Source organism: Lacerta agilis, chromosome 3, assembly GCF_009819535.1.
Source record: "Lacerta agilis isolate rLacAgi1 chromosome 3, rLacAgi1.pri, whole genome shotgun sequence".
Lineage (NCBI taxonomy): Eukaryota > Metazoa > Chordata > Lepidosauria > Squamata > Lacertidae > Lacerta > Lacerta agilis.
In genome coordinates, this window is record NC_046314.1 from 57,185,919 (window position 1) to 57,474,276 (window position 288,358).

The 288,358-nt window shown below is 43.6% G+C and overlaps 4 protein-coding genes and 1 long non-coding RNA gene across 9 annotated transcripts; 2 read left to right on the forward strand and 3 right to left on the reverse strand.

Moving 5' to 3' along the window:
- The first annotated feature begins 88,530 nt into the window (after window positions 1-88,530).
- On the forward strand, window positions 88,531-92,712 carry TCF21 (transcription factor 21). The gene is made up of 2 exons (XM_033143819.1): window positions 88,531-89,046; window positions 92,177-92,712. The coding sequence occupies exons 1-2, from the start codon at window positions 88,540-88,542 to the stop codon at window positions 92,264-92,266; spliced, it is 597 nt and encodes a 198-aa protein (XP_032999710.1). The 5' UTR covers window positions 88,531-88,539; the 3' UTR covers window positions 92,267-92,712.
- A 10,022-nt stretch (window positions 92,713-102,734) lies between these two features.
- LOC117043781 lies at window positions 102,735-106,357 on the reverse strand. Its single transcript, XR_004426233.1, has 5 exons — window positions 105,995-106,357; window positions 105,710-105,860; window positions 104,433-104,533; window positions 104,186-104,299; window positions 102,735-103,160 (listed from the first exon to the last, which is right to left on the reverse strand). It is a non-coding gene; the product is annotated as an uncharacterized LOC117043781 (long non-coding RNA).
- A 229-nt stretch (window positions 106,358-106,586) lies between these two features.
- Window positions 106,587-115,816, forward strand: TBPL1 (TATA-box binding protein like 1). 2 transcript variants are annotated; one of them, XM_033143820.1, is made up of 7 exons: window positions 106,587-106,672; window positions 110,049-110,240; window positions 111,704-111,786; window positions 111,903-111,966; window positions 113,121-113,224; window positions 113,308-113,402; window positions 114,619-115,816. In XM_033143820.1, the coding sequence occupies exons 2-7, from the start codon at window positions 110,106-110,108 to the stop codon at window positions 114,696-114,698; spliced, it is 561 nt and encodes a 186-aa protein (XP_032999711.1). In that variant the 5' UTR covers window positions 106,587-106,672; window positions 110,049-110,105; the 3' UTR covers window positions 114,699-115,816. The 2 variants fall into 2 exon arrangements, with proteins under 2 accessions (XP_032999711.1, XP_032999712.1); XM_033143821.1 differs by lacking the exon at window positions 106,587-106,672 and adding an exon at window positions 106,980-107,036.
- Window positions 115,817-119,573: 3,757 nt separating this feature from the next.
- SLC2A12 (solute carrier family 2 member 12) lies at window positions 119,574-139,405 on the reverse strand. The gene is made up of 6 exons (XM_033143823.1): window positions 139,323-139,405; window positions 131,432-131,948; window positions 126,708-128,036; window positions 122,789-122,911; window positions 121,336-121,468; window positions 119,574-119,798 (listed from the first exon to the last, which is right to left on the reverse strand). The coding sequence occupies exons 2-6, from the start codon at window positions 131,529-131,531 to the stop codon at window positions 119,699-119,701; spliced, it is 1,785 nt and encodes a 594-aa protein (XP_032999714.1). The 5' UTR covers window positions 131,532-131,948; window positions 139,323-139,405; the 3' UTR covers window positions 119,574-119,698.
- Window positions 139,406-145,769: 6,364 nt separating this feature from the next.
- Window positions 145,770-230,463, reverse strand: SGK1 (serum/glucocorticoid regulated kinase 1). Of its 4 annotated transcripts, XM_033143824.1 has the most exons (14): window positions 230,192-230,463; window positions 199,389-199,604; window positions 183,554-183,629; window positions 152,117-152,192; window positions 151,256-151,331; window positions 150,795-150,899; window positions 150,303-150,386; window positions 150,055-150,186; window positions 149,574-149,686; window positions 149,057-149,180; window positions 148,553-148,648; window positions 147,893-148,048; window positions 147,683-147,772; window positions 145,770-147,134 (listed from the first exon to the last, which is right to left on the reverse strand). In XM_033143824.1, the coding sequence occupies exons 1-14, from the start codon at window positions 230,258-230,260 to the stop codon at window positions 146,967-146,969; spliced, it is 1,581 nt and encodes a 526-aa protein (XP_032999715.1). In that variant the 5' UTR covers window positions 230,261-230,463; the 3' UTR covers window positions 145,770-146,966. The 4 variants fall into 4 exon arrangements, with proteins under 4 accessions (XP_032999715.1, XP_032999717.1, XP_032999718.1 ...); XM_033143826.1 differs by lacking the exons at window positions 183,554-183,629; window positions 199,389-199,604; window positions 230,192-230,463 and adding an exon at window positions 158,404-158,673; XM_033143827.1 differs by lacking the exons at window positions 183,554-183,629; window positions 199,389-199,604; window positions 230,192-230,463 and adding an exon at window positions 154,795-154,921.
- Window positions 230,464-288,358: the final 57,895 nt, after the last annotated feature.

Genomic DNA, 288,358 nt, shown 5'->3' on the forward strand with positions numbered 1-288,358 from the left:
AAGCCAAGGACTTGGCCTAAACTGGAATTAGATGGGAGTGTTCGGTTTTGCTGCTCTGCCTCCGGTCCAGATCTGTCCAGAAAAAAACAGCTGCCACCTTTTTACAGCCAAGCTCCTGTGGCCTTGACAGCTGCAGAACAGGCAGGAAGAGGAGAGGTGAAGCTTTTCACATCACATTTCTGTGCTGGGAAACACTTAACCTTTGGGGAGTCTGCTGTGCATCTGTGAAAGGCACAGGCCCAGTTTGCCCAGAGAAAGGGCGATGGGTCCACCCTGCTCCCTCACAAACTGGTCAGGTGGCAGGTCATGAAGGGGGGAATCTGGCAGAAATCTCCAGAAGCCACATCACTGCTGATAACTGGTGGCACAAGGAAAAGGGAAGATAAGCAGGTGGGATGGTAAAAATAATAATAATAATAATAATAATAATAATATTTATTATTTGTACCCCGCCCATCTGGCTGGATTTCCCCAGCCACTCTGGGCGGCTTCCAACAGAAACCAAATACAACAATATCAAACATTAAAAACTTCCCTAAAAAGGGCTGCCTTCAGGTTTTTTCTGAATGTCAGGTAGTTGTTTATTTCCCTGACCTGTGATGGGAGGGCGTTCCACAGGGCGGGCGCCACTACCGAGAAGGCCCTCTGCCTGGTTCCCTGTAGTTTTGCTTCTCGCAGTGAGGGAACAGACAGAAGGCCCTCGGCGCTGGATCTCAGTGTCCGGGCTGAATGATGGGGGTGGAGACGCTCCTTCAGGTATACAGGACCGAGGCCGTTTAGGGCTTTAAAGGTCAGCACCAACACTTTGAATTGTGCTCGGAAACGTACTGGGAGCCAATGCAGATCTCTCAGGACCGGTGTTATGTGGTCTCGGCGGCCACTCCCAGTCACCAGTCTAGCTGCCGCATTTTGGATTAATTGCAGTTTCCGGGTCACCTTCAAAGGCAGCCCCACATAGAGCGCATTGCAGTAGTCCAAGCGGGAGATAACCAGAGCATGCACCACTTTGGTGAGACAGTCCGCGGGCAGGTAGGGTCTCAGCCTGCGTACCAGGTGGAGCTGGTAGACAGCTGCCCTGGATACAGAATTAACCTGCGCTTCCATGGACAGCTGTGAGTCAAAAATGACTCCCAGGCTGCGCACCTGGTCCTTCAGGGGCACAGTTACCCCATTCAGGACCAGGGAATCCTCCACACCTGCCCTCCTCCTGTCCCCCAAGAACAGTACTTCTGTCTTGTCAGGATTCAACCTCAATCTGTTAGCCGCCATCCATCCTCCAACCGCCTCCAGGCACTCACACAGGACCTTCACGGCCTTCACTGGTTCTGATTTGAAAGAGAGGTAGAGCTGGGTATCATCCGCATACTGATGAACACCCAGCCCAAACCCCCTGATGATCTCTCCCAGCGGCTTCATATAGATATTAAAAAGCATGGGGGAGAGGACAGAACCCTGAGGCACCCCACAAGTGAGAGCCCAGGGGTCTGAACACTCATCCCCCACCACCACTTTCTGAACACGGCCCAGGAGGAAGGAGCGGAACCACTGTATAACAGTGCCTCCAGCTCCCAACCCCTCTAGCCGGTCCAGAAGGATGCCATGGTCGATGGTGTCAAAGGCCGCTGAGAGATCCAGCAGAACTAGGAAACAGCTCTCACCTTTGTCCCTAGCCCGCCGGAGATCATCGACCAGCGCGACCAAGGCGGTTTCAGTCCCATGGTGAGGCCTGAATCCCGATTGGAAGGGATCCAAATGGTCCGCTTCTTCCAGGCGTGCCTGGAGTTGTTCAGCAACCACCCTCTCAATCACCTTGCCCAAGAATGGTAGATTTGAGACTGGGCGATAGTTGGCCATATTGGCCGGGTCTAAAGATGTTTTTTTAAGAAGCGGTTTAATGACCGCCTCTTTCAGCGGGGCTGGGAAGGCTCCCTCACAGAGGGAAGCATTCACCACCCCGCGCAGCCCATCGCCCAGCCCCTCCCGGCTAGCTTTTATAAGCCAGGATGGGCAAGGATCAAGGAGACAGGTGGTTGGTTTCACTCGTCCAAGCAGCCTGTCCACATCCTCGGAGGTAACAGACTGAAATTGATCCCACGCAACTGGACTAGACAGGACTCTGGCACTCTCCCGCCCTGGCCCTGCTCCCACGGTGGTGTCTATCTCTTTCCGAATCTGAGCGATTTTATCTGCAAAAAACTTTGCAAACGCATTGCAGGAGATCTTGGGGTCCCTACCAGGCCCCGATGACGAAGGTGGCTCCGATAGATTCCGAACCACCTGAAAGAGTCTCCTGCTGCTATTTTCCGCAGATGCAATAGAGGCGGTGAAGAAAGTCTTCTTCGCCGTCGCTATCGCCACTTGGTAGGCTCGACGTTGAGCTCTAACCTGTGTTCGGTCGGATTCAGAATGGGTTTTCTGCCACCGGCGCTCTAGCCGTCTCAACGATTGTTTCATCGCCCTCAGCTCCGGGGAAAACCACGGGGCTGTCCGGGCTCCATGCAACCGGAGAGGGCGCTTCGGAGCCAAACAGTCAATAGCCCTGGTTAGCTCCACATTCCAGCGGGCCACCAGGGAATCGGCTGAAAGGCCATCAACATGGGATAAAGTATCCCCTACCACTCTCTGGAAACCATTTGGATCCATTAAGTGGCGGGGGCGGACCATCCGAATTGGTCCCACCTCCCTGCAGAGGGGAAGGGTTGCGGAGAAGTCCAGTTGTACCAGGAAGTGATCTGACCATGGCACTTCTTTAGTTTCACTTTTTTTTAATGTCAGATCACCAACATCCATAGAGGTGAATACCAGGTCTAAGGCATGTCCTTGGCTATGAGTTGGACCAGACTTATTCAGGGACAGCCCCATGGAGGCCATGCTTTCCACGAAGTCCCGAGCGGCCCCTTGTAAGGTCGTGTCGGCATGGATGTTAAAATCCCCTAGGACGACCAAACTAGGTGACTCCAGGAGAACATCCGCCACGACCTGAAGCAGCTCGGGCAGGGAATCCTTGGTGCAGCGGGGAGGTCGGTACACCAAAAGGAATCCTGTACTGCCCCTATTGCCCAACTTCCAGAACATGCACTCAGAGAACTGGGTCTTCCCAATAGGACGCCTGGTGCAAACTAATGACTTCCTAAAAATCACTGCAACCCCCCCTCCCCGCCCAGATGGCCTGGGTTGCTGTGCGTAAGAGAAACCTGGTGGACAAGCAGCGGCAAGGACAGGCCCATCCGCTTCATCCAACCAAGTCTCTGTTACACATGCCAGGTCAAGTCCACCATCCACAATCAAGTCGTGGATGGCAGTGGTTTTATTCAACATTGACCTGGCATTGCACAGCAGCATCTTCAGGTCATGTGGGTATCCCTTGCTGAATCCAGTATCCGTCCGGTCAGGACCAGACCCGGAGGCAGGAATAGTCCTCAGACAACGACTAAACCTGCCTCCTCGGCAATGACATGGTCTGGTCTTAGCGTAACTCCTCCTCCTGCCCGTGATCACTGAGATCGGTTGTCCCAGTGCATCCCACCCTGTGGAACCTGCCCCAGCCATTTTGTTGGCCGGGACCCCCTCCCAGGCAGCCCTGACCCCACCCCTTAAGAACAAAATTAAACCTATATAAAAACAGAAAACAAAACACAACAATACAAACCAAAAACTATAAAAATTACAAGTAACCAAAATTATACAAAACTCAAAACCCCACTAAACATCTATCCCACCCCCACAACAAGAAAACTTAAAAAGATGAAAAGAAATAAGAATAATAATAGAAACATTTTAAAACATTTAAGAAAAAAAAAAGAAAAAAGAAAAAAAACATTTAAAAAAGAGCTGGACAGCAGCAGCACTCAGGCACTCAGGCAGGGGGGTCCTCCTGGGCAGCAGCAACCAGCAGCAAAGCAGAGGCAGCGGCAGTCCTTTTGAGGCCTTACCAGGCCCCGCCCTGGGCCAGATGGTGAGTGGCAGGAACGGGGCCCTCAGGCACTCAGGCAGGGGAGTCCTCCTGGGCAGCAGCAACCAGCCTAATGATCCTAATGATCTATATAACACAGTTTGAACATTCAAAGAAATCCAAATACCTTCTTTGAGGGCTATGCTGCATATGAACCGCCCTGAGACCTGCGGGTATAGGGCGGAATATATATAAATAATAATAATAATAATAATAATAATAATATATTATTTATACCCCACCCATCTGGCTGGGTTTCCCTAGCCACTCTGGGCGGCTTCCAACAAAATATTAAAATACAGTAGTCTATTAAACATTAAAAGCTTCCCTAAACGGCTGCATATTACTTTTATTGGTTTGAACATTATTTTGGGTAGGGGAGGGTTGATAACAGAACACAGCCTAGGGGCGCCCCCTCCAGCAGCCACCTTCTCATTGAGCCTGGAAAAGAGGAGACTGAGAGACATCTTCAAATATCTTAAGGGCTGTCACATGGAAGATGAAGGAAGCTTGTTTTCTCCTGCTCCGGAGGATAGGACCCGAACCAATGGCTTCAAATTACAAGAATGGAGATTCTGACTATAAACATCAGGATGAACTTTCTGACAGAGCAGTTCAACAGTGGAACGGACTCCTTCAGAAGGTGGTGGGTTCTCCTTCACCGGAGGTTTTTTAAGCAGAGATCGGGTAGCCATCTGCAATGGATTTTGTTGAGATTTTTGCATTGCAGGGGGTAAGACTAGATGACCCTCGGGATGCCTTCCAATTCTATGAGTGGTGTGTGATTTGTAGGAGCATCAGCTAAAGCAGGTAATGGTTTGTGTCTCTTCCTCTACCCCAACCTCAGGATACTTCAGTATTTTCAGGTCTGTCAGGTTTCAGTCAGGCACACATTTCCATGTATGGCTGAGAAGAGATTTGAGTTCATGTCTGAAGCAGGGATATGAAGCATATTTTTAATATTCCTATCATTTTTCAGTTAAATATATTTACTAAAAAAGTACCTGTAGTACTATTGCTATTGTTATTATGTTTGACCATGCCATAGGGCTACACGGTCAAAACAAGAAAATTAAAAAAAGTTAAGATGTAATGAATTCACCCAAAGTTTCAGTCATCCTATTGCTGCTAAGGGGTTGAAATGAGGAATAGGTGTGAAGGTGTGTTTTCATTTGAGCAATGATAAGGAGTGATAGCGTTTATTGTGGAGGAGATGAGACAGATGAATCATATTATATTACCAAAACATAGTTTAAAGGAACTGCATTTATTTGATAAAGCTGCGCCTGGAGTCTTCTCATGGACTGCCTCAGAGCCTAATGCACAGAGGGTCATGGCCAATGTTAGTCCTACTCAGAGTAAGCCCATTGACTAACTTGGGCCTATCAATTTCAATGGGTCTTCTCCGAGTAGAAGTTTGTTGGCTACAGACCAGAATATCTGAGGTAGCATAAGTTGAAACTCAGCACAGTGTATGTGGTCTTGCAATCGGCTGACAAAACATGGGGAAATTTGTACAACAAATGTGCTAAACTTTGGCAGGGAGACATTGGCTCTGGTAATGATCAGCAACGTGGAGTAATTTGAAGTGTTTCAGAATGTCTCAGCCAGCCCAACGCATTTGCCAGGAGCCATGATTCATCCACGAATTGGACCGGACATAATGCTTCCTTTATAAAGGAGGAGGAAAACATTCTCAAGCAAGATTGTGGCAATCTTATCACATTCCAGTGAATAAATGTTTGTATACTGTGAAGATAGTAGTCAGAGAAACTCCTCTGACTCCAAATAAATATATAAATTAAGGCATAAAATAAGAGCAGCCCTGCTGGAAGGATATAGAGTCCAGCAGCACTCAAGTGCAATAGTGTTTTATGAGCTTGTGATTGCCAGAAACCAGGGTTCAGAGGCAGTGCGAACACCATGACCAGTAGACATCTGTGATTTTTTTCTAATCCTTCTTTAAAGTCATGGTGGGCATCACTTTATCTTGGGGAAGTGATTTCCAGTTTCACTGGGCTGTGTGAAGAAGCCCCTACTTTCCTCTGTCTTGAATCTTCCAACATTCACCTACACTGGATGACCCCATTATGAGAAAAATAAATACCCTATCCATTTCACATTTTATACTCCTCTATCGTATCCCTCCCTTCACCCCCCCCACCCCCAAAACAAAGTCCTCAACATCGGGCCTTTACTCATAGTGGAATTCCTCCACTCCAGCCTCTTGATCATTTTCACTTGCCCTTTTCTATATGTTTTCCAGCTCTAAACCATGTCATTTTTGATGTGGGGCAATGAGAACCGTATTCTGTAGTACAAGAGTGATCACAGGCCTCTGGATATAAGCCACTCATAGACAAAAAGACTTATCAGCAGCTCTCTAGAGCCAAGCTTGCACTTACTTCAACGGCTTTTAAATGTCACATTATTTTGATGGCAAATCAGTCTCAATCCCTGCTACAGCAACACCAGGGGTGCTTCCACTCTCTGTGCTTATTGTCTGGGGTAATGTGAAAAGGGGCTGTGGCTCAAGGGAAGGGCACATGCTTTGCATATAAAAAGGTTGGATGGAGACACACACACAGACACACACACACACACACACACCAAGATCCAAGTTTAGGACAAGTACTCTGGTGAGAGAACCCCACCAGAAATTTAAAGTCACAAAATATGCCTGTTGGAACTTTAAAATGTGCCCTTCCAATTGAGTTCCAAAATGTCTCTCTCTCTTTCCAAAGTTTCCCTCTTCCCCCAGCATAGGAAAAGACCACATGTTTGGTAAGTTAAAAAATGGTTTACAGTGGTACCTCTAGTTACAAACTTAATTACGGTAGTTCCAGAGGTCCGTTCTTAACCTGAAACTGTTCTTAACTAGAGGCGTGCTTTCACTAATTGGGCCTCTTGCTGCTGCTGCGCTGCCGGCACATGATTTCCATTCTCATCCTGGGGCAAAGTTCTCAACTTGAGATAACTCTTCCAGGTTAGCCGAGTTTGTAACCTGAAGCATTTGTAACCTGAGGCATTTGTAACTTGAAGTACCACTGTACTTATCAATTCTCCAAAGGTCAGATTCATGTGCTTCAGAAAAGTTGTACAGATGGTAAAACTTAATTGCAAAGTGTAGAAAGTTCCTAAATTATTAGTAGAGGAACTCAGGAGTGGCTGATGAGAGCCATGTGTTTTGAGCTGGAGCAACCAGCTCAAACCTCTTCCCATGTTGAGCTTCTTAGGTAGAGTGAAGGGAGAACAAAGGCTTGATGACAAGTTCCTCCCAAGGTGAGGAGAAGTGGATTCAGCTAAGCCTGGGAGGACAGCTTAACCCCTTCATGCATTAATTAGACTTAAGCATGTTCGATATATGAAGCTGGTTATCCCACAAAAAGTCCAATCCACAGCATCTCAGGTGAGACTCATCATTTTATATCCCAGCAATCCATTACCAGCATGGCTTTTTTAAAAAAAAATAAAAAAATAAAGCTTTCTAGGCCTTTTGCTTTGCACCTGGATTCTGTGACATTGATTAGGTTCAGATATGATTTGCACAAGACCACCTGGCAGGAGACATTGCTGGTCAGGATTCTGCATTTTACTTCCCAACCCTTTCTACATAGCGTCAGCCATTCTCCCCATCTTTCTACACAGCATCATAGTGGCCCCATCAAGTCTTTGTTTATAAAACAACCCAGATCTGTCAAATAATAAATTCCATGAGCACAGAGTTCCTTCAAAGATTTCCATTTTACATAAAGGTCTGCCACTTCCCGAGTTTCCATCATTACAAATGAGAGAGACTGTAATAGCTGCACAAGAGACAGAAACCAACCAATGAAGCTTCTCCTATTGCTTCATCACAATGTTTGGGGGGAACTTTGAATTCTGCCTTTTCTGTAACCATTAAAGGTGCAGTGATTGTAGAGGCGGTTTTATGGTAGCACGGCCAATACGGCTGCACTGGGCACAGTGCTGCAGGAGACATCATAACAATGTTGTAGAATGGAGCATAGGAGGCAGGCATTGAATTTTAGCATTGCATAGGCTGCCACTGAAATTTGAGAGCCCCAAGTCTGCCACTGAGTGATTGAACATCTCTCTGATAAAAGATGGTCAATACAGCAGACAGAGGATGCCTTGCTTTCATTCCAGTTTGTTGTTCCAAACTGTCTCCATTATTTCATTGTGTGCCATTCTTGAATGTCCCTCTTTTAAAGGGTCCCTGGCCAGTAGCCTGATGATTAAGGTCTAGATATGAAAAGAATCTCTCCACAAGGAAGGGGGTTGAAGAGTAATCTCAATTTCCTGCATTGCCAAATGAGACTTCTGGTGATTTATCTAGCCCAAGCCTGAGGCCATAGGTCAGCCATCCACATAGATGATGTTTTGGTACTTGAAAACACTTAAAACAACAACAACAACAACAACAACCTGACTTGACACCACTGTTTGCTATATTTCAGGCACGTCCAACAGGTAGATCAACAACTTTGACCCGAAGCCCTTAAAAACAGGCCTTCCTCCTTCCTAAAATAAGCTCAACAACTTTGACCTGAACCACTGCCAGTTTTTAACTCTGAGCAGATCGTAGTCTCTTGGGAGTTGCCCCCCCCCCCCGCTATATTTGTTTTAGTCATTTATTTCACAACATTGATATACTGCTGGATTGTGATAAAACCTCAAGGCGGTTTACAAAACGAGTAAGAATAAAAAAATAGGATCAGTTTTTTTGTAATTCAAACATTAATAATAATCAACAATAAGCTAAACCCAGATAACGCATAACAGCTTTTAGATGTTCAGAGAAGCTTCCCTAAACAAAAATGGTTTTAGCTGGTGCTGAAAAGAGTGTGTCACTATTTGACATATTTGCTAGTTGTTCTTTTAGAGCTTGATATACATTTGGCTGCAATTGTGGGGTCAAATTTATTGAAAGCAAAATGATTGCTCTAAATCTTTCCGTACAGATAGTGTGTGTCTTGGTTGGTTTGTTTGTATGTGCTACCAATATCTGAAAACCTTCCTGGCAAGAAATGATCTGTGTAGGGACATGCTGCCCTCTTCTGGTAATATCTGTGCATTCTGTTCACTGCTCTTTCAAAGAAGAAGAAGAAAAAATGTGCTGTAAGCCTTTCTGGAGATCCTTTGAGCTATGTTGTCAAGTTACAGGGGGGAAATAAAAAATAAGCGGATAACTAAAAATAACTAAAACAATAGCAATTTAACTGATATGGCTTGCCCCAAGGAATCCTTGAAATTGTGGTTTGGCAAGAAGCTCCAAGAACTCCACCGCAAATGATAGTTGCCTCCATTCACCGAAGAGGGGGAAATCACTGCTAAACCAATTTATGTATGTACTGTAGACTAAAACAGAAGCAGTCGGTGAGGGTGATGCCTGTGCAGGTGCATCAGTGGAGCCAATCCAGTCCTCTGCCAATGCAGCCACACAGCACCAACATCCCTGCTGCCTCTCTCTTCACCCTCTCCCTACAAGGAAGTGGCAATGACTCTGCTGCCGGGAGACCAGGGGCTTGGTGCCACTTCCTGGAATAAAGCACCCAAGACGTGGGGGACCCTTTGCAACCCAAGGACCACATCCCCTTCTGGGCAACCTCCCAGGGGTCACATCCCAGGGTTGGGTGGGGCCAGAGGCAAAAATGGGCACAGCAACAAATGGAAATGTAACCTTTGTACAGTAGGCTGGTTTCTATATGCCTCTCGATCCTCCATGCAGGCAAGCAAGAGGCGTCATCCGAGTTCTAGGGCACATTCCAGCCAAGTGCAACTGCTTGAGGGTGCAATTCAAGGAATGGCAAGGGAGAAGGGGTGCTGCTGGAGAGAGGGTGTGATGAGGCGAGAGTCCTGTGGGCCAGAGAGAGAAAAACTTGGAGGGCTGCGTCTAGCATTCCCCATCCATGCCCTAAAACATTATTCGCCCAAGACAACTGGTGCACAAAGTACAGGTAGCGCCTGTTTAGTATATTCCTCATGTGAAATTATAGCCACTGCTGTGCTTGTTATTGCCTGCTCAGAAGCTGGTGGCAATTCTTAAAATGTCCTTCAATTGCAATTTTGTTAGCAACATTTGAGCATTTTAAGGTGCTGTTTGTAAACCACACTGAGAACATGTATTAAAAGGTAGGGTGGATATATTTTAATTAGTAAGTAAACAAAAAACCTGTGAAAGGAGCCTATATTAGATGATCAAATATTAGTGTTTCAATAACTAAAATTCAACAAAAGAAACCACAAAGAGCAAACGGTTGCTATATTTTGGATATTAAGCTACCCTAGGGGACTAGGGGACCAGATCTTAAAACTTGAGAGACTTGTTTTGCTTATAATTGATAGTTTCCTTTACTCCTTTTTGTTTGCTTGTTTTATAGTCCCATATAAATGTGGGTTCTTTTTTTTAAAAAAAGGTTAATTGTCAAGTGCCCTATGTCTAACACAAGAGGGCAATGTAATCTTGGAACTGTGTTTCCTATGCTGCCTTCTGGTATACTAAGGAATGAATTTACCACCATCACCAATTTTCTCTTTCTACTGTGCCAACACTTTGAAGTGTATATGGCAAATAATAAGACCTTTATTTATAAGAATGTGAATTGTGAAAAAATGTGGGGTGCTAAATGATGCCATTAAAAAAACCATATTAGCACAACGTTTGCAGTTGTGTTATTCATCAGCTAAGTAAGACAATGAAGTCAATCTAGCCCAGAACAGCTGGTTGTTTTGCAATGTGTAAAGTTAGTGAAAGTGCTGTAAATTATGTTGCTTTATGCCACAGGCAGCTTGCTTAGAGTGGAGGTGTTTGGAGGTATCTGTCATGTTTCTGAGTAGGGGTGGAGAGATCTGTCAATTTTGGTTCTTAAAATCAGTTCTCCATATTTCTGCAGCCATCTCCAATAATAATTTCAAAAATCCTCATTACAATTCATCAGCATATTTATGCAAATGTTTCTTCAAAAAAAACACCTTGTAGTTTTGACTACCATACACATTTTGGCAAGCAAATTCCATGTATATAAATATATAGTGTGTGTGTGTGTGTCGTGTTATTTTGTTTATTTAGAAAGATGTAAATACAGGTTTTTATGCACTCTTTTCCCTTTTATATGCATTTTTTACTCATTGGTTGGAGAACTGCATCACAAAATTGGATACATGTGAATTTTGAAGAATGGTTGTGTTTTGGTTCTCATAGTGTTTCAGAAAGTGCATATTTGAATACCTTTTGATGCCAAATGAACCAAATTTCTCCTTGTCTGTGCTTACTGCTTCTTTTTGGGGGGTGGGGGCGGTGGGTAATTGCAAGCCAGTCCAGCCCAGATTTTCACTTTGGTGAAATAAAAGGATCAGGGATCAGTACTATGAGCTATTTGCCTACCTGTGACACCTCTCCAAACTGGTAGCTTTTTTAACTGGAAATTTCCTAGTATTTAGTCATGCATGAGCAACACATGGCCCATGGTTAAGTCATCTTTGTTGCCCACTCAACATCAAATTTTGCAATTATGATTGGGAGGAAGGTCACACAGCCTCACCCCAGTGTAATCTGTGCTCCCCTAGCCCACAAAACAGCTGATTACAATGGGCAACAAGGTATACCATGAGAGTTATCCCTGTGCACCTCCCCCTGTGTAAATTGGGTTTCCCTCAACCCCATTGCCACTTTCTCTGAGGGTCAAACTAAACGTGACATGATTTATGCAACTAGAAACTGTGTGAATGTTTTTTAAAGTGAAAATTGTAATGTGAAAATTACTGATGTGGGGCCACTGATTCAGACTCCCTGGTGGGAGAGGGAGGGGCTCAACCCCTCAGACCTGCTGTGGTGTCCCTGACCTGGTTTGGGCCCTCCACATCTGCTAAAAGAAACAAAAACAAATTAAAGTTCCCACTGGCATGAATTTTGTGAACAATGCCTTGTTTAGTCTAGCCCCAGTACAGTAGAGAGGGTTAATGATTTCATGGTGTTTAATACCTGATATGGCTTAGGTCCCAAGTATCTGCCAGTCTTTACTGGGTATTAAGATTGGCAGAGGAAGCCCTGTTGGTAGTTCTACCACCTGTTGGTAGTTCCACTACTCTCAGACTTTTTAGGAGTGATGACCTAGGACAGGGTATTCTCTGTGTTAGCCCCAAAATTATGGAATTGCCCCCCTACAGGTGTGCACTTACTGCCATCATTATTCAGCTCTCATTATAGGCCGAAGACGGACCTCTTTACCCTGGTCTTTGACAGTAATTAGCGTGACAGTTGCGTGCGGTTGATTGGTTTTATTTTGTTTTTGGTTGTACTGTTTTTGTTGCTGTAATCTACCCTGGGACTTTATGGTGAAGGTAGGAAATCTAAATAAATCTAAATAAATAAATAACTATTGCTTCAAAGCTTTGCACTAAAAAGTTGAAGCTGGCTTTGTCTTGTGAAGGTGCAGTTGAGGGGTTTCAGTTTCATTCTGAGATTCTGTCTAGAATCTAGATGAATTAACTTCCATAACAAATTACTGGGCAGGAGGGTGGTGATTTTTGCTTCCTGTGTGGTACTTGATGAAGGGAAATTGCCTTTTTTCCACCACCTAAGTTGTTTTTTCCTTTCTTATCCATGGAACAAGAACTGGGTGAGGTTTGCCTTGATGCATTCTACTTCTGAGTGCACTGCATCAGCTGTTCTCTCAGCGTGGAGACCAAACATTTAGAAAAAAACATCTGACATAATCCTCCTTGTATTATAGCTGTTTTTGACTCAGTTTGAAAAACTTGTTTATTTTTTTATTACAATGTAAAAACACCTTGCATGCAGCAAACCAGCAGATCAAGCAGAAGGTCAGGCTGGAACTTTCTCTATCATGTGCTAGTTTTCTATATACATGGAAGTTTTTTCTGTGGGGAATCATGACTTTTCCTGAACCAGGTCCAGTACAGGGCATGGATATTTTGAAATACAGTGATCAGTTCTGAAATATATCGTGTGCTAGGTGAGTGAGTGAATGAACAACTTTGGATGTTGCACTTTTGGACACAATCAGAGAAAGAGTCTGACAATTAAGTCCTTCCCAGTACTTGTAACTGAATTAGTACCAAATGAGTGTACCATATAAACCAATAGCATTGCAGTGATCTGTCATCTTTTGATGAAGATGTCATTTCATCTATTTTCTTTAGCCCTGCCTATAAAAACATAGGTTGCTTAATGGAAAAGTGAATAAACTATTGGCAAATGGCAGAAGACAGAAGGGTACAGAACAAGCGCGTTCTTTTTGGGGGGGGGGAATACTCTAGAAGTGGGGCAACGGCATCAAGGGAACTAATGTAATCTAATTTGCTCCAGCTGCCAGATGAATAGCAGAGACAATGCCAGATGTACTGGAACATGAGCAGAAGAGATTATATGTTGTCCAATGCCAGGAGGGGGGAATGTTCTTGAGCAAAAGATTAAACAATTTAGTTGTGAACAGAAACTGCCTTCTTGGAGGTGTTATGGACTGCTACGATGGTCAGGTTCTAATTAAGGTTGTTGCACAAAACTTAAGTGCTTCCAAATTTGTGTTTGAAGGGTAGACTTGCAAAGTAGCCATCTTGTCTGTGAATGTTTCTTTTGAGATGTCAGCAAAAGAGCTTCTGTTGGAGCAACTCGAGTGATCCATGTTTCAGGATTTTCTCAGGCGTGGGTAAGGACTTTGATGTCTCCTTGGCTGCTCTTTCATCACCAAAATCAATTAAGGCCATCCTGATGCTGAACTGGTATCATGGAGCATCCTTGCGATATGATTTCATGCCCCGTTTACTAGTTATTCACTGAGATTTGCAGATATACAGAGATTTGGATAATCAGAGGAAGCAAGAGAGACCACACAGAGTCAAGACAATATTCCACCATCTGTGGAATAATGAAACAATTGGCTCTTTGTTTACCTCAGTGTTCTCACAACCCTCATTTCTCTTCTTAATGTTAAGGTGGACAAGAGTAGCTGTATGTCCCACCAATAGTCTGTTCCCTACCTCTAGAGCATGTGCTCTGAGCAATAGCAGAATGCCACCCTCACTCCCCAGATGATGGTACAACACAGAGGATTCATGTCAGCTTCTTCAGTACATCCTGAGGTCTTGCATTTGTCATCCTGCCATATAGGAACCTTGGTGCCCATTTTCCCAGAGGAATGGTTGGAAGATGGACTGTATTAACCAATGACAAATTGCATGTGCATAATCTTGTGAAATGTTTTGACTACTAAAGCTGTTCCATAGCAGTTCATTACAAGACAAATAAAATATTTGAAGTTTACATTTTTATGTAAAGATCAGGAATGCTTGGCTGATAGTTTTCCTTCTATCAAGCATCTGTTTCTGATTTTTTAAACATTTTGCAGCAGTGGTTAGCCAGTTGTATATTAATAGCTGATCTTAACTGGATCAAAACAGTGTAGTTTCGTACCAAAGGTTAGCAAGTCACTTTCTACAACAATGCTTCCTATGGCTGCAACCAACAGCCATTCTTTGCACCAACATCTGGTTTCAAAATATTAAAACTGATAAACACTGCCAGATGCAGTCCACCTGGCCTTCCAGGATTGACCATCTGCATAATTTTTTGCTTTCCTTTTAAAACAATAACACAGACTTAGTTTGTACTTAGTATACTTTTGAAAAATTGCCTGCCTTCCAAGTCCAGGGCAAGATGGAAGCTGAATGTCAGTAGATAGCTTGGTTGTTGTGTCTAAAAGAGATTCCTAAATGATGGAGACACTGAAATTCTTGACTTGGTTAGCATTGACGCATGGCTGAAACAGGGGAGAGGTTATGCTGATGTGAATGAAAAGGACAGCGAAGTTTATAATAGGCTGTAGCTATGGCAAATGACAGTGGTACTCCTTTAACTACACAACAAACCTATATGATTTCTATACCACCATCACTGCTATGGGTTCCCATCTTTGGAATTATAGTCCTTCACTGCATCATGCTAATCTGGAAGCAATATATTTCTTTCTTTATTGTATTCATCATAGGTTCATTGCTGATTTGTGAAGATTGTGGTGCATATCTGTGCTCACGGCTGTCACAAAAGGATGCATTACTGAAAGTTTGGGGTGACTGGCAAAGAAGAATATAGCAGCTTTCTGATCAAAGGAAACCACTTGGAAAACAGGCTTCAGTGTTTGCATCTATATCACTAAAGCCACCTCAAAAATAGCTGCATTGCTGGAACATAGAACTTTGTGTCAACCACATATTGTGGAAAGTTTTTTTTGTCTGTTTGCTAAGCATTTGGCCATCCCATAGGATACCGTATCTTAGCTCAAATTTGCATGATGGTTCCTGAGATCAAGGAGAGGTTTCCATGTATGTGTGGATACAATTGGGTGTCATTTTGAATCAAGGTGGTGGGCTGAACCTTTCAAAATTGAACAGATTTTAACCACTAATTTCAAAGCCGCATTGATTTTAGGGGGGTTTCTTAGAATTCCTGAGGCTGCTAGTATACTTGGATGTTGAGCTCACAGTAACAACCAAGAATTAAAATTCCCTAGTTCACATGTCCGTGGACCATCTACACCAACCTCAGCTTGGTCTACACAGAGTGCACAAGTAACTTGGTCTACACAGAGTGCACAAGTAACTAACACTTACTGGTTTCAGTTTTGCAGCACAGGACCTGGGGTGAGGTTTTGGTTCAACCTTCCATTTCAAGGCTGGTGACTCAGAGATACACAGGCAAATGAGCACATGTATCATTTTGTCTTCTTTACTATCCATTAAGAGTTCAACGAAATGCTTGAATGGAAAGTTTAATAACAAAAGACATTTATGATGTTTACTTAAATTTTCTGGACCATTACGTGCAAATGACATGAGTTATGGGACACCAAGAGTAGCCAAAAATTCTTTCTGACCACTCTGCTACAGGATGAGCTGCCAGCACCCCCCTTTTTGCAGTGAGGGGGGGGAGAGAAACCTTTGTGGCCAAAACGTAGTTTCTCAGTGGACTCTGGACTTAAAAATCACCATTTTGGCAAGGACATACCTATTGCAGTTTACATTACCATGGCTATTTATTTATTTCCCCTCGGCAACAATGACAGTGGTTGAGATAAACTGTTTAATTCCAAATAGAAAACACATCTGCTTTCTTTGCATTGTTTGTGGTTACTGGAGGGGTGACAGTTTCAACCAAGTAGCGTGCAGGACATTTTAAGTGAGATGTTATACGACAGTTTGCAGCTGCCGAGCTCTTCATAGTTAACCTTCACAGCAGCTCCTGGTGGCTCTGTAGCATTTGAAGGCAGTGTTGGGGCCCACGGGCCCTTCAGAAGGATGTTTATTGAAGTAGAGTAAGGTTGGAGCTTTGCAACTTCTATGCAGCTGTTCCAAGTCTACATGAACACTTCTAGATGACTGCATGGGCTGCCCCAGCCACTTCCACAGCAAGGAATGCTCTGCGCAGTCAACAGGACAATGTCAGGGTCAAAGGCCAGGGGAAAGAGATGCACCTTTAGGCTAGAGTTGAAGCTGTACAATGATGCTAGATGCAGCTCAGTGGAGAGGGAATGTCACAGTTTAGGAGTTGCCACAGATGAAGCTCCAGTGACCCATGAGGCAAGGTGAGACGAGCACCTCAGGCAGCAAGATCCACAAAGGCAGCAGATCTGGCCTCCAAGGAACATATCGCTTGCTGCTGCCATGGTGGCAGCAATGGCTGCAGTCCATTTTCGTGGCGGCAATGGAGATCATCTTCTCAGGCCCTTCTTCATGTGCCTCCTTCTCGAAAAGTCAGGAGGGTGGCAACACAAGAACAGGCCTCCTCTGCAGTGGCTCCCCATCTGTGGAATGCTCTCCCCAGGGAAGTTCACCTGGCGCCTTCATTATACACATTTAGGCACCAGGCAAAAACGTTCCTTTTTAACCAGGCCTTTGATTAGTTTGTCTGTAAATCAGATCAACCAAAGTATCAAGGTGGTGATAATAATGTAACAATAAACCAAAACAAACCACCACAAACTAGCTAATAAATGTAAAAAGGAATTTACTAGGATAATAGCTGAATAAAGGTTAACTAATTACCATTCACACAATCAAAATACCGGTTCTGCCAAACACATGGAATAAATGTTTTTGGTTGTGTGAATGGTCATTAGTTAGCCTTTATTCAGCTATTATCCTAGTAAATTCCTTTTTACATTTATTAGCCAGTTTGTGGTGGTTTGTTTTGGTTTATTGATCTAATTAACATCCTATGCCCTTTTAAAATGTGCTTTTTGTGAGGAGGGGCTACTGGGTTTTTATTTTTGTTATGTATTTTGTGGTTTTATATCTTGATTTTATTCTGTGAACCACCCTGAGACCCCCAGGTATAGGGCGGTATATAAATTCAATAAAAGGGGGGGGGGTTCTCCTGGGCTATGCAACCACCCAGTATGATTCTGAGCAGACCTCTCCACCCACCACCCACCACAGCCTGTTACTCCCACTTCAAATGTTTATTTGGGTTCCTGCTCATGTTCCCAATGTAGATCTTCACTCCCTCCTTGTTCCTTGGTGGGGGAATGCCATTTTGTAGTTTGCTTCAGATGCCAAAATATCTTGGGTCAGCCCTGTGAAGCCCTCTCCTGGGCTGCAATTCCCTGCTCTTCTCTGCAATGTACAGATCTATCCATCGGTACAGACACAGCACTAAAAATGACATTGGTTTGAGGTCTTTTTAAAAATATATTTTCATTTTAAGATAGATGATAGAGTCATTTTGTATTATTTTGATGCTCTTGATTAGGTTATTCTGAAGTAAACTATCCCATATATATATATATATATATATATATATATATATATATATATATATATATATATATATATATATATATAATTCCAGTTATAAAGAAGTTTAAAAGAAAATGCCCAATTTTAATCCAGTATGTGTGTCTTCACTGAAGAGAATATAAACTAGACTTGCCAGTGATTATCAAGCCAGTTGGAAATAGTTTTGGGTGGGGATAACTTTTGTATACACTTTCTAGTCACTGAAAATGACTTTATGCTGCCGATAAATCCACATCACAATTAAGATGAAGTACATTGAGAAGAAATGTACACCATGCAAAAAAGAGTGGGGTTCTTAACCCTCCATTCAACAGATTGGCTGAGGAATCTATGCCAATTACATCACCTCATCCCAACTAGAGCTGGAGATGGCGAACATGTATCATCACTTGATCACGTAGCACTCGATGACTCAGTGTCTGATGACTCTCAACCAAATGTCTTAACTGGTCTCCAGTGAAAATGGAGGAAAATGTCAATATGCATACAGTGGTTAATGTGAAAATTCTGCTCTGGTGCTTCATTCATGAATGCAAGTCATCACTTTCAATTTTTTTGTATTATCAAGGCAGTACACATTTGGTTCCTAAGTGGCCACCCATCCAGGCATGGACCAGACCCAGGTGCACTTAGCTTCAGCAAAGTGGTAGTGGTTCCATGTGTCTCCAAACCTAACAAGTGTTGAATTTATCCATGCATTAACTAGTCCTCGGGTTTTCTTCCTTGAGCTCCAGAAATGCATACCTGCCTTCTTGACCACATATCCGCTTTTGGGTACCAAAGACACCAAATTGCATAAAAACCATTTTCTCCCTCCACAGTTGGTATACCATTTGAAGTTATTGTTAATCTTGGTTTTTCAATGCTCCATAGATTTATGAACTGGTTGTTTTATAGGAAAGTGTTTCTGATAGAACATATTGATGCAGTCTGCCCTCTCTATGTTATCACATCTCTGCCAGATCATTCTTTATCTGAGGGGACCTGGAGTTCATATTAAATACCATTTATTTCCCTTGAGATGCACCCAATTGTAGCAAATATTTTAGCAAGCATTCCCAGGGAGGACACTTTGAGCTAACCCTAGGCTCTCCCTCCATCCCACACAACCCTCTTCACATTGAAGAGTCTGAACTTTGTGCTACACTATTGAAGTGCTGAGTATATTTTCAGAAACCAAATATAAACATTTCCATCCAAGTAGAGCTGTAAATGCAATTTTTAGCCTACTCGCCTTCATATAGTCATGGGAGAACATTTTTTATTTCACAGGAAGAAGAGAGGGGTGGGACTCTTCTTGATATTTTGAATCAAGCACTTTTACTGTTGCCAACAGACTAGGTTGCATGTGTGCCTGATTGTACGGTGGTGTGGAGCCCACAACAGTATCTCAGGTTTGCAAATGCGCCACCAGGTCATAAACCTTAGTGGCCCATGCTATTTGTGATGCATCCCTTCACAGAGAATGTCCTACTCACAGTTGCCATCAGCAGTGCCTTTGAACAGGGCTTCAGATGGTGATCAGACATACAGAGAGCAGCATATGGAAGAATCCTCAAAGTACCCAAGCCCCAGGCTTCAAAGGTTAACATCAACACTTTGAATTGAGCCTGGAAACACAAGTGACAGTACAGGCCATGCAGAATGAGTGCAGTGAAGTAAAAGCACCAGTAATCCATCAATAAATTGGCAGCATCTTTTTGTACTAGTTGCTGTTTCTGGGCACTTTTCAAGGACAGGTCCAGATATGGTGCATGACAGTAGTCCAATCTGTAAATGGCCACTAGTGTCAAAGTCAATCTTTGTGATTGGTGATCCAGCTGAAACTAAAAAAAGACATCTCCAACATATGATGTCCCTTTTTGATACTGAGATATCAAAGCATTATGATACTGGCCATGTTATTTTACACACCTTTCCCAATAACTAATATCTCTGAATTTGACTTTTCCATCACCTTCACATACTGACTGACTAGATCAGTGTTTTTCAACCTTTTTTGGGCAAAGGCACACTTGTTTCATGAAAAAAATCACGAGGCACACCACCATTAGAAAATGTTAAAAAATTTAACTCTGTGCCTATATTGACTATATATAAAGTAATTTTCTTGAATTTTTCAATTTTTCCCACGGCACACCAGGCAACATCTCGTGGCACACTAGTGTGCCGCGGAACAGTGGTTGAAAAACACTGGACTAGATGGTATAATTTGATCTCTCTTCAACAACTCCAAGATCTCCTTCCTGGTCCATCTCTCCCCTTTCAGGCCCTACCATTGCATATATGTGTTCTGGGAGGGAACCTCCAAAGAGCATCCCTTTAGACTTGCTTGCACTGGACCACATTTACATTCTGTTTCCCATTCTATTCATCCTTTTTGGAGAGGCCCTTTTGGAGCTCTTCCCAGTCTGCTTGTATGTTTACCATTCTCAGTAACTTGGTGTCATCTATGAACTTGGCTGCTTCACTGTTCACCCTTGACTCCAGATCATTTATAAATGTTAAATAGCATCAGTCCTCCCAGTACAGATCGAGGAAGCCCATTGCTTACTTTCTGCCTCTTGCTCATTTCTTCCTCCTGTTCTTTAACCATTTATGAATCCTACCCAAGACCCTCTTTCCTGTGACTTGATACATTTATGCAGAAACCTACAGTGAGGGTCTTCACAAATAGCTTTCTGAATGTCTAAGTATATCACATCTATCTTCTTTTTTTAAGGAGCACGGCGGTCCATGTAGTTCAGTATTATTTGCACCAAGGCTGGAAAATCTGTGGCCCTCCAAAGACAGACCGATGGAATCCAACACTAGCCATCCTCATCCCTGCTCCACATTGGCTGTTAGTGGGGTTTCTTTCCCAATCCTAGCACAAGTCGCCACAGGTTGAACCCGAGACTGTGCATGTGCTTTAACATTGAACTATGCCCCTTCTTTCTTCATTGCATTCTAAAAATAATCTAACATTTTCATGAAAACATTTGTTAGAGTTGGAAAGGCAAGACTTCACTTTGCAGTTTCCTAGTGGATTTGGAGATTACTTAATCTTTGTAGCTTAATGCTTTCCACACCTGGTATTAGACATTAAACTGAATGATCTATTAAGTCCTAGCTCTGCTGCATCAGGGTCAAGCAGGCAGATATTCCACAGAATCAATGCCCAATCCTAGCAGCTATAAGAAAGTCAGGAAGATGTTGCCTTCTTTGTTTTTGTGTTGAATCAGGTTTTTAATTCTGATATCCATATTCATTGAGAGGCTTTAAGAATTCCACCCACATGTGGCTTTGTTGCAGGAGGTTAGAACATTTCCTTCTCCGGGGAAAACATCAAACATTGCACAGGCTCCTCATAAAGTTTCTATAAGGCATCCATGTGTAGCTTGGTAGAGTTTCTTCCCCCTCCTTATTTTTATTGATCTGGTTCCAAAAGATTAGACCCCGATTACAAAAAAATAAATAAGTAAATGTTGAATTACTGGATGCCTACAGAATGAGCTGTTAAGCACATCACACAATTCTGCTGCAAACATTGTTGTGCAATAAAATGAAAATGCCATAAACAGGACATAGGTCCTTGCTATCTTTTTGGAAGAAGCTGCAGCCTACATATTTCAAGTGATTGTTGGTATGTGTGCTACTTTATCTTCATTATAAAAACAACATGGATATGAGCTCTGGAAGAAATTTATAGTTGCTCCATGACACAATTAAATTATAAATGTCCCATTAGAGATTGCCAGTTTACCTCTGATAAAGGCTCTTTAGTCTTTCATTTCAATTTTTGTTTCCAGGTTCTAAAAAAAATCATGTACTCCTTTAAAATGTATGTTATTTTAGAGGCAAACCATAAATATAAATGGAGGGCTTTTTAAAAGTAGATAAAATAAATGTAATTAAGAATTGAGGAGCCAATAATACCTACCAAAATTTAGTTTACAAGGAATAACTTTTCTTAATTCTCATTGCTGATAGATTGATAATTGCTACTCCCCACCCCCACCCCCTTTCAGTCACCTTCTGTGTTTCAGTCTTTGGGATTGTTAGAATCGTAGAATCTTAGAGCTAGAAGGTACTCCAAGGGTCATCTAGTCCAACCCCCAGCAATGCAGGAATCTCAGCTAAAGCATCCATGACAGATGGACATCCAACCTCTGCTTCAAAACCTCCAATGAAGGAGAGTCCACAACCTCCCAAGGGAGACTGTTCTACTGCTGAACAGCTCTTACTGCCAGAAATTTTTTCTGAGTATTTACTTGGAATCTCCTTTTTTGCATCTTGAAGCCATTGGTTCAAATCCTATCCTCCAGAGCAGGAGATAACAAGCATGCTCTCTCCTCCATGTGACAGCTCTTAAGATATTTGAAGATGTCTCTTGTGTTTTCTCTCAGACTCTTTTCCAGGCTAAACATACCCAGCTCCTTCAAGCACTCATCTTGGTTGCCTTCCTCTGCACACGTTTCAGTAGTTTCTGGCCCTTTAGCTTGTTTCTGGAGCACCACGTCAGTTTCCTGTGCATCAATGAATCTATTATCTCCAGTGCCAGGTGCTCTTTTGTCATTCGTATTGTTTTCTCCCTCCCCCTCAATATCTAGTTTAAAGCTCTCCTGAACAGATTCTCAAGACTCTTGGCAAACACATTCTTGCCAACTGCTGCGAGGTGCAGCCCATCTCTTGCCAGAAGTCCGACCTCAAGGAAGTGGAGGCCATCTTCAAAGAAACCTGCACAGCCCTTGGTTTACCTCAAATATTTTCCTCTCTTCTCGGGCCATGACCTTCAACAGGAAGGAGTTATGAAAAGACTACCTGTGCCCCAAGTCTCTTCAGCTCCCTGCCCAGTGTCTCATAGTCCCTTGCTGTGTGTTACAGGCTATGTGTGCCAGTATTTGTACCCACGTGAATCAGAAAAAGGGGTAGTGGTCAGTGAGCTTTATAAGACTTGGGAACTTCATCTTTGCACCCAGAAGACACCCTCCCATGACATCCTGTTTCCTCCACACACTACTGCCTCTGTTCCCCTCAGTAGGGAGTCACCTATCACCACCACTTGTCTCCACCTCTGGGGAGTAGCAGGACTCATTCTGTGGGCTGTGCCTTCCAAAGGCTGCTTGGAGTGTTCTGAGGTCTGCTTCTGTTGTTCTCAAATCTTCCCCCTCTTGTTTATTGAAGCTTATATCGATATTGTTGGGATAAGTTACAAAGGCCAGAAACATATGGTTTGAGTACTTCCTACTCCTTCCTCCCAGCTTTTCATCTCTAGGCTGCAATTCCCTTTCTCTAATGTCGTCTCCACTGATGGTAGCAAGTACCTTCAAGTCTTCTGAAGTTGGCAACTGCTGTCCTAGCTCCTCTGGCCCAGAATCGGTGTCCATGGTAAGAGCATGGAAGTGATTTTGCAACTCTAATGACATAGTAGTAATTCATGTGCAGATGGGCTCATATTTCCTTTTTCATTGAATGGATGCTCTTACTCATCTGTGCATGGGCTAAAATGAAAGTATACATTTGTATGCTGCCATTTCAAAGAGCATAGATTTCTACATGTGTCTACTCAGAAGAAAGAGTGTATAGGATTACAGCATTGGGGAATCTAGAGAGAATGTGTGGGGTGGGTGGTTATTCCATTTTATGTTATCCACCATGACAACCATGAGGTAAGTCAAGAACTTCATGAGGTAACCATGAGGTAAGTTAAGAAGAGAGATTAGGACTTGCTCAAGGTCACACAGCTAGTTGAATGGCTTTGCACCTTGGTATTCAAGTCTATATACCGTACTCCACAGCATGGCATTTGTTTGCTTATTGTGTTTATTTATGTGCCACCCTTCTAATGATCTGAGTGAACAGGTAAGGCTATATAGGAAATTATGTTCTCTTAAGTAACCTGGTTCCAAGTTACTTATGTCTACATTTATAGACTGCCACTCAGCCACACAAAGATGACAGATGATGATGATCCACATAATCCAACTCTTAATGGTTCAAACAAACAAACAAATCCAAGCACCAATAAGGAATAGCTGCAATCAAAATAAAAGCAAAAGCTGGACAATGACAATACAACATCAGGATAAAGAAACTGATAGGGAGGAATTAAACTTCACACTATGGCAGTTGTTCCATCAGGACAAATATTTATGGCTTGCCAAATGGAATTATCCCATCTGCTCCCCCTGTGTGCTGTTCTAGAAGTTCTCCCAACACCCCCAGAGCAAATTTTGGGGTAGTGCAGAGGGAAGAGAGGGGTTAAAAGCCCCAATGTGCAAGTGGAAGATCTTGCTCAGGTCTTAAACTGATGGGATTTGTTAGTTGACTCCTGCCTATGGTTTGAACTCATTTATATGCTAACTGTCGTCCTCCCTCAAATGTGGATGAGAGGGAATCCATAACACCTTTCCTTCATCCTCTCCCCCACCCACTTGCTTTTTGCCCCTGCACCCTCAGATCTACAGAAATTATCCTCTCTATTCTTAGTTTGGTTGGTGTTTGTTTAGCTACCTCCTAAAGTAAGTTATATTTATGGCCATTTGCTGTTATTGCTGGATATTGTGGCATGACCACACTTTTTTTTAATAAGAATTTATTGAATTTTAACAATAGAAACACACAAAATACGACACTACAAAAAACTCCGAAACAATACAAAAATACAAAAAAGAAAACTTACACACACCTATTTATCTATCCTTACCCTCTTTATAAGCATTATTTTGGGACTTCCTCACATCCTCTCTTCTGCATTCATTTCTAATCTTCTTTAGTAACTTTGTAACATTGTAAAGTTTTCTTTCTCACAACTAATCTTAATCTTACAAATCATAATCATCATATACCTAAAATCTTGTTCCTAATAAAATAAACATTACACAACTCCAACTTCTTATATCCTCTCTTAACTTAAATTCTGATTACTGTAGCCTAAATCTCTTGATTCCAATTTCAAATATTTATTAATCACATCCTTTCAAATAATTACACATTTCTTCCAATTCTCTTACACCGTTTTCCCCCTCTGGTTTCGGAATTTCGTGGTCAGCTATTTATATTTCCCCTTTAAAAATCTACCTTCACCCCATACCTTTCCTTAGGCATGACCACACTCTCATCCCTATTTTGACTAGACTTTTTTTTAGCACCTGATCCCAGAGCAAAAAAAGTATGTATTTTCTTCATACTTCAAATATCATCCCCATCCCATAAATGGTTAAGAACTGATAAACTGCCAGAGCAGCATGAAGATATTGATTCTACACATTTTAGTAACTGAGGAGGAATTAATGGTTAAGAGGATATTTGACTGTTTGTAAACATAGCTTTTGTTGTTTTCTGTTTTCGACTCCTTTAGGAGGAATGATGGTATAGAAATGTAATGTAATGTAATAAAATAAAATAAAATACTAATACTCTCTTGAGTTTCTCTAGTCCATGTTAAGGACACCCACAGCAGGTGAAGTGAATATTTTGACATTGCTAGGCATTCATATACTAAAGCATAGAAAAAGAAAATGTTTCCTGGACTTTCTACCTAGATTTAATTGGGATTAGTTAATGGGAAGTATATGAGAATCAGAAATTCCAGACAGTGAAATGCAATAACCTGCAAATTCCTGATGAGCTTTCTAATAAGCCAGATTTTAGAAAAGTCAAGAATTAGGTGCTTATAAGTGGAACCATTTCTCTGGAAAGAGTTAGATCTTCAAGTTTAGAAATCCTTGGCCTGTTCTCTAAACAAAGATGTGGGAAACTATTAATGTTTATATTAAAGATCTCCTTGAGGATTTATTGGTCACTGTGGAATATGAGCAGCAATGTCTTGTAAAACTCTTACCGTCATCTTCAACATTTTTATACGAGGCACCCCAGATATATGGAACACTGGAACAGGAATATGATCTGATGCGATGCAACTGTTAAAACACCTCACCTAGGTTTTACTAGTTTTAATTCAGGATGGGTCAGGCTAGAGGAGTGGGGAGGGGGACTGAAAAGTTGAGGCTGGGGGCTAAGCCTTCGTCTTTTAAGCTTTCAAAGATTGGCAGGTATGCCAGTGGTACCACAGCCAACCATTACTAGGTAAAACACTTATCAAGTTTTGTTTATGGTTATGACTCTTAATCAGAATCAGAGATCCTTTTTAAAATGTTAACCGTCTTTCTCCCTCTCTCTGTCGCTGTTTATCATATTTGGAAAGAAAGGAAGATAAAAAGCAGGCCCCTCATTATCTAAACCTAAATAATCTAAAGTCCTTAGGGCTGTTCACACAGGGAAAATAATGGCTTGCCTCCTCATGTAATCCTATTAGGGAAAAACATTTGTTCTGAAATCCACGTGCAGAAGATACTTCTGTATACAAAACCAATGGACTAGAATCAGCAGCGTACACATTCAGCCTAGGGCAATTTCTATGACTCTGAGCCAAGAGGCACCGGGAAATCATAGGATTGTAGAGTTGGACAGGATCTTAAGGATCATCTAGTCCAACCCCCTGCAATGCAGGTAAATACGCAGTTGTCCTATAGGGGGATCAAACTTGCAACCTTGGCATTATCAGCACCACGCTCTAACCAACTGAGCTACCCGGGCATGAGTGTTCATCTTTGTAGCCATTTTAGTAGCCAGTTGTCATTTGCAGCATCTCAGCCAATACCTTCCATTCATAGCCAGAATAGTAAATGTTCAAAGCCCTGTTCAGGTATACATTCCCTTGTATAAAGGGGAGAGTAGGAAGGTGTCCATTGGTCCTCCCCTCTATCACATCCCAGTTGACTGACCCCACTGCACTTTGTGTTTGCAGTGAAGGTCTGAAGAGGGCAGCTTGTCCTGTATGATTTAGGATCCCTGTATGATTTAGGATCCTGATCACACACCCTTAGCACATGTGTTGCTTATGAGTGTGAAACAGGCTCCCAGCTTTTACTATGCTTGTATGCAATCCTAGGCACACTTACATGGGAGTAAGCTCCACTGAACACAGCACAACTTATTTATGAGTTCGTAGGGACAGACAGGGCTGTGTTGTAAATCCTATCAGGATTAGAAGTTACCACGTCTTGAGGTGATAGGTGATGCTCTTCACCTGCTCAAGCTGTCAGAGATGAGCCAGGGAGCCATAGCCAGACAGACATTGTTCAATTAAGATACCAGTCCCACAAACAAGAAACTTTAGCACAAGACCAATGGGCAGCTGGGAGAGATGTAATCACTGTAACCAGAGAGTATGGCCTCATCTACCCCATATATTTAAAGCTCTATTATACCACTTTAACAGCCATGGTGTCCCTCCTCCACAAGAATCCTGGGAACTGTAGTTCATTATGAGTTGTTCTCTGTGAGGGGTGTCCCAGCACCCTTAAGAAATTAGAGTTCCCAGGATTCTTTACGGGGGGGGGGCATGGCTATTCAAGTGGTTAAAAACTGCTTTGAGTGTATTATGTGGATGTGACATGCTTCACTGGCAAGGTGTTCCAAACTGCAATTCTGATAGCTCACCACATGGGGCAGCTGCATGTAGAATAGAAGGTTGCTGGTTCTAGCCTTGGCAACTCATGACACCTGGTCAACAGAGAAATACCTTCTATGTTCCTGACCACAACTTTAGCATAAAACTCTAATGTCTAATCTAGGTGGAATCTACACACACAATGCTGTGAAAATGCTTTTTAAATAAATAAAAAAACCGTTTTGAAAAATACATTGAATTTTGCATAGCTCACTTTCACCATCTAGTTTCACATTTGTATATTGCACTTTACAACACATTTAAAATGCTTTGTATGCAGCTGTGTAGCTGAGTCCCTAGTCACAGGTAAGGCCACCCATATCCTCAGTTTGTGGTGCTGAAAGACAGCACATCAGTTCAACTGCCAAGCCAGGCAACAGTTGGGCATGTTTCAAGTTAAAAACCATGAACATTTAAAATGTGGGATAACCAGCCTCATATAACTAACATGCTCAAGTCTCATAAATGCATGAAGGGGTTAATGCTACAGAATAAACTGTCCCTCCAGGCTTAGTTAGGTCACACTCCTTCACTTTGGAAGGAAGGTAATGAAGGCTTTTGTCCACCTGAGTCTAGTGTAAAGAGGCCTGAATCTAAACTATACCAATAATTTAGGAACCAAGCCAAGTTTTACTGCCTGTGTTTTCTGACTGTTGTATGGAAAAGGACATTGATCTGACCTTTGGAGAGTTTGTAAGTAAACCATTTTTAACTTGAAAAAATGTGTGGTCTTTTTCTATGCAAGGGGAAGAAGGGAAATTTGAAAGCAACTTAGGACTTTAAAATAAGGCCTAACAGTCTATTTTCATGCTTTATTATGCTGCATATTTTGCAATTTTAAATCTTTTCTGAGGGTTCTTTTACCAAAGAATACTTGCCCCCAAACCTGGATCTTGCCATCCAGAAAATTCTCCTTTTATACTTATTTTTTTTACCTTGCCACCAAGAAAAAAATGCATTGTGCTTTGCAAAACTCTTCATATTAGGCAAAATTGCCCAGAAATATCTATTAGAAGAAATTCACTGATTACTTTTCAAGACAACTTAAAAATAAAAAATCAGAAACTTATGCAGGGAGCCGACCTTAATATTGGGGGGAGATGAGAAACAGAAACCAGATTTAATAGGTTTGCCCATCACTGTGAAGACTCAACTTTTGCTTCGCCCCCACAAGTATCATTCTTCCAATATTTGGAAACATGCATGCTGGAATTTAAATTATGCCTATACAACTGAGACCCATTGCACACCATCCTTTCCACTGACTTCTCTACTGTGTGGTGGAAGCTCATGTGAAAAAGGTTCCATATTAGTTTCACTTTTCACCTTGAGTCTGAATGGTAGAACATTCCTCCTAGGTGGGCCTCCTTGTATCTTATCAAAAATATTTGATTGCATTATGTTTGAAATAACATGTAACCTTAGAGACTCCTAGCTTTTAGGCTGTCATGATGATTAAGGCCTCATTAAATTTCAATACTACCTAGAGGCAAAACTTGTTATCTAATGTTAAAGATTTTGGAGAGTCTTTATCAGCATTATGTTACATAATGAATGTGGAAGAACCCTTTTACACAATAATTCTTTCTGACATAGCTTACAAGAATTGTTTGGTGATTTACACACATTTCAGACTCTACCTACTCAGGCATACCCTAGATGGATAAATCTGTATTTTCCTGTGTCTTGGATTTCTTTGTGCTGTGTTATCTGAAGCTACTTCCAAATTAAATACCCTCTGACTAATATGTATCTTCCCCACACCTACCGCCTCACTCCAGAAGCATTAGGAAAAGGGGGTTGTGAGATTATGCCATACATTAAAGCACATGGGTTTCTTCAAAGAATCATGAACACCGTAGTTTGTTATGGGTGCTGGGAACTGTAGCTCAGCGAGAGATCATCTACAGTTCTGAGAATTCTTTGGAGGAACTCATGCGCTCCAAATATACACTTTTAATTCAAAAGGTCTAACTGGAGAACCCAGCAACCCACTCAAAGGACTTCCCGGTGTCACCTCTTCTGTAAACGCTGACATGGTTTTCCTGTGTCTGTAAAACATCTCAGTTCATTAGGCAGATGTGAGATAGCAAAAGGGCCATGATGCATTGTGTTGGGGAACCCCCAAAGCCTGGTGTGTGTGTGTGTTTGGGGGGGGGTCACATGCCTTCCTGTAGCAAGCATGAAGCCTTTAACCCAACAGCAACTTTCGTCTAATGGGGGAGGAACCTATTTATGACTAGCCATGCAAATTAACAAATGAAAAGTATGCTGTAAAGTATGACAAAACGCTTTAAATAGTGTTGTCTTCATTAAACTTTCAACTGCATTTCTGTGTTTTATGGCCACGGTCTATGCTCTTTCTCGGATGTTTACTTCAGCAAGAAATCCATCATGCGAGGACCTTGAAAAGAATTAATCCCCCTACCCCTGGCACAGAACTCAGCTCCAACAATTCAGATCTAAATATTTAGTGATGGATGATACATGTTTATAGAACAGAGGGCAGCATGACATTTTAAATGGGATCTGGAGCTGCTATGGTGAACCAATGTTGTTGAAAAGAAATTGGAAGCCGAAGCGACGTAGCTATCGGAAGCTGATAATGCCGACCCCTAGTTTCTGTGCATTTTCTCCCTCCTATCGACTCCTCCTGGGTTTTCAAAGCCTTTGCAGAGAAGGTTACAAGCCACTCTCTGAAAAGGAGAGAGGTTCTGCTGACTGTTGAACATTTACTGGTGCATCCCATGGTTAAACTAATAGCCTCCTTGGGTGTCAGCCAAAGGTTACAGGCCTCTCAAAATATTCTTGAAGGGGGAAAAAAAAGTTTATCACTGAAACAAAGTTTCTCATTAGTAACCCTATGTTGTCTAATCTGTGAAATTACATGATTTAACTCTTTGGCAGAGACAGCTCCGGATGGCATTTGCATTCCCACAGGAAGTTATTAAAAGTATCGCCGCGATAATTTCCCTACTTTGTACTCCGTCCGTGGGGTAAAAAGAAATTCATCACTAGGTGAGCCCTCTACAATAAAGCTATAGATAATTCACAATTATTAAATGACCGTCAGGGCTGGTGGTTATTTTTAATGGACTGAAGTTGGTTGGGGGCAGGATGTCTAGAGGAAGATGGAAGAAATTCGTCTTTGCTTTTGTTTTTCTATTGAAATTAAGAGCATGTTTTCTTGTTCATTGGGATGTGATGAAATGAATGTAGGTTTTCTCTGCTGACCTGTGGACCTCCAGATATCTGTTGGACTCCATCTCCCATCAGTCTTAGCAAGCATGATCAGTGGTCAGGGATGATGGGAGCTGCAGTTCCCCATCCCCATGGTCATTATTCCCCTTTCTAATTCACAACGGTCTGGAAAGTGAAATTGCCCCCAGTTCTAATATAAAGGAAGAGGTGTTTTGGCACCAGGGAAAACTTGGCCAGATAATGAAAGATAATGGCATGTAGATTTTCATAGAAAGTATTTTTGGTCAGTAGAGGTTAAACTCAGAATAGTAGAAAATAGAAAGAATTCGTCACAGAGATTCTTCATGGATTCTTGCATCTTTTGTAGGCTTAATGAATTGAATTGAATTGAAATTGTTGTGTCCTAAATATTAAATTTCTCCTGGTATTGTTGTCGTTTTTAAGATGTCACCAGCAGAAATGGCACTGAAACCTAGAACTGAAATAAGGGTCAGGGAGCAGAAACTAGCTCCCCCAGTTTAAGAAGTAACAAGTCATTATGATCCCACTCGATGTTCAGGTCTGCTTTGCAATGGCTTAGCCTGGTGCTAAGCCATTACAAACCAGGCTAAGCCAGGCTACACTCCCAGAAAGCCCTTTTCCATATTTTCCAACGTTAACCTTGAAAGGAAGGGCACAGTGCTGGAGAGGCACTTTTATCAACGGCAGAGACCTTGCCTTTCAAGGCATCCATTGCTACTCAGGACCTTGACAAATGGAGTTCTCAATCACCATATGAATCTGCCTTGTATACCATCAAGTCATTGGACCATCTCCCTTAAGTATCTATCTAGACCAGTATCGTTTACTCTGACTGGAAGCAGCTGTCCACAGGAGGCAGTGATTGCCACCAGCCTAGATGACTTTGAAAGAGGATTAGACAAATTCATGGAGAGGACTGTTGTGGCTATTAGCCATGGTAGCTATGCTCTGCCTTCACAGCTGGAAGCCAAAATGCTTCCAAATACCAGTTGCTGGAAGGCACAGGCGGGGAGAGTGCTCTTATGCTTGAATCATGCTTGTGGGTCTAGTTGGCCACTGAAAAAAAGGATGCTGGACTAGATAAGTCATTGACCCGATCCATCAGGCTTGTATTGTTTTCCTTGCATTGTCCTCTGAGTAGCAGCAGCAGTGGATATCAAATTCAAACTCCTCCTCCTCCTCCTCCTCCATCATCATCATCGCTACTATTCTTTTTTAAAAGTCAAAGTGCCTGAGATTAAATCTGGAGCCTTCTGCATACCAAGCATGCTCTCTTCCACTGAGCTAGGCTCCTTTGCCAGTGAGAGGAGGGTACCCATGTAAGTAAATCACTGTATCCACAACTGGAGAAAGCAAGCAAATCAAGAATTTACCCCGCAAATCATTGCTGGCTTCTACACGCACCAGTAGATGTTGTGAAACAGTAGGAGTATGCAAGAACCCACATGCTATACTCAAAGTAATGCGTGATATGGGCCTTGTGCCTTGAAAGACTCTACAAATCAGCTGTAAGTTCTCAGAGGACACATGTCAGGGTGGGTGAGGGAGCTGCACCTATGCAGGTATTTGTTTAGACGTTACAACTTTTGAATAAAACTTGGACCAAACAATCCTGCACAGTTATTCTCATCATGCCACTTACTTAACCTTTTGGTGCAACCTTGCAGGATTCCTAGGCAAGGAGTCTACTTTTGCAATGCATATTATAGCTCACATTTGATTTAATATATTTAGACCGGTTGCCTGCACAACATCTACTACACCACTACCCTGTGTACATCCCCTAGTATGCCTGGCCATTCCCATACTGTTTCTCCGAAACCTTCCTCTCACTTTTTAAAACCTCTGCTCAGTGAATGTGTGGGTGTATATAGGCTTGGCGAGCCAGGGAGGGGCCTTTAATTTTCCTCCTGGGGAATCTAGCTTGACCCTCTTCCTGCTTCTACCTTACTTCAAAGAGAAGAAAATGTTTCCTTGTGATCCATTTACCTCTTAATTTGTGTCAGCAAATACAAGGTCTGTAGCGTTTTAACTCTTTGCTTGTGTTTCCCCATCTGAGCTCTGAATGGAATTAAGCATCACAAACTCCTGTGTGGATTGTAGCTAAATGTGTTTCTGAATCTGCAGATCATACTGTAGTTTAAGTATTGTTCCCTTTAAAAAAAAAATTAAAAGTTAAAGTTCAAACATGGTTAACACACACTGTTGCTATTTCAGACGCTAGCCCCCTGTAACACATTACCTTACTTTTCTTTCAGACTTTTAATCCATATTTCACGTCAAATGTGGAGGATTCCATTATTCATCATGTTATGTTTTCGTTGGTAGAACACCAGACTCGCAGATGATTAGTGATAACTGATGCAGTGAACCTTCGGAGAGAGTTCAGGGGGTCCTGCGTTATATAAAATCTAATTTCTAAAATCACTGCCTTTGATGTCTTACCAGGATAAACATTTTACTCTATTAAGGCACTCATGTTAAGAAGGGCAACTATGCAAGTAAAGGCAAATCTCATTAGCATAGCTTGAAAAACATGTTAATAGCTCCAACCTATTTCCAGCTTATGTGAAATGGTCAGATTCACTATCAGTTGGGGCAAATCTAACTCCCTTAACAGGGCAGTCCTCTGGGGTCCTGCAGTAGCCACTAAAATGGGTTTGGGTAAAGTAGTTGAGATCCTGTGCATACTCAGCAACAAAGTATACCATACAGCATATTCACAGCGTGAGACTCTTAATGTCCGAATCATGGGTTCAGGTCCCAGGTTGAGCAAGAGATTCCTGCATTGCAGGAGGGGTTGGACTAGATGATCCTCATGGTCCCTTCCAACTCTGAAATGCTATGATTGTTAGTTCCATAAAGAAAGAATGCAGCAACTGCCAATGGCGTATGGTGCCCATTTGGTCTGTTGAAATGGAACATGCAGCAGACCACTGTAAAACAGCCACAGCATTTGCGAGTAACAAATCAGTTTCCACAACCCATTTCACAGAAAGGAAAGTGGTGGTGCACAGAGGTAAGCAACTTGCCCATTAAACTGAGTGCAGGCTGAAATTCTATGCATAATTACACAGGAGAAAGTCCCAATTAGCTCAGCAGAACTTTCCTCTGAGTTGACATACATAGGATTGTTCAGCATATCCTATTAATAGCTCTCTTTCTCAGTTTGCCAATGCCAAAAAGCAAAAAAGGGGGGCAGTGGATCATATCATATTCAAACCCAAGACATGTTTCCTTGTGCAGACGATAAATCATCTGTCTTATCCCACCACCCCACATATAGAAAGTAAATGCTGCAAAGAAAATTTTTACGAATACAAACCCAGAGGCAGAATGCACTGGCAAAGCATTCTACAGAACTGGTGCAATCACACAAAAAATGCTCCTTTCATAGAAGCTGCCAGATGAATTGCATGAGGCACAGTGAAAAGCACCACTCCAGTCACTCTCAATGGGTAGGGAGAGAAATGTATGGAGAAAGGCAACCCCTCAGGTCTGGCTCAAAGTTATTTAGTGCTTACTATACTAACAATAGCACTTTACATAAAACAATTTTATAAAACAATGCCTGCACTCGCACACACCAAAGTTTGTGGGGGAAATTTGGAAGCCTAACAGATTTCTGTTCCAGTTATATACTTCTTATTTGGGGGGTGGGGTGGATAAAATAAAGGAAAGACCTCTTTAGGTTGGTGGTCTCTTTGCTGGTGTATTCTGCAATGTCACTGGCACAATAATAATTCATTGGTGATTGACTTAGATTGGAGCATCCACACGCAATTCCTCCTTCTAAGTTGTTCTGCACTGCTTCCCCAATATTACTAGGCTAGACACAGGAGTCAAGAAAGGTCAGGCAAAAGAAGCAGATTAGAATGGAGCTCAGTTAGCTGCAAGTCCATATGCAACACTGCAGTTTCACAGTATCCATAGCAACGCTGCCATGGTCACCAGTCGTGCTATTGTGCACAGGCGATTTCCCCCATTAGCCACTCAGAACCAATCCATGGATGACAATGGCAAAATGACCCCATGTTGCCAACCTACACATTACGCAGGCACCCAAGCACCCTTAACCGCATACACAACTGGGACACAGCCAGCGTGAGCCCAGCAGTTGACATTCCACAGCTCTCTGCAGATGCAGCTCAAATCGCCTTACAGCAGAGGTCAGCAACTTAAGGCCCATGGGCTGGAAGCGGCCCATGAGGGTTGCTTAACCGGCCCATGAGCCACCTCTGAACTGAGCCACCCACCTGGCAAGTCCCTGCGTGCTGTGCTAAACCGACACAGCATGGTGGAAGGACTCTTCCATGGCTCCGGAAATTGCTTCTGCACATGCCCAGACTCTGGAAATCGCGTCTGCGCATGTCCACGGCACCAGAAATTGCTTTTGCGCATGTCTAGACGCTGAAAATTGCTTCTGCGCTGCACTGGTCTGGCTCATAGAGGATCTCCACGGGAGTGATCCAGCCCATGCCCAATAAGCCTTGCCGACCCCTGCCTTACAGCACGAATGCAAACATCATTTTTGATAAGGGTGTGGGCCAAGTGCACAAGAAACAGTGAGACCCACGAGAGGAAGCCGAGAAAGGCCAGCACCCCTCCGGTTATCTCCACAGGAAATAGCACTTGGATGAGGAAACGCAAAGGGGGGTTCAAGTTCTGTTCATAGCTTGGTGAGCAACGTTTATGACAAAGGTTGCAAAGAGGGTGAAGAAAAAAGGCTAGACTCCATAACACCCATTCTGCAGCACAACTTGCTAACCACAAACCACAGCAAGAAGAAATTCTGGAGATACGAGGCCTGGAAAAATAGGAGAACCACCCACCCAGTTCTCTTTTCTTCAGTTACTTAAAAAATCAAGAAAACTAATCACGTCCTCCAAACTTTTCTCTTTGTTTTTCAGGGCCTTCGTGTCTCTAAGGAAGATGTAACTGGATGCTTGTAATGCCATTAGGACCCAGGCAGGACTGAGGGAGTGTGGAGAGGAGTCCTAGTCCACTGGGGCAGCACAGTTTTAGAACACATAAGGTCCCAGGTTCAAACGCTAGATACAACCTCCTGATAGAAAATGCTGGAAGGAGCTACGCAGGCAAACCCACAATACAGTGGTACCTCGGGTTACATACGCTTCAGGTTACATACACCGCTAACCCAGAAATAACGCTTCAGGTTAAGAACTTTGTTTCAGGATAAGAACAGAAATCGTGCTCTTGCGGCGCAGCAGCAGCAGGAGGTCTCATTAGCTAAAGTGGTGCTTCAGGTTAAGAACGGACCTCCAGAACGAATTAAGTACGTAACCAGAGGTACCACTGTACAGTGATACCTCTGGTTACGAACTTAATTCGTTCCGGAGGTCCGTTCTTAACCTGAGGTACCACTTTAGCTATTGGGGCCTCCCACTGCCACCGCCGCACAATTTCTGTTCTCATCCTGAGGTAAAGTTCTTAACCCGAGTTACTACTTCCAGGTTAGCCAAGTCTGTAACCCAAAGTGTTTGTAACCCAAGGTACCACTGTAATGCAGTGCCGTAGCCTGTCAGAAAGAGCATTGCATGGACCAGCAGCCCCACAGAGGTAGGGCCTACCTGGCTGCTTCTTATATCTCTGCAGCTGCCTGTGATTTTCTAGCTCCTTTATTCCATCCACCCATGTCCCATGGTCAATTGGTTCATGGTTTCCCACTGTCTGTTGGTTTCATTTTGAAGTTGTTCCTGTTGATATTAGGAAAAGGAAACGTCCGCCAACCCAGCAATGACTTGGAGGCAGCAAGGCACTTTCAAGAACAGCAGGGAAGACACTTCCCCCCCCCCCAAGACTTTTTCTTCAGCCCTGGAGAAAGTTGGTCACACAGGGATTGGAAAGGTAGAGAGCGGTGCCTTCTGCCAAATGGCTCTGCTTAGAAGCAGTGGCCCTTTTCCAAGCAGAGAGAGCCTCGGCTCTGCTTTATCGGGATCCCTCGTAAGCCGCTATTAAGAAGTATTTCTCAACAATCTCATTTTTATTAGCTGTTTGTGCCCATTATAATTTTCTAGTTGCGAGTTTGTTATGGCTGTAATATAAATAAGGTTTTTAAAATGTCTTATTTGAAGAGTTGCAGGGCTGGCTGTGCCATTTAAACACAGATAAAAACAGGCAAAAAGGGTTTTCTCTGTAATAGGTCTATTTTATATTAAATAGAACTGTCATATAAACCTGCACTAACATTTAAGATGCAGTTTCTAGGCTATAAAATAAACACCATTTCTAATATTACGGTTGGCTTTTACTTATAGAACTCGGTTTGGTAAACTGTCCATAAGGCACTTAACATTGGAGTGTCGTCTGCTCCATATAGAAGTGGGCAGCAAGTGTCTAGGGCTAGATAGGACCAAGTGGTGCTTTGCATCTTTCTGGCTATTTCCCTGCTTCCCTGCTTCTTTCCTCTGTCCACATTTCACCTGTGATCCCCACTGTTATTAACATTGTGCTTGGATAAAAACATAAGGAACGGCCCTGCTGGATCACACCAAATGCATACAATAATGTGTTTACTAGGAGAAATGTGCAGTAAAATGCTAGTGAATTCTCATGAAGATTTTTTTTAATAAAAAAAATACTAATTTCTGTAGAAATGTGGAGAACTGAAATTGCCATTCATCCCCAAGGGGGTGTACCATACATCTGCCCCGAGGCTGTGCAGGTGCACTAGCGGGAGTTCCCGCCTGGCTCCACTCAACCTTTCTCCTCCCAGCAAAGGAGCCAACTCCTAGGGACCAAGGGCATTTGCCCCTCCCCCACAGTGGCGGAGGAAGTGGGTGCAAGGGGGTGCAGCCCACCCTGGGTGTCATCACTGAGAGGGGGTGAAAAAATGCTTTTTAAAAAAAATTGGTCTCACGAAACTTTTTAGGAATGATGTGGTGGCTTAGGCACCTGCAGGTTCCGCGATACCTGAAATGGCAGTATGGGATTTGTGTCTGCCTACTGGCTCTCCCTCAGCCGCCCTACAACTGAGGGGGAGGTGGTGGAGAGGCTCCAAGCGGCAGAGAGGATCGCCCCGCCCCCATCTGCAGGACATGCCCCTGCACCAGGCACCCGAGCGGCTAGCTATGCCGCTGTGCCCCCCAGTAAAATATTTGAGGGGCCCCAAAGTTGCCATTCAAATGGCATGTGTGTGCTATGTCTTTTGATTATGTGGGACGGGGCTTACCTGCCACCCCCACCCCCAATATTTTATTCAAGTTGGCACCCCTGCCTCCCTGCAGTCGAAGAAGCTATTTTCCCTCCCAGTAAGCAGGACCCTTGCTGCAACTCTGCCTCCTAATGTTGCTCCTAAGGGACATTCAGTCCTGCAATCCTCCACCAGTAACTCAAAAGACTGACTTGAAAGTAAAGGTGCTATATGTACTTCTCCTTGTTTATTTGTTTGTTTTGTAAAAAAAAAAAAAAATCTTGAATAAAAACTGATTTTAAAGAAAGCAGCTCGGGTACTATTTCCCCATTGGATCAGCTGCTTTTCTAGAAAAGTGCCGAAAATAATCTTACACTGTCCTTGTGCTCAGTTAGAAAGCTGGGGAATCAAGGGGGTGGTAAAAAGGCTCTAGGATGTGCAGAAAGGTGCCCTTGTTAATCCATTGCAGCAGAAGCAACACTCTTTATTGCCTTAGAGGGATAGTTGCTCAAGCAGCTGACCAGTTCAAGAAGTTGGTTCTATTCACTCCATGCTAAACTGCTACTCTTAAATAATTGCCTACATTCGTCCAAAGTGAAGTCAAAAGAATGCATGTTTGCTTTGAAGCAAATTTCCAACCAACCTTTACAGAGAATGGTTCGAGTGTCTCCTTGTAATAAAAGCAAGAATGATTTTGACGCCGAAAAGATTGTAAGGTCAAAACTGGTTTTGTCAGTTTTAATAAGTTCTTTGAAAGCGAAGTCTTTCATTTTGGCTGATTTAGACGCACACTCTTGACTTAGCTGCGTAGCTGGTTTTAAATACTTTTGGTAGCAGTCGTCCGCAATATAAATAGCTTCATCTTTCTTGCTCCTTATCAAAGTCTGACATGGGGAAGATAATAAAAAGGATTTTAGGACTATGGATGGAAAACAGTTGCCTCATTTAATCATCTTAAGTCAATAGTCCTTATGAGTTAATATTTCAAAACCAGATGTACTCGGAGGTAGGGGTGAGGAGATGGATAAGAGAGGAGGAGGGGGTCACTTTCCCTCTGTCCAAACGCGATTCATTGCTCTGCAAAGGTAACACGTTCAAATGCTATTTTTGCAGTGACATATTTCTCTTCGCTTTCTAGGAGCATGAAGTTTTGTGAAGAAATACGCCGTGCCTTTTTAAGAGGGCCTTCAGGGTTAAATGCATTCTGCAGGCAGAACGCTGTCAGCACCCTAGCAAGTTAGCAGGAAGATAGGATGGCATCGCAAGGCATATGTCTATGCAGCTACAAGCCATTTTTGAAAAGATAATAGTGTTTTAATTTCTTAAGGAAAGGGTTTCCTCTCCCCTCCCCCTCAAAAGTTGATTTTTTGCTTTGTTAGCCTATTATGGGCTCCTATGCTTATTCCTGACTGCTCATTTAGAAATCTATTTATTTAATCACCAATGTAAAGTTCAATAGCATACAAAAAAATGAATAGGAAACAATACCATTGCATGAAAATTGAAATTAAACATGCACACTAAAACAAATTTTGGTTGTTGCATTCACAAACCCTAGGAAAAACTATTATTATTGATATTACTATGTTGATAAATATCAAGTTGTCCTTAAGATCCTTATGACATTTTCACTTGAAATTGAAGTTTCTAATAATTCCAAATGGTAGCATATTTCACAGGAGGTATTTGAACATGGTTCTCAACATTTATATATAAAATACATTTTCAATTATGTGGCAAAATGTATCTTGTTAGACCTGTCAGGAGTAAGCGTGGACCAATGGTGTTAAATAGTATGGGAAACAGCCTTATTAGAAAACAGCCTTATTAGAAAAAACTAACCAATAAACTGAAACTGACACGGGGACAAATGGAAGACGACATCTTCACCCTGGTATTGCTCCCCTTTATCACATACACAGCCCAACAAGAGTCCGCCAACAGCATACAAATCAATATGGCTAACCTGATTCAAAAACACCCACCCACCCCACTCACACATGAAAACAAAGTTCAGCACAGCCAATCACAAACAACCACACCCTAGGCCAACCCCAACCTCCCCCACCACCAAAGGAACATAAGCGATGCTGACACAAAACCCCACACATACATTAAGTAAAATTGAAACATTGCCACCCGATTCCACCCCACCCACCATGCCCCCTCCACCTCTTCCCTCCTTTTCTTCCTAATGTAACACTAATGTCTCAGCAAATGAAACTGATCTGTAGAAAATGTGACTTGAAAAAGAGACATTGCACATATTTTTATTAAAAATGTCTTGGTTTCCAAAAATACAATTTTTTAAAAAAAATTATTCTCTATGATTTGTATTGTACTTGTGACGTTCCATTTCATTATTGCTATTTATTGTTTGCAAGCCGCTTTGCAATTCACGTGAATGAAAAGCAGTATAGAAATATTATAAATCAATAAATGGATTGTATTCCCTCCCCCCCCCAAAAAAGTATCTTGTTATATTTGTCCTCTAGTTTAACAAAACCACAAAAACTTATTTAACTTCTCAAAAAAGTTCAATTTTCTTACAACAACCATCCTGGCATCTAACAAAAAATATGAAGTAAATTCTTTACTCAAACAGCCTCCATTTGGCCCAACTCATATCCTAAGTAATCCTAAGAAAAGGAATGGTATCAGTCCTTGTTTCGTTATTAAATTCTGTCTAGGAACACCATCTCCCCAAAAGCTGCCAAGTGTATGACACTCCTGCCTTATCAGAAGCTCTCAAAAAATATAGCTGTTACAAATACTTTACTACAAACTTTATTGCTATAAATAGAAAGTTCCTCGTTTTTATTTATTTTTACTTGGTATGCCTATCTATTAAAGGCTTTTTCGTTTAGAAAAAAAAGGTAAGTGATTGTGGTGGTGGGGCACAATTGAGGATTGCCGTGAGAAGAAAGGGGACAGAGATGGTTTTATTTTCTCTGTCATAGTACTAGATCCGCAGGATCATGCTACCACATTCCACATAGCACTTGTCGTAATTCAGGAGCTACCTGGCGGGAATCTTTCCATATATTTTGGAAAGTGGTTTGTTTGTTCACTATGTGTTTGGACACCTCTGGTTCCTGAGATCAAGGAGCAGGTTGCTGTCTTTGTTTGGATACAGTTGGGTGCCATTTTGAATGAAAATGGTAGACTAAACCTTTCAAAACACTACTGATTTTAACCACTGATTTCAAAACCTCCCCCCCCCCCCAGTTTCCTAGAGTCTCTGAGCAGCACCAAGTATGAAGCTGCTGGTTCATTCCTAATGCTGAAGAAATCCAAAGCTAGACTTCTACTGTCATTTCTTTGAACCACAGTAGTAAATAAAGCATCTGTGACAATGGCTCAAGAGATAGCCCTTCATCTCCTCTCCAAGCCAAATAAATGACTACAGTTGAGGGGCCTTTGCTGGAGGAGTTGACTAAGGCAAACAATGATGTTGGAACTGTTGAACCAGCCCAGAATTTAAGAATGGAAGAGGAAACAAGATATACAAAAGAAGTATGTGCATTTATAATTAGGACTGCACCTTCCAGGTAGAGAGGGATAGGGAAAAGTGGAGGTAAGGGCATTGCCAAAGTTGTGACACAAATTAAAAAGGTAAAGGTAAAGGGACTGTCCTGATCCCCTGGCCTACCTGGCAGCAAGTCAGTATGTCAAGTCCAAAGGTCAGGAAACACAGTCCAGGGTCAATTCAAGTAAGCCAAGTCTGGAGTCCAGCAAGCAGGATAGAGACTCAAACCTGAAGCAGTACACCAAGGTCCTGGAGCATACAAGCTGAGGCCCATCAACATGAGCAGTTGAGCTGACCCAGCACCTCAGCTCTGCTGCCCTTTTATACTTTGCATGCTGATTGCAGCATCTGGGCTTGACGAGGCATGTGACCCTCACCTGTTCTGAGCCTACTCCAGCTGAGGAATCACACCCCTCCTCCCAGAGCTAGCAAGCTTCACCTGGTCAGCTAGTGAGCTGGACTGTGGGCCCTTGCCTGCCTCAGCCTCCTAGATGCCTGCTCCCAAGCCTCAGAGCCTGCCATGTTCATGCAGACAGGGGCCCCTCTGGCTCTGGTGTTGGTGTCATGTTGCTCTGGTTCCTCTGCACTGACCCCTATCCCCTCACCATCCTCCATCACCCTGTGAATACATCCTGCCCCATCCCCAGCTTACCTTGGTGTGTCCCATTGCCGGCTATTCCTCTCTCCTGGATCCTTTTCCCCATTGTCCTGCAAGTTCATGACAGAGATGTGGTTGTTGTTTTTTAATAATTTTTTTTACTGGTTTTACATACTTTTACATGTTTTAACTTTAACCATTTCAAACATTGAAATAAGAGGTTTATTCAAACCTTTGGACCTCCTTCCCTCCCTCCATGGGTTCCTTATTTTTGCATCTTTTACCTTTATTGATCTATTGTATATCCATAATTACCATAGTTGATGCCACATGTGTGGGAGCCAGTGTGGGTGTGGGAGCCAGTGTGGTGTAGTGGTTAAGAGTGGTAGACTCGTAATCTGGGGAACCGGGTTCGTGTCTCCGCTCCTCCACATGCAGCTGCTGGGTGACCTTGGGCTAGTCACACTTCTTTGAAGTCTCTCAGCCCCACTCACCTCACAGAGTGTTTGTTGTGGGGGAGGAAGGGAAAGGAGAATGTTAGCCGCTTTGAGACTCCTTCGGGTAGTGAAAAGCGGGATATCAAATCCAAACATTGCAAGTGTCATTATATCCCTGCCAATGATTTTAACTGTTTACCGTGGTCTTTTAAATATATTGAAAATTTACTCCAATGACACAGATGTGGTTAACTCTCTTTGGCATACTCAAACCAAAACCAAAAACGCCTAGTTTGTTCTCTTCCTCCTCCTTCTCATCCTTTTTTCATTTTGCGTCATGTCTTTTTTATTGTAATCCTAGGGGCATGGAGGGTCTTAGTTTTTATTGATCTGTTCCTGCTCTGAGACCCAATTTGGGTGCAGGGCAGGATAAAAATGCTTTTAAAAAATAAAATAAAAAGTTGAGCTGCCCAGACATTACATATGACTTGAGCTGCAACCTGCATATGACTATAAATCCTTAAGGAAAGAAAGGGCTTTGTAATAAAAAGGCTGCTTTGACATTTCTGGTAGCAAGAACGAGCAAGGGAGAAGGCACACCACAGCCTTTTCCTTTCTACCGAGGAGGACACATCACTTGGAATCATATGGTGTAGGATTTTCCCCTTTCCGTGACATTTTTATGAAGGTTACGTATATGACCGTTCATCTTCATTCGGCTGGTGCTAATTGCTGTCTATTGGACTCCTGCTACTGTGTACAGAGAACATATGCTCTCTCCTGACCCTGCCATGCCTGCGGGTGCTCTGGATCGTTCTGCTGTCTACGGACAGGAGCCTGCTGCTGCTGCTGCTGCTCTTCAATAAGGCCTGGTCACAACAGCTGGGAATATTCTGCTTCCAAGACCTTATCTTCCTGATAGCAATTACACATTGGAAGACAAAACGAACAAAGAGAGTGGACCCTCAGCAAGAAACCCATGGCAATAGAAGAGAGGGGGAGAGGGAGAGGAGCTTTCTTGTAATGCTTGGATTTTTCTTTCATCTTGGAATCCACAGAGATGTGTTTAACATAGGTACTTCCTGTTAAGGAGCTGTGGTGAGTGGACAAAACCAGAAACCAGCAAAAAAACAAAATATATAGACAAGTCTGCAACCTCTTAGAGTATGTCCACTGGGCTCCTGGGTTCGAACTTACATGCAAGAGTCTAGCAAATCCAGGCAATTTTGTAGCTGGCATCACCTCACATTGTGAAGAGCTTGGCAAACCGCCCTTTGCAACTATGGAGAAATGTGGAATGAGTATTATGTGGGTCCGGTAGTAGTTTTTGGAGTGCCTTATTTTGCTTTCTTGGCTCGTCATTTTATTATTATTGGATCCTTCTGAACCTTTGAGAAGACATCAAGTAAACCAGGGATCCAGGAGGGGGCCTTACACAATTCTGTGGGTAGTAGAACAAACTAAACTGTGCAAAATAAACTAATACTTTGCACAGTTTTTTCAGCTAGAAAATTTGATTGCCTTTGATGCAACATTTGATTTGGGTGAGCTTTTCATTATTAGTATTATGTATACTTTTCCCAAAACTTTTCCAGCCTTATGATAATGTACACATTCAGGAATGCCATCCTTACATGACTAAGGGAAGCAGGCAAGTGGAGCATCATTGCCAGCTTTAAAATGTGTATCACACTTTTATGTTAAGGGTTTTCCTGTTGTACATGAGGCCTGCCTCCAATGTCTTTTCAACAGCATTATTACAGACAGTCATTTATCAGGTGTACTACACTGCATGGCAGAGTGATGTTTAGAAATTCCATTTGCCATGTGTTATTCATGATCCTTGCACATTTCCTTCATTTGTCATGGGATTTAGATCTCAGCTGTGTTTAGCTTTAAGGGCTTGAGAACAAGTCAGCCCATAGGCAGACACCTAATGATATAATTTTGAGTAGTGCAAAAGGTTTGACTGCCCTCTACCAACCTTTATGCAGGCAGCTCCTTTGAATACAGTAATGGATGACAGTATCAGAACCATAAATCTCAGCCAGACTTCAAGGTTTCTTGGAAAACGCTGCTCTTAAGCTTCATGCACATAGATACTTGGCACAATGTCAGAAACATTTGGGGCTATTCATTTATTCGACACTAGCCAAAAATAATCCGGGTCTCTCATGTGTCTGTTGATTTGTTTTGAAATCCATTCAGAGCAGCAAGGAACTTCAAGAATTAACAACTGGCAATTGAGAAATGAAACTCCTGAAAAACAATCTTTTTCTTTTCATCTTGCACTATGTGGTGCTAAGCAAACTGTGCTATGTTCCTCCTGTAAAGTATTGCCTCAGCATTCATAAACAATATTTGAGCAGCATGGAAGTAATGGCACAGACTCATTTTTTAAAAAAACAAAAATCCATAGAGTTGAAGGTACATACACCCACAGTTCCCCCATTATATATTGCAAATTTTTCAGTTGGCGTTCCTTAAACCAATATGTTTGGCCAGAGACAATGGGACAGAAGCAATCAGTGTGTCAACGCCACAGCTAATGATGCTGCTTTTGCCTTGATCCAGCTTGGGACGATATGTGTGCTGAATTAGGCTTCCATTTCCCAACCTTATCCATCAGCCATGGATATCACTTTATATCATAGAAATGGTGGCATGCTCTTTCATCTCAGGGAGGGGGGAGCTGTTGGTGGGGAGCCCTGATTCAGGGCCACTGAGAACAATCTCCCAATTGCACCAAATTATTTGACATCACTGGTGTTGCAGGGATTGAAGGGTATATTTCTTTGTGGGGTTTTTGTTTGTTTGTTACGTCATATTTTAAATGAAGGGGTTTATTGTGCAGCAGTACTTTGCTAAATGATAGAAGTCATCTTGATTTAAAAACAGAATGGTAAGATTCTAAATAGTAAGTAAACCTGAATGCTTTATTTAGTTCATAGACTCACAGACTCTTAGAGTTGGAAGGGACCTCAAGGGTCAACTACTCCAACCCTCTGCAATGCAGGAATCTTAACTGGAGCATCCAAGACAGATGACCATCCAACTTCTGCTTAAAAACTTCCAAGGAAGGAGAGCCCACCACCTCCCAAGGGAGACTGTTCCACTGTCAAACAGCTCTTACTGTCAGAAAGTTTTTTCATATGTTTAGTCAGAATCTCCTTTCTTGTAACTTGAAGCCATTGGTTCGAGTCCTACCTTCCAGAGCAGGAGAAAACAAGCTTGCTCCATCTTCCATGTGACAGACCTTTATATATTTGAAGATGGCTACCTTATCTCCTCTCAGTCTCCTCTTTTCCATGCTAAACATACCTAGCTCCTTCAACCGTTCCTCATAAGGCTTGGCTTGATTCCAATGGAACTTCCTTCCAGGTGAATGTGTAGAGGATTGCAGCCTTGCTACACTTTATATATCACCTTTCCTCCAAGAAGGTCAAGGTAGAGTATGTAGCTCTCCTTTTCTCCGTTTTATTGCCGCAACAACGCTGTGTGGTAGATTAGGTAGAGAGAGTCACTGACCAAAGATTACCCAGTTTGCCTTATGGGGGATTTGATGGATATGTGTAAAATACAATTGAGACAGGAGATTTCTTTTTTTTAAAATGAATACAAAATATAACTGCCAGGGCACTTCCAGACTTACTATTTTCAACTCCCATTTGATCCACACCCAGTGGGCTCCCACCACTGGTTTGAGAAGTGGTGTACACATGATGTTAACCACAATCTATATCTACCATGTAGATCTATTCTGTTATTTTGTATGAAATATAGCATCTTGCTATGTTTTTGCCCAAAGCAACTTCGATCCAAGTTGAGAAAAATAATGACTTAGCCGGATTTTAAGATGGCATTGTGGACATAGCCCTAGTCTAACCTCCCTGTAAACAAATCAAGATGGATGCTCAGAAAACTGGTCAGCTGGAAGTGCCCAGTGGCAGAGGAAGCCTCTCCGCTGCCCGGAGCGGCGGAGCGGAGGCACCCCCTGGGGGCGGGGCACTGCGCGTGCATCATGACGTCATGACTCGTGACATCACGGCGCACGTTGGATGCGGCATGGAGGCGAGGGGCGGGCCAGCGAGGAGGGGCATCACGCTTGTCGCTGGCGTGACGCCACTCCTCGCTGGCCCGCCCCTCGCCTCCATGCCGCGGCTTTGCAGGCCAGCCAGAGCCGAAAAAAGCCTAGCGAGGTTTTGGAGGCACCGCTCATGGGGGCGGGGCACCACCCCGAGTGTCACCCCCTGCGGTACCCGGGGTGGACCGCCCCCTACGCTCCCCCCTTGCTACACCCCTGGAAGTGCCCTATATGCATCCTTGTTGTATCAAAAAGCTCGTGTGGGAACCTGCAAAGCAAAATGTAGACTCTTGAGTTCATGTATCTGACCATCCCATGGGGTAAAGGAATGTTTTGCAGGAAGAGGTTATAAGAGAAGAAAGCAACTGCAAACCTAGGAGGGGGTTTCCATTATATCTAGGAAATGCCAGGAAATTTGATAAAACAACACTAAACAAAAAGAAAGGAGAAATATTTTGTCTTTTATGAAGTCCCTGAGAGGAAATAAATCTTTAGGAAAGATGCATAAGGGGAGTATGTCAAGGCTCTAACTTAGAAGTTGGCCATTTGTTGTTGAAGGTTTGGAGGTTAGAGGTGCAACCCGCCCAACCACAACATTTTTCTTTTGGTCAGTAATCTTGGAGCAGTCAGGTATTTTTTTTATTATTATTTCAGATAGACCTTCTTGTGTGTTCTACCATAAACATAGCTGTGCATGTGTGTTAAGGAAGGTGCGTCATTCAAGTATGATATGGGCCTGCTTAGATTATTGTGCCTTTGTTTTGTATCTGCCTTTTAATCAGTTTGTTTTTATTTTAAATGAAGAATTTTTGTGAAACCTATAATGGGAAGTTTCCTAACTGTCCAGCAAACCTCCCACAGTTGAAAGAAGAACCATTTCTGAGAACCAGATGTTTAATCTAAGGCTACCATATGTCCAGATTTTCCCGGACATTGTTGGGATTTCAAAGGCGGAATTGACATCTGGGGGGAATTTATGAAAGGTGCTGCTTTATCCTGGCTCAAAGCTCAACAATTTTCAGGGTGTCTAATCTCTGAAAGTTGTCCTTCTCTCCCATCTCCTCTCCCTTTGACTCTTGCTTCTGTCTCTCCGCTGTTGAAACAGACTGTAAGTTTAATAGGGCAAAGACATATTTGCCTATGTTATTCTGAACAGTTTCTTGAACACTAAGAGTACAGTAATAGGGATGATTAAGAGGAACATTCTCAGATTCCAGGCTTGGCCTACCATTGGCAGAGTGAAGCGGTTGCCTCAACCAGCTGATTTTGAGGGCTGTCTCCAGATAGCCTTTTTATTGCATATTCATTATGATTTGTGCTCATGATGGTATTGGAGCATGATGGTATTGTGCTCATGATGGCACTGTTTTCATCACTGTGCCTGCAAAAGTTTTGGAGAGCTCATCCTGCTTAATGTCCAGTTAGACCCATAGCTTCCTGCTGTTAACTTTTTATTAAGAGAGCCATCAAACTGAAGCTCATCTGAAGCTCGATCCAGATTAGAATGAGAACAGATGGATGGGTGATGGGGTGAAACTCCCTCTGAAGAAGCAGGTACGTGGCTTGGGGGTATTTCTGGATCCACTGCTGCCACGTGGCCTCGGTGGCACGGAGTCCCTTCCATCAGTCTTGGTGGTGGCTCAGCTGGACCCCTATATGAACAGGGATAGCCTAATTTCTGTTGTCTATGCTCTGGTAACCTCTAGGTTAGATTACTGCATACACAAGGGGCTGTCTCTGAAGACAGTTCAGAAACTTCAGCTGGTGCAGAATTCAGCAGCCTGGTTGCTCACTGGGGCAAGATGGTTTGAACATATAACTCCAATCCTGGCCCAACTACACTAGTCCGGCCTCATCGCAGGTCAACTGAAAACAGCAGAGAGAGAGAATGGCCTGGCGGTTGCTCAGTGCTGCTGACTATGAACTGGCCGTGTTCCACCCTTAAGTGAAGAATGACCTTTTTTTAATTCTTGGCGCAGGAGTATGTGACTGCAGGAAGAAGAGAAGCTGGAAAGGAGGAGCCGCAACTGAGTTATTTGGAACGTAGAAACGAAGGATCATGAACTGTGAATCATGCACTAACAATACAGCCAAATTTTTGGATCGCCTGAGCTCTTAATAATTAATTAATAGCTGACTTTTATTGCCTGTGCTGCAGATGGGCCCTTAAAGGCAGTACTATTATACTTCCAGGAAGAATTTCTCCTGCGCATAAAGCATAAATATAAAACCACGGTGCCAATTATAATTTAGACTTCCTACTGCAGTCACTAGCAGACTTTTGAGCTGCAGGTTCTACTTTGTTTTCCACTAGGACCCAGAGGTCCACCCACCAGACCCATGTACAAAATAGGGTCTTGGGAAAGCAGGCATAGAAGAAAGGAAGCTGCCTTGTACTGAACTGGCCTATCTAGTTCAGTATTGTCTACACTGACTGGCAGTGACTCTCCAAGGTTTCAGGCATGGGTCTATCCCAGCCTTACCCGGAGAAGGCAGGGATTGAACCAGGGACATGCTGCATGCAAGGCAGATGTTCTGCCCCTGAGCTGCAGCCTGCAGAAAGAGGTGGTTTGAGCACATGCTTAGCCTAGGAATTTGTTTTCAGTACCAGAACTGGACTTCCCACACAACTCCTTTAAAAGGAAAATCCACTCTTGCTTTTTCAAGCATCCTTGATATCAGTGTCTTAATTTGTATGGAAAATGGGGGTTTTTGGTCATTGTTGTTAAGCCATTAGGAGCAAGAACTTCTTGCTAGTCTATAATCAACCAGATTTCATCTGTCTTCTGCTGCCCCTGCCCTACGGTTTTAAAACATTGTAAGATTTCCACCAGAAAGGATCTGATGTGTCATTCTCTTGCTGTGTGGAATTCAGCAATTCCTCTTCCAGTTCCTGCGTATATGGCATTTCCACAAGTTGGATTTAACTCTGTCATTTGTAAATATTTATATATCTTTTGAAAGAATACATGGGCAGAGTTGCATTTTTCCCTGATTACTTAATGTGCTATTTAAATGTATATATTTGTGCTAGGTTTCACATCTTGTATTTTTTACATGAACAACTTGAACAGGCGTAGTTCTATGAACAAAGCTATGTGATTGTGACAACTCAACAGCTAATGCAGGAAAAAGAAGAAAAATTAAGGGCACAAGGTTTAAAGGGGCTTTTCAATTTACTTAAAGAAGACATGTCCAAGATTATAATCTTACAGATCTTTGAACATGCGTTCAAGTGTGCAGTTCTTTTGTCTAATTGCACATAACTCTATATGTTGAACAGTTGTGTTGAATCCTAGTCATGTCTGTGCTCTCAAGCGGGTTTAAATTCCCCTGCAGCAAAGCACCCAGGTGCAGTTGGGCTAAAGGAGACAACACTCAGAAGATCTGTGCTAAGATTTCCGGGTGCTTTCTTTAAAAAAATAAAACAAAAACCAGCTGCAAGGCAATGGGTGCTCGGGGCAGGAAAGTGTGGGTCAGTGCCATTTTGTTGCAAAGGAATCCCTCCCTCACCCCGCAATGCAAATTGTAAGCATGGGCAATTGCAGGCATTGGTAGCTTTATCCAGATGGTGATTACAGATGAGGACAAAAGACCTGACTTTAAGAAACCTGACTGGTCAGAAGGTGCATGGCTGAGGGACTATAGGAGACAGAGTCAGAACTTGGGAACATTTTATATGTGGCGGACTTGTAAAAGGGTGAGAGAGTATTGGGAAATGATCCATAATGAATTGGGAAAAAATGTTTAAAATTAATTTCCTCAAAAAACCAGAGTCCTTTCTGTTGGGGGATAATTCAGACTGAAATTCCCAGGTGTCAAAAAAAGGGTGTTTTTTGTTTTGTTTTGTTTTTGTATGCTACTATTGCAGCCCATGTTTTGTTAGCCTAAAAATGGAAAACGAGCAAGGTCCCAACAAAAGAGGAATGGCAACTTAAGTTGACAGAATATGCACAACTTGCAGACTTAACTTATAGAATAAGAGAACAAGAAGAACATACGTTTAAAGAAGATTGGGAAGTGTTTATTGAATATATGGGGAATAATTGTGTACAGCTGAAAACGCTGGCAGCATTAAGATAAATTCAACAGTGTAAATAAGTTTTGATGGATGCAATAATGGACTACTGAATGGCATAGTTTTTGTAAAATATGCAGGGATTTGTGATATGTAAAATGAACCATGGAAAGAGAAGAAGGGAAGTCATTGATATCTTAAGGATGTAAAATGAATATTTGAAATTGTAAAACAGAGAATTGAATAAAAATTATATATATAAAAACAGAACTTTTTGAGGGAGGACTTGAGGGTTCGGGAGCCAAGCCTTGAGGTCATCAACTGTGGCATTTCTCTGAGTGTTTCCATCCACTGAGATATGAGATTTCTGTTGTGAACTGCCCTGGCATCTTTGGATGAAAGGCAGTAGACAAATTTAATAAATAATAATAATATGGTCAGTTGATTATTGCCACAAATTTTAAAATGCTCTGAAGTTAAAGTGATCTATTTTCATTTTGCAGTTATTTTGGACAACCATATTATGTTTTGAAATGAATTGGAATCAGACGGTGTATTGTAATGATGAATTGACGTGTATTCTTGCTGTTGTATTGCAAGTCTGCTCATCCTTTTTGGTGCTGTGGCATTGCAGGATGGTGGAGGCCCCTCTAAGACCCTGACGTGGGAATCCTGGGTTCAGCTTCCTCTATGGATAGGTGCCGTGGGCATAAGCCCATGCCACCTACCAGGAGCCAGATGGCAAATGGGGTTGCAGCCTTGGACATGGGGTGGAACCAATGGAGCAGGAAGGCTTCCCTTGGGTCCACATGCTGGCCATTTAAATGGCCTGCTCCTGGAGCACATTTATGCAGAAAAGCCGTGTGCGCATTGAAATCATCACCATCTGTCTTGACATAATACCTCATTAATCCTCCACACACCCCAAATGGCTCCTTGTACACGGGAATATATTTATATTCATTGCCTCCTATCTTCACCTCTGTTTCAGATTGTTCATTTTTGAGGAGAGTTTTTAATATCCAGGAAGGATCTGAATACTAACATTAATGATGAAGCAGCAGTAGCAACGTGGTACCAAAGTCTGAAAGCCTATAAGTGCTGTACAAAAGTCTAGGAACTGAGCTCATGCCCAAACACAGGCAATCTAATGGTTTGCTATAAGTATAAATGAATATAAAATAACACATTGTTCTACCAATTATCACTGGCTTCTAAACTGTTGAAACTCTCTAATGCTTGTAGGATGTTTGTGATTGTGAAACTCCTCAGGGATTTGCTTTTGGTAAACGAGTTCAGCCTATCTAATCTACCCAAGCTCTTTGACTATCTGTCCAATCTTTCTAAATTCTTAACCTCATGCTTCCTCCTTCCTCCTACTAGATGTCCATTGGGACAGATATTGGATACTTGGGATGAAACATTTTCATCCCAGTGCCTAGCCTCTTGTCAGCATGTACAACATAGGACCCTGTTTAGTTGTTTGCTTTAGCCGCATTCTCCTGCCTCTTTGCTTGTTCACAAGAAGGCGGATGGGGACTTCCTCCATCAAAGAAATTGGAGCCTCTCCCACGTTTCCTCTACCATCTCAGCACTTTTCCACACCATCATTTTAGCACAATAAATGCCCAATAGTTGCTTATTTGTTATATCCAAAGAAGAATTCAGGTATCTTTCCTCCAGGTTGCATTTCCATTATGAGAACATTGTATTTTCCTGGAATTCAAAGCAGAATGTGCTGCCACTGGGAAAATTAAAATCTAAAAAAAAAATAGAAAAATGTTATTTTCCCATCCCCAACTAGCCTGTCTATTGTGGTTTTGCAAATGTCACCCCTGTCTCATCAGTAAGTGCTCTGCGATCACTTGACAATGAGCAAAACAACTTCCTGCAAACAAAACAAAACAAAACAAAACAAAACAACTTTTCTCCAACAACAGCGCCATTCCATATTTTTTTTAAATAGGACCAGTCCATATAAAATTAAGCACTTTGAAATATTCCTTGGATAAACTGCAGAGTGCGAGGGGGAAGTAATTCAGCAAGGTTTGCATTATCATTGCACAAGTTGAAATGCAGCTGTCCTCCAAATTCCAGACTTCTTCAGCTTGTGTGGTACAGAAATGAAGCCCTGCAGTTTCTTTCTCAGCAAGGATTCTACCGAGTCACAGAGCACTCTCAGGAGACAAATGGCTTTACAAAGCAGTGTCAGTGGGTGGATGCAGCAGCAGAGAAAGTGTTCTGCTCTTTCCTTCTGCTATTCCTAGTGGGTTTGAACTCTCTCCAGCCCATGCTCACTTGGTAGGGATCTGGAGATGCGGGGGGGGGGGGAGCATGGATGCCTGATGGTACATAGGCCTGGATTGTCCAACTGGTTGTCTTCTTCAAAAGAAGACAGTGAAGATATGCACGTTTTATTTTATATTTATTTTCCAATATCTAAATCTGTATATATTATAAAAGTTGGGTTTCCTTAAGAAAGACTGGAGTAGGTTGTCCATGAATCGTTCCCTTTTAATCAACTCTCACTTGAGCACCAATAGGAACAGAAGCTTACTCTTAGGAAGCACTTTTTTTCTACTACGAAAATAATGGATTAGCGAAGTGACCTCTGGGGCAAAGTTGTTGGGACAAGGTGGAGGGTCAGTTGAGAAGCAATTAGACGGTGCCCCCAAGGGAAATGGCTAAATGTGATCTGAATAAGGTTATAGTAATGCAAAAGTTATTTTTTTAATAAAAGAAGAGCAAGAACAGGAATCTTTAAGTTTTTCACAAGACACTGAGAAGGTAACTCAGAGGTTCATCTCTAGTACATTTTCTTTGCAATTCTGCACATACACTTGGCATTAAAAACATTATGATAGGAGTGTGGTTGTAAGAAACAACCACCCAGGCCGACCTTAAAGGAGGAACAAATCTCAGTAGCTGCTTGTGTGTACTGTAGTATACTTTCTGAACTTTGGATCATGGTCATTCCCTTAAGTGGGAATCATGCTAATGGAAAATATTCTTGCTCAAGTTCATGTATGTTTGCTCTTTTTTCCTAAGGAAAGGGACACATCTCTTTTTGATTATTACAGATCGCAAGAATAGAGAAATCAGAGTATATTTTCATTAGAACATGCACACAGCTGTCTTAGTCCATGTCTTCTTCTCTTGTGAATAGACCTTACCTAGTTCATTCTTAAAAATCAGAAAGTACTACTTTATGTATTCAAATGGCCTGAATGAAGAAGAAGAAGAAGAAGAAGAAGAAGAAGAAGAAGAAGAACTACTCTCTGTTGTTCTGCACATCCCATTCCAAAGCCATTGCACCCTCTACTCAAAAAATGTTTTGAACAGGCTATGTTATTTTTTTTACTCACATTCTTTAATATTTCAAAACCAAATAAGACAATGGGGACGCAACAGCAAATACTCCCAACTTGACTCTGTTTGTCAAGCATTTTCAAAGTCTCTGTGTACATGGGACTCCCAGATTGCATATTACTTAAAATATTTAACAAATTATACTCCTTGCTTTAGATATCTATCTGAGCCTTTGAGTCTTTAATGTAATTTAAACACAATTGTCCCCGTGGGAAGGCCTGACACTCTGACCAGTTGCCGTGAAGAATGTTTGAACTCCCGAAGAAAACCTCTGGAGGTTATATGAACCAAAGGGTAAAACTTCCTTGCACAGCCATTTCTGGAGGCGATAATGCTCCAGAATTTATATTTATTAATATGGCTTTATTTGGGTCAGACTCCCACAGGAAATGCTGAGGCGTGAATGTCTCTCTCTGGCATGTTTTATCTGAGATAGTTCCGTCCTTTTGGTATTGTGGGCTGATAGTGAGACAGATGAATACCTCTGAAAATCTCTGGTCTTTATAGGAGCTGAGGATGACAACAAGCAGGGCCTTCAACACTCTGTACAGACAATCCATCTACTTTCCCTTGTTATCATTAAAATGTCTTTTAGACGTAGGTCATCCTGGGAACCTATAAATGATGTCTGTGTATTGGGCACCTCCCACAAAGCTGGATCCTGCTGTGATTACAATTTATCACAGTGTTCTTCTGGTTACAAATTCTCTTGAAATGTGTCATTCCTTGAGAGTATTGCTCGGAATCTTTTTGACGCTGATCCAAACTGCTTTGTATTCTCAGTTTCCCATACAAGTCCCAAGACTTGGTGTTTTGTGCGTTTGTGCGTTTAAAATGCTGTTATTTGACACATTGGCTTTTTATTTGTTTTCGTTTTATACAGGTCAGTTATTTTATCCTCTGGTTAGCATTTTGTGATGGGAAGCTTTTCATTTCCCACTTTGCTCTAGGAACAATAAATGGTGCATAAACTTGTATGGCCTGCTAGCTTTACTGCTAGTTTAGCTTCTGAAAAGTCAGGGAGAAGGTTAAGCACCACACAGAGAGAAATATTAGCAAAGGATATAACATAGGATGGAGGAAGCAAACTTATTCTGTGTGCATCTTATCCCGCGGCATCTCTCCAAGGTCTTTAGGAATCGGTCTTTCACATTTCCTTCTGCCTAACCCTAACCCTTTTTTGTTGGTTTAATTGGATTTAGCAGGGATTAAACCTTGAATTTTCCCCATGCATGTGACCTTTCACTGAGATACAGTCCTTTCCTATCTGTGCACAACTGGGATGTGCTGCTGCATCTACATCAAATTTGGGCTTCGTTAAATGTGCGAGATGGAACTCAAATGAAAATGTAGAGATGAATTTCAACATAGGCAATATACTGCAGGTAACAAGTATCTGGAAATGGCTATGGTCTCCTCTAGAAACCAGTTAAGCTCAACAATGTACAGAACTCTGGCTGGATCTTCTTCTTCTGCTTCTTCAACAGTTTATTAAGTCTTTCCATGTCAGAGAAAAAGAAGCAAAGAAGCAATAAAAACTCGGAGCACATACACCTTTTGGTTACAGCAAACATAAGAGCAAAACAAGTAGACAACAGAAAATCTCCCACAAATATACAATCCATAACACACAAACACTTAAATGAAACAATCAGACAAGCAGCATGGAAGTAATCAACTAGCCAAGCGTAAAGAGAAGAAGAAATTAATGCAATCAGCCTATAATATCACTCCATGAGCCGATGGAAACCAGTCGTGCTCTTTGACCACAAAATACTTAATAAAACAAAACCATTTCACATGCAACATACATTTCTCCTTGTAGTGTTCCTTTCCCACAACTGGCAAGTAAGTTTTTCCATAAGGGCCACCAACCAAATCTGAGAGTGCCACTCCTCCATCAGATTGGTTGCTACTAATTTCCAATTGAGGCTACCGCCATAGGGTAGCCACAACAAAAAAGGAAACCAATAAGTTTATAAAGTATTTTTTTGCCTCCATCATCAAAACTAGACAATAGTGCATAAATGGATCTGGGGTTACTGGCTGCCATGTGATCAGTTGGAGCTCATGAAAAACCTTCTACCAAAAGCCCTCAATCAATGGGCATGTCCACCATACATGGTAAATTCTTGAATGAGACATGGTGCTAAAATCAACAGCCTGACACTCGTCAAGGAAAGTGGTGAGCAGGACATTGGGCCAGGACACAACATATGCCTCAGTTCTAAACCCAATGAAGCTAAGAAACCTGATTCAAACATGTTCGGAATTCTGATGTGCTGAACTGACACTTAGATCCCCATAAATCAGTCTTGTTTCTGATAAAGATACTAGGGGGGAAATATATAGCAATGCAATTCATCCAAGCCTGTGCTCAAGTGCTGAAAACTGGAGAGGAGGGAAGGGATGGGGTGAAGCAGTGCATGAATAAAGTGTTTCACTTGCGTTGTGATGTTTTTAAGTAAACTATATAAGAACGGCCACAGACTTCAAAGTCGTTCCCAGTTTTTGAAATTGTCTGATGTAAAAGGTGCTAGTGCAGGGGGAGGTGAATGGAATAGCTGTTTCTCAAAGGCAGCTCTGTAAGAGGTCAAATGCTGGGCTGGCTTGCAGGGCTGTTTCCTCCAGTTGTGTAGCATATTGTGTAAACTAAATATAATGTAAAGATGCAAATGCTTCCAAAAATGTCATCTTATAGACATTGGCTTGGATTCAATCCACAGCTATGTGAAAACATTTACTTTGGGATCTGAAAAGATTATGTGAGTGTTCTATACATTTTGCTTTAGGAATATATTACTACCCAGACAGAAGCCATGGGAAAGACTTAGGGGGCAACCCTAAGCATCCAGACTTGGAAGTTCCATTGAGATGAATGGCACTTCCTTTGGAGTAAATAAATTTATGATTGTGTGTTCCAGTTGTGTCCCAAAGGGCAAAAACAGAAGAGTATTTAGGTTTTCCAGGCTGAACCTATGCAGGCTAAATTGGCTACACTCGTAGGTTCATTTGAGTCTGAAACTTCACACATTTGGCGTTCCAGTAATTCCTTGGACATCAATACTTTACAAGAAAACAAAGGATTCTGAGGTAGAGTCTGAGCTCCTGTGCAAAGACCTTCTCCACTCCTTTCCCCAAACAGAGCATCTCAGTACTCTTGATCCAACTCTAAGGGGGTGCAACTTTTTGTGTGAAATAGCTAGCAAGCCAGATAAGAATAGACACCCCCCACTGAAAGATGCACTGACACAATAGCCAATTCAGCATCATGATGCAATTGCCCACCTCTGTGCATTGCATCTGCTGCTTGAGCAAGAAACCTGATTCCACACATGGACTTCCTTCTCTGGGTTGGGGCAACAGCATCAATCTCTTCCTGCATGTGAAGTTGCCCTCTAGATTGATAGCCTTGTGGACATATGAGCTCCATTATTCTTTTTCACATATCCAAAAGCCAGCTGCACAATGCTGACAAATAAATTGCATCCCCAACGCCCATCATGGCAATGCTGTAATAGAATACCAATAACAAGTTCTTGCTAGGTGAATCAATAGCGCTTGGCTGGTCCACAAGGAAAGCACTGCGGTTGCATGGGAAGTCTGAAAAATTGCCAAAAGCCAAGTCGAGGAGCTCAGCAGGGAAAATACTGGGCTGCAATGGTGCATCAGTCATATCATCTGAATTTTTATAATGATGTGGATTCCAGAGAAAAATGACTAATGTAGAAGGGGGCTGAGTTTCTTATTTATTCTATTTATTGGAGACAGTTTACCTCTGAATACTAGTTGGGAAGAGTGCTATTGCATGCAGATTTTGCTTGCAGGCTTCTTAGGGGAATCATGTGAACCACTGTGAGAACAAAATGCTGGACTAGACGGGCCTTTGGCCTACTCCAAGAGAGTTCTTCAGCCTCCCTGCCGAAATTAGGTGTGAAGAAGCATTGTGCTGTAGCCAATAGAATAGGTTGCTGTGTGTGTGATGCCCATGACAGTTTTCTGGCTCTCTGGATCAAAAAGGCTGGTGACCTCTGGCATAGTCTCAGAGCACACAGGATCTGAGCAGTGTTTCTCAAACTTTGGTTCCCCAGCTGTTGTTGGACTACAGCTCCCATCATCCCTGACCACTGGTTCTGCTAGCTAGGGATGATGGGAGTTGTAGTCCAACAACAGCTGGGGAACCAAAGTTTGAGAAACACTGCTAGGTTGTCTCTTGTCCATTGTAGTGCTGTGGCCTGGCTCAGTCACGTGCAAACAGACACAACTTCAGTGTGCATTATGCATAATATTGGGTCATGTTCAAATCAGATCTCTTTGACAGGGCAAATCAGATACGTAAGTGGGAGAGCATTACTTAACTTTCAGCATGTTGAACATTACAGTCGGTGTTATCTCTGCGATGTTTTTCTTGGAGCTCAACCGAGAGCAGCTTTCTAAAGTCCGAGGAACTGAAGCACAGGAAGGCTGCGACTGCAGTTTTGGCAGGATCCTTGTTGGCTGCTTTAAAAAAAGCGAGAGCAGTTTGCTCTTCGGTTTGTTATAGTGAGACCTCTAGCTGCCTTTGCAGGTCAGTAACTTCTGGAAATGGAAATAAAATTGTCTTCAGAAGCTAGAAGCTTCAAGGTCTTAAAGAGATGGCATCGGTAGGCAGGAGCTGATATCAAATAAGAATCCATAGTACAGTTTTTGTAACCCAGACAAATGGATGTAATCGAGGAGAAGGGAGTAATACCTTTAAATATGATGTCATATAGTGGCTACAACTGCAATCCAATGCACATGTACATAGGAATATACCCCCACTGAACACGGTAGGAGTTACTGAAGCCCAGCTCTGTCATACTGGTGAACAGTAGATATTACATCACACTGCAGCCACATGAAAAAAGCCCTAATGTAGAGGGGAGGCACCTTTTTCCAGTCGAAAGGCTGCATTCTCTTTTAGACAACCTTGTGCCACTGGTGGGTGAGGCCAAAAAATAGCAATGTAAATTTTGTCTTTTATGGTCTGCTATTTTCTACACCTACACACACCTCTGTCCATGTTGTCATGGGAGCTGATATGCACAAGCGTCTTTTGGTCTCATGCTCTCGCACATGTGTGAAAGCTCGGGAACAAAAATGGAGTGTCCTGGTTTCAGTGGAAAAAAATGTTGGATGGTATGCTGTAGTGTCAAAATGTACTTCCCTAACAATATAGAGTTCCCTGGGAAGAGGGACTGGCTGTTAAGCCACTCTGAGAATAATAGCACTGTGAGGGGAACAGAGATCTTGCAAAGTGACTGTTAGTCTTCTCTTGTAGTATTTGTGTGGACATACGAAGATTGCTAAAGCCAGATAGAAATGAAAAAGGAGACATTTTTAAGTTTTAACCATGTCAGAGCAAACGGGTATTATGTTTGTTTGACACATAAGAGGGTTTTAGAAAGAAAGAAAGAAAGAAAGAAAGAAAGAAAGAAAAGTATCTCAAGTCTCACAGTATATGGTAAAGCTTTGATGACTTCCCCATTGCACTGAATTTGCATTGGTTTTGCATGCATAAACTTCACCTCCCAAAGGACATGTAAAAACATTGTCCTAAATCTTCATTAAAAAGATGAATTAAATGTAGGAAGTTGCATGTAATTGAGGCTTGTTATACTCACATGGTTTTGGCAGTTCTGAAATAAACCAGCAAACCTTGATGAATTGTGCCATATTTGCTAATAAGCAGACAGACAGCTCCTGATTAGAAAGCATTAAAAATGGTTGTAAATGGGGTGGGGTGGGCGGAAGTCAAGCGAGCAAAAGAAGATGTTGAATCTTTTAAAACTATTCTTGCATCTTAACATTTTATGGGAAGGAATGACAAATAAATACGCATGGCAGTTGTTTACAGACTCTCTCTGCTCCTCCTCAAAAAAGCATGATAAACTTGTTTATGCTGTTGGCCACATTTATATTTCTGAACTTCATCAAGTCTGTTATCTTTCTTTCAGTAAGCAAGCCTGGCTCAAGAATAGGTCACATACCCTGAAAAACAGGACAGGGAATGGCCTTTCTCTTGTTCAAAACCCTGAAAATAAAATACAGTATCAGTAATGTGCTATTCCAGAGCTAAAAATAAGTTTACATAAATGGTTCCATTTGAACAAAACTTCATCAAAATAAAGGAAGGCTGTCAATGGATACCAGTTTGTGATGGCTATATATTATATCCAGTATCACAAGCAGTATATGATACTGAATGCTACGTTGCCAGGGAGTACAAGTGGGGAGAGTTGCAGTTGGGTCCTGCTTCTGGGCTGCCCATAGGCATCTGGTTGGCCACTGTGGGAATGAGATATGTCTTTGGCCCCCAGCAGAGCTCTTTTTATACTCTTAAAACCCTGACACAACTGTTTCAAGCTATTATGGGTATGTAATCAATCCCCTTTCCCCAGTTTTGCAGTAATGAATTGGGATAGCACAGTCAGTCAACCAGAGAGTTTCAGGAGCTTGAATAACCAATACTATTTCTGCAGCAGTGTCCTAGCAGAGACCCTGACTCCAGTGTATTGGAGCTGTCCAATCAGCATGGAAGGGGAACTTTTTAGCCACTAGGAAGGCATCTTCTCACCCTTTGTGATGATTGGAGCCAATCAGAGTGAAAGGAGGCCAGGTCAGCCACTGAGGATTGGCTACTAGGGTCACTCTGGAGAAGGTGTGCAGGAAAAAAACCTCTGAGAAATTGTGGTTCTGTATGCTCCAGTATGTAAGTATTTTGAAACATTGAAAACACAAGGTGGTTCTGTTTCAAGAGAATAGTGTGCAAGTTCTGCTGCATATAATGGAACTTCAAGAAAAACACAACTTAAGTCACCCTGAAAGAAGATATTGGACACACACGCACCCCAAATCATTTGCCCAAGTATGTGTACAGAAAGTAGTAGATCTAGCTGTAAGGCAACACATGAAGATCAGCATTGATCATTACAATGCATCTATTATTATTATTATTATCATTGTTATATCTTAGAAGGGACAGTGGCTGCAAGAGGGCATGGAGAGACTGCACTCTGAATTTGCCACTACACTACTGCAATCAGCATATTACCGGGCGCTTCCAGACTGTCAATTTGTGGGATTTAATCACATACTTGTCAATTCAGGTTGCACAACTAGAGTTGATTGGGATGTCTTGTGCAACAAAGCCACCTCCTCAAAAGATCAGACTTTTTGCAATAAGAAAAGTGACCGGAAAATACACTGGAAAGTGTGAGATAACACATATTTGACACATCATCATCTAACCTCCCCACAAATAAATCAGAATAAATGCTTATTAGGAAGCCAATGTTGCCTAATCTCCCTGCAAACCAAATCTGAACAAATGTTTAATAAACAGGTCCTAAGTCTTACTAAGGACCTAAATACCCTAAATCTTACTAGAACTGCTGCTTCGTAACAGAGCAGCCAAGTATCAATTGCAAATGATGGAGCACTACAGTAAGCAGAATTAGGAGGATGAAAACCCTTTAAAAGAATGAGTTACAGAGATATTTTTGACAAATACTATAAAATTCCTAGGAAATCCAAGGAAGACCAGAACTCCTCTGAGCTTTTCTCTGATATGATGGCTGTAACTATTGCCCCTTGGGTCATTTCTGGCTTTCTTCTCCTTTTACCCTATATAACCTTCCAGGAAGAAAAGGCAGGAAGTTACAGGAAATAGTGCAAGATCTCGAAGCTACTAACATGAGTTTGGCCAAACTGCGAGAGGCAGTGAAGGATAGGCGTGCCTGGCGTGCTCTGGTCCATGGGGTCACGAAGAGTCGGACACGACTGAACGACTGAACAACAACAACATCCTGAATGTGCTGCTTGTACATTCCCTTAAAATATTTCAAGAGAATAATTTTTTTCCCCATTTCCCAAATGTTCAGAATTTGAACCCGGGGCAGCAGGGTGGTGGCGTATGCACTGAATTTTACCCATTCTGTGGGACGCACCAGCTGTATTTGTTTGCAGTGTGGAGGATCTTCTGGCTTGGTTGGTGTGCAGCAAAGGTGCAGCTGAACTATACCAATTTGCCACAGTGCAGATTGCTTGCTTTCATCAGCAGTGGTGCACTGAAGACATTTCAGACTCTGGACTAAATGGTCTTACGTGGGCAGGCCCTCTTTAGATGGTGACGTGTATTAATCCACAGACTTCAAAGTGTACCGACACTGTTGCATTTGGGAAGCCTATTTTCTCTGCTGATGTAGGGCTTCTCTTCTGCCCCAACATTCTGTCCTGGTGGCACAATTGTGCATCAGACTTTGCACTCAATATTGAGCTCAGTATTTTCTACTGACAGTAGCTCCCCAGGGTTTCCGTTTGGAGGCATTTTCAGCCCCACCTGCAGATGCCAGGGATTGAATCAGACACCTCCTGCATGCAAAGCCGAAGACCTACCACTGAGCTATGGCCCTTCCCTCAACCAACCAAGAAATCCCACTTGCCTGGCTTAAATACATCCCCTTAGTGCCCACCAGTGGTTATGTCATGACATAATTTGTACACATGTGAAATTTCACCTAGGAAGAATGGTAAGTGCAGGCTCAAAAGGGAAGCACTCTTGCACACAGCAGCTGGAGCCTGTTTTCACTAATATTTGACATTGCTCCTTTGGATCACAGCCAGTTTAAGCAGTGCCCAACACTTCCATGCTTCCTGCCGCTCCAGAATCCTTTGTAGCTGCTCCTCAAGATTTAGATTCAGGGCAATCCAAGCCCCTTTCCTCCTCTTAATGTGCAGGCATCCCACCCTAATTAATTAACCCAACAGAGATTTCATCTTGATGCTCTGCAGCTTCCCACACTTTGCCCCCTCGCTTCAGCTCAAGGACATCAGCACATTCCTGACTTCATCACTTGTCAACTCCCTTCTGTCAAAGGCCAGTGTTCCCTTGCTGTGACCTGCGCCTTCGCTTGATCTTATTCAAAACTATCCTATTATTGCAAAATGACAGGGCTGTGCAGAGCCGCACAGTTGTTCCCACCTCCCGAGAGACTCTTGGAAAAACATTTACCTGTGGGTTTATCAACTTACGGACTTCGAAGAAGTTGTATTGGAATAGCCTTCTGTGAAATGGGCTCAGTGGCAATATTACTTATTTATTATTTCAGATCGATAGCCTACCCTTCCTCACCAAGGGGAGCTCAAGGAGGCTTACCAAGCACATAAAACCGTTCAAAACATTGCTATAATCTATTACAGACCACAGTTAAAATCAGCAGTATAAAAGCTTCATAAAACTACAGTATTAGGCAAAAGCCTGGAATTTTTTTTTAAGTATTCACATGTTTTCTGAATGCAGGGAAGGAGGGGGACTGTTTGATTCCCCTTGGGATCGAGTTCCATAATAGATGCCACCACTGAGAATGCCATGCCTTTGTATTATTCCTGCTGGGGAGACCATGAGAAACCTCTCACTCAGATTGCAGATTTGAGGGTGGCTTTCTAGTAAGGTAAAGGGTAAAGGGACCCCTGACCATTAGGTCCAGTTGCGGATGACTCTGGGGTTGTGGCACTCATCTCGCTTTACTGGCCCAGGGAGCCAGTGTACAGCTTCTGGGTCATGTGGCCAGCATGACTAAGCCGCTTCTGGCAAACCAGAGCAGTGCATGGAAACTCCGTTTACCTTCCTGCCAAAGCAGTACCTATTTATCTACTTGCTCTTTGACGTGCTTTCGAACTGCTAGGTGGGCAGGAGCTGGGACCGAGCAACGGGAGCTCACCCCGTTGCGGGGATTCGAACTGCCGACATTCTGATCAGCAAGCCCTAGGCTCTGTGGTTTAACCCACAGCGCCACCCGCGTCCCCTGGCTTTCTGGTACATGGGTCCTAAGTCAATTAAATCCTTTAGGGCTTTTTACACTAGTATTAACACCTTGACTTGTCTCACAGGTAGCTGGTGCCCAGAGGATGATGGTGATATGATCTACTCTTGCTACACCATACATTAAATAGGCAGGTAGATTCTACACCTGGCAGCGGTGTATCTCTGGCTAAACCAGGAGGGACTTCAGCCTGCAAAGCCCTGACTGAGCTCAGGCCCAACCAGAGAAACAACTATTTGAAACTTTCCCGATCCTGTTAGATATTGGGTTTGGATTGCTTCCAATCCTAAGATAGTCAGACTTATGTACTATCACAATAGTTTTACCATCATTCTGACATTTCAAAACTTGACTTCCTTCCCCCTCTTTCTGCAGTTCCTTAAATTTTTTTTTTAGTATCTTCTGCGTATCCAAATTAACCTAATTTGCTCATTTATTAATCCTCTTTAAATTCATACTCCTATGAAACTGCAGGTTATTAAAAGAATCCTGCCAATGTTTTTATCTGTTTATAATTTATCTGTAAATATTCAATAAACCATTTCCATTCTTTTATAAAAAGTTTGCTATCTTGATTTCTTATTCTTCCAGTAAGTTTTGCCATTTCCTCGTATTCCATAAGTTTTTGTATCCATCCTTCCTTTGCTGGGACTTCTGCTCCTTTCCATTTGGGGGCAAATAATGTTCTTGCCACTGTAGTAGCATATATGAATAAGTTTCTATACAGTTTAGGTAGTTCTGTCCCTATTATTCCAAAGGAATTCTCTTTAAAAAAAAAGAGCTTTGAACAAATTGGGTCCATGAATGTAGCACTCATATCAGGCTTCCTCAACCTCGGCCCTCCAGATGTTTTTGGCCTACAACTCCCATGATCCCTAGCTAGCAGGACCAGTGGTCAGGGATGCTGGGAATTGTAGTCTCAAAACATCTGGAGGGCCAAGGTTGAGGAAGCCTCACTCATATCATACATTACCTCTTGCACACAGTGGGCAGGGCTCATGTGCGTACTCCTCCATCACACATAGTATATCTTGAGCTGGTTGAGTCTATAAGTTGGCCCATTGGGAATAACAATTCAATGTTCTTTTTTTAAAAAAATGTTCCTCCAGTGTTTACTCTGTTGGAAAGCGAGACTGACCCAGTCAACTTGACCCAGGTTGCTGCAGCTTTTCAAAAGTTCAAAGAGCAGGCATAAGTTTGTAGGGTGGCGGGAGAGTCCTAAAGAGATAAAACAATGTCCATTTAACTAGTTAAACATTTGAGTGATTGTGCATTGCTCTGCTTTAAATTAAACTATGAGGCAGGTTTTTATATGAACCCTGAGGATAAAAAGCAAATGCAGTGCTGAGCATTCATTTTCAAAGAGAGCATCCCGCAACCAGTGCACAAATGGCAATATAGCCGTTGACAGGAATCCAGGAGCAGAAGCTCGTACGTCTCTTCCTAAGCCAAAAAGCTACTCAGCACCTTTCTTTTGAATCACAGCAGAATTAGAAATGAAATCACAAATATAATAGCAATGCAGGAACCATCCAATTACTTTTAATTTTGTAGTATAAATAAATAATACATATGGATGTTGCTGTTGATATTATTAATGGTCAGGTGTTGGCAACTAGTCCTCTGCAAGCAAGCCTTTGAGCAACACATTCAACAGACAAGTAAGAAGGACTAGACCAGCAAGGGAATACAGTCACTCTGAAATCTAGTTGTGTTTATGCCCAGTTGAAACCAAGTAATGGGATTAAGGTGTCGGTCAATTTCCTAACAGGTCAATTTCAGTGGGGCTAAGGAATATCTAATTCTCTAGTTTGGGAAAGCTCATACAGGTTATTATTCTGTCACAGTCTCCCACACATTTGAACCTGATTGTAGTAAAATCCTCCTTATTCTTTGGTGAGAATATGCAGGTCACCAAACTATCGTAGAATAGAAAATCTTGTTCTAGAGTACTTTGGTTATCTCTTTAGGTTCTGTGGTTTGCAGAACTAAATGGCCTCGGCCCAGTATACCTGAAGGAGCGTCTCCACCCCCAAGACTAATTGCAGCCGTTTAGAGTCGTCAACAGGTTTTCCACACTTATCAGCCTATCACCCATTCCCACCACCCTTCTGAGTAATACCCCTCCCCACTCCCCCACTATATTTAAGGTTCTGGTGACTTCTGTTTCAGTGTATCTGAAGAAGTGTGCATGCACACGAAAGCTCATACCAGGAACAAACTCAGTTGGTCTCTAAGGTGCTACTAGAAAGAATTTTCGATTTTGTTTTGACTATGGCAGACCAACACGGCTACCCACCTGTAACTCCACCCCCATTGTTCAGCCCGGACACTGAGGTCAAGGAAATAAACAACTATCTGATGTTTAGAAGACACCTGAAAGCAGCCCTGTTTAGGGAGGTTTTTAATGACTGGTGTTTTAATGTATTTTTAATCCTTTGTTGGAAGCCGCCCAGAGTGGCTGGGGAAACCCAGCCAGATGGGCGGGGTATAAATAAGTAGTAGTAGTAGTAGTAGTAGTAGTAGTAGTAGTAGTTGCAAGTTTTGGAACAGAAAGCATTCTTCATGATACTTGTGTTACTTGTATGAGGTTAAAGTTTTGACTGATTTTTTTGTTTAATGACAACACCTTAAACCCATTAGTTTGGGACACACAACAAGTATCTTCTCTCTCTTTGGTTTACTTGAAATATTGAGAATGAAGACCAAGATGGCCTAATTTAACTAAGTAAAACATAGAATGAAGATTCTCAAGCAGCATTTCTGCATCTCTGGCATTGCATCTTCTTTGCATTGTATCTTGTCAGTGACCACAGTGGGTAATGATCTGTTTTGTCTTAACGGAACCTACTTGGCAGCAGCAAAAGAAAACAAACAGATAGCAATCCTGATAACTACAGAGGTCTCATTTAATGAATGAATGCAAATGCATTCTTTCTATCAGAAGGCCAGCTTTAAGACGATCTTACGCGGATATAAATTTATAGTTTTCATTTATACATGGATCAAAAAAATTTTTTCCGGTTTCCATTATCTAATGTTAAGTTGTCCCCTCCCGTGGAAGGCTGAACGCCCATTGTAAAAAGCTGATAAGATTGAGGTCTATGAGGTTTGGATTTCCATTAAATGCCATGGGTGCTATCCAACTAAGAGTAGACCTATTAAAAGCAATGGAATCATTTGAGTCCATTAATTTCAATCTGACTAGCACTGGACACCATCCATCCTTTTTGTGCATTCTCTGGAAACAATTTATCTTAAAAATGTCAAGAGTAGTGGTGCATTTTTTAACCTAAAAATGAAGCCATCAAAATTACTTCCATGAAACTACCCTAGGGAAAATCAGGCCTGGATCCCTGTTTAGGTATTGCATTTGGTTGTTGTACAAATCACCCTATGTTAGGAGCAAAGCCAATGGAATTCAATGAACATTTGTATTATTATTATTATTATTATTATTATTATTATTATTATCATCATCATCATCATCATATTCTCTATTTATGCTGAAATTTCTATACCATTAAATCAAGGGGAGGGGAATCCTCTCAAAGTGGGGCATGCAAAATAAATCTAAAACCAAAGAAAAAAAGAACCACATTTTTTTAAAAATGTATTGCTAGTTTAGCTCTCGTATACTAATAGAAGTTTGACAGCTATTATGGATGTATCACTCCAGAGCAAAACTGTGAAATTTAGAAAGATGTCATGTGAAGGATTGGGGGGAAGCTAAACTATTCCTGTACAATTGCACAGATCTGATTGGGGTGTGTAAATTTTATCCTAATATCTATATTTGCTCAGTGACAGACATTGCTAGTAGTCACAAATTAAGGCAACAATTTATTTATTTTTAAAAATCTGGTTATCTGTGACAATAAGATCAACAGATTATCCAAATGCTTGGGGAGAGAGAAAGGGATTGATGAGTTGCTTCTAACCATTCTAAACTGACTGTTTAGTAATTTCCTTAGGAAGCCGTATCTATTTTTTTGGTGAGTGGCTTATTAGTATAAACCAAGTCCTTTTCTAGGTTGAATTAAGGTTTAAGAACAACAAATATAAATCCACTTGTGATGTTAGCTGGCCAGAGAACAAGTTGAGAGAAGACTTTTGCTTCTTTTATATGTTGGTGGCCTCTGGGCTACACTCACAATATACCTCCTTCTCACTTGTCAGCGTTAATCTGTGTTCAATTATTTACCCTTTAAGGCTCTCCAGAGTGATTTATTCTCAGGATAACCTAATAATGTCAAACCCAACACACGGCTATGCTCTGTCACCCTCCAGAACGATCCACAGACAAGGTGGGGGAAGGATCATAGAGAATCATCCTGCCCTTCCCTTTTCACGTGAACCTCTGATGAATGGCTAAACCACCAGTTTGGAAATCGAAGCTGGTTATTATAAACAACTCCCTTACACTTTCAAAAAAAATAAGACTATGATAGAACAATTTCAACCTCAATGCCCAGCTCTTATTTCCTGAGCTAATTATTGCCCAAGCTTAATTTCAAGCCTGTTCTCTCTCTCTCTCTCTCTCTCTCTCTCTCTCTCTCTCTCTCTCTCTCTCTCTCTCTGTGTGTGTGTGTGTGTGTGTGTTGTCCTTACAGAGAGAAAATAATGTTTTATGTTGCTGAAGCAATTAAGGGAAACTTTTAATATCCTCTGGCTGGAGAGATAAGGTGTTTAATTGTTAGCTTTCTGTTAAGAGCAGTGAAGCTTTTTTCATTTTTGCTTTGTATATGTAACTGTACCTCTTGAGGAGCTCTTTGAAATAAAGTACTGTATACCTTCACACATCATGGGAGTGTAGAGGGGGATCAGTTTGGCTCACATTTAAAAGTGAACTGACCTGATTCACTCTTCTCCAAATTTTGCAGTGCTGCTCTCCAGCCAAGTAACTTCTACAAAAATGCATGTTTCAAGGCTAGGTTTTCATTTTAAAAAATGCAGATATTAGTGAGAAAAACAAATGCATTATAATAGGCAAAAATCCTTTGTGAACTTGAGTATATTAAGGACAATTGCATACAAAAATGTGTATATTAGGAGAAATTCACACTATAATGCTGGGGGAAAAAAATTGATCCTACTTGTATGGATAACTGAATTTAAGATTGGAAAAAATAAGAAACCAAAACTGACCAATTTGCCCTTGAGTGTCTGCCCGACAAGTATATTTAGTGGAATGAGAGACATAGAGTTGATGGCCAAATGGGTGTCAGGCACTGTGGATATTTGCCCTCAGCCCAAAGCACCTTAAATCAAAGTACCGGTACTTTAATTTACTTGCAGTTTTCTCCAAGGGACAATATATCTGCCCATGTTGTAAATAAGGCTGCAGTCTTAACCTCCCTTCGCTGGGAGTAAACCCCACTGAATTTAACAGGACTCGCTTCTGAGTAGACCCGGTTAGGATTATACTGTAAGCATATCCCAGTTTTCAACTAGTCCCTTCAAAGTGGCTTACAACATTTCTAAATTACAACAGATACACCAAGAAACATACACTCAAAATAATCAGCTCCACTGGAGCAGAAGCTGCCTTCTGAGATTCCCTCTCGTAGGGCAGGTGATGTTAGATGACAAAACACAAAGCACAATTCTTTGAGCTCCTTGGCCCCACTGTGTGATTTACTCTAAGCACTGAGCCTTGTAAGCAGACTGGCTAAAGATGTGAAAAAGCGAGGACTGGCTTGGCGTCTGTCAGGTTTATGTCTAGAGAGGGGTGATAACCAATTTTTTTTGCTGCCTTGGCCCACTTCTTTACTTTTCCCCACCAACACTTGACTCACTACACCTCTCTGGGATCAGTTATTGGTAATCATGCTTGTCCTCCCCCCCCCCCGCCCCACCCCCCCGGTCATTTGTACCCAGATATACTCACCTCATAGTTTTTAGATGTCTCAGCTAAAGCCATTTCCCCTACTGAATGACTTGCTCCCCTCAGAAGACTGATGTAGAGTATACATGTATAGAACACTGATGGAAAGTTCTCACAACTGCCTGATGACGACTAAATAAAATGGAGAACACTTGCAGCAGCCTCCATGGGAATTTTCTTCCTTACATTCTGTGAAACGAATGAGAACAGGCGTCCAGTCTCAATTCAGCCTTAAATAATATATCAATATAAGTCTCACCACAATTTCCCATTCCGATTTATGTTTAGAACATAGGATATTGGGGAAAGGGATTACAAATGGAGAAATATGTGAGATACAGCACTCACTAAACTCGACTCTTCGAAACCTCCCCCTATTAGGATTGATAATAACTGGGAATGTTTTGGCTTGACCAAGGAGTAGGTTGGTAAGGCAGGGCAAACAGGGAGATAACCTTGGAAACAAAATATTGGTTTTACACTGTAGGGTATCTGTTACAAGAGAATTTCCTCTGGCGCCATCAGGTATTTGAGTAGGCATCTGGATGGATCCCAGTGGGGGTAAAACTAAGATGGGATTTGGGGGCTGTAGGGATCAGGACATTAAAGTCACAAATACACCAGAGTAAAGTGCTTCCCTAACCCACCACAGCCAAAGCTTTTTGTTAAAATGTCATTCTAAAACAGATTATAGCTTGCACAAAAACGAGTTCAATTGATTGACTCTAAAGAAATAGGAAATTGTGTAGGCAATAAGATTGGAACCCAGCAACCCAGTGCAGTCAAATACAAAATGCCCTGGAATATCAGTTGACAAATATCATATCAAATATTAAATACTGAGATAATATATATATATAATATAATTTGATGTCAAATACCAATAGCAAAAATTCATTGAATATTGGGGAAATGTCAAGAATAATTGAATATCCTTCATCAACATTTATTTACAGAGGACAAGTTTGGAGAGCAAATTCATTCCTGTTCTACTGAAACATACTCTTCGGATGTAGGCAGTAGTACTGGAATATATTACTTAATATAGTAGATGTTTCATTATCAAGCAGTAAACAGGTGGTATCAAATTGGTTTCACTATAAAATGTGTGGTTTTTAAGCCAGCCTTTCATCTCTGTAGACTTGATGTGATAGAACTTCATTGGAGGTCTGAAGGCCAATTCATTAGGCAGCTGTCTGCTGATGCGCTTAGCGAAAGTGTGTCTCAGATTTATTTGGGTTTGCCACTATAAAGGTCTTGGGAGACAGTTATTTATCTGATAGGATACTTGACTAATTGGTCCTGCGGATCTGGACAGAACCCAGGAAGGGTTATCCCATATAGTACAACATGAGAAGAAAACCACTTTGAGGAGTTTTTAACAATCAAGTGGTGTATAAATTTTACGAAATAAATAAATAATAAACAGGTAAAAACATATTCTCTACCTGCTCAAGAGCAAAAGCCTGCACTCAGTGCTATTTTTCTAGAAAAAGGGGTGCCAGAACTCACCATGAACACCTCTCTTGTTTTCTTGTAATAGCTATGGAGCCCACCTGAGAGGTGCCGGAACTGAGTTCAGGTGATTTCTAGCTGAAAAAAAGCCCTTCCTAGAAATTAGTTATCACCATGTGCAAAGCCCATATTTCACTTAGCTGGCTCCCCCCCCCACACTTTCAACTATTTTTTTAAAAAAAAAATAGGTTCCAGTAAGCTAGCATGGGACGCAGGTGGCGCTGTGGTCTAAACCACTGAGCCTAGGGCTTGCTGATCAGAAGGTTGGTGGTTCAAATCCCCACGACGGGGTGAGCTCCCATTGCTCGGTCCCAGCTCCTGCCCACCAGCAGTTCAAAAGCACATCAAAGTGCAAGTACTGTAGATAAATAGGTACTGCTCTGGCGGGAAGGTAAACAGCGTTTCCGTGTGCTGCTCTGGTTTGCCAGAAGCGGCTTAGTCATGCTGGCCACATGACCCGGAAGCTGGCAGTGGACAAACGCCAGCTCCCTTGGCCTATAGAGCAAGATGAGCGTGCAACCCCAGAGTCGTCCGTGACTGGACCTAACAGTCAGGGGTACCTTTACCTTAAGCTAGCACTTAGAGCCAAGTTTTAGCAATTGTGTGACTATATGTTTGTTGGTTGGTTGGTTGGTTGGTTGGTTGGTTGTATAGATGGCAGGTGGCAAGATCCAGATTAGGCTACAATTGGGGAAAATTTAACCCTGTGGCCCTTGCTGCAGTTCCATTGTTGCCAATGGAAGCTTTCCCCCTCATGCAAATAACTGGTGTGGGTGTGCTCATTGCCACAAGCAAATGGCAAAGACTGGGATAATCCCCCCTCATTTGAACTGGGCCCTCTACCTTCCACTATGGGAAACGCCATAGCTCAGTGGTAGACCTTCTGCTCTTTGGCCACCTGCTTTTTACATGGTATCTATCTATGGTGGCTTCCATACAGGAGCTTAATATTGTAACTGGGTTCTCCAGTTTATCACAAAAGAGTCAATCACTACATTTTTTAAAAGTTAAAAATTCATACAATTGCACTTAAGTCATCATCGATCTGTTTTATTAAAGTTTATGGATGCAGATTGTGTGTGTGTTTAAAGGAAATGGTGAGGTTAAGGGCAGGTGAGAGGAAACCACTTCAGGAAATTATTAATTGAAGAGTCTGTGTCAACAATGGCAGGAGAAGCAGGAGCCACGTTAAACTGCATCAAAGGGTAAGGTGCCTGAAGGCTTCCATCTATGTACGCTTTCTAGGGCATAGCCCTCATTGAACAGAATGGAACTTGTTCCAGAATAAACATACGTACTATCTCACTCTAGGATTGCCAAGCCAGCTGACTAATGCTCACCCATGTTTGTCTTTACAGTGGGGACAGAGCAATGGCTCAGGACCGCAATACCTCAAGGATAGCCTCTTCCATATGAACCTACCTGGACACTGAGATCATCTTCTGAGGCCCTTCTTCATGTGCCTCCTCCTCGAGAGGTCAGGAGTGTGGCAACACGAGAATGGGCCTTCTCTGCAGTGGCTCCCTGTCTGTGGAATGCTCTCCTCAGGGAAGTTTGCCTGGCGCCTTCATTATACACCTTTAGGCACCACGAAAAAACGTTCCTTTTTAACCAGGCCTTGGTTAATCTGTTTGACATTCTGTACCCTTTTAAAATGTGGCTCTTTTGGGGGGGGGTGTTAGTGGGTTGTTGTTTTTATTTTGGTTATATATGTTGTAATCTTATCTGTGAACAGCTCTGAGACCTCTGGGTATAGGGTGGTATATAAACTCAATTAATAATGATGATGATAATGATAATGATAATGAACCGGCAATGAGGTTAAATCACCATATAAAGTGTAGTGTAGAACCACAGCAATGGTTCTCCTTCCACCTCATCCTTCAACAGTAATGCTTCAGAACCAATAAAAAAAACTCTAGTGTTGAAGCACTCTTAGTTCGCAATGGCCATATAGAGCCCAAACTCTATAATTAAATTCATTTGAGTTCCATTTCTCAAGATGAGAATGAATTATTAGGATTTCAGCACATTCTATGTTCACCCCCATTACAACTGTCAGGAGCGACTCCTCAATGCTCTCCACATGTGCAGCATCAGGAAGATTTTGGGCATCACGTGGCAGGACAGAGTGTCAAACAAAGATGCATTCTCCCAAGCCCACATTCCCACCATGTTTGCATTCTTGTCTCAGCAAACTGACTTGGTCATGTCCACAGAATGGAAGATGGCAGGATCCCCGAGGATGTGCTCTATGAGGAGCTAGATTCAGGCACGAAGCCCATTGGCAGACCAACTCTGCACTACAAAGATGTCTGCAAGCATAACATGAAGGCTGGCAACATTAGCCCCACCGTGTAGGAATCCCTTGCAGATGACGACAATGAGTAGAGACACAGTCAGGTTGTGTATCCATAGCAGTGACCAAAGGGGGAATGATCCCTAGGAGAAGCGATGAAAGAAGAAATGCCATGGTGTTTCTGTTGCAGCAAAATCGGACGCCTTCATCTTCCCCAGCTGCAACAAAACCTGTCTCTCTCATATCAGTCTCTGCCCATCACCCCTCCCTGTTGGCTGGGGCTAATGGAAGTTGGAGTCCAACAACGTCTGAAGGCGTTCCACATGCCTTGTTCAAACTGAGCAAAGGGCAGAAAACTGTCCATAAATATCCTTTGGAGGCTTTTAATTAATGCAGTGCCTTTCCAAATGAATAAGCAGTTGCTTCAGAGTCAATCAACTGAACTCATTTCTGTGCAAGTTATAATGAGTGGTTTCCACAGTGAGCATTTTATTGTACCAACTAGATATCTTTAAGAATTTTGCCTTGGGAAACTTCATACCTTATCTCTATTCCTAAAATCAAGGGGAAACTGAACTGTACCCTGTAACTGATTTAGGAAAAGAAAGAAAACACTCAAATGATGGCTCATCCATCATTGCACTTCTCTCCCACCCCCCTGACACTTCTATAATGTATCCCAGAGCCATTTTGCTGCTTCTTTTTAAACATTGTGTTTATTCTAGAGGAAAAAAACAATGGAGGTATTCCCTCCCTCCTCTCAAACATAGTAATTTTTTACCTTTTCTTTTTCAGTGGTGGAGAACTGTGCTCTTCTTGAAAGGTAATGTGGACTGCACCGGTTTGTAAAACATTTGGGATTTTCTAAAAACAAAAGTAATGGACCTCTCTGGAAGTAAAAGCTATATTTAAATCTAACCAAAATAGAGTTTGCATATACTTTGCCTGGAAACTCTTGTGCAAATAAATACGTGTGACTGGACCATTTTGGGTGCAGTTAACTATTTCTGATTAATGACCTCTTTGAAAATCTGATCATGATGAACTCAAACTGGCAATGAATTTAGTGAGAGAATTGCACACAGGTTGACCTTAAATTGTACTGGTTAAATGGGTGTGTGTGTGTTTTTTTAAAGAAATTAAGGTACACAGATTTTTAAACATATCTTCCTAAATAATGCAGACTTGAAGTAAGTGATTTAACAATTTAGGCTGTAATCCTTATCTCGTTTACCTGGGAGTAAGTCTCATTTAATGCAATGGGACATACTTTTAAGCAGATGTAATAGATTGGGAACTGTTAAGCTCTACCTTAAAAACAAGTGGGAAAGGGAGAATAATTACAATAAAGCCAGTGCGGGACAATCACAACTGAAAATTTATAACAAGAAAAGCTGACATGAGTTCCCAAGCTTGTTTCACTTGTAAAATTCTGCCCCTAACAAAGGGGAATCATATGGGGAAGGGTAGAGCATTTGCTTTTAACGCAGAAGATCCCAGGTTCAATCCCACCTGGAATACTGTCTCCAGTTCCGGACACCACAATTTAAGAAGGCTATTGTTAAGCTGGAACATCTGCAGAGGAGGGCAACCAAGATGATTAAGGGCCTGGAAACCAAGCCTAATAAGGAATGGTTGAGGGAGTTGAGTATGTTTAGCCTGATAAAGAGGAGACTGGGAGGAGATACAAGAGACATCTTCAAATATCTAAAGAGCTGGTAAAATGGAAGATGGAGCAAACTTGTTTTCTCCTGCTCCATTGGTTAGGACCCAAACCAATGGATTCAAGTTACAAGAAGGGAGATTCTGTTGAAACACCATGCAGAACTTTCTGACAGTAAAAGCTGTTCAACAGTGGAATGGTCTCCCTCCGGAGGTGGTGGACTCGCCTTCCTTGGAGGTTTATCAACCGAGGTTGGATGACCATCTGACATGGATGCTTTAGTTGAGATTCCTGCATTACAGGGGGTTCAATTAGACCAGCCTTTCTCAACCTTGGGTCTCCAGATGTTTTTGGCTTACAACCGCCATCATCCCTGACCACTGGTCCTGCTATCTAGGGATGATGGGAGTTGTAAGCCAAAAACATCTGGGGACCCAAGATTGAGAAAGGCTGGATTAGATGATCCTTGGGTCCCTTCCAACTCTACAATTCTATGGTTCTGTGATTCCATAGGGTTGCTAGAACTCCCCGAAAGTTGTTGAGCTTTTTTTTTAAGAAGATCACTTTTCAGAAATCCTCCCCCCAGATGTCAATTCCACCTTCGAAACAGTAATCCTATGAATGTCAGCTGTCTGAAGTCCTGGAGCATATAAAAAAGAGTGGCTGATAATTATGATTATTAATTTTAGTCAGCCAGCAAAGACCTTTCAAATTCTCCTGGGATTTTAACCTCTTTATATGTTTTTTGTTCCTGCTATGACTGCTTTTAGCACTGCCTTTTACTGATGTGTTTTATTAATTATTGTAAACCACCCTGCAAACTTTGAATTGAAGTATAGAAACATTTTAGATAAATGATCATTATTGTGATTATTTGCTGCAGCTATAAGTGGTACTGCTTCTTATACACCACCACCAATGCACACAGTGCTTTAAATATTAAAATATTAAAAATCCACATTTAAGAAAAACAATTATACTGAGCCTTTGGTGATGGGACAGACTAGAAATCCTGATGAATAAATAAAGCGAGCAGCCAATTTAGGAAACCAAATGGGCATGTCTTCAAATAGCTGAAGTTCTTTCTTCCCTTGTAAAGTCAATGTTGCTTATATCAATTTCACTCTTGCTTATATCTAGCTAAGTGCCTATCTACTCCATTGTATCAGCTCAGAAACTTTCATTAAATCAGCGCAGCCAAAGTAAGCATATCCATGTAACTGATTCCCAGACATTGCTGAACCAGGTTCAAAATCATTACATTAAGTTTGGCACCATCAAAATACCTGTTTTGCTTCTTTATAGGCAAGAGGGGGAAAGTTTCATGCTGGGGGTTGAGGGACGTGAGCAGTGGTCGTGAGATTGTTTTGAAATTAGATGTGTAGAACCTGAGACAAGTGAGAAGGCTAGAGTGCACCATCAAACGTGCTGATGGACATCAGTCTTAAATCATCATTTGTAGAGTAACACTTTGATCATTTTCTTGCACACAGAGGCCCAGTGCATCAGTTGTTCAATTGTTTGTAATGAGTGATTCTCCTTTGATGTTGTGTACAAATTTGGCCTTGGAACTGCTCTTCTCAATAGTTAATTTCTAGAGGCTTTTATTTCTCTCTGAGGAGCCAAATCATAGGCTGTTGCATGTACTATATTTCCTTCCAGCTATTACGTTCAAGTTTTCAAGGTTGTTCTGGGATTGTTTTTTTTTTTTTTGGTAAACTGGGCCTTTTAACAAACGTCATAAATGAACAGTCAGCAGAAGTAGATTTAAGGAGGGAATAAAATTAATCTGCTTGGATCTAGCAGTGGGGATATTTATATACGGTATGTAAGTAAACAGGATCCTGTATCCAGCCACCACCTACCCTGTTGTAGTGTAGACATGACACCACATGCACACAGCTTGCACCCTGTGCCAAGCAGTTACAATCAAAGACTTGAAAGGCACTTCAAGGGTCATCTAGTCTAGCCTTCTGCCAATGCATGAAATCTACTGTGAGAGGATCTGTTCCAAGTGTCCATCCAGCCTCTGCTTAAAAACTTATTGGTTCATAGAGGACAGGTCTATCAATAGCTGGGGGCCATAATAGCCAAATCCAGGATTTGGTGGTGACCCTTGGTCAGGGCATCCTCAGTAGATTTTTTTTTAACATGGAAGAGGCACGGCATGCGAAGAAAGCATTTATTTATTGGTTGCCTTTATTTACTAGATGAATGATAGCGATTGCTCTCTGGACATCCTACCAAGACATGGGGGCGGGGAGAGATCTATTATAACATGCTCAGCCATGAAGAGTCAGCAACAAAATGGAAACTAAAACTCTACTAATCAGCGAGCAAACTTGTAGGTACCAGAAACTAAAAGCACATTTAACAACGACACAAACTGAGTATTGTAACAGGACATGTAAAGGCTGCAGGTTTTAAAAATTGCATTCCTTAAGAATGTATGCAGATGTGACGTTGGAGTAGGCTGAACATCTGTGAGTAGAGAGAGTGGGATTGTACCCATTGGCACCCCCATGTATGATAACAGAGGCTCTTTCAAAAGTTTACAAAAGGTGCTTCCCCCCCCCCCCGGAAAAATAGGTGCTGGTACTCACCATGAAGTTCTTACACAGTAAGTGCCACACTTTTTAACAACAAAAAAGAGGCACCAGTACTGTGTACCCTTGAGTACCCCCTGGGGGAAAAACCAGCACTGGGCAGGGGTGGTGTGCCATCCTACTTACCGGTACCTCCCTCAAGTTTACTCAGAAAATAATATCTGCATCATTCTATCAATAGCTGGTTCTGCAAGAACACCAGGAGGACAGCTTAGAAAGTTTCAGCTTCTGGATAAAACTTCTTTTTTTAAGAATGCTTACTTTTGTAAAATTAGGGTGGGGAACACCTCAGTTATAAAAGATATCCTTTGAGTTGTTTCCTTTAAGCACAATGAGCTAAGAATTCCCATGTCATGAAATAAAAACTTATAAAGGCTCTAATCAGATTCAAACTGTTGGAAGCCCTGTCTGTGCCACTGAAAAAACCAGACAGTCACCAGGTTCAAACTTTTCCTGCCTTCTCGGGAGAATCAGCTTTTCTTTTCTTTTCTTTTCTTTTTTTTTCTTTTCTTTTTCTACATGTGACTTTTTCTGATTTCCCCGATGAAGGGAGTAACGTTTCTGGGAAGTTAGGAAATAGAAGAAACCCCCTTCTAAACTCCATGTAACAGAATCACCTCCAGACTGTCACTATTTTGTGGGAGGGTACAATAACACCCAGGAAATTTAGGTTTGCACAGTGGATTAAAGCTTTAGGGGGAGGGGAGTGGTAATGGTAAATGACTATTTGCAGCTAGGAAAGTGATGGGAGAAATGCACTAAAAGGTGTGGAATAAATGACTGATGAACAGGAAGACATAAAACCACCTTCATGCCATAGCCAAGGGGGGCAGCTAGATCAATAGAAATACTTGACTAACTGACCAACCATGTCGGTTCTTTCCCCCCCCCCAACAAAAGTCCTCCCCCTCTAACAAAGTCCAGCCCCCACAACAAAAATCGTGGCTACGCCTATGACCATCATGCAAGCAAATCAGGATGTTTATTGCTCCTAACAAAATCTCCTCACAAAAGAAATTAGAACTAATGCGCAACAAAAATTGGACATCACATAACTTCCACATAAACTTTGCACAAGCAAATTACGATGAATAAAGTGTTGCACACCACCCCAGTATTCAAGCGATGTGATATTCCAGGGGTTTCAAGCACTTATCCAGGGTTTGGTTTCCTCAGGATGAGGGACAGCAGAGATTGTGGGGGGGGGGGGTTATGATATGTGGTTTATTTACACATATATACAACCTGAGCCTACGATGGAGGAGTTTAGGCCCTACAGCATTGACAGCCCAAGAGGGTATTGCTTCTCTCAAGGCCACAGACTGAGATTCCACAAGAGATCAGGCCTGGCTCTGTTTCCTTGCTGCCCAGCCTGCAGCCTGCAGCCTCCTGCTTCTAGCTCAGCACTGTTTTTTGTCTTTCTAACTAACAGACACTTGAGGGAAGGGGGGGCACTCCTTTTTCTTCTGGCACAAAGCCACTTTCTTTGTTACCTTAACCACCCATAATTTGGGGGCCATTACCAAGAAACTTGACTGACTATCCCAGCACTTGAATCCTTGTTGGATCCAGGAATTAGAAGGGATTCAGGTATACAGCCTGCCTCCTCACAAACTCACAACAATGTGTTTTGGAAAGTGGTTTGTAGATCTGTCTGTCCATCTATTCTCTGTGAGTTCAGACGCCTATTGAGATATTGTTGCAAAACTCAGCGTGAGGGCAGCAGTTTTTGTCAGCATTTGGATGCCAGCCACCATTTTGAATCAAAATGGTGGACTGAAAGATTACTTTGGCATGACTTTGCCCATCTTTCTGGCAAAGGTTCAGCCACCTCTCAAGATATCATCACCAATCTCAGTATCACTCCCTCAGGGGTAAATTAATCTTAGCTTGCAGTTTTTACCAACGTACTATGCTGGAGACTGGTTGACTCTCCTTTACCTTCATTTTAAAGAAGCATGTTGAGCAGCCATTGCGTAGAGGAGACTTAAACATAAACATGTAAGTTACCTCTAAAAATAAAACACGTACACAAACTCTGAATTGTACTGTAGAACTGCATTAGTTGTTAAGATGCAAGAGAAAGTACCATAATTAGTCATTTTGTAGTGGAGGTCCAGCTATAACAAAGGTGTAAGAAAACACTCTAATGGTTAGTCTAAGCTATGACAGATCTCCTCTGAGACTCCAGTGTCATCCACAAGCGGAAGGATTACAGGAAACTTTTAAATAGTGCTTTATTTTCCTTCCTGGGGAGCCAAGGGACTTCTGAGTAATTTACTAAGGTCATTTGCTATTTCTGCTATAATGTTACCAGCCCTGGCTTTTTTTTCTTTTTTCTTTTTGCATCGCCTCAGTTAAAGCCTATTTAGCTTAAATCCTCCTTAGTATTCTCACTAACCTGGTTCTAACTAACAATGTTTTTTGTGTGTGTGTGCTGAGGATATTTATATTGCATTGGCATTTTGAAAGTTTGCCAAAGTGATGCTGACTTATGATTCAGGCATAGAATGAACTACTTTTGCATAGGGGTGCTTCTGAAATTCTCCCGATCCAGTTGTTTGCCCAGTTTTTGGACCTCCAAATTTACCTAGGCAGTAATTTGGGTAGAGGGATGTACCCTGACTCACTTGTTTTCATCTGCATATCAGAAGGGTCTTCTGTCTTGTTCCCAACGTAATCCCAATCCATTAGGAATCTGTTGCCTGAATTATGAATCTGAATAGTGTGCAGAAATCTCTGTGCACACAGCTTGCTACCATTTCCTTTAGCTCATTTCTATTTGCATACCCATCTCATAAACATTGTACATGTATATATTGCTAAATATTCCTAATATAAAGAACCACCCCACACACAATACCATGATGTGATCACACATACCGCTGCACCAAGCTTCTTTGCGTGCAGTGCTTTGCTGATGTATAGTTGTGTGAATTGATACAATCCTACAAAAAAGGCTATAAATAGCTACTAGTTATGATAGCTATATTGTCTCCAGTATGCCTCTGAATTCCAGTCACTGGAGATAGTGAGCGGGAAAAGGCAACTGCACACATATCCTGCTTATGGGAGTCCAACAGGCATCTTATAATGGAGGCCATTGTGAAATCCTAACACTGCACTAGGTAGACTGTACTTGTGTTCTTATTTTACTAAAAAGGTAAAGGTAAAGGACCCCTGACAGTTAAGTCCAGTCGCAGACGACTCTGTGGTTGCAGCGCTCATCTCGCTTTACAGGCTAAGGGATCCGGCATTTGTCCACAGGCAGTTTTTCTGGGTCATGTGGCCAGCATGACTAAGCCGCTTCTGGCGCAACGGAACACCGAAACCAGAGCAGCGCACGGAAATGCCATTTACCTTCCCGCTGGAGCGGTACCTATTTATCTACTTGCACTTTGGGGCGTGCTTTCGAACTGCTGGGTTGGCAGGAGCTGGGACCAAGCAATGGGAGCTCACCCCGTCGTGGGGATTCGAACCGCCGACCTTCTGATCGGCAAGCCCAAGAGGCTCAGTGGATTAGACCACAGCACCACCCGTGTCTCGCTCTTATTTTACTAGATTCAAGTAAAAACAGTGCACATAAGAAATATATTAGAAGCATAGAATTGTAGAGTTGGAAGGGAAGTTGGGTGGGACCCCCTTGCAATGCAGGAATCTCAACTAAAGCCTCCATGACAGATGGCTATGCCTCCTTAAAAGCCTCGAATGACTTGCGAGGAAGTCCGTTCCACTGTCAAACAGCTCTTACTGTCAGAAAGTTCTTCACACAATCACGTTGATATGGGGGGTGGGGGAGGCTGCTGTGTTTTATCAGCGCACACATGAACATTGGTAACATTTGAGGGCAGTGTGTGTGCAAATATGCCAAAGAAAATGAATGCTGCAAGAAACTGCATGTGTTCTAATTCCAGACCGGATTTGCCTAGCAAGAATTCATGATGAGTGGCACCTGAAGCAGTGTGTGCAATCTATGCATTATCAGCTAAATACCTGGCTTGTGGCCTCTTTATGAGGAAGAGTTATGACCCAGGAGGCCAGCTCCCAGAGAGCTGACTCAGAGGTGTGGCATGGCTGGAAGAGTTAGTTGCTATTCTGTGCTGGCCCCTAAGCCTCATCAAAAACAAAATTTAATTTCTCATTAACAGGTCGTAGCAAGTTCATACATAAGCAGCAGAAGACAAGACCGAGTTGAGCCAATGAAAAATATTGCAACAAGTAAAATCCTCTCGCCTCTACGTAATACTAGAATGTAGCAGGTTCGCCCAGGAAATTGTTTGGGAGTAGATTCAGAATGGACCAAATGCAGCATTTCTTCCCACAACAAACATACTTAATGTCTGGGATTCCTAGCTACAAGATATGTTGATGGCTACTAGTTTAGATAGTTTTAAAGGGGGATTAACGTATTCATGGAGGCTAGGTGTATCATCAATGGCTGATAAGGATACTTACAGGGAAGGAACCGCCATGTTATGTGTGCATTTTGTACATTTCTATCTCTTGCATTTTCCCCTATCTTGAGATTCAAGGCAGCATCCATAGGGTTCCCAGGCAATCTCCCATCTGGATACTGACCAGGCCCAGTTCTGCTTAGCTTCAGCAAGGTGGCTGCTTCATGTGTGAACAGCAGTTACTGGGGAGCAACAGCTGGGAAGAGCTATTGTCTTCAGACCCTGCTTGTGAGTTTCCAGAAGCATCTGTCTGGTCAGTGTGGGAAACAGGATGCTAGACTTTAGGCCTTTGCGCTGAACCAGCAAGTCTGTTGTGTTCTTAGGTGCCACCTACGAATGAGCTTGGTAGAAATCCGGCCAGGCCCCAAGTAATAGTCCTCAACTGATTTAAGGGGAGGCATTCCACAGGTGGCACTGTGGGTTAAATCACAGAGCCTAGGGCTTGCTGAAAAGAAGGTTGGCAGTTTGAATCCCCATGACAGGGTGAGCTCCCGTTGCTTGGTCCCAGCTCCTGCCCACCTAGCAGTTCAAAAGCACATCAAAAGTAAAGGTAGATAAATAGGTACCGCTCCGGTGGGAAGGTAAACGGCATTTCTGTACACTGCTCTGGTTCGCCAGAAGTGGCTTTGTCATGCTGGCCACATGACCCAGAAGCTGTACGCCGGCTCCCTCGGCCATTAACGTGAGATGAGTGCTACAACCCCAGAGTCGGACACGACTGGACCTAATGGTCAGGGGTCCCTTTACCTTTTATTCTGCCTTAGCTGGTGACAGAACCAGGGTTTCAAATTTGTAGTTCTACGTCTCTAAGAAGCTGGAATCATCTTTAAGAACTATATCCAAGTCTAATTGCTGGGAAGGAAACCCAACAAATGATTTCTTATCAACGGGTTTCATCATGCTCGTAAACCACAAAAATGTAAAGGGTTCGCCAACATAGAAACAGCATGTAAAGAGAGATTCAGAATCAAAACACTTTTAATCTTGGGGTTATAAGTTGTCGTGAAACACTGGAGTTACTCCCCTGCCCCAAACACACTCTAAGGCTTTTCTGGATATTTGGAAGAAGGAAATGCAACATTTAGTGTGGTAAAACATTTTATAAATATTTCATAGAATTGTGAAGTTGGAAGAGACCACAAGGGCCAATTAACCTCCTGCAATGCAAGCATCTTTTGCCCAACATGAGGGTCAAACCCACGACCCTGAGATTAAAAGTCTCATGCTCTACCGACGGAGCTATACTGATGCATTTCTCGTTACTAAGGCCAGATTCAGCATTACGCTTAAGAAACTTGCAGCCTCTGCTGTGGTCTGATTACATCACTGTGACTCTGTGTGGAAAGCATGTCAAACCTTTTATCTGTACTGGGCATTTTTAAGATTGCCTACAGCTCAGTTTGGCTATTCTTTCTTTCATATGACATAAGGCCATATTCCTCGTTGTGAAGAAACCTAGTTGAGGCCCAACTGTAAAACCAGATGTATTATATGGTATGTAATATTGTAATTGATTTCAGATGTGACATTAGCAAGATTGCAGTAGTGTGCAAAGGTCAGGCTATGGAATCACTAATAAATGCAGTTCTGAACTGGACCTGCCAACTCACTGAATCTATGGGTGCTTGCAAGTATGCCGCAATGGACTGTATTCTAGTGCTGGCAAAATGCTGGCATTCTCACTGAAATTTTAAAACATTAGCTTATATCAGTGGCACTTCTGCCACATTTGGATTCAAGTCATGTGCACATTGAACTGGACATTTTAAAGCCTATGTACACGTGTACCTTAGTTTAAACTCCACACACACACACGACAACTAGCAATCATAGAGTTAAAAAACACTGTATTTTTATTTTATTTTAAAAGGTCATTCAAGATGCATAAACTGAATATTAGCAATATGTCCAGGCAGACTCTTTCAGAATATTGACCAATAATGAATCTGGGTTGTTGTGAAATAATGCTAAATTCATGTTTTGATACAGCTCAAGACATTCCATATTTTCTGCTCTTGAATTTTCAACGCTACATCCTCCTCCATTACATGCTACTGGTACTTAAAAGGATTTAGGGCATAGACCCCCAGTGGTAGAAACCTCTGTTGCTAAGTTGAATCAAGACTCTTGCAAGCCTTTATCTCAGCTTAAACAGAACTCCATTGTCTCTTAACCCTGCACTGTCCACTAGAGTTCTGGGTAAGAAACTTTCATTTTGTGTGCCATCACTTTAGCCTGCTCATGTTCAATGGCATGAGCAACTGTCTACCTGATATTTTGGTCATCCTCAAACTGAGGGAGGCTCCTTGTACAAGTTTCTGGTATCAATCACTTGGATCATAAATCTTGGCTGTGGAAAACGGCCGTTTAGAGGTCCACCTGCACAAACAACAATCAGGCACGTAAAATAAGAAAGACCATAAATCTCAGACCTGATGATTAGTAATTTAAAGGGGGGCGGCTGGAAGAAGGGATGATCTAAAGTAACAATTCCTAATAATTAATTAAGCCCGAAATGCTGACAGTCTGTTTAGTTAAAAGTACAGTGAAAACACAAACAGACTGCATCACATGAAGATAATACTTGTAGATGTGTTGACTCAGAAGAAAGACTCATTAAGTTTAATGAGACTACTCTCAGGTAAGCCTGCCCAGGGTTGGAGCCTAAGGGGAGTGAATCCCCAAAGGGAGCATGGAGGGCGTTAGCCAGTGCATGGAGTGTGTTAGCTTGCACTGAAATGGCTAGGGGTTCAATTTCACTCTTTACTCTTTGGTGTTTTCCATGGCTGAATGAAGCACATGCAGATAAAGAGGTAAGATAGTTTTGTTGCTCATTATTAAGGAGGAGGATCAATATCATGCAACAACCTTTATCCCAGCACAAGCATGCTTTTAAATGCTGAGATCTCCATGGAACTGGTGCTCCTGAAGCAGCCAAAGTATAGCTGGCTCCTCTGTTGGTATGCTCACCAAACCTCAGAAACAACACTGGTTGAATGTGGATCTAGTTTATATGAAGGGTGATGAGGACCATCACCTCTTGGGAGTTCTTTGGGCACTCTCTATTATCACTTAATCATTATCACATCTTTCTCGTGGGGGGGGGGCGGGAATTAATTCTCTGAACCCAGTTCCACATCGTACAGTTGGCAAGATTCAAATACAGCATGTGATAAGATTCAGTCCCTGATTCCAATCCTGTGACCAGAAAAAGCATAAGCGGAGGGCCAAATAACATCCAAGAACTTCAGCATATGCAGATACAGGACACAGATGCAAGACAAAATAGAAAGGGGGATGTGGCTGGTGTAGCAGATTCTTTTAGGTGTACCCTGCCAAAATAAACCCAAAAATGTGGCCTCCTGTTCTGCACAATGGCCTTTTATCACTGGTGCCATGAGAAGGGAATAGACAGGACTGAGATGATGTGCTAAGGTAGGGGTGGCAGGGTGAGGTGGCTGCCTCAGGCAGCAGGATGCACAGGGCAGCAGATCCAGCCTCCTCAACTAGATCATACATGACAGATGGCCAACCAACCTCAGCTTAAAAACTTCCAGCGAAGGAGAGTTCACAGCCTTCCCAGAGAGTCTGATCCACTGTCAAACAGTTCTTACAATCAGAAAGTTCTTCCTGATGTTAAGCTGGAATCTCCCTTTGTAACTTGATGCCATTGGTTCAGATCCTAACCTCCGGAGGAGAAAACAAGCTTGTTCCATCTTACGTAAGGCCTACCACTACACTTGAAGATCTCTCTCATATCTCCTCTCAGTCTCCTCTTTTTCAGGTTAAACATACCAAACCCCCTCAACCATTCCTCATCAAGCTTGGTTTCCAGACCCTTGAATAATCACTCTTGTATGAGCATTAGCTGAAAGGATTTGGAATCGCAGAATCATAGAGTTGTCTTAGGTTTAAGCACAAGCAACGAAATGATTACATAGGTGAAGCTTTGAGATGTAGGTCTTTGCCGCTAATGTTCTAATCCCAGCTCTTCCCATATACTGTCTTAGCAATAATTGTAAAAGACCACTAATATTGGCTAGTATTTAATTTATTTCTCCTGCATTGCTGGGAAAGAGGGTGGTGGTAGAGAAAACCTGTCTCCATCATATGCCAAATGAATTGTAGCTGCTCAATGAATTGTAGCTGCTCAATGAATTGCCAAGGAGTGTGGTGGAGTCTCCTTCTTTGGAGGTCTTTAAGCTGAGGCTTGACAGCCATCTGTCAGGAATGCTTTGATGGTGTTTCCTGCTTGGCAGGGGGTTGGACTGGATGGCCCTTGTGGTCTCTTCCAACTCTATGATTCTATGATTCTATGATCATCTTCTCTGCACACGTTCCAGCTTGTCAACATCCTTCTTAAATTGTGTTGCCCAGAACTGGACACAGGACTCCAGTTGTAGTCTGACCAAGGCAGAATAGATTGGAACTATTACCTCCCTTGATCAGGACACTACACTTCTGTCCCATCAGCCCCAGCCAGTATGGCCAGTGGTCAGGAATCATGAGAGCTGCAATCCAGCAACATCTGCAAGGCCACAGATTCTACATTCCTGTCCTATGGGGATCCTTTTGTGTGTGAGTGCATGCTGCACTCACAGTGAACTGGATTGAGCCCTATTTGTTTATTCAAATGCCATCCCCCAGGAAGTGGATCTTATACACATCTTTTCCAGGCATATAAAAGAGCCAGATAAATATAACCATAAATCCAGTATATAGATATTGGAAGAAGGAAGTCGTTACTTGACATGACATTTTGGTTTAAAGGCAATTCGTTGTGCAATCTTTTAAATGTACAGTAGGTAATCATCTGTTTAGGCTTTTATTTTACTTTTTATTTTAGGATAGGAGAGGGAAGGTTTCTTTGTGTATTTAAAAAATGTAGCATCAAAGAAAATATTTTTAAAACACTTCATTCTACATTTACGTCAGAAGTATACAGGGGAGGAGCTCTAGATTTCCACCAAAACATTGATGAATTACATCTCACACCACAGCTGTGAATAAGTGAAATTCTAGTATCTATCATTCCCATTTCACAGATGGGAAAACTCAAACCCTGAGAGGTTAAACTGACTTGCCAAAGGTCGTGCAGGAAGTCCATAGCGAAGCTGAACAATATCCAGATCCCTTGGCTCCAAACTGTAGGTCTTAATCATGACTTAAGCCAGCTTCTGGGTTTCAAACTCCTCTTCCCTGCAATTTTACTTGTGAACAAAAAAAGTGGCATCCTCCAATAATCAGACACACAAGACTGACCCTATGTGTTTGACCCAAAATCCCAGGTATGGAATCTCAGACTGAAGCCACAATTTTCCTTTAGACAATAGCCATGATTTCCAACACACGGAAAGAGTTCCCATGACGGAACTATTCAGAAGTAAATGAGTTGCACCCTTTTGTAAGGCGTACTAACTTTTGAACTGACTTCACGGACAGAGGTGAGAGTAGGCAGGGTCAGTTGAAAAATAACAATAAACCCTGAAAACACTAGAATACCAGTACAACATTTTAGCATCATTCACTATTGCAACTTCCATCATTCTCTATCCTTGGCCATGCTGGCTGCTGCTGATGGGAACTGTAGCTCACCAACCTCTGGAGGACACCAAGTTAGCTACCCCTGCACTTCTGAATATATTATTATTATTATTATTATTATTATTATTATTATTATTATTATTATTATTATTGCAACCCAATACAGGTTGGAAACTAGGGCAGACATGAATTTAAGTCTACACCATCTTTAGGGCAAACGGCTGGTGCTTTAATGGGTTGTGCTGCGGTACCTATTTTCGGCCTGAACGCCTGGAAGAAGCAGGGCAAATTATGTGTAAGGTCCACATAATCAATTTCAGCTCCACTGAGACAAGTTCCTCTCTCCGCTTCCCCCACAAGCCTCATTGCTCCAAGGGTCCATGGGGTCCTTGTAATGACAGAAAACTGCTTGAATGCTCAAGAGCAAAATATTACAGTTTGTCTCAGTATGCTGGTAGAAAGAGAGAGAGAGAGAGAAAGTTTGGCATTGGATCCATTTGGCAAAAAAGAGAGAGTCGTGATATTTGAAATAGGAGACCTCCATTCAGTTCTGAAAGCAACAAGGCCTGTTCTTAGAAAGGCTCACCTCTAGGGAGACATCCAAGGAGCTAGACTGGGTGACACAGTAGCCCCCAAGGAGAGAGAGATAAAATCCAAGGGAAGTGAAGAAGGTGGCAGCCCTGCTGAGAAGTTCTCCTGTCCCTGATCTACTTCGGGAGTCCCTTTTGCTTCACCCAGGAACGAGGGTGGGTGGGGAGAGACTGGCGTGAGCAGGCAGGGGCCGTGGCCAGCCCCGGGGAAGCCCCTCCCCTGGGCCGGCCGGCTCCCCATCCATCCCCCCTAGGATAAATGACTCCGGCGTCCGCCTCGTCGAACTCCTCGCAGCCTTCCCTCTCACCGTCCGAAGGCGGGCGAGGGAGGGAGGTCCAGGAGGGGATCCGAGGCGCGGCGGGCTCACCCGCCTGCGGCTGCCTACTCCTTTCCCTTTCCCCACTCCGCCCAGGTGGCATCTGCCGGACCCCCACCCTTCACCCCATTCCCGTTGCCACCACCATGTCCACGGGCTCCCTGAGCGATGCAGAAGACCTTCCCGAGGGGGAGATGCTGGAATGCGACGGCAGCCTGAAGATGGACAGCTGCTCCCCGACGCCTCGGCCGCTGCCGGCGCCTTCCGCTCCCCACCGCTGCCACGAGAGCAACGACGAGGGCTCAGTCGGAGGCGGCGATCGGGTCTCCCCAGCCAAGGGCCGAGGCGGCGCCCCCTCGTCGGGCAAGCGGAAGAAGGCGCCGGGCAAGAAGAGCCCGCTGGGCGGCGTCGGCGTGCTGGGCCCCGAGGGCAAGCAGGTCCAGAGGAACGCGGCCAACGCCCGCGAGCGCGCCCGCATGCGGGTGCTGAGCAAAGCCTTCTCCCGCCTCAAGACCACCTTGCCTTGGGTGCCGCCGGACACCAAGCTCTCCAAGCTGGACACGCTGCGCCTGGCCTCCAGCTACATCGCGCACCTCCGGCAGATCCTGGCCAGCGACAAGTACGAGAATGGATACATCCACCCCGTCAACCTGGTAAGCGGTCCGGAAGGGAGAGCGCAACCCCCCCCCCCCCCACGGAAGGGAGGCAGGCGGGCAGGGAGGCAGCGTCCCCGACCACCTCGGAGTCCTGACAGGCCCCTTCGTGCAAAGCAGCCCATACCTCCAGCTCTGCCCTCCTCCCCTTTCCCACCACCTCCGCTTGCGAGGGAGGGGGGTCACGTCGGTTGCTGCAGGCTTACGGGCAGCCCGATACATCAGCTCCGGGTAGCTGAGGTTTCTTTTTAGACGCAGAAACTTTACGATCCCTGGCCCTCCCCGTCTGTCGCCTTTTAAGTAGGCTAACAACGGTACGTTGCAGTCCTTGCTTGGAAACGTGGTCCATCAGCCCTGGTCATTCCGCTGAGCGGAGGCCCTGATCTTCAAGTTCTGCCACCCCGAAGTGTTGCCCCGACGGCACGAAAGCCTCTTTTTTTTCAAAGCACACACCACCACCAGTGTTTGACCTAAAGGCGACCCCGATTCCGTGGGAGGAAACGGGAGAGCAGCCACCGCCCCATTTGACACAAACCGGGCAGGAGCTGTGGGGCGCCCCAAACATCCCTCGACGCTCTTGCTCTCGAGGGGTTCTGAGAGTGAGAATGACACCCCGCATAGCAAACCTCGCTTGGCTGTTCTGCTGCTTTATTTATTGGAAGGAGCTGTCATTCCCTGAGCTCAGTTCTCTGTACCTAAGCTGTTGTTGCTGTTGCTATTTATTAAATTTGTATACCGCCCTTCATCTGAAAATCCCGGAATTTCCTGTTCACAACAGGAAAAATACAAAAAAGAGAACACAAAATACATAATTTAAAAAACAAGGAACCCAAACCACCCTTGGTGTTGCTGCTTTTAAAAAATCGTCGAGTACTGCCTGGAATGGTTGGGCTGGGAATTTCCTCCCTTCCTATTTATTCCCCACCCGAACTGGATCACCCGGGGTAACTGCGGGGAAGGGAGAGGGATGCTACTTCGCATTAAGTCCTCTCCAGTCGCCTTTGGTGACTAGACCCTCCCCGGGTGTCAGCCTGCTTCAGACACAGCGAGGCTCTTTCAGAGCCAGTCCTTTCCCAACTCCCTCTAGCTCAGGATTGAAGTTTGGGGCTTGGGTGGGCGCCACAGAATTAGGTTAGACACTTGGGCCACCGGCTTCGTGTTATTCAAACGGCGAGATGCGTTTCTCTCGCCGAGGACACTAACTGAACTGCGAGAGATGCCCGATTAATTCACTGAAGGGCGTCGAACGTCGGGATGCGCGACCTTTCGTGTCTATGTCCTACCCTACGGCGTAACTTTTATTATTAGAAGTTCAAGATGAAACAACAACAAACGAATTTTAAAGGTCAGCGTGCAGCTGCCCCATTATTTTCATGTTCTGTTGTCAGGAGTCTCTGTCAATTCCAGTTGTCCGGGGGTCGCGGGCGATGACACACCTTCACATTTCTGAGCACTGGGTCCAGTAAGGGGAGGGGGAGTAGGATTAGGGTGGCTTTGAATGTTTGGGAACCGTCTGCATCCCACCTCCAGATAACTAAGAGGACAGGGGGAGGATTCTAAATGGGGCAACCATAAGGCATAAAAATATATTTAAAACCCCGTTTCACGGGGGGGCGGGCAATCAGTTATGTCCCCAGGAATTGAAATATTTAGCATCTCTTACAGCGCAATCCAATACCTCTTACTCAAATGTAAATCCCATATGTACCCCATGGGGCTTAGTCCCAGGTAGGTAGGGACAGGGTAGCAAACTCAATAGCTTGCTGCAGCGACTTGTGTTTTTAAAACACAAAAACAAATCCTTACAGCTCAGTGGAACAAACTCCGTCCCCCCAGGTTTTAAACGTCCAAGACTTTTTCTATTAAATGAATGAGTAGGCTACCATGGGAAAAAAATTGCATTCCTTTCTCTATTTTCCTTAAAAATTGTCGTTCTGGAAAATTAAAAAAGTAGTCATTTTTTATATAAGCAAAAACGATTACAAAAACAGCAGCAGCAATTAAATATGTTTTCGAATTAAAATGTATTCGTTATAAACAAAAATTAGCATAATATTGGTGTTCATACTTATATAATTATTTAAGCAAAAAGATGCCCCATTAATCAGAAAGCAACGAAGCACAAAAAATGTTTCCAAAATATGTTCTGATTGAAGATAAGATTTTCGTTATATAATATGTCAGGACTATGTTAATTTGGTCATTGTTATTGTATTATTGTTTAATATTATTCTAAACCATAAGATGGTAGTGCAGCGATTGCTGTAACAAGCATAAAAAGCTGAGCAGATTTTTAAATTATAAGTATTTAAACATTTTTTAAATTAAAAAAACAACCTCAAGTAATTGTAACGCCTTATGTTTGGAAAGAAATGCAGTGGATATAATGGGATTTTGCAGTTTTAAAATTTACACATCCAGTGCGTTCAACTGAAGGGCTTTTCACCTCAAAGGAACTTTTTGGAAACCAAAAGCCAAGTATATCGTGGAAGAGAAACGAAATGGCCAATTCTGAAACGCTTTTAGAACCAGATAGCGCTGTTATCATTTTCAAAACAAAGCAGCAGCCGTGCCTTGACGTTACCCAGCAGAGAATGGACAGGTTTTAAATCTGTCTACCACAATCTGCCTTTGTGAGCCGTGTCAATTATATGCTTTAGGGAAACATTATCATTTCTAATCGAACGTGGCACATTTTGCTATCGAGGATAAATAAAGCGTGACCCGTCACCCAGAGGATTACAGAGAACTATCTATGGTGAGAGGGGGAAGAGCGCGCACCCGCGCGCGCAAAAAGAGAGAGAGAGATGCTTTTATAGACCAAGCGTTTTGTGTTTGCGCTGTGATTCCAGACAATACGGCGGAGCCATCTTAAAGACCTGGTTACGCTCAGTAGCTGAGACTGTCTAGTCTAACCACTTCTTCTCGTTGTTTAGAAAGAACACCTGGGTAGTCTATGAAATTCTGACAGTTGGCTTTGCTTTATCGCCGTCCAAGTACTACACCATTTAAAGCACACTGATCTCTCTCTCTCTCTCCCTCTCCCTCTCTCTCTCTCCTCATCTCTCCTTTCCCTCTTATTCTGTTTTTTTCTGTTTTTTTCCTCTCTCCCTCCCCCTTATGGCTCCAGACTTGGCCCTTTATGGTTGCTGGCAAACCGGAGAACGAGCTGAAAGAAACAGGGAGCACCACTCGGTTGTGTGGCCCTACAGCATCCTGACCCAAGATGTCCAAGCCTGGGAACAGCAACCTTGTTTGCATGCAGGGCTTTCTGCCTGTGCATGCAAGTATGTGGGCTTACTCGTGTGCAGGACTGGCGGTGGTGAGAAATGAAGAAGCCGACCAGATCGCTTCCCCGTGAGGAATAAAAACACAAACTAAATCTGAAGAGACCAAATGCACCATGCCAAAGGAAGAAGGGGGAAAATCCTACAGTGCACGTATTTAACTTTATTAACTTGTATATATTTGACTATCCTGCAACAACACCTTGCTGGTTCAAGGGCTGTTTTCTGGATTCCTCCTCCTAGACTTTGCCACTGTCTGTTTTTGTGTGCCCACCCCCTTTCTTGTGAAAGACTGCGATTCCTAGAATCAATTATTTCGATAATCACATCTCTCTCAAAGAATTCACATTAAAGATATTCTATGGATATATTTTCTTCAGACAGGCTTTGCTATATTTTGTTTCAATTAAAAAAGAAAAAAAACCACTGGTCCTTAACAGGAAAGGAAAATAGCACATATAGTGGCTTAGGTTTCTTTTAAAAGATACAGTATTTTTAAAGAAGAAATTGCTGAACAGGACCATATTATCAGTTCATCTGCAAACCTTAAAATGGCGTGGTGCATCACAATGCAAAATTGTTTGACCCTAGATTGCGAAATGTTTATTTTTATAATTAAGAAGAGCTAGACTGTGTCCTTGGCAGGGTGGGTGGTTTGGAGGGCTAGAAAAACAGCACAGGGGCTGCCAAACTTGTAGAAACACCCTCCAAAATGTAATGAGAGTTTTGATTGGGAAGTGGATGCATTGTGACATTACTTGTGAAATCAGATGTTTTGTGGAGTTATCTCAATCCAGAAACTGATTTGAGGTGGAGGAACTAGATTCTGAAACATTTTCACTATTAAGGACTTTAACAGACTCCTGTGCACAAAGTAAATTCAATTTAAGATTATAGCCTAAGACTAGGATTTATCATTTGCAAACATGGTTAATATGGAAATGGATTTGGGAAACACAGCTTTAACTTGCCCGTGTACTGAAGACACTATAGGGAGCACTTTTTAATGAAGATGCAAACTATGTCTTTTAGTATAGAGTGCGTCCCTTTTGAATGTTGCCAATGCAAAGACTGAAAGTGGAAGAGTGCTGCTTGGAAGTAGGCACCATTTCTTTCAATGGAGTTGGCTTGAAGCAAGGTGCTTGCAGGATTTTTTTAAAAAAATGTTTCCTATTGGGAAATATGTTCTGTAGTTTCAAAGGGATTTGATGCCCAATGTGTGTCTAGAATTAGGTTGCTGGCTTTGTTTGCTTTCAGTGGGATTGCTCTTAAGCCATTTTGTTTCAAAATGTGCTCCACTTTCAATGGCACATACACATAATCTGTTTAGGATCTGGGTGCAACGAGGAGAAAAGTTATGAGTTTACATTTTAACATCCTTGTTCAGCTGTGGATCTTCCTTTATGCAGAATAGGTTACTTTTTGGAAAACCAAATTATAGGTGGTATCAAATTAAGCTGTCTGTACCCCCTAAAGGACGCGGGTGGCACTGTGGTCTAAACCACAGAGCCTAGGGCTTGCCGATCAGAAGGTCGGCGGTTCAAATCCCCGCAACAGGATGAGCTCCCATTGCTCGGTCCCTGCTTCTGCCAACCTAGCAATTCGAAAGCATGCCAAAGTGCAAGTAGATAAATAGGTACCACTCCAGCAGGAAGGTAAACGACGTTTCCGTGTGCTGCTCTGGTTCGCCAGAAGTGGGTTAGTCATGCAGGCCACATGACCCGGAACCTGTCTGCAGACAAACGCCAGCTCCCTCGGCCAGTAATGCAAGATGAGCGCCACAACCCTAGTCGTCCATGACTGACTGGACTTAATGGTCAGGGGTACCTTTACCTTTACCCCTAAATATTCTGTGAAGGATCCCCCAACCATCCAGAAACAATGGGGGACAGTGAGACTCAGGGGGATGCAGTCAATAGAGCCAGTTTCTGCTTCTCAGCCTTACTTCACAAGGTTGTTGTGAGGACTAAATGAGGGAGAACCATGTACTCCAACTCAAGAGGGAAAGGTGGGATAAAAATGCAAACCCCCCCCCCACAAAACACTTAATCTCCCCACTCCCAAACCTTGAATCCCCCAAGTTCAAGCTTCAGCACCTTGAGGAAGTGTTGTAAGACCTACCTGGGTGGGATGTTCTTTAAAGCTCAGGAAAGAGATGGAATTTTAATAAATCTGATGAAAACTTGCTGGGATGCACGTTTGCTTTCTTCTCTGTTATCCACCTGATGTAGATCGAGTTGAATGGGTCATGCATCTACATGAACACTTATAGTTCCTGGGAAGCACTAACACAGTCCTGACTGGCTGCCACTCTTCTTCCTCCTTATTCCAATCCTAGGCTCACTGAAGTTGGTACAGAGCGTCCCATATGCTTGCTTTCTATCAGAGGTGTGTCTCATTTTGTTGTCTGCCAGACGAATGACCAGAATTAACTAACAGACATTGCATCACAGTTTGGGGGCAAAGGTGTTGTCAGAATTTTCTAAAATCAGGCTGTCCCCCAAATACACATACCAAATCTGTGCCTTCTATGCATTGCAGAAAGTACTTAAACAATGTTGTTCAGTGCATGATGATTGAATCACTGATGCCTTGTTATATGCACAGATATACATTGATGATTCAGTGATAATCTCAGTATGAAATACTAGTGGTGCTTCATTTCTTAAGAGGTTTGCTGGCTTGGATCTCTTTCAACATCATGTAACTTGACATCCTCCATTCCTAATCCGTTGAAGAATAAATGTAATTGCTCTCAAGTGAACACATAGCATTCTGTAGTACAGTGGTTCCCAAAATCCTTTGCCCCTGAACCACTTGGAAATTGCTGGGAGTCCTGATGCTTTTCCTTAGTGATTTTTCTTCTGTTTGTTTTAGCAATTGCAATGAGTGGTGTTGGTTGCCGTATGCTTTTCAATTGTATTTTTACTTTCATTTTTTTATTTCATTCCATTGTATTACAACCCGAATTCTATGGAATTCAAATTGTAATGCATTAAAATACAATAGAAGAAAAGAAGCAGTAAAAATATGATTAAAAACAAATACAAAATATTTAATACGGACACTCCGCCGACCATATTAATCTTGCTCGTGGACCGCTGGAAATGCACGAACCACAGTTTGGGTGCCCCTGCTGTGGTATATTCTCAAATGAATTCTCATTGTTGTTTTACTTCGTATGAGGCTTGACTATCTAAACAGGTTTGGTGCTAATCCCTTTACTATGTGGCTTGAAGGAAATATTGCCCTTTGGGTGGTAAAAGCCTGATACAAAGATACCACAGGGAAGCCCCTTGAGAGACATGATCACATTATGAGGTGGTGGAGCCAGGGGCAGCACCTAAGGAGAATTAAGGAATACTGATGAAGTAGAGTGATTTGCATTTGGGGGAGGGGTATACCTCTGCCTGGCCCAGCTGTATGGTGCCTTCTGGCTTCTTAACTTAAACAACTTTCTTTCTATTGAATTGAATTGATTTGTTACTCAGTGGGAGATTAAGCCGAGAGATAAACAGAAAGTGCTGGTCTCTTTCCCCTGAACAAGCTCAGTCCAGAGGCAGCTGATGCGCCAGATCCCAGAGAGCTGTTTAATGTTTCAAGGTTATGACCGCACTGTTTACAAGATGTCTTCGGTTATTTATACTGTTTTTCCCAGCAGAGGGGCTTTAAATTTCCGCTTCACTTGCTCTTTCAATATATATATTTTTTTCTATATCTGTTCTGTTCAATTCAATAGCCTAGATATTTTATTGCCGTTCTCCTTTAGGGAAGAAAGGGAAATACGTCGTAACATTATCACAGGGGGAAATCATGATTGGAAATGTACAAACGCCCAGTAGAAAGTATGCAAGTAAACAAAAGGAGATTTGGTAGCATGGAGAGATGTCATTAAGAGCTGTTGCCCATTGGCTGCTTTTGACTACAGATGCCATCAGCTCCAGCCAGCGGACATAGGTCAAAATAAGTCATGCAGTAGTTGCTTCCCAACTGACACTGTTTTCTAGATGTGATCCATATCTAGATCCATGAGAGATATGATAATACACAAGCAAATTGAGGTTGCACAGTTGAAGGGGATTTGGTGCTCCCATGCAACAAACGCACTTAAAAAAATGTGGCAAGAAAAGTGCACTGGAAAGTGGCGGATCATGATGCTGTCAGTAGTAGCAATGTATGTAGTGGAGCAGAATTGTGGAGCTGCCCTGCCAACACCACCATCACTGCTGCTTACCTGAATGGGGCTGGAGCAGGTAAGGTTGGGGCTGTGTGGCTGCACTGAAAGGACCACCATCAGCCAATCCGCTGTCTCATCATTCCCCCACACTGCTCTGACCTTGCCGTTATGCATCCAGGTAAGCAGTGTCACTGTGAGGGTGGCGGCTCTGTCCACATAATCTCAGCACAAATGAGAACGAAAGCTTATCAAACAGTGGCAGTGTATGTACAACCTCCGCACAAACTTTGTGCCAACGACTCAGGAGTGTGCAATTACTTGGGTCCAAAGACATTGCCTGTGGCAGAAGATTTTGTGAACCAGAACCCATTTTTCGAGTGCATGAAATGGTCTCATAAGTGGGCTGATTACACATAGAAGACTTAAAAAAAAAAAAAACACAACCTCATGGCAATGGCTATTTAAATGTTGTGTTTCAATTCAAAAAGATGGAATGTTAAGAATAGACATTTGGAGGAACAAGGTACAGGGCCAGCCAAAGACATTTTGATGTCTGAGGCACAGTAGCAACAGTGTCCCCCAGTGGGGAGATTAGAGTGTATGACTAGGATGTGGGAGAGCAGGGTTCAAATTCCCCCCTTGGCCATGAAGTTCAGTGGGTGACCTTAGGCCAGGCACTGCCTCTGTGCCTAACCTACCCCATAGGGATACTGTTGGGATTAAATGAGGTGAGACAGAACCCTGCATGCCACCTGAGTTCCTTAGAGAAAAAGGTCTGATATAAATACAGCAAAAAACCACCATCCAAGTCAAGGTCCACTGCACTAGAAGCCAAGGTATTTTGGTGCTTGAGGCAGAAAACCCCAAAATTCAGCAAGTATTGTATTTTTACTCCAATTTCTTTTTACTGGAGAAAAATCTCCTTAAAGGCTAGGATTGTAGTGGTTAGAATTAACTGGAAACAAGTAATATTTACAGTGGGGTAGAGGATTGCAGCCTTAATTAATTAGCCTGGACATGCAAAAGGCACAGTGACAATATGTAAGGTAGAAATAGTTGACATTGTGAATGAAGTCAGCCCCTGATAGCAGAAGTATGAATAACACATTTCATTGATAGGTGTGATGAAATGCCTAACTGCTGGCAGCCCTTGCATGGGGCTTGAAGCTCAAATTCTTACCCTATACTACTTTAGATCTGCAGTAACCAATGTGCTGCCTTGCACATGTTGCTGGACGACAATGCTCCTCTTCCCTTGACCACATTTGCTGGGGTCCAATGACATCAGTAAAGTACCAAATGGCCTACCCCGACTTTAGATTGTGATACTTGTGGGTGATAGTGACTGGCCAAATGTTGGCATTGGGATTATTTGTATTTATTGAATTTACATCCTGCCTTTCCTCCCAAGGGAGCCCAGGGTTTCAAAGAGGATCCACAAGTTAAAAAAGAGAAGCAAAGCAACAACATTCTAAAAACAATTGCAGTTCTAAAAACGTTCTAAAAGCAGTTGCAGTTAGAAAACATTCTTCCATCCAGCGATCTCGGGTTTGCCAGGAACAGTATTCTGGGTTTGGAGATGTGACCTTTACATTGGAAAAAAATGAGAAACTGAGAGAAGCGAAATTGACTGATCCTTCCACCCCAGGGTAGCCACTAATGCATTGCCAAAGAAAAAGGAAATGCCTCAACACGAAAGAGCATACATATTTACATATAAGTTGCATATGCTAAATTGTATGAATGCAAATTTATAATGACTATTATTGAAACAGAAATACATCTCCAGGTGCTGTTTCTGGGCATTGCTAAGATCCACCCGCCTGCACACGCTCCCTTCTTGGGGTTCTTTTCCTTTAAACCAGACTTGGACTGGAAATCCCTTCAAACAGAGGACTCCTTCAAAGAGAGGGCTGTCCTCCGATAACCTGTCAAGCAGAGAACTGTCCCCTGTAAGAAGATACATGGCCACCCTGACAGCTGATGCTATCCGTTTCATAAATGGGGAAGAGAGGAGGAGATAACTCCCGCTTTCTGTGGCACCCACACTTTAGCTGTAGTTACGGTCATAACCCACAGCCTCAGTGTAAACAGTGCACTAGATCAATGGTGATGGGAAACACAGAAGTTGTAAATGTAAAGGATGCCAGAACCCCCTCTGGTTATTTGATGCATCTCCTGAAAATCACATAAAATGGACAGCTCAAACAGGTTAACCAGTCTTTCTTCTGGATTCTATAATCTTTCCTGGGAATTGTTTGTTGTACAACAGCTGAGTTTGCATCACAGCGTTCCTTTCTGATATAATTAGATCCATATTTTGCAGGAAGGCAAACTGTGGAACCAGCAGGTCCCAGACTAGCTCTGCTCTTTCCCACCCCTGCAGTTCCCGGATTCAGGTCTTTCTCCAAGCTGCAGCTGGCAGAGATCCTGCCAGTGGCACTTCCACCCTCCTGCACATTTGGTGTGTGAAATGGAGACCTTTGTGCCAGCAGACATCTTCATCCAAACCAACCCCACTCCCAAGCTTTGTGCAAAGGCGCTTTGGACTGCAGTCCCCACCTGACAGCAGAGACTACTTTATCATTCACATTTGTAAGCGACTCTAGGAGTCACTTTTTGGCTGAGAAGTGGAATAAAAATGCTTTTAATAAATAAACGAACTCTGAACCCACAAATGTAGGTCTGCATGCAGGAGACACAATCTACTATGAAGCAGCATGATTGTACAACACAAGCAATTTTTTATAAAAAGCTATAATCTCAGGTTACAACTGGGTGCTTATTGAAGTGGAACTACCGGTAATCAGAATAAATTAACAGCCAATTTGTGGCATTTAAAAGGTTCATTTGAGGAAATGCTCAAAGGAAAAAAATTTTTTTAAAAGAAAACTTTGCACCAAGCTGTGGATTGTGTAGCTCAACATGCCCTCATTACTACTTTAAAACAGACAACTATTTCCTCAACTGTTAGCAATGCTAAAGCGATTACCAACAACTACCATTCTGCAGGACCACTTTGCTTGTTTTCCCTACATTTAAGCTCTAACTGAATTGGCACAGACTGTGCTTTCTACATGTTGCTATTTAACTCAGACCCCCTTATAACCATGTGTATGCATACCTGCCAACTGAGGAGTACACTTCATATATTTGATGAACTGAACTCTAACCTAGGAAAGTTCATGCCTTAATAAATATATTAGCCTATAAGGTGCCACAAGATTCTTTGTTATTTTGCTGCAACAGGCGGGAACACGGCAACCTTTCTGGAAATTATTTCCATCATTTTTTTCATTCATGGGTCAGCAACTTCACTTGCATTTAACTTAATATTCTACTTTCAGATGCCACAGGGTGGCAGTCATGCTACATACACAAATAAATTAAGATTCTGGACTTTTCAACTTAACTTTCGCCCTGCTTTTTGCAGGTAGAGGTCTGAGCTTTAATCCCTCCCAGCTTTCCCTGCAAAATCCCACTCTTTTCAAGCTGAATCAGAGCAAACCTCAACTTGGGTTTTTTGCAGATCGATAAAAGGTAGGTTTTCACAGGGAAAGCTTTGAATAAAAAAAAATTAAGTGCTCAGATACAGAGCTTTAATGTGTGGACCACGTGTGAAAAGAGCGGAAGAAAGTTAATTGTAAGCCCTCCATTGTTTTTAAAAAAGGCATTGGCTTGTGCTTATCTTTGGCAGAAAGGAACTCCAAAAACTGTATTCAAGAGCTATAGCTCTCTTCTGCCCTTGCACATCATCTTGTTAAGCCCTTCAGCCCTGCTTCTGCTAAGCTCATACCATGATCATTCTCTGTCAGCCCCCAAATCTTTGTTCGGGGCCTGCAAGTTCCTCATCCTTCCTTCCTCAACCCTTCTCTCAATTTATAGCTGCCACAGCAAAAACTCAGAGAGATGCCCAAACTGACAATTACCACCACTACCACCATCATTTTTTATTTTTGAGGCTGCAGTTTAAATTTAATTTTAGATTGTATTTTAATCTGTATTTTAATGAATTGTTTTATGTTTTTGTTCTGATTTTATTGGTGTTAGCCGCCCTGAGCCCGGTTTGGCGGGGAAGGGCGGGGTATAAATAAATTATTATTATTATTATTAGTAGTAGTAGTAGTAGTAGTACGCCGCCTTTCCACAGTTCAAACAATGCCCAAGGCGGCTTACAAGATGAAAAGAAGCTACATAATTACAAACATAGCAAAGTAGTCATAAAAATAAATAAAACACATTAAAAACTACATAACCAAACTGAACAATTTCCATATAAAAATAAAGATACTGTAATATTAATATCAGCAATATCAGTTAATATCAGCAAAAACTCCCAACAAAACTTCCCTCAAAATACCCCCCATCCTTGCTGGGCAGCAGCCGCCCAGCAGTTGTTCTTGTAAGGCCTGTCAGGCCCCGCCCTGGGCCAGGTGGAGAGTGGCAGGAAAGGGGTCCTCAGGCACTCAAGCAGGCGAGTCCTCCTCCCAGCCTCAACAAACTGAACTGGGTAGAGGTTGAGGCACCAATCCGTTTGTGCCCTAAACCTATTCCCATATTAGCAGGTCTACTAAAATCTCAGCAGCAATATATGCTGATCTGCTGGTTGTCTGAAAGATACCTTCCAATGAAACTAATCTACTGATATTTGGCCTTACTATTTATATCAGGGGTCAGCAAACGTTTTCAGCAGGGGGCCGGTCCACTGTCCCTCAGACCTTGTGGGGGGCCGGACTATATTTTGGAAAAAAAAATATGAATACATTCCTATGCCCCACAGAGATGCATTTTAAATAAAAGCACACATTCTACTCATGTAAAAACACACAGATTCATGGACCGTCCGTGGGCCCCATTTAGAAGGTGATTGGGCCGCATCCAGCCCCCAGGTCTTAGTTTGGGGACCCCTGATTTATATCCATACATACATTCCACAACAAAGCAGAAATAAACTCTGCACAAGTTGCTCCTTCGGCCAGGTGACGCAATAGTCAAAGCTGTCTGACCCGCAGTCGTGCTCCATGCTGCGATCAGAAGGATGGTCTGCCCATTGTCAAGGGCTGCCTGGATGAGGAAGAGTGGTGGGAGCCGCCTGCCCAAGAGCACAGCCCCCCCCCCCCGGAAGACACAAAAGACTCAGATCCCGGATCCTGGTGGTGGTACACTAAACAGCAGTCTGCAGAATGGACAAGCTGGGAGGTGCTAGAAGCAGGGTCTGAGTGATAGGGGAGGGCAGGAAGAGGGCCTTCCAGGACAGGGGCAGAGGCCGAGAGTCAGCACAGACTCAGAGAGGAGTCAGAGGTTGTCCCTGCTACACAGCAGCACGACAGCTCCAGTCCTACTGGCTCTACTCCCCCCCCCCACTCCAATTAAATAGAGTCCTGTACAGGCCAGACAGGCACAGAGGAGCTCACCCCCTCAATGCAGCCTCCGTTTGCATGGGAGGGATCCAGAGTGAAAGGCTGGGGAGGATAAGGGTGGAGCTAGTGGTCAGTTTCAGCAATGTCTCAACTGGATTAAGGCAAACCATAGAACTCTGCTGTATTGTTTTCTGTTAATAAAAAGCTAATTGCATTCCATGCCTCCCGTGTGCTTGCCCTGCAGTTGACCTGGCTCACTTTTCAGCTCAACACCAGTTCCCTCTGCCAGAGTATCTTGGGACTGCCTGCAGAATCAAACTGCTAATGAAGCTCCCTGCCCGCCCCCGCCCCCGCAGGAGAGGGTTTTAGGATTGTCTGTCGTGTTCTAGGTCATCACTGCCTACAGGATTCTTGCTTCCCCAGTTTGAGGAAACAGGCAGAAATGTACCTTTCATAAAATTAATGGAACCAGAGCATCTTGGACTAATGTTGGGGTTGCCACCTTTGCATAGCTGTCAACTAAAAGGGAAATTCCCTTATTCCAAATAGGATTCCTCAGAAGAAAGGGGAAAAGTTGACAGCTATGCCTTTGGTCAGGCAAAATAAGGGATGGGGCAGGGGAATAGGGGTGCTAAAAATTGTCATACATGATGCAGAAATGACTTCAAAGTCATTACAATGGCACACATGGTTTACAGTGCTTTATTCAATGGAAAAAAGCAAAAGCATTCTGATTTGTAATTGGTTTGACACAAACCAACATGAAGTAACTTAACATGGTGTTTAACATTTTTGTTTCTGTGGAAAGGGCCACAGAAGTCCCTCTGTTTTGAGACAATAGTCTCTCTCTCTCTCTCTCTCTCTCTCTCTCTCTCTCCACTTCACCTTCCTACTTTCTGTCACTCCTTGCTGCATTAAGCAGTGCTTTGTCCTTCAAAATAAGAGTGGAATTCAGCACGTCAGTTCAAAGTTCAGAGAAATCAGGAGTTCACTTTTATCTGTTCCACAGAGCACCGGTTCTGAACATTTCTCCATTTGTTCAACATCATGGAGGAAATCCTTTCCACATGCCAAACTGGGTAGATCACATGCTGTAAATACAGCCAACCACTTTGCAGCCACATCTTTGTTCTTTCATTCAGCATCCTTTAAAAGCTGTTCCAGAATGCAGTTGGCTGTTGCGCTTTCATCATACAGCTTATCCGTGTCCACTCTGGTAGTGAAACTGAGATTTTCACAGACCTTTTCAATGTCTCTGTAGATGAACTTGCCATCTTGGAGGGAGAGGGGCTGGAGGTAGAAAAGCCAGTTGCAATTTGAAAAAGCAAACCATTTCTCAATGCAATGGCCGTCTCAATGAATAAAATGAATTCTCCCATTGCCATGCCTGCATCAACTGGAGAAAGACACTGCAGCTTCACTTTGGTCAGGTCTCAAAAAAACTGCTTATCGCGTCTCTGTGCCAGTTTGGCTCTAAGGCAGGGGTAGCTCAGTCCTGCAGTATCCTCTGGTTCAGTTTGTGTGCACAATTAGCACTGTTATAGCTGAAGTTGTGTTTAACAGGGTGATACGTGTGCACCAACTCTGCAGCTGTAACCTGCATAAAAGGAGTCCTAAAGTAAAGGTAAAGGGACCCCTGACCATTAGGTTCAGTCGTGTCCGACTCTGGGGTTGTGGCGCTCATCTCGTGTTACTGGCCGAGGGATCCGGCGTACAGCTTCCGGGTCATGTGGCCAGCATGACAAAGCCGCTTCTGGTGAACCAGAGCAGCACATGGAAACACCGTTTACCTTCCCACCGGAGTGGTACCTATTTATCTACTTGCACTTTGATGTGCTTTTGAACTGCCAGGTGGGCAGAAGCTGGGACCAAGCAACAGGAGCTCACCCCGTCGTGGGGATTCGAACCGTCTACTAGTACTACTAGTACACAAAATATGAACTCGGCTATTAAATAGAAAAAGATTGGTTGCTTTAATTCTTAGGAAATAAAAGCAATTTTGAAATATGCAGCAAATTTTTGGATTGCAAAAGCTGGTAATTATTTAGCCACACTGTATTGTACATTGACATATTCAGATGTATCTTATTATTTAATTATAAAATTAGTATAGGTGAAAACCGTAATAAAATCAGAGTGCCTCAAATAAGCAGGACCAATTTGCAGATAACTGCCTAGATGCTTGCTGATTGTATAATATAGCCAACATTAAGCTATAATATAGCCAATGTTACATAGGGCACACAAATAATTGAACCATATACTGGGTCTGCTTCTAATGAGGTCTAAGGAATGAGAAAAGCAGCAATGGAAACCTGTGTATTTTGCTGTTTAGTCGCTTGGATACACTCTGCCCTATATAGTGCCAGCCTCCTCCGCTTCTGGGGTTCTGCAGACATCCTGACTACACTTACGAATGGCAAAGCATCCTATATGCAGAAAACAATGGAAATACTCGTTATGTTTCTCTTATTCAAAGAATCACAACAATAACAATACCCCCTCCTCTCCCACCCTGGGTCCTACCCCACAGGCCACAGCCTGCCTGCCTCTCATGCCCACCTGTGCTGTGCTGCCCTCCAGCTCCTTGCAAGCTGAGCTCTGGCTAGCCTGCTGCTGCTCCTTTGTTCTCTCAAGAGGATATTTTGAAGGTGACTTATTTCCTGCCAGAGAAAGAAGTGAGGAGGAGGAGATGTGAAACACGGTGTATCAGTCTAAACTGGTGCAATGAAAGGTGTATCAGTCTAAACAACAAAGATATAGGGAAGTCAGCTGAGAGAGGAACAGTCACTCCATTCCAAGAATGCTCTCCAGGAACCACTGGGGAATAAAAAAAAATTACCTCTGCTTTACAGTAGGAGTTTCTGCAAAAGCTGTCTTATACCACTGGCTGAGCACTGCCTACACTGACTGGCAGCAGCTGTCCAAGGTTTTGGGCAGGAAGTCTCTCCCAGCCCAGCCTGAAATGCTGAGGACTGGACCTAGGACCGTTTGCATGCAAGGAAGGTGTTCTGTATGTGAGCTATGGCCCTTCCTTCTGCATTTGGGAGATTTAACAGAACAAGAAAAGCCCTGCTGGATCAGAGGGGTGGGGGATCCGTCTAGTCCTGCATCCTGTGCCCTGCTGTGATCCTGCCAGGTACAACAATAAAAGTCAACCGAGCTTGAACAAATGTTTGGTTGTTGCCAAACCACCACAATGTTCTTCTCACACACTTGACAAAGGAAATGTTTACGCCTGACTCTCAAGTAAGTGTGTACTGGGGAGAGTCCCAGTACATGAGACAGATGCTCCTATACATGCAAAGTAGAACAGAACACATGCATCTGAACAAGCAGACTGTGCAGTGATGCTAATAGCCAAAATGAACAGCAACAATCTAAATTTGATGCATGTAATTATAAGAAATTTAACTCAATGATAGCATGCTTCAATGAAACCATTAAGATTCCTGAAGAATATATTAATGTTCTATAGAGTTTTGGGGGCACATTTAAAATTTAAGGAAGTGGCAGATTTAGTAAAAATATTAACTAAACTTGCATATGATTAACAATTTAATCTATTTGCAACTAATTTAAGAGTATTTTAAGTAAGCAAGCAATTTACTAGTGTCGAGATGTATTTGCTTCCCCACTGAGAGGGCCAGCTGCAATTCTATGCATGAGGAAGCCCCACTCAGTTCAACTAACTACTTTCCTATGAGTAAGCCACATTAGTAGTACTAACTTTATTATTTATCCCCCAGCAGCTCTGGGCAGCTTAGAGCATATATAAAACCTAATAAAATATAAAACATTAAATAAAAATAATTTTAATTGGATTCAGTAGGGCTTACTTGTGAGTAGACATGAATTTGCTTGCACCGCTTACCAACAAGCACTATGCATCATTCCCATCCCCAATCAGTCTCACCTCACAACTACCCAATCTCCCATTTCAGCATCAGGCTGCCACTGTTAAATCTCCCTTGCCTTCATTTCCCCCTGCTGTGACACAAAAAGGTTCAAAGGCCCCATCAGAGAAAGGGAGGGCAAGCAAACAAGCAAGCAAAGCGACAGCATCATTTAAATTTTTTATTAAAAAAATTGAAGTTTTAAATTTAAATAAAACATTGCCTTACTCTTATTGCTGGGAGGAGCTCCGTCCCAGCATAAAGCCCTGTGCCAGCCTCAGACAGGCAGCAAAAAGGCACCAGGGTCACTCGCACCAAAAAGAACCTCGTGCTGCCTTCCCTCCTTTTATCCCTGGAGCAGGGCGGGCGGACAACGCTTACTCCAGCTCCACAGCCAATTAGGCAGTGCCAGTGCGAATGGCAAGCTAAACAACCAATCGCTGCAGTTTCTCCGTGCCGTGCAAATCCCTCGCTATTTTAACGCTCGCGATTTAAGACGTGCAGCGCGCGGGGAGGAAGAGCAGCTGCAGCAGCAGCCCCCCCCCCCCGCTCCGCCTTGAACTCGCGCCGGAAGACAGATTCCGCGCCTCCGGGCTAGCCACGCCCTCCTTCCGACGAAGAAATCCCACAGCCTTGCCTTTCGCCCCGCAAGGCCCGGCGGCCGTTATCCGGAAGTACACCTCCCAGGGAGAACATCCGGCTGCCGCTCTAGGCGGCGGGGATGCGGGCTTTGTCTATGGTGTTCGCGCGCTTTGTGATGTTTTATTGTGTCGCGGGGATTCGGTGGCCTCGAGACCCGGAACAGATAGAGAAGGAGGCGGCGGCGGCGGCGGCGGCGTCGTGTTGGAACGGCGACGGCGACGGGTCGCGCAGCAACTGGGCTGCGCGGGAGCCTATAGGATTTCGGTGAGGAAGAGAAGGGGAGAGGAATCACCGGCGAGCGCGGCCGTTGCGCGGCAGTAACGGTCCTCGCTTCGATAAACCGTCCTCCGCCGGGCCGGGGGTGAAAGGGGGAGGGGCAGATCCCGGTGGCTTCCCTGCTCCCTCCGCCCCTTCTTGCACCTGGGAAGGAACCGATCACCGAAAAGAAGGCGGGATTCGTGTGTCCTTTAAATACAAAACTAAGCAAAATTGTGCAGCACCCGGGGCGGGGGGATTCTCTCTCTCTCCCTCCTCCGCCCGCCCCGCTTCCCCCGTCTTCTTCCCTGCGCATAGCTCAGCCCCGTCCTCCGTAGGAAGGGGAGAAGCGCAGGAGGAGGCAGGAGAGCAGGTAACCGAGCATCCCTCCCCCACCCCCGTCTGCAGACTCTGGTTTGTCTCCTGGCAACCCGGAGTGACTCAGATTAGCCAGGAGCCTTTAGGAATAGGGACCTGCTCTGATCACTGCCAACAGGTTTCAGGAGAAAATTGCCTTTTTTAAAAAAACAACCGAGTTCTCTTCTCTTCCCCCCCCCCCCATATCACCTACCCACCACCTCCGTCTCTCATAATGGCAAACGCTGGACTCCCGTGCCATATCGGTATTGCAGTGAAATTAGCCTATGTGCAGACAAGAAAGAGGTTTCCGTTGTTGACGGGATTGTGCCTCGTGTAAAGGCCTCATGGGGGGTAGGGGGGGCCACAGAGCCAGGATTGTCACTGGAAGAAGCCAAGTTGTGGCGCTCAGCATGCAGCGGCCTTCGGCAGTTACAATCCCTTCTGGATAAAGCTTGGCCAGAGTTGTTCATCACCCTTGGTAATTTCTAGTCTGGATTACTGTAATCACTTGTATATATTGGACTGCTTTGAAGATTCTCAAAAATATATGAGGGTCTGGTGACTTCTGTTTCAGTGTATCTGAAGAAGTGTGCATGCACACGAAAGCTCATGCCAATAACAAACTTAGTTGGTCTCTAAGGTGCTACTGGAAGGGTTTTTTATTTTTTTATTTTGTTTCAAAAATTTGAGTTAGTACAAACCACAGCTACAAAGTTACTAACTTGGGTTGGTTATAGAGACCATGTCATTTTTACAGTTTTTAAACAGCTATACTTGTTTTCTGTATTTGTTTCTGGGCACAGTTCTGAGTCCTGCTTTTCTATAAAGCCCTAAATGTCTTCAGGCCTGCCCACCTGCCCAAACACTACAATGCCTACCAGAGGCTTTCTGCTGAGTGCCACCACCATCTGAGGTTAGGCAACTGATGACCAGAGAGAAGGTTGTCTTGACTGTAGAGCCTTCATATGGGATGCCTTACTAAAGAATCATCCCTCTAGGAATATATATACCTTTATTATGAGGTATCACATAAGACTGCTGAAGTTCAGTTGCCCTGCAGAGCCAATTGTTAAGGTTAAAGGCTAGAAACTTGTATGTAAACAAGTATCAAGGCTTGGGAACTGGATTAATGCCTCTTGAAGAAAGAGCTGAAAAGTGTAATATCTGTGCATGTACTCCAAAGACCTGGATGGGTGAGCTGGGTGGATTGGATATGACTCAGTTTTGCCAGCCCAGGTACAGCACCAACAAATATGCGTATGTTCATCCATAGAGTTTCAATCTGTTTTACTTGAAAACTTGTTTGGGAGCTGGATTGTGAGGCTTTCTACCTGATGTTTGGCTGGAGAGACAGAAAATGATCTTTGGCTTTCACTACAGAGTATACATTATGAGTGAGCCAGTGGAAGGGGCATGTGCATGTTGCCCTATTGTCATATACAGACGACTCCCTGGTGATTTGGTGTGATCGTGGCTGACTACCTCTGAAGGGATAGGGACCTATTAAGATGGCCATTTTCCAAAGATTTATGGTATCTAAGGGATTCCCGAGCACACTGGATTTTTCAGCCCTTGCTCCAAGGGATTTTCCAGGCAGCACAGCTGGTGCTCCAGTCTCACTGTGGAACAGCAGGATGATCAATCATTCCAGAAGCCATGAAGAGCCCATAAGGTTCCTTGTTTTTCTGAGGACCTGGAAAGCAATGAAGCAGGTTGGTAGATGGCCACAGTGACACCAGTGCCATCAGTGAACCACCCAGCAGAGCTTTCTCTAATGGTGAGCAGGCTGGTTAAGTCCAATTTGGGAGTAGAAACTGCTAACCACTCAGTAGCAAAACACTGAGACCAAAGTCAGTTGCATCCATTCCGAACTTGACATGGCAGTGGGCTGCTGTCTGTGGAGGCTATTAGAGCACCGTCTGGTTAAAATGTGTGGGATAAATAGCAGTTGTTACAACCTGAGGATGCTGGCAGGTTGCAGGGGTTAAGCCATTTGGTTCTCTTGACCCTTGCCCATCATGGCTCATCATTGACTATGTAGTCTAGGTAGCAATTTATGCCTTTAACAGGAATGAGTGATGCCTGTATCCCGGAAGAGGCAGTGGTGTGATATCTCCCTGTGCCTCCTCAGAAAGACCCACCTTACAGTTTGAGAACCTAAAACAACCCTCCAAATGCTGATTGCAGTATGTCCATCAGTCAGCAATGATGCAAAGCAGAAAGACAAGCAATTGGTGTTCCCATTTTAAATTAAATCTACTTGGTTAACTTCCACAAATATAAGTGGTCAAGGGAAAGAGTGTTGTATGTCAGACATCCTACCACTGGTTTCAAAAGGGATGGAATGAATAATTTTGCTTTTAGGTTTCCTACATAATCCTGTCATCTTCTCTTTCCCCACCCCGCCTCCTGAAAGATTTGTGTAGATAACTTTTCTCTCTAATCCCCAACTACCAGATTGGAGTTCAACATAGGATCTGTGAGCTTATTCTCTGGAACCTTGTAGAGCTAACTTTTTTTTTGGCCCACATTGACCCATGAACAGCCATCTGGGGGCCACATGTCAAATGGATGTGCCCCCCAAAATTAAATCCTTGGTGGACAGGTGTTGGAGGCGTCACAATCCTTTGCACATCACAAAATCACAACAGTGGACCTGTGAGAGTGCTATTTCCCCAAAAAATATCAAAACAGAGTGGTATCCATTGTTATACCCATTGAAATCAATGGATTTAAGTTACAAAGGCTGTTGATTTCAGTGGGTCACCTCTGAGTATGACTTAGTTGGATATCACCCAATACTATTAGTAATAATAAATATTTTTAAAGTGATACGTCTTTGTGACACTATCTATAGAAAAAAATATAGAATTATCTCCTTAATGTTATCCTGAATTCATCCCTAGGTGTCTTGCAAAGACTTGTAATGCTTTTCAAAGCATGACTTGTAGGATATTGAGGCATTAAGACTTTTTTCTAGATAACTGTTTGACCTGTATACCTTCTCTCCTTCACCACAATAAAGGATGTGATCTTCATGGTGTCATGTTGGAATCTTGAGGTTTTAATCTGAGTCACCCCAATGGATGCGGAGAGTGATGTTGCCTTGGACATTTTAATCACAAATGTAGTCTGTGTCTTCCGAACAAGATGTCATTTAAACTTGCGAAAGATTGCGCTAGAGGGAGCAAATGTAATATACAAGCGTGATGTTGGGGTAAGTCACTTCTTAGTTTGAGTTAACTCGTTGACTTCCAATTGGGCATATTCAACACATATACACCAATGTGTTGAATTTCATTCTCTATGCAGCAGTTTTGTTAGTGTTTCAGGGGCATTTTTCTTTAAAAAAGAAATTGCATAATTTAACACCGCCATACCCGATTTCAAAATACTGCCGTTGAAGACTTCTGAAATCTGGTGATCTGATAAGTTTCATTTCTCTGTATTGTGTCATTTGTGTGAAGGTCATTTCAATATTGCAGATACAGCAGCTTTGAGGAAACATCATTTGTTGACATATACAGCATATTTGTTGGATCAGAGGCGTGTGTGGTGTTTGAAAACCTTTTTTTAAAAGACCTAAACTTGCCAAGTGTAAGATTGTAGCCTATGTATGTGAAGTTCTTGACAGTGTGCTTTGTTTTTATTAGCTTGAAATTTGGTTATTAAAACCTGCAGGAAAGCAAAATGTGCATTACCGTGGTACCTCGTGTTGCGAATCTTACGAATGCTGCGGGTTACACACTCCGCTAACCCGGAAGTAGATGCCCCTTGTTGTGAACTTTGCCCCGGGATGTGAGCGGAAATCGTGCTCCGGTGGTGCGGCAGGCGCCATTAAGGAAAGTGCGCCTCATAATTCGCAATTATTATATAACCAGAGGTACCACTGTACGATAACCAGTAATAACCAGTAGATATTTCAGTGACCGAACATGCAAGAGAATGTTATTTTTGATAGTGTGATTACCATGTGTGCCATTAGGAGCTGGTTTGGTGTAGTTGTTAGAGCATCGGATTAGAACCTGGGAGACCAGGGTTCAAGTACCCACTCAGCCCTGAAACTCACTGGGTGGTGGATGACCTTGGACCAGTTGCCTGACTCTCAGTCTAATCTACCTCACAGGGCTGTTGCGAGGATGAAATGAGGAGAACTCTTTACACCACCTTGTGCTCAATGGAGGAAATGTGGAATATAAATGCAAGAAATAAATGAGTTTACTCCCCTTTCATTAAAATAATGGCTATTGGGGAAGTTAAAAGGCTGAAATAGTTTTTAAAAAACAAAACAAAACTTTGGAGTTCATTAACGCCTTTAAAAAACAGGAGTGCATACATGAAAAACAATAAAAAATATTTATTGTCCTGTTACAACTGCCTGTCTACATGTTTGAAGCAAAGATAGCAAAGGATAGTTGCAAGAAATACTGTATAGTATGTTAATTAAATAAATAGAATAAATTAATATCTAAAAGGTTTACCCTTTGGCTAAGGTTAAAGTTAATCAGAAGGAAGCCACAATGAAATTAACAAATAATGGGAATAGTAACATGAGCATAACAATAAAAGTGTATGAGCTTTAGCAAAAGTGGCAGCATTTGGACCTGTAATTCATTGTTCTCTTTTGCTACATCAGGAAGTTTCTTTGTCTAAAGTATATTTTTTCCTGACCAATTTCAGAAAGTATTAATGAAGCTTCGGAAACCAAGGATTACAGCAACAATTTGGTCCTCAGGAAAAGTAATTTGCACAGGAGCTACAAGGTATATATTGTTTGTGTTTTTTTATTATGCATAAAATCACTTGTGTGTTGCTGTATTTTAACCCTTGCTCCCTTAACTTCTTAACCAGTCGCTTGTGTGGTTTTTTTTCAATCTAGTGAAGAAGAAGCTAAATTTGGTGCCAGACGATTAGCTCGTAGTCTGCAGAAACTAGGTTTTCAGGTAATTCTTCCAATCACTGATGAATTGTGGCCTTTTAAAATGTTTTTAATTCAGAGAATTGCTGTTTAAAGAGATCTGTTTCTAGAAAACCAGGTGATTAGGCTCACTGCTGAGCAGATTTCCAGAAATTTGCTTGGCAGTCATGAGTGCTCTTCCTTTGCGTTGCAAGTCCCTGGGTTTTGTGCTTATATAAAAAACCACACACATAGAAGGAAACAAGGGGTGACACTCTGTTCTTTTTCTGCAAAAGTTTTCTCTGCTGGTGCTGCCTTATAAAAAGGGAAAGGGAAAAGCAGGCCTTTTTATTTGTATTTATTCAATTTATATCCTGCCCTTCTCAGAGGAGCCCAGGGCAAACAAGTATAGAACACTAAAAACATCTTAAGACACCAGTTTCTCATTTGCTCTGGCAGGCACAAACCTTTGCCAAGTCAAGGGAGATCACTTGCTGCCACTAAGAGCAAAAGAAGAACTGAACTGTTGCTTTTAAAAGTTAGAGCCCATCAACATTTTCTATAAAAGGGTTTGTTTGAAATGAAGCAGGAACATGATTACAAGAATAATTATGATTACAATGATTGTATTTCCCAATACTCAGCAGAATTTGTGTTTGTTGACAGCCATTGTAGCAACTAGTATAAACTATGCAAAGCTAACTGAACTGATGTCAATGCACTTCAGTTAACTGGAAGTTGACATCCTTTCTGAAAAAGTGTAAATGGCACACCCTAGCAACAATTGAGCACTTTTAGGTTTAATGTGCTTAATTCTCTCCCATTGAAATCAATAGGACTTGTTATCTTTAGCTTTGGAATTATTGTGCCTAAATGTAGCCTTTCATAGTTGTCTGCGGTCTCCTTCAGGTAGTTGAAAGCTATATTAGTACATTGTTAGTAAGAAAGGGAATTCCAATGTAAATTATACTAACTTAATTAGGGGTAATGAGACCTGAAAAGAAACTTACCTTGCCCTAGAACTGTCAAAAATTTCTAACCATTATAGAGTTTAAATTGCCCTTTATGTTGTATTTTTGTTCAAAGTTGTATTGAACCACTGCTGGCCTTTTAGTTAAAATGAAGCCAAAATGTCTATAAGTCCTTGGCTTTCAGATTAGTTCCTAATATTTTAATTTGTGTTCTTCTTCTTTCTAAAAGGTGATTTTTACAGATTTTAAAGTTGTCAATGTTTTAGCAGTATGCAATATGCCCTTTGAAATCAGATTGCCGGAATTCACAAAAAGCAACAGACCCCATGCTAGGTATAGTAGATTTTATATCTATTCTCTCTCTCTCTCTATTTTGCATTTTCATTTTTTAAAGCAAACTTTGCATTTCTCCTTAGTTATGAACCGGAGCTTCATCCTGCAGTGTGCTACAGAATAAAATCTCTCAGAGCTACTTTACAGATTTTTTCAACAGGAAGTATCACAGTTACAGGTATTCACCTTTTTGTGAATAAGTAACTTTCTCCGTGTTGTAGCTCAGGTAATTAAGTGTTTGATAAGGTCAGCATGTGTATATGACTTCCCACTAATTTCTGTGTACCTGTGCCATCTGATAACTATTGTTGTAGATCAGGCATGTCCAACAGGTTGATCGCGGGTGTGTCCCAGGTCAATTGCAGTATACAGTTCGGTGATCTCCTTAGTGTTCCTTTTAGGACCCCCCCCCCCAAATAAAAGCTCAACAACTTTGGCCAACTCTCCCCCCAAAAAGCTCCTGGCAATGACAATGGGTAGATCACAGCCGGTCTCTTTATACTGTGAGTAGATCACACTCTCTTGGGAGTTGGACGTGCCTGTTGTAGATTAAAACAAGAGTTGGATTATGATTTGTTTTTAAGATTTCGGTGGTTGCTTGAGCTAACTCATTAGCAAATAGGATTGCCACATATTTAAGAAGAGATACAGTGGTACCTCGGGTTAAGAACTTAATTCGTTCCAGAGATCCGTTCCTAACCTCAAACTGTTCTTAACCTGAGGTACCACTTTAGCTAATGGGGCCTCCCGCTGCTGCTGCACCATGATTTCTGTTCTCATCCTGAAGCAAAGTTCTTAACCCGAGGTACTATTTCTGGGTTAGCAGAGTCTGTAACCTGAAGTGTCTGTAACCCGAGGTGCCACTGTACTTTGATTTAAGCTGTCTCATCTCAAAGCCAACAGGGTGCTCAAAATGTAAATCAAAAGTCTAACAACTGGGTTAGGTGTTGGACTGTTGGACTTGCCGATGGCAGTGTCCCAGACAATTTAGAATACTAAGTGCAGGAAGCATTCTTTGAAAAATGAAAGCATCTCTGCTGGGTTTTGTGCTGCTACTTCCTGTGTGGATTTCTGGCCTCTCTGTTTCCTGGTCGTCAGTGTGAGACAATGGAGATCAGACCAGAATGTACACAGATGTGATGTGGGATGTGTGGACATGGGTGAGGTGTGGCAAGTGCTGAACAAGCATTTTCAGGTTAGTCTGAATGTACTTCCTACTTTGCCATGTAGCAGTTTTAAGTAATCTAGCAATGTTGATTTATATTGAGAATATTTGTCAATTCAGGTTTTGTTAGAGTTAAGTTCAAAATATATTCATGATCAAGGAACTGAAGCTATAGGGGTAGCTTTTGTGTGTATCCTTATTCTAATGTTTTATCTTGTCCTACCCTCAGGGCCAAACGTAAAGGCTGTTGCCACTGCAGTGGAACAAATTTATCCATTTGTGTTTGAAAGCAGGAAAGAAATTTTGTAAGTTGCCACTTCACGGTTAGGCAACCTAACCAAGCACCTTTTATAAGACTGCTGCGCATTGGACTAATAGCAAAAAAGAAGGTGGGGGGGAAAAGGACAACTGGACCAACACAGCTGAGGAGGTGCAAACTCTTGGCCGCGGTGATAAACTCCAGTCCCTTTTGGATTTTATTTGGAACAGTGCTGTATTGTAAAAACAAACGTTTACAAGATACGAAATTGCTGCTTTTTAAAAGACATTCTATTTATTTCTGCAGTTATTTCTGTGTGTTCATAAGCAGATTTGTCATGATATGCACTAAATTTGAAAACACTTCTATAGGTTGAGCTTGTGTTTTTATTTGTGAATATTCTTTACATTTTTGTACGCTGACTGTTGGGCACCAAAGAAGCTGTAGACGTTACCCTTTTTCACCTGATAAAACGTGCACAAATAAAAGTCTGCAAAACTTTTCTTCATACCTGTTCGGTTATGTTCCTTCTCCTTTTTCTATTAACAATTGTATATTGGCAAAGTAACTAGAGCAATGTTAGTGTGATCTTCTGCTCCGATTTTATTCCAATTTTTGTGTGCGTGTAAAGTGATCTGTAGCAGACTAGGTTGACATGAATGAGAGATATGTATGTGTTCTAAGGAGAGAATTTGGTTTTATTGTAATATATTTGTAACTAAATACAGAATTTAGGGGATCTCTTTCCAGCCAGTCTAAGCAAGGGTTAAGCATAATAGGCTTGAGTGATGAGAGAAGCTTCTGTTCTGAAGTATTTGGCATTAGTCAAATCAGCTATCCTATTTCCAGATGTAGGGTTGTTTTTAAAAGGAAACCTGCCTTGAACTACTGCTAGTGACTGATTTTAATTTTCAGGAAAAAATGTATTTTTTCATGGATGCAGTTCTATGCTACTTCTAAAGAACTCTGCACATATTTGCCAAATGTTGCTATAGCACTGTTAGAATTATTTTTTAAAAAATGCTAACAAAACAAGAAAGCTTGGCTTTGGCATGTAATCTTGGACTTGAAAAGCCAATATTGAAGCTGCATATGGAACAGATGAGTGGTAAATCATAAGGCAAATGCAAATGGTACCCTTGCCAACTACAATAAATATGTCAAAATGTATCTATGTCTCTTTCCCGTATCTTAAGTCTCGAGGTGAACAGAATGTGGGCATGACTGCTGCAAGTGCTAAGCATTCATTGTCCAGATTTGTACTTCACATTGAAACAAACTCAGTGGAATACTGTAAATAAAATCCTATTGAAAGCCTGCCCTTTTTATTTTTGCAAAATACTGCGAAATATAATGAAAATCTTGGCGGGTGAAATGGATACAGAAGAATCAACTTGTTTGTGAAAGGCAGAGGAGATGTTTGTAAAGGGGGGGGGGGAGACAGAATGCCAACCAATCCTAAAAAGTTCTCTAAAAATGTATTCTCCAAGCAAGTGCCATGCACTGAAATAAATAGCGACACGTGAACCAGGTGATCAGGAGAAATATAGCCATAATTGTAATGGAAGGTGAGAAAGGGCTGCCACAATCAGAAATTGCCACTATGGACTGGATTCAACTAAGTACAGTGGTACCTTGGTTCTCAAACGCCTCGGTACTCAAATAACTTGGAACCCAAACACTGCAAACCCGGAAGTAAGTGTTGTGGTTTGCGAGCTTTTTTCGGAAGTCGAATGTGCTCTGTTTTGAGTGTTATGCTTCCATTTTGAGTGTTCCACTTCCGATTTGAGTGTTATGCTGAGGTCTGTCTGTTTTTGCTATGTCCAGAACAGCATGCAAGGGAAGGTTGTTTCATTGGGCAAAAAATCATTGTGCTGATGGAACATTTGTTTTGGTGTAGCATTGAATTCCTTTATCTTTGGCTGCCGGTTTTACATAGAACGTTACACATCATAAGTGCATGCCTGTGAACTGTTGGGACCATTTGCATCTTTAAAAGTGTGTGAAATAGGAGGGGAGACAATTTGGCAAATCTGATAAGGGGAAATACATTAATTACTGACTTGACACAAAGTCTGGAATCCCAGAAACTCCTCCCACCCCAAGAAGCAGAGGGCCGCTTACCAGGGTCTGGGAGAGTCACAGGAGGACCCTGAGAGCCCTTATACCTCCTTCCTAGAGGCTGGTAAGGAAGCTGCCACCATACTTAACAGGCTTTGGGGAGGCAGTGTGAGGGCTCTGGGATGCTGTCCCAGAGTCCTCTTGCTCCCTTCCCAAAGCCTGGTAAGCAAGGAAAGCCTATGGGGTGAACAGATAAATGGAAGAGCAGAGGTGGTTGGGTTTTCATGGCTTTCCATTTATTTATTCCCCCCACCCCCATGTAAAGTTGCGACCTCATAAGCAAAACAAGTGCAACTTGCAGCCTTAGGGTTTGTGTTTTGCTAATCAGACAAATAGAAGTACCAAAAATTATAAAGGGGCGCGGGGGCGCTGTGGGTTAAACCACAGAGCCTAGGGCTTGCTAATCAGAAGGTTGGCGGTTCAAATCCCCGCAATGGGGTGAGCTCCCGTTGCTCGGTCCCAGCTCCTGCCCACCTAGCAGTTTGAAAGCACGTCAAAAGTGCAAGTAGATAAATAGGTACTGCTCCAGCAGGAAGGTAAATGGCGTTTCCGTGCGCTGCTCTGGTTTGCCAGAAGCGGCTTTGTCATGCTAGCCACATGACCCAGAAGCTGTACGCCGGCTCCCTCGGCGAGTAACGCAAGATGAGCGCCGCAACCCCAGAGTCGGACACGACTGGACCTAATGGTCAGGGGTCCCTTTACCTTTACCAAAAATTATAAAAAGAAAGTTTCTGCCTATGAGCAGCCTGCTTGCAAGGTGAGTTGAGCTGTAGAATAGGGTGGTTGCCACCCTCTCATCTGCTCCAACCTTGGGAGGAAGGCTGTAGGTATTCTGTCACTGCGTTTTCAAGACAACTGAATAATCAAGGCATTACAGGCCAGCCACATTAGTTCCTGTCACCCTTTTCTTCACACAGCTGTTAAGAAAACAAAACACTGGGAAACCAAACTTGTGAAAATAGAGGGTCTTTCTTGTGTTTTTTTTTTTTAAAAGAACCCACATACATGTGGCAGGTGAAGATGCTTCTGAATCAAATTATGCTTACCGTATTAACTTTCATGGACTAGCAGATTGGTGGGGGCACAAGGATGGTGAGCGATAGCAATCAATTACAGGCTGATTCATACATTTTACCGAGCCATGTTGTATATCTGCTAAACATGTAGTGTTTCAAGTACCGGTACTCTTGAACAGCTGGGATAGCTCAGTCAGTAAAGCATGAGACTCTTAATCTCAGGCTCATGGGCAAAATATTCCTGCACTGCAGAGGATAGGACTCTACAATTTTGTGATTCTGTTTTGGCTACTTCCTACTTAAGATAGAATGGGATCAGGTCTTTCAAGGCTGCTAGGCCATAGATGTTGTTTCCCTACTGAAGTTTTTAAAATAGTTTGAAAATACAGCTTTATGGTTGACGCAACAGTCATTGAACACAACAGTAGTTGTTAAACTATAATTTTTTATGAGTAATCACAAATAATTATTTTAAGAGTGATCTGCCTATGCCATCATGGAAGTATACTTTATCATTCTTGATATTTGCTAGAGAAGTTGTAGCCCGGGGTAAGTAATCTGTGACCTTCCAGATCATTTTGGATTCATCACTTTCATAAGCCCCAGGCAGAATTGCCCAATGGTCAGGGATGGTGGGAGCTGCAAGGCCACAGGCTAACCATTCCTGCTGTAACCCCTTATGCCTGAGATTTGCTAAAATTCAAGTGTGCATAGTCTTTCAAGAAACAGTAGAGAGGCCTGTTGAGGACCACCTACTTTAGTGCTCATTTATTTCCTCCCCTCCTGCGCTGTGGAAACATCTGCTTTCTCCTTTAAACTAATCGGAGTTTACTGTTGCAAACTAACAGGGCCACACTGGTTAGTTTGTGGTGCGTTCAAACTAGAAAGCAGATGCTTCCCACTTATGTGCTGGAGGAGAGGGAAGTGGTCGAGCAGGCTCATTCATTTAACACAACCATGGTTTGGCTGCTGTGCTTTAGTCTGGTCATTATGCTAAACCAGGCTTCCTCGGCCCTCCAGATATTTTTGGCCTACAACTCCCATGATCCCTAGCTAGCAGGACAAGTGGTCAGGGATGGTGGGAACTGTAGTCTGAAAACATCTGGAGGTGCCGAGGTTGAGGAAGCCTGTTCTAAACTTTTAGCATTATGGCAATCTGAGGCACAGTATATTACAGGCATAGGCAAACTCGGCCCTCCATATATTTTGGGACTACAACTCCTATAATCCCTAGCTAATAGGACCACTGGGGTCAGGGATGATGGGAGTTGTAGTCCCAAAACATCTGGAGGGCCGAGTTTGCCCATGCCTGGTATATTACTATCATGATCGTTACTATTCTTGCCCATCCTTCATCATAAGGTTCCTGGGTGAGTTGTAGCATAAAATAAAACATAAAAACAACCCATCCCATAATAATACAGTCATACCTTCGGGTTGTGCGTTTTCGGGTTCCGCACCGAACCCGGAAGTAACGGAATGGGTTACTTCCGGGTTTCGGCGCTCACGCACGCGCAGAAGCGCCAAATCGCAACCCGCTTGTGCGCAGATGCGGCACTGTGGGTTGCGAACGCTGTGGGTTGTGAATGTGCCTCCCGCACGGATCACGTTCCCCACCCAAGCATCCACTAACAACAAATGCCCACATTTGGGTCAGATTCACAAGCTCTAAACCACTGGTGGAAGATTCTCTCTGGTATATCCCATTCACCTACCATAATGTGATATTTGAGAGATTTGTGCGTTACATCGTGAAAAACCTTTTATAGAGTCCATTGAACAAAAAAATACAGAAAAGCTTATTTATAGTAGAAGAATATGCATATGAAAGTACTGCCAACGTTTCTGAGTATTCTACCATTTTGTCATCCTTTAAAAAATATATTGATGTGGGTTTTGTGCACCATCCTGCCTTAGTAGAATTGTTCATGGGCCTCTTTGTTGGGAAGTTCTATTGGCATCAGTTGATCCTGGCGTCGGCCCCTCCAGCATTGAGTACTTGTTGCATACTTCCTGGAAGAAAAGGGGGTGGGATCAAAGCAATATATTTTTACTATAAGAATTTCTATCCCTTACAGGCAACATTGGCAGTTGTGCTTTTGGAGCTAATTGGGTTGTGGTTGTCATGGGTCTTTGTCATCTTAGAGCAGTGTGGTTTAGATTTATTTTTTAAGTTTCAACATTAAATGCAATTTAGTCAACTTCACACTTGTCACCAGATATGGTCTGACAACCATCACGTGACTGACAACTGCTTGTTAAAAGATGAAATGCAAAGCTTCTTTTGAACTGTATAAATCATGCAAATAGTACAAACCTGCATTTTCTTTGCATACATAACATCAATTTATATGCATTGTTCCAAATTATAATTTTTATAGACTTTGGATTTCTTCTAGTTTTTGCAAAGAACACACTGATGAAGAGACAGATGCCATTTACAAAGTGCAGGTGAAAATATTTTTAAAGGCAATTTCTCAAACTCCTGTTCCAAACAGGGAATTTATACAAATAATAGTATTTTTAAAAGAAAATTGTAAAAGAAACAAGGCTGCAAGAGTGTTTTTCATTGCTAATCCCCCCCAGCTATAAAGTTACTATGGATATATTACCTGGCTGACCTTACAAGTGAGTTAGGAATAAAAAAATAGTATATATCAGCTGAAGTGTGAATTCTATTAAAACAATGCACTGATTCAAAAAGATCTTCAAAGGCCATGGCCGTAATCAGGATTTTTGGCAGGAGGGGCAGAACCTCAGTTTACTATACATTTTTATTGATTTTTATTGATTTGTGGGGGGGGGCAGCTGTCCCTCCCTGCCCACTCCCTTGGCTATGTAACAATATCTTAACCTGGCTTTGTTAAAGCTCACAAAATTGGTATCAGTGCAGCCTCCCTGTGCAGGATTTCTTAATAATGAAGCCACAGTATAGACAGTTCTGATGGATGGAGAGCTTGCATATACAGGTGAAACTAAAAAAAATTAGAATATCGTGGAAAAGTCCATTTATGTAAGCAATTGTTTTCATTAGCTACTGGAGTTTAATATATGAGATAGACTCATGACATGCAAAGCGAGATATGTCAAGCCTTTGTTTGTTATAATTGTGATGATTATGGCATACAGCTGATGAAAACCCCAAAGTTGAAATTGTTAATTTGGGGTTCTCATCAGCTGTACGCCATAATCATCACAATTATAACAAATCAAGGCGTGATATATCTCGCTTTGCATGTCATGAGTCTATTTCACATATTAGTTTCACCTTTTAAGTTGAATTACTGAAAGAAATGAACCTTTCCACGATATTCTAATTTTCCGAGTTTCACCTGTAGGTTCTGAGCCCACGCAGAAAACAAACAACTGGGAATGGTGCCAGTGAGCTCTGGGTCCCCTTCAGCTGCTGCCAAGTGTGACGCATTACATGCCCGCTAGATGGCAGCTTTTACTTCCAAGAGCATTTGTAACCTCACGCGGAGGGATGTGCCATTTTTCACACTGCAGTTTACTAGAATTCTGTTAGAAACACGGTGACATCCATACTTACTGTTTTGCCAGTTTCATAGATATCTGCTCTAGGGAACATCCTTTTGTCTCAGGGATGAAGAAAACGACAAACGCCAACGCTGCCAGGCTCATCATGGCATAAATGAAATAGACCCACGGTAAACCAATGAGATCTAATATTTTTATAATAAAAAATAAAATAAAAATATTTTAGGAACCTTGTTCTCAGTTCAGGTCAGCGGGGGGGGGGGGATCTGTGGCTTTCCAGATGTTGCTGAACATCAGCTCCAGCAAGCAAAGGCCAGAAAGGACAGAGTCCATCGGTCACTGCTCAGTCCCCTGGCTCCTCCCAAAATGTCATGCGACATGGCATGTCACACATGTGACGTCACACACACTTCAGTCGTTGGTGCAAGTTGGTGATTCTGCTTACCCCCTGTATTACAAAGGTTGCTATTTAAATAAAGTAAAGGTGCAGGAATAAATAGCAGCAGCAACAAAATCATTAAATGAGTTTCGTTTCGCAGACATGCTGTGTGCAAGAACGCGTTGTCTCTCATGCAAGGGTTGGGTCACAACAACCTTAGAGAAATGGGCCAAAGGGTGGGATTTTGAAATGCTCCTAACAGTTTTTCCTCAGAAAAATTGTCAGCTAAGAAATGTTGGTTCACTGAGCGCAGAAGCAGCCATGTTATAGTGGTGGATGAAGGAAGCAAGGGCTTAGAGGTCAGGAAGGAGCCAAACCTATTGCTTCCTTCAACATTAAGAGAACTGGGTTCACAGTTACACCCGAATGGTGAAAATGGGGTGCCATTTTGTAAAATAGTCTTCAGAGGAGAGTTGAAATATTTATCAACAGTTTGTGAGGAGATTTAAAAAGAACATTTCAGATATGACTTTTAGAAGACATCTGAAGGCAATCCTGTTTAGGGCAGCTTTTAATGTTTGATGTTTTATTGTGCTTTTAATATTATGTTGGGAGCTACCCAGAGTGGCTGGGGAAACCCAGCCAGATGTGTGGGGTATAAATAAAAAAATTATTATTATTATTATTATTATTATTATTATTATTATTATTATTAGTTAAGTATAGTCAGCTAAATCCTAACTAGAGATGGGGGGGAAACTAGATTCAGTTTGTATCAAAGGTGAATCTACCTAATTTGTGCTTTCTGAAATAATAAGCAAACCAGGAGAAACAGCCATTCTACAAAATTTGCGCTTTCTAAATGTTGCAGTGCAGTTCTCCAGACAGGTAATGTATGCATAAAATGTGCCTTTAAATGCATATGTGTGAAGATAAGATATAAAAACACATTATATTAGGGGAAATGTACTTTGCGTGTATATTGGGCAAACTTGCACAACCCCTGGTCTTACACACACGCAAAATTTGAAGCCAGCCTTATTCTTGTGATTTAAACACTCTTCTTAATGCTGCATTTTAAGTTGTGGTGACCTATTATGCTCACCCTTACCCATACCAGCCTTACCTGTTGTAGTCAAAAAGGTTGAGGAGATTAGAAGATTAACACCCCAGTTCATGCTGGAGGTTAGAGCCATCGCTCTTCCTCTGATCCCACCAGGAAATATTTCACTCAGTACCAGCCAGGACACTAAAATTAAAAATACAAACGTAACAGTGTGTGGCGTTATGTAAGGGTGCCAGAAGCAGCAAAGCCAGTGGGAGTTTTGGGTATTCCTTGATATAAGCTCCAGGACACATGATACATAATCAGGCCTACACTCCTGCTTGTCTCTCTCCAGTACTGAGCTGCTAGCTTGCTGCACCTAGTTCAGCATACTAAAGCAAAACCACCTCAAAGGTATTGGGACAGGGGGCTGCATGTGACCATGGATGGGGAAGCCTGAATAGCTCAGCTAGTTAGAGAGTGGTGCTGATAATGCCAAGGTTGCAGGTTCGATCCCCGTATGGGACAGCTGCGTATTCCTGCACTGCAAAGGGTTGGACTAGATGATCCTCATGGTCCCTTCCAACTCTACAATTCTGTGATTTTAAGTCATGGAAAGAACACATTATTTACATTCCGAGGCTCACAGGTGCTTCCAGACTGTCAGTATGTTGTGGGTGGGATACAAGTGGCAAATTATAGTTGTACAGTTACAGTGGTACCTCTGGTTATGTACTTAATTCATTCCGGAGGTCCATTCTTAACCTGAAACTGTTCTTAACCTGAGGTACTTTAGCTAATGGGGCCTCCTGCTGCTGCTGTCCTGCCACTGCTGTGCGATTTCTGTTCTCATCCTGAAGCAAAGTTCTTATCCCACGGTATTACTTCTGGGTTAGTGGAGTCTGTAACCTGAAGTGTCTGTAACCCGAGGTACCACTGTATAGCTGATTTGGTGCTCTTCCAAACTGGACTTTTTGCAGTAAGGAAAGTGACGGCAAAATGTACTGGGAAGTGTGGGATAACAGTCATTTTACCTGCTGTTGTATAACCTCATCACAAATCACTGCTCAATAAACAGCCAGAGAAATATAATCTCCATGCAGACTTTGTGTAAACAGATCAGGAGGGATGCTCAATAAACAAGTCTGATAGCAACCACAGCTTCCATTTCTAATGTCTCTAATTAAAAGGCCTCAGGTAGCTAGGAAATTTACTTAAGACATTTGTATGCTGTCTTTGACGGCAAAGCTCTCCCAAGGAAGTGGCAAAGCAGAATGAAAGCATTTTTTTTTTTTTTTTACTAATCTACCACAATCCAACTTCACAACAGAAAAACAGGAACAATTTAAAAGCCCAACACTACTGTTTTCTGAAAATGCAGTTTGAAATACAAATGTTTAAAATGTCTGGCCAAAGTGGGGATATGTACTTAGCACTGTAGAACTGTAGAGTTGAAAGGGACCCCGAGGGCCATCTAGTCCAACCCCTTGCAACACAAGAATCATTTGCCCCACATGGGGCTCAAACCCACAACCCTGAGATTAAGAGTCTCATGCTCTACCAACTGAGCTATCCCCCACCTCCCCCCTTCTCTGGGAGACCATTCCAAAGATATGCCACTGAGCAGGCCTGCTTCCTAGAACAACACATCAGATGAACCAATGGTGAACCTGTGTACAGGGCCTCTGAAGCTGATCTATAAGTGACAGCCCGGTTTGTAAGGGAGGCAGCAGTCCTTCAGATAACATAGTCCCAAAGTTTCAGTTCTTCTGTTTCAGCAACTTCTTGCATTGTTGTAAAACTGTTTTCCTTCTGCCAGGAAGCAGCAAGAACCCAAAGGGATATTTCCACTAGGGCGACACCAATACCCAGATGCCAACTTTTTAAACTGGCAGCTGAAAATCTCAAAATCTCCATCTCTCTTTTCTCAACTAAAGAATCTGAAGCACTGTATCTGGCACAGTGCTTAGCTTCCGATGCCCATTCATTGAAGAAGCTACATTTCACAATAGGATTAGACTGACCCCTGCCCTCCCACTGCCTTTTATGGACAACATTCCAATATTTGGTTGAAGTTCCTCACTGATAATGATTGATAAGTTTTAGTTTAAGGGTTAAACTGCACAGTTATCATAATAGTACTCTGACAGATTAAATATGGATGGAATGCAGGAAATAACCTCTTTGGGACGTGAGTTATGGAAGGCTTTCGCTGTGGCTGATGATATGAAAATAAAGTAGCTTAGAGTCTTTGGTCTGATGAACAAAACTTGCTCTGTTTCAGCTCTTATGTGAAACCCTCTGGCTTTCTTATTGTGGGCATCCAAGCTATATTCCAAACAGGCCTATGCAGAGAGTGCTACTGACCTTGGAGGAGAGGACTACCTCTGAAACAGGCACTGAGCCAGAGCTAAAGACTCCAGACTTCCCAGCGCCATTAACTTCACTGAGTTAAGCATGTTTGCACATAAGAGACAATACATACTGTTTTCTCCTGAGCACATATACCTGAGAAATTCATTTAAGAACTTTCCTTTTTGACCTTAACCCTTGCCACTGTAACAGGTACAGCTATGTGGCTGTGATCTAAACAGTATAGCAAAGAATTAACTTGGTTTTCTGACTTTTCTTCTCTGTCTAGCAGGTTCAATACTATTAAAGGAAAGTGGTGTGTGTGTGTGTGTGTGTGTGTGTGTTTCTTTAAAAAGTAGAGTTCAAAGTACTTGAAATGGTTTATTGGGTTACAAAGGTATGCATTGTGGAAGGGGGGGGAGAGATTAGACATACTTACAGTTTAGAAATGAATGAGGCATGGGATATGAAAGCCTCTGAAAGAAATGCATGATTAAGAAGTGCTGCAAGCTGAGGGACGATAAGTAAAAGGGATTATTCCCCAAGCAATAGGGATGGGGGAAAGAGTGCCAAATACAGGCATAGGCAAACTTGGCCCTCCAGATGTTTTGGGACTACAACTCCCATCATCCCTAGCTAACAGGACCAGTGGTCAGGGATGATGGGAGTTGTAGTCCCAAAACATCTGGAGGGCCAAGTTTGAGGATGCCTGGCCAAATACATACAGCACACTTCCAGAGGCAAAAGCAACAGATGAACTAATGAATGCAAAAAAAACCCCAAAAACCCTGCTCTGTGAAGAAGGGACTCAGAAGGTACAGCTGATGACTTAGATGATGTTAGGAAGAAGCCCAGTGTGGCTTATGCACAGTCCTGTGGAACTTCTATTTATACATGCATATGATTGGGCTGTCTGAATGATTTGATGAGTTTTCTCAGCAGAGATACAAGCCCTGAGAGAAATCTGATCCTTGGGAGAGCTGATACTCACAGGGACATATTTTCTCTGCCTTCTCACCTGAAGCAACCAACCAACAAATAAATAAATAAATATAGGATTGTCCAAACAAACCCAGCTTGTGCCTACAAGGTAATGAAAAGTAAAGCTCGGAATAGGCATATTTATTTCTTAAACTTCAGGCGTTACGCAGATGCTTGAGACGACAATCCTATACACAGAAGGGGCTTGACCGATTTGCTCCTCTGCTGTGCTTGTACCATGCTGGCCCTTTCCCCTCTCTCTCCCAGTAAGCAAGAGCAACTCACCTGCCAGGAAGCTAGCAGAGTGGGCTTGCCCACACTTCCACTTGCCCTGTGCCTAGGAAGTCTTGGTCTGAGAGGTTTTCTGCTTGTTCCATGCTTTCTTGCCACAGGTCTGAGCTGTTTCCCATTTCCCCTGCCATCCACCACCCCCCCGAAAATCCTGCTCTCTACCACTGAACTGGACCTCAGTCTGCTCTAAACCCAATTGATATTTGCTCCAATTCAGCAGTAAAGAGTGGGTTTTCCCAGGGGAATGTGGCATGGCAAGAAGACATGTGGATGAGCCCATCTCCCATCTGGAAGCCACTCCTGCCCATAAACACTGTGGTCTCTTCTTAATTATTAGTCAAAACAACTTACAATAAATAAATTGAAAAACACTTACTTGGTCCAAGTCCTATGGAGAAAGCAGCAATGTAAACAAGCAAGCAGGCCAGAGAGAACCATTTCAGAGCTGATTGAACTTCCATTGCTTCTGTTGCTACCTGAGACTCTGTGCGGCTTGTGTTGGGGGCTCTGTCTCCCATTGACACGGTCTTGTTCCACCTTTCCATATTAGAAATGTCAGCCTTCCGTTGTGAAACTGTGCTAGATGAAGCCAGGCTAGCAAATTGCTCCTCAAGAGTTTCATTTGTGGAGGTCAATTGTCCCACTCCTTGGAATGTGGCATCTTCCCAGGACTGGTTTCTACAGACGGCAGTGGCATTCACATGTATATTAAGCGTGATCAATCCCATGGTGAACAATGACACGGACATGAGGGATGAGCCAATAATGAGAAACGTCTTGCTTCCTATTTGGTCGACGAAAAGGGTGGCTGGGATTGTACTGACCACTTTGACCACTCCAACGCCGGTAGAGGCCAAACTAGCTGCCTGATTGCTCTGAAACCCAACTGCCTTCAAAACAGTGGAGGCATAAAACAAGATGTTAGGCTGTCCTGTTGTTTGTACAAAAAACACTAGAGTGATTCCTATCAGCATCCGAGTCCTCATATTGTCTTTTGAATGGAACAGATCCCAAAAACGGTACTGGTGCTCATCTTTCAAGGAGGATTTGATCATAGCAAGTTCTTTGGTGGTGTCTGTGGTTGCCCTGAGTTTTCCAAGCACTTGGCTGGCAGCTTCGTCAAAGCCTTTCATAACGAGAAAACGAGGACTTGGCAGAAGGAAATACAAGGCAATGGCCTGTAGAATCCCCAATGGAATGACCAGGCCAAACATGTACTTCCAGCCATGGGAAACACTGGCAAAGGCGTAATTTGAAACATAGGCAAAAAGTATGCCCACTACAATCATGAGTTCATTCAAAGACACAAGCAAGCCTCTTCTGTGCTGCGGGGCAATCTCTGCGATATACACACAAGTTGCGGTTGAGGAGAGTGAAATGGAAACGCCTATCACAATCCGCCCTATTATGAGGAGTCCGTATGAGGCAAAGAGTATCAGCACCAGACTTCCCAGTACAAGCAACCCAGATGCCAGCATAATGGCAACTCGCCTCCCATATTTGTCGATCAGGATCCCACCAGTCAACGAAGCGAGAAAGGCACCAATGAGAAGAGCACTTACAACTATCTCCTGTTGTCGGCATGAAAGGGCTAGGATGCTAGTTAGCTGAAGAAGAGCTCCAGAGATAACTCCAAATTCATAACCCATCAGAAAGCCACTGATAGCAGCAATGCCAGATGATAGAAGAGTGAGCATTCCGAATCCTGGAAATGAAGGTTATAGAAATCTTCAGTTTTAGTTTAGCATTTTCAGAAAGTACGTATATCTTTGCCCAAGATTCTTAAGCCAACAAAGATGAAATCTCCATCCAAGATGATAAAAAAACAACAACAACAACCCAGGTCTTTGTTTCTGATACTTCCAGTTATTAGAATTGTATAGTTAGTTTACTAGTAATAACTACTTAAGATTCATATTTTAAAAAGAGAGTGTGCCCATAAATACTCCCATGCTTGCTTTTGTAGTTACTCCCCATGTTCTGAGCCCAACTGATCAGGTAATCCTTGACTTGTTTAAATATGCACTCATACTGTAATTTCAAGATCAAATCGGCCAGCTCGTTTTCTCAATGGTTTTTTAATTACTTCTTTTATGGTTTTGTTTTTGTACTTTGCACACATGTGTTTTAATTTTTATTGTGAGCCAGGCTTGAGGCCAAACTGAAGAAGGCAAGATATAAATGCTTAAATAATAAATAAATAAAATTAAAATTGCATTGTGGGCCATAGCATGGCCCATTTAGATCTACATTCAGTTTCCAGTCAGGTGGCTCTGAAAAATCATGGATCTCATGCTGTTTCTTCCTAAAAGCCAGGTTTAGTTCAGTTATCATGATTAATAGTTCTGAATCATGTGCCTAAATCCTGTTGGTTGCCATGGTCATGACTTGGGCTAGATAATTCCACAGGTTAATTAAACAGCACTCCCTCTGTTTGCAACATTCAGGCTGTGAGTGCCATAACTAACACAGCCAAAAAGGCACCAGACACATACAATAAGAAGACTATTGAGAGACTTAGGGGGGAACCCAAGGTTTGCAGAAGTGTATATCTTTATATATAAAGCTTCAGAAAAAATCCTCTGGGGAGCAGGGTGTTGCTGTGAGAATTGAGCATGCTCTGGTCATGGAATGTAGGCTGACTAATGGGGGGTGGGGGTGGAGATGCTGGGGCAATTGCCTCAGGTGCATTTTCCGGGGAGAGATGCTCATATCACCCTCTTTGAGCCAGCCCTGCACCACTTTGCGAGGTTGGGATCAGATCAAATCTTAGCCTCGCAAAGCGGCTCGAGGAGGGTGGCATGAGAAGGATGCTGTGCGCCCTTTGATCGCAGCTTCACCCCCCCCCAAAGGGGCTTGGGCCATAGCGCACATGGTTGTTGCGTCCTTCTCATGTCTCCCTGCCCAGATCCCAGCCTCACAAAGTGGGACCTCCCTGCGGACACATTGTGGCCTATCAGGTGTACAACAGTGCATTGTGGCCTGACAACCTCCTTACACCTTGTTTTGGCAATCTCAGACAGGCAACAAGAAGAGATTTACTGAATATCTGGTGGGCTGTTTCCCGTGGCAGGTGGGCTGCATTTGGATCGGTGGGTCAGAAGTTGTGAAAGGGAAAGGGGGGGCAGCGCCAAGCACAAGAAAGCAGAAAAAATAAAAGAAAGAGGCAGAGCCTCAAAGTGGTAGTGAAAAGGAGAGGGGAAGAGAAAGCAAATAAACAGTAACCTTTTAATTTATTAGATTTATAGACCACCCTTCGTTATAAGGGCAGTTCACAAAATAAAATGCAGGACTGGATAAAAATAAGTAAAACTAAAAAGCAAAACCAAACACCAAATAACTTATTCTTATAATATACACATAATCACTAATTGTAACGAAACAACCAATTTTTAAAAACAAGTAAAGGACTTACCTTAATGCAACAAACCCTAAACCTCTACTAACCATCACACAAAACATCACACCTGAGCTTTTCAATGGAACATTAAAACTCTCAAGATTCCTCCTTACAAAACCACAGTGTTATAATTAAAATGCATCTCGATGCATAAAGCCCTACAAGAATTATAACTGATAAGCAGGAGCCGCAACAGACTGGGAGCATTGCTGTTCCATGTTCAAGGGAGTCAGCAAGCCGTGTTTTTGTTCTACTTTATTCCACCCACAATGGATTTGTTCAGAGTAATATAGGTTTCCTTCAGGTAAAGGGCTGTAGCTCAGCCAGAGAGCACATGTTTTTCATGCAGTAGATCCCAAATCAGATACCTTGCATTTCCAGGTAGGAAACAGGAACAGACCCATGTCTGAAATCCTGGTGTCACTGCCAGTCAACATAGACAATACTGAACTTGATGCACCAACTGTCTGACTCGGTGAAAGGCAGCACCCAATGTTCTTACTGCATAAAATATTTTACAGGTTGACTGCCCTCCAGCCATTTTCCTATTAGCAATTGTGTGCATTGTAAAGAGACTTTTAAGTGAGTGCACTTTATAAATCCACAGCTAATTTTGTTTTAAAACTACTTTCTGTATGTATTAGAAACACACACAAGGGTGAGCAGGCACCGAAAAAGTTTAACACTTAAAATCCACTTTCAGTTGTCAAATGAAAAGGCCCCAAGATCAGTGGATTAAAGTATAATCTTTTCCTTATTCACAGCACCAGTGCATTCTGTGTGAGTGTATTTACCCCGTGTAGCTGTTTTGTGTTACTTTTGGAACTCGACAGCTTGGAAGTCAGAAAAAGACCAAGAATGAACAACATGCGGGATAAACAAACTGAAGCAACACTGACACTGAGGTTCTTTAAAAAAAATAAAAATAAAAATAAAATCTAGAAATAGATATACTGCTCTTGGTGTGCTTAGAAACCAAAGCCAAAATCACTGATGAAACATGGAAGGGAAGCATATTCTATAAAGTCTAGAGCAGGGTTTCCCAAACTTGGGTCTGTAGCTGTTGGACTACAGTTCCCATCTTCCCTGACCACTGGTCATGCTAGCTAGGGATGATGGGAGCTGTAGTCCAAAAACAGCTGGAGACCTAAGTTTGGGAAATGTTGGCCTCTAGACTTGTTTTCACAGCACAGCACAACCAGCCAACAGCCATCATAGGCAACAGTGGTGCTCCAATGATTAATGTGACTGAGCTGCGAAATCAGGGTATACAAATTTATAAAGAAACAAATAAAAATAGCAAGCAGCAGCCCCATAAGAAAAGCAGGAAGCCAAAAGGCATTTCAAAGTCCCAACTAGCCACCATCTCTTAAGTCCACCTCAGTGATGCTGAGAAACTAAATGAGATCACTGGGATTCTGTGTGTTTAGTTCCCTGAAAGCAGAGATATAAATGTGATGAATGCCTAACATATTATAAAACTGTTAGTTCAAAAACAGCTCTTCCTTGTACATCAATAATTAGAAAGCCGACTAAAGGATTAATTTAGAAAGAAAGAAAGAAAGAAAGAAAGAAAGAAAGAAAGAAAGAAAAGATTGTCCCTTTGGCTCTTGTATTTGTTGTTGCTGGGACTTTAGTCACATTCTATCACCATCTATTGCCCTACAGGCACAATTGTCACTGAGACTATGTGGCTGTACCTGTTTGAGCAGGAAGCTTGTGCAAGCTGCATGTGCCGCATTCCTCTCCTATATTCTGACATTGCTGGCTGAGGTCCTCTGTGTCCTGCGCAGGTACCATGGCTGTAGGAAAACAGCTCCCCAACTTGGTTACTTCTCAGCGATGATGAGGGGCTCTACGGCAAGAGGGTTTTACCCTTGCTGTCAAATCTGGTGCCTCTGGCTCTTCTGTCCATGGCAACTTGGGACAGGAGCAAAGTGAAATCTAAAAGTTACCGAAGGATCTGGGAGCAACTTTTTCTTTCTCTTCCAGCAGGTTTTGCCCTTTTTGGTGACACAGGCTGTTGCTATTTTGGGTGAGCCTATCATGAGCAAGTGGGAGGGCTTTCGCTCAGAGGTATTGTTTTTGCCTTTGAACAAATAGCTGGAGACCTTAGGGGGTTGCGCAGAGAGCTCAACAGGAGTTTCAGAGGTTTTGCTTACAGCTTTCCACTCCTCCAAGCTGCGTATTCCCCCTTCTCCTTTTCTTTTTTCAAATCTGTGAAAAAGGAAAAAAAGAAAGAGTTAAAAGTGACTGCAGTGTCAGCAAGAAGTGGTGCACTGAGCAAGCATACAACAGATGGTATTCATTACTGTGCCATTATGAGCAATTAAGAAATAAAGCAAGAAAAATGAACACTTTCAGCGTATGAATTGGGTTTTAATAACAATAACAATAACAATCATCATCACCTGTGCCACAATAAAGAGAAAACAGAACCGCCGCCTGAGAGAGGAAAATAGGTATACTTACAGACTGGAGAAGCACAAAAGCTTCAAAAAATAAATAAATGTCTGTGCCTGCCACAAAAAGATGGCCAAGTCGTAGCCAGGCAAGCTGTTATGTATTGGGTTTAACACGTGTTATGATTCTAACCAATCGTAGAAGCGTAGGTGGACGAAAGTTCTAATGGCAAGCACTGTCAACTGTCAACTGCCAACTGGCACTTCTTGCTGGGGCTTTCAGAGTGTGTTCTTGTTAAATATGGGAGTGAGCTGTTGAATAAACGAAGTTGCATTGGGCTTCTGACTTTTCCTGAATATTTAATATTGCCGACGATGATGGGATCCATGAGCTCCCGCTAGCCACCAGAGGCCTGAGACTGCAACACAGCACAGCCGCCTGCCGCCTCACAGTAATCGCAACAACACCGCCACGCTGGACTCAGCAAGAAGCCCCGGAAACAAGACCGCGCCTGCCACATCTTCGCAACCACCCATAATCACACAAGCAGCTACTTCAGGTCTGAGGATGGCCACCAGTCATAGTCAGCCGCCACCAGACTTCGATATGAGCAATCCTTCAGAATGGCCGCAGTGGCTCCGCCGAATAAGGAGCTACGTCCAACTACGAGGCTTCACTAGGGAGGCAGACAAGGTGGATGTGCTATTGACGGTGCTGGGAAGTTCTGCCATCACTCTACTGGAAGGTCTGATGGCACCCAGGGACATAGAGGCCTGCACTTTTGATGAGCTGACACAGGCTATGACAAGACATCTCACGCCTCAGCCAACTAAGAACCACCGCCGCTACGACTTGGCGCACAGAGTGCAACAAGCGCAAGAGTCAGCAAGTGAATACATCACCGCGCTCCGGGCGATTGCGATGTATTGGCAATTCACTGGCATCAAGGAACGACTTCTCAAAAGGTTCATCACTGGCGTGCGAGACAGCCGTCTCCGGCTCAAGCTGCAGGCAAAAGATGACATCACAATGATGGAAGCAATAAATATGGCCACAGCCTTTGAGAAGGATAACGCCCACGAGGCAGCCTACAGCCCACATGCCGAAAGGAGAACTCACCGCATACAGCAACACCAGTCATCTTCCGTAGATTCCCACAATGAGGATGTCCACCGAGAATCCATTGTAAATGGTGCGAGTGAGAAACAAATGTTTGGCGTTAGAGAAAGAACACTGCTACCGGGAAAGCAACAAGAAGAGGCAATATTAAACTTAACCAAGACGCTTGGTATTTCAACACTTCAAAACAAAACTGGAAAAAGACGCACATCAAAAACCGAGTTGCTTCATTTCCTTGGAACTAAAAGGAATAACATGCAGCCAGCTCCCCCCCGCCGCCGCCACCCCCGCCGCCACCACCGCAGAACAACTCAAGATCAGCGCATATCTGTTCACCGGTATTACAGGACTAAAGTCTCTCTGACCATGTGTTGACTGACAGAGTGTGAAAGAAGGAGGCTTGAGCAACTGATCCCCAGATAGTGAAGCAATAAAGATATAAGAGCCTGGGCCAAAGATGGCACATTTTCGCAAGATTGGCAAGAACTCTGCATCCACTTGGAACATCCCAAAGTATCTGATGCAACAACTCTGTTCCTTCCTCATCCTTAGTTTGCTGAACTAGAATGTGGCATTCTTATGCCCCCCCCAAAAAAAGTGTCTCCCTATTTCCTTGAGGTTGGGCTTTATGCAAAACATTATGCGTAACACCACACACAGAAATTCATTTCCTACCCCTCCTATACTGGGGGTGCTGCAATATACATGTCCTCTCTCCGCACTCATCCGCCAATCATAATGATGAGCATTCTGCTATCCAGTATAAAATAGCACCATCTCTTTTGCATTGAAAGAAACGGGGATATATGCTTTTCTACCAGCCCGATTGCAAATACACCAAAAACAACATCAAACAACAGTAATGGGTTACTAGAGGTCTATTCTCACAACCATTCAAGAAAATTTCACTTGTGCGGAAAGTTGAGCAGGTCCTGTGCATGCCTGTCATCTGCTGAATATTAATTATGGTATGCTATTACCACTACCTTCAATCTGAGTTAGCAATGACCAAGTTCAGAATGTGGCACTGCATGTACACAATGCTAGCTAGGGACAGGTCAAAGCAGCTAGGAATCAACAAGGGTTAGGAGTTCCCCAAAGTTGCACTTGAACACAGTAGATTCTGATTCCAGCAGCTATCCAGCATCAGCTGCTGAAGTGAATGTGGGATTTGATAGCAGCACTCTCCTGGTAAAATTAAGCAGTGGATGAGGAAAATAATGGAATTACCAGTCAAGTCAATAGGCCCCAAAATAAATCAGGAGCGGCTGTTGAAGAATAATTTAATTCTGCTTCTTTATGGTCTCATTTTTTAGGGCTTCTCAAAGTCTGACTCAAATGAATTTTCACAGCTATGAGCATGTGTTCTTTGTATAAATTGGGGACAAGTCACATTGAATGGATTTTTATCTACTATGCTGCAACTGGAACTGCTCATTTGTCTTAAAATTGATGAATTCATGCTCACCAAAAGAAAAGAATTGTGTTTGTGACCTTATTACTAGTATTGCACAGAACTCTGTAACTCTGTAGCTCAGAGGAAGCCATTCATGCCATGTTGGGTGAAAAGCTGAGACATCAATATTATTCATGCGCAGTTGTCGATCTACTGTAGGAAGGAACTGGAAAGGGCTCTGGCTGTAGTGAATGCATACAAACAAAGAGAGGAAGCACAGGCAAGTCCACGCTGTTCAGTAAAGAAAATCCTTTGGAGAGAATGTATCATAAACCCAGAATGCACACTGTACGTGTACTCAGTCAACAAAAGGCAGGTCGCATCGCTTCAGATTTTTTCTCTGTGGGAGGGAATTGTAAGTACAATTAGCTGTGTTCAGAATTTAACAAACATATGACCTTATGAGCAATGCACTCCCCACAGAGCAAAATGTCTTGTTAACAAACATTAGTACGGTCCAATATCCCAGAAATGACGTCTGTAGAGCAGCAGGCTACTTACATCATCTCTACAAGTTAAAGTTACTGCAGAAAATCCACTGCTTTTATTCTGGTATTTTGAGAGGAAACCTGTCTCTTTAAACACGGACATAAATATGTCTAGAAGCCTGAACCCAATTAGGAAGTTTAAAGAAGTGCAGGCATGCATTAGCCGCACTTCAGGTTTTGCTGAAGAAACTGCTGGTACACAACACTAGTGTCTCTACAATCATAAGGTGCGGAGTTGACTTTAGCAAATTAAGCGTACACCTTTGAGCTTTGAATGTAACAGTCCAGAAGGGTAGCTGTGCACTGAAAACAGCAAAGATGCAGACCATTCAAATACATTAAACCTATCAGCACCAGCCTGCAAAGAAGATGCATGCCTGAGACAATTTTTATTGATGCCTAGTGATTGAGTTAGATAATTAATATAAGGTACCCAAGCTTTGGGGAGATTTCCTTTTTCTCTTCTTGTGTAGCCGTGGGCTCTCTGCTTCCTCAAATCTGTGTTCATAAACATCTAACACGTTCTCTGTCCACAGATGAAGGACTCTCTTGCCCATGATAGCTCACACAACAATGGATTTATTGGTCTTCAAAATGCCACGGGACTATTTGCTATTTCACATATGCCTGCTTAAGGCATTTGTGAATATGTCTCATAAACCCTGAGGTTGTTACGGCAATAAAACAGGCTTTGTAATGCAAATCTCTCCCCTTCTTCATAACTATATATGGTACCAAATTGACAAGCAGCAGAACAGCACCAACTGGCTCCCGCAGCCACCTACAAGGAAGAGGCGGGGCCCTGCAGTCATCCTGCCATTGGCCACCAACACAACCTTCATGGGTACTTCGCTTTTGGATTTAGCCACACGGTTGCAGCTTCCGTCTGAAATTGAAGTGTAAAAATAAACAAAACAGCAACTTATTTATCACCTCATGCTAATCAGCCATGCAAATTATGCCTCTGTACTCCAACAGGATTGTAACAGATCCCAGGTGCTAAAGGACTGGCTAAGCTGGACACCTGCAGCATCTAGGTTTGTTTTCTTTCCCTCCCTCCCCAATTTCTTTTCCTTTTGTGCCATGTGTTTTACCTTGTAAGCCTAAGGCAGGGACTGTTATCAATTATATAGAATCATGGAGTTGAAAGGACCCCAAGGGCCATCTAGTTCAACCCCCTGCAATGCAGAAGTCTCAACTAGAGCATCCATAACAGATGGCCATCCAGCTTCTGCTTAAAAACCTCCCAGGAAGGAGAGTCCACCACCTTCCAAGGGAGTCGGTTCCGCTGTTGAACAGCTCTTACTGTCAGAAAGTTCTTCCTGATGTTTAAGTCAGAATCTCCTTTCTTGTAACTTGAACGCATTGGTTTGAGTCCTCCTACCCTCCAGAGCAGGAGAAAACAAGCTTGTTCCCTCTTCCATGTGACAGCCCTTAAGATGCTTTGTGAGATGCTCTGCGAGCCTTTTGTCAGCTGAAGAGTGGGATAAATATGCTTTCCATAAATAAATATAAATATATTTGGCAGAACTCTGAAATACAAATTGACCTGGTAGTTCTGTATTTCGATGCCAGACATGTGAAGATTGGCTTCTGTGGTTACAAAGTGAATTACTCTGTGCATGCATGCTGGGTGCTCAATTCCACTCAGCCTGATAAAATACCATCAATACCATTTCTGGTCCTGACAATGACTTCTAAAACAAATTTCCTACTAAAATTAGGGAGCTAGTAATAATTAATAATAATAATTTATTATTTATACCCTGCCCATCTGGCTGGGTTTCCCCAGCCACTCTGGGCGGCTTTCAACTGAATATGAAAAACAATACAGCATCAAGCATTAAAAACTTCCCTAAACAGGGCCACCTTCAGTTGTCTTTTAAAAGTAAAATAGCTGCTTATTGCCTTGACATCTAATGGGAGGGTGTTCCACAGGGCAGGCGCCACTACCGAGAAGGCCCTCTGCCTGGTTCCCTGTAACCTAACTTCTTGCAGCGAGGGAACTGCCAGAAGGCCCTCGGTGCTGGACCTCAGTGTCCAGGCTGGATGATGAGGGTGGAGACGCTCCTTCAGGTATACAGGACCGAGGCCGTTTAGGGCTTTAAAGGTCAGCACCAACACTTTGAATTGTGCTCAGAAATGTACTGGGAGCCAATGAAGATCTTTCAGGACCGGTGTTATATGGTCTCGGCGGCCACTCCCAGTCATCAGTCTAGCTGCCACATTCTGGATTAATTGCAGTCTTCTTCAAAGGTAGCCCCACATAGAGCGCATTACAGTAGTCCAAGCGGGAGATAATTAGAGCATGCACCACTCTGGCAAGACAGTCTGCGGGCAGGTAGGGTCTCAGCCTGCATACCAGATGGAGCTGGTAGACAGCTGCCCAAAATGACTCCCAGGCTGCACACCTGTTCCTTCAGGGGCACAGTTACCCCATTCAGGATCAGGGAGTCCTCCATACCAGCCTGCCCCCTGTCCCCCAAGAACAGTACTTCTGTCTTGTCACAATTCAACCTCAATCTGTTAGCCGCTATCCATCCATCCTCTGGCGTGCTCTGGTCCATCCTCTGGCATGCTCTGGTCCATGGGGTCACGAAGAGTCGGACACGACTGAACGACTGAACAACAACAACAATCCTCCAACCGGAAGACCTGGATGAGCCAGGGGACCTGTGGCCTTCCAAGAGTTTGCTGGATGAGAGTTCCAACACTCCAACCCAAACATCCTCTTGAGGGACACAGGCTCACCAACCCTGTTATATCACATGTCAGGTGTCCAAAGGACTTTGTGTACATAACAGCATTTGTTCCATTCCCTTAGTCTTCCCATAGGTGGCAAATAATACCAGCATCAGCTTCAGCAGACAGGTGGTTACCACTGGCAAACAGCGTGGAGGAAAAGGGTTAGCCCTCCCCCTTATCTCAGCATTGCAGTCCTGATCGCATTCGGGGGCTCATGCAACTGTGGCTGAACTTACAAAAAAAAAAAAAAAAAGCAGGGCAACCAGTCAAAGGTTTTCTGGTGTCACATCTAGGCTGTAAACGCACTCCCATTTGCTCTGCATCCAGTGCACTCCCGCTGCTTGTTTGGGAAGCAGCATACACACAAAGTTCACCACAGCCAATAGGTATTGTGGCATTTTAAAAAATGAAGTACTGTCCCGTCCCCGTCCCCCAAAAAATAGCTTCAGTCCAAGCTGAGTTTTAAGCCAGCAATGTGTGCACAACCCTAGTTTGGTCTTGTGAGACGTTGTCAACCCCCCAAAAAAAATTTTTGGCAAGGGGTGCTAACACAGGAACATAAAGGAAAGCACAGCTTTGGTCTGCCAAAGATCCATCTAGTCTAGGATCCTGTTCTCACAGTTGCCAACTTTATACCTTTGAGAAGTCCAAAAGCAGGAACTGAGGGCAGCAGTGCTCTTCACACTTGTGATTCACAGCAACTGGTGTTCAGAGGCATACAGCCTCTGACAGTGGAGGGGAAACACAGCCATCATAGAGGAGCGGGGTGCGGGGAGGAAAAATAGCTCATTTGGTTAGAGCGTGGTGCTGATAATGCCAAGGTTGCAGGTTCAATCCCCGTATGGGACAGCTGCATATTCCTGCATTGCAGGGGGTTGGACTCTAGATGATAACCAGGGTCCCTTCCAACTCTACAGTTCTATGAAGAGTGGTACAAGGATGTGGCCACAGCTAAGTGCAGCCCTGGAGCAGGAGCTTCCACACTCCACTCCAGTCTTAGCCACTAAGTTTTACCACCTTCTTAGTGGTACAAAACGACCTGGAAACTGAAAAACATCCTTTCCCCTTTCTTTTTAACAAAAGATACAACTGCATATGCTTTTACAGCTTCCTTTAAATTTTCCAGCGGGACTGAGCTGTGGCATTAAAAACAAGCTCAGAGTTGAAGTGGCCCCACTTCTGAAAAAGCCCTGGTGAAAGATGTTTTCTCATATTTGGGCTCTGCATAATCATGGTTTCTTTTTTAAAAAAAGAATGTCAACCACAAGGGTTTTTGGAAGCCAACATTGAATGACAATCTGTCCTCTCAGTTGCCCGACACCCTCCAGCCCAGCCTTCCCTTTCCCCCTGCCCTTTGCTCGCCCAGGTGTATGAGCCTACCTGCTGTTGCCAGGCAGCAGGGCTGCAATCTCTTCTGCAGGGTTTCCTTTCTCTCCCTGACCTGAGGCTGTGAGACGGGAGGAAGGCGGAGAAGCAGGGAGACGCTGGCCGACCTTCCTTTAGCTGCCTCTTTTCAGCTGCTAGAGTGGCCCCTGCTGACAGGAGGGGAAACTGCGAGACTCTCTCCCAAGTTAAAATGAGGCCTGCGGGAGAAATGCGGTATAAGGGAATGGCTCAGGTGTTTGGCCTCCATTAGAACGTACCAAAAATGCAATTTGCAAATAAGACAAACACAAGCTTGTGTCAAGGGAGAAACGTGCTAAGAGGAAGGCATGCTTGGCAAATCCACACTGTGATCAACTCCCGCCCGGAAACCAATGTCCCCACTGTGGAAGGATGTGTGGATCCAGAATTGGCCTCCACAGTCACTTACAGACTCATTGTTAAAACCGTGTTTATGGAAGACAATCTTACTCGGCTAGGAGTGATCGCCAAAGAAGAAGACATTAAAAGCACATCACTTCCCTCAAAGAAGCCCGGGAACTGTAGTTTACCCCCATTACACAGCTGCAGTTCCCAGGATCCTTTGGAGGAAGTCACATGCTTTAAATGTACAGTATGGTATGTATGCAGTAATAATAATAATAATAATAATAATAATAATAATAATAATAATATGCCAGGACTAGCTATCTCCTAGGTCCTGATCTGACATCATCCATAGGCTTTTGGGTCAGGAATCTGAGACCTTCGTTCCAACATAGGATTTTTCCTCTGTCTCTGTGTTTCTGATTTTAGGGTCCTTTAGACATGATATAGGAATTTGCCACCTGAGTTTCCTGGACTGGAACCCTGCTTCTCCCTCCAAGCGAGTTTGCAACCATGAGAACAATATAACAAGGTCTATCCTGCAAGACGGCAGAAAATCCCAAATAACCGTAGTGCCTCATCCGATAAAGAAAGAAGCAACTGCGTGTGCTATGTAACAAATGAAAACTTTATTCTGGGTGTCAAAACATTGTATGTAGTTACGAAACGTTTTCTGAAGGTCTCGGAATGTTTCAAGTTGTATGTGTTACTTTATGCTTGTTACTTTGTGTTCAACGAATATCTAAATGGAAATTGCAACCTTTCTCTGTAATTGTCACTTCCTTATGTAAACTATGTTTCTTGGGAGGATGAAGGCCTACTCTGTATCCGATCACTCATGGACTATCTGCTGCAACTGTGAAATCTTGAAACTCTATGGTTAAATATCAGTCACCAGTCATCCTTTCTTCCATGCACTTGGGAAAAGAAAGGGTCAGCACTCAATGTGTTCACTCGGTCACCAGATTATACTTACCTTTTGACATGCCCAGAGGGAACAATCTCCCTGCACTCCAGCTAACGCCACCACCCATCCGCAAAGGCCCAGGTAACCCATGACATACCTTTCTTACATGTACATGATGTAGGCTTGGCACAAAGGTGGTAGGCATGGGAAATGTAAGACCGCCACCAAAGGATATAAAAGCATGGCCTATCTTTTGTTCTGGGTTCTCTCACCTGCCTATCACAGACACAGGAGGGGAGGGGGAACGCTGTTGCAACAGTACAGTGGTACCTCAGGTTAAGAACTTAATTCGTTCCCGAGGTCTGTTCTTAACCTGAAACTGTTCTTAACCTGAGGTACCACTTTAGCTAATGGGGCCTCCCGCTGCCGCTGTGCCACTGCTGTGCGATTTCTGTTCTCATCCTGAAGCAAAGTTCTTAACCTGAGGTACTATTTCTGGGTTAGTGGAGTCTGTAACCTGAAGCGTCTGTAACCTGAAGTGTCTGTAACCTGAGGTACCACTGTACTTCAATAAAGATCGGGTCTACTGACCGCCTTGCTTCAAATACTTCGGCCTCCGGCTCCTTCCATCCCGACTGACAAAGGGCTCTTTGAGCTTCTTTGAGGGTTCTGTTGGGTTCAATCTGTCTCCCATTCATTGCATTCATCAGACACAAGGTACAATCTGCAGAGGAGAAGGCAGGCAGGTAGATGGTTATATTGCTCAGTGGCATCTGTTAATGATTGCTAAACATAAGAGGCTTTGACAATAAATTGAAACAGACTTTTCGGAGAGCTTGAAGTTATCTGGAGATTGTGTGTTGACTGGCATTCAGAAGGTGATGAATACTCTTTTTAATACCAGAACTGTCATCTTTTCTGCTATAAAGCACTTCACAAATGGTCTCATGCCATTGAAAAAGTGACTAGATGTACTGAGAAGATAAGCAGAGCAGTTAAACCTGCAATGCAGTCTGTATTTAGGAAGGATGGCTGAAAGCATTGTACCAAGAGGGCATAACAGGCACCGGTTAGTGTCAGGTGTTCTCCTTCTATAGGAGGCTGTGCCAATAGATGCAAAGGCTGCATTTTACTCTCACCTTCCAGTGGAATGTCTAGGGCTGTAGACCTATGTGGAAGTAAGTTCCATTTAACCCAATGAGGTTTCTGGCATAGCTGTCAACCTCCCTGCTGTTCCCCACTGTTATATACATAGCTGTCAACCCTCCCTGCTGTTTCCCAATGCTATAATAAGGGAATTTCCCGCAAAAAAAGGGAACAGGTTGACAGCTATGGTCTCTGGGTATACAGAAATTATTGAGGACACACGTTAATTGTGATATAGTGACTTCCTTTTTCACCAGGTTTTCAAGATTTTGAGTTCAGTAAAAGAAATTGCTGTCAATGTCAGTTTTTTTTTTCTAATAGCCAAATAAGCCATCACATGAGTATTCTGAGATTATCTCACAGCCTTTTCCTTTCTTATAAATGAACAACATCTCACTTTCTGTATCTGCATAGATTTTGTACCTTTATGGACTTATTTCAAAGCTTTGTATTACTAATTTAGCTTTCACAATATTTAGCCATATGAACTGACCCAGACCCTGCAACCATTGTCTGAAGCCCTTCTTTGTGTGTCAACACAAGAACAGGGCTTTTCCTGTGGAATGCTCTTCCCAGGGAGATTTGCCTGGCACCTTCATTACATATCTTTAGGTGCCAAGTGAAACCATTTTTCTTCAATCTAGCATTCAGCCAATTAACATTCTATGGTTTTTTTAATGTGTTGGGGGGGGTTATTAATTTGTTTTTGCTTTATTGTGTATTTATTTTGTGGTCTCATTTTATATTTTTTCTGTTGGGAACCACTCTGGGATCTTTGGGTGAAGGCCAGCATACAAATCAAGTAAGTAAGTAAGTAAGTAAGTAAGTAAGTAAGTAAGTAAGTAAGTAAGTAAGTAAATATTAGTAATAATAACAACAACAACTATTTGAATTATTGCTGTAATTAAAATATGCAAACTGATTTATTCTATCACTGAGTAAGAACCTGGACTGCATGTCTTTTCCAGCCCACATGGTGGCATCATTCATCTAAATTTCACTTTAACGACAAAATAGTTCAGTAGAAAATTCTGCTAGTAGTCCAAAGTTTTCTATAGAGAGCATGACTCTAATAAAACTCTGGCAAGTGTTAACTGGGTGTTCTGAGTCTTCTTTGGTCTCTCGGCACTAATGCTAACAGGTAACATTGTCCTGTCACTTGCTACTGTTTGCTACAGAGGCCAAAAGAGGCCTACAGAGGTCATTGTATTGATGGAAAAATTCCAGAAAGATAACTGTGTTAGTTCTCTTGCAGCAAATAAAGGAGCCTTGTAACATCTTAAAGGCTGATAAATTTAATGTGGGATAAGCTTTAGTGCATTAAGACCCACTTCATCAAATGCATGAAGTGTAAGCTGCAGTTGGCAGGCATATATACACATGAGTGTAAGGGTGGGGGGGGGGAGTAAACACTGGAGTTAAATGGCAATGGAATGCAAAAAGTACAGTCTGTGATCATTTAACTGGCGCTTGAATGTACGCAAAAGAAGCAGAGTAATAAATATATGTGCACTGCAATCTTCAGACCATAAAAATTATGGAATGCAGTTTGTGATTCCTAGAACATTTCTACTTGGTGAATACAGGGCTTGCCAGTATGGCACTGTGGGCACCATGGCACTCTCAAGCCTTCCTCTGATGCCCATGAAGCCTCTAAGTCTCCTTGGTCATGAAGTGGGGAGGGTGATTAACTTTTTCTCCCTTTAAAAGTAAATAGAGCTGAGGGAGGAAATTGGAAGAGTCACTCCTCTTTCTCACTTCCTCTTTCAGCTCTATGTGCTTTTCCAGGCTCTGAAATTCTGCTTTATCAATTCCCCTCGGAAGGCCAACCCAGGGGATTGGGGAACCATGTTTTTGACAAGCACAGACAAGCCCTCTTCCAGTAAACGAGACAGAGCCTTGATGGTTTATTTATCCATGCTGGCAATTAGCACAGCCGCTTGTGCATGTACTTTTCACCCTAGTGTAAAACTGTATTGCACCTATACTGTAGTGATAAAACAAGGCCTTTATTGCTGATATGGTCAACAGAATCATTGCATATAACAAGTCCACTACATTCCTCTTACATCAGGCATGCAAGTGCAAAACAAGGCCATTTGCTGCTATGGAAATAATTTGGCTTCAAAGCAAGACCGTAAATTGGCTATCAGCCACCTCTCACAGCTGAGCTGTGAGGCATGGCTGGTGGCCACATTAGCTCTTCCCTCTGTGGCAAATTAATTTCATTTCATATAAGCATTTGCAAGCCATGAATATATACAAGAGAAGCAGAGCCGTGTGTATTCTGAATTCCTGCAGTCACAGCATCATATTTGGTGCCAGGTGAGTAATCTGGTGTGGCTCAGTTTGTCGGGGGGGGGGGGAGGGGGGAGCAAGTTTCTAGATCTTCTGGCTGAAAAATAAGGTTGAAAAGAAGCTCAGTGAGATGTTCAAAGGATGAGGAGGTTGGTGATCTGAGAGAAAACAGAAGCTGCCTTCCTATAAGGACACAGGAGGCAGTTACTGTATACTAACACCATAGCTCAGGCTTGCTTTCAGAGAGCGGTAGCATCTTTCCTAGATTCCAGTTGTTCTTCCCCCAGCCCTGCGCTATCTTTTTAACTGAGGATGCTGGGAACTGAATTTGGGAACTTGTGCAAAGCACATGCTCTGTCACTGAGCTATGATCCTTTCCCAAAGGGGAGTGGGGACTTGGCTTGCTCCCATCTCCCGTGTCGTATGTGGTGATACTTTGAAGCCTCCCAAGAGCCAGGAGTGGGGATTGAATATTCTCCACATCTGCTGTTCATTTCATGCCCAGGTAATAAGAGGATGCACATTTGACCAACCACTCTGCAATGGAGTGAAATGTGCCTTTTGTGAACAAGCAAAGAAAAAGGAATTAAAGATTTGGCATTTTCCACATCTGCTCTGCAAATCATCCCAGCCCCCTAGCCCCCATAGAGAGGTGTTTTTTTTTTTAAAGCAGAGATTGCCCTTAAATATTAGGTGGTACTCAGCTATGAGTCAAACTTAGTAGGCACATTGAAATTAATAGGCTGAGCTTAGTCACATCCATTAATTTCAGGGGGGCTACTTGGAGTTGGATACCACCCATTGTAGAAGCACAGGCACACATTCAAAGCAAGGTTCCTTGCTATAGGATGTCCATTTTCTCTCAGATCAGTGGGTGGAAGGTGAGCAGGAAGTTGTGCACACCTTCCCCTCTAGCAGAGATGTGAGATGACTCAGTTGTTTGAATCACAGGGTCCTTTTGCTAATCTAAATACATGATGCAACAGGCGCATTTAGCACTGTGTGGGGCGACAGGTGAGGAGCAAACTGCTTTAGACACAGGAGGCGCTGTGTCTCATGATTCCAGCTCCAACTTCCAGATTCGTACTCGTAGTAAGAATACTGTTACTGCAGTAACATGAACAAGTGGGTTCAACCACCAGGGAACACACTAGTGGGGTTTTGATTTTGCACAGCATCTACGCAAGCTTCTAGATACTTCTCTGGAAATCACTCCTTTAGTCTGCTGTTCCCAGCATGCATGTGCTACTGGCAGCCTGAGAATGCCTACCCACTAAATTGATTTGACAGCTGGCAATCAAAAAAAAGTGCCAGGCCAAAGGAGGTCGGATGGTTGTGATAGCGTCAGCAAATTCTGCGCAGAGCAGGTTTCTGTGATAGGAGTTTTCACTAGCCTATTACCAAGACTTAGCTGGGTTGGTGGGCATGCTGGACTTCTTGAGAGGTTTCTCACCAGCATCTGGTTGGCCACTGTGAAAACTGAACTGCATGATGCCTTTGGCCTGATCCAGCAGCACTTTTCTTATGTCATTGATTTTCTCACTGGCAAGCATTTTATCAAATAACCTGACTGTACAATACTGAAAAGACTCCTCTTTCTATAGTAGCTTTTGACCCTTGGGTGTTTAAAAACATACACATTTCTTGTCTTGTGAAGGAAAATGCTAATGAAAAGGTGGTTCAGAGCAAATGATGTCTTGATCTTATAAAAGGAAGAACTGACAGCATTTATAGAAATATTGTCCAAGATTTTACTGCAAACCAATGGGTTTGGTCACAAAAATTATACATATTGTATAATAACCCTGTAAATTACATTATAATAGTGGTACACATTATAAGCCTTTAAAGGTTTTTTTCCTTTTTAAATATACATCTACTATTGCAACCAACTGTACAAGTCTTTTTACAAATACGTACAACCAGGAATGAAAAAAATACAAACCATAAATAATGCCCAGTTTTACAGATGAACCAAAAAAAATGATAATGAAATAAACCAACAGCTTTGATAGACTGCAGCTGGGGCATTTTGGTCCCTAGAAACCCATTCTAAAAATAGAAATATTTATATATTTATATATTTTTCCATAGCAGCAATGCTTTCTTTCAAGCATTATGGGTACTAGTCATTGAAGCCCAACATTATTAATTTTTACATTTTTTTCCTTTAAAAAAATAATCTATCTACACATATTAATTTATTGTCTTCCAAATATGGAAGGAACGAACAATGCCCCCCATTGTAGTGTCCTGCAAGTGTCGCACTGATGCTTCTGAACAAAGTCCATCTGAAAAATGTGCATACCACACTGACACCATTGTCCTCATAGCAAACTCGCACATACACACAAAAGAAACACACGTGTAAATCAGGAAACACTCTTGTGACAGGAAAAGCTTTGGAGCTCACAAGATCTCAGGGGGGGAAAGGCACGTTTTCGTAAAATCATCCCCATCATATCCAGAAAGATCTTCAAGCTAGGCTTTTCAGAACAGTCTCTCAAAAAAGGGGGGAGGGGGAAAGGGGGGTGCACACAGCATGTTGTTCTTAAGCTTACAATCTATGGCAGTCTATGGCAGCAGTAGATTCTTCCTTCTTTCCTTCTAAAGGCGATAGCACCACTTTGGTGGGTGGGAAGAACTGGAAGTTGAAATGTTTTGCAAGTTCATTTAAAAGTAGTTAGAATGTGCTCTTCCAAATGAACGGCAGGAACGACAACAAAAGCTTCCAGAAAAATAAAATAAAAAACGCAGTTGAAATTAAGGCTGCAAAGCTGCCACACAGTGAGAAGATGTGCAAAAGAAAAAAATCCCTCTCCTTTTTGAAGGTGACCGGACAAACTGGCAGCTTACACAGAAGGCCAACAGAAGGGTCATTATTAAATGAAGAAAAAGTACAAACAGATCACTATAATAGAAATTCACAAGAAAGAATCCATGGGAGGGGCATAGGAGAAGCCCAGAAATGCTTCAGCAGCTTCCTTGACGCTGGCAGTGATGAGGATGCTGTCTGAAGACTGGCCAATGGAGTTCGGGACAGGCTCATCTGTAAACTCAGGGTCAAAGTGCCGCAGGTCATTGGGGCCACTCTGTGAGAAAACAAGGAGGGTTCTGTTGTTAATGTCAGACTGGGAAGAAATGTTCAAATCTTTGCTTAATTGGGGCCTACTTTTTATTGCTGTTTTTTTAAAGCAAAACCAATCTAGGCACTTCATGGGAAGGCAATTACAAAAAACAAACCTGGATCACACACACCCCGAACTAGTTTCAAACCAAAACTAGAAATCTAATAGGGTGTGTGTGTGTGTGTGTGTGTGTGTGTGTGTGTGTGTGTGTTGGACTGGAGACTGATCTAGATTGGCTACAGTGGTCTCACAGGTCAACATGCACCTCCAAGCTCATAGAGTTCACCTGACCCGATTGCCTCACCTCATACCTGAACTGCATGAGGCAATTCCGTCCACTTATGTATAAACTCAAGGTGGCATTTAGAAATTAAGACACCTGCCCAATTGCTTCACACTGATAACACACTGGAACCTGCTAAAAACTAGCCTGTCATTATTTTTAACTTCAACCCCTGGGTACCCCAGTATAAATAGAAAAGTCTCTCCCATAATTAGAAGACGACACTTACCACATTTGGGTTGAAAGGGGGTGTAATCTTCTTATTAATGAGATCATCCCAGTTAATTAGGGAGAAGAAGATGTGGTTTTTAATCTCCATCTGTTGAGGAAATGGAAATCAGATCAGTTCAGGCAAGAGTAATTGGAAAAGACTGGTATCGTCTAGCCAACTTCCGAAACTCCCCCACCCACCCCTCACAACTCGCAGGATTATACTTACAAAGTCCTCCTTTGCACCCAGCCTCTTGGTCCTGTCCTTTTGTAGAAGACCTTCCAAAAGGTGTCTTGCAGAGTTGGTAATATTTGGCTTCAGCTGCAGAGGTTTGTTCAAGATGTTGTCATACATTTCTGCTGTGTTTCTGCTATAGAAAGGGGGCTGGAGAGAGGGGGAGAAACAGATTTTTAGTCCCAAGAGTCTAACTTACTGTACTGTCTGTATCACAATACACTTAATTTGATACCCATCTTGAGGCACTGGAATGGCTATGACACCTGTAACTCGATCTTTCTCCTTCTCATGTCCCACCCACCCAAGGAGCATAAGGCAACTGCTTATATTGGGTCAGACCAATGGTCCATCTAAGTCAGTATTGGCTACATGGCTCTCCAGGGTTTCTCAAGTAGGGAATAATTCCCAGCCAGGGACTGAACCCAAGACCTTCTGCATGCAAAGCAGATGATCCATCTCTGAGCTATGGCCACAAATATGTGCACCATGTAAGAGATCCACATGCAAAATACTGGCTCCAACTGAAGTTCGCAACATTTATCAATCCAGTGGAACCAAGATTCAGCTCTTTCTTATGCTGGTAACTACTACAGATGGAAACATGACTGGTATGTGTTTGCAATTAGCCAGTTGCTCGCTGTTTTTGCTTACCAGTCCATAAAGCATCTCGTACAAAACGGCCCCAAGGCACCACCAGTCAACAGTCCGGTCATAGGGTTGCTTGTGAAGGACTTCGGGGGCAAGGTACTATAGAAAACAAAAAGACAGGAAACATTAGAATAAAGTAGCCAGCCTGCATTCTTTTAAATGCTCCACTTAAAAATAACCTTAGTGACCTGACTGAGTGGGGCCTGCACTTGTGGATACATGACCACACCAATCTTTGCATCTATAGAACTTTGTTCTGCAGGAGTCCCTAGGTAACTTTTTCTTTCTGCCTTTAAAGCCTAGCATTTGTAGGCTCTGGCCTTTCACCCCCGCCCCCACCCGCTGCAGCTTTGTCAGCAGGGCTCATCAACCAAAGCCTGTTTGACTACTTCACCTAAACAACACAACATGTCCTTTTGTCCCATCTGGGAAATTCCTCTTCCCTCTGCACACTTTGGGCACATGCATCACTGCCATGTGGATAAAGAAAGCAGAACCCAGACCTACCTCAGGAGTGCCGCAAAATGTGGAAGTTGTGCCATTGTGTTCTATGTTCTCTTTGCAGAGTCCAAAGTCAGTCAAGACGATGTGGCCTTGAGAATCCAGCAAAATGTTCTCTGGCTTCAAGTCCCTAGGGCAAAGGAAGGAAAATACACAGGTGAGCCAATGGCTCTCAACTCTTATGTTTATTATAAGCAATGGGATTTTATCAGGTTTATTTTTTTTAAGGGGGGGTTGTCCCTTTGAAAACAAATGGGTTTGATGGATAGCCCCCAAGCCCTTTTTAAAGGTCATTTACCAACAGGATTTGGTCTATGTGCATTAGCAGCATCTATTTACTGGTTTTAACCCATAACCTAGAAGCGAATCTAAAAATTTTGTGCTGCACTGATTCCAGTACCCAGGGCCAGTGTCTTGGGAGCCCATTCCACAAGGTTCCTGACTTCCCCTTATTACATATTACAGCCTACTTCTCAGTTTTCACAGAAAGCATGCACATTTGCAAACCATCTGCCCTGCTTACCGGTAAACTATATTCAGTGAATGCAGATAACCCAGTGCACTGGCGATTTCAGCAGCATAAAAACGAGCTCTTGGCTCCAGGAAGCAACGTTCCCTCTGGAGATGGTAGAACAACTGCAGGAGACAAGGAAGGAGGGGGAGAAACCTGTTAGCGATCCCAAAACCATTAAAAACAATGCATTTAATTAAGCTCACTATATATATATAGCTAGAGAGAACAATGGTAGGAAATGGCCTAGTAATCTGCCGGCTGCTTCCTGCTATGAGAGGCTGGCAAGCAGGAGACCCTGAATCTAGTAACTCCTCCCCAAAACTCCTCTTCATACTTAATAGGAAGAAAACACTGCCTTATTTGTACACAGGGCAGGACTGACTTTGTTTTCAGCAAGGAAGAGTTTAAGGAGTTTGAATGATCTTTCGATCAAGCCCTGTGTATCTTTGGACACACATCCCTTATGGTCCTGCACACACTTTTTGCTTACCTCTCCACCATTGATGTAGTCTAGGACAAAATACAGCTTGTCTGCAGTCTGGAAGGAGAAGTGGAGTCCCACCAGGAAAGGGTGCTTCACGTTCTTCAGTAGGACGTTGCGTTCTGACATTATGTGTTTCTCCTAAGAGGAAGGGGAGCGGGAAATCATTAATTAACTGAGCAGCAGAACAGTAGGACTATTATAATTAGTTTGCCGATTGGCATTTCTCGTGCAGTGGGTGTAATTCAGTTACGTACCTCCTTCTTTTTCAGGATTGCTTTCTTCTGGAGGACTTTTACTGCATAGAAGTGCTCTTCTGCCTTGTGCCTTGCAAGAAGAACCTGAAATAAACCGAGACACCCCTTTGTTTAGGTATGATCATGATGCAAGGGAACTATCAAGTCACAACTCAGCTACATCCTTTCTGCTATCATGAGGCCCAGCTATAGAGTAACCCTGCACAACTCAATGGGCTGGCAGTAAAATACCACATATTAACATAATGGGTAGGTGCCACTGACTTAAGCCAGGGGATGGGACAATATAGTCTTCATTTCCCCTTGTGCTGTATGAGCCACATAGCCAATTTTCTTACATAAATTTTAATGGAACCTTGATTTTCAAGAATACTCCACCTCACACCCCTTCATAGTCACCAATTTGCTTCTTATTAAATCCCCCTGGCACTTCAAGTAGTTTGATACCCTAAATATTACAGGCCTATTGACCAAATGAATATGTATGCTTACCTTCCCAAAGCTGCCTTTTCCAATGACCTTCAGGAAATGGAAATCTGATGGTTTAGCATGTGGGTTAGAAGAAGGGCCAAGGTTGATCTGCTGGGATGGACTGGGCTGCAGTGAACAAAAAAAAATAGACAAGAGAAAAAAAATCAAACATTTGTACTGAAATATTTGGGTGCAGATTATTACTTTTTAAAAAACACAGTAAATTGCATTGCATTCTTCTATGGGGGAAATAATATGCTTTAAAGATTATGCCAATTTAAAAATAGGAGTTTTCTCTGCTCTAGAGGGAAATGCTAAATCTTTATTGCAAAACACTTCTTTCCAAGTTGCATCACTACAATGTGTCCTGAATGGAAAAACCCATGCCAGATTATCAACGGATAGAACATCTATGTTTAAAACCTGTTGCTATTACTGTCCTGTCTTCTCAGGATAGGCCGTGCATAATAGAAGCTACTTACTGGAGGAGAAGGATTGGCATTCATAAGTTCAGGCTCTTGAGGCTGGGAGATCTTCAAAATAGATTGAACTTCAGGGCTGCAAGAGATTAAAACCAGGATAATTAGTACAGCTGAACAAGGTACGGAACATAAAAAACATTTCACCACCAGGGGGCATGGTAACATTCTAGCTGGAAAGTTTCAGGTTGGCAGGCTGCTAAAAACAACTGGCTTACTAGGTTTCAGGGCTAAGATGAAACCGGAGACAGGAACAAACCATTCTGAGCAAAGAGACTTAAGTTTCCTCTGTAATTAAAGGTCAGAGGAGGGAATGAGGGATCAGGAAATCTAAACTAGGTGCCTTTCTCCAGTTTTCTATTCTTCAGCGAAACAGTAAAACTTAGCTGAATGCAGTTAATTCAGAACTAGTGATATTTTTAAATCTAGAAAATTATATTCTGTTTCCTACTAATTTTTTACAGCATCTACTCTACTGCTGGTCTTTTTTTTGGCACAAGGTGTATCTACTCAAAAGTGAGTCCAATAAGATTTATTCCCAAGTGCATATAGGGTTGCAGCTTTAATGACACCAGCTTCTACCACACAGGTGTCCCTAAAGTTACTTTCTAGTAAGTATACTTTGGAGTGTAAGTCCCACTGAAATTACTGAAATTTACATCTGAGTAAGCATGCATGATATTGTAAACATTTTTTAATTTAACAAAAAAACTGCAAAAAATATAATTTCAACAATCTCTCGCTGAAAGGAGTTATATAACTTCTCATTCTCTGTTAAATTTTAGAACAAAGTTCCATGCATTTCCCAGGCAATTTCTGCAGAAGAGAGTAAGAAAAAAGCACAACCCACAAAAAAATACTTACTGTTTGCATGCGTAGGAGTTGGTGGCTATCTTTTGAATGAAGTCATTCAGCCCCATTCGTCTCTGTTTCATGAAAGCTGCAAACAATCACAAGAGAGAAGGGGGTTGTTTCAGATTAATTCCCCAACTTCTTTCCTTTCCTTTATTTAATCCATCCCTTGAATGCAACAAAGGAGCCTCACTTCTACAACACGCTTACAGTCAGGAGGGCGCACGCTGTTTATGCTCCTTTCCCCCTCCTCTATTGCTAGCCCCCTCCTCGTCGTTCCCACTCACCGATCAGTATTGCCACCATCCCTCTCATCTTGGAGTAAGTTAGCGTGGATCCCGAAGCTTCGGCTTTGACCGTCATTGCGGACTTTCTAGGTTTCTCAATGTTGGGAGGAATAATAATCCAAGCAGTTGCGCGAGGGATAGAGTCGATGCGCGAGAGCCTTTCCAAGCAGCTAGCTGCTAGCTTTGCTTCCGAGTTAGGGAATTAGCAGCGGGGGTAAAGCGCGCAGTGCCAAAAGCCTTCACCCTGTTGAGTCACCTCGCGTCTGCCGCTCCGCCGCTCGCCCCGGGGCTTTATATAGGCGCGGCCTCGGCGACAGTGCAGTCAGAGAGGAAGGAGGGGCGGAGCCAGAGGGGAACAATGAGGAAGAGTCTCGCTCTCCCCCCGCCCCAGGCGCCCGGAGCTGCCGGGAGACATGCAGGCCTGGCGCCCGGCCCGCCCTTCCCCACGACATGTTCCCCACCCTTGACGTTAGAAAGGAGTCTCGCAAGCCGGGTGGAGAGGAAGAAGCCCGCCAGCTACCACGCACCAGCCCCCCCCTTTATCCTTTTTCACCCTCAGCAAATTGCAGTGAGATTAATTGGCAGCAGTTTTTTGGGGGGGGGGCGGAGACAATACAACAAAGCTCTGGGGTTGCAAACAAACCTTGGAGAGAGATAATTTTTTTAAAAAAAAAATCCTTCCAGTAGCACCTTAGAAACCAACTGAGTTTGTTATTGGTATGAGCTTTCGTGTGCATGCACACTTCTTCAGATAGATAGAGGTATCTGAAGAACCGTGCATGCACACGAATTGAAAGCTCATACCAATAACAAACTTAGTTGGTCTCTAAGGTGCTACTGGAGGGATTTTTGTTTTGTTTTGTTTCGACTACGGCAGACCAACACGGCTACCTACCTGTAATTTGAAGACAGATGCCAGCCTTATTTTTATGTACTTATTTATTGCACTGCAGAATTAGAACTCCGCTCTTTGCCTTGCCAAGGCGCTCAGGGCACTTGCTGCGTCCTTGTGGGCCCCCCCCCTGCACTCGTCCACCTGTGTGAGTTAACAGGAGGTCGATGACCCTCGAAGGTGCTAAGTTAGGCTTGGCCAGCAGCCTATTTTTTGTCCTTTAAATGTACCTGCCCTTGTTCCTCAAGGCCACCATAACGCGCAAAGGAAGTCCCGTTTTTGCCACTCTTTACACTTCCACAGAGAGACCCGCCGCGGGATAGGATAGCCTTGGCTTTTCAGACACCCCCAGGTCCGAGATGGACCTCATCCAAGGATCGATTAGTTCCAGAGATAAGAACAAAGGCATTTCCGTTGCGACACTCATCCCTGTCTCTCACAAGAGGCGCCGAGGGCGGGGGGATTGGGAGAGCCCTCTCCAGATCGTTCCCCCCTCCCATCCTGATAATCGGAAGGTACATACAGCCCCTGGACGTGGAATTTCCCTTTTTAATCTATTATGGCTAAATCCACACCGAGAGGGATGTCCTTCGCGACCTTACTTAGCCCTCGGGAACTTACTTTTTTATATAAAAAGTATCCGTACAGTTATTATATAAAGCAGTAACCAAGGGTGTCCTTGAACATATTTAGAATGTTCTGTGAATCAGTGGACAACCACAGCTAATCCACACACACACACACACACACACACACACACACACACACACCGGGGTTTCCCGAGAGCTGTGACTCCCAGGCAGGCCGGGGCATCCTTAGACGTTTAGTCCTGCCCTCCTTCTTAACATTAATCCGGCGGCATTCCCTCCAACATTAGCTATTTATGGCACACCTTACATAGGAAGAAATCTCCTTAATCTAAGGCAATGAGAGCAAAGCAGGAATCCCATTTGGTCGGAAGGTCCTGTGCCTCTGGATTCCTCCATCAAGGCAGGCAGAAACTTCTCCTACTCTTGAGAAAAAAAACGCCTTGGGGATCTGAGCCTCAGAAAGCAGACAGGGCTGCTTTTGAGGAGTCTCTGAACTTCTTCTGTCTGTTTCCACCCTCCCTTTCCTCCCTTGCCCTTTTCTTTATAAAACCACCTCAAAGCAACTCCACTGTCGTTCAGACTGCGAAACAGAAACCGCTGGAGTCACACGGACGGTTCCTGCTTTTACCAGATGGTATTTATTAATCGCCAGAGAGTGTCGCGGCGGGTCGGGGCTGTCCAGGGGCAGCCTTGCCTGGCAAGCGCCCTGGAGGCTCCAACCACGCGGCTCCAAAGGAATCCTGGGCCGAAGGGAGGCGTCCGGGGGCGGCTGTCAGTCAAGCACGAGCTCATCGGAGCCTCATAACAGGGAGGAGAGAGATTCTCTCTCCCTTCACCCTGCAAGTAGCCCGAACACAAGGAAGGGAGAGAGGCGCAAGCAGGAGGTGTAAAGGTCCCCTGCGCTGCGCAGGACTTTCTTACCCAGATCCTGGCCAGAAGCCCCGGTCTTTTCCGTTCCCTGCAACACCGGCGGTTCTTTCTCAGTCTCACATCTGCAGATGTTAAGTTTATGGCAGCCTCCCCACCCCCAACTCCAAGTATGTGAAGCAAAGGGAACCGGAGAGAGAGCCCCCCAGAGAGGACCGCTCCGCTCGATCTAAAGGAGAACTTCTGACGTCTGGGGTGAAGGCCGATAAGCAATGGCCTTTTTGCAGGGAGTGACTTCGCGGGGACGACGACTCTTGTTTCCTACCCCTGCTTCCTCAATCCCACAAACAAGCGCCCCTTCCAGGCGACCGATGAGACTCCAGAAACCGATTGGCCGGGATACTGCTGAAAGCGCCTTAAAAATATTGGGCGCGTGTAATAATAATGTTTAAAAACGAAAAAAAAAAAAGCCATCTCATGGAATGAGATGATGGAAATCTCCACATTTGCAAAAGCAACGGGGAGAAGTGTAAGAGGAGGGGGGGGGGCAGGAAAGCTGACTCAGGCTGCAATATTTTTTTTTCTTAATTTGCACAATTGTTTGAGAACACTCTGTGCCCGGATGGTGCGTTTATTTATTTATGCCTTTCTCCGCAGCAGCGTTGCGGAACACGTGGGGCGTGTTTATGTTTATGAATGGAGTTGGCCGGGACCCCGCCCACCGGTGACCTGAAGCACCGGCGGTGTCACGCAACGGACGGCAGTCATAACACATTGCAGGGAGGGGAACGGGGCGCGGAGAGCGAGCGGCGAGGTTGGGGATGAGACCACCTCCCACGCGGCGGCGAGAAAGGAGCACCGCCTTCCGACCCGAATGTTGTTACATTCTGATAAAATGCAACACGAATCGATTCAGGACCCCCCCCGGAAAATAATAATAATAATAATAATAATAATAATAATAATAATAATAATAATAATAATAATAATAATAATATCATCCTTCACCTTTGGGCACTGGGACAGAGGCAAGCTTCTGATCAAGAGCTCGCCTGCTTATTTAGCAGTAGCATTTTTTAAGTAGTAGCCTTCCCATCGTTCCCCTGCAATATATTAATTCTCCTTTCTCTTTTCCTATCACTTAAATGCAATATCTGCGATGCAAGAGCCTCAGCGAACGGGACAGGCCTGCAAGTGCAATCCAGGCAGGATGACTCGGGAGGAAGCCCACCCACCAGTTCAGCAATTGGGGCAGCAATAAAACTGCAAGCACATTTGCTAAAGCTAAGCAGGGTCAGATATCGTTTCAAACTGGAAGAGGAACCACGTGTTGAGATTGTTGTACTGCAGGGGGTTGGACTGGATTACTCTCGGCGGTCGAACATACTAAATTGATTGATACTGACTGGATCCTTGGAATCCACTGAACGCTGCTCAAAAAGAGCTTTCAGCGGATTTGATTTTACTGGACTTTCTGCATAAGCCCCGCCTCCGTCCTTCCCACTTCCAAGCTCCTCCGGCTCGCGCACGTTTTTCTGCGCGCCCGCGCCTACGACAACACTGTCTCTCCTGACTGTCCTCTTTCAAACGCTGCAAGCTGGGGCGGATGGCTCGCAGAACCCAAAAATCCCAAGCAGAAAGCGCGAGTTGGTAGCGCGGTGGGTGGGTAGGGCTCTTCCACGCCGGATCTAGAAATAACACCCCAACAAAAGGGCTGGGCGGAAGCGCCTCGGGCCTGTGCGACTCCCACGGGCTGCCAGTTGACTTTGCTGACGCAAGATTGCAAAAGTTGCATTTTGGCTAATCCGTTTATTTTTTTATTTTTTTAAATAAAACATACAAAACCTTTCGACTCGAATCCTTCCAGAATTCGGGGCTGTAGGAAAAAGCCGGGGGGGGGGACCGGACCAGTCCTGATTTATCCTCCTTTATAACACCGCAGCTTCGATTATTAACAATAACAACAACAATAACAAGATGCCCCGGGGAAATCAACCCTGATCTAAAGCTTCCTCCGCTCCTTTCCATTACACGTATCTCCCCGCGGCCTTTTACTCCGCCAGCAGCGGCAGGGCAGCTCCCGGGAGCCCCCGGCGACACACAGCCTTTCTCGCAAACTTTGCAAGCCGTCGCCAGCAGTTCCAAGGGGCGGCGGCGCCTCGGGACTTCCCGCAAACGCGCATGCGCTCAAGTCCCTGCTTTGGCTCCTCCTCGCCTGAACCCGGCGAAACTGCTCCTCCGCAGCCGCTGCAAGACTCAGCTTGGAAGCCCCATTCATTCGCGGCTTCGTTCACTTATACCCTGGGCAATGCTGCTCTAGCCATCAGGTGGCACATGATGCCGAAGAGTCTCCTCTGTGTGCCCCCCCCCCCGCCTTGGCCACTTTCCGCGTGCTTGACCACACAAGAAGCTGCTTTATATATATATATAGGGTCAGACTCATGGTCTCCGCTTGGGACCACCCCAGTCAATCTGCCCATGTGATCTGCTTAACCGGAAATGCCTGCCAACTGGGATGGTGTTTTGGCCAGAGGGTTAGGCCAGTTCACTAGCGGTTGTTAGCCACAATGGCTGGGCTCTTCTGCCTCCCCTGGTAGAGGCAGCTCGCCTCCGGATACCAGTTGCTGGGAATCGCTGTCCTCCTCCTCAGGCCCTGCTTGCCCCCGGCGGCTTTGCATGGGCATCTGGTCCCCCCACTCTGGGAACAGAATGGCGGGCCAGATCTAGGCCAGTGGCCGGACGCGGAAGGGCGCTTCTTACATTCCTTGGAAATGCCAGGAATCGAACCCGGAGCCTTCTGCATTCCCAGCATGAGCCAAGATGCTTCTCATCTAATGTCACTGAGCCAGCCAAGGTCGTTCTCGTCCTCATAGCACCACATCGCCTTCTTCGGCATCATTTGTGCTCCCACAACATTAGTCCAGTGGCAGATGGCTGGGTGAAGCAAGCCAGCTGCCCTGGTGAGCCTTCTCCACCAAGAGCGGAAGATTAGCATTCAGAAGGTCCCAGATTCAGTCCCCGCAGCATCTCTAGGCAGGGTTGGGTTTGGGGGAGGAATTGTCAGAATCCTTGGAGAGCTTCTGCCGGCCAATACCGAGCTTTGATGCACTAATGGCCTTGGGAGAACACATCCTATGGTATTCACCACATCCTTGGAAGGATGCACTTGAAAAGAAGCACTGCTGTAATACCTGCCCCACTCCGCAAAAACCACCTCCCTCAAACATTTAAGTTGCACTGAGACATCCAAGCCATTGTTCCACTCCTTCCTACTCTTTGACAAGCCACCTTTCAGGGAAGCCCACATAAGCAAAGCGAGTTCAAGGCAACATTCCTATGGATTTGCCAGGAATGACCTACAGGCAGTTTTCCCGTAAGACTTAAGCCTCTAGCATAAAAAACAATGGTTTTTACACAGTTCTGTCCATCCACTGCCCCTCCTGCTGCTCTTTCAGACGAGATTGCCTCGGAGCTAATCTTATCAGCGCCCCCAGAAAACAATTGAGCCTCCAGCCCTTATCTCCAGCCGCACCTGATAGGACTATTTTAAATCGAAGAGTGTCCATCTCAACTCGATATTCAAGCGCTCTCTTCCTTCCCTAGGTCAGAAGTTGTTGTGAAAGTTTCCCACCGCGGAATATATATAATGTTAATTCGACCAACCTTTCAGCGAAGACTTCTCTTCTTTCCCTCTCATGGTGTTTGCCTCTTCCTCTCTGCCTCCTCCTCAAGATCCCACCACAAGTGCCAGGAGCCGCCGTTTCGGCAACCCTGTTCTAAATCCTCGGGCTTTGTTGTAATTCCCAACCAAAAAGCGTCTCCTTCTTTGGGCCGTCCGGCTCTCCGTCAGCTTGCAGGGAGGCGGGCGATGAAATAAAGGAAACGAGCTGATCTGGCTGCCCAGTTTATGAACCTCGTATTAAAGGTGATTTACATACCAGAGAACTAAAGTTCAGCAAGAGCCACGTTGTTGCAACATAAACCCTGAGATTGACTGAAGTCAACACTTGCTTATTTTATATATATATACTGTATGTACACACACACACACACACACACACACACACAACATGCCCACACACAAACACACACCCAGCGCGGCAACTAGAAATGCCGGTCTCTTTTAATTGATGCAGCAGGAGACTTGAATCAAAACACAATTTGGGAAGGGAGGAGGAGGGAAGAAAACACAGAGGGAGGAGGAGCCTGCGTCTGCGATCCTGAAGTGCCCGCGTGACTTCTTTAATGTCCCTGTGCCCTCCAGGTATGGTTGGACATCAGTTCTCGCCAGCCCTAGCCAGTGGCCATATGATTATGGGAAGAAGAAAGAAGAATAGGACGAGGAGTAGAGGCAGCCGGGCTCCTGAACATTTGCCATTCTTGTTATCATTAAGATCTTTTGCCAGCCCTTCACAGCAGCAAACTATTTACATGCGATGTTAAAAACCATCAAGACAGCTTTGCAACCCAGCAACATCCCAGTTTGCAGGGTTTCCCACTGGTATCTGGTTGGCCACTGTGAGGACAGAAACACTGGACCAGATGGGCCATTGGCCATTCTCTTGCTTGCTTAATTGCATTTATATACCCCACCTCTGCTCCAAAGGTGCTACATGGTTCTGTCCTGTCCCGCTCTACAACAACCCTGCGAGGCAGGTTAGGCTGAGATGCAGTGACTGGCCCGAAGGTCACTTAGTGAGCTCCACGGCCCAGTGGGGATTTGAACCCTGGTCTCCCAATTTCATAGTCCGACACTCGAACCACTTCCCCACGCTGTCTTTCTTGTGGTCCCCACCACTAATGTGGTCTGGGAACGCTGGCTAAGGGTTCAAGGATGAGGATGGAGGATGTGGAGGCAATGTGGTGTTTTGGTGTGGTTTTTTAAAAAATGTATTTTTATTAAAGATTTCTTGATTTACAAAAGTATGTGCAATGTCTCTCTCTTGTATTTTTTCCATGTGGTGTTTTGTTTTGCTTTTTTACCGTTGTAGGAAGAATCAAGCAGGCGATCCCCCAGATGCACGGGCCACTTGAGCTGAAATGGGTTGAGGAGTTGGGTAGGTGGGGGATGGGTATCGTCTTACTGGAAGCTTGAAGGCTTAAGGAGGGGGCAGGCGAAAGGCAATGCGGGGAGACATCGCCCTCCTGCCCGCCTGCCTCTTCTGCTTTGCCCCCGCGTCAGAGCTGCGCTGGACGGCGACGGCAGCATCAGGCGGCGTCCGGCCGAGTTCCTCTCCGCTTCCCTTCCCGCCCGCCCAGCCGTCCGCTCCACTTCCCCCCTTTTCCTCTATATAGCAGCGGCGGGAGACAGCCGGGCTCCTGCTGCACACATGTCGCTTGCGCAGGAAAGGAGGCAAGCTGCGCGGAGACTGGCAGCCTTTTCCTCCCAGCCCCGCCAACGGAGGGGCGTGTGGAGGTTGGAGCCGGCGCCCCCATCCCCCACCCGCCTCGTCCTGGCACCTAAGCGCTTCCGAAAAGGAAAGCGACAGCTATTGCAGGGAGGGCTTTCCCCGCCGCCTGCGCCTCGCCTGCATCCCACTGACGTCTCTGCTCCACAAACTCAAAGGAGAGAGAGGGGGGCAAAGGGTTAATAGCCTCTGACGGGGCGGTCGTCCCTAAGCTCCTGTAGTTTAAGCGTGGAATCGGCGACTAGGGGGCGCTCGCGCTCACTTTCATTTCTCGTGGTGGAGGAGGGGGAAGGGCGCTTTAATGAGCTCCCACCGTGGACTCCCTGCAGCGAGGAAACCACGCCGTGTCCCCATTGGGAAGGGACGGACGCGCCCCTCATTTTAAAGCCCCTGCCCCCTTACGATTCGAGAACGCGGCAGCCGTGCTGTTATCTGAACGAAGAGGCTAAGGTCGGCAGATCAAAGGCACTTTGAAAACTCCTGTCATCTGCAATTGGCAGGCTGTGTCCCTGAGATGAGGGGTGGTCAGGTCCTCGTTTTGCACGACAACGACCTGAAGCACAGTTAGGACATGTCTGCGTCCGGAAGCTTCCCAGGCTGCTGCTGAGACTAACTGACCCAGAAGCACAGGAAGTGCCCCTCCCTCCGTCCCCAAATAAAGCTACAAAGGAAGGAGGCGCAGGGCAATTTATTCCCGAGACTTCAGCATCCTCACTGGCCTTGCAATCTGGCGCGTGGATCAGCGTGGCGATGGTTTGCATTAGCTGCGTGCCTTCCTCGGGTAATCGCATGAACCCGAGTCATGCTGAGTTAGACCACTGGCCTATCAGGGACCACTGGCCAGCAGTGGCTCGCTAATGTTTCTCCCAGCCCCACTATTACAGTATTTTGTAGAAATGTCTGGGGTCGAAACGGGTGGCGCCTGCCTAACACGGTGCTGGACCAAATAAGCCAGCAGGATCAGTGCTGTACAGTGATAGTAGAAGTAGCCCCCTCCGCAAGGTTACCATAGAAGTATTAGACTAACAGCTTTTGCATGCAAGACCACATTTCCAGGTTATTTTTGATGGCTTGATTTTCTGTAATGTTCCAATTCATTTCTAACCACACTTATTGGGGGATACGCTCTGTAAAACACAGCAAGACTTACTTCTGAGTAAAATATGCTTAGGATTGCATGCATAGATCGATGGGTGGTAACAATGACAGGTACATAATGTAGTAATCAAGGATGTCTTAACTGGTAATGGTGATTTTCCAGTATTGTGGTTTGACTCAGTAACCCCCCAAGTAGATGCAAAGACAGGTACCTAAATGTACCACTGGCAGAGGTGCAAGCTCTTGCTAGCCCCAGCAAATCACTCTGAGGTGTGGTTGTGGTGGTTGGTTTTGTTGTTACAAAGCATCTAGAATAGATGTATCTACACATAGCTTCATCCAACTGGTTTGTCTCTTGTCATGCCACAAATCTGGCTTCTTTTGCAACAGCTCTTTTCAAAGGCCTGAGGACTGATGCAAGCCAAATATCAATTTAAGCCAAAGCACTGAGTTTACAGCAGTATAGCCCCAATCTGAAAATGTTTACATGGAAGTAAGACCCATTAATTCCAGAAGAATGTATTGCTTCCAGATAAGTATGCCAGGACACCAGCCGTCCAAACCAGCAACTTAAGAGAGTCATGACTAATGTCCCAAATGTTTGCTCTCAAGGGATCTTAGTTATGATTTTGTTCTTGTTTCTGTTGGATCAGACCCCATTACATATAAACAAGTCCCACTGATAGGAAAGCACTTTTGTTTTTTTGTTTTTTATTGTGCGTACGGAAATATTTCCCCCCTGGAATCAGTGGACCTACTTGCAAGTAATGGCCTCAAACTAAGGCTTGGATGCAGAATAAATTAGCTGCACTTTGGCCCCATTGAAATAAATGTGACAAATCAGCCACACAACTAAGTGAAGTTCCATTGATTTCAATGGGAAGAATTAATCTCAACTAACTCAGCCTGGGTGTTTTGTGGTTCCTAGTCCTGTTTAGCATACTGAGACTGTTGGCCTAGTTTTTACTGCTTTGCCTAAGCTGTACAATGGATCTGGCAGTGTACATGTAAGCTGTTGACAATAAATAGGACACATTTAATAGATTTAATAATAATCAATTTAATGATCGCAATAGCAGGGGGCTGCCGAAAGACTGCTGGACACTTCTCCAGCAAGGAGTTTGATATTGGCTGGGAAAGCTTCTATGGATCTGATTTGAGTGCCATATTTTGCCAAAGATACCAGTACATTTGCTACCTATTTTACAGTATTTCAGTTTGCTGCTGGTCATATCGTGGGTTTATGGCACTGTCAATAAAGAGCTTTAATGCCAGGGGATTGGAAGTGCAGGATCATAAAGTGATGAGCCTCTGAGCTAGGAGAAAGTAATCCCCAACACGGAAAATTACAGCATCTCTTAGCTGGCGTGACCTGTAGTTAAAAAGTATCTGATACTTTCAGTATTGCTCCAATATTCCCTTATTGTTGGTTGTTAAACTAGCTGCAGCTATCAGAGAATTGTGACCTGGTGGTGACCTGGTGCACTCCCAGAGGTGATGGTCTGTTTGCTGCCTGCATGACCCAGCCCTTAGGGGGCTTCCAAGTGGAGAATTTTGTAAATCATAGAATTGTAGAGTTGGAAGGGACCATAAGGGATCTTCTAGCCCAACCACCTGCAATGCAGGAATCTTTTGCCGAACAATGGAAGACTCAGAAGGGAAATGGGGATCAGTGCCAGTCTCAACTGGACCTGCATTTGAAAACCCACACTTGCAAGCTTCTCTCCCTGTCAAAAGTTATTTATGGACACGAGAAAACAATGGTCTGGAATGCCCATGTGGTTTGCAATTGGCTCTAGAAAATAGGTTTTCTCTGTGTTACATTGGACTTTCTGATTCATTGCCGATTGCTGATTTATAGCTCAGGGCATTGTGAGCAGTCTCATGAACGATATATAAGAAGTGTCTATAGACTCTGAAACATGTGGTGCTTGTCACTGGGAACAGAGCATAATGGTAATCTAGGTATATGTAGTGGAAACTCGCGGAAGATCTTTGTAATCACGAGGAGTCAGGTTACATGTCCTATTCCCTTTTCCTCCTCTAATTAGCAAAGTAAGGTTGCTTGTGAGGAGGATGCAATTAGTCGAGAACACCTTCAGCTGCCAATGACCTTGGCCAAGCCACACTCAGGTGCCTGATTCCCTGACCATTCGGGAATGGTGCCTGATGGCCAGGTGAAAACAATCAAACTTAAGTCAGCTATATAAGCAAGGGAATGGAGGGGACAGATTGGGGCTTCGCCACAGACTAGGTCTTGGGTGCTGTGGGGTTTCTGGTGTGAGGGATCTCTCCCGCTGCTCTCTTGAAGCCCCGGGCGGCAGAAGAGGAGGAGATTTGTGTTTGGGCGTTGGTCAGGTACGCTACGTTTGTCTGATTGTATCTAGAAAATTAAAGCATACTTTTTTTGTGTTCTTCTTCCATCTGTGTGTTTTATTGGATCCAGATTCAAAAAAAGGAGAACCCTGCCCCTTGGCAGAACATTTGGCGCTGTGAGCAGGATCTGGAGACAATGCCCTGGTGGAAGAAGAAAAGCCCTAGGCAGGAGGATGGCCAGAGCCATATCCCTGGTTGGCCCAGCACTAGTGCTTGGGCACCAGTGGCTCAAATTTTGAACCAGTTGACCCCACCAGTGTCATGGGATGCTGAGATGGCTGGGTTTGGAGGTGCTACCCCTATGGCTGTGTCTAAGTGTTTGCAGCTAATGGGGATAGAGAAAGGTGCGGGGCAGAAGACAGTGGGGGGGCTTGGATGGGTCCTACTCACTGCGCTCCGGAGTGTTTGGGAGCAATTAGAAGCCTCTCAGAGGAAGGTACAGCAGCAATTAGAGGACATCGCTGCTTTAAAGGACCAGCAGGCAATTCTTAAGGAGGTGCTAGAAAGCGCTCGGGGGAGGGAAGAACTGGCTAAGGAGCGGGCTGCCACTATGGCTATTCGCTTTGCTAAAATGAAACACCCAAAGCGGGTAAGAAAGAAGCGTATCCCTAACCCTCGGAAGGTTAGAGCCCTCATTGCTTCCCGGGAATGGGACCCCAAGACATGGAGTGGGGACATTTGGGATTCTAGTGATGAGGAGTCAGAATGGACAGAGGGAGAAGATGAGGGGAATGAAGAGGAATGGGTTGCTGAGGCACGTCCTCTAGTGACCAACAAGAGTAAGGGACCGCCAGGTAACCCACAAGCGGCCCAGGCCACCCGGATAGTACGGGATTACACTCAGCAGGAGTTGGCGGAAATGGCAAAGACAAACAGGCAAAAACCCGGGGAGGGGTTGAGCCAATGGCTGGTTAGGTTGTGGGACCAGGGAACTACCAGTCTTTACTTGACGGGGGAGGAGTTGGTAAAATTGGGAACCCTATCTCGTGATACATTGGTTAATCAGTTTTTGCGCATGCCTAATTTGGGTGCAACAGGTTCCCTATTTCAGTGGTGTGTAGAGGCTGTATACGCCAGATACCCCGCCCCAATGGATTGGGAAGAACAGCCAGGCCCCTGGCAAACCATTGAGGAAGCCATAGAACAGCTGCGTGGCATGGCTTTGCAGGCTGGGATCTATCAGCAAGGGTTCCAGGGACCAGAGAGTCAGCGTCTCACTGCCGGTATGAGGGCGCGGCTGTTAAAGGGCGCACCCTCACATATGCGTGGCCCATTGTTAGCGCTGCTGGGCCCCGCCCAAGGGAGACCTGTTGGTGAAGTTGTTCTCTTGATAGGACAATTAGGGGAGGCAGAGAGAGAAAATGTCGCTAAACCCCGCGCCCGAATAGCACAGGAGAAGGGAAAATCAGGGACTGATAAGAAGTCCTTCACCAGGACAGATAAAACATCCTCCACCCCTAAGGTGACGAGGAAGCAGATGTTTTTGGAATTATTGGAAGCAGGGGTTCGCAAGGAAGATATAGATGGCATTCCCACTGCAGAAATGTACAACTTGTGGAAGTGGTATATTGCAGAAAGAGCTAGACCTGGTTCTCATGGGGTGAGCGCACTGCAGGAGCAAGTGTTGGCTGTGACTCCTACAGGGGAAGAAATCCAAGAAATTCCTAGCTTAGAACTTAAAGATCCCCCAGCACAGGAAGCTCCCCCGTATGAGCAGGTTACTCATGACGAAGTCTGGTTCACCGATGGCTCCGCCCGTTACCAGGGAAATGAGCGAGTCTGGCGTGCCGCCGCTTTAAATCCTCGAAAACAAATTACTCTGACCAGAGGAGGAAAAGGGAAGTCCAGCCAATATGCTGAGTTAATGGCTGTATTAATGGTCATGGAACATGCAATTGAGCAAGGAGGGGATGTTGTATATATCTATACTGATTCTTGGGCTGTGTTTAAAGGGCTGACTGTATGGTTTCCAAAGTGGAAACAGGATGGCTTTTGCATCCACAACCGACCATTGTGGGGGCAGGACCTCTGGATAAAACTGGATCAAATGCTCTCAAAAGTACAAATGCACATTGGACATGTAGATGGACATACAACAGGGACACCTGTTGCCCTGTACAATCAGGCTGCTGATCGGTTAGCAAGAGTACGGACAGCTACTCCAGAAGACGAAGACGAAGAGTTATTGGTATTAGCACGCTGGGCGCATGTCAAGGCAGGGCATCTGGGGGCCAAAGCCACCAAAGAATGGGCCATCAAGAGAGGCATTCCATGTTCAGTGAGTGCCGCTGCCACAGTGGTTGCTAATTGTCAAGTGTGCTCCCAGGTGAGACAGATGCCTCTGTCTAAGACACCCATGGGAAAATTACATCGGGGAAGTGGTCCTGGGCAAATATGGCAGATTGATTATATAGGACCCTTACCCAAATGTGGACGTTGGCAGTATGCATTAACCATGGTAGACACCTTTTCAGGGTATCTTTTGACTTACCCCTGCGCACGAGCGAACCAGCAGAACACCATAAAGGGGTTGGAGATGTTAATACGGAGGTATGGAGCGCCCCTTCAGGTACAGAGTGACAATGGGAGTCATTTTGCAGGGGGGGAGGTAAAAGATTGGGCAAATGAATGGAATATCCAGTGGATATATCATATTCCTCACCACCCACAGGCTTCTGGGTTGGTAGAACGGCTAAATGGGTTACTAAAGCAAAAGCTTAAACAGTTGACCCCCACCCATACCCTGAAGGGGTGGGGTAAAGTTCTAGATCAGGCGGAATTTGAACTAAATAGCCGTCCAATATGCGCTGGCCAAACACCATTGCAACGAATGATAAGTTTGCCAGCGCCAGCACCAGTGGAGTACCTAAAGGTTTGGAAACTCCAACCTTATGGCCAGCCACCCCTCCGAGCGACGCCCGATAGTGCTGGGGCTGACCTCATAACCCCTAAGGATGTGGTGGTACCAGCCGGAGGGCAGGTACTAGTACCCTTGGGGATTGGGGTCACCGTTCCCCATGGAACCTATGGGCGCATCGCACCTCGATCCAGCCTAGCCTTAAAAGGCTTGCAGGTTTTAGGAGGGGTGGTGGACGCCGACTACCAAGGAGAAGTAAAGGTGCTCCTCCATAATGTCAGCACTCAAGATGCATCTCTGCTAACAGGACAACGAATAGCGCAACTCATTTGCGAGCGTATCAGTGTACCCGATATTCAGGAAGCACCAGGTCCACCTCCATCTACTGTCAGAAGGAGAGGAGAGTTTGGATCTACAGATACCACTCTCACCTCTGGACAGAAGGTATGGGTGGTATACCCCGATCAGCCAAACAGACCTGGAGAGATTGTTAGTAAGGGACCTGGGGCCACCTACTGGGTGCTTTTGGCAAATGCTACTGCACCCATATGTTTAGATGCAGCCAAGCTGAAGCGGCGAGAATAATGACTCTCCTATTTCTTTGTAATACGCCATAATAATTTTCTTATTATATGCTTCTAGGACACCATGAATTGGTGGTGGTGGGTAATAGTCTGCCTCTGTGCGCACATCTATGATCAATCGAATCCTCCTGAGTTGAACACGACTACGCTGCTGCTGTGTGAACAACCAGCTCTGTCTCAAAGGCGATGGCTCCCCGGCATCCATGGCAGATGTATGAATGTGACTGGACAGGGGACATGGATGATGTCTGGCAAACGACTGTACTTCTCCATCCCATGGACGTATGATAATTTTACGCTGTCATGGTCCATCACATGGAATGTCACTTTCCAATATTTTAATGGCCAACGATGGATAACGCAGGGGAGTTGGCAGGATATCACTAGGTGGAAAGATTCCAGAGAGGGCAGATTGAGGGGGGATCATATAGATAGTCATGAGTATGGTTTTTTCTTTGTAAATTTGATTAAAGGAATGATGTTAAAAATTAAACATGAGGGAGCAGAGTTAGTGCGGGTGATGCGAGATGTTGGGGATCTCACTGTGCATCATTGGTGGGACATATTCTCCGGATGGAGTCCCACCATGACCAATATTTTGAACCTGGCCTTGCATCCGGTTATCATTGTTTTGGTGATTATATGTATTTCCATGATCTTCACTTGTTTTTTGTTTGTTAAAATTAAGCAGCTGTATGCAAAGGTGCAACCTATGTGGGCTATACTCAATCAAATGACACCGAGGATGAAAAGGAAATAGGATATGTTAAGGGGTGGAGTGTAGTGGAAACTCGCGGAAGATCTTTGTAATCACGAGGAGTCAGGTTACATGTCCTATTCCCTTTTCCTCCTCTAATTAGCAAAGTAAGGTTGCTTGTGAGGAGGATGCAATTAGTCGAGAACACCTTCAGCTGCCAATGACCTTGGCCAAGCCACACTCAGGTGCCTGATTCCCTGACCATTCGGGAATGGTGCCTGATGGCCAGGTGAAAACAATCAAACTTAAGTCAGCTATATAAGCAAGGGAATGGAGGGGACAGATTGGGGCTTCGCCACAGACTAGGTCTTGGGTGCTGTGGGGTTTCTGGTGTGAGGGATCTCTCCCGCTGCTCTCTTGAAGCCCCGGGCGGCAGAAGAGGAGGAGATTTGTGTTTGGGCGTTGGTCAGGTACGCTACGTTTGTCTGATTGTATCTAGAAAATTAAAGCATACTTTTTTTGTGTTCTTCTTCCATCTGTGTGTTTTATTGGATCCAGATTCAAAAAAAGGAGAACCCTGCCCCTTGGCAGAACAGTATATGGGCCTGTTCCTCCCCTCCCCCAGAAAATAAAGGCTGGAGATAGGGACTCCCTGTCTGCCTTGTAGTTTATTAGATCAAGACAGGGAGTCCCCATTGCTAGGCTTCATTGGAATAGCATGGAGAAGGAATATTGCCCCACGTTAATTTATGTTGTACTGTATAGGAAACTCCACATTCAAACACTGAAGTAGCCCTTATGTCATACCTGGTGCAACATACAGGGTGTACTGTAGCATTTTGTGCTGTGCTGTATTGCAGTTTTAATACTTTCTGGATTCTAGTTTTTTACTCTCCCTTTTCGTTTCCTGATTTTTGAGGATCTATGGCTCGAAAGGTAGGATATGAACACTTAATAAATGATATAAATACAATACTCATGATGACATACGCTAGAACAATCAACCTATTCCATTACTCAAGCAGGACACTCTAATGATGCGCAACTGGAAGCTAATCTCATCTATCCATCTGCTTGACAGAGAGTTGTTCCATTACCACCTCTGTCTCTGAGCCTTTTAAGTGGGACCAAAAGCCCAGCCAAAACAAAGGCCTGGGAGCTATGCAGGCACACAGACCCTCATGATTCTGCTGAGCATCAGGAGTCAAGGGAATCAGTGGGGACCCAAATGGGAAAACAGATTAGATGACAGAAGACATGTGCCCTTAGTTACATGTCCCCTGAGTGAATGCACAACCTATAGTAGGACCCTTTCAGCCAGAGGTGGAGAACTTCATCAGCCTCAACCACTATGGCCAATGCTCAGGGTTGATAGGACATGTAGTTTAGCAACAGTTTAGCAGTTTGTGTGCTTAAAGATGGTTGTAGCCCATCTCTAAGTTCACCACTGAATTCATCCTGAAAGTTGTTATTACTGGTGTAAGTCTCTGTGAAAAGTCGATAGCTGCTTCTGAGATGGGGCCCCAGGTTTAAAATGCAAGAAATACATCATAGCTTCAAAGGAGTTAATTTGTTTATGTAGCCAGGATTGAAGCCATGCTTCTGCTGCTTGCAAGAGGGTTGTAAAGCAAACACAGAAAAATGTGTTGAGCCTTATCTGAAAGCGAGATTGCTTAAGTCCCTTTCTAAAGCACTCAGATCACATCTGAAATTACCTCCGTAAGCATTCACATAAGCCTTTGTAACTACTGTGGTGATCCCCACTTTGTTGTTAACAAACGCTTATTATGTATGTGTATGTCAAACCATGCTCCCACTTGAAAAGTATGCGTAGGCCTACTGTGCTTCAGCCGGTCTGAGGTCATCCTGACGAAAGCTCTGCAGTCAAGCAATGCCTGAAGTGTTGACCCAGATATTTGAGGAATGTTTGCCTTTGGATGTTGCAACCACATGGTCACGGTTCTCTGGGCCAATTACCTTGGCTGCACCTGGAGCAATTCCCCCCCCCCCCATCAATTGCTTCCATTCATACCTTAGTCAGTGTTTATTAAGAAGGATCAACACACATGTATAATAGCTGTGCACACATCAATCAGCACAGATCCATTGAAGACAAGCTGGTTGGTGGGGAAATGTAACCACAGCAGTACTACAGCCATAGGACAAGGACAGGATAAGTGCTGTTATTAAATCATTGGCAATGTTATCTTTAATTCTTGTAACTGAAAAAGGCAATGCATATTCCATGTGCTGTGTAGCCTGCACTGAAAGAAGCTCTACTGAAAATAGAGAGAACCAAATTAAGGAACGTCTCAAATGTTCCATCAGTACCCAAGTGGGGAACCTGTGACCCTCCAAATGTTGCTGGATCACTACCACTATAATCCCTGACCACTGGCGGCATGCTGGAAGGTGCTGAGAGCAACTGGAACTGGACATTACTGGAGTGTCTGTGACCAAGCTGTGGTGCTCTAGGCCAAACATATATTTCTGCTAAGAGTGTTTTGCTTTTGGCATGCTTTGCTGTGATTTGGTGGAATGAAGAATCTGTTAAAGATAGATACCTGGTTTCAAACAGGAGTGGCTATTCTGTGACTCTCCAGATGTTGTTGGATTCCAGCTCGGCTTAGTCAATGGACAGGGATGGTGGGAACGGAAAGCCAGCAACATCTGGAAATCTACTAGTTAGCCATTTTGCTTTAAGCAATGCCGGTGAGCTTTTGCTCATTAAATTGTAAAGTTACCTATCCTTTCCTTCCTTATCTCAAAAGGTCCCACATTTGGAAATCTACATGTTTAATTATATTTAATGATTACTTGAGTACACGCCACCTCGTTAATCAACACAGGGCCAAACTGCCTAAGATGCTAAATGCGTCAGTAGAAGTTGCTTATCTCTTTCTTTAACTGAAGCAGGGACCATGATAAGTGATAAGGCAGGAAGCAAAGCTTTCCTCCTATGCCACAGTCCCAACAAAAATCATTTTTCCTCACCCACCACATATGGAGTCTTTACTCTCCAACAGAAAGCAGCTTTGGGACAGGGTCTCCCCTTTGTTGGGCATCAGCACCTCCTCCATGTGTGTCATGGTCCCAATCCCGATTACACAGATGTCACAGTGAAGGGGCAGAGTTAAAAGAGAGAGAGAGAAAGAGAAGGAGGGGAAACTTCCAGTGACATGTTTAAAGGGCAGCCATTGCCATTTTAAACAAGGCAACACAAATCTTGTCTTTCTGGACAATGGGTTGTATGCCAAAAACACATCCTGTATTTGTCGTTACCGTTTATAGCGTAGTAGCCATGCTTTTGGTATGCTGTTGTTACGTCTTAAAATGATTATTATTCACTGCAACATTCATGCTGCTGTTTAATTCTCAGCAAGTAATTACATGCTCCTATGTTCTATGCACATGAGGGCCTGGCTTCCTACGGCAATTATCTCCCTGCAATCATATTGCTCAGGATGTGATAGTCAAAATGAAAAAGATGGCAAATTGATTTCCACTATCAGTTAGCTAAATTGATTTCCACTATTTGAGGATCTCATTATTACCATGCCATTTGATTTTCATTTGCCTAAGTACTACACTGATCATCCTGCAACCTGGCGCAAAAACAAACATTTATTGCTGAGTGGTATTTGGAATCTCAGGATTGTATGGTGGAAGAGTAACCCAACACACCCACACCCACACACCCCAGATGGATAACCTAATGTCATCAAGATTACACCGCATGGCCGAAGCAAAAAAAGAGAGGCACCATTGAAGGATTCCTTTAAAATGCAAAAAGCAGCTTTGGAGAAGCAATCTTGACAAGACTGTGAAAGAAAGATAAAGAGTTGAACTTCTCCCCTGCACTTTCCATGGACCTGAGGCTGCTTAAGTTTCCTTTCTGCTACTCTTTACATAACAACAAAAATCCTGATTCCTGATCATTAACTGCATTCACACATTTTTGCATTTGTACTATTAATGCCATGCCTAGTTTGGCCTTCAATCAGTAATGGTGGTTGTTAAATCCACCAGATGTCAAGGAAACTATCTCTCACATGGCACAACTATATTTTTTTCCTTGTTCCTCCCCGGGCTTTGGACAAGTTCCTATTCAAAGGAGTTCCTCTGAGCCTCGTGGTCATATTATTCTATGCATCTATAGTAATTTATCTCCTCCTGAAATATAATGGCTCTCAATGAAGCCAAGAGTTTTGTGTACTGGAAATAATCCTGCCTATGAAGCATCTTTCCAGTTGATTTGCCAACTAAAATGCAGAGTCCTGCAGAGGCAGCAGGACAAGCCTTCGGTGAAAATAGCTCTGGAGTTTAGATATTGTCTGGGGTTGGGGCTGGATATTGGGATTGCCAAAGACAATTCTGATCATCACGTAGGAACAGAGGAAATTGCCTTGCAGCAAGCCAGATCACTGGCCCATCTAGTGCAGTGTCATCCTGTCTGCACTGCCTGGCAGCAACTTTCCCACTCCTAACTGGAGACATGAGGGACTGAATCTGGGATCATCTGCATTCCAAGAATATGACCCACCACCAAACTATGGCCCTTTCTGGTGCAACTTTTTGGATGTGGCAGGGAAAGCATCAATGCCATAAAATAAAAGCTTTCAACAGCAGTCAGTCACGGGGAACTTACAGACAATGTCAGGGACTCTGCCAGTTCATGTGACAGATGCATGCAGAATACAGAACATGCCTGTGGAAAATTACAAGTACTAGACTGACAGCAAATCCTCCCAGGATCATTCTCCAGCTATTTGCTGCTTTACACAGAAATCCAAACACTCTCCACCTGAAAGCCACATTCCAGCCATTCCAGTGGAAAAGACACCCTGAGGAGTGAAACTGTCTGCCAACGGTTCAGGGACAAGCGTGTCCCCTGGATGATTCAGCGGACAGGTTAACTTCAAAGTCAAGCTGGAAGCGCTAAAATGGAAACATTATCAAGGAGCCTAAGGGAGCAAACACTCAACTGGAGCCATGGGGCAGCCAGAAAAAACAGAAGCTGAAGCTGATAATCCAAGGCTATCTGGCAAGCTGTGCAATCACAGATGCAGTATGACCTGACTTAATGAGGTTGAATAGGATATTAAGCACACACACACACACACACACACACACACACGTGGAACCTGTGGTTCAGTCTGAATCCTGGACCCTCCAGATCCTGGTGTTTGACCTCAGGCAAACAGCTACATCCCAGGAGTAAAGGTGAAATCACATATATCCAAATCTGTGCATATTTTGTTACATCATAGACATGGTGCCATGAAGATGCTTGTAATCGATTATCCAGGCCTTTTGCCCAGGCCACTCCATCTGGTCCTCAGGACCAGGCCTCACACCTCCTCTCTTCACAGCCCCTCACCGGTCCTGCCATGCATCCTCCTTTAGCATTTTTTCCTGGATGCAACATGCCACTGCCTGGATATAGGTTGGAGAGGGGTGCGTGAAAGTATGTAGAAACATGCCTATTGTACCAATTAAAATGAACATTAGTTACTTTGCTGACTTGTTTATGGCCTTGCCAACCACCACTGGCATGTGGCCCCAGAAGGCTGCACAGAAAGAAACATAGTCTTCAAGTTGGGGGGGGGGAGAAATCCCCCCTCCCCTGTTCTAGGGGAAAGCCATCATAAAGCCAGGGAAGAAAACTTTAGCCTCAACCCATTTTCACATGAATATGTTGCTCTGCTGTGATCCAATCCATTTCCGCCCAAGGAATTACTCCATCACCACCACCAATCAGGTGCCCTATGTAAAGCAGTCTACCTGGGGGACAGACTAAAGGACTGAAGTTATCTCATGTGAACAAAGCCTTAAGGACTTAAAGCGAACTTGACCATTTCAATTAGATACAGTTCATTAGAACTGACCCACTTTGGTGCCTATCAGCTGAACAGTAACAAATGCTGGAGCCCTCAAGTCGATTACTGCACTTTTGTAAAAATGCCATAATAGGGTTAGAACATGATAAACTAAATGGGCAATTAAACAGCGACTCTTCTCAGATTGCTTAAGTTAGCAGTAGCCTTATTGTGCCTTATCAGTCCGAAAGATTCCCTTCAAGCAGTGTTCCCAGTCACTTTCCTATGCAGATTTCAGTTTCAGATTTCCATAAATATCATTGGCTTGGTTTAAGCACCCTGCCATTAGTTGCATAACCACCAGACCATTCATTGAGCTAACTGTTCTGCTAAATATCTAAGCGAGCTGCATTACCAAGGTGAATAGGGGCTATGAACAGGGGCGGAGGAAGTGCGGACTGCCCCAGGTGTCACCACTGAGGGGGGTGACAAAATGCTGGGCAGCGCTTACCGCTGCAGTGTGCCCGAGCAACCATGTCTCTCCTGGGAAAGATGCAGTGGCTTGGGCATGCTCAGGCTCCGCGCTGCCCAATTGGTCCGCCCTTTGCCCAGTTGTAGGGCGCCTGAGTGGGAGGAGACAGGCAGACTCCGGAGGCCCTGAGGTGCACCCCGCTCCTATGGGCAGCTCACCCTGCTCTCGCCCCGCCCCATGGGCGATTCGCCCCGCCCCTGGGTGTGCTGCCCCAGGTGCCTGAGTGGCTTTCTCCGGCGCTGGCTGTGAATGATTAGTTTTAAAACACATCCTGGGACCAAAACCTAATGGGTTCATGGGGCTAGACAGAATATAAGCGATACAAATGGTCATAGTTTAGCAGTGCATGTTAAGGTGAAGGGGACAGTTCAAATAGCTAAATATCCCATATTGATTATAAATGCCTTAATTGCTTTTCTAACCTGTTTAAAATATAATTTTTCTGTATTGCTGAATATTAAGAGAGACAGTCTCTTAGAGGCAGAGACCTTGGAAAAGGAATGTGCCTAATGTTGCTTCTTCAACTATTTCTGGGAAATCAGCCAAAACTAGCCAGCAGCTTCAAGGTTTAGATAACGGTGCACGATCTGGAATTAAACAATGGCCTGTTAATACAGAAATAGCACCTTGGCTGTTACCATAGAAACACCATCACGAGAGAGGGGGACGGAAAGCCCCTTTTAAGGAATGTGCCGTTAATATTAATTGTGGCTAGCCTTTAATGGGCTTAAGAGCTGGTCTTGTTGATTGATCATACTGGAGGCATCAGGCTTGTTGGAGTTGCGTATCCTTACATGTATTGGTATGTATTGATTGCATATTTGTGTATTGTTCCTATGGGTCTTTGGGAGAGGGGCAGCTCTGAGTTGTGTGAGCAAGGGGGGGGGCTCTCAGCCTTGGACGGGATGTATGCGCTTTCTGAGCAGACAGGAGGAATGCAGCTGGAGTTGGCTCCTGTTTGCTGTATTAATATTATATTCAGTCCATTAAGATGTAAGGTATTTCCTAGTTAGTAGACTCATCCCCCTGCATGGGTATTATTGATTTATGCATTTGTATTTCCTATCTAATGCAATAAGTATTATTGCCGGTTAACTGAAGTTATGCTTTCTTGCTGATTAGGCACACACACATGCCCTATGAATAGATTCAATCTTCAGCATACAATAGGGGACTGTTTGTTGCTTATGTTGCTATATTTCTGGGAAGCCTGCCAAGTACATTCAAAGCTTGCCAGGTACACATTCCCAGACTGGGGAGGCTTTGGGAGGTTACCCTCCTAGGGAACATGTGAACCTTGAGCCAATTTTCGGTTTCTATTTTCGGTTTCTGTATTGTCTTTATAAGGAATACGCGCCAGTCTCTCAGTGCTCAGTCCAACTTTTGGATTGTGCCTTTTGCTTTGCATATGCAACTCAAAATAAATCCTGTTGAACCTGCATGGTTTTTGCCTCTTCGTGTTCCTGAATCCACCGCTCAAGAGCTCAAGAGCCCATTATGGTCTTACATTTTGGCGTCCCTGGGTGGGCCAGGGCTCTTTGAGTGTTGGATGCTGACATGAAGGCAGGTCTGTGCCTTTTCTGGTGTGGCTTGTGGTCGTTGGAACACTTGAAAGTTTCTGTGCACACCGGCTAGCTTTGGCTGGGAAACTGAAAGCCGTTGCTGCGGCCACCGCCTTGCCGCAAAGGAACAGACACAAGGAACAGGAGAAGGAGCAGCGCTGAAGGGCAACCCGCGGGAAGGGTAAGTAAGGAATCCTCCTGGGAGAGGGGATAAGGAAAGAAGAATTGATCATTCTTCTGGGAGGTGGTATAGGTTTGTACCGAGTGGACCCGATCAGTCCATAAGACAACTGAAAGCCACTCCCTAGGGTAAGGGTGGACGTCTTGGACACCCAGAAGGGAACTAGGACGTCTGAGACGTCCAGAAGGGAACCAGAGATAGGTTGGGAAGGTGGTGTGTGAGGCGCCTGTGTGGTTGTAAAGAGTGTATGAGTGGGGGACCGTAGAGGAAACCCAAAACTGAGTGTGGATCTCTGCCTTGGCAGAGACGGGACTGGCAAGTAGTGAGATTCCTGTGTGCAGGAGACTGCCCAGGCCACGAACCCCGGGTGCGAGTGTGTGTGTGCAAGCACGTTTGAAGGCGCGGGAAATGGGGGGAGGTTCTTCAACCCCACTGACCCCGCTCCAGTGCATTTTGAACAACTGGAAGTTAGCTAACAAAGGCAATAACTATGATATCAAGCTAGACAAGGAAAAGATGAGAAGTCTTTGTGAAGTGGATTGGCCAACACTAGACACCGGATGGCCATCTGAAGGATCCTTTGATCCTGTGAAAGTGAACCCACTGTGGGCAGCAGTAATTCAAACACGTTTGGATCAGATTCCATATGTAAATATATGGAAAGGGTGTATAGACCAGAACCCGAAGGAACAATGCAAAAAGAAGATAATGCCATGCTCTGGAGAGAAAGCACAGTTGCAAGTAGCAAGTGATCTCGACAGAACAGACTTAGACATTGTTCAGCAGACAACCCCTTATGTTCCCAGTGCTCCATTCCAACCCCCACCGAGTCAATCGCCGCGAGGCCAGGCTCCAAGGGCAGTAGAGGAACAAGGAGGAGAGACAGAGGCAACAGACCCCAAGGCAGTTCTTCAAATGCCTAAGAGAAGTGTGTATCCCACCCATGAGTTAAACCAACAACCAGAGGATTTGCCATGTACCCCTGACATCCATGCCAGAACCCCAGAGGACACTGCAGTAAATTACCAAAGGGCTAGGCTGATCATGAAGAGGTGGCAGGCTGCTGCAGGTGTGTCTGATGGGCTTTTGAAGCTGGCTCAGATCAAAAGTAAAGACTCTGAGGAGTATTTAAGAGCCTTCCTGAGTACATATGAGCGGGCGCTAAAACAAGAGGAGCATCAGATGCTAAAAGAAGAAATGGAAAGAGTGAAAGGAATAACTTCTAAGGACCCTGAGAAGGTGATCACGTTGATCACTTCTTTGATGAAAACACTTACCCCTACTTGGGAAGATTGCCAGCAGACATTGCAAACAAGCGAAGAAGTGCAGAGAGTACGTACTGAGGCTCATCGCCTTCTGGCAGACGACAAAGTAGACGAGGGAGAAAGATTGCTTCAATATCCCCTCACAGATCCCAACTGGGATTACAATGAGGCAGATGCCAGGCAGAAGCTCAAATCTTATAGGAGCACTTTGATCCAAGGGCTCATTAGGGATGCGCGAAAGCCCACCAATATGGCAAAAGTTTCTGAAATTATCCAGAAGCCTGATGAAAGTCCTGCCATGTTCCTGGAAAGACTGAAGGAGGCATTTCGAATCTGGACACCCCTAAACCCAGAGGAGGGGAATAATGAGATATTATTAAAGACTACCTTCATAGCCCAATCGACCCCAGATATCCGCAAGAAGATACTGAAGAAGGGTGGTTTAGAAGGCCATTCATTGGAGTGGACGATAGCAACTGCTCAGCGTTTATATGATAATAGAGATGAGGAAAAGGAAAGGGAACAAGAAAAGTACAGAAAGAAGAAATTGAATATGTTGGCACTGGCTATAGGGGAGAAGCAACAAGGAGAAGAGGAAATGAGGAAGGGAAGAGGACGTGCAACTGAGGGAAGAGGACGTGCAACTGAAGGAAGAGGCAGAGAGCGCGGAAACTGGTTTAGGGAGAAACCAGTGTGCGTTGTGCAGCCGAGAAGGCCATTGGATTGGAAAAGGGATGGCCCGAACAGGAGAACGGGCGAAGGCTGGAACCAAGGGGAACCAAGCCAAGGAAGAAGAGGAACCGGTGAAAATCGCTACTCTTATCATACAGACCAATGGAATAGCGGACAAGGAGGTCCAGTACTCATGGGGCTGGCAAAGTTTTGAGAACCAGCAATAGGGAGGACCAGGTTCACTTTAGGGTTCCCTTGAATTCAGGGCCCAGATGTAAATAGGGAACCAAGTGGTCAATTTTATGGAGAATTCAGCAGTTCCAGTGGCAACTACAGCAATCAGCCAGCAGTCAATCAAAGTTACAGGGGCAACAGGGACCAGTCAAGTAAAACCTTTTCTACAGCCCATGGAATGCGTGATTGGGGGCGAACGCTGACCCATCAATTCCTATATATGTCAGAGTGTCCCATCCCTTTGTTGGGTCGAGATCTCCTACAAAGCTGCAAGCCTAAATTTCATTCTCCGATAAAAGCAGCTTTGTTCAGAATGGGAGGAGATTAGCGAAATATGAAACAGTTGAAGCAGGTCCTTTGGATCCGGGAACGTCAGCTCAGACAGCTGAATTAGTGGCCTCACCCAAGTACTATGGTTGGCCAATGTACGAACTGTAAACATCTATACAGACTTTGAGTATGCTTTCCTCACACTAACGAGGATGAAGATATATGGAAAGAATGTTGGTGGCTGAAATCAGAAGGGCGCAATGTGAAACGTCGAAACCAGCTAGCAGAACTGTTGGGAGCCGTTTGGACCCCTGAGATGATAGCCGTGAGGCACTACAAAGGGCACCAGAGAGGAAAAGGAACCTGTGACCCAAGGGAATAGGGCGGCCGATGGGGCAGCAAAAGGAAGCTGAGCCTCCCTGTGCCGAAGTTTTTGTGTTTGAGGCACCTATCCAGAGCAAGATAACTGCAGTTCCAGTGCAGAATGCAGCAACTGAAGTCAGTGACCTAGGTATGGCCGAACATGCCGCACTTGGCTTACTACCAGAAAGCACAGAGAATGTTGTAGTTGAAATCAGAAAACAGTATTTCGAAAGGCAAAGGCAAGGCAAAGGCAAAGGCAAGGCAAAGGCAAAGGCAAAGGCAAAGGCAAAGGCAAAGGCAATGGTAAATGAAAAACTTGAACCTCTCCGTGCTGAGACGGTAGAAGAAGACTTGCCCACAAGAAAGGTGGAAGTGCAGGTCTACAAGCAGAATGCAGAGACTGAGATCCATGTGTGGAGAATAGAAACGGATGGCCGTGTCAAAGAGGTGGAAATAAAGTTCCTCCCAGAGTAGGTAGAAGCAGAGGCAGCAGACTTAAAGGAGAACTTGGAGCCTTTCACAAAGGCGGAAGAATCAAATGTGTCTGTTTGTGTGGAGGCCATCACGGGGAAGCCAGATGTAAAGGTGAAAGCAGAGGTTCCTGCAGAGAAGGCAGAAACAGTGGCCTCATCAGATCGGCCAGATGAAAGGCTAGATATGGAAACACCTGCAGAGAAGGTGGATATAGAGTTTGCTGTAGAGATTGCCAAGGGAAATGGTGGAGCGAGGTTCTTGCAAAGACGTTGAGGCAGAGGACTCCACAAAGCAAAGAAGATGGCATCCTCTATAGAAACAGCAGAAGGTGATATTATTCTTAAGGAGAAGGCAAACAGAAGCCCCCATAGAAAAGACAGCCCTCAAGGCTGGTGTTGTGAAGTTCTTGCAGAGAAGGAGGGCGCAATGTGGAAGTGAAATTTCCTCCTGAGAAGGTGCATAAGGAGATCTTTTCAGAACAGTCAGAAGAATTATGGAAGCGGAAGCCGCAGCCACCGTACAGCCAGGACTAAAGGAGATCCTGCAGAATGTGGAGAATGAGGTCGGTTTCAACTCTGAGGTAGAAGATACTTCAGATTCCCTTGCGACATGTGTTGAGGTAAATTCTGATAAAGCCTCTGTAATTGGTGACAGGACTGAAGCTCCTGAGCAGAGGGAAATGCAAGATGTTTATGCAGTTGTTATTGAGGGGCCTTCAACGAATAAAGTAGAAGATGATCCTGCCCTAAAAACATCAACAGAGCAAGCTGTAACTGCGAGATCTATGGAGAGGGGAGTAGCTGAAGTCTCAGCACCTGATCAAAGGTAGTGGATGTCATCCAAATGGATGTAGCAGATGCCAGCCATACCTTGAGATGGGCAGGCACGGAAGAAAGTTGAAGTTGATGTTCCAGAAAGTAATGAACCGAAGGATGTCACGCTTGTAACTGCAACTGAAGGATCTTGCAGAATGACAAGAAAGATGCGCTTACTTTGGGATCAAAACGCACTAAGGCCGAGTTAACAGAGGATGACACTGTGAAAAGTGAGGCAACTGTGGATCCCCCGAGAAGAAGAAGAAGAAAAAAAAAGAGGTTGGAAGCATAGAGCTAGCAACTGAAGCGAAATTCACAGGAATGGTAGCAACTGCAGCAGTAAAGACCAAAGGTGGAGGCACCCTCATCTCGGACTCTGGTGCTTTATCAGAGAAAGGAAAGAGTTCTGTCACAGAAGACAGTGAAGCAGGTGCTAGTAGCAGAAACAGAAAAAAAATCAACAGGAAAATGTACTTTGTGCAGCTCCAGCGCAGCAAGAAGTAACCACAGAAGCAATTACAGCTAGAGAAGAAACTTCAGGAGTTGAAGAAGCAGCTGAAGTATCCTGTGCTGAAGAGACAACGGAAATGGTTTCAGCTGTTTCAAGAAATGTTATAGATATTGAGCATGATGTGCAATCACTGTCTCAGATTTTTGTCTTTGAACAGGTGGACCCAGGCTAGAACGCCTTGTGTGCTGGTGGAACCGTTGCCGCTATCGAACCAGGAGCCGAGTGTGGGTCAACATACCGCCCCATTCTGCGAGGCCTGGCGAGGGCAGCGTACTGTTCTCCTGTCTATTCCAACGACAGTGAAAGTTACCGGTACCATCCCGTGGGTCCACCGTCCGCGTGTGAAGGAAGTTGAAGCAGATTGGACAGTGATTCCTGATTATTTCTCGATGTCCGCGAGACGACAGCCCTGCTGGTGCCACACCCGGGAAGCTGGCACCTCTACGCACGGCAGAAGAAACTGGGAAACATCAGCAGCTGAACGGTATCAGGACAGTTGGACAGCAGGACAGTGCTGCCATTGGTTTGTCCAACCAGTCAAGGCAGGGCCTATAGGGCCACTGGGGAACAGGAGTGGGTCCATAGACCGTTCCTCCTAATCCGGAAGGTGGGCATCACACACGAGGTGTATTGCTTTACAGGAATCGCTATAGCCACAGGGGCCAAGCGATATACCAGGACCATCTGAGTCAGGAATTAGAAAGGAGGTGTGTACGGTGCAAGTCAGTTTCCCCCCGTCAATAAATGGAAGGGTCACTCCCTCAGGTGGAGGTTCCAGGAACCCAGGGTCAGGAAGAAACAGTAGTTAAGCTGCTTGGAATACTTCCAACAGCAGGAAATCTTCCTGTGGTACGTGTGGCCTATACGTTGATCCCCAAAGGTGGAGGGCCGAGAAATGATGCCCCACGAGAACACCACGCAAAGAGAGAATACACTGAGTTTTCTAGGTGTTAGCATCATGTTAACTATACTTTACATGGTGGTGGTATTTCTTTTCCTATTGAGGCACCTACAGGAGCGTAGGTTGTGGGGAGGAACCAGAAGGGAAATTGCTCGGTACACATGTCAGGCCCCATAGATGCAAAAGGTGGAAAATGCCTTTGATACCCATCCCATTGAACCTGACTGCCTTTAAATACGAACATGCATACCATTGCGGAAAGTTAATGATGTTACTACCCCTATAAATGGAGAGAAGGTGCTACATGATAGTGGCTCACAGTTGGTCTCCTGGCAATGTCCATTATACCTATGGCCGAGGACCATATCTGTTTGTTATTTTGTTATCAATTTACATGGCCCCTTGTTTAGCCCAATGTGTCCAAAAGTGTATTTCTGATTCTGTGCAAAGGATAACTGATCCCTATAAAATGACCCTGTATCGCAGTTTGGCTCAGGAGGATCCGTCAGACGAACTCGTACTGTGAAGTCCGAGTTGTCTGAAGAGAAAAGGAGGGAATGAAGGGGACAGTTCAAATAGCTAAATATCCCATATTGATTATAAATGCCTTAATTGCTTTTCTAACCTGTTTAAAATATAATTTTTCTGTATTGCTGAATATTAAGAGAGACAGTCTCTTAGAGGCAGAGACCTTGGAAAAGGAATGTGCCTAATGTTGCTTCTTCAACTATTTCTGGGAAATCAGCCAAAACTAGCCAGCAGCTTCAAGGTTTAGATAACGGTGCACGATCTGGAATTAAACAATGGCCTGTTAATACAGAAATAGCACCTTGGCTGTTACCATAGAAACACCATCACGAGAGAGGGGGACGGAAAGCCCCTTTTAAGGAATGTGCCGTTAATATTAATTGTGGCTAGCCTTTAATGGGCTTAAGAGCTGGTCTTGTTGATTGATCATACTGGAGGCATCAGGCTTGTTGGAGTTGCGTATCCTTACATGTATTGGTATGTATTGATTGCATATTTGTGTATTGTTCCTATGGGTCTTTGGGAGAGGGGCAGCTCTGAGTTGTGTGAGCAAGGGGGGGGCTCTCAGCCTTGGACGGGATGTATGCGCTTTCTGAGCAGACAGGAGGAATGCAGCTGGAGTTGGCTCCTGTTTGCTGTATTAATATTATATTCAGTCCATTAAGATGTAAGGTATTTCCTAGTTAGTAGACTCATCCCCCTGCATGGGTATTATTGATTTATGCATTTGTATTTCCTATCTAATGCAATAAGTATTATTGCCGGTTAACTGAAGTTATGCTTTCTTGCTGATTAGGCACACACACATGCCCTATGAATAGATTCAATCTTCAGCATACAATAGGGGACTGTTTGTTGCTTATGTTGCTATATTTCTGGGAAGCCTGCCAAGTACATTCAAAGCTTGCCAGGTACACATTCCCAGACTGGGGAGGCTTTGGGAGGTTACCCTCCTAGGGAACATGTGAACCTTGAGCCAATTTTCGGTTTCTATTTTCGGTTTCTGTATTGTCTTTATAAGGAATACGCGCCAGTCTCTCAGTGCTCAGTCCAACTTTTGGATTGTGCCTTTTGCTTTGCATATGCAACTCAAAATAAATCCTGTTGAACCTGCATGGTTTTTGCCTCTTCGTGTTCCTGAATCCACCGCTCAAGAGCTCAAGAGCCCATTATGGTCTTACAAAGGCATGGAATTTTCTTCCACAAAATGCATGGCCACCAACTTAAAAGGAGGCTGGACACATTTACAGAGAATAAAGCTATCAATGGCTCGTAGTCATGGTGGCTGGGCACTGCTTCCAATATTAAAGCATCTGAATATCAATTACTGTGGAGCGCGTGGAAAGAGGCCTCAGATCTGGCAGAGTTTGCTGTAGGCATTTGGTTGGCCACTGTGGGAAACTGGATCCTGCACTAGAGACACCCTTTGTCTGATCCAGTAGGGATTTTTTTCCATCCTTATTCTGAACCCTCAATGCAAACCCTCTTTTGCAGGCTCAATCCTTCCACCACACTTAAAAAAGAAGAAAATGTGTTAGTTTGGGATGCAATGTATGAATATTACTGCACAGGTTTTTTTAAAATAAAAAAAAAACACCCAAACAGTGCAATAATAATACTGACTGCAGCATCCTGAAGGATATGCCTTTACTTGCTAAATTCTTACCTGAGTCATCATTAGTCCAGAAAGTTCTCTGATCAGGTTGAGCCAACAGATCTTCTTTACTGTAAAGTTCGTTCACCTATAAAGCAGAAGGAACAAAACGTATCTTGAAACATCTGAAACTTTTTTTTCTACTCCAAAGAAGCCTTTTAAATGCACAGGTGTATTGTATACAGTGTATTGTATACAAGTGTGCATTGAAGTGTGGTCTCTATATTTTTGTGATATAGTTTCTATGTAAAGTTTATGAGATTGCTTTACACAGTGTTGAGGTAGAATCTTATCTCAGCCCTGTCAGTCAGACTGCCTGCCCATATCCAGCTAGTCTCCTTCTGGCAAAGAAAAATTCCCATTAGTTGTTCATGGAGGGAAAGTGTAAACGAAAGACTTAGTTGTGGTCACTATACACATCACCAAAAATAGGATCATAACAGGGACACAGATTTGCATTAAGTGTGCATATGCTACTTCTACTTTGGCCACCTCATGAGAAGAGAAGACTCCCTAGGAAAGACCCTGATGTTGGGAAAGATGGAGGGCACAAGGAGAAGGGGACGACAGAGGATGAGATGGTTGGACAGTGTTCTCGAAGCGACTAGCATGAGTTTGGCCAAACTGCGAGAGGCAGTGAAGGATAGGCGTGCCTGGCGTGCTCTGGTCCATGGGGTCACGAAGAGTCGGACACGACTGAACGACTGAACAACAACAAATGCTACTTTATGTATAGATGCAAATGTAGAAATGATTTATACAATTTAAATCTGGTAAATCTTGCCATAGCAGGGAAGGCTAGGAAAATGTGTGCCTGCTTCATCTGCAACCCTGGTGGGCAACCTCAAGGCCACTGCTCTCACTTCTTGTGGCTCCTTATCATTAAGTCAGACTTGGACCAAACAACTATTCAAACAAAAGGTCTAGCATTGGATGGTCTTCAAATAGAGGACAATAAAGTAGGTCGCACCCCCCACCCCACCACAGTGATGACTGATGGCAGAGAAGCCCCTTCTTTCCCCAAGAGTATTGCTGCTGTGTGGTGGTGAAGTAGAGTTTATCCGACATCCTCAGAAGGTGTACCTGCACTCTGCTCTGAAGAGTTGGGACAGTGTAGTCTGGTTCCTAGAGACAAGTGTGTACACACAAAAAAACTTAAGGGTTTTGGGTGGGACCTAAATACGAGAGACCCTGCATCTGGGAATTCCCTGTGTCAGATTTGTGGGAGATAGATCTAGATCTAGATATACCGGCATCTTCTAAATACTAAAGCTAGGAAAGCACATTGACGAAAAGTACTGTTAAATTACACTGGTGTAAAATTTGACATAAATATTGTTTATATAATCAACCATCAGGTGGGAAGCATATTTATGTGCTTTCAAGACATGAAACCAAACAGTCTCCATATCACTGAGACTAACTCTTTCTGTGGACAGTACATGAATTTCATAAATAGTGAGGAAATATTTTGTCCAATGGTCTACTTATGACTAGGTTGAAAAAAAAGGCAATGCAGCATTGATTCATGAATGCTAATTCTTCCCACACTACATTCTGCCCCCGAACAAGAAAATTGCAAGAAGCTATCTGTACAATATAAAATTGGGACTGTAGCGCCATTGTCCTTAACTGACAAATTTGATGTACAGTTGTTGTGAAATTCTGGCTGAGATTAAAGTAGATTTTATTATCCCACCCCACTAGGTGACCAGGGTATGCTTTTCTTCCATCCCAATAATTGAAGACCATATGAACTGGCTGGAAGTCTTGTCCTATTGAACTTGCCCACTTGTTGCATTTATTGCTCTTTCAATTTTTGTTCCTTGAAAAGGTTTGCTCCAGAAAACATGAGCTTTCTGCATGGCTTCTTCGTGCACTCAAATGGCATTTCCCAGTGTACCTGCTTAGATTTCTCTTGATATTGCTTAGACTAAGTCAATTTGGACAATCAGACAAATTGCTTAATAGGAATGGCTGGGTCTTTTTGTCTCTTTGATTGTTTGGCACACTTAAGCTTTGGCAGATAACAACTGAAAGTAGTCAAATATTTTAAAGCACCAGTTAAGACAATGGGCGATCAGGAGACAAAAGCCCTGTGCAGTCTATTGTATCATTTACACACTGAACTCGGAGTCTCTAGTTTCCCGGGTATGTTGCACTTTGACCCACAGAAATAGAACACAGGAGCTTAAGCATTCACTTGATTGGCTTTAATGATTCTCACCTAAGGAATAAGAAATGTTTGGCAGAATACAGTGACTCATGGAAAATTCTTACCAGTTCCATACCAGTACTTATATTTAATATTGGATTTAAAATTATAGGGCACTTTGCTGCCAGAAGCTTCCCCAAAGAAGCTTACAGCCAGTTTCTTTGAGACAGGAGTGTGACTCTGTCCTGCCATGTGATGCCCAAAACCTTTCTGACACAGGGCATGTGGAAGGCAGTGAGGCGTTGCTCCTGGGGGTTGTAAGTTGCCCACATCACGCTACCATAAAGCAGCATGCTCAACACACCAGCCTGGCAGACCTTCATCTTGGTATTGGTCATTAGCATCACATTCTCCCATAGCCTTTCAGAGAGGCGAGCCATTGCCATAGCTGCCTTGCCAATACTACTCAGTACTCAGCATCAATATTCAGCATCAATGGAGAGGTTATGAGTTATGGTGGAGCTCAGGGAGACAAAACCATGTACATCTCAAGCATGTGGTCATCAGTGCAGATGTGTGGGGTGCTGGCAGTGTCATGACCCAGGATGTTGGTCTTTGACAGGCTGACTTTAAGAACAGAAGGAAAATGTGCTCTCGCCCAACCCATCAACTGGAAGCAGGACTGGTCATGTGAACAGGGCACCTTGGGCAACAGATGCTGAGGGATGGGGAGCAGTTGTTAAGTGTTGGAGGACAGAGCTACTCTGTGGCCTCAAAGTTAGCCTGCTGCCTTCAGATGTCCCATCCTTAGGGCCGGATTGAACTAACTGGTCCTGCTCACATAAGGACTTCCACTAGTGCAATGGGCTGAATCTGAAGTAAGATTCAGTTGCCAGTTTGGTTGGTTTCTGTACGTAGAATGGTGAGTACTGTCCTGTCATTTGCCTCAGGTAAAAAAGAAGAAGAAAAGGAATTGGGTAATCCCTGGCTGTAAGACGAAGGGCTGCTGAGTTTCCGTGTCTCTGTGCGTATGTATTTCTGGGTTTTGGGATAATGGTACTATTATCTGTTGCTTGTAAATCACCTTGATTATAATTTGAAAGGCAGAATATAAATCTTCTAAATAAATAAATAAAAATGAATACCACAGCTGCTGACAGAAGAATAAATCTTTGACAGATAATGAAAAGCCAGTAGAAAACCTTAACATCTTTAGCTTCTTTCAGACAGCTGTAGCTGACAGTGGCTTCATGGATGATGTTGCTGCAGAGATAACAGGAAGTGCAGCTGTCTCACACTTCCTGTTTCTCCTATCTCACACAAGTTTCCACATCTCCTGGGTAGAAAAGCAGAAGCACTTGCAGTTCTCTGAGCCTCAACACTACATCCAGGACCAATCTTTGAAGAAGACTTGGAAATTATGCACCATCACTTCTGATCTCATGCTTCAACCCACATACTTAACCAGGAGGGCCAGTGCCAACCATGTAATGGCTGAACACTGACCAAAGGAGTGAGGGACATGGGTATGTGAGAACGCGTGCCACAACACCACCCAATGTCTGAAATCTTTTCCACAGCATGTCTACCAAAACCTGATTTTACTCTACCAGCATTGTTTGTCACCATACTGGTAGTGGCACTTTCTCAGGGAAAAAACCCCCACCCTGATATTATTAGAAGCCAGCACCACATTTCCACATGGCTGCAGCCTATTCAGGGATGTCAACATGTTTAGCCATCAGCATCAGATGCTGCCAGGGAACATTTTCAGTCCTGCTTCCAAATATGCGTCCTTAATCCCGGGATGGAAGAGATTGTTGTTGTGAAATGGGGATTCTGTGGCTCTTTGGATGTTGTTGGGCTCCAGCTCCCATGCTGGCTGGGACTGATGGGAGTTGGGAGTTTAGCAACAATGGGAAGGCCACAGGTTCCCCACCCCTACACTACAGACTGAGGAATAAGCACCTGAAGTACAATTTTTGGTCAACCATGTAGATACAAGCCCTGGGCCCTGACTGGAGGGGGAAATGTTTTTGTAGGGATTTCTGCTTGGTTAAGTAGCATGTTTCGGAATGTCAATTGCTGGGAATCATAGGTGGGGAAAATGTTATTGTATTCAGATCCTGCCTGCAGCCTTCCCATAGGCTAGAATCATAGAATTGTAGAGTTGGATTGGACCTTGAGGATTTGGAAAGCTCTGTTCTAATTCAACCCCTTGCAATGCAGGAGTATGCAGCTGTCCCATATGGGGATTGAACCTGCAACCTTAGCGTTATCAGCACCAAGCTGTAACCAACTGAGCTACATCTGGTTTGCCACTGTGAGCACAGGATGCTAGTTTAGATGGGTGTTTGGCCTGGCCCAGCAGGGCTCTCTTGATGTTCTTAGTGACCAAGTAATACTGGTTATTGAGTCTCTGAATGAGTTGAAATGACCTATCATATTGAGTCAGTGCTCAGAGTTCCGTCTGTAGAAAATATGTTTTATGGATTCACTGAGGGCATTTGCAGTGATTGTTGCCCAGTTTTGGAATGACCTCCCAAAGGTAAAAGACTGGTGCTGACACGGGACTCTTTTTGGCAACACGTTAAGATGTTACTATTTGCACAGACATTTTATGTTGAGTACAGTGGGGCAATCACTGATGGGTAAACTATGTTATCTTTTCAAAAATCCTGCCAAAGATGAGACTATTGCAAAGTGGGAGTCTCCTTAGCGAGTTCACATGCACTGGGATTTTCCACTGAGATAACTTCCTTGATTTAAGTGACTGGCGTTTGAAAAGCACAATGTCCATGCAAGTGTATAGGCAGCTGGCCTCAGGCAGGTGTACAGATAAAACAGCACACGAGCTTTTGCACAGATGTTGCATGTGCTAATCAAACCTGTGGAAAAGTTTCTAAAAGTTACTGGCTAGGGCTGAAAAAGTTAAGGTCACATTCAGAGTTCATTCTGAGCTACAGGTCACACTAAGCCCAGTTTAGCCCATACAGAAGAAGCTGTGAGCTGACTGCACCACTCCAGGGCTGGCATAAGTTAGGAACTACTTTGGACGGGTGTCGAGAAAATAAGGGGACTTTTGATCCTGCAAAGCCTTGGCTGCCCCAATGTACTCCATTTTGGAACTGCACCAGAAGGCGCTCTGCTGCAGAGCGTTCTGCAGGTGTACAGGGGGTGGGGTCCAGCAATGAAAGTGCTGCCCTGCTGGTAGGCCTCCCTCTCTGCCAGTTGAGTAGCACACAGCTTGTTTCCAGCAGGCTCTCTCTCTCTGATGGCCTTGGGCTAGCTTTAGCATCACTCCACAATTCACATAGTATTGACGAGTGACAGAAGAGCTTGTTAAGTCTTCAGCGGCATGATAGTACTCAGTTTCCCACCATGTTACATACAAGTACTCCATTGTCAGATGCCTTCCCAAAACTTAACACTTAGTCTTAGAAAAATCCAGGAGTGCGAAATGTGAAAAAGTTTGAATGGAGTTAAGAGAATCTATATATGGTTTCTATTTCTATTTCTATTTCTATTTCTATTTCTATTTCTATTTCTATTTCTATTTCTATTTCTTTGATTCTTGAGAAGATGTAGCGTCTGTAAATCATGGATAAGAACAACTGTTACATATCTCCCGTTAAATTGTGTACATGTAAAGTGCAAGGTTATGTGTTTCCTCACCTTAGAGAAAGTTTTCCTGTGTTTTCTGTGTGTTTCCTACTCGTGGGTGAGTTTGTTGTCTTATATATCTGATAGGGGAGGAGATAACCCCCTATTCTTCTTAAAGGTATAATACACAGAGGCAGCCAGTCTTGGTCTCTGGTCTCTCTTTGCAGCTTCCTCCAGCCAGCACTGCATGGAGTTCTCTCTTTTGTTCCCCTCCTTCCTCCCAGAACACCTTGCCAAAATGCAACACTCCCCCTTCTGCTTGCCCCCCTTCTCCAGACCTCTCTCTCTCTCTTTTTAGAAGGACCGCATTTTTTATGTGTGACATTACATTCCCATTACCATAGACCCAAGCATCTTCCTTTGATGGCTATCAACACCTTTGTCATGCTTAATGACAACCCAGGCTATACCCTGAAAAACAAGCTTAGCCTGCATTTTTACACTTTTAAGCTGTCTCTCACCCCGGGGAAGACCCCAAGCATTTAGTAATTTATAGCATTCAGTAATTTCTAACGTTCACTAACTTTATAGACTTATGGGCACTTTTGTACCCCCAAACTCTGGTATCCCAAATCTGTAATAGTAATAGTATGGATATAGCTCCTTACAGCCTCCAGAATTCCACAGATGAATACAGGGACACTTCTAGGATGCTTATTCTTACACCAAGATCCAAGGATCATTGCCTGAGGGCTCTGGCACTTTATTACACACTACCAAAAGTTCTTGTCTGCATTCTGTATTTATTTACTCTGCAATGACTGGTCCTATAATATGCTGATCAGCTCAAATTGATCCTCAGCAGCAGCAGCAGCATGTGAAATGTCATGGAGTGGAATTCAGTGTTGCACCTTTCCGGTCCTTGCACAACTTAACTAGAATGCCATACCAGTGACTCTTCATTTTTGAAAACCTCTCGACAGAAAACAGATCACAATCTCATGTCACTTTGGCATGTTGACATTTTGACATTAAATGTCAAAAAGAATTGCCTTGGGCAACTCAGAAACACATTTCTGATACAATAAGAGGCACATGAAAAGCACTGCCTCGCCCCTTCAAACTAATGCTTCCTAACATGTTTCTTTTGTTCATGCATAATAATTAAGTTATTAAGAACCTGGCCAAGGGCACAATTTTGTGAACAGAGAATGGTCATTTAAATGGCTGTGTGTTGGGCATAACATAGACCTTGCTTTTCAAATCATGAATGTGTCACCAGTGGTGGAGCCTATGCCCATGCTGCCCAGAGCAGGCGCGCTCTCAAGGGGTGTGTGGCGCGGAGGGTGCCCTCCCAGGCATGGGATAGCCACTCAGGTGCCCGGAGCAGTGCGCGCACCCTGCAGCTGGGGACAGAGCGAGCCTCCCATGGAGGACATTCGGTGCGCCGCCCGCCTGTGACTCTCAAGCCTCCCCCAAGCTGTCAAAACAAAGGGGGGAGGGGGGAATGCCGCCGGCAAAGCGGTGCAGCTCTCCCCTTACCCCGACGGCTCAGGGTAGGCTTCAGAGTCATGGGTGGGTGGCGCACCGAATGTCACTCCCCTCAGGGAGGGCACCCGGGGTGGACATACCCCCACCACCCCCTTTCCTGCGCCCCTGTGTGTCACAAACAATGGGTTTCTTGGATAGAACCGTTGCTGTTGGAAGAAAAGCAGCAGCTGAAGAATGCCACCCCCCTTCTCCTGATACCCTGGTCAGGAATTGACGTTTGAGTCAAACGTAGGCAATAGAAACAATAGTGCTATACTATCTCTTACTTTCTGTCCTGATGGCCAACAACTTTCATTATAATATTTAGCTAGATGTAAATCCAAATCAGCAAAGGTCCCTTGTAACTTTAATTAGAAGCTTTCTCCTTCATTAGTTTCAAACACTGCTTGTGTGTGTGTGTGTGTGTGTGTGTTCTGATGTGATTAATCCACAATAAAAGGCATGGGTGATGCCCAGATAAATCTCACAAGGAGAAGACCCACTGATATTAATGCACTTGCCCGACTCCATTGATTTCAATGGGTCTGCTTTTACTATGACTAACTCTGGGTACCACCCTGGGATATTAAACAATCACTCATCGAGGGCCCCATACAAATTCAGATTCAGGGTTTAGGAATGGACGTCCCTTAATTCCCACATGCTTAAATTTGCCTCTCCAGATTAGTGCTGCCCTCTTTACTTTTCCACTTGGGAAGAGGCAGCAATCCAACCCATACCAGTGGTATTTGCTTGTGCCTATGATGCCTCAGAGCCCTTGAACAGAGTCAAGTGGGGTTTAATAATGCTTGAGTGCAGTCACTGCTGATTTGCATAGCAGGCGCATGACCTATCATGTCTCAGATCTGAGTCATACCAAAGATTTGCCAGCTTTCCTTGGAATGACATTTGTTCTGTCATCAAGAATTGGGGAAGGGGAGAAGAGGGGGAGCACCAGCTGTGTGCCGCACAGTTTGATGATGTTCATTGGAATTACATATAATTTTAGCCTTCCCATTTGCTGGCTCTCCTTCCCCATGCCTCATTTTAAAACTCTTTGTGTTCAGTTCTTCTGACTAACTTTCGTAATAACCCTATATCAATCCATTACGAAACCATGGAAGCAGATATGGTATTTCGATTTAATAATCAGAACAAACATCCTGCTCTCACAGAAGATCCTCTCTCCAAACTACTCAGATTTTGCAATAAAAACTCCTTATCTTCTTCTTAAGAATGATAAGGCACTAGAATGGCAGAAAGACTGGGCATAGTAATATACCTGCTATCTCTGTACTGTATTTGCTGCTCTGTCCAAGTAGGTACTTAGCTTGGGCAGCCTAATGGATCCACTGATGCTTTTGGAGAAGCAATGGCCAAAAACTCGTTTTAAAAATCAATTATATCTGATATCTCAGATATGTCACTTTCTGGATAGCGAAGACCTCTCAACAGCTATCAGTGCTTTGTTACACCAAGGACTGACTACTGTCATGCATTCTGCATGGGGCAGCCCTTGAAGATGAATCACATGTTGCAAATAATGCAGGCTGCCACATTAGCAGCCAAGAGCATATTCAGTTCTTCTAGTGCCAGCTGGGGATTGGGCCTCTGGGTTAAATTTAAAATGCTGGTTCTTAGTTTTTCAGAACCTCATGGGCCAGGACTAAGATATCAGAGAATGCCTCTTTTCATTTCAGCCTCTGAATCACCGCTTGAAAGGTATGAATATTTGATCCGTATTTGATCAAATCAAATAATGTGCCAGGACATTTCTTTATTTTTGTAAACAGGCTCTTATTATGGAAGAGTCACTCAAATCCGAAAAGCTACTACAGAGTAGTGATATTAGATTGCAGTCCATATCAGCAGAGAAATACGACCCTCACTTCACTACAGACACCCCTAGGTATATACACACACAATATCAAGTCTAGATTCCACTGAAATCACAGCACTACAATATTTATATAGCCAGTCAACCTAGTCATTGAGAAGTGACTGTTTAGGAAATGGGCCAAAGCTATGGCTTCCATTTCAGAATTTTGGCTCACAATTTAAGGGATGATTCTGGTTTTTGCTAACCCACATAAACCAAACACTTTGCAAACCAGCTGCTATTGGATTTTAAAATTAGGGATGCTGAAATACCCATGCTCTAATTGCTCCCAACTGCAGATTTAGTTATTTTTAAAATCTGCTTTTGGGTTTTAAGACTGGACGACATGTGTATAAATAGTCAAAATTATTTTATCAGTGAGTGCCTCCATACTCTCTACCAGGTCACTCGTCATGCCAACCGTACAAAGATAAAGTGGACAAAGATCAGAAGATGGCTTCAGAAGGTGCTGCTTTCAGGCTTCTGAGCTACATTTGTCCATCCACTGTTAGATTTCATGCAAATGCTTACATAATACAGTCTCCGCCCCCCCAACCTTTCTTAGAGCCACTTAGAGAGGGGACAACTGAGAGCAGGAAAAACAGTGGGTGGCCTCACAACTCCTCCCTCGCTCTCAGTGGCCTCTGCCTGAAGCAGCTTTTCAACCTCACAAAAGGGCAATCAGGCCACAGTTACAGGCATTTGTATGCAGGGCCAGTTCAAGATCTTTTGGTGCCTGAAGCAAAGGGCAAGATGCCATCTCCTCCATTCCTGATACAGAAGCTGATCAGATGGGCACTTGGAGCTTACTTCAATGCTGGCTGAAGGGCCAATATCATTCACTGCTCCTGCACAGCAGCAGATACTGGTGTGGGGCACTGCTGCCTGCTCACCTGGCCTCTGCTCAGAGGGGGAGAGGTGAGGCTGGCATGCTGCAAATGCATACCAGCAGAGCCAATCCAGTATTGCTTCTGGCCTACCTATGAGGTGGACTGAGGCAGCCACCTCAGGCATGGGGAAGTGTCCCCACAGGTGCCCCACCCGCCCCTGCCACTGCTGGAGAAGTGAGGAAAAGTGGCAGCTTCTGGCTAGATCTCTCAGAACTATTATGAGGTCTCACTGGAAGCTGCCACCGCTGCTCGACTCCAGAAAGCAAGGCTTTGGTAGAATGGCAGTGGCGGGGATGGTGCCTCATGTCACCTCAGGCAGCAAAAGGGGATGCGCTGCTCCAGTCTGCCAATGCATTAGCACCACACCACCTGCACCACTGCCTTCCCCTCTGCCTCTGGGTTGGCAGCAGTGATGCAACCAAATGAAGGCCAGGTGAGAAGTGTCTCCATGCCATGTCATCCACTACTGCTCCTGAGGGCCCCAAGTCTAGCTTGGAAGGTGCAGGGCAGGCTGTACGTCCGTTCCCCACCCCTCAGTACCTGAAATGTTGTTTGTATGTAAGGTAAGGTTACCAGATGTCCCCATTTCCTGAGGACAGTCCCTGGATTTACAAATCAGTGAAAGATAGGCGTGCCTGGCGTGCTCTGGTCCATGGGGTCACGAAGAGTCGGACACGACTGAACGACTGAACAACAACAAAACAAAATCACTTGAAGTTGAAAAGTTTCCCCGGATTCATTGAAAAAAATCTGATAACCTTAATGTAAGGTCATCAGCTATGTCAGTCTCCAAGCACACACAAAACAAAACCAAGCACACAAGAGGTCCCGTGATATCGCAGCAGACCTTTGTTTCTCTTGAAAGTGATTGAGTTTTCCAATAGACATAGGCTCAACTTTTCGGAAGCCCCAGCCTGAGACACCACAGAGAACTTTGGACCACATAGCTGACAGATCTGGGGCAACAAGGAAGCATTGGGTCCAACATTCATCTACAGTGGTAGGTCCGTTCGTAACCGGAAACCACTCGTAACACGAGGTGCCATTAGCGAAAGTGTGCCTCCTGCTGCGTGTGTGCCTCTGGCGTGTGATTTCCGCTCGCATCCCGGGGCGAAGTTTGCAATGAGGAGTGGCCACTTCTGGGTTACTGGAGCTTGTAATCCACAGTGTGCGCAACCAGAGGCATTCGCAAACAGAGGTACCACTGTATAGGCAACTTTGGGCTAAGTCCAAAAATATGATCGGGTACTTATGAATGCTGCTTTTAAATGACACCTCACCAAACAGTGGCACATGAGCAGAGCGTTGAAGCAGCAGCAATATCCTCCCCACAACAGTCATGCTACATTCACTGGGGCAGGGAAGGGATGAGGGCATTAGAAAGATCACCCAACATGGCATAATTGTGCCTTACCCCTCACATCTCTGTCCCAATATTGGCAGCACTGCCACTGAGAGGGCACTGCTACTGCTCTGATTCCTCACCTGCTGCTGCAGCACCTTACAGGTGTTAATAAGTTGCACCAATTAAAGTTGCAATCTTAATCATCCTTACCAAGGAACAAATGAACATAGCGGGACTTACTTTCTAGAAAACATGAACAGGGTTGTACTATTAGAGTCTTTTTGACAGACAATAACAGATTTATCTTGTTTATTGGGTAAGAGAAATGTTTGATGTATCAGAAAAATATTTGGAATTCATTATTTTTGAAGTCTTTAGGTCTATTAATCTAAAAACAGAATTAAAACAACACACTTGATTTTCTTTTTTTCTCCTGCCAACATCATTTAAAACTGCTCTATTTATACTAATATTTCTGTGGTGAGCGACAAAGCAAATCAATAAATCAATACAGCACAACTAACCGGTATGTCAGAGAAAATCTTATTGAAGGGCTTATGTGTTTTCCATGTTAATCCAAGAGTTGCACAGCCAGTTTTGAGAGAGAGAGAGAGAGAGAGAAGAGGGAATATTCATCTAAAAGCAAAACTGGTATTCAAACTTGTTGTGCCAGCTCTTTTAAAGCTAGGTTATTTTCAGTTGCCCTTGTTATGTAATGTGTGCTTGGCTTTGTTTTGAAAGTTAAGGTTACAAGCGTCGAGTGAGGCAGCACATGCTTTAATTGGCAATGTTCACATGGAATAAAATAGAAAAAAATCACAATCCTTTTAACCTAGTCAGAGGTGTGTCTGTTTGAGCACCTCCCACATTCCCAGTTCAGCACTTGAGGGTTAAACTGCACATGAGAGCAAAAGCAAGGGTGATGTATTAGAGAAGGCAAAATGATTTTAATTCAGGGAGGTGAATCATCTGTGCCAGAAATGCTGGTCTGGTGACGCCTCCTATCCAACAATGCACTCCAGATGGGCATGGGCTGGACACAATTGTGGGCTTGGAACACGATTGTTCTGTAGCCGATGGCAGAGATCAGAGTCACTGAAGCTGCAAGTTCGATCCCTGCAATGCTGCCTATTCAAACACAGCCCCAACACTTCATTTATTTCGGATTTATATACTCTGTCTTACAAGTAAGGTTGCCATATTTTGAAGAGCAAAAAAGAGGACGCTATGACAGCCATTCAAAACAAATAAACACAATTTGTCTCAAATTTTACCCCTGAGAAAGAGGATGTGTCCTGGAAAAATAGGACACATAGCAACCCTACTTACAAGACAACCAGGAACCTCAGGACAATTTAACATGCACTTAGTGTACACGTACATGGATACTAATGTATGCCAATATTCAAAGTAAGTGATGAAAATGACAGAGGACCAATCCTACAGGGCCCTCGCTGAATGCTCTGTGAATGATCTCATACGGCCACCCTTCATGTCTCCCACTTCTCAAGAATGGATTTGCCAGCACAGCAGATCTCAGGGAGGCCCTCCTCACAAACACACCCAGAAGTATGGGAGCCGCTTTCCCCATGAGGCAACCCTACACCAAAGGGTAGTGTGTGTGAATTTCCAAACACATGGGCAAGGCTGATAGTTTAACCTTCCCACCCCGTTGTCGCTTTCCCTTGCTCCTTTGCACACACTGTGGTTTTGGTGATCAGCACCCTCTCTCCCTCCCTGCAAGGTGCCCATTTGGTGCAGAAGAGCCACGACATTAGTTGCACCGACACACTTCCTTTCTTGAGTCTGCACATGCTACGCTGGTGCAGGATTGTGCTTCGATGGCAGCAGCTGCCATGCCTCTGGATGAGCGTGCAAACCCTTAACTTCGAAATACTAGTCCTTGGATGTCCAAGGCTCGCTGCCTGCTAATCTTTCATGAGCAAATCCTTTGGGCTGTCCTATGTGCATATCCTGCTATGTGCGCATAGTGTGCTTTTAAGTGACCTTTTCAAACTGTGTCAAGATTGTGGAATGGCTTCTCCTCTTTGTGCTTTCCCCCCTGCTGACGAAACATCTCTACATCTCTATGCTGCCTTTAGCAAAAGGAAAGAGGGGTGAAGAAAATCTCCATTCAGCTAAATCTTTTCCATATGAATGTGCAAATGTAATGGAAATCAGCTATTGGGGCTTTTTTGTGCAGCAGGCTTTGACATGCCTGAGTCTTAGAACTGGCATAATAATTTACACAAGTGTCTTTTATTTCTTTAATCATTTGGTCCAAACTTCATATTTTAGGGGAAAGTCATCACTGGAGCTCAGCTTCTGAAGAAGAATTAGATTTTTAAAAATATTATTGCCAACATTTTTATTCACCTATTGCTGTTTCTTTTTCTAATGTGGAGCTATTACTGTTCTCAAGTATCTTTTTAAAAACTCCTCTCATAACAACACCAGGAGATTTGTAACCCTTTCGTGCCTTGAATGGTCCACAATGTGAATTTTGCTGTCTGAGAAACCTGGATTTGTTTGGCTGCCAAAATCCACAGTGCAGAAGCAGATGCAATTTTAATAATCTGGCTTGGTTTGCTATATTGGAATCTTCTTTTTGCTGGGGCTGCTTCTGCTGCAGCATATTGCCTTCTGGCTTCTTATTAAACGGATTTATTAAGGTTATTATACTGAATGCTACATTTCCTTTTTAAAAAAACAAAAAACAAAACAAAACTCAGAGCGGTTTATGTGGTGTTGTGGTTAGACTGTTGGACTAAGACTGCTCAGAGCCAGGTTCAAATTCCCACTCAGCTATGAAACTGACTGGGCAACGTTGGGCCAGTCCACTCCCTCTCATCATAACCTTCCTTCCTTCCTTCCTGGGTGGGTGTGAGGATAAATGGTGTATGTGTGTCACTATGTACATTGCCTTTAGCTCCTTGGAGGTAAGGCAGTATATAAATGTAATAAATAAGCACATGGGAAAGTGGGTCTTCCAGTGGCCTCTAGCAGGACCTTACTATCAATCAAGCACCCCCAGTCACTTCCCCAAGTCAGTTTTAACGGATTAATGGTGCTGTGAGGGCTGCCTGCACCATATGCTTTTTCTGAATCTGTAGACCAGTTTTATGATGGAAACAATTTGGCTGGCTCTGCCAAACACAACTATCTGTGATGGACAACTGCCATAAGGCCCCATGACATATTACAAAATTGCCAGGAAAATGAACCCGTGGAAGCAACAAAATAAGAGTGGGTGATGGACGTCTCGACTTCTCTCCATTAGAAGTATCTGAAGCTGCCTTAAACCAGGTCATAATATTTGTCGGTCCAGTTCAGTATTGTCTACTCTGCCTGGCAGCAGCTCTCCTGGACCTCAGACACCACATCGCATCAGCCAATGACAATGCCACTGCTGTGTCAGAGGAGCCCTGACCTTACCACTGTCCTGCCCAGTCCAGTATGGACATTGGCTTCAAGATGCTACTGATGCCAGGGATTGAACACAGGGTCTTCTCTATGACAGGTAAGTACTCTACCACTGAAGTATGATCCCTCCCAAACTAACTCAATAAATGGAGAGTGTTCCACACTAATTACTTAGATAATGGATGGTGATACAGGGGGCATTGCAAGGAGCTTGGCAGCATGGGTTGTATAGCCAATGTTCTTATTAGGCAAATCCATGGAAGAGATCCAGCTATCAAGAGCTACTAGTCATGGTGTTCTCCCTCCACTCTCAAGTCATATGCCTCTGTATACTAGTTGCTGAAAGTCATAAGTGAGGAAAGCTCTGTACCACTCAGGTCCTGCTTGTGGGCTTCCACTTGACCTGACTCTGTAGGGCCCTTAGGTTCTTACATTGTGCAGATGGAAGGCAACTTGCTCAACCAATCTTCCTGTTTCTCATTCTCCTGAAGACCCAAGCCTCCCCCACAAAAAACCCTCCCCAGAGGACCAGAGGAAGGCTCCAAACAGTGAGGGCTCTGTCATATGGGTTTTCAGTGGAAAGAGGAAACTGTCAAACGTTGAGCAGAGGGATCTTGCACAAGTGGAGCTGCTGCTGGAGCAATATCCTTCCTCCTTGGCATGGCAGCTCCATAGGGCACAGCCTCCACTGTTCAGGTGGGCTCCCAACTCCCTTGAATCAAATCAGGGGTGATACAAAGGAGAGAGGAGGGAAGGGGATTATGGGTTGCACTAGCTGTTTTCCACCCACCTAACCATTGGATACAGCCCCCTGCCTCTGTACAAAGTCAACACATGCACTAGATGGGGCTTTCAGCTCACATCTCCTCTAGCTTATACCACTTTAGAGGGACCCCCATTTCACCCTTGAATGTATGAATTGCAGCCCTTTCCCCCACAGAAAGCTAGGTGTAATACCGGTATGTTATTATCACAGGGGAGAACTGCACGTGGCGTGAGAAGTGAAGAAGAATCTTGCTTACTTTGCAGCTTCTGTGGTCTTCCCAGGAACACGACTCCGTGTCCTGTGGGACAATCCCTCTTGGAAAAGCGTGATCACCGAAGCACATCTGACATAACGGAGCCTCAATGTCAGGCTCCCCTTGAGGTATATGCATCACAGTGGACCCCGGGTATTTGAGGCTGCTGGCCTGATGTTTTTCCATGCTAACCATAGGGCTCTTAATCCATCTTCGTACCTGTAAACATAAAACAAATCCTCCATTTAACATCTGCCCTGCGTATTTTCTGACACAGGCTGTTTAATGCAAAGCACATGTGGATAATCAGATGGCAATGACTAACATTTGGAATGGGCTCAGAAGAATATATATATATATATATATATATATATATATATATATATATATATATATATATGACAAGTCTGAAAGTCTGTTTGAGGGAGAATGCACAAATCCACCCTACCCAGAACATTACAGAGGCTTTATACGTTAAGAATAGACATACTGCAAGTGTTAAACGAGTTCAACACATTTTAGTCTCACTCAGCTCACAGAGTAACAACTTTTATGTTCAATTGCTATCTTAAATGGTCTCCTCATTACTTCCCATTCTGTTGATAGCGCACCCTTGGCAGCAGTGATGGTCAGATAAGGAAGTGCCTGCTCTGCATCCTTGGTCTTCTCTCTGCCATTTTGCTGTAGCTTTTTGCTCTGAGATCCCATGCATAGGGTGTTACAGTTTAAAAACTATATTGCATTTTCAAGACATCTCATCTCATTCACATTCTAATTTTGCAATCTGCAGGCCCTTGAACCAATGTTACCTTCACTCCAAATCTGCTTTATCCCTACCAAATGAATCAAAGGTTGCAGTGCTTTATTTTCTCCAGAGGAACAAATGGCAGTCACAAACTTACAAGGGAAGTTCAGGCTGAATGAGCACAGCAACTCTTCTCAGTAGACCTTGCTCCAATGAGGCAGTTGTGAAGACTGAAGGTTCCCACCTACCCACAGTTCCCTAAGTCTCTTCCTCCCCAGATCCTTCCCAAGCAGGAACCAGAGAACCAGGCAGAGGGCCTTCTCAGTAGCGGCACCCACCCTGTGAAACGCCCTTCCATCAGATGTCAAGGAAATATACAACTACCTCACTTTTAGAAGACATTTGAAGGCAGTCATGTTTAGGGAAGTTTAGGGAAGTTTTAAACATTTGATGTTTTATTGTGTTTTTAATATTCTGTTGGGAGCCTCCCAGAGTGGTATAAATATTACTACTACTACTACTACTACCACCACCACCACCACCACCACCACCAACTTGTCTCTCTTTGCTCTGCCCTCTTCACTAATCTTTGTGGTTTAGGAGACCGGGGGGGGGGGAGCTGGTCACAACAGGATGGGGAGACTCCCTGGCTTCTTCAGCAGTTTGCCTCTTGGCCACACTCCTGTCCAGCCTTTGCTTCTCCTCTGATTCTGGACTGCTCCCTGCCACAGACTCTTTCTGCTCACTAAACCCTGTTACCTCTTCAGCTTCCAACACCTCCTCCTCCCAGTCTTTTCCCTCTGTCCACACATTGTTGTCCCACCACCAATCCCCTGGCTCTGAGCCTTCTTCCCGTGGGGGTTCCCTGGATGGTGCCTCCATTCCTCTGTACCCAGACAGTCCATTATATCCTTGGAGGAAAGGGTGGGATATTAATGCAATAAGACACTTTGTTTCTCACAGAACAACTGGTCTTTTGGGGAAGTGGGTTTGTTGTGCAAGACCTGTATCTACACAAGCTGAATTTGCCCATCTGTGACTGAACCTGCCTCCAATATAGCAACAGTCAGGTTTCTGTTATCTTTCTGATTCAGAAGACCCTCCCCATTCAACTATTTAAAAAGTCCCTGAACTGAAAACAAAACGGAACATAGTGCACAGTCGACTGTATCTGTCAAGTGGGAGTAACTTTAACCTCTCTGACAGGGTTGTTCGGCTGATGAATGAGAAACGCATCGAATGATTACAGTTACATTAACACAGGATGGCTCAAAGATCTGCTGCTGCTTCCTGTATTGTGTGTGGTGTAATCCAGCATAGAATTTAGGGTGGTTTGTTTGCATGTATTGCATTAGGTCCAGGCTCATGCTCTGAATGGGGAAATTAACCATTTCATAGCAGTGAGAGTACAGCCTGGCATCTGGTAACCAAGGACACAGGTAAACAAACACAATGACTCTGATGAGTTGCTAAGTCTGAATTTTGTGCTGGTTTGTGGGGAAATCACACAAACATACCTCTCTATGGACACAAAAACAAATAAATGGACTCATCTTCTGGGGAAGGGGGAATATGCCTGTCATTTTCCTATGTTTCCTCTGCTTGTGTCTTTCACCCTCTCTCTCCAGGACTACTAGTTTCTGTTGATTAGTTTAAATTGTAACTCCTTTGATGTTTCTTTGAGGTCTCCATCCTTTTTGTGTCCTTCAACAGTCCAGAACCCCTGCAGGTGGGTCCATGATTCATATAATGTCTGTGCTTTTCCAACAAAGCACAAGATTTAAAACACACACACTCACACGCAGGGCGAAATGCCGAATGAAATCATTTTTCCATGATGCAAAAACCAAATGTGTTTTTGATCTGTCTTCTTCTGTTTTTATAATTCCCACATTCCTTAATAGGGCACATGGTCTGTTCTTTTTAGTCTTGTTTTTTTGCCAGACTGTTTTTTAAAACACACACACACACACACACACAAGCTTTTTGTTTCAAGATTTTAAAATTTAATTCACTTATTTTAGTTTGGCAGGTCTTCATGGCATTCATTTTGCCCAAGATCATATAGCCTGAGATTGTTTAGCACATCATAGATGTGAAATCATCAGTGTGTGTTTTGACCTAGTTACCAGGGCTTGGTATCACAACAAGAAACATTATATTTTCTTGGACAAACAGACAGTTTCTTTTACAACTCAGTCATGCTATCAAAGGCACTGCATTAGGTGTATCTACGTCTATTTGGTTTTGCGTGGATGGAGTAGATCTAAACTTTATTACATCTGCATCAAAAGCTGATGGAAACTTTCTCCTGGTAACATTTACTAGCCATACTCTTAATATGTTTTCACTATGGGTTTTGGCATCGGTAGAAAGATGTGAATTATTTAGAATAAGAACTTCTCAAATTTGTCCATCAGAAGTCAAGCCAAGTCGAGAAAAAGTATGTGAATTATTTAGAATTAGAGCTTATCAAATTTGACCATCAGAAGTTAAGCCAAGTCAGGACAATGTACATGTGAGCTCCTCACTTCAGTATAACTGCTTCCCTAAGCCCAGCAGCTATACACCCTTTGTTCTTGGCTTACTACAAAACCATGAAGAAACTATGATGAGATGAGTCAGAGAATAACTCCTGGCTTCCTTAGCTAAGTGGGGTAAGCTGAGATGCAATGAGTGATCCAGTGGGCAATGGAAGCAGTCATGGAGGCCCTTCAGAGAGCTGAAAAGAGGGATATAAATAACTCTTATAAATAAATACAATGCTTTTGTCAGGCCCAGTATCCTTGGACAGCATACAGGGCTGTGTCCAGGCAAGGGCCACCAGAAAAGGCATTTACTGTAGGGCCACCAGGGCTAGTTAAAAAAATCCACCTGCTTCATCTTGCCTCACTAGCCCACAATGCCACCAGTTGATTTAGTTCCTCCATTCCAGCAGTGCAGCAGCCAGTCACTCACCTCTAACTGACACCAGGAATTGTATTTTTTGGAAATATAAGGTGGCACCTCTCTGACTCCAATGGGGTGTGTGTCCAGATAGGCACATCCAGGAGAGTGAGTTGTGGTTGTAGCACCACTAGGATGTCAAATGGCTGTGGACAGTGGCAGATTCAATGGCAATGGCTGAAGTTTAGTGGTTAACTAGTGTGTGGGTGGAAGCATTATTGCAATCTCTAGGGACCAGCTTGGATTTGTGTCTCTGTGTTTACTGTTACAATTGAGCCACTGGATCCAAGAGAGATTTCAACCACCTGGTCTGCCAAACAATAGCCTAGCAACTTACAAGAGGTGCTCGCTGCTGCCTTGCAGCCACATCGCTTCCTGTTTAGTGCTGCTGCTGAATTTTATTTTATTTTTAAAGTGCAGATTTGATACCAAAAGCTGAAGAAGATTTAAGTACTGCAGGGGAGCAGAGTGAAAATAATGGATCCAGTTTTACTTCTGACAAGATGTGGACAGAGACATCTGCCACGGAGGAGGCTTAAACCTTTCAACACCTGCCAAGTACCCCCTACAAATATTTCCTGTGCCCAACTGGCTCCCCTATAGTTTTACAGCTAAACTTAGGGGCAGAAATGATTTGCCTTATACCAAGTGATACTATTGGTCCATCTAGCTCAGTATTGTCTACAGTGACTGGCTGGGGCTCTGCAGGGTTTCTGATGGGAGCATTTCCTAGCCCTACCTGAAGATGCTAGCAGCTGAACCTACAACCTCCTGCATTCAGGGCCATGGCCGATAAGATGCAAATGTTGAAAGATGGGCGGGCACATTATGTTGTAAACACTCTTGTGAGTTCAAAAGTGGAATTCTTAACTAGCTTTAGCAGGTGTGTTGAGTCCTTCAAGCAACGAAGGGCCATAGCTCAGTGGCAGAGCATCTGCTTTCCATGCAGAAGGTCCCAGGTTTGATCCCCTGCATCTCCTGGTAGGTCTGAGAACGTCACCTTGTCTGAAAACTGAGAGTCCCACTGTCAGTGTAAACAATACTGAGCTGGATGGACCATTGGCCTGACTCACTGTAAGGCAACTTCCTGTGTTCCTAATAAAATGACCAAGAACATCTTTATTGCAGCTGGGCGGATTAAAGGAGGCCAAGATGAATGGAAAGCTTGGTGACTTTAGAAAATAAGCACAAGCACTTACTGTTGCTCTTAAGACTCTGCAGAAATGTCCGTCACATCCAGCCCATGTTAATTCATCTACTCTACTGCTGGAACCGGCTAAACTCCATTTGATTATGTTTGGTTAGGCAAAGTTCAGGTTCACATGTGTCCAGCCAAGCCCAATGTGGTTTGTTAGCTTAATAGAAGCAGTTTAGGTTTCAGTCCTGTGCACTGCTCCAAATGAACCCCATAACCCACTGAAAAAAAGCTCCTGAGGTCAATTAACCAAAGGCTGGATTTGGCAGAAAGTTCCTGGAAGCTGAGCAGGCTTTTAAAGCTCTTGCGTTTTAGACAGCAGAGATAATGAGTGCTTGGTATCCTTGTTAGCAGCCCTGTCAGCTTTCAGAAATGAACCCTACCTTGTGCTATAGTTATTTTAAACAATTCAGCAAAATAAGCACCTATTATTACTGGAACACACAGTGGAAAAAGTGGATAATTTAATACTGAGATTGGTCCCAAAGCATTTCAAATGTTGAAGAAGAAGAAAAAAGCTCAAAAGACAAAGAACTGACTGGCTTTTTTCTCTGTTGCGTCAATGCCAAGAGCTGATTTTGCTTGTGGGTCACATGGGAGAATACTCTTACTTTACTCCTGAAACAGCCACTGGAAGTCCTCTGATGTAGGGTTGCCATGTTTTGAACAGCAAAAAAGAAGGCACATTCGCCGACTTCTACTTTTAACTATGGATCGCTCTACCCATGAAAACGAGGACATGTCCTGGAAAAAGAGGACATATGGCAACTGGAAAATAATGGGTTGGTTCTCATGAGAGTCATAATGGTGGTGGCAATAAGCTACCCATTTCCCTCTAAGGAAGTCCTAGCAACATCTGACTTCATTGACATAGAACCAGTACGCCATATTGAAAATGTAAGTTGAGTGGATCTGTGAAAAGTTCCGCCAGTGGTGGCTGGTGCTAGTTGGAGCTCGTGGAATGGGGAGCAGGACAGCTAACTGTAGGTGGAACCAGAGGTAACAATAGACAGAACCAACTGCTTCTGGTTTCCTCCGCATCCTCCTCCTTTGTAGTTTGTATTCAGGGTGGCCAGATTCTCTTAAAGGCCAGAGCTCCTGTACCTTTTGCAGTAGGATTGAAAATTTCCTCCTCTACACAACTATGTAGGAGCCCTGCCCTCTTTTGCATCCAGTCAATACATACAGCAGAAAGGTTGCTCACCTTCTTTCAGGTGTAGGGAACCTTTGGCCCTTCCGATGTAGCTGAACTACAACTCCCATCTGCAAGCACAACCAATGACTAGGGACAATGGCAGCTGCAGTTCAGCAACATCTGGAGGGCCAAAAAGTTCCCCATACCTGGTGTAACCATCCTCACTTGGTTTGCCATTCTTAATCCATTTGGGAGAGTTTTCTCTTTCCTTCTCCCTCCTTCCCTGTCTTCCCATTTTTAATGAGTCGGGAAAGAAGTGCTCCCATCTCTCTTTTTAGAAAGAGAAAATAACATACACCTCTAATTGATTGATGGCTATATACGGGTGTCGGGAGTGGAGAAAGAGTGGACTCTGGTTCTGGGTTTTCTTTCAGGAAGCTGCAGCCCCAGTTTGCCGAGCTGAAAAACTACCCCTGGAATTACTTTGTACTTCTTGTGTTTGATGAAAATGCCATCCTGCCATGCCAAAATTTGTTTTTGAAGCATTACAGTTCGGGCAGAGATCCAGAAACAATATATATATTTCTTTAAAAGAGCAAGGCCAGAGCTATGCCAAGTGATCCAAGTACAGATAGTTCAGATATGGTTCAGGTGAGGAGTGCTTATAAAGTAAATATCTGATCTACAACCTGGCTGGGTTGAAGACACCAGTTATTAATCCTAATCCACATTGGAATTGTGACAAGCACAGACACTCGTTTGCCTCCAAGGCAGCTGTGCCATTGACCCCTTTTGCAAATAGGCATTTCATTTTGCTAAAAGGTATTAATTTTCTCAGGCTTCTTGGAGCTTTCTACTAAACAAAAACTTTCTGAAAACATGATATCTAGTCACGTTAATTCCTTAGAAAATTGCCAAATCTGCAATTGGGCAAGATTTGGTGAGTCATTACAGGATTATTATTTTCCACCGTTCACAGCTTTTCCTGTTATATAACAGTATACAGATATAGCTTTTCTTGCATTTGCAGTGGCACCTGTCAGTTCAGCACACTTGGGAACTCAGTCAGCCTTAATTCATAAATCCACCTCATTCATAGTAACCACAAGCAATGTTTCCCATGAGAGAACAATATTGCAATGTTTCAACTGCTGTCAGTGAAAACAATTGATCGGCCAGTCAAAGCGATTGCTATGCATAAGTTCTGAAGGCTGCACACTGACTTTGCATTTATGCATGCTTACTTTAGAGTAAGCTCTACTGGACTCTGTAGGACTTATTTCCAAGCAAACATGCATAGGATTGCTGAACAAGTCCCTTTCAGAAGAGTAACTGGACTTTTGGATTCTATATATTTATTAGCAGTATCCGAAGGCTTAAGCATTATGATGGAGTCCCTGAGATATTTTTTAATGGTATTTTGACTTTCTAGGACTCTGTCTCATCCTTTTTTAAACTCAGTTACACTACTGGGCAATCCTATTATGGGTGGCGGTGAGTTCCAAAGGTCAACCACATGCGGTTCCCCCCTCTCAAAGCACTCGAGGAATCTCCATATACAACTACTGAGTGCTACCGGTATGCAAAGGTGTAGAAAATAATGTTGTGCACAACACATCTTGGAGAATGGAGCATATGATTGTATTTGGGGGCAGGGGCAGTCAACAGCACTGTTCAGACATTTGTCAGAACATGCGTGTACTCAGAAGTGGGATACATATGTGCAGAGGAAGCGCCTCGATAAAATTTAAACAAGCCTAAGACCCGGCAGACTGCAGGTGCTCACAAACTGTAGGCCACAGCTTTCCAAACTGTGTTGAGACACGTTAGTGTGTCGGCTGCATGTGTCGCGCAAATGTTCCCCACACTCCTCCAGGGGCTGGAAAGGGGTTAGTTCAATCTCCAGTTTGCTAGGAAAACTAGATTACTGTGTCATGAAATGATGCATGTCTAAGAAGAGGAGGAGGAGGAGGAGGAGGAGGAGGAGGAGGAGGAGGAGGAGGAGTTTGGATTTGTTATCCTGCTTTATCACTACCCTAAGGAGTCTCAAAGCGGCTAACATTCTCCTTTCCCTCCCCCCCAACAACAAACACTCTGTGAGGTGAGTGAGGCTGAAAGACTTCAGAGAAGTTTGATTAGCCCAAGGTCACCCAGCAGCTGCATGTGGAGGAGCGGAGACGCGAACCTGGTTCACCAGATTATGAGTCTACTACTCTTAACCACTACACCACACTGGTGTGTCACCAACATGAGAAGTTTGGAAAGTTCTGCTGTAGGCTCTTGCTTGAATAGGTGTATAATGTAGGGGAGGGGTAGCTAATGTGGGACCCTCCCGATTGGGACATCAGCCCCAGCCAGCATGGCTAATGGTCAGGAGCGTTAGGAGTATAATACAAGGACAGCTGGAGCACAGTGTTTTGGCTACTTCTGGGGTAAGGCCTGGGCTAATAATCATGAGCAGGCATGGCCTGGTCCCTCCCCTTTCCACAAAGCATCCTGAGAACATCTGGACAGGGCTTTGAAGAAGGCAGAATTTTCCCATGGCATGCTCACATCTTTCTCTTTCTCTTTTCCAAGGTTGCCTCCAGTTAAAGATGTCCTGACTCAAGGCTTAGGGCTTATCCACACTTTCTCTTGTCCTGCTGCCTCCCCCCTGGAGAAAACGGCTATTTAGCTTTCAGTCAGAGAAAAACGGCAGTTCAAGTTTCCCCCCCGAATTGTCACTTGTTCTGGCCTATCACAAAATAATAGGTTTTAGTTCGGAAAGAAGCGCTGTGCAAGGGATAAACCACTTGGGCCTGTGCTTTCTAGGCATGGCATAAGTGGAAGTGTGGATGAGATCTTAGTCATAAAATGTGCAACAAAGCCTGAATGTTATATCAAGGATCCAGCAGGCGGCTGGGACTTTGAGGATCAGAGCTCTTCTGTTCCAGGGCACAGAGCCTTGGTGCCTGGGCTGAGCAAAATCCCAAAGTCCCATCCCCTGAACACGAAAGAACTCCCTCCAGCTCAGATATTTGTGTTCTTTTTGCACCATTGAAACAAAATGTACTTTGGCCAGCCTTGGTTCTCAAAACAGATTATTTTTGAAATGAAAGCGAAAGCTCAGCTTTCACTTTAGAAAGTCAGATTAGGGCGAATCTTGGCACATTCCCAGACATGCAAATCCTGCTAGATGCTTTGACACCCAGTTCATAGCTGCTTAACAATTTGTTTTCTTGACCAATCAAGGATGGAGATCCTGCTTTCTTGATGTCCCCAGAATGCTGGTGTCAAATTGAATTGCAGGCTCGACAAAGTCTCACCACTGATTCATGTTTCTCTTTGTCTCAAACCAATTGGTTTTCTGAAGCTCTCAATCATCCACTTCTTACTCTGCAGCCACTGTTCCCCGAATGAATATTCATTTCCCCCTCCAGACAGTAACTTATACTGTGTTTGAGATCTAGGCCTGCTGATGTGTTTGCATGTATTCTGTGTCTCAGCAGTATCAAATGATTCTTCATCCCCTCCTGGTCTAGCTGCAGTCCATCTGATCTGCTCTCTCCTTCCTGCAGCATTATCTCATCATACCTCAGACCACTTTTGAAAATGTAAGGTGCACATTGTATGCAGAGCCCATGGAAATAATCTCCCAGGAACCTTAGGGGCAACTTTCAGGAAATCTACTTTATATGGCCCTGGAACAGATTGTCCGAATGAAAGATACATTGTCCGAGCTGTGTACAGTTGGTTAATTAAGCAGGCTGATTAATGCCAGAATGGCAGTTTATATTGCTGCTCCCTGGTTTGACTTGGGTATTTAGTTCTGTTTTGCCTCACTGGAAAAGTAATACGGTGAGAAAACAAGTTTGCCAGATAACAACCAGCTACTGTTTCATTCCAAACTGCACAGTGTGTCATTTTGCTTAATGCACCTATTATTTCAGGTGGGAAATGAGTCACCTAAATATTTTGTTCACTCTTGGAAAAGATCTAGGAGTGTGCAAATGGCATGAAACTAAATGACAGAGGTCAGTTTTGGTCTTGAGACAGAATTATTTCAACATTTCTCAAAACTATTTTGACCCTCTTTCCTGTTCCACAGTCCAGCACAACCTATTTCTTTCACTGGTGAAAGTGCTGACAGCTTTTGTTGAATGGGAGGTTCAGTGGACAGAGCCAGTAATGCAACACTGGTTTTAGCAGAGGAAAAGAAAGTGTGGTGTAGTGGTTAAGTCAGGGATAGCCAAAGTGGTACCCTCCAGATGCTGTTGGACTGCAACGTCCATCATCCCTGACCATTGACCATGATGACTAGGGATGATTGGAGCTGTAACCCAACAACATCTGGAGGTACCGCAATGGGTACCACATTTGCTGTCAGGCTACAAGTGGGGAACCCAGCTTCACATCCCCAAAACACATTGGGTGACCTTGAGCCAGTCTCTCTCTCTCTCTCTCTCTCTCTTTCTCTCTCTCAGCCCAATCTACATCACTGGATTGTTCTGATAAAAGGGAAAGGACAGGGATGAACCATGTGTGCTGCCATGAACACACTGGAGAAAGGTGAGATATAAATGTAAGAAGTGCATGTCTGAACCTTTCTAAAGTTACACCCAGGGGGATACCAAAGGGACAAAGCAGCAGTGATCTCTCCTTAAATCAAGATAGGATGCCTTGTTAGATCAGAGGGAAAATAGCCACTTCCACCAACCCAGCGTTGAAGAACATTGGTCTTCTGCCAAAGGGTATTCAACCACCCTTGGCTGGTGGGAGGTGCAAGACTCCACTGCTGCAGGGTTCCCCCCCTCTCTCTCCCTAAAATACAGACTGTTCTTCCTGTGCCATGTCTCACACTCTTTTTTGAGCCACTGCACTCATGGACACTGGGGCCATAGGCCTCATATGCGGAGACATCAGCTTATACAACCAGCACCATGCCAGAAACACCATATGCGTGAAAACATTGGGAGAGGGGGGAATGGAGTGTCAGAATTATATCCAAGGTATCATTCACCTCTAAGCATATGGAGGAGATTAAGCATATTATACATAGTTAATTTAAAGAGGGAAGTATCTAGGTTGAAGTGCATTTGGGGTACACTCATGTGTTTTGTTGTGCTGGGAAGTCCCTCTTCAGTAAAAGAAAGAGTTGCCTAGTGTTTCACTAGCCTTGGGGAAGCTTGGATTCTGGTCTCTACTCTGCCAGGAAGCGCAGAGTCAGTAATTCTCTTCCAGCCTGATCTACCTTACAGGGTTGTTGTGAAGATAAGGCCGAGGAGGGAAGAATCATGTATATCACTGTGCAAGTGGAATAAAAGTGGAATTAGTAACAATATATAGAGCGTATAGAGCTGCATCCTTTAAGTACCCGGGGAATTATAAAGCTCCCTACTGATCTGCTTATTTGCCACATGTGCCTTCACATCGTTCCTCAAATGGTTCTTGTCTAAACAAATGAATAAATAAACTAAGAAATCAAGCACAAGTGGTGGTTGCGGTGGGGTTGTTGACTCAATCTTAGGCAACGGAATGCTTGCTTTTCAATAGAATCACTGTCTGTTTTGATGCGCTGCACATGCTCTCAGTGTGCATTATGGGTATCGGATGCCAAACACTGTATTGTACATGACACAAGCAAAATATCCTCCTGATAGAAGCTTTTTTTTTTTAAATGCTTTTGTGCTAGACACAATGCAGGCACAATGAATGGATCCTGCGTCATCCAAATCATTCTGCTTATAGCTTATTTCATAGAATGGCAGTGCAGACAGGCCAGAAGCCAGGCTTGCACAACTCATGACCCACCAAGCTGAGTGCAACCATGTAGGGCTCACGAAACCATATGTTTTTGCGGCTTGCAAGGGACCAACAAAGCACTGAGATTGCCTGGGAGGCCACGGTGCAGGACTGACTTCAACTTGGAGGATGAGAAATTGTGCAGGCATGCCATGAGCTAGGCTCAGGGGTCTTTCAGACTGTAATCCTACCTTGGAGTAAGTTCCAATGCAGGGGGTTACTTCTGAGAAGAAATGTACAGTATGGGATTGCACTGAAAGTCTTATTTTTAAATTTTTTTTTAATTACCAAAATAATCACCATGGTCCATCACTGTGTTTCAGATTGACAGCTCAAGAACACAGGCTTGGGATCCCTTAACAGTAAAGGGATTACTAATCAAAACAGATCCTATACATGCACAATTGCTTAAGTCAGTGGTTTTCAACCCTGGGGTGCCTTGAATGTTGGTCAGGGGTGCCACAAGCAACACTGGCCTCTGTCCCTCTTTCCTTTCCTACCTCCTCTGATGCACTCTCACGTCTATGCCTCCCAAAGGCTTGCACAGCTGTTAGTTGTAGCGGCCCTGGCTACAAGCTCCCCAGGCGAATGGTGCCTCTGGGCCTGGCCAGGGGGTGCTGGTTGCCAGAAGCTGAGGCAGCCTTAGAGTAAGTAAATAAGCAAGCAAGCAGGCGAGGGAGCCCAACCTGTTGGGAATGGATAGAAAAATTGGGAGGCTGGGCAGGCAGGCAGGCAGGCAGGCACTGCGGTGGCCTTTCTTGTACTTGCTGTGTACAAGGCCTGCCTGGGAGCTGAATGCCCAGTGCTGAAGGGAAACCTTCCCACCAAGCAGGCCTGGCAGCACCCACTGCTGCCACAGCTGCCTCTGAAGTTGGCCTCACATTCACCTTTGGCAAGTCTCTATTGGGCCACAAAGGCTGGGGGCATTCTCTTCTTGTGGGGCAGTGTGATGAGGCATTTCTCTTTGGGGCAGGGGGAAGCTCAGAGACCAGGGGCAGCGGAAGAGGCTGATTGGAGGGATCCCCAAGGAGAGGGGAGGGAAGAGGAGGTTGAGGGACACTCCACAAGGGAGGGTATTCGAAAAAGGGTGAGAGGCTGCCAGCTCTGCAGGCAAGGGGGGACATAACTGGGTTCCTGAGCCCCACAGGGGTGCCACAGAAGGAATGTAGCTGGTCAAGGGAGCCGTGGACTCAAAAAGGTTGAAAACCTCTGGCTAAAGGTCATAAGAACATGGCAAACTCAGATTGATAGCTAGCCCAACATTCTCTGCAAATCAGTGCATGTTCAGTGGCACACTGAAATCTAGCCAATTGTTCACTAGTAGAGTATAGTCAATCCAGCACTGACCAAGACAATGCAAGTCCAGGTCTGAATTGCTATGCTGTTATATAGCTGTATGAGGAGACATAACATTTGGTAGAGCACATGCTTTGCATTCCAAGGTTTGTTCCCTGACTTCTGCAGGCAGAGCTGGGAAAACTGACGCCGTGGAGAACTGTTGCTAGTCAGTGCAGAGAATACTAATATAGCTGGACCAATGGTTTGGCTCAGTGTAAGGAAGGTTCTTCTGCTCCCCAGAGTCAGAGAGAGACAGATGGAGAGAACAAGGCTTGACTGGGTAAGGCTGAATTCTACACAAGCTCTCCATCGTTTGCTAGCACAAGAGCACATGATTCCACAGTAGCATAATGGACAAGAGTATCATGTCCTCATCCATAAACATGAAACAGGCAGTAACTACATCAAAAATATTTCAGACATTTATACTGCATTGTATCTTTTCTCAGCCTGCTATTCTTCCAAGCACATGGTTACAAACTGCAAGAAACATATTGCCTGCCTTAGCTTTTTTTTTTTTTTAATAATTCTAATAGATTTGCAAAAATCCTTTGCTAGGACCACGGCAACACAAATCCTTGTTTTGGAAACAGATGATGAAGTGAAGCCAGCAACAGTGATTCACCAGTTGGAGTCTCAGGGCTGGAGGCTTCCTCATAGTTGCTGGAGCACTAGGAAGTTTATTTCTGAGGTGGTTTGCTTTCATTTCCTTATTCCACATGCCCAGTTGTTTGTATATGAATATATGTGAGAGGATTCCAAAGATCTTTCCTGGTAAACAACTTCCCCTGGTATGCAGACAGGGTACAGCTTTAATAAGACTAAAAATATGCATTACATAAGGGAGGGTTATCATCTTTAGTGAAGAGCCCTCCAGGTAGGAGAGCATCTGGGATTTCATTTTGGTGTCCATACAGCTTCATTGGAAAGCAATGAAGTTTGGGTCAATGTGACCCAGACTGAACAGAAGTGGCTCAGATTTCCTTAAAAACTAAGTGATTCACAGACAGGAGAGAGACAAGAAGGCAGGCAATGCATAAAGGCTAATAACAGATGCTAGATAACATATAATTTTGCAAGTGGATACATGAAAAACACACATACCAGGATGGACTTGTCTTTATCAACACACCATCAAGCCCTGTCTGAGGTCTGTTTTTCCTGTTATGATTGCTCATCCCGATGAGAGTGCACTTCCCCTTAGAAGTACATTTATACGATGGTATCAGTTTATTTTACCTATGGCAATTGTACAAAGCGCAACCAGGGATTTGTAAACAACCTGCATTGCTGTTGTTGTTTAGTTACTTATCTATCTGATGGATTTATAGCCCGGTCTTCCTCCTCTATGGAGCACAGGGTGGTTCACAACAATGATGATAACAAAATGCCATGATCATAACAAAACAATTTCTGAAACCAATAAATAATATGAAATAACAGTGAACAGCAGTGCTAAAACTGTCTGCAGAATTGCATCACAGGGGCTTAGAAAACATAAAGAGATCCCTTCTGGATCAGACCAAAGGCCCTTCTAGAACAGGATGCTAGAGTCACCCCAGGAGGACACTGGAGGGTGGCACTATCTCTGTCATTCTTTGAAAGACGATCATCAAACAGTGTGACCAAGTTTGTTTAAGTGCTGTAAAGAGATCTGAAGCTAGACTGAAATCAGTCAAGACAGCCTGTTTCCTTCAGGGTATACCCTCCAATATTTCTCTGATGAAAATAGGGACATCCTAAGGAAAAGCAGGACATTCTTGGATCAAATCAGAAACCGGGATGGCTTCTGTAAATCTGGGACGTCCCTGGAAAATAGGGAGACTTGGAGGATCTGTCAGGGTTGATTGCAGCTGGTTTGCCAACATCCTCTCAATCAACTTGGCCAACCACTCTGTCAGTCACTTTGGTGGCGGCAGTGAAATATACAAATGAAGGCTGTGACCATGTACCCCTGTACCTCAGAGTAAACCCTATTGAACTCAATGGGACTTGCTTCTTAGTAGACATGAGTAGGATTGCGCTGCTAATGACTTCCCTTAGGGATGGGGAATATGTGACCCTCCAGATTTTGTTGGACTCCCACTCCCATCAACCTGAACCAGCATGGACAGTTTACATGTACGATGAGTGTTGTAATCTGACAACATCTGCAGGGCCAGCTATCTCCCAACCAAAAACACAGTTAGAATGGTGTTACTTTGTTTCCTCGAACATTGTAAATTAACTTAAACTTCCAAAATGGCTGTCATTTAACGTTGTTAAATCACCACACATCATTGCCTCTGACCACCTCAGGCAGGCAGTCCAAAACTGGAAGCCAGGCCGAGAGATGATAGCAGCCAATAATCCACAGGCAGCTCAGAAGTTAATTTCAATCAATGGTATCCTTGAGGCCATTTTTGCTGCTTCAGTAATCTGGTTGCAAGCCAAAGTAAAAGGTGGACGAGATGAGCAAATCCACCTGCCAGAGTGAAAGCCAAAATAGAGAAATATTTCTCCCCTGAGAGGATTAGAGGAAGGATGGAGTGTATAAACTAGAGACTCAAGGAGGAACCAGCACTAAAAGCATTAAAGGAATTATTCAACAACACAATAAATCAAAGCTGCAAACCTAGTTATTAAAAGTGCAGCCATCCAACTTGGACCCCGGGGGGAACATAACCAGTGACATTACTCACAGATGAGCTACTGTCAAGGCGAAACGTACAAACTATGAGATAAACAGCAGGTTCAAAATAATAATAATGAGCTGAGATACCTATGTTCCTCCTGAGGACTCTGCCGTTTCTTTTCTGCAAGGTTTTAGACAGGCACTGTCTAAATTATAGCGCCCCTACTCTTGAGGGATACATTTAGGGTGACAGAATATTGCTCTTCAAACACTCCAGTGGCTGTGGGGAGACTTTTCATGCATGCTTACAGCTCCACTTTCTACACTGGATCCTAAAGCTTGGAAGAGTGGAAACGGAAATCATAGAAGATGCATGATCTTTCTAGAGTGCAATCCTGCACACAGATAGGCTACTTAAATCCCACGGATGTCAAAGGGCTCATTTAATCACCTTACTCTGTTTGCAGCCACTCAGCTCCATCCGATTCATACCCTCCAACTTTTCTCTGATGAAAATAGGGACAGGGCGTCGCATAATAATAATAATAATAATAATAATAATAATAATAATAATAATAATAATGATGTTACTATTTATACCCCACCCATCTGACTGGGTAATAATAATAATAATAATAATAATTTGTACCCCGTCCATCTGGCTGGATTTCCCCAGCCACTCTGGGCGGCTTCCAACAAAAATCAAATACATTAAAATATCACACATTAAAAGCTTCCCTAAACAGGGCTGCCTTCAGATGTCCTCTAAATGTCTGGTAGTTGTCTATCTCTTTGACATCTGAAGGGAGGGAGTTCCACAGGGCGGGCGCCACTACCAAGAAGGCCCTCTGCCTGGTTCCCTGTAGCTTTGCTTCTCGCAGTGAGGGAACCGCCAGAAGGCCCTCGGTTGCCACTCTGGGTGGCGTCTAACATATATAAAAACATAATAAAACATTAAATATTTAAAAAACCTTCCCTACAGGCCTTCTCAGATGGCACAGGGGTCGGAAAACTCCATACCCCCCAACATTTCTCCATAGGGATGTCCTAAGGAAAAGCGGGACATTCTGGGATCTAATCAGAAACTGGGACAGCTTCTGTAAATCTGGGACATCCCGGGAAAATATGGACACTTGGATGTACTGACTATGTATGCCTTAATGGACAATTTATATGAGGCCAATTTCAAGGAAGGGTGCATGTGGCTTATTGCAGCACTGAATCAGAATTGTAGAGGTGTAGAGGAAGCTTCTGTTGGATTTTAGTCACTTCTAATAGCTCTCAGTGTTTTGCAAGAGGACTTATAGGGGATCCACTCTGGGGAATCTCCCCATCTTGTACCTCTCTGCTATCTGATATGGTTTGTATTGAGTTGGGGTTTCATTCTGGACTGGAGAAGCCACCTCTCTATCGTGTGTATTTCTATTAGAATTATAGCAATTCTATACAAATAAATATACAAATATCTATACAAATAAATGGGCACGGGGGGCCAACTTGAAGAAAATATTGTGTGTGGGATGTGTGTGTGTAAGCTCCACCCTGCATAATTGATCACATGACACAGGGCATGCACACCATTTGAATGGCAATGTCCATCCACTTTTGGGGGGCCCAGCCCTCTCAAATATTTTACTGGGGAGCCCAAAGGGACTTCAGCCCCTAGGAGTTGGCTCCTTTGAATGGCCATATGCCAACTTTATGCAAATCTGTGTCCTCCTCTTTTGGGCCTCTCTTTTTTGGCATTTTCAATCTGAAGGCCCTCTGCCTGAGTCCTTGGAAAGCCACTGCTGGCCAGAGGCACGGCTCTGTGCCAGGCAACTTCGTATGTGTACAAACAGCAGCATTGCCATAGCAAATACTGCACCACTGTGTAAATACAATAATAAGGGAAGTGGAGTAAGATTTTGTTGAGAAAAAGTCAGAATAATAAACCAGACTAGAGTGCAGACTGGGGAAGTATATAAACAGCAGACAGACTGAACCCCTTACATTGAGGGAAAGAATGTAAACACCAGGATCCCAAGTTTCTTTAAAATTACCATGAAACTAAATATCCTTGTAGCAATAAATCTAAGCTCATGCCTGGGGATGAGCACCAAAGGGAACAATGTTACCCTTGCACCGGCCCTGAGGGAGAACTATGCATTCGCTTCACATTCCTGTGGGGGACAAGATTGCTGAACAAACACGCGAACCTACTGATTAGTGGCCATCTCTGGTTAAAGAATAGATCTTTAGAAAAACACACCTGCAGAGATGCTTGGCACCAAAGAAAGCGAACATGGAGCAGTCCTAAAAGTGAAATCCAATGCTATACATATTTAGTAGGCTTCCCAGCCAGAGAAAAACGGAGGGGGTGTAGTTACATAAGCTGCTTTCCGTTTCCCTTTGAATTGGGCTTGGGTGCGATTGAAAATGACTTGACCCAGATGAAAGCCAGCACCTGAGCCAATTTATTCAGGCAAGTGTCATTAGGGTGGTTTATGTTTATAGGAAGAAATAGGGAGGACTTTCAAACATATTGATAGCTTTAGAAATAATGTCACTGCCAGAGATCAAGTGAGGGAGAGGGAGGAAACAGAGACTCCTTGTGGGATCTCATGTTTATTTGCACATTTACAGCAAGGTGGAGGAGCAGCAATCAGATATTTCTGCATTCAGACTCAAAGATGCTCATCACTTCCTGAAAAGATTCATTAGGGAATCCTTGCCTTGGAGCTCGTCTGGCTCTACTTCTCTCCAACACACTCACCCTCCAGATACTCGTTGGCATTCATGAGATGCTCTTTATGGATTCCCTTTGATCTGAGGCATCATCAAAGGCGAGCCGATAATCTCTGAGTATTTATTCATGAATGTCTCCAGTAAAAGTAAATGTGATCTGTCTCACTCTGAAACTCTGTCCTAACACCAACAAACCGATCCGGCCCAAATCAAAGCACTTTGAGGTCTGGCAGATTTCAATGGCTGTGCTGAGCACGGCCTTCAGTCTCTCCTGTTGAAATCAATGGACCTTAGACATGCTTCATGTCAGTCAGAAGGTGTCTGAGCTGATTGAATTAGCTATGAAGAGAGGGAAGAATGCTGCACTCCTAATCCAAACATATGCTTATGCAACAGCCATGGCTACATATGTGTTGCCCTGGTAAGGTGGTCCAAACAGAACCAACCAAGGGGAGGACAGGAGAAACTAAATATAGCATCCCATTCCCCTTTCAACCTGTTTGCTGACTGAAGGGTGAAGCAAGGTTAACAGGAAGACTATCAAGCCCGAGGGTAGTTCTGCTAGTCTCTTGCAGCAGGAACAATAAGTTTAAAGTTTTAGAGCACTTTAAAAACAAGCGACAATGCATTATGCCGGAGTATCCTTGTTCATCAAATGCATGAAGGTTACCTTCAGTTGGTAGGGGAGGGATATATAGTGTTGCAGTCACGTACTTAGGGCTTAATTGCATCTGGGAGTGAGGACAATTCAAATTCTTGAATGTCTTCCTTTGGGCACAATTGCCAGATGGAGGGGATATGTGAGCTGCCCTGTGGATAGAGCTTTGGAAATGTTGGTCATTCTGCATTCCACAAGGGGAAGGCAAATGTCTAACCTCCCAGTTGTATAGGGGAAAGGTATATCAGTGGAAGGGGATAATGGTACACTGCAGAATCCGAAAGCCAGTGTCCAGGCAGTATCTTTGAAGAAGTGAAAGGGTATCAATGGCTACTAGTCATCATTGCTGTGCACATGCAATATCAGAGGCAATAGATACGGGTAGCTGGGGATCATGAATGGGAGACAGCTATGCGCTCATGTGCGGCTTGCACATGAATCTAGTTAGTTACTGTGAGAACAGAATGCTGGACTAGATGGGCCTTTGGTCTGATCCAGAAGGGCTCTCTTTAAGCCCCCGAGGAAACTGTGCAGTTTCAGTATCATGGTTTTAATAGGCACTGACACTCACTCCTTGCAGATGACATTCATCGATTTCACAGTGTGACAAAACTATGACATTCATTTCATTTTCCCAGGAGCTCTTATGCAGCTTGTTTTTCTGCCAAAGCAATGCAATGGCCTATTTGGCAGCACCCTGCATCAGCTACCGAGGAGATCAAGACTTCTGTATTGTTCTCTTCTCGCCAGACGTGCTCATAGTTTCTGACTTTGCACTGGTCTAGCGCCAGCTGGGATCGTCTAAGGAGGGCAGCCTACAGTAAGTGATGTTACGGCTGTTGAGATGAGTTATGATAGCAGAACTGTCATCATACTCAGCAGATGAGCAGCTTCCAAGAACTGCATTCCAAATTCCCTGTCCTTCCCTGAGCACAGATATAGACATGTTCAGAGAGGCACATCCAACACGCACAGGAGAGGGATGGGAATATCATATCGTTCCTCTTGTCTGCAGTCATTCAAATGGCATGACTGGTATGAACAGCAAGGTAAAGTTAAAATGCCCAAAGGTATCTAATCCCAATCAGATCTTCTTTTCTGGATGAAACATCCTTTCACACTTTTGCTGTATGTTCCAAAAAACATAGTGAGAGGCACCTGCAGGTGTTGTGTTTAGAGGCAAGAGACAGCAATAAGGCTATGCTTATTAGATGAAGTACTTTCCTTGCTCACATTTAACATGCAGACTTGTGCTTTCCCTTCCAGAATATCCTTAGCCCAGAGCACTTTGGAATCCTGGTCTGGATCAAGTAACAGATTTGTCATATACATTACAGGAGAGGGACTGAAAAATGTGGAGAGTTGGCATGTCCAATACTTCAAGCCTCCTCTATGTATGATGTTAGGAAGGAGATCCCATAGATTTTATTCTCTGCCTTTCTCCTCTCAGTACTACACCAGTACTACACAGTTGGAAGGGACCAAGGGTCATCTAGTCTTACCCTCTGAAATGCAAGAATCTTAACTAAAGCATTCATGACAGATGGCCATCCAACATCTGCTTTAAAACGTCCAAGGAAGGAGAGTCCGCCACCTATCGTGGGAGTCTGTTCCATTGTCAAACAGTTACTGTCAGAAAGTTCATCCTGCTGTTTAGTCAGAGAAGTGATATGGAGGAGCTATGGAGATCTCTTCATCCTCATAATTTCCCTTTTCCCTTTGCCGGATTGCCTTTTTCCTTTTCATGCTTATATTGCTACCTCACAAATGTTTCAAGACCATCTCCCCCGTGGTTTTAGTTTGTGGGAGCACCAAGAGATATCTTTGTGGCCACAAATAATTTATGTACTTCGTGATCAAGGATGTTTTCTTGGATTGCTGTTGCAGTAGCAGTTTAAAAAATGGCGCTGGTTGGGCTTGCTCATCCTTCTCAAATTTACACATGGATTATGAGAGTTCATAAACTTGTATATACCCTACATAGCCCCTACCAAACTGAGCTTTCACCCGAGAGCCTGAAAAGCACTGGACATTCTCTTTCCTTCTTTTGATTTTTTATCTCGTGCATTCGGCAGTGGAATTTGCTACCAAGGAGTGTGGTGGAGTCTCCTTCTTTGGAGGTCTTTAAGCAGAGGCTTGACAGCCATCTGTCAGGAATGCTTTGATGGTGTTTCCTGCTTGGCAGGGGGTTGGACTGGATAGCCCTTGTGGTCTCTTCCAACTCTATGATTCTATGATTCTATGATTATGTTTTGCTCAAGCAAACCATTGCATGGCCTTAGGAGCAGCCTATTTTTATTTTTTTATTTTTTTATAAAAAAAGCTTTCATGAAAATGTCCAGTTTTGTGCATTGTCAGCTTCTCAGAAGTATTTCTTTCATTTCACCTTGTCCTCTTCCCCATCTGCTTAGCACATGGGATGCTCAGAGGGGGTCTGCTCTGCTGAATGGACGAGATAAAAAACATTCTAAGTCTGTTCCAAAGAGAAGCTGAGCACCTGTATTTCTTTTACTAGACGCAAATAAACTTCAGTGATTCAGTTGCCCAGTATCAGGGGAAGAAAAGTATGATGGGAAAGACATTTGCTTCTTATTTGGGTTGCAGCCCACCAGAGTCTTCTTTTGTTGAAATCTGTTTTAAATGCTACTTACTAACAGTTGAAAAAAAGGGGAAAAAAGAATGTCTCCACCTTTTTTTTTTTTTTTTTAAAGCATTAGACAGTTTTAAAAAATAGGCAACTGTCCCAGAACTAGCTGGCATTTTCAAGATTTCCCCTTCCGTCTCCCGAGGGAAAAGCCATTATCATCCTAAAGAGTCTAGTTTGCAGTGGTTTCTTGGATCTATTCCTGGCTCTGCAAAAGTAATGTTGCAAGAAGCAGAGATAAAGCATATTTCCCATGAATTATACCACAAATGCTACTTAACCACATACAGTCAGCTCTAAATGTTTCTTTTTAAGGGACTTAAATACTGTTATAGGGCTCTTAATATGCAATTAGAAAACAGGCAAATAATTATGTACTCTCCTCCTCAGCAGCTTACACCCCTTGAGCAAGCGAAGCATTTTACCCCCTCTCACTTGCATGCTAATGACATAAATTGTTTTCGGTGCAGGAGATCAGACCTAAAAGGCAAATCAGTACCCTAATAGATATTGCCTAATAGATATTGCTGCCCTCTCCCCTTCCCCATTGTCCCTGGCCATTAGCCTTGCTGGCCAAGGTTAAAGGGAGCTGGCGCTCGACAACATCGAGTGGGCCAGAAGTTAGCCAACCATGGGTTAGACAAATGAAGGCTGCGTCTATCAGCAAATAGTAGCCAGGAAAGCTAAACGGATCCTCCATGTAGCAATAGACCTCTGAATTCCAGATGCTGGAGCCAATGAGAGAGAACGGCCATCACCTGCATGTCCTACTTATCAGCCCTCGGCTGTCCAGTCTGGCTGGCCCCTGCCAGGCTAGGTGTGATCCAGCTAGTCAATGCATTTGTATTTTTTGATGATGCAATTGTAATAAGAAAGTGCCTTTGAGCACATGCAGAGTCTACCACCTCACCACAATGAACCTTACCCTGTGCTGGATTAAGATAAAGAACATATACAGGCGTGCATGGCCCAAGTAGGCTTGAAGCCCAGGACATATTCAGTTCAGAAACTGATCACTCTTGATTCTGATGTGAGTGCATTTGCCAAAACACAGAATATCACTTTTTACATGTTTTGAGAAATGGATGAAAGCATGAAGCAGCAAACGTCTCTTTTGTCCTTACAAGTCCAGCCCTACCATTAGCCAGAGTGAGTGAGGTGGCAGCCTCAGTAAGCAGTTAGGAACATAGGAAGGTGCCTTAAACCGAAACAAACCATTGTTCCACCTGGCTCAGTAGTGTCTGCAGTGACTGGCAGCAGCTCTCCACAGTTTCAGGACGGTCCCTCCACCCAGCCCTTCCCAGAGATGCTGGGCATTGAATTTGGGGCTGTCTACATGCAAGACGGGTGGCGCTGTGGGTTAAACCACAGAGCCTAGGGCTTGCTGATCAGAAGGTCGGCGGTTCAAATCTCCGCGACGGGGTTAGCTCCCGTTGTTTGGTCCCAGCTCCTGCCCACCTAGTAGAATGAAAGCACATCAAAGTGCAAGTAGATAAATAGGTTCCGCTCCGGCGGGAAGGTAAACGGTGTTTCCGTGAGCTGCTCTGGTTCACCAGAAGCAGCTTTGTCATGCTGGCCACATGACCCGGAAGCTGTACGCCAGCTCCCTCGGCCAGTAAAGCGAGATGAGCGCCGCAACCCCAGAGTCGGACATGACTGGACCTAATGGTCAGGGGTCCCTTTTTACATGCAAGATACTGTAGATGCTCTTCTGTGGAGCTACAGCCCTTCCCAAAGATGGGGAGGGGGCAGCCATTTTTCCTGAGCTTACTAGCCATTCTCCTCTGTTGGAAGACAGAGCTGTGTGTGCCACATAGCCTCTCTGTGCCTCCTAAACTAATCCTGTTTTTCTCCAGTGTGATGGAAGCGGCTGCCCTATTGCCAGCATTGATTCAGTTCCCAGTCCAGTCAGCTTCTGAACATGGAGTGAGCAGGCGACAGGCGCCATCTTGTCTTCGGCTGACTTGTCTTCATAGCTTGGCCCAATTTGCTAATTACTGAACATTTTCTAGGATAAGCCAGTTGACAAGACTTTAATCTTTTTCTCAGGCTTTTGATTAATGAATTCTAAATCCACCCGAGTATAAATAAACAAAGAAGAGTTGTTCCTTGGATTCTCTTGCTGCCTTTTGGAGAGTGTTACATTCTTGTTCCCATTCATCATTTATTTATCTTTTTAGCCTTTCTCAATGGACAAATAGCTTCCCCTTAATAAAATTGGGGAAAGCCAAGGTTACTGCTTTATCTTCCACTGTACTTAGTAAGACGGACATTTTGGTTCTTGCAAAATGTTTCTTTCTCCCTTCCCTCTTTCCTTCATCCCATTTGATCAGATGTCACACCATGTTATTTCATGAAAGCTGAAGATGATCTCTCTTAAGAAGCTGAGCAATAAACTTTTTTTTTTTAAGGGAATGAGCATCAAAGACAGAGTGGGGAGAATAACATGGTGCACTTTGAAACAGCCCTTATTAAAGCCATCTGGCAGCAATTTAGGCATATATAAATATGCAGGCATAGGAAGAAGTGCAACCTCTACATCCCAGGAGACATAGAAAACGCATTTCAATATTCCCCGCCCCATGGTTTACTGATCAGATCCTCTTAGGATATCGCCAGCAGGGTTGCCATACATCTGGGTTGTGCCAGACATATACGGAATACTGCTGTCGGCAACAGTGTCTAGGCGGAAATCAGGAAAATGTCTGGGAAAATCTGGATGCATGGCAGCCCACATCAGCAGTGCCGTTCTTGCATTTATTTTTGCGATTTTGCCCTAAGAGCTCAACAAGTTTCGGTAAAGCTTTAAAAATATGGCAACCTTAATTGTCAGTCCAGTCTACAATGTACTATATTTTGCTTTGTTTTTTTAAAATTATATTACTAATATGAAGAAAAATGGAATGTGCATTGCCTCCCCCCCCCCCAAGACCTTCTACTGGGTGGAGCAAACATGGATGTCAACATTAGGGCAGCCCTTGGAACAGCATCTGGACTTACAACCTTGTCCTTCGGTTGTGTTATGAGGGTTTGTTTTTTTCAGGGTAGGCTGTATGCCCGAACCCCTTCTAACTCTGGGATCCAGCAAGTGCTAAAATCCAAGCAAAGATTCAAATTGTTGAAATAGCCAGGCAAGTTTCTCTAAGTATGGGCCATTAAGGTAACAAAAGAATTGGCTGTGTGCGGTCATGTTGTTCGGATGTAACTACTCTATTCCAAACTTAAAAATGGAAAGCGTAATGCTGGTGATCAACAAAAGAGGTTTAAAGACTCTCTCAAGGCAAATCTAAAAAAAAAAAATGTTGTATAAGACAATTGGGAAACACTGGTCTGCGAGCGCTCCAATTACAGAACAGCCTTTACCAAAGGTGTCATGGACTTTGAAGACTCTTGAACTCAGGACGAAAGGGAGACATGTGCTAAGAGGAAAGCACTCTTGGCAAACCCTCACCATGATCAACTCTGGCCTGGAAACCCACGTCCCCACTGTGGAAGGGCATGTGGATCCAGAATTGGCCTCCACAGTCACTTATGGACTCACTGTTAAGATCATGTTCATGGAAGGCAATCTTACTTGGCTCTGAGTGATTGCCGAAGAGGAAGGAGGAGGAGGAGGGCACTCCCCTTCTCAGCTCACTTGTAATTAGAAAGACAAAGGCCACAGTTGGGGGTTGTGTGTATGAGTTAGAAGTTGGCAAGCTGCAAGTTTGGCAGCTGGGGAGGCAGAATCATGCTTGATTTCTGCTGAAACCCAAGGCTAGGCTATGGGAGAAGCAAGACTCTCTTGGGTGTTATTGCTATGAACCCCTCCATCATAGGCTCAGGTGGTATATATGTGTAAATAAACCATATATCATAAAGACACTGCAGTCTCCACGATCTCTAGGTAAGTGCCGGGAACCCGCTTGGTGATTGGGGTGGTGTGCAATGTAAGATCAAGCTTTCCTTCCAGGCACAATTGCTGCTGTGATGCCAAAGAAGGCATGTAGATTTAAATGGGGATGACATCTGATTTCTCGTTGAGCAGTACCAATGTTTCTAATAGCTATCACTTAAAAGTTTCTAAGCATGAATCATCATGCCTCTGACCTCCATCTAGCAAAATCAAATATTTCTATTCTGATGACCCCAAAATGTCGGAAATGTCAAGAGACAGCATGTGACAGCGTGAAGCCAACCAAGGGGGAATTATACCTCAGCAAGGAGAAACACACACAGCCTGGAGCAGTTTAATAAGTTATTTCCTTGGTCTTTGTAGATTAGGCTACTGATGCACCAGAATGATGCCACTCTGTATCAAATAGTAATTATTTTCTCCTCTACTGAAAACAGCTAGGAAATGAAGGAATACAAACACTACCAGCCTAAGCTATAAACACATGTGTGATTTTTCTCAAAAACTTAACAAATTATATCTGCAAGAAATTATAGGAAAACCCCTACCTTACTATAATAAAATTAAAACCAAAATAGCTTGTCTAAAACACCCACTTCCTGGCATTGCATAATTGTCCAGACCTTCAGAAGGGGGGGCATTTGCATGCCGAAACAGGTAAATCCTGTAGGAAACACCCCACCGCACCCCGAATGCCTCTGTTTGCAACATGTTTTAAGACACACACTTGAAAGAAAGGGCAACCCCACAATGCTTGAAAGATATGGAATGCTTTCAGGTTATTGCTTCAAGGTGCATATAAATTATGAATTGTGTGTTATTGCTTTTGTTCTCTTATGAATATGGTTTCAAGAGACAAGGACAAGCACATGTTTATCTCCTTAAGAAACAAGAATTCCGGTCTGCTTTCTGAAGACACTTCAGCTGTCTTAGTCCGTTTCTTAGTCTGTTATGACTGAAAAAATTAAATGCTTGATTTCAGTCAGGGATTGGCAGGCTGTGTTCCCTCAGGAGTTGTGAGGTTCCAATTCCTGTCAGCTTCAGCCAGCATGTTCAATGGTGAGCAACCAGGGGAGAAGCAGTCCAACACCTGAAGAGCCACAGATCCCACACCCCTGATTTAAATGAATGCAAAGTATTGATAATAAGCAATAGACTGTAGCCAACCAGGTCCTACTCTAAAGAGACCCACTGGGAATTAATGGTGTTAAATCATGACCATTGATTTCAATGGGTTCATTCTGAGTAGGGCTAGCATTGGATATAACCCTTACTAGTGCGAAGTTCCATACAATCACTATAACATTTAAATCAGGTTACTGTCTCCTATATGCGCAGCATTAGAATGACTACACCGGTGGGCTACTGCAGCAGAAGAACTTCAAGTCAGAGCAAAGTACTCCCAGTTTGGGATTTTGTGGCTGAAAATAAGAGTTTTTTGGGGGGTTTTAATGGTTTCAGGATCCAGTTCATCAAAATAACATTTTCTTAGTTATAGCCTATGCTTTTTTTCTGGGTGTACACATAGCCCTAAACATTTTGTGAATCAAAGTTTGGCTTCATTGAGGGGCAGTATTTCAATATGAGTAGGAAAATGAGAGTACCCCTGAACATTTTGTTTAGGAAAAAAAGCACTGGTTATAAAGCTCATTCTCAGGCACTTCTACAGAGTATTGTTGTGGGGCAGATCACCAAGGAAATAGGCAACAAATTTTAGAAACGTTCTCATGTTGCCTGGAATCATAGAATTGTAGAGTTGGAAGGGACCCCAAGGGTCATCTAGTCCAACCCCCTGCAATGCAGGAATCCCTGCTAAAGCATCCATGGCAGATGGCTATCCAACCTGCTCAATTCATACAAGTTCATTCAGCATGATACCCAAATCTCCAGCAACTTTAAAGATCAAACTTCTTTCTATGTTTCCCAAATATGTTGGCTTATGTATTATGCCAATGGCTAAGGGCCAAACTAAACATGCCCATTTTTTCTTTCTTTTTTTTAAAATGTAAATAGCTACAACATCCTCCTGACCAGTATTGAGACTTTGGTGGGTGAGCTGTGGGACTTCGCCCTTTTGCTCACTGCCATGTTTCTAATGAAAACCACTCCCCAACCCCCTGAGATGCTATACTCAAGGGTGAGGTAAAGTCTTTTTCAGCAGATCCTTGAAATCTGGACATCCAAAAGGGGCTCTGGGTTTCATGAGTCTGTTGGTGAGTCTTACCTGTGGTTACCAATTCACACACACTTTTAAGTAGAACCCACATAAATGAGTTCAACAAGGGGAAAGCATAGCAGGCAAATAATCATAATGTGATTTTCCTGTCTGATTTTTGGCAGAGACTGAAGCTAGAAGAATTCCTTGGTGATGGTTAAATTCTATTTGGAAAAAGTTCCACAATGAATTTTGACTGAATGTAACACCAAGGTATTGTTGTACAAATAAAACACAAGAGCTGACTAACCTTTCCATATTGACATTGATCAGATATTGATTAGAAACAGTCACACAAGGTCTAAAACATCAGGGATTCTGTGGCAAATAGTTCACAGTATCTTTGGATTACAGGAAGAACTCAGGATAGTGAGGGATCAAAATGTCTCAAAGCAATTTGTCTAAAATATAAACCACTTGCATTAGGTTTTCTGCCTGCAGTCTCTATCCTGAAGCCCAATCCTATGCACAGTTACTCAAAGGTAACGCCCAGTTTCAGTGGGACTTACTCTCAACCAGGGCTTCGATTCTGTCATCTTTTACCTGGGAGTAAACGCCACTGAACTCAATGGGACTTACAACACCATCCTGTATATGAATCGAGAAGTAAGTGAATTTAAGGTTGCGTCCTTAGGGGCAGATCGCAGACCTAGTCATGTGCTCATGACAAATGAACATGTGAGGAGCTCAGAGCATGTGCAAGTGCACTAGATCCACCCCCATGCTCATCGTCCCCCACAAATTCAAGTCTGCAGAAGGCTACTATGGATTTTAGAACCTTGGAAAACCCAGGTTACAAAACGTACAGGAGGCATCCCCAATGCAGACAGCCATCCTTGAATGTGCAGGGAGCAATGCAGATGGGGCACAGTTGGCATGCTCATGGATGCTCTCCCCTCCTTGTGTGTTAAGCCATATTATGAATGACTGCACAGGGCTCATGGCCGCGGTGAGGACAAGTATTGTCATACCGGCTTTATAGGAAGCTGTCTTCTAAGTCGGACTTTTGGTCCATCTAACTCATTGGCAGCGACTCTCTGAGATTCAGGCAGGGGTTTGTTTCAGCCGTACATGGATATGCTGGAAACTGAACCTGGTACCTTCTGTATGCAGATGCTCTAGCACTGAGTTATGGTCCTTCCTTGCTGGGGAGCTGTCTCCAGTTTTCTGTCTGATGCATGGAGGCTGTTGCTCTTGACTTATCACTCAGAGGTCCTAATTTATGCCACGGAAATGAAGAGGAGCTGGGCACGGGTGTCTGAGCAGAGGTTCTCCGAGTTTGACTGGTGGGTTAAAATGAAGTGACAGCTTCCTCCATATAAGGCAGGCGGGAGGTGAATGGGAATGGGTGAATGAATGAATGAACGGAACTGTCTGCCTTGTTTTACTACTCATCAAAGAGAATCCCCAGCCCTAATCATTCAGAAAAACAAAAGAAATCCTTACAAGAAGGAACTAGGTAGAAGCTTATCCACCTGTGTTGGCTTGAAAAACACCTCCAGTCTTGCTTTTGTCTTGTTTGTTCAGAATTCCTGTGATGCCACCATAAGGGGAAAATGTTCCTGCTATATTAGCAAAATTTGGTGGAATATTGGATCCCTGAATGATGGTGGGTGCCGTTAACGTACTACTGAGGAACTATATGGGAACATAACTGCATGAATACACACACAGATTTCCACAAGCATTGCAACATGCAGCCTTTCATCTCATGAAACGCTAATTGCAATTATTCGGACACACTGAAACAAGCAAGCAGGCTAAGAAGAACCCAAGCATTTCAGTGGAGCTAGGGATGCTGTCATTGTCTTACACAGCAAGTGTCTGCCTGGTGCTTCTTTTCTGCCTCTGCTCGTATGTATCGGCTGTGGGTTACCGGGGAGATTATAGGCGGTGCCATAGTTTTGCTGAACCTGCAAACATCTTCGCACAAAGCAATGAATGGAGGTGATATAATGCAGCACTTTGCCAGGTGTGAATGAATGGGCTGGAGTCAGCAGGTGAAGTGGACAAGAGAGAGAGAGAGACACAGAGTGGGAGAACTGGAGAACTGGGATCCTACTGGCACTCAGTTCTCATTGTTATATCCACATATTATTGTATTATATTAATGTGTGTAATGGTTTCCTATATTTTCACCTGTCAGATCTCACCTTTATAATTCTACATTTCAGGGCATACGCCCTCATTTTACAGAAAGAGGAATTAAAGTAGGTCACAGAGCATTCCCACCACCCCACCACCCCAAGATGGGAAATTGAGAGGGAGGAGGAAAAACAAACAAACAGATTTGCCAAAGAGAGTTAACGGTTAATTAGACAACTTCAGAATATCAAAAAAGCCCCTCTAGGTTAGCTCAGTGGTTTATCTAGCCTAGTGCTTTGTTTACCCATCAGTGGACAGCTAGATACCCCTGGGAAGAGCACAACAGTTCTCTCCTGTTGTTAGTCCCCAGCATTCGGTATTCAGAGATATACTGCTCCTGTACATGGAAGTTCCTTTTAGCTATTGTGGCCAATAACCTTTGAAACAAGATTCAAAACCCCATTGGCTCTTTCTCTCTCTCCCTATACCTCACCACCTGGTCCTTCTCTGCTAATGCACACACCTCTTTCTTTAGGTAGTGCTAGACAGAGGTCTGTAAGTAGTATCAACACATTCCTCACCAAACAGCATTTACGTAATGCCACAATCATCGCCCCAAATGCACTTTCTGTTTGAAATTGGTACAATTACGCCACTGTTAAAAAATGACCTTAGTATTGCATGCTATCCATACTGGCAGTTCACTCATAAACACACACAAACACACTCCGGATGCTCCCGCGTCTCTCTCTGTTTTGGCATCACAGTAAATGATCACATCAATTAAAAAAAAAACCACAAACCAGCATGCTCAGAGAGCATCCTTACCCTCTTTTTAAAGAACTGAAAAGCGGAACACTTCTTGACTGGGAATCCATTCATGTCTTTGTTGACCATTTTCCTCGAGGGAGGCGGACACACAGCGATAGATCCAGGGCAGGACTCCCTTTCGCTAGCAGCGCATCTGTTTCGCTCAGTGTCGCTCCTGGAGCCGGTGAATGAAGACAGAGCAGGGCAGGAGAAGCACAGGCTGGGCTCAGGCGACTTATCCCCTCTCACACATTCATTCTGCTGCACTGGCTGCTGCAGCCTCGGCAGCACTGTTGCTGACTGGCTCCCCCCCCCTCCCCAGTTGTGCTTAAAAAGAACGTGCCATATACATGCACATCAAAGGAGCCGCTATAGAATCCAGAGACAGTTAGCCAATCAGCTGGGGGGGGGAGATGCAGGGGAGGGGGGTAGGACTTGGCTTCGCTTTACGCGGTGTCGGTTCCTGAAAGCCTCCTAAGCAAAAGCAGGCGGGCAGGCAGGCAGGCAGGCAGGCGATTGCTCTTCTTCAGGTGATGGTGTGATTCACTGCTGTTTGGGAGGAGAGAGATGGTTTGTGCAAGTTCCAGAGGGAGATGCAGTTCAACAGCAGCAGCGGGGTGGAAGGAGGTGGGGGGGAAGAGATGCACAGGAAGCGGCAGCGGAGCAGAAATAAGTGCAAAGGATGGGGGGGGGGAAGCTCAGGGCACAGAAGGAGCACAAGGCAATCTGTTTCCCCCAGGGGAAAATGATACTGGCAGCTCTCGCATTACATCAGAGCCGTCTCAATACAGACAGGCGAGGGAGACTATCTTCGACGAGAAGATGCCAGCCACAAATGCTCCTTATAAGCACAATAGATGACATTAATTTGAAACAACAACAAAACCTTATCTAAATTTTCAAAGGATGGTAGGGTGGTGGTGTTTTGCTCTTGCTTGCTTGTTTTTGTTTTTTTGTTTTTGTTTTTGGTGGCAAGATAAAATTCAGGGGAGCAAACTACTAGGGGTACACATAGGATGCTCTAAGAAAAATATGATCATACACCCCCCCAACATTTTCTGCAGGGATAGGAAAAAGGATAGGACATGCTTAATGCATCTGATGTGTTTCTGCTGGGCTTAATTTCTCACAAGCCCCCAAGTTCCTTTTCAACATTAAGGTACTCCTGGAATATGTTATTTATTTCAGAAAAAATATATACCGCTTGATTGTAAACATCTACCCACCCCCTTCTGTTCTGGGGGTGTTGCATTTTCCCTACTTGGAGAATGTGATTCATGGGTATCTTTTTGAATAAAGTCTATTACAGTGGTAACTCGGGTTAAGAACTTAATTCGTTCTGGAGGTCCGTTCTTAACCTGAAACTGTTCTTAACCTGAAGCACCACTTTAGCTAATAGGGCCTGCCGCTGCCACCGCACGATTTCTGTTCTCATCCTGAAGCAAAGTTCTTAACCCGAGGTACTAATTCTGGGTTAGCGGAGTCTGTAACTGAAGCATCTGTAACCCAAGGTATAACAGCCTGCAGCACACACCTGGTGCCCTCCAGATGTTTTGGACAACCATTTCCATCAGCCTCAGTCAACACTCTCAGTGATGCATGTGCACACCAAACCTTTAAAGCACATTTAAAGCACGTTTTCTCCCCTTTCACAAAGAATTTTGGGAACTGTGGTTAACAGTTCTAGGAGCTGTATGTATGTGATGGGTAAACTACAGTTCCCAGAATTATTTTGGGTGTGTTTACACTTTAAATGTGCTTTAAAGGTTTGGTGTGCACACAGCTTATATCTCCTATCTCAAATCTGCAATATCATGCACACTTAGTAGCACATCTGTTTGAACCCGGTGGGACGTATTTCTGAGTATATGTGCTTATGACCAAACTGCACAATAAACTACTCCCTTGCCCCCATAAAACTTCAGTTATTTTTGAGATCTCGAATGTGTTCTGAGTCAGACAAAGCTTTGATCTGCCTCTTGCAGTTATTTCCCCACTGTAGCTTAACATAATTCTGTACCTCTCTAGAAGAATTTCTTTACTCCTTCTGCTTGTTTCCAGAACAGATTCAGTGCCCCTATTAGCATATTAATTGTATACCACATATCTTTAGTGATACTTCATGGATGTGGTGGTATCATTTCTTATTATTTTATGAATATCTGCTCTACATGCCACAACAATTCCCCTCTTCAACAAAAGCCTGCTAAACGCATTCCTACTTTTTATTTCTTCCTTATATTTTGCTACACGCTACCACATTTTATTAGCCGGCCAGGCCAGCTATGTCACCACTGGAATACACCTATTCAGAAGTGACTTGCAGGGAAAGCCTCACCAGAAAGGTTAGGAAAATTCCACACATCACATTAAATAGGGTACATCCAGGCCAGCACAGTGATTCAAGTGATTTTCACATTGAAATAAAGTGAATGGTAAGTGTAGCTTTGTTCTTTGTTGCATGACCTACCCTAATGTTGGCCTTGCAAATAAGTCCACCAAAGTCCGCAAATAATTTTTTGGCAGCTTGCCTGAACACACAGGTCAATTATATGTAGGACATGAACCATTTGGAAATGAAGAAAAACCCAGTCCTCTTCCTCTTTGCACAATCTTCCTTGTTTGGTCTTCTGCAGGCAATTGTTGCTTTTGACAGTTGACTAGACAAATTGCTATTGACCCATGCCTGGAGTATAAATTTTTGCTTCACACTCTGTTCCTGAGAAAATTAATACCTCATTTAACATCCTATTGATCATGCCCCTTGTTCATGCTTCTCACCATGGGCTGTTGCCCTGCTTCCTCTTGCTTTGATATCACAGTCTTTTTTCTTCTTTCTTTTCATTTCTGAAACCCAACCAAACCTGGTTTTATCACTTCATCAACAGAAGCTTCACTAAATTTTGTTTAAAAAACAAACGAGAGATACATGTGTAATCAAACAGTTGTCCTATTCAGATATCCCTCCTAACGTTCCAGAGTTCTAAATCATGTGGGGAACTGAGGCAGACACAAGTAAGGAAGACCATAGTTCAGTGAGGAAGGCCTGTAGCTCAGTGGCAGAGCACTCACTTTGTGTTCAGAAGGTCCATGGTTCAATCCCCAACGTCTCCAGGTAGTTGAGGAATGTCGCCTGCCTGAAATCTTGGAAAACCACTGTCTGACTTGGCATAAGACAACTTTATATACTCCTGTGTTGCATTGGAGAAGTTGAGCCCCAACGTAGAGAGTGATAAAGCCCTTGATGATTACATCACAGAGGGGTGGGGCTAGCCCCTGCTCCTTTCCCTTGGAACTACATGGGGGGTGGGGAGAGAGCACCACATGTACAGAAATGCTTGAATAGGGCTTCTGCCATGGAGACATCTTGGTCACCATTTCTCAGTCTAATCTGCCTCACAGGATTGTTATGAAGATAAAATCGGCAGCAGGAGAAGAAACTAAGTCAACTTGATCTCCTTGGAAGAAACGTAGGATACGAATGCCCATATTGGGTTTTTTTTTAATAATTTATATATAAATATCTGAAGATAAACTCTCCTTCTTCCTACTGTAGTTTGCACACTATAGGGAAGTTTTTGTTCCAATGTGTATAGGGGGAGCAATTTATATCCTGCTGGGCCTATTTTGAATATAATAAATTTAGAAATTGTATCCAGTAGTGGCTTAGCAGAAAGTGCTTCCAACCTGTGCAAGCGGGGAACCCGATTTTCAAAAGAAAAAACGAAACAAGTACAAAAGAGAAAATTTTAATGACTGTGAATGGTCAATTGTTAGGACTCCTAAATATTAAAGAGTTGAGAAATTGTGGGGAAACACAGTTTTTCACATTCTGTAGTATGTGGTAGGTTAGAAAAAGGCATGGGAGTCATTTTTGATAGTTATGTATGCAAAGAAGTTGAAAGCAAAAGATTTTAGAGATGCAGTTTAGCTGGCAAGCTGGTTTTGGTTTCCAGGATTGCTGATGCTGCATTGGAACTAGGACTGCTGACACATGTGCTTTCCTCATACCTGCTCAACCTGTACATATCTAAGCAGATCATCAGAAAATGTCTCCACCAAAGCCTCCCCCATTCACTCTCTCATTCTGCCCACCTGGAAATTCTACAATGGAGGAGCAGTAAGAATATTCTTACAACAGCATCTGAGCATTCTTGGCACAGGACATCATCGGTGGTGCCTGTTGCCCATTGGGTCTTGCAGGGTAGAAGGCACAGAGACCAACAGCAAGTGCATCTGGAGCCAGAGCCAATGACAGACAAAAGTTGCATCCCAATCCTCCTGCCTGCTAAGTTCTATAAGAGCAATACTGACACTAGCGAGGAGGAAGTTGATGGGTGGTGCCATCACTTGGGCTGCTTGTAAATAAAAAGGTAGGCAGGATGGGGTGACATTCACCCTGGTAGACCAGCCTCCACTGGCTAAGTTTGGTCAAGGCACCTGTAGGGTGAAGGCATGCTCATCCCCCACTCCAACCTCTTTTTTTTTTTGCCAGCCAGCTCAAGAGGTTGTGGGGTGGGGAAGACTTTATTGAACGGCAGCTAGAGTCAATGGAGGCTGAAAACTCATTGTCCTCAGCTGGCCTTTATGGCTGGATGGCTATGATAGGTACTTGGATGGCACTGTGTCAGCACTGGGGTAGCAAGCCATTCCCCATGCTTGCACATGCCCCCCTTTGTGATTGCCTTATAAAACAGCCCTATTCCGATAACATTGTTTTTGGGTCTTCATTGCTGTGTGTGTGTGTGTGTGTGTGTGTGTGTGTATGTGCTTGCATGAAAGAGCTTAGAAGCATGACCATTAAACTGTGCCATTCCCTGCTGGTGTTCCCTGCCGTTCCCGTGATTTTGCAAGCATGTCCTCTTAACACCCATCCCTTTCAATGTTGACAAATTTCTGGAAAGCGTCACTTAACATATCAAGTTGGCAGGCAGAAGTAAACAGAGGCGTGGTGCCATTTTGAAATGACAACTCCTCCAGCACTCTCAGCAAAGAGGAAGGGGAACAGGAGGGAATTTCCAGAGTTGTAAGGCTTGGAAGCCACTTTGTGTCTGGAGGGCTTAGCAGAGGAAAGGGCTGCCATGTGCGAAATCTGGGTTGTTGTGGAGCAGTCTCAGGACTCTGGTTTTTCCTGTTTCTGTAGTGATGACGAAACATGAACTTTGCCCAGAGGGGATCTAGGGCTTCTCTCCAGAGCTTCATCTTGATCTAAAATTGTGCAGCGTGTGTGTAATGTAGAGATTTGCACTGAATCACTCACTCGTATTGAGAAACCATGGGTCTACTCTGAACATTGAGCAGATGTGTAAATTGCAGCAAATGTTGAGACTTGCTGCATGTTGCCATTTATACAGGAAGGCCAACAATCTCAGATAATGTTTGTGCATGTTCTCCACCCCCAAACTCAGGAAGATGCCAATGAATGCTGTGATTGCCAGCATCTGCTTCTTCATGTCTGAAAAGTGGGGGAGGGCAGCAAATGGAAGCGCCATTGGGCTGCTTTGACTGCAGCCTTCCTGCCGTGTGAAGTGGGGTCAGAGATCACCTTGCTATGTTGTGCAAGAGCTTCAGCAGAGCTTTGTTCCTTACTTACGAAAGGGGGAAAGGACAAGGCCCTTGTACAACATGGCAAGATGATGTAGGGAGCAGCGAGGATTGCCATTGATCCTATCTCTCCACACTTGAAGATGTCTGATTCTTCAACTGTCCCAGTTTTAGTAGACACCAGGTCTGCATCATGCAATACGTGGGAGAATAGACTTTTATGCTGTAAGCATTTTGTTGGATTCTCAAAAGCTACAAGGAGCTAGGAAGTCTGGCCATGGCTGGCAACAGAGGCTGGCATTTCTGGCACCTTCCTTTGCTCTCACCCCAGCAGGAGGCCTGCTGTCAACTGCTGGTGCTCCTCAGCCTTGCAGTTCCTCCTCATGGCTGCCGCTGTGCACCTGACCTCCTCTAAGCAAGTCAACCATGAGAGGAGCAAGGAGGAGGAGGAAAAACCTCCACTTGCCTTCTCCTGGCTATGTGGATGATGATGATGATGAAGATGATGATGATGAAGAAGAAGAAGAAGAGGAGGAGTTTGGATTTGATATCCCGCTTTATCACTACCCGAAGGAGTCTCAAAGCTGCTAACATTCTCCTTTCCCTTCCTCCCCCACAACAAACACTCTGTGAGGTGTGTGGGGCTGAGAGACTTCAAAGAAGTGTGACTAGCCCAAGGTCACCCAGCAGATGCATGTGGAGGAGCGGGGATGCAAACCCGGTTAACCAGATTACGAGTCTACCACTCTTAACCACTACGCCACACTGCAAAGGGAGAGGACAACCAAAGGGGCAGAGGTGGCATCAGCAGGGAAGAGTGGCCCAGAGGCCATAGTGCCTAAAGTTTCCTCTGAACCTAGAGTCAGCACTGAGTCCAGCTCCTGTGTGCCTATCCTTTTTGCACTTTTGGAACCTATAACCCCCTTTATTTTAGTTTGCATTATATCAATTAAAAACATAAGAAAAGTCCTGCAAGGCCCATGTAGTCCAGCATCCTGTTCTCACAGTAGCCAGCCAACCAGCCAACCAGCCACCTACAGGAAGCCCACAAGCAGATTCAGAGAGCAACAACATTCTCCCTGCATGACATCCCCGGCAATTTGGCTCTGACAGTGGAGGTTGCCACCATTCTGGTTGCCATACTATTTCCTACCTCAAATGCTCAAATGTTGCCCTAGGGACAAATGATTTAAATTGAGCCGCCCCCACAATCTGTAGCTACTGTACCAATTGCATGAGTTTGGCTTCTGTATGGGCACCAAATGTGGATTTTATGTTGAAGCGCAGAATGCTTCTCTGGAACTCTGGGGGTTGTGCTGTTCTAATTATGTCTGAATACATCCTCTATGGCCTTGCTTAGAGAGGCAAGGTAATGAAAGGTCATTATTATCTCAGGCTGCTAATTACATTTCTTTACTCTATCTAGACTGATCAGCTGGGGATAAACGTAAAAGCAGGAGAGGAGATTTATTCAGAAAGTTTATTAATCTCCCCCACCCACCCTCCCACTCTTTTGAAGTCTTTTTCTTTTTGTTTCTGAGGTCCATTCACACAAGGGACTTCATTCAACAGCACTTCTATTAGATTACTAGATCCTACCTTATACAGGTTGCAGGCTATCAATTCTGATGTTAAATGAGTTCCCTCTCAGTTCAGCCTTCCACAGTTCGACTGCATTTGTTTACTACTGTGAGTACACCATCAGTCTGTGTTGTGCAGTTGAGCATCAATGAGATTTTCATTGTGGATAACAAATCACAGGTGGGTATAACCCCCCCCCCCAAGAACAGGTGGCTGTAACTGAGGAGATAGGAAGCCAGGCATTATAAGGCAGCATTTTATTGTTATTGCAGGATAATAGTTACTGATCTAGATGCTAATCGTCTTCCACACGAGAGCTAGGAAATCAAACCAAATCCATTTATAGTTTGGCTACAGGTAGCAGGGTGGGGGATGGTGTAACATTGTTGAACATCTCGTGCTGAGAGGGACAAATATATCTCCAGGCTTAATTTATGGCTGTGCTCTCCAGGGCTTAACCTCAGCATCTGTTTTCAGAGCCGGAGCTTAACCCTCAAACAGATGAAGAACAGATGACAGTGCCTCTATAGAATTATGGAGTTGTGAGGGTATACGCTGTACCCTTAAAGGACATTTGAAGCACATTTCCCCCGTTTGTTAAGGGTTGGTGGGAACCATAACCCTGTGAGGACTGAACCACAGTGCCCATAATTCTGTGAGGGAAAGTATGTGCTTTGAATGTACCTAAGCCCTTGCTGAATGCTGGGTCTACAGTGCAGGATTCAGCTAGAGCATCCCTAACAGATGCATGTCTCTACCCTTTGCTGAAATATGTCCAAGAGAGGAAAACCTACCACTTTCCAATGCATTCTGTTCCACTGTCAAAAAGGCCCTACTGTTAGGAAGTTTCTCATGTTTAGCTAAAATTTGCTTTCCTTCCATTGACACCCATTGGGTCTAACCCTGCCCTCTGGAGCAACAGAGAACAATTCCATCATCTACATTAAAGCCATTCAGACTGCAATCATGCCTCTCCTTAATCTTCTCTTCTCCAGGGTAAACATACTTAGCTCTTTCAGCCATTCCTTATACTGTATGAGACTTGGTTTCCATGATTTTCATCATCCTGGTCAATGCCCTCCTTTGGACATCTTCTTCATCATGTGTTAACTTCTATGCCATTTCCCCACAAAATTGTGTCCAAAGTGACTCAGAACTTGTCAACTGAACAACAATTCAAAAATATATTAGAAACAATTTGATTTAAGTATGGTGTCAGTATTTCTATACTTATATCTTTGTGCTGCATTAAAGGCGGGGCAAAAGAGCATTGGAGAAATGTCCCAGGGCACTGCTAGAGGAGTGGGAACAAATATGGATAGAGAAAATAATACACGTCAGAAAAGGCTTACAGACTGAGGAATGCGAGGCAGTGAAGATGGAAAGGGGACAGTCTATGAGGAGGGCAAGAGAGAGATGAAAGTTCTGGGTTTGTAAACCCAGTGGTGAGACTTTATCTATGGGAATTGTGACACTCATAAATGAATTTTCACAAAAAATTCACATCAGTAACTGGAACTTCAGTAAATATCCATGTGGGAGATAGTTTGGGTTTTCCCCAAATTAGAGGCATACTCTCACAGATTAAAAATTTATTGTTTCTTAAATGGTTTTTCAGAGTCATCAACATAGCAAGCATTCTCCAATTATCATTTAAATAAGAATATGCAGGGATTTTTTTTGGGCGGGGGACGGGACGGGACACTACTCATAAATTATTCCAAAGTGGGCAAAAATGTTTAAAGAAACATTTGTCTCAGGGAAAGAGAAGCAAAATTGCAAAAATAACACAGACTGGTAAAAAAGATTCACAATTGAAGAGGTGTGAATACAATTGAGTAAGTGATGGTGATCAGCTAGCTGGCATCTTCTGGAACATAATACAAATGGAATAGTGATTCCAGATGGAGGCGAATACAATGAATAAATCCCAGATTTATTCACACGCAATGTTTCCCACCCACGATGCACAGGCGCAGTAAAATATGGCTAGATCACAAAGTTTATGGGAATACTGTACAGTATGCTCATCATAAAGTATCTTTTGTGCATATTGAGAGGATTGGCCTAACCAGAGGAAACTGTTTGACCCTTTATTATCACCGACCACACATAACTTAGGAAATATCTGTGATATGAAGGGCTGGAAAACAACTTTGTCTTAAAAATGGGTCAGATGCTACCTCCGTGCCAGTGATGGGGAGACAGATGAGCTGCAGGATACTTGAGGAGAAAGAGAAGTGAACTTTTCATAATAGCCGACTTTTGGTCTGGAGGGTTCCTGTCACTTAGGACTTGAATTCACTTATAATTTTCTTGCAATACTAAAAGAGCAAGAATTGAGGACCTTATTTTGTTCAGGTATGTCCTGCTAAGAGCCATCCTAGCAGAGTAGAATATTTACACCTCTGGGGAAATCAGAGGCCTTTGTTTTACTGGGGGGGGGGGTCTTCTCAAATTCCAGCATAAAGGTGTTTCACTCACATGCAAAGGATGACCTGGGTTGGGAGATCATGCAAACTTCCCTCCTATCAGGCAATAGCACTTAAAGAGTCTGTTGAAGAGAACAAATGCCTGTAGGGCCTGCTTTGAAAGACAAGGTGTGATGAGATGATGCTGGCAATGCTCATTCATTGGTGATGGCTTATGTGCAGGTGTGAAAAGAGTCCTGAGGTCAAACCCTGGGCATCCTTTGCTGAAAATTTGGCTTGGCAAGCATAACTTGTTGAGTTCCAAAAGGAGGAATGGACTATGTTTTACAGACAGAGCGGCTGTCTTCCCAAGCGCTCTGTACATGTGAGGTTCCCATTACAGCGGTACCTCGGGTGAAGAACTTACCGGTAATTCGTTCCGGAGGTCCTGAAACTGTTCTTAACCTGAGGTGCGCTTTTGCTAATGGGGCCTCCCACCACCGCCGCACGATTTCCATTCTCATCCTGAGGTAAAGTTCTTAACCTGAGGTACTACTTCCAGGTTAGCGGAGTTTGTAACCTGAAGTGTTTGTAACCCGAGCTCCCACTGTATTGGCTAAGGAAGAAACAGGCCTGCACACAGTCCAGAGTCTGTCCCCCCCCCTCCACACATTATATACAACAATGGAAGATACTCACCTATAAGAACTGAGCTGTATTCCTGGCTGACAACCAGCTTCTCTAATCTGAATGGCTCAAGTCACATTTCTTAGGGTGGGGAGAAACGGCTATGTGAGACTCGGCAATGTTATTTTGTTCTCAATGAGCTGCTCCGTTTTCCTGCCTTAGCGTTTATGCTAAAGTCCATTTTTCCTGCAGTAAAGTGAAAGTCACTAATTGTTTCAAATTTGCAATTAGGGAATTGCAGTTTCATTTGTAGCAAAGCTTTGATTGTGGCATAATTGTTCCAGCAGAAAAAAATGACTTTCCTATCGGAGGCTTCTGCTGTGTATTCATACTGTGCACATCTTTGGTGCTGTATATCTTTCCATTTTAATTACCAAATGTTTCCCCACAGAGCCTCTGCAAACCTTTGCAGAACTGGTGTTTGTACTGTGTGACTCCCACAGTATAAAAACGGAGAGTGGAAATGCTCTCATGTACAACAGATGAAGGCAGAAGAGCAAAAGACAAATAGACATTTGATGTTTTAAATGCTTTCTCCACATTTGCCAAATCCTCGTGAAATGCCATGGGATACATCAAATTTCAATAGTTTTTAAATTTGCATTTCTGGGCCATGCACTTTCCCATTGTTTTCCCTTTCAAGCCAATGTTCTTTTATTGAAGTCTCTCTACCACCGTTGAATGTCTATCACTTTCACAGAAATGAGTCCATGTAGACTGGTTCTGAATCCTGAAATGTATAAGTCTGAAGAATAACAATAGCTTTTCAAAAAAAACCTGGAAAGTTAAAAAAGACTCACTGTTGGTGCTGTGCACAGTTTCACTTCTGGCAAACAGGTTGTGGGACTAAAGGAATTTGGGAGGGGGGAGAGATGTCTCACTCAAACTACTTTCATCTTTCTTTAAAATTATTGTTTGTCTTTAGTCACAGTGAGTCATTTTAAAATGCTACCTTTCCTGGCAAAGTTAAGCAAGGTGAAAGTGGCTTCTGTGAAATGGGATGGTCCCCACAACAGCAAGGAATATAATTTAAGGCTTTAGAGCGTGAGATCTGAGTTGAAAAAGAGGTCTAAGATTGCTTTCTCCCAGTGCAGTGTTTTTGGAATGAGATCAGATAAACACAGGATAAATAGGGCTTCTTCAAATGGGCATACTGGAGCTAGGGGGTGTAATAATGTATGTCTGAGTGTGCAAAAGCTACTCCAAGTTTGGATAGACTGGAGGCTGGACAAGGAAAGTGAGGCCTAAGGTAGTGATGTCAGCAAAAGTTGGACAGGTTCCACACTAGGAGCAAAACTGGGGAAATGAAGAGGTATGCAGGAGAATCAGAAGTAAACCACAGGGAACTGCACAGGGACACCATTGATCTGTCTGCCATCAATTTTGCCTACACAGCACTTTCTTCAGATAGCCAATCACCATAATATGGAACATTAGAGCACAGAATAAACATAAATTTTCTTGATGTTTTCTCCCTCTTCTGAAAATACAACTATCATAACATTTCAGACACGAAATGTTCCTTGCATGCATTCCCTGTTTGCCAGAAAACATTTATTTATTTATTCATTTCACAACATCTATGTACTGTTTGATTGTAATGAAAATGTTATAAGACCTCTAACTTGGCAATAGTATGAACTGTTGATATTTCGCCAGACAACACTTGAGGTGTTGTCTGTTGAAAGTTGAAAGAAGTTGACTTGGGAGAGGAATACAAATAATAAGTGAGAGATAAAATACCTTAGACTATCCAAATATCTTGTTGCAAGGTTTGTGGGCCTTTAAAAATTTGTATGATTGTCTCTTGGAAAACTATCAATTGGTTTCCACAAAAGGAATGTTCCTCTTGATTTTTTTTTAACATCTGGGTCACAGATAATGAGTTGATGGTCCACTACATCTGCAGAGTATTAGTGTAAAAGTAGGAATAGGTTGCTCATCTCGAAGTTTCAAATCTGGCCAACTAGAAGTTACAATTGGGAAATCCTGTTTGATCTTTTTGTACAACCTTTTATTGCAATGCAATATAAGCCATATCCGAAAACCATATTATAGTCAGTGGACACACTTATACTGGTGCTTATTAAAATGTCATTTGCTGTGCCCCCAGACAACTCACTTTCATGCATGAGATAATGCATGGGCATTTCAAGTAGTTTTAAGTAGTTACCATGGCGATAACCTTCTTCCTACAATATTTCCACCTGTGCTTATTCATAGATAGCTCTCATTAATGCAAAGCTCTCTACTAGGTAGATAGCCTTTTCCCCAATAACAGGAAGGATCCTAGTGACAGAAGACCTTAGCTCCTGCTCCAGCTGGACTATCCCCTCCCTCTCACACAGGGCCATCTAATAAAATTGTCTTGTGGGAAGGGCCCAAGAAGAGCAACGGAGGCAGGGACACTGAGGTCCACCTCTAAGGGTCTTCTGGCAGTTCCCTCACTGCGAAAAGTGAAGTTATAGGGAACAAGGCAGAGGGCCTTCTCATCAGTGCCACCCACCCTGTGGAATGCCCTCCCATCAGATGTCAAGGAGATAAAGAACTACACAACTTTTAGAAGACATCTTTAGAAGGCAGCCCTGTATTGGGAAGTTTTTAATGTTTGACATTTTATTACTGGTATGTTTTTATATGTTATAAGCCGCCTAGAGTGGCTGGGGTGGCCCAGCTAGATGGGTGGGGTATTATTATTATTATTATTATTATTATTATTATTATTATTTCAAGCACTGCACTAGCTGGACTATCTGCTCTCTCTCCCTGCCCTCTGCCCACAACAGGCTCTTACGCCACCAATGTTCTGTGGCACCACCAAAGAAAAGGACACAAATTGGCATCAAAATGTAGAAATACATCTCACCATTGTGGGGAGGACTCTAGCTCGGTGGCCTGTGTGCCTTCTCAGTCTGCTGCCTAGGAATTAACTGCTGATGAGCGACTTCAAGGCTGCTGCTCACCTTTCTTATGATTCTTTCTCTTTGGACCAGATAGCCCATGGAAGAAGAAGAAGAAGAAGAAGAAGAAGAAGAAGAAGAAGAAGAAGAAGTAGAAGAAGAGGTGGTGGTGGAGGAGGAGTTTGGATTTGATATCCTGCTTTATCACTACCTGAGGGAGTCTCAAAGCAGCTAATATTCCCCTTTCCCTTCCTCCCCAACAACATACACTCTGTGAGGTGAGTGGGGCTGAGAGACTTCAAAGAAGTGTGACTAGCCCAAGGTCACCCAACAGCTGCATGTGGACGAGTGGAGACGCGAAGCAAGTTCACCAGATTATGTGTCTACTGCTCTTAATCACTACACCACGCTGGCTCTCATGGCCACTCTACCCACCATCAAGTCTTTTTATATGTTGATATTTATTATGGTTTTTTAACAAACAAACAAGCAAACAAACAGCAGCAGCAGCAACTAGAATTTTAATGTTACTTTTAAGCTCCCATGGAAGGATTTGTATTCTCCAAAGTGGAATATAAAAAACTGTAATATCGATAAATATCAATTGAGCAATAAAGCTATATCTATGACTACATGGCTATAAAAGACGCACCGGATGTCTTCGGACACATTCATTCCCTGTTTCCAGTAGAAATAGGCAGGGTTAGTATACAAAATGGATTACAGCACACGCATGATGCAACTGGCAGCACTGGGCCGAAAAGGGGCACTGCCACATGCTTTTGTCATTTACAGAAAAGGCTTCCAGGGTTGCACAATTTATTCACCTCTCAGGTTATACAAAATGAGATCTCTAATAGCTGTAATAATGCCTTCCCTTTCAAATATAGTGGTGTGTCTGGTAGGTGGAAATTATGAACAGCACAGTTGTATGCTTGTGCTTTTAGGTCCTCTGAAGTTTTTTTATTTTATTTTAAGTGAACAATTCCTTTCTCTTCTGAGAAAACTCTGGCACGTTTTTTTTTTTTTTTGTCTCAACTGGGGTTCAATTGTGCTGACTGTTGGTGCTGCTATTCTTCTTCCGATCCTCTGCTCTCCAAGTAGATTTTGATTGTTGCTATACTTTAAGTGATGTTTGGGAATTGACTTACACATGCTGAAGAGGAAGGTACCATATTTTAATTAGTGAGTTACCTTAATAGAACAGGAAGGGAAATGTCATGTATAGGCATGGATTTCTACTTCATTATAGACCTGGGGTGGGACAGCTTCTTCCTGCCATTCTGCTTCCAAAGGCTCAGGAACGTTCTTTAGATTAGGATCTGACACTGAACAGAACTCAGGGTTACAGTGTAAATTGAAACTGTGTCAGTCTTTATATTTCCCTAAAAGGGGATAGCTCATTTTCCTGACCTGCATATTCAGACTGGAATAGTGACAAATCTAAATCCTTTTAGGGGAAACAAGAAGCCTTGCAGGCAGCCATTTACCAATCTTTCGTGACATCTCCTTTGTGAAAGGTCATCTGTAACCCTTGGTGACCTGTGACAGCAAAGTCAAAGGAAAGGCATTTAGGGGCTCATTATATTGATAACTTATGACAGACAATCATTATAAAGATGCATGAGGGAATCAATAGGCTTGTCTGTTGCTTAAGGCATTTCTGCTCCATTAGTCTCCAAGGCCTGACTGAGCTTCCTCGTTGAGCCAATTACAGGGTCATATTTAAGATATGCCACTGTAAGGAGTGACTGTATAATGCAAGTTGAAATAATCAAGGCATAAAGACCATCATTTTTTATACTTAGTAGGTACTTATTGCTGCCAATACTGTCAATTTTTATACTTCCTTACACAATGCTTCTTCTGACAGATCTTTAGAATTCTTCCAGCATTTTGCTACTAATAAATGCGTCGCTACAAACAAACAAAATCAAGCATTTCCAGATGTTTCTGGCCTACAACTCCCATCTTCCCTGACCATTTGCCATATTGGCTGGTGCTGATGGTAGCTGGTGTCCAACAACATCTGGTGACCAGCATGGCCACCCCTGAACCAGTCCAATGTTCTGTATCAAATAGTGGCCAACCAGTTGCCGCTAGGAAGCAAATCAGCACCACATGAAAGCTGTTCCATTCTTCTTCTCGCCATCTGGCATTCAGAGATTACTACCTCTGTATTTGGAGAGCCGTGCCTTAGGGCACTGGGAAGAATACAATGATTTCTTCCAGTCCACCGATTCCTCCACGGTTTATATTGATTACTCCATTAGGGATGTTTTAGTAAAGGTGCTTCTCTCATAGGAATTGTTCTCTAGCAATTATATGGATGGTCAACTGGTCTATAAGAATGCCTCAGCAACGAGACACAGACAGCATGAGCATTTCATGTAAAATTGTTACCTTGTGCTCACACTGGTAAAGCAAAGAACCATTACCAACCTGCCTCTTAAGGGCATTTTGGGGGAAGTACATTTGTTTTTCTGACTCTCTCCTGGAAGATGAGTTCACATTGCTCAAGCTCGCAGTTCTCTTACCCATGAAGCCTTTATTGCAAAGTAGTGCAACTATTGGGGACCCAGGTGGCGCTGTGGGTTAAACCACAGAGTCTAGGGCTTGCTGATCAGAAGGTCGGCGGTTCGAATCCCTGCCACGGGGTGAGCTCCCGTTGCTCGGTCCCAGCTCCTGCCCACCTAGCAGTTTGAAAGCACATCAAAGTGCAAGTAGATAAATAGGGACCGCTCCAGCGGGAAGGTAAACGGCGTTTCCGTGCGCTGCTCTGGTTCGCCAGAAGCGGCTTTGTCATGCTGGCCACATGACCCGGAAGCTGTCTGCGGACAAACGCCGGCTCCCTTGGCCTATAGAGCGAGATGAGCGCCGCAACCCCAGAGTCGGACACGACTGGACCTGATGGTCAGGGGTCCCTTTACCTTTTAGTGCAACTATAGTGTAGACCAAGCCAAACCTTAAAGGGGAAAATTCACTTCTAGTCTTTGGACCACCACTTTGGAAATGGAGTAATTCCTTAGAATGCAAACTTTGGTCATCTGAGGCACGGCTGAGCTCTATACATTTGCAATCCTACAATTCTTTGTGGCTCTGGTATAAATCCAGGCATGGTGAGCCACCATGAATAAAATGAATGTGGAACAGTTAAAATCCCTGCTTCTGAATTAACATCTCTTAGCCCTCAGCTATGCCATCTGCTGCTCTACGATTTATGAGTAGTAAACTCTCAGTCCTCTGTCCCTTACATTTCAAATGCAGAGCTCCAGGACCCCTGTGAACGTGACTAGCTTTGATTTATGAACATGACTAGTGCTTCTTCTGTGGTCCATTATGAAGATGCTCTTTCACATAATAGAAAACAAGCCTTGCCACATTTCCATTGACAAGCACTGAACGCTACAAAAGTATCTGAAGTTGCCCAATTGGAAGAAATGAAGTAGCAAATCAGACTAGTAATCCTCCAGCCTAAATATGTTTTGCGTTTTGCCAACAGCAGAAAGTAAAGCATCTATTATAACAGAATGCATTGTCATACTGTGATCATTCCCTAATGCTATCCAGTTCACCTGTGTGCATTTGATTGATCCTGATGCACATTTTTCAACCTCTGCGGACCTTGCACATGATAGCTTGGGCATTCAGTGCTTTTTTCAAGCCCTCAGTCTTTAGGTTTTTGAACCTTCCACTATAAACACAATCTAAGAATAAAGCAGGGGTATGGATATGTGTGTGCATGCAGATATGTCTTCATCATACAAGTACCCTGGGGGAACCTTTCAAGAGGATGATTCCTTCGTTCTGATTAGAGAGGCATGTGAAGTGCATTTATTATTACTTTGCAAAAGGCATCCGGAACACCTTTGAGGTTCTTTGGGATCATGATAGAAAGCACTAAGTTTAATGTGATGTCCAAGTGAACAGGAACCTTGTTTTTATCTCTCTGAAATGCAAGGATAAACATTTCCTGAAATTCAAGAGAAAACAGATCACCGCTCATGAAAATGTCGAGAGCATTTTGATGTTACCACTGCCCATGATTTAGGTGTCAAAGGGACACTTATGTTCATAGAGTATTGTATTTTGTTGGTTTTCACCCAGTGGGTATGTTTTCATTTGGTATATTTTTGCTATGGATCAAAAGATCTTTTGAGGGCCACATGCCAGTGGTGGGTGGAGCTGGAAGCAGAAGTAGGCGGGGCAATGCTCTTTTAAAAATAATGGTTGCTTTGAAATTGTTGTCATTTTTACATGTAATTTTTTTTAAGGCAAATTGGCTTCTGGAAGGCAGAATGTGTGTGTGTGTGTGTAAAATTAAACACAAAGAAGTGGAACGATGCAGGGTATAAAACCAGCGGAAGCAGCACAAGGCTACCTCTGGGACCTTTAACTAAATTTAGACCTCATTTACATCTGTGCATCCCTGATGGAACTGCTGCCTTGGTCCTGAGAGAAGAACTCATTGCCCTGCATTCAAATTTGCATTGGATAATTATAAGATAGGGTGATTCACTGAGCAAGTCACAGCAATGCCAGGTTACAATTTGCATTTCAAACACACTGCAGATGATTCACTGCCATTGTGCTATATGAAAACTGACAGCAGGCTCAGGAGGAATTGAACCACATCGTATGGAAAACAAACTCCAGCCACTGCAGAGAATGGAGGCCTTTAGGCACGGTAAGAGAATTTGCCTGGTAGAACTCTGCACAGAAAGGGGATTTCCAGACTGTCCCTATCTTCAGGTGGGATTCAGTCACACGCCAGCATATTCAGGTGGTGAAATTATAGTTGATCAGGAGCTCTTGCACAACAAACCCCACTTCCCCAAAATATCAGACATTTTGTGATGCAGAAAGTGATGGGAGAATGGAAAGTGTGGGGTAATACTTGGGTTTGATGCAAGGTCATCTACCCACCACTCTCTGCCACAAACAAATCAGAATGAATGCTCAATAAACAGCACCCACAGCCTATCCTCTGCTTAACTGTAGCCATGCCCTTCTTGATTTTCACAACTGGCTGGCTTAAAAAGTAGACTTTCCTGATGGACAGTTACAACATTGCTCTGTTGCCAAGGAAGAGTAGGAGGACAGGAGAAGAAACTACAAGGGAAGCATGCATTTGATTCATGTGGACAAAAGAAGCATTCGGGGATAGGGGTACAATTTGGAATGGGAATCAGTGAAAAGGGACTAGGGTTTAGCATTCCAATATTGTTTTTCCAATCATGATTACTTCTCTAAAAGTGGCTTTGACTCCTTGGAAAACATTTGGGGTAACTTTGGCCTTTATTCCAAGATCACCTCATCCCTGGATTTTCTTTCCAATGTGCCTACATGATGCAGAAGTAAGCTGAAAGCAAGGGAAAGGAGCTCAAGAACTATTTGGGACTTTACTCCTCTCTGGTTTTTATCGTGTCAGTGTAAACAATAGCACAGTCATTATCCTGGGTGGGTGGAGTTCAAAATAATCAATGGAAAACAAGAAGGGTATTGTGAATAGGCAATTTGTCACCTGAGATGCCATGAATGCAGATATGGTACTGGGGAAAACTCTGGTGCTTGGTATGAATCTTTGTGCATTAAAATATTTCTACCTCATGATTGTGGAGGTGTCATTGCTCTATCCAAGTAAGGCTGTGTTCACACCATACATCTAAAGCACAGTCCTTTCCCTCCCTAAGAATCATAGGAGATATAATTAAGGTCACCAGGAATTGTAGCTCTGTGAGGGGTAAACTATAGTTCCCAGGATTCTTTGATGTGCTCAAGTGTGCTTTAAATTTACAGTGTGTGTACACAGCTTAAGAGTTTCAGGGTGTACCAAGGAAAAGTCCATTCACAAGAGCTTCTACAACCAACTCATTGCAAGTGCTGCTGTTTAATTTTATTTTTAAAAAGAGAAACGCATTTTCACAAAAGCTCTGGATTGAGAAAAAAAGTCCATAAAAGGTTTCATAGCTTGAGGGAGGTAGCCTGCAGCTCATTCCTTCCTGCTTACCTCCAGTTACACATCATCTTACTAAAGAGTATTGGTCCCTCAGTTTATTCAGTCTCTTTAACTCCCGCAACCATAATGTTCCCTGCCAAAAAGAAACACATTTTGAGTTTTTGAATTTCAAAAAATGTGGGTTTCGCAAGGAGAAGGAATTCAACAGTCCTCTAGTTCAGATTTTGTCCAGCTTGATTTGACAAGCACTTGGAAAGTTTGCTAATGCCTCCGTTGACATATGACAATTTCATATGCATAAAATTAGTCTAATCTTTGAAGTGTTTTCTTTATTTTGTTTCAGCATTAGTTCAGTTTGAGTGGCATGATGCATAAATAATATAAGATAAATGCAACCATGTAGCACGGTTCTTTTTTTGTTTGTTGGTTTCTAATATATTTTTAATCTCCAAGGCTTAAAAAGGATCTGCATATAATGGCGTGGTCTCACAGACTGATCAGTTTGTTTATTAATACCATACAGATGTAAGTTCTAAAGAGGAGTACTGTGTAACACTCCTTTTATGTTGGATAATCACTGAACTATATTAAGTAAAGACTTCTTACGATGATGGGGGACAAAAAAGCTACATAGCTGGAAGCAATAATTGGAGACAAGTTCCTTATTTCAGTCTCACAGCGGTCTACTGATGTGGTAGTCTGGATACTTGAGAGACCTCATGGAACCTTAATTTTATGAACATAGAACCAATACATTATTTTTCGTCTTCAAAAGCTTTTGATGTCAATCAACAGCTGGATGATTGATACCATCTGATTCGATGGATATATATATATATATATATATATATATATATATATATATATGCCATTAAATTTAGCTATCAAAACTATTCATCAAAATTTTCATTTTTCTTTTAAAAAAACACACCATCAGCTGTGTTTTGCTTGGTCTAAAAACAGTGTCAATCTGTGGAATATTCTCAGCATTTTCTGTGATTTGCAAATAGTCGTGTCTACCAAGAAAATGAGAGGGCAGAATTACGTGTACCCTTGTTGTCTCACATTTCTTTCAACACCAAAGTCAAGCAGATATCTGGAATATCTGACATAGCTGCAAGCCAAGTGAGACTAGCACAGCATGGTGGGGGAAATGACCTCCCTAGGACCCAGCTACCAACACCTGCATGAGGAATCTCTACAGTCATCAGAAAAAGGAGAGTGGCTGTGCCAGACTGGAGTTAGCCTGCTGATATATGCATACGGTATGTTCTCTGAAGCTGGAATGACATGCCTTCTCCCCTGGCAAGCCATTTGTCACATGATGGTCTAGAGGCGGCACCAAAGAAAATAAGCCAATGTGTTGCGAAACAGAGAAATATGAAGGATGAGTTCCCTGACTTTACCTGGATCCCCTAATTTTTCAACAGGTGCACCGAAAAGTAAAATGCAAGATTGTCACCCAATCCTAAAGCACAGTAAAGTTCTATAATCAACATTAAATTTTCGGCAGATTTTGTTATCTCTTTTAAAGTTATTGTTAAACCACAGTGCCTAGGGCTTGCAGATCAGAAGGTTGGCGGTTCGAATCCCTGCGACGGGGTGAGCTCCCGTTGTTCGGTCCCTGCTCCTGCCAACCTAGCAGTTCAAAAGCACTTCAAAGTGCAAGTAGATAAATAGGTACCATTCCGGTTGGAAGGTAAACGGCATTTCCGCGCACTGCTCTGGTTCACCAGAAGCGGGTTAGTCATGCTTGTCACATGACCCAGAAGCTGTACACTGGCTGCCTTGGCCAGTAAAGCGAGATGAGTGCCGCAACCCCAGAATCGTCTGCGACTGGACCTAATCAAACACCATGCTAGCCTTTACCATTTTGGAAAGTGTTATATAGACATAAAAATTCAAAAATCATCCTCTCTAGTACCACACAGGTGTTCTTATGTGACACATTTTTTAAAAGACCATGGAGAGCCCAAGTGAGACTACACCTTCCCTTACTACAATGCCTGGTGTCTCACAAACCTCTGCTTTTCTCTCAGTTTTTAGTTCTTTGAACAATGTGTGCTCTCCTGCTTCAACTGGCAGTCCAATTTTATGCATGTTTTCTCACTGTGCTCAATGACATTTACAGCGCAGTCCTAACCATGTCTACACAGAAGTAAGTCCTACTGAATTCAGCGTGGCTTATTCCTAGTTAGATGGAGTTAGGACTGCAGCTTTACTCATTGTGTAGACCTATATGTTTAGGATTACAGCCTCACTATGAGATAAGTGTGGGTGTTAGTCCATGCACACAATGTACATTTAAAACACATTTTAAGCAAATTACTTCCCCTGCAAAATCCTGGGGCCATAGTTTACCCCTCAGAGAAGTGAAATTTCCGGCATCCTTATCAAACTACAATTCCCAGGATTCTTGTGGGGAAACAATCTGCTTTAAATCTATGGTATGCATACAGCCTTAGCGTAAAAGCTACCGATGCTACCAAGGTATTCCTAGCTGGCTCCATAAGGAAAGGAAAAACTTTGCTATTTTCTATTAAATTCCTAGGAAAAGTTGTTTTTGAGATGGCTGTATCTCTCTTACATGGCAGGTTGCAGGTTTGCCAAATGCAACCTTTTGCATTCACCTCTCTCCATGCTTTCCTGCAAAGCAGTTCAAGAGGGGACGGTTGATGGACAGACAGTCAGAGAATCGACACTCACCGCTGTACAAGTTGTGGCAAAAGAAATAAAAATCAATAAATTTATTTCCTGTACGTTATAAGAACAGAATGTAAATGCGTTCCATTTCATGTTCCGACTCCTGCAGCAGCTCCAATAATGGATTCATGACTATTCCAGCAGGAAGCAGTGAACTGCTTATGAAAAACACCATAGATGTTGGGACACGTTGATGCAAGAGCAAGATGGAGCACGCACGCTGTGAATTTTGCTTTGCCAGCTGTGACTTACAGCATGTCCAGATGGATGTAGCCAGCCTGATTATTAACACATATACTCGGGGCTTAGTGTAAAAAGCTGTTGTTCCCATGGAAGATTGCTTGGAACACATGAACAGAAGTGTTGAGACTGTGAGAATCATTTGATCAGCACAGAGACAAGGCAGGGGAGGGTGAGCTAGGGTAAAGTGGTATCATATGTCAGCAGAACGTCTATGCATTACGTAAGAATGGGATTGCCTATAGACCGTTTGGGCTAAGCACCCCCAAGCACTTAAAGCAAGTTTGCACTAATGACATATTCAGACACTGGCTCACCAGACCGCCCAGCTTTATATATTCAATGTCTGTAGAATATTGGACAAGCATATTAACCAGATGGTTTTTTTTCTTTCTTTCTTGAAACGTGTTCTATTTAGAGAACACATTGTGGGGATTATAGAGGCAATGCGCTGCATGATAAAATAAATAAATTCCTTCTTTTATTTTCTGGTGGTTTAGCCAGAGCAGTTTTAACAGATGACCTCCACTCTAGCTCTTGTTTCCCCATTATGTTTCTTCTGAACAGTTTAATTGCTGTGTTTCTGCCATCCTCCTCTCCTTCTCCAAAAATGCTGAAAACATTTACTACAGTTGCATTGCAGCCCTTTACAGTGTGAACTGACTGGTGAAACTGCCTAGTTGGGTCAGTAGCCGTAACATTGCTTTCCTGCATTACTTGCCCCACTGCCATTAACTTCAACATCCCCCGTCCTCTTGCTCTCTCATAAAACTGACAATAAACTGAAACTGGCAGGTCTTGGTGGTTCGCTGTGCACCTACACTTGTGGAAAAATGCATGTATGCTCACAGCAGACCTCAGGTTTCCAGAATTTATAGTGGACTGGGGTGTCCAACTGAGGGGTAGGGACCACACATGGCACAAATACATCCCAGCAAGCACCATCCACTAGTGCGGATGGCAAACAATGAAGTAGGGTTTGGAAAGTGCAGACACATAATCAGTAACCCACACAGCCTGTCAAACCATTAGTCCATCTATATTACTACCATTGATGCTGAGGGGCAGCAGATTTTCAGTGTTTCAAGCACCAGTCCTTATTTCAGATATTCATATTGTGCAGCTTGAAGCAACTGGATGCATAAAAACTGACTCCTTTTGGAATGAAACACTGTCCAGACCCATTAGATTGTTGAAAACTTTACTTGCAGAACTTTCTTCAAAACGGAACAAAAACATCACAGATACATCCAAATAATTCCATACAATACTGTGTACAAATCCAGCACAGGTTCACCTTCTTAGAAAGAAAAGATTATTCCAAACAGATCTGCAAGCAAAAGTTTCTCACCTTACCACCTCCATTTTGCCTGGAGCACATCTTTAATCCCAAAGAGCCCGAAAACAAAAGACTCAGCCACCACCTTTCCAAGATGGCAAATTTGCAATTTAATAGCTCTCATGTGATGCAAGGTTAATCACTCACGTGTTAGCTACTAGAGAACAACAGTTGATTATCAACCCATCAAGGAGCTCACAGAGTTCCAAGTATACTCCAGCGGAATTTCCCTGTGAAGCCTTTTCAGCAATATACACAGGCACTCTCCATTTCAGTGCCATTTAAACAATTATACTTAACAGTCTTTCCAAGCCTTATCTGTAGATGCCAATAATTGAACCTTTCATCTTTTGCATACAGAGCACGTGCTATTGAACTGCATCTCTTCTTTTACCCTACTCTTTGGGCTGCCTCGTCTGCCCTGAGCTCACCTTTTTGGCTACTGCCTTCCTCCCTGCTCAGGCAGTCTAGATTGTGTGTGCATGTAAAAGGCAGTGGAACGGCTCACACATTATGGATGGGTGGATGAGACATTAAGTCAAACCTTGGTTTAGCTGCTATGCTATGCTGACCTAAAAAACCTATGGAGGAGCAAAATGGCTCCAATCTCCTCCTTGAAAGTCAGCACATTTGCGCATTCACACTAAACCATGGGCTTGGCTTGGTATGCTGTGAAAATGCAGCCAAATTCACTTTTCCGTTTATTCCACTTTCCTTGCCAAAGTTGGTGAGGACAAAAGCTGGGCTTCTCTCTTTTTAATTCTTGAAGTTTATCGCCTGTTCTTCCCTGGAGACTTCAGCAAGCAGTAATGCTTCCAAATCCAGAGACAATAACAGAAATAGAATTTTTAGAATTTGTACATTAGAACGAGATAGTACACAATTGCTACAAAGCTCCTTTGGAAGCATCTGTAATCTCATCTTGAATTGCTCCTGCTAGCTTATCCTTGCCTCTGGACTTAGGGATTCTAGCCAAATCAAAATAGTTCAGCTATAGGAACAAAAAATTCACTTTCAGCTAGTGGCTGGTGCTCAATTGTGACTGCTGATCAAAACTGCAGTTTCCCCAACCTATAGTTGTAACTACTGTGGGGCAATAAACAACACCAATGAAAAGTCACTACTGCAAATTATAGTCCAACCCTGTGCATGTGTACGCAGAAGTAAGTCCCCTTGAGTTTGACAGTGCAACTTTGTAGCGTGCTCTTTATTCTATTTGTTTGCACCATTTCTACAAAAAATCAATGAAATAAACAAATACACTACAATTACAGTACCCAGCACTTTCTGTACATACAGCATAAAAGCACACAGAATCAGCACAAAACTTTACCAAAACAGCATGAAAACATAATAGCATAACTATTGGCTATAGCCTTGACTATCAGAATGGTTTGGGATGAATAACAACTCTTGAACTGCTACAAGATGATGCTTGCATTGTACATGATCACAGGTACTAGACAGGGAGAAAGCCAAACACAGTTGCTCTGTGACATTGAGTCATATCAACAATAACTAGTAGTTTGGCTATGTCTGCACCACCAGTTACTGCTATGGCACATAGCAGGAAGCAGGAAGAGAGTTTGATGTGTGTACTGCAGGATGCGAGATGTGGGTGGGTAGAACCTATGCTGACATTGTTCAAGAGCTTGTGCAGAATACAGTGACACAACAACCTTACTCTGGAATTTGAATGCCCTAGTTATTGCACTGGTGTAGACTGATACCCAACTGAGCCATAATCTGGTGCAGATTGCACTGAATGGCTGATCACCACCAGGCAGTCAACGGCCAGCTGATCCACAGATTCTTACAGAGTACTGTATACCATGATCCTGAAAACATTGTGTTTATTTCTATGTAAAAGGGTTCAGGATTTGGATTTTTACCTATTTATTTTGCTAAGAGCTATATGCAAAGGTTACCACCAGTAGCTTCAGAATTACCACTGGTGGAGCCAAAAATTATCTAAATTGTGAAAGAAAGCTAAGCTCTTTCAGAGGAATTCAGTGTTGCACTAAGGCTTTTGTTCTGTCACAGCAAGCATTTGGGCTTGCCAGACAGAAGGATCCCACTCTCTGTTCAGGGAGTTCTGTTAACTCACACTGGAGGAAATTTGGAGAGGGGGTATAAAGGGGGAGGAGGGAAGGAAAAGCCCCATTTCACAAGGCTTCTGCTAATAGGACTCATTAGCTGAATTCCGCCCCTTATGTTTGCAAGACTAATTTTCTTTTCCTGGCCTCTAAAATTTACCCAGAAACCTTCTACATTATATGCATGATGAAACAACATCTTGTATTGTATTCACTTGCTCCAAATATTTATTTTGATTTATTACTTTTAATCTATGAAAAAAGATTGAACAATAGTACTTTGATTAAAAATGTTTAGAAAACAGAAATATCTATATTGACAGACAGACAAACAAACAAACAAACAAAACCAACCTTGCATGTATTAATCAAGACAGATTGCCAAATCCCCACTTCCATGGCAGTTCAAAAGAGACAGTTTGTCTAACGCTGGGGAATAATGTAATATCTTTCCACAGAAACCCTTTCAATTATCACCTTTAGACTCTTCCCCTGTGACTCCCATGGTAAATACCTAAGAGCCAGTTACATAAAGGTTCTCTGATTAAAATTACTCTTGCTAAGTGCTGAAGATGTTAGCTCTTATTTTGCCACAACTGATAAATTTAATTAGTTTTTTCATCCATGAGATCCAACACGAGGCCATTAAGCTTACGCTACTCAGAAGGCTTTATATCTGAAGTTTGTATAGTGCAAGGATTGGGAACCTCTGGCTCAGAGGCTTGATTTGGCCCAGCAGGGGTTGCAGTTTCACCCACATGGCCATTACTCACAAGCCATGCTCACCAGCAGCTGAGGAGTGGTGAGATCAAGCCCCCTTGGTTGGCTGCTTGATGGAGTTCCCCATGTTTTTCAGTATTAAAGGGTCAGCCAGTGCCTATGCACTGTGGTGGTTTATCTGCCTGCCCCCTGCATAAAATTGAGGTAAAATCCATAGATTAAGCAGTTAATGTGTCTGTTGTTGACAGCCATCGTAGTAACTAAAGTTAAGCAAATAACAGCATTTGTATTTTCACTAACCAGAAGAGTGCCTCTTATTATAGTATCTACTGTGTCATCTTATAGGTCCAGGTACACACTTGTAACAGCCATACCTATGAAACCTATTACAGAATGTCTCTCGCCTTTTCTGCTTCTTCTAACTACACACCACAAGCGATGCATCAGTGATCTGAAATGGCTAGCAGCGCTACAGCAAAGTCCTTCCAACAGCACATTAGGGGAGAGCTGTCCAGCTCGCAAAGTTCTCATTACTTTGAAATGAAATGAGAGACACAGACCATTAACTAGAATTGGGGTCTCACTCTTTTCCTATACTGACTCAGCAGGGTAGCCATCACACACACACACACACACACACACACACACACACACACACACACTGCCTTTGGCAACAGCATCTATAGGACCGTTTTGCTTTCAATACTTGATGAACAGCATCTGTGCATTTCATATGCTGCATTCAAAGATACTGTTTGTGGGATGCCATGTCATGTGAAAGGTATTTTCCCTGCTACCTTGGCCTCTTAGTAATTCAAGTCTACCTCCAGGAGCAATGTTGAAGTGATACTCCTCAAGGCCTTCCTAAGCGCCTCCTCACTTGATCTGCTTGTCCCCGAGGCCTGTTGAACTTTACACAAATTCCTCCTTTCCTTTTCTCAACCTTCCCACCTCCCTCAGTCTCTACATGGTGCCCATAGCACTCCATACATTTTAAAGCTACAGTGTATATTATGTGGACTAATATATACCGTGTATATTAGTTAGGTGGGCATGCCATCTATTCATCTTGTGTTCATGAAGTGCCGGACCCAGAAGTGGCTTGCTAGGTGGGATGGAGCTACTGTACTACCTTCCCAGTGGGTGGGCTCACTGTTGCTTAAGAGGAGGTAGAAAAGAAGGGGGTAAGGCCATATGCAAACACCTACAGCTACAAATGTGTGGTTAAAATGTGCAGTTTTGCCTCACACATTGTGGCATATACCAGGCATAGGCAAACTCTGGCCCTCCAGATGTTTGGGACTACAATTCCCACCATCCCTAGATAACAGGATCAGTGGTCAGGGATGATGGGAATTGTAGTCCCAAACATCTGGAGGGCTGGGAGTTTGCCTATGCCTGGCATATACTGTGTGTAAATGCGCTGCATCTCTTGTATCAGGAACAAGTGAATTGGCCTTCAGGGAGTGCCTCCCCTCCTCATTTCCACCTATTTTGCTACCTGAAGCAAAGAACAAGATGGCACTCGCCCCTCATCCCATGTACAGAGGTCATGTGGACAGGCAGATGACCCACATATTTTAAATGCTGTTTCTGTGGGCATGAGGACTAGAAACTTTAAAAAATAACAGCAGGAGAGAATCTGAGGGTGCAAAATTCTATTCATGATTCTTTATGGGTTCACAACACACTTTTTAATGTGTGGAAGATGTGTGTTTATTGTTATTTGTAATGCACACTGTTTTATAACAAGGATCCCTTAATTAACAACATCAAGACTGCTTTCCTGTCACACAGTTGGAAAGGGAACTGTACAGACATATGCAGCAATTATTTGTCATGCCAATATTACAAAGCAAGAACTCTAAACTTATCTTGTAAATGCCAAGTCCCAAATTAATAGCAGGGCATTCCTAACTTGTCAGTTGGTGTGTAGGCTATGCCAGAGTGTTCCTTTTCTTTATTTTTTCCTTCTCCAAATTCCCTGTCAGTTTTAAAATAACTGCTCTTTGGTGATTATGTATGAAATATTCTTCATGGACATTCTTTTCTTTTATCAGATTTATGAAAAGGATCATGCCTATTTTTCAAATCAATGCATTTCTTAATTATTTGGATATAAATAATCCTTAAAAGCAAACAAGTCTCTGTTAAAACCTGTACGCAGCTTGTTTCAATTTTGTAATGTAATGAGATTTTGGAACACAGGTCAATAATACAAATGAAATTAGATATTGTGCAGTTTTCAAAGCTTCTTTTCAATATATAAGATGGCCAATCGACAGCAGCAACCTTTAGGCCACAAACGCATTTTCCAAGGCAAAACTTCAGTGGTCAGACATGCATTTTTATAATGTTATTTATAATGTTGGTGTTTGCTTATACTCAAAACTGGCAGGCTCTCTTAAACCATCCAGTTGTGTCTTTCAACTTTACATGCTATTCTAATATACTTTGTTGCCTTTCACTCAGTTTCCTCTCACGGTACTTTTGTATGAGGCATCTGTTACTCTTTTTAATGAACATCACAACCCTGTACCTATCTGCTAAGAAGTATGTCCATTTGTGCTCATTGAGGCTTAGCCCTAGGTAAGAATTTCAACCTGTATGCATGGCTTTTAAACCTAGGCTTCCTACTAAGAATCTGATGTGTGCACAAACCTTTAACATTAATTTATAAAATATGTGTTCCACTTTCCTCTTAAGAGGGGATCAGTCACTGACAATAAACTGCAAAATAAAACTCTCTTTCACACTAGTTAAAAAGGCAGAGTGTGAGCAACTTTCAGGAATAGTGTGATACGTAACTGAGTTTATCTCTGTTTCATTTGGATTAATCTGAGTGAAAGTGGAACATGTTTGATAGATGCACATTTATGTTTTATCTGGCTGATTGGCAATCTTAGACCTATCGCTTCTCGGCCTTTTGGCTAAGATCAAGTGTGGCAATCTTAGACCTGCACGTGTTAAGGTGTGAAAAGTATGCAGCTCTTAGGTGTGGATAGGCTAAGAAAAAAACTCACAAGATATTCCAGAAATCAGAGAGAGCAGCAGAAGCATGAGTCTTTCAATTGTAAGGAGTGTCTCTCAATATCAGCTGATTTCCTACCACATGGCGACCATCCATCCATTATTTTTCTGCATCCAACTCTAACTCCTCTATCAGATAATTACCCTCAAGCAACATCACTATCAGAGATGCTATGATCAGTTGCTATGGTAATGAGACCCAATAAATGATTACTGTAAGTGTATGGCTAGAAATGTGGGTTCCTGTTGTTGTTGCTGTTTTCGTTATGGTACTATACAGAGAAAGGAGATTGTCTTCTGGAGGCCCTGAAGGAGGGAGTGAAGGAAAGTGTGAAGCTGGCCATGGTGGTTGAAGATGATGGGATTTGTAGTCTTAAGACTCTGGAGGGTGCAAGGTTGGGGAAGGCTGGTCTGCCATCCCTTGACTGTGCAACATTTTTAATAATAGGAAGAAAGAAGGGATGCCACAATGACCAGCATTAGGCCCAGTGAGCCCTAGCTTGTCAGTGGTCTCCCAGGTGCTCCATCATCTGCTTCTTTCTGGGTGGTCAACTTGTGTCACCTAGGTTTGGGGTGTGTGCAGACTTTGTATGCAATATGATGAAGGCTTTGCATGCATTTTGGACCTCTGGTGTACAGGGGACCTCCACAGATACAAAACTCCCCCTGCTTCACACAGTCACCTTCCATGAGTTTGGAAAAGGATGGAACCAGGGGGTGGAGCTAGTGTATGTATCAACACTGCCCCTCCTCTCACATGACCCATTCCCAACATGTAATCTCCCAAAAGGGTTGGCATCTATTAGAATTCTATGCTTTCCCAGGCAGAAGAGATCCATTGCTATCTTACTTCCAGCTTGGAGGAATTTCTACATGTGAGGCAGTGATTTGAATGTGTTACCTCACTGCATGCAAATTAGCAAGCCCGACTGAGCCATTGCAAAATTGTTTCATCATCTGGCCTAACTGAATAACGGAGTCTCAAGCTGCTGAGCTGACATGGACAGTGGCTTATTCTCATGAGCAGTGACACTCAGGCTGGTACAAACCTTCAACAGAAGTGATTATCATTATGTAATCATTTTTAGAAAGTAGATGGGGGGGGAAGTCCACTGGGAACTGAATATGTTTCTGTAATGTTTTTATTGAAGCTCCTATAAAATATACATGGGATAGAGCTGCAAGAATAACTTTTTTGGGGGGGAGGCAACAAATGTTTTTCTTGGCTGGTTTCTCATATATCTGTGGGTTGGTTTCAGAGTGCTCCTTCAATGAATGGAAGGGCTCTTTCTGTACTCAGAGGAGAGAGACTGAGTTCCAGCGGGGGAGGGGACTCACAGGAGGAAAGTTAAGAGGTGGTTTTGACTTATTCTTCTGTCTTTCTGCAGCCCTTTCCATGGGCTTAGGATTTATGGGGGGCAGAACCAAGTTATCTGGGACACAATTGGTCATTTAGTTAAGTATTATTTATTTACTTGATTTAGAGAGGCAGCGGGCCCCTCTCGCCCCCTGTCTATGCCCATGGCCTCTTCCACCTTCCACACTATTCCAGAGGATTCCCCAATCTTTCAGAGCAGCTTTCCAGGGTGCACAGGGGAAATCAGTGACAACTGTGGTCCTCTCCCTCCTTTTGTCAGCTGGAGCAGCAGGTGAACTGCCCTGAGACCTCCGTGTATAGGGTGGTATATAAATCCAGTAAATAAATAAATAAATAAATAAATAAATAAATAAATAAATAAATAAATAACTCTGCTCTAGGGACCTCTGGATCCAACCCCAGGACTTTTACTGCCCTTATGAGCCATGCAAGCATTCTCTTGTCAGCCTTTTCTCACCTGTCACCCTCCCGACACTTTGGACTGCAACTCCCATCAGCCCCAGCCAGCGTGGGCGATGGTCAGTGATGACAGGCGTTTTGGATGCACCAGAGCTTTAGCAAAAGGTCACTCATACAGCTAAGCAGATAATTTCTCCTCTTCCACAGGGAGATTGTTGGGAGTGTTATCACAGTTCATGTTATTAAGCAGTAAGATAATCACCCTGATTTTAATGAATGCATTAAGGTGGTTAATAAACTGTGCTCAAAGCAATGTCAGGACTCTTCCCAGATAAACAATGAACCTGGGCTTGAATTTCACAGTAAAGTGCACCAGTGGTTGAAATATACATGGAGTCGAGTGTGAATTTCATGTTCTTTATTCAGCTCGTAGAGAAGAAGAAGAAGAAGAAGAAGAAGAAGAAGAAGAAGAAGAAGAAGAAGAATGTCTGTTTCCCCAAAACATCTGCTATATATACATTATTTACACAACGGGCCTTGCGTGATTGGCTACTTCTGGGCTGCTCCTGTAGGCCAATCAGGTTGCAGATTCATTTCCTCCAGAAGCCTGATTGGCTGCTCCTGCAGGCCAATCAGGTTGCTGACTCACTTCATCCAGGAGCCTGATTGGCTGCTCCTGCAGGCCTATCAGGTTGTGGATTCACTTCCACCTGGAGCTGGATTGGGTGGCTCCTGCAGACCAATCAGACTGCTGCATTCTGGATCCTATTGTTCTAAGATTCAGCTCAGTACATAACAGTGGTCAAAACAATTACACCTCTCTCTCTTTCTCTCTCTCTCTCTCTCTCTCTCTCTCTATATATATATATATATATTAGCTTCTATCTTGCAGGATCATTTGCTCTATTAATTTGGTAAGTAAATACTTTTTGTCATTGCTGATGATATGTCTTAGCTTTTCTTATTTCTTATTCTTATTTGTTTGTTTTGTTTTAAAAGTATGTTGTAAGCTGTCCAGGAAGTTTTATTGAAGGGTAGCATAAAAATATATTAATGAACAAAATAATTTAATTTGGGACTGGAAGCTAGAATTGATGCATGATTGCTAGCCTCAGCCCAGTATACCTGAAGGAGCATCTCCACCTCCATCATTCAGCCCGGACACTGAGGTCCACCTCTGAGGACCTTCTGGCTGTTCCTTCACTGGGAAAAGTGAGGTTACAGGGAACCAGACAGAGGGCCTTCTCGGTATGGCACCCACCCTGTGGAACGCCCTCCCATCAGATGTCAAGGAAATAAACAACTATCTGACTTTTAGAAGACATCTGAAAACAGCCCTGTTTAGGGAAATTTTTAATGTTTGATCTTTTATTGTGTTTTTAATATTCTGTTGGGAGCTGCTCAGAGTGGGTGGGGGAGCCCAGCCTGATTGGCGGGGAATAAATAATAAATTATTGCCTTCTGCCAAAACTGCCCAGCAGCCCATTTATCTCAGCACTGTCTATATTGACTGGTGGTGGTACTCTAGGATTTTCCAAGCCCTACCTAGAAATACCAGGGATAGAACCTGGGACCTTCCGGATGCAAAGCAGGTGCTCCACCACCGAGCCACAAGCCTTCCCTACAGCCACGACCATTCTCTACGACTTCTTTCTATTTCTGTCTGTGTGGGCGCAGCTGGAGGAGAGTGTTGCATATGCCAGCAGCATTGTGGGGACCCTGAAAAGGGCTCAGGTTAGATGCCTCCTGTCCTTTAATGCAGCTCTGCCTGTACTTGAAGCATCTCTCCAGGGCTAAGATTTGTTCTTAGGCAATTGTGAAATCAGCTCTGTGCAGTCCCTCTTGTCTCCCCTTCAAGGGGTTCTCCCTTATAACTTTCAGTTCCTGCCATTCCAGCCCCTGCTTGCCAGAGCTCCACTGACTTGTCTGGCAAAGTTATGGCTGGGAGGAGGAAAAGTCATTTGCAAATATTCATTCCCGTGCCCTACATAGAAGTTCCCAATCTCTGCTAAAAGCGTGTGGCGAAGCTTCTTATGTAAAGCTCTTGCCAGACTCTGCAAAAGGCTTTTCATGAAGATTCAGTCTGTGTGCTCTTCAATAAGATCACTTCTCTCTGCCTTGACTGCTTGGAAATGTCAGGGGGGGAAAGCTATGAAGGATGTGTTAGAACTTGGGCCTTCAGAGACCACCCCCAAAAAAGCAGATTTTCCATTTGCAGTAAAGCAGCGATGGCTGTGATCAGTTTCATTCTGTGCCCACATAGCAAAGCAGGGAAGCTGTGGTGGGAAAACCTTGCTGGATTTATAGAACTGCCAGTTTAACCAGTGATCTATGCTGTACCTTGCATTCACATAAAGGGTGGCAGTATGGCCAAGGTTTTGTGACATGAATGAAATTTTGCACGGCATGGTGGTATACAATGGTACCTCAGGTTACATACGCTTCAGGTTACATACGCTTCAGGTTACATACTCCACTAACCCATAAATAATGCTTTAGGTTAAGAACTTTGCTTTAGGATAAGAACGGAAATTGTGCTCTGGCTGCGCAGCGGCAGCGGGAGGCCCCATTACCTAAAGTGGTGCTTCAGTTTAAGAACAGTTTCAGGTTAAGAACGGACCTCCGGAACGAATTAAGTTCTTAACCCGAGGTACCACTGTATTTATCAAAAAGCCGCAGTTCATAATGCAGCAGGAGATATGGTGTTAAAGGAATATTAGATTCTGGGACAGAAACACTAGCATTATAACCAGGAAAACTAATAATCCCTGTATCTGAATGCACCAATAATATTTTGCTGTTGTAATATGTTCATAGTTCACTGTTATGCTTTTAATGCTGTACTTCAGGCAAGCTGGTCCTGCTCTATGTGTTTACAGCAGCTGGTCCAAAGTTGCGTCTCTTTCCTTTTTTGTACTGAATCCGTCCCACTCAGCTGTTGGCAGTTGTGTAAGAGTGTCTGTTAAACGACGATAACCTCAAGTTGATATGAGGTTAATGTGGCTTGAGGCTTTGCAGATGATATATTATGACACTGGTATGTGTTGGGAGTCCTATGACATCTTCTAGAAATCCTGCTAGAGCTAATATAAATATATCCATGTACAAACTACTGACTGGTTCTGGAGATCAGAAGGGGAGAACTAAATCAAGTGCCTACTACTCTCTTTTTAATTTCTTTTTCAAATCCCGGAATTCCTTTGTCCTTCATTGGCTCTTCAAGGAGATTTGCCATTTCTTTCGGTTATTTCTCAATATTTCTCTTTACTTTTGTGGCCAAAGTTATAGAAGGCAAGATGCCTTTCTAAAGCTCCTATAGAATGTTGCACTTTGACTAATGTAAGGAAGAGGGCATCCTGAGATGATAGCAACTGTAAATCATTATTTAAACTGCTTATTTTTAAAAGCGCTCTCAGGGACTTTGGAACTTCTGCTGGGTTAAAGAGCAATGCTAGCTCTTTAATGCTATTTTTAACTCCCACGCCATATGAACATTAAGTAAACATTTGCTTTCTTTCCCACCTGAATTAAGGAGCTGTGCAGTTGGCCTTACAAACAATCTTTATGCCCTCTATTATGTGCTGCTTAGGTTTACTGCATTTGGATGTTCCCATCTCCAATTTCGTAATAGAAGCATGCCTTCTTGCAATCATAGTTTGAATCATGGTTTAAAACAGGACACATGGTCATTCTATGACCATCACAGGTGTCCTGTTTAACAGAGAACAGGACACTCCTCTCTTTGAGGAGGTGACAGAGGATAGTTCTCTGTTTGAAGAGTCCATGCCCAATTTAACAGAAGAAAGACCCATAAGAAGGAAGCCGCCAATGGCAGCAGCAGAAGAATATGCTGAGCAGCCACACAGCTCCCCTGGTCTCATCCTTGTCCCTATGTACTATATTTATATTTGGTTGCCTTGGGCATAATAAGAGAGCTGCTGGATCGGGCCAGGGGCTCATCTAGTCCAGAGCTCTGTTCTCACATGGGAATCTCACAATCTCATTGGCTGAGGTTGTGTGTGGCCGCCGGCACCACTTTGATCCTGAAGCACCATATCAATAGCAAAGATCAAACCTGCTCTTTCTCCACATAGACTCCTTTTCTTGGCTGTCTTTCTCCTTTAATTCTCTCTGAGCTGGCATTATTACCCAGCATGTTCCTAACAACCATGGACTTCTATTTCCTATCTGGAGACAGATAGCAATGTTTGTACAGGTGCCCTGGTCTGGAGAAGGGAATGAATATTAATTTTCTATACCACATCGTCAAGCAATGGAAACAAAGTCATATTTTTAACCAAAATGAATAAATGTATCACAGGAGGGGGGGGGGGAATCTCCTGGGCTCTCATACTGAGTCTCCAGGGTTTCTTGGGTTGGATGGCCATCTGTCATGGATGCTTTAGCTAAGACTCCTGCATTGCAGGGGGTTGGACTAGATGGCCCTTTTAAATAATAACAATTCTATGATGCTGTCTAGCCAATAGTTGTACAAAAACATTGTTTATTGGCATTATTTTTTCCTTATAATTACCCCTCTCAAAAGCATGGCATGACCTAAAATTATTTTTATGGATTGCAGTAAGGATAACAGACCTTTCTATGAATTATGTAGAGGATGAACTGAATAGCCTTCCTATTTATGCAGAACTATAAAAGCCATCTGCTGGTCTAGAGAGCCTAAAGCCACCATCTTTTAGGAACCTCCCATCTCCTTTGAAGTTATTGTGGGGTAGTTGCTGGCCACGACCAGGTGATTTTAGGCAAGCCATTGTTCCCTTGCCTTCTGTTGCTCTCCATTTTGTAAAATGGGAATACCAATAACAAGTAAAAGAGCCACAGCCAGAACCCCGCTCCTCAAGGTAGTTATAAGGACGTGGGAAACAGATCATGCTGCACCATGCATGCTCCTTGCTGATTCACCCAGCACTGCTAATAAATGGCCAACAGCATAGGTACAAGCCAGTGATGTCCTCATCCCAAACCCACTGAAGGCTGCATGGAGCCTGCCTGGCTCTGCACTATGTCATCTGCATTCAACATACCCAGGGCTCTCCTCCCTCTCAGCTGAGGCTCAGCAGCAACTGTTTCTAATAATAATCATTTATTATTTGTACCCTACCCATCTGACTGGGTTGCCCCAGCCACTTCAGGTGGCCTCCAACAGAATATAAAAATACAACGAAACATCAGATATTAAAAACTTCCTGATGCAGGGCTGCCTTCAGGTGTCTTTCGAAAGTCATGTAGTTGTTTGTCTCCTTGACATCTAAGGGGAGGGCACACAGGGCAGGTGACACTACCGAGAATGGTTATGTTTTCTCTGGAATCCCAGATTTCAGAGAGTATTGAGATAGTCCAGAAAACATTGAATCATGACTGTAAACAACTCTGCATGCTTTGAAAGGGCAGACAACTCTGAGCCTCTGTCTGGTACATGCAGTATTGGCACAGGAGGAACTCTCAAAGTTGGCCTTGGCCCTCTGCAGACTCCTCGTGTTGGAGTTGCCCTGCTATTTTAGGATCAAAGAAGGCATAATTATGTTGCACTCACAGCTGATGCCAACATCTGAATGAGCAGTTTTATTTCCCACTGCTGTGTGCTCCATAAGAAGAAAGTCGTAGAGAGAAGCAGGAGAGGAGCTTACAGGAGAGGAAATTTGCAGGCAAAGTTCTGCCTTCCCACCCCTTACGTGGCATTGGAGAATAATTACAGAATGAAGACACAATAATCTTCTACCACAAAAAAGTGGGAAGGGGGTAGGGAGTATGTTCAGAAAAGCATGAGACAACATCAAAAAGTAACACAAGGCCACATAGAACATAAAAATAGGTAGTTTTCTTCTTTGTAGTCAGGTAGTGAGTAAGTGGTGCTCACTCCTGCTTCCTTCTTGCTGACAGGCTGTTGTTGTTGTTGTTGTTGTTGTTGTTGTTGTTGTTGTTGTTGTTGTTGTTGTTATCTGGATTTCTTACCTGCCCTTCAGCATAAGGTCCCAGGACAGGTTCAGCATATCAAAAATACAATATTAAAATTGGGGCAAATCTGTGTCATACTTTTAAAGCACGTTCAACAGACACGGAAAGTACTTGACTTCCCACAAAGGATCCTGGGAACTGTAGTTTCATTCTCACAGAGCTACAATTCCCAGGCAAAGTAGTTCCCAGGAACCTTTGGGGGAAGCCATGTGATTTAAGTGTGCATTGAATGTGCTTTAAATGTATGGTGTGCATCTGCCCTCAGTTATTCATTATTGTTATTTTTTTTTCTTGGTGGTTCTACAGCTTACTCCAGTAACCTTTCTGTAAGGAGTATTAATCATTGTTTAAGAATGTCCTGGTTATACAGTCTAGAGAATGACAGCTTTCCCCCCATTGTAATTAATATGCATTCCAAGTTTTGTGTCAAGGGGTATTGGGTTGTTTGTTTGTCTTTGTTGAGTTTAAACAACTCCTGTAGCTCATATTATGAGGAATACTGTGTGAATTATCCTGAGCATCCATCCATGCCTTATTTCAAATAATAAGCTTTATATTGCTTAGGTTTTATTCTGAGCCCCATCCTCCAATACCATGTATAAATGTCATTGCCACAACCTTTACAGCAGTTGCTTTGGAGTTTCTCGATCACCAAAGTTGCGACTTGTCTATTGCAATTTGTGGATTTATGTGTGATAATTGCTTTATCCCAATGCAAGGTGTGCACTCATTAATTGTTCTCAGGAGCTGGGTCTGGAGAACTGATTAGTTCAGTTATTCTTAGTTAATTGGTGGCAATCTGATTCTTATTGTGTTCTCTCTTTGCTTTTAACGCCCACGTTCATCTGTGTTTTGTTAAATGTGAAGCCTGGGATTCTCCGGTGCTTACTGAGATCTGGATTCCAAGAGCAGCAAGCCTCTGCCTCGGTGGTGCTGGCAGATCAGCCAGGATGTATACTTTTCTAGGTACAGCCGAAGGGATCTCCTTACCGCACTATTTAGAGAGAAAACAAGATACGTCAGAAGGTATTCCCTGGCCTCTCATGGGGGGAACTTCAGTTTCGCCTTTGGTTAAAAGATAAAGGCCTTTTTATTTTTAAGCACTGGGTGACATCAGATCTAAGTTATTTCTGGACACCAATAAGGACAGATTAGCAGTTCCTTTGGCAGTAATCTAACTGGGCTACTAAGCAAGGAGCTTTGCAGCTTTGTTTCCTTCCAAAGAGAAGACCTGTAAATCTTCTCCAGCTAAAGATGGAACTGCTGTGTCTGTGTCACCCTGGAGAATAAGAATAAAACATCCAAGCTTAGTTCACGTGGCTAATTATGGCAAGGAAACAGTTGCATAAATAAGATGGTACTCCGCTTTCTTGCTTTAGCCTCCACCCTCCCCAAGGTCTTATCTGCAGCAAGCTTGGGAAGGCTTTTTTTGCAGTGATAGCTGTGCTTTGTAAAAGGTCCCAACTAGCTAAGTACAGCAGCATTATATAGCTCAAGCCATTAATACATTTCCCATTTACTTTTCAGATGAAAACATGTGAAACGGGACGCCGGTGCAATTAATCAAGCCAAGAGCCAGTCCCAAGGCACTGCAGTTCAGTGACCTGGCGGGCAGAACAAATGAATTGGATCGATGTATTGATTCAAGTGCGGACCCTGAGATATCGTATTACCAGATGGCTATTTTAAACCTTTCTGTGGACTCAATTAAGCAGAGCTGGCTGCACTGTGCTTGGTTTGCCGAAGCATACAAAAATAGCCATGTGGAAGGGCTTTTGCAGGGCTACTGAAAGATTGCAAAGAGCGGAAGATAATCTCCAAATATACGCAAATGTGGATGTCAACTCAAAGTAATATTTCACCCCTGTGCCATTGATCTTCATGCTTGTTAGGCAATTTCAACAATAAGGTCTTGGTTTTACTTATTGTGCCCCTCTGGGAGCCACATCAAGCCTCTGGAAGGGGCTTTGAAGGCTCTTGCAATAGTTTTGGGATAGTGTAGACTTAATGCTTAACTATGGTTACTAATTACAGAGGTTTGCTGCCTTAACTCTTACTAATATCTCAAGTGTAGGCTGAAACTGTAGCTGATGAACTGAGCCTCCTCCTCCTTCTGAGCTTGTGAAGGAAGATATCAGCTTACTGTCTTGCATTTGAGATGTGAGGAAACTGCTTTAGCTGTGGTTTCTTTGATATAGATTGGCTTAAAACTTTGCTTCCTTCAAGAAACACAAACTATGGACTACAAACTCATTTCAAATCATGGTTTTATATTTTACCTACTCCTTCATTATGGCTTAGGCATTCTTCAGATGTAATGCTGAACTATGATGAAGTGTTATTTCCCCAGTAGTTGTCCGCTGATGAGATGTGCTCCACTGTTTCTCACACAATTCTCAAGGGTTTCTTAGTGGCTTTTATCTCTCTTCCCCCCACTTTTCTGAAGCCTATGATGGGACATCAGTGTCCTAGAGGAATCACATGCATGCATGGATGTACATACATGTAGATGCCCATGCAAACTGGATTCATATTATAGGCAATTCTCCTTGGACAAAGTGCAGTTGCAAATTCAGAGCCTTGAAAGATTTATCAAAGATAACAAGCTTTGCATGGATTTTTTAATTTAGAAAAAACAACACCAAACTGAAAGAGAACTGCAAAAGCATCTTGAACTTGGTAGATCATTTGGCCAAAGGGCAGCAAAATATTGTTCTATGTTATTAAAGGCCTGTAACTTTCCATCTCAGAGGCGCGTGCCTATCACCGGCAGAGAAATTACCGGTACTCTAATAGAGCATATCCTGATAGCTGCTTTGGATTTTTTTCAGTATGGGATTAAATTTTATTTGATACTCCCAAATGCCTTTACCAATATACATTCCTGTCAGACTGAGTGAATATTAGGAAACATTTCCCCCCTACTTCTGAAAGAAAATAATGATAGGATCTTCTGCTACAATTTAAGTTGGCATTTCAGCTTAGAGCTGAATTCAGGACACTGAACCTATGCTGAAATTACTAGTGCAAAAGGGGTACAGAACTCTGGAGATAGGATTTGTTGAATAAATTTGGGAGGCAACATGAAAAATTATCTATTGATAAGATTGGCTTCCAAGACATTACACCAGCACTGAGGGTACCCACGGGGTTATATTTGCCTTCCCAACAAACCTGTTGAGGTAGGTTGGGGTTTGAAATAGTGACTTGCTCAATGCCACTTACCTATTGAGCTTCATGGCTAAGCAAAGGTTTGAATCAAGGATTTAAGGAAATACATTTAACACTGTCCACTACCCCCCATGATTTTTATTTTGTATACCATTCAGACAATTCTCCAGACCAGGAGACAGTTTACAGCAATTCATACTCCAAAACAGGACACTTAAAATAGGGCAGCTGGTCTTTAGGACAGCAATACTGTTAAACTGGAACAAGCCAATATGATCTTCTCCATATGCCAGGGCTTTGCCATCTACATTGGCTTCCAGCCTGTTTCCAGTCCCAATTCAAAGTGCTTCATTTACATGAAGTCAGAGTGCAGCCCCCGATGGAGGAGTTGGTTGTAGTGCCTCATCACAATCCAGGATTTGCATGAAGTCAGGGTGGAGAATGGGAGCAAAAGCCGGTTGCACAACAGGAACGGCTGTGGCACGGAGGCACTACAAATCCAGTGGTGGCTGCATGATGGTGGACTAGAACAAATACAGCATGGAGAGAAAGATAAACAAACAAACAAACAAATAAATAAATAAATAAATAATAGAGGGATAATTTAACATGTTGCTTTGCTCTGGAAAGTTTGTGACAAAGTACATGATCAGTTTTGTCTTGGTTTCAATGGGGGCTTTTCTCCTAAATTTCACAGCTGTACCAGGTGGGGAACATTTGAGCGTTTTGTGTGTGTGTGTGTGTGTCATGGCTGGAGATAAACCTCACCTCCCTTTATATACACCCCACAGCCATAACCAGTTACCAAAACAATAGATACCCCCCATGCCCATTAGGCAGTGGAGGCTGGTCCATTAGGGTGAACGGGGAACTGCCCTACCAGCACCAGCCTGTGTTCCTCACCTGCCTGCCTTCTTACAACCATTCCAGGTGGTAGTACTGGCTGTCAGCTTCCTCCTCCTTAGTCTCAGTGTTGCCCTTGTATTACTCAGCGGGAAGAAGGATGGGGACAAAACTTGAATGAGTTGGCTCTGCTTCTTTTTGGCTCTGGCACCGCCTGCACTTTCGGCTTCCCGCCTGCTGCCTTACCCATCTCAAAGGGCACCAGCCACCTCTGGCATTAGGTATAACAATTTGACCCTGAGTCCTAGGCATGCTGGCACCCTTTGCCTTCAGCCCTGATTATTGATGTTGGCAGCTAGACTAAGGAAACACATGTCAGTTGTGTGCAGCACTCCCCGTGCTCCAGCATACATCTTTAACATTTGCTCATTCGGTGTGTAAAATTAGATTCAGGATTTCCCTTAATTACCGCCAGGAGCTTGAAGGCCACTTATGTCTTTTCCACCTGATCAATAACAGTCCTTTGATTAGTTGTGTTGAGTCATGGTGCCAAAAGTATATTTTTAATCAGCTTCCCTTATTCTGTGCTGGTGTCCTGCTAAGCAGGGCAGGCTAAACTGAGCCCTTGCTTCACTACTTCTCCAAAGGGTTATGTTTCCTTTTTTAAAAGCACAGGCTATGTGCATATTAGCAGCTTGAAACATAGCAAGGTCATTTCCCTTTACTAGTGCATTTCAAGCTGCATTCTTACGTTACTGTACAGATCAGAGGAGGGGCGGGGATGTCTTTGCCCAATGCAAGTTTCCCGATTTGTTTCCCTGTGCTGAACTCCCAACTCACTGAAGCTGTCATCTGCACATGTGTTGTCCTTTGTGCATACGCAAGAGTTGCCTGAAATGCACACACTTCAGCTTGATTGTGGCTGCCGTTTTCAAATTGGATGGAAACTGATTCGAGGGAATGCACATCAAACGCAAGTATTTCTCAAGAAGCTACAGGATACCTATGGATTGTGGCTAATCTCATGTGTACTTGGCATCAAACTCCAACAGTGGGAGTGAGCTGGAGCTGGTGAAAATGGTAATGTGTGCACAGCAACAAACAACACACTCCCCCCCCCGACATTCACACACACAAGCAACACAAGGAAAAACAGAGCAAATGATTCAGGCAGCTTCCCTGGGATTGAAAAGGATCATGTCACTGCCTGTTAGATGCGAGACTCATTATGAACGGAAGCATTAATGGATTAGTGAGTCATTTGTACCAGTTCATAGCTCTGGAACATCTCTCTGTGGTTTCCATTCCATTCCAGTTTAGGGATATTGTTCGCCTGTATATGTAAAGAGGATGATAGGATATTCAATTCTTATTTCTGGAGAAAAGATTAGCTAATCTTCCAAACCCCTTTCATGTTTCACTGCAAAAAAATGAGAGGACATTGCAACCATTTCTCGTAACACCATTCCCTGTTGTCTTTTCTGTGCCTACTAAAAGCATTCCTCTTTCAGGAAGCCTTCTAAATTTTTCACCCCAGTTGGTATATGTCTTGGATTTGAATTGATGTTCAATTGATGCTGTAGTTTTATTTTTGTTTTTAATTTCTTATTGTTTTTTTTTAAAAAAATGTTCCCATAGATGTAATTGCTTTAACTGTTTTTATATATGTAACTGTTTTATATACATTGTTATATTGTAAATATCTTTGGGATGCCTCATGGGAAGCGATTCGGAAATAAATAATAATGCACTAGTACTATGACATGAAATACAAAGCAGTCATGTTGTATTACATTGCATCACCAGAAACAAAGATTGCATTCTAAAACAGGAGTCGGGAACCTCAGCCCTGCCTCCAGGTATCTATGCTTGGCCTTAATTACTCTCCCCAAGCCACACACCCTTCCTAGCCACACCCTCTCCCAACAGACCACACCCTCTCCCCAGACCACACCCCTTACTGACCTCACTTCATAGAATCCTTGGGTGTGCTTGCCTGGCTGCAGTGTGTCCTTGAACTGTAACATACTGTATCTCTCCAACAACAGCACACCTGGTAAAATTAAAAACAGAACAAAATGGAGATAGAAAATATTTGGGCATTCTCACACTCCCCCCCCCCATGACAAACCACTGACTTACACCAAATTTACATCAAATTTTAACATTACAGCATTAGTCCTGATAGCAAGGATTGCTTGGATAGCTCAGTTGGTTAGAACATGATGCTGATATTTCCAAGGTTGCAGGTTTGATCCCCGTATCGGACAATTGCATATTCCTGCATTGCAGAGGGTTGGACTGGATGATCTTTGGGGTCACTTCCAACTCTACAATTCTATGATTTGATGCACTCTTGAAAACATAAGCATTTGGGTGGGCAAGTTCCCTCCATCACACAGCTTAGGTCAAAACAAAACATTTGCTGCTGCTGCTGCTACCCAAGCAATTCTGATTGGCAAGTGATGCAGCCCCACAATATTTCAGTCCCAGTTTTGGGCTCCACACTCAAGGCTGTGCAAAGATTTCATAATGCTATTTATAAATTGGTGCGGCTTGAGCAGAGGCTCCCGCCGGTGTGGCAGTTGGATAATTGTGCTGAACTGTGACACTCCATTAGTGTTCTCATTTGTGCGGGGGCATGCAGTACGCCTCTCTCAATTTGCTGCTTCAGGTGTGCACCAGAACAGCAAAGGCCCCTTGTGATTTTGCATTTCTTTATCATCCAGCTTTCCAAATCACGGTAAATAAGTTATGAGGAGGGAATGAACAGCTTGTGAGCATGAGGGGAAACTGAGGTCCTGCCTGATAAGTTTCTTACTATGTTCCCCCTGAGAATCGACAAGGACTCCTTAATGGCTTTGCTCATTAGAATGCAAAGCAACTCGCTGGAGGGTGGTGGTCTTGCCCAAAGAACCTGCTATGGCTTGCTCCTGCCTTTTGCTACCCAGAGCCAAGCGCAGCACTGCACAGCACAGCACACACTCCCTCTGAAGTGATCTGTGTCAGCAGATTCCTCGCAGCTGGCTTGCCTGCTGTGCTGCTGCAGCACTCTGAGCTGGCTGGCGGCATGCCAGGGGGGGGGGGAGAATGGGAGGCCATCACTTCACACTGGGGACCGTTGCCAGTAGCAAGCAGCTAAATACCTGAGAGAAGCTGGGGAGGAGGAGAAACTGGGGAGGATGAGCCATCAAAACCAGGCACTGGTTTTATGCAAGGCAGCTGTCAAAAGCTAATTTCTGGCTCAGCGCATGCAAAGGGCTGGAAACCAATGCAAAACTAGTTCACTCGTATTGTACTTACTGGGAGAAGGCCAGAATGGTGCAGCTGTCAAAGAAAGAAAATCCCATCTCTTTCCCTCTTTGTGCACCTTCAGTACAAATGCATATGATTAGGCTGTTATGCTGGCTGTGATCCCACCTGGACAGAGATAACTTGGCCTCTGTTATCAAAGTAACCTTTCAGATCTTGTTGGACTCCAACTCCCATCATCCTTGATTGTTGGCTATGCTGGTTGGGGCTGATGGGAGTTGAACAGCATCTGAAGGACACTGTATTAAAACAACTAAGGATGCATTTCCACATATCAAAGACATGGCCCCATTGAATTTAGTGACTTACTTCTGAGAAGACATGGTTAGGTTTGCAGCCTCCTCTTTCTTTCTTTCTTTCTTTCTTTCTTTCTTTCTTTCTTTCTTTCTTTCTTTCTTTCTTTTGCTGTTGCTCTAATAATGTCCCAACTCATCCATCTCTCATTATAAGGAGATGACAAATCCATCTTTTAGACTTTTTAGTGGAGAGCTTAGCTGATTCAATCTTCCTTCCTGTCCTTACATAGCATCTCCTGTAACACTCAAAGACAAAATACTGACTGTGGGCCTGGTCCAAAATGATTTATTTTCCTAACATGGAGCAAATACGGAGTTAAACGTGTCACTGCATGTACTTAGGAACAAGATTCAAGAGCTTTGCTCAGAATACTTGTAATGTGGAAGTTGGAGTAGGAGGAGAGAAGGGGGATTGCAACAGGAAGCCTCAGTCTTGATCTCTATAGGTGAATTATGTCTTGTGCAGAAGACCCCCATGTACACAAGTTGTACATGTATAGGCTCTGTACTGGATGCAGGTTTTGGGTTAAATGTACCAAACCTACAAACATACAGTTTGTACACACAAAGCTTCACTGCACAAGGAATTACAAGATTTGTAACACACACACACACACACCCACACACACCCACACACACACCTATTCTTGTTAGCCCTCTTTAGCTTTATAAAGGCAAGATCTATGTGCCTCAAATAAACATACTCTATTTCTGAAGGCTATGTGTAGACTTGCCACTGCAATCCTGCTTCACACCCCACAGGTTGAGTGTGTGGGAGACTGCAGTCAAATTTATTAGTCTGCCTGCTCAGGGCTCTTGTTTTCCATTATACAGCTGCCCATATTTACCTGAGCATGGCAGGTAATATATATCTTAATTTTATTTATTCCCTACATATTGCTGATCTTGCAAGTGTGGCACTCAGTATATAATATATAACTCAGTATATAAGGTAGTGAATGCACCCCTGCTCTCCAGCAACTCAGCAACCCTGCAGAAAAGTGGAAGGGGTTAATTAGCTAACCTATATATTTACCTGAATGTATTGTTAGTCCAGTGAATGTATTAAGTATAAAAGTGCCCCTGTTAAGCTTTTCTGTATGAAACTGCTCTGTAAAGCTGTGAACTTTGATCTGCATTGTACTTCTCTCTGGCAAGCTTTGCCTTACTAAGTGTCTGGAGATAAGAACAGTAGACCTTACGCAGAGAGTACTGTAGCTGTCCTTCATTGAGAGGAACTGTTGTCTAGGTCAAGAGATAGGATGGCCTTGCTGGAGTGCGCATGAACCAACTCTGGCTAAATGTCATTTGCCTTATATGTACAACAGGAAATGTTCCTTATATGGACAAGAGGAAGTTTTCCGAAGGTGGGGGGAATGAGTTGGAAAACTGTATAAGAACTGCTGGTAAACTGACTAACTTTTGTACTTGCTTGGCTATCTAAACACCCAGGTACCTCTGCATGCAGAAATTAAATCTTTCTCTCTCTCTGAAGCCAGAAGCCTCAGGTTTTTTTTTACTTCCATGTTCTCTCACCGGGCGCAACAATGGGAACCCGTAGGGGCAAATAAGGCTCCATAACGTGGTGCATTGGCCGGGAACCCTTCGCTGTTCCCCGGGATTGAGAAAACAGGGAGTCCGAGGCGTCGCTGCACAGCAGAAAAGGCTCTCCTGGTCTGGCGTTTGCTGGCCCCAAGCGCGCTTCCTGCCTGTTTGTGGGAGGGGACTGGCTCACCCCAGGGGGAGAGCCAAACTGCACCGTGGCGACGGGAGAAAGAGAAAGCGGCCGCAGGGGGGAAGGGAAGTAAGATCTGCAGAGGACAGGTAAGCTCCACAGGGGGAGCAGCTTCCCAGGGAAGGGGAAGCGCAGGATGCGATCGATCCTGCAGCGGCCGTGTGCCGTAGAGGGCCGCCGCTAAAATCCGGTAGTGTGCAAATAGAGTTGCCACCGGAGCCTGGCAGTGTGCAAATAGAGTTGCCGCCAGAAGCCTGGCCGTGAGCCGTGGAGGGCCGCCAGGAAGGGGGAAAAGAAGGGGGGTGCCCTCTCTGAAGAGAGAGAAGGGGGTTAAGAATTTTTCAGAGAGAGAAGGGGGTTAAGAATTTTTCTGTGATTTTACTCTGTGTATGGGAATGGTGTATGGGGACGCTCCAGTGGATGTATTGAGTGAATGAGACGCAGGAACTCAGTGTCCCTAGCGAAGCGGAGAGTGTGTGCATGAGAAAAAGTCTGGTTAGGTGGAAGGACTGTCCCAGGTTGAACCTGAGCTTGCTGAGATGGGGAATTGGAATTTTTGTTGCTGTGTAAAAATTTATGACTTGTAATAATTTTATGATTTTTCCTTCAGTATGTGTGTGTGTTGTATGAGTTCTGTGTTTGCAGTGATTGTGCAGTGTGATTTTTGTGAGTTTGTCTGTGTCTGCAGTGCCTGTGTGTGTGTTGGTCCCTGTTTGAGGCTTGCATTCATTTTGGAAAGGTGGGGCAGAAAGCAGCCCTAATCTGTGGGTTCCCAAACTCTGTGTTCCTAAAATTGTTTCATTTCTTGCTGCATTGCCAATGAAGTCTGGGAAGTCTGTTTTTTTCCGTGTATATGTGGCTGCACAATTTGTATTTGTTGTTTTGTTTTGTTGTCCCTTCAAGGAATCTGTTTGAACCCCAGGGTTTGGTGAGTGTGTTTTGGAAATTGTTTGTGTGCCAAGGTATGTCCCTTCAATAGAATGGGCTGTAAAAGTATTTCTCTGCAATGTTAAGGTGAATGTAAAAGTGTGTCTGAAGCATTGAAAGGAGGGCTGCTCTTGCAATCAGGAATGTTTGTTAGTTTGTTTTTAAAGCTGGTACAGTCTTATTTTGTTTCTTAATTGACCTTTGGTAAAGCAATGAGAGTGGGGAGATGGACAGAAACAGAGAGAAGCCTTAGTTTAAACAGCAAGGATTTTTCTCTTTGCAGCAGTGAATCTTGCAAAGGAAGGAAATTTGCCTCCCACAAGGGGGGGAAAGAAGATTATGTCTTCTGAGCAGTTTGATTGTTTCCAACAGAAGTTGATTAGAGGGAAAAGTTTTATTTTATATCCCAGGTTTTAAGTTTTTCAGGGAAGGTTTTGAAACAGAAGAAATGGCTTCTTAGCAGAATGTATTTTGGAATGTAGATGTAGGTTTGTGGGATGTAGAATGAAGGAGAAGAGAATGTTGAAGTAGAATGGGAAGGGGCTCATGGTTAGCAACTGACAGTGTAGCCCTGACAGTGTAAGTTAGGATTTGGAGGAAGTTTGAACCTCAGGAGGAAAAGGGGACAGAAATTTTTGGAATGATTGGAAGAAAAATTGATGATAAAGTGAAGGTATACATATCACAGAATCATAGAATCATAGAGTTGGAAGGGACCCCAAGGGTCATCTAGTCCAACCCCCTGCCCAGCAGGAAACAATATTGAAGGCAATACACCACCCTCCATGCCAAGGTTGCAGAGCACATCTAGGGGGGTGAATCCATTGTCCAAACCATGGAGAGGACCGCCAGGTTGTTGCCATGGAAGCGTGAGACAATGAGAGAGGCCTGAAGATGGCTCTGCTTCAGAGGTGGTATATATAGTAAGCCCTTCAAAGATTGTTTTAAAAAGACAGGAGTTTTTCCTATTGCCCTGTCCATAATTCGTTGTTACCTAAAAGAAGCCTGAAAATTGTCACTATTTGAATGAGCACATCAAGGGTTCAACTCCATTGTCCTAATGAAACACCGTTGTGAGGAGTTAGCAATTTTGCTAAGCTGGCCGCCATGTGTGAGATGATGAGAGTGACCAACCGATGGCTCTGAAGAGAGATAAATAGGCCAAGTTCTATTCTGTCTGACAACCCAACTCTGTCAGAATTTGTTCCCTACTGCCCTGTTTCCACCCTAAGTCCTCCTGAGGGTCAAAAATAGGTTGGTGGTGGTGAGTTAATTCTTGGACACAAGGTCCTGATAGGCTTGGTGAGGTGGTAAGTAGAAAATTAGGTACTGAGGATCAATGGCTGGTGCTTGGATGCAGGAAAACAGAAGAGGAGGGAAAGTTAGTTTTTGATATGGCTGTTGGAACTGGTAATATAATTGGGATGGAGAAATGGAACATTAGAAAAGAGAAGACAGTAAGAAGAGAATAGCTATACCCAAACACCCTAGATCACTTGTACAATGTTATATTGGAGAGGATTAGTTGCTAGGAGAATGTTCTGAAGGATGTCAAGATAGTGAGAATTGCAATGGCTCTAGTAGTGTGTCTGGAAGGTGATGTTGAAGAAATGGATCTTATTTGGGGGAAAAATTGTATCTTTCTGTTCCCTGACATTAGCAGAGTTTATGCTAAATTGGTCTGAAATTGTGGTGATGCTAATGATGATAGTGTGTATGATTGTATTGTGTATTTGTTTATATTTGTGTGTATTCTAAGTTTAGAGTGTTTGCATGGATTGGAAAAATGAACTAAATTATTATTCTGGGCCAAAGAAGTAGACCAAGCTATGGGATAATTATTGCGGAAGAATATTGTATTTCGAGGAGATAGTGATCCGGCATGGTCAGTAATATCTTGTGAGTGTATGGGAGGCTGTCCTTATTTGATTGGGTTATTCTAGCTTACCTCCAACAGGGAGGAGGACTGAGGTGTGATCAATATCGATACCTGTGAGGTTAATCTGTGAGGCAAAAGAAAGGCAGGAGGAGCCCAAGACACCACCCTCCAAGGGCAGATATAATCTCTGTAACGATCTCCTATTCTTTTAGCAGGTGCCCTAATGCCATGTAGCTTTGCTAAGCCAGTTTTATCCCTATGCAGAGACTCTGAAACCTAAGTGGCAAAGATCCTAAACAGTCTTTTTGGCAACACTGCCAGTGGTGAAAGTGGCTGGTGTCCGCCTCCTTATGTAGAGACAGAACCTGCCGCAGTGTGCTGAAACATCCTTTGAAGCTGGAGATCCAGGGAAGCAATAAAGGCCAAGAAGCAACAAACCTGCTGCCAAAGCGCATGCCAATAGAAGAAAGGGAAGGAAAAGAACACTGAATGGGAGGACTGAATGATCATATTGCCTTAATTTGTGTTGACCAGTTACCAGATAATGTGACCAGCTGAACAGTTTCTGTAATTAGTGTTAGGAATATTTGAAGTAAAAGATCCTTAGTTGTATTTGTTGTATCTGTTGATATTGTGTCCCCCATTGTTATTTTGCCTTTGTATTTTCTGTTTAATGCAATGCATGCATATAAAGTTGTGTCATGGATTCTTCAGCTCATTGCCCTTGCTAGAGAATATCAGTCATTTCCCAGGGACGCGCTGGAGAAAGAATTCCAGCGGTCCGAAGAAGAGGAGGGAATGGAAGGGGTTAATTAGCTAACCTATATATTTACCTGAATGTATTGTTAGTCCAGTGAATGTATTAAGTATAAAAGTGCCCCTGTTAAGCTTTTCTGTATGAAACTGCTCTGTAAAGCTGTGAACTTTGATCTGCATTGTACTTCTCTCTGGCAAGCTTTGCCTTACTAAGTGTCTGGAGATAAGAACAGTAGACCTTACGCAGAGAGTACTGTAGCTGTCCTTCATTGAGAGGAACTGTTGTCTAGGTCAAGAGATAGGATGGCCTTGCTGGAGTGCGCATGAACCAACTCTGGCTAAATGTCATTTGCCTTATATGTACAACAGGAAATGTTCCTTATATGGACAAGAGGAAGTTTTCCGAAGGTGGGGGGAATGAGTTGGAAAACTGTATAAGAACTGCTGGTAAACTGACTAACTTTTGTACTTGCTTGGCTATCTAAACACCCAGGTACCTCTGCATGCAGAAATTAAATCTTTCTCTCTCTCTGAAGCCAGAAGCCTCAGGTTTTTTTTTACTTCCATGTTCTCTCACCGGGCGCAACAATGGGAACCCGTAGGGGCAAATAAGGCTCCAGGGTCAAAGCAATCAACTTCTAAAGTCATAAAGGCTTTCCAGTGAAATAGCTTTGAGAAGCCCAAATGAAGTATGGGAAGGATTTCCTCCATCAGAAGACACTGGTGAAATGAACTTGTACTCTGGGGTGGTGGAGGAATAAGAACATCATGACACTTGCTTTTCTTTATTCCCCGTATTTTCTGCTGGTGGTATTATAAGTAGTAATTATAATGAGAATTAGAATTACAATGGAATATGAAATTTTTTTATAGGATTTCTAGGCTATAACCCTATACCAACTGGCCTAAGTCCTGTTCAACTCAACGGGGCTTACTTCTGAATAGACATGTATAGGACCACAATGTTCTTTTGGTGATAATACATTGCCAGTAGTTGCCAATGAGCAGGATGTTAATACTTGCTACATTTTTACCCTGTTGGTTGTTGTTTTTTTACACATTTTAAATGCTTTGATTTTGATCTGTCCTCAACCATTGATAGAGTAGCAACACACATTGTTTCAGAGTGAAAATTTAGGTTGATTCTACTGAGCAGCATTCATACACATAACTGCTTCTTAAAGTATCCAATTAGTTTTGTGCAGGGACAGTTCTTAATTTGCTCAGTACGCAATTAGATTAGAAGGGAGAAAAAAGAAAGTTTCACAAGTATCTAAGTCAAGACGTGTCATTTTTATTCAGGGTTCTCAAGGTCATGTACACAATGTTTCCCGGTCATCATTCAGAGCTAAACTGGAAGTCGGCTTAGATCATAAAGCATAGCAGGTGCAATCCGTTCTTGGCACAAATCAGAGTTTGCTGAGTCTAGTTTGCTAAAACTGTGGTTTCTGCAGTAGTTCAAGGGTGTACTTCCTTGTAGAACATATTTCAGTAGCTTGCTCTCAGGAGAACAGAGGAAGACAGATAGCCATGGGAAGAGAAAGGGACTCAGCCTACTTGGTAAGCACTGATGATAAAGGCATGGCAATAACAAATTTTAAACAGTAACTATGCCTTTGAATGGTATAAATAGGCAGATAGAAAGAATTCCTTAATGATGGAGGATGTGGATAATTGCTTTGGTTTAAATAAAAATAGGGGGGTCCAGCACAATTTTTTATTATTTTTCCTGAAAATTGCATTTAATACACATATAAAAGTGAAGGATTCATTCCTGACAAATATAATTGTGCATATGCCCCATGGCAATCAATGGGGCCTGCTAGTTGCAACTAACATCCTGTTCATTAGGACTTCAGCACAGGCAACTTTCTGTGGATTGTGGCTATATCTAAAAGCTCTAAAATCTCAGAACATTTAGATATAGCTGCAATCCACAGAAAGTTGGCAGAGTTTGTTTTCTGACGATGTAATCGAGTTTTTACCTAATGATTAATGCACAGCTTTAACACATGAACTCTGCACTCTACTCTGAAAGTCTTATTTAGTGCCCACCTCATCCCGCTGTTGTCCATATGTACCAGGAAACTCCACTGCCACTCAACCAGATCTATTCTCCTCTCTTTGGCCAGCAGGCAGATCTGTCCAATGTGCCATACAATTTGCTTTCCGGAATTCTCAAAAAAGAAAACAATGCAATATAAATGGTAATGTAAGCATGACTGCTTCCAACGTATTTTCTCCACCAGCTCATTTTTTGGTACCGCCTTTTATTCCCCCCCCAAACCCTTCTTACTGCAGAAGACACTTGGATGATATGGCTCCCCCTATCACTCAACCTCCCTGTTAACACCAAGGTAAAGGTAAAGGACCCCTGGACAGTTAACTCCAGTCAAAGGCGACTATGGGGTTGCGGCACTCATCTCACTTTCAGGCCAAGGAAGCTGCTGTTTGTCCACAGACAGCTTTCCGGGTCATGTGGCCAGCATGACTAAACCGATTCTGGCGCAACGGAACACCATGGCGGAAACCAGAGCGCACGGAAACCCCATTTACCTTCCTGCCGCAGCGGTACCTATTTATCTACTTGCACTGGTGTGCTTTAGTACTGCTAGGTTGGCAGGAGCTGGGACAAAGCAACGGGAGCTCACCCTGTCTCAGGGATTCGAACTGCCGACCTTTCGATCAGCAAGCCCAAGAGGCTCAGTGGTTTAGACCACAGCGCCACCTGCATCCACCAAACAGCCCCTGTACTATGCAGCAGTGTACAGGGTTTTATCTTCTTCTCACTGCCTGATCCACACCGTGTCTCATTAACTTTGCTTCTCTCTGTCGCCAGTCCCAGACCAACCTTTTTCTGTGCTTGGACTGTGACAGGCTTGAAGCTCTACTGCTGTCATCATTGTTACTCAGCCTTCTGGTTTCAGTTCAGCCAGCTATTTGTCCCTTGAGTGCACATATTCTGTGGGCATTGCCCCATGCACCCCTCTCCTTGGATCATTGAAGTGAATGTGAGAGACCAACTAGTATGCTTATGCTGAGACTGCAAAGGGATTTTAAAAAGAATAAGGCCTGGAGGGCCGCTTTCTGCCAGTCAGTTATGTCATTGCTAACTTGGCTGTAGTTTGCTAAATTTGCAACGTAAGATTATTTAAGACAAAGTATAATTTTATTTGTGGAATGAGATGTCGCATTCTGAAGCTCTGCAAAAGAGCTGATTACTGCCTGCCTCTTTGGTTGAATGACAAACTGGACTTGGCTACTGAGGCCTCTGTCAATCAAACCAGGCTAGGCAGGGAACAGTCTTGTTAATACAGTGGGCTTTAGTGTCAAGGAGCCTCAGCAGGAATAGACGAGATAATTTAAGGTGGCAAGTGTCCAGGAAATGAAAAACATGGCATGTTAAAGTTATGCACCTTTCCAGGCATCTTCATCTTTTCATTCTCAGAACTATCTGATTCTCCAGAATGAATGGAAGGCTTCAGGATTACAGCCTTTGGCTGTGCCGACTGCTTTCTTGTTCCAGAGCTAGAAGGAGTTTAGAAATGAAAGGTCTGGTCTACTAAGGTGAAAGCTCACCTTTGGACTAGGGTAGCCTGCCCTGAAGAGAGCAAGGCCAGTTCAGCTCTTACATTCATCCAATGCATTGCCCTTTTCTCTTCCAGCGGTAACAGTGCCTTGTCACAATGAATGAAGGAGAAGGTGGGAAAGTGAGTGTTGGTTGCCAGTAGGCATGATGTCCAATCACCCTTGAATCAGCTGGTCAACAACCAGACATAGCTGATGTATAATCGCACCAAAAAGCATAGTATCAGCAGATGGGGAGGCACCTGGGCACTCCCAGATAGAGTCAGGGACAGTGAAATCCAGGAATGATGGAAGACATGGAATTTCTTTCATTAGAAGTTTTAAAGCAGAGACAGGATGGCCACCAATCAAAGGTCTTGTAGAAGTTGAATCCCAATAGGCTGGAGATTGGAGTAGGTCACTAGGTGATATTTGAGGATCCTTATAATGCAATGATTATAAGTGCTCCTTAGCATTTTATATAGCCTATTACTCTGGGCAAATGTCTCACTTGCCCCATCAATGGGCTTGTTCTTATGGGTAATGGAAGTATGAAGTAAATGCAAAACCGACCTTATAAATCTGGGGTGGGGAACCTTTTTCAGGCCAAGGACTGCTTCTGAACAACTTTCCAGGGGCCACACACCAGTGCGGGGTAGGATTGGAGGCAAAAGCAGACAGCACTGACACAACCTTTCCATCCAAAAAAGCATTATTAGAATTTTAGCACACACTGAAGTCAAACAAGAACACTTCAGGTTTGAGGTGAACCAGTGGGGGGGGGGGTCTGGGGAGAGGGCAGGTAGCCTAAGGGAGTGTTCCAAGGGCCAGAGGGGAGGGGCTGGAGGGCCACATTTGTGCCCAGAGACTGAGGTTCCACATTCTCATGTTAAATTTTTAGTTATCAAAAACACTAATATTAGTATTTAGGGAAAGGGGAAACTAATGAGCCAGAGTTTAGAGTATTTGGACAAGAACTAGGTAGACTCAGATTCAGTTCTCTCCTCAGCTATGAAGCTCACTGGGGATCTTGAGGTAATTGCTTTCTCTCCATGTAATCTTCCTCAAAGATTGTTGTGAGAATAATATAGGAGGAGGCCTTAAGCACACGTGAGGCATAAATATAATAGATAAATAATAATTCTGAGGTTTGTGGGCAAATTTGGCTACCTCAAACAGTACTGAACTGTATGCATGCCATGAACTTTGGAATGATATCTCACACGAGTGCAGAATAATCGAAAAGCCTTTTAGCCTTTCTCTGAAAGGAGAAAGGAAACACCAGTCTGTATAAGAATAAGTTGGTATTATTCAGAAATGCTGGAATTTAACCCCCACATTTATTCAAGTACTTAACACAGCAGAGGTGAAAACATGTTTCTTTAGATTAATGTGTTACTGTGGAAACAGGAAAAGTTATCTCAAATATATAGGCCTAACTAATTATGGACAAAGTTCTCTCTCTTATTTGCATTAAGATAGCCAAGCAGACAATACTTCACTTGCCAAAGGAACATAGAGAGTTGTATTATTTTTAACCAGGCCATTGGTCCACCTAGCTCATTATTGCCTTTATGAACTGGGTCTCTCCAAACCCTATGCCTTACACTGAGTTATAGTAATGACTCTAACCAGTAAAAGTGTTTATTGAATAACCATTAAGATTGGGGCCTGAACAGTCAGGAAATTCACCAACACAGTGGGATTGGCTTTCCCCTATTGATTGTATCTGGCACATTCTGCTTGCTCTCACAAGATAGCTGATGTGAGAGAAAGACTTTTGGGTGACTGCTCTGTTGGATGGCAAGAACACTAATACTTCCATGATGCTGAGTGTCCTTTCACATGCAACATCCAGCTGACCCAATTCACAGAAACATAGGGATTCACAGGAACATAGGGAACTGCCCTACACAGAGTCAGACCATTGGTCCATTTAGTTTAGCATTCTCTCCAACGAGGATGGGGAACCTATAGTCTACCAGATGTAATCCCTGTAGTCCCATCAGTCCTAGCCAGCATGGATAATGGTTGAGGATGACGGAAGCAACATCTGGAGTGCAACGGAAATCCCCATCTCTGATCCACATTGGTTCTCCAGGATTTCAGACAGGAGTTTTCCCCAGCCTTCCTTGGAGGTGTTAGGGATTGAACCTGGGACCTTTTCCATGCAAAGCATATGCTCTGCCATTTTGTCCCTTTCTAACTGCATGACTTATGGCATGGCACCCATACAGGTGCTCTGAAACGACATGATTGTTTCATAACAGAGGCTTGAGGTGAGAGCAGGCCAATTTACCAGACAGCTTCTCGATGGAGCATACCTGACAGACTGCATGATTCTGCCTAAAGCAGGTACAACAAGCTCCATATAATGCTGGCCACAAAAATATTCCACAACCATTTCCAATGGGGTTTACTCCATACTTAAGAAAACTGGCAGTACGTGTCAAATGTGCTCCCAACATAGTGGTACCCAATCACACCTGCAGCTTTTCAGTCTGAGTTCAGCATCCATCATTGCCACACCACACATCTCTTAACATAAAACATTGTTACTGTGGATTCAAAAGTATGGAAAGAGCAAGTTGAATAGCGCAGGAATTTAAGAGCATTAAAGATCAAAAGCACATTTGTTAAACTGAAGGAAGTTTGTGAGCAAGGCAGGAGAGCTGTTTATTTTCTTTCAAGGCAGCATATGTCCAGACACTGACCACACCCAGGCTTGTTGAGCTTCAACAAGATGTTGCCCTCATGTGCCTTCAGCTTATACCTGGGGACAGGGACAGAAGTGTTATCCATATCCCCAGACTTCCGGCGGCGACGCAATCGCCGGGTGGTCGAGGGCTGCTTCGGGTCCGAAGCGCCCTGTCCATCCCGGGGGTTAGGAGCCCCGCTACCGCAAAGTGGGGCTCCGGTTGGGGTGCGGGAAGAGCGTCCCGCACCCTGGGCTCCCCGGCAGCGCCCGCGGAGGCTCCGAACCCTTCCCTCGCTCCCCCTGTAAGGGGGGAGTGGGGGTGAAGGGACAACGGAGCCGGGCTTCGGGGACATGCCCCAACCGGGATGCAAATGCGGCGACAAAGCCCGCGGTGAGCGTCTAAGTTCTACCTTTGAAGAATGGAGCTAAAGGAACCCGGTGGTCGTGAGTAAAGAATCTGATTAGAAATCGTGCTTTTGGAACGATCCGGGGGGAAGGAGAAAGGCAGCCTGCCTCCCTCCCTTCGAGCTTAAGAATCTAACCAATTTGAGTGATTACTGCTACAGAACTGGCTACAATGTATTTAAAATTGACACATGAGACTGGCAAACTCTTTTTTCGGGAAGCTAACTAGAGGAAAATATCTCCATTTAAAGTTGCGGTATTTGCGCTCCAGCTCAGGAAAATGGCGACGAACAAAGAGGGGAGTAGAAACATAACACCTACTTCCTCCTCCTCTGCCAGTATGCTGGGTTTCGTCCTTGAACTGGTATTGAACTCTGGACTAACGGATGAACAGAGACTCACTGCCTTGAAGGTGGAACTGCTTTATAGAAAAGTCAAAGTCTTGTGTGGGGGTCTGAAATGGAACCAATTGCCCACAGAGGAGGCTTTTAAAACTTTTGACACTTTGGAAGAAAGCCTTGCCAAGGAGCTGAGAGGGTGGATGGAAAGATGGAGAGAAATGAGTGAGCTACTTCGGAGAAGAAATTCGCTTTTTGGGGGTGGCAGCCCCAAGGCGACGTCAAGATTTCTTATATCCAGTCCCCGAGGTGTGAGCTCGGGGGCCAGGGACAGAGAATTAAGGTATTTACAAGAAGAAAAGGAATGTTACAAAGAACCGAAGAAGCTGAGAGATGATGAGATGGACACCTCTGAACTCGTGGCAAGGAGAGGTTTGGACTGTGCCTGGATCTGTGGACGGTTGGAGAGGGAAGCTACATGGAAGTTCAGTGCTGATGCCACCAGGAGAAGAATAATGGACAGAGGGGGTGTGGGGTGAAGCATTAAGTAAAACTTAAAGTAGCCTGATATGGTAAATTGAAATCGGAGGGTGAATACTGTCAACAATATTTTGTTATACTCTTTATTTGAACATGAAAGGAGATATTTCAAGTTTTTATGTTATTAGCAGCAATCTTAAGGATAGAAGAGATAGATTTGATGCGAATGATATGTGAAGATCTGTGAGGTGGAGTATAAGTAAAGTGAATTTAAGTGGATTAAGTTTATGGATTAAGAGGAGTAAGATTAAGATGTAGATTAAGATAAGAAATCGATAAGTATAAATGAAGAAGAATTATGACGAGGTATCATTATGACGATGCATTCTTAGTAAAATGTTGAAGATATAATTGAATGTAACTATATAATTGAATTTAATTTCTTTTTTCTTTTTTTAGGAGAAATGGTTATAAAATAGATTAAGGATATAAATTCGAAGGTGAAAAGGCAGGGGAAGTCAATGGTCAAGATATGGAAATAGAAATTTTTTTTTTTCTTTTAGAAAGATGCAATAAGAAAACTTGACATTGTTTGTATTTGTTTTATTTGTTTTGCATTTGTTTAATTGTAGGTGTGGGTGTGGGTATATGTTGTTATAGAAAAATGCCAATAAATTCTTATAAAAAAAAAAAAAAGAAGAAGTGTTATCCATATCCCTGCTTCCACCAGAGCAAGGATTTCCACTTGTATAATGGAACTTTCCCATCATCTGTCCTCCTCTCTTATATACTCTGCACTCTTCCCAAATCTGTTC

What these genes read in the sequence shown, in the direction of transcription:
- TCF21 (XM_033143819.1), top strand. Translation starts at nt 88,540, where the DNA reads ATGTCCACGGGCTCCCTGAGCGATGCAGAAGACCTTCCCGAGGGGGAG. An exon ending in ACATCCACCCCGTCAACCTG is followed by an intron (nt 89,047 to 92,176) that starts GTAAGCGGTCCG and finishes TTATGGCTCCAG; the next exon opens with ACTTGGCCCTTTATGGTTGC.
- TBPL1 (XM_033143820.1), top strand. Translation starts at nt 110,106, where the DNA reads ATGGATGCGGAGAGTGATGTTGCCTTGGACATTTTAATCACAAATGTA. An exon ending in ATTTGCACAGGAGCTACAAG is followed by an intron (nt 111,787 to 111,902) that starts GTATATATTGTT and finishes TTTTCAATCTAG; the next exon opens with TGAAGAAGAAGCTAAATTTG. An exon ending in AGCAACAGACCCCATGCTAG is followed by an intron (nt 113,225 to 113,307) that starts GTATAGTAGATT and finishes ATTTCTCCTTAG; the next exon opens with TTATGAACCGGAGCTTCATC.
- SLC2A12 (XM_033143823.1), bottom strand. Translation starts at nt 131,531, where the DNA reads ATGGTACCTGCGCAGGACACAGAGGACCTCAGCCAGCAATGTCAGAAT. An exon ending in CTCCATAGGACTTGGACCAA is followed by an intron (nt 122,912 to 126,707) that starts GTAAGTGTTTTT and finishes TTTTAATTTTAG; the next exon opens with TGTCCTGGCTGGTACTGAGT. An exon ending in AACCTTTTTGACTACAACAG is followed by an intron (nt 121,469 to 122,788) that starts GTAAGGCTGGTA and finishes TAAAAATATTAG; the next exon opens with ATCTCATTGGTTTACCGTGG.
- SGK1 (XM_033143824.1), bottom strand. Translation starts at nt 230,260, where the DNA reads ATGGTCAACAAAGACATGAATGGATTCCCAGTCAAGAAGTGTTCCGCT. An exon ending in ACTACATCAATGGTGGAGAG is followed by an intron (nt 149,687 to 150,054) that starts GTAAGCAAAAAG and finishes TGTCTCCTGCAG; the next exon opens with TTGTTCTACCATCTCCAGAG. An exon ending in TGGGTGCAAAGGAGGACTTT is followed by an intron (nt 147,773 to 147,892) that starts GTAAGTATAATC and finishes TTTCCTCAACAG; the next exon opens with ATGGAGATTAAAAACCACAT.